This window comes from Engystomops pustulosus, chromosome 4 (assembly GCF_040894005.1).
Source record: "Engystomops pustulosus chromosome 4, aEngPut4.maternal, whole genome shotgun sequence".
Taxonomy (NCBI): domain Eukaryota; kingdom Metazoa; phylum Chordata; class Amphibia; order Anura; family Leptodactylidae; genus Engystomops; species Engystomops pustulosus.
Window position 1 is genome coordinate 180917709 of NC_092414.1, and position 288358 is coordinate 181206066.

Consider the following 288358-nt stretch of genomic DNA (forward strand, 5'->3'; position numbering starts at 1 on the left):
AGGGAAGCGTCCATCTTTGAATTCGGAGATAAAAATGGGAAGCTGCTTGCATATCTCTCGCGGGCTGAACGTCCGTGTGCATCCGTTCCATCTATCCTTGACAGTAACGGAGCCTTGATCACAGAACCCCGGGCCATAAACATGGTTTTTCACGAATTCTACTCTTCTCTTTACAGCTCCAGATTGTCCGCCTCTTCCGTCGAGATTTCCAGATTCCTTGACAGTCTTCCACTTTGGAGGCTCACACCGGCACAGTCATTGGAGCTTGATGCCCCGCTCTCGGCGGAGGAGGTGGAACTGGCCATCCAATCATTGCCCCCCGGTAAGACACCTGGACTTGATGGGCTGGGAGGTGAGTGGTATAGGGATAACTGTGAGACTCTGGTCCCCCATCTCCTTAGCCTGTATTCCGATGCGCTCGACAGCGGTTCCCTTCCTGACTCCATGCGAGAGGCCCTTATTGTAGTTATTCCCAAGCCTGGTAAGGACCCTCTGCATCCCGACTCATACCGTCCAATTTCCCTCCTAAACTCAGATGTCAAAATACTAGCAAAAATTCTGGCAACAAGGCTTAATAAAGTAATATTATCCTTGGTGCACCCAGACCAGACAGGCTTTATGCCAGGGAGGGGTACTGACATAAATATACAAAGACTACACCTGAACATTGCAGAGGCAGAGCGGTCTCCAGACCCTGGGTTTATATTATCCTTAGATAATTGCAAGGCGTTTGATTCTGTGGAGTGGCCCTATTTGTGGACCCTCCTGCCCAGGCTGGGTATTGGCCCTCGCTTCACAGCATTGGTTAGGTTATTGTATAACGACCCTAGGGCTAGGGTAAGGACCAATCTTAATATCTCACCTACTCTCCCTATGGCCAGGGGCACTAGACAGGGTTGCCCACTATCTCCCCTCCTCTTCGCACTTGCCATTGAGCCCCTTGCTGTGGCGATCCGTCACTCTGATAGCATTAAGGGCATTGCTAGAGGTTCTATCATTGAAAAGGTATCTCTCTATGCTGATGATACACTTGTATATCTTGGGGATGTGGGCCCCTCTCTGGAATCCCTTCTGTCCCTGATAGAATGCTATGGGGGGTTCTCAGGTCTCCGGGTTAATTGGGACAAATCGGCCCTCTTTCCCTTATCAGATATAGGGGTACGCGCCCTTCCCGTCCCAGTCCAGGTGGTGTCCACCTTTAAATATCTGGGAGTCCAGGTGTCACGCAAGGTCCAGGCATATACAGAGCTAAACATCACACCCCTGATAGCTGCAACGGAATCGCGCCTAAAAGCCTGGTCCACTCTCCCCTTGTCCCTATACGGGCGTATCAATATATTCAAAATGATCTTCCTCCCCAAATTTCTATACCTTTTTCATGCTTGTCCTATACTGCTCCCTAAGAGTCTGTTCAAACGCTTAGACGGCATTCTCAGGTCCTTCTACTGGCAGAGTAGTGCCCCGCGATTCAGTCTAGCGCTGCTTCAGGCTCCCAAGGCTAGGGGTGGACTGGCTGCCCCGGATCTGTATCTTTATTACCTGGCTTCCCAGCTAGTATATGCCCAGTGGTGGATAGATATAGACATGGGTAATGCAGCTACTGCACTGGCTGGTGCCCTGGTCGGTTCCTACGAGGCCCTTACAAACTGGCTGTACAGGTATAAGTCCCCATCTGATACCCCACTCCCCCTACGTACGGTAGCGGTGTGCTGGCGTAGGGCACAATCCCTGGTAGAGCTAAACGGCCCCCCCCCTCTCTCGCCTAGGACTCCATTGTGGCTCAATCCGTGGCTCTCTCACTTCCTCTCCCTCCCGGGCTGGACAATGTGGGGGGCGGCGGGGGTGAAATTTGTAGGCCAGCTATTATCTCCGGAAGCAGAGTTACTCAGCTTTCACGAGTTAAGGGAGAGACATACTGTACCCGATACGGCCAGCTTCCATTACACGCAATTGCGACACGCATTCAAAGCCCAATTCGGCTCCTTCGGCCTGACAGTGAAATTCTCCAAACTAGAGACTCTGATGAGTACCCCGGACCTCCCTAAGCCGCTCACTCAGTGCTATGCTCTCCTACAAGAGCAAAAGTCCAGACCGTTTGATAGAGCCTGTGAACGCTGGAGACAGGATATCCCTGACCTGTCGGATGATGACTGGAGGGAGGTCGAACTGTCCTACTTCACATCTGTAGTGAGTGCGAGGGACTTCCTGATCCAATCTAAATTCCTCCATCGAGTATACTTCACCCCTGCTAGACTATTCCGCATGGGAGCAATGCCTAATGATCTTTGCTTTCGCTGTCAGGCTGAAGTCGGATCCTTCCTGCATTGTGTCTGGTCCTGCCCTAGGGTTCTTGTCTTCTGGTCCGAAGTGCTGGAGTTCCTAAATGTACACTTTGATTTCCCACGATTACTGTCTCCCTCTGTGTGTCTCCTCGGCATCATAAATGAAGTCATCAATGGCCACTATGACAAAATTTTCTTTAGGTTTGTATTATACTACGCCCGAAAAGTAGTGGTGATGACCTGGAAGGACCAGGAGCCCCCTCCATTAAAAAGATGGATATTACTTATTAACAGCGTCATTCCCCACTACCGGTCCCTGTATGTCAACAGGAAGTGTCCCCAGAAGTTTGACCGCATCTGGTCCAGATGGTGCGAGACTCCCCATACTGCCCTATGATCACGTGTGAGATATACTCCTCTCCATGATGACGGAGACTGAGCGTGCTGGTGTGTGTGTGTGTGTGTGACTGATTGTCTATGTGTCAATAGTTATTTGTGTTGTATCAAGATGTCTGGTTACAATATCTGCTGTCACTTATCGCGGTATATCCCTTAGCTAATATTGAAACGCAATAAGATCCTGTTCATTACCACGGATGCTATTCAATTATTCTGTATTGTGGGGAAGAAAGTATGTAACAGACAATCTTGTTCTTTGGTTTGTTTATTGCAATTGTTAAAAAAAAAATTTTCCAAAAATTTGCAAAAATAAATACTTTTAAAAAAAAAAAATGATTGAAGACTATAGAGCAGTGATGGCAAACCTTTTAGAGCCTGAGTGCCCAAACTTTAACCAAAAGCCGCTTATTTATTGCAAAGTGCCAGCGCAGCAACTTAAGCAGTAATTTATCTCTCCTTGCTCTTTGACAACTTTCAATCCTTCAGCCTCCTAAAGACACCAACGCAGTTGAAAGGAGGAGGGCAAATTCATCTATCATTGTAGGAAGATTCTGCAGGAAGATTCTTTGAGTCCTGTCTGGTGAACTTCATGCTGGGGTGTGGCCTGGGTGCCCACAGAGAGGGCTCCGAGTGCCGCCTCTGGCACCAGTGCCATAGAACCGCCACCACTGCTATAGAGGATTATATACCATATTCCAGAACTATTAAAGCAACATCTGTTTGGACCATATAGACTCAAATCCAAAATAGAATCTTGCTACCAATTTGACAAAGCTTCAGTGAAGCAAATCTTGAATGATTCACTTATTCCTAAAGGATAGACATATCTACTATGGAAAATAAGAGAATCCCAATAAGTGTTCAGGAAGTGGCTTTGGAGTTAGAAGTTATCTACATGGTAGTTCACTCCAGAAATCAGATGCATCACCGGAGAAGTTTACGATATCAGTTGTAAGCAATGGACTCATAGTAGAGCAGCTTTTGAGTCTTAAAATAGAAATGGTTGGAGAAGGCAAAAATATTCAACTTACCGTATATACTCAAGTATAAGCCGACCCAAATATAACCCGAGACCCCTAATTTTACCACAAAAACTTGGGAAAACCTATCGACTCGAGTATAAGCTGAGTGTGGGAAATGCATTGGTCACAGCCTCCCCAGTATATAGCCTGTCGAACCCTGCCCCATAGTATATAGCCAGCGCCTGCCCCCCAGTATATAGCCTGCCAGACCCTGCCCCATAGTATATAGCCAGCCCAATGCCCCAGTATATAGCCTGCTAGCCCATATCCCCCAGTATATAGCTAGCCCATATCCGCCAGTATATTGCCAGCCCATATCCCCCAGTATATAGCCAGCCCATATACCCCAGAATATACCCAGCCCATATACCCCAGTATATAGCCAGCCCATATCCCCCAGTATATAGCCAGCCCATATCCCCCAGTATATAGCCAGCCCATATCCCCCAGTATATAGCCAGCCCATATCCCCCAGTATATAGCCAGCCCATATTCCCCAGTATATAGCCAGCCCATATCCCCCAGTATATAGCCAGCCCATATCCCCCAGTATATAGCCAGCCTAGTGCCCCAGTATATAGCTAGCCCTCTGCCCCAGTATATAGCCAGCAGCGGGGGAAGCCAAAAAGGTGAGTCTTGATATATTTTTACTCGAGTATAAGCTGAGTTTGGGTTTTCAGCACTTTTTTTTGTGCTGAAAATCTAGGCTTATACTCAAGTATATATGGTAACCTTGTAACTTCAAGTTATTTAGGATGTTTCTTAATTAAAATATTAATAATGTAATACTATTGTAATCTAGGATAATAGTATTAATTAATTACTAGTTAATGTGCATGGCAGACATTACCTTGGCCTGGGTATTTCTATTATCTATAGTTAATTTTCTGGTATATTGTATCTGACCTTATTATGTGCCTGTATTACAAGAGGACAAAGAGAAGGCCGGATGTTTTTGCCTTTCCCATAAACTATGACATGGCGCATAGAGAGGGTCATCATTACTTCCAGCATCTGGATAGAAGAAGGGAAACGTACTGTGTAAACCAGGAAGGAAATCGGCAGAGTACACAAATCTGTTTCTACTCTTTAATACCCCTGATCTATACTATGGTGCTTTATTGGCCTGATGGGTAGCAAAAATTGGAATACCACTTAAAGGGAGTCTGTCAATGGGTATGGAACCACTAAACCATCCTTGCTGGTGGCTGCGATAAGTTTTTACATTTTTTTCATTTTTTTGACTACAGTTCAAATCATCATGAAAATTAGTTTTCAAATAATAATACAGGCGGTCCCCAACTTAAGGCACCCGACTTACACACAACACCTAGTTACAGACTGACCCCTCTGCCTACTGTGACCCCTGGTGAAGGTCTTTGGATGCTTTACTATAGTTCCGGACTGCAATGGTCAGCTGTAAGGTGTTGAAGGTAATGAAGCTTTATTGATAATCCTTGGTGAGATTATAGCAAAAATTTAGAAAATCCAATTGTCACTGGAACAAAAATTGTTTTGTCTTGAGCTACAATTATAAAATATACAGTTCCGACTTACATACAAATTCAACTTAAGATCAAACCTAAGGAACCTATCTTGTACATAACCTGGGGACTGCCTGTAAATGGAAAATTTAAAGTGATGAGGACTAGTGATTGGTGGATCTGTTAAAAATCTGGGTTCAGACAAATTTTAAAAACCTCTCAGAACCCGGACCCCAACCAGTAACACCCGCAATCAGTAATGGCACTGATAATGGACGTTGACTGCAAACTACCATTTTGGGAGGGGTCATTGCTCCCAATGATATCATCAGGGAGTGATGATCATCCCCAAAATGCTTGGTACCCGGGGGAAGTTGAACATCACCTTCTAATGAAGTTTTGGGTCTGGTCCGGGGTACACAAACCTGTAAAGTTTGGTACAAAACCGAACTTTGCAGTTCAGTTCTCCTCAACACTGATGAGGATCTAATGCAGAATAATTATAATGGGTTGGGTTATCTAAGTGATCTCCCCAATAAGTGATTTTGTACATGACGTGAACTGTACCGTCCTCAGCTGATACCCAAGTGTCCAGAACTGCCAGGGATGAGTCCAGAAGTAATCTCTGTCAACATTAACAATACACGTTTCAAAATTATTGACGTATAGAACCCCACCAGTTTTTTTTATTGATTACCTATATTAGGAGTAGGTCAGTAATATCAGATTGTAGTGGTGTGAAACCAATTATATTGAAGTGTGTGACTGCCTCTTCTTCCTACGGGTCAGTGACATCATGTCCATTGGTCACAAGGGCTTTTTCCAATCCAAGTGAGTAAGACTGAGCAGTAACAAGTGCAGCCACTATACTGATGGCAGTCATCATTGGTGATTGGTGGGGACCACAGCGGTTGTCTGAACGCTGCTATTTCCCCAAACAGCTGATTGTTGTAAGTTCCATATCTCGGACCCTATTAAGATCTTATATGCATCACCTATCACTAATACCCAAAACATCCTGGAATATCCCTTAAAACTGCCTCATTTACCATTCCGTAGAATGGAGTTAAGTGACTTTTATCATAGTTTTCTTCCCAAGTTATTTTTTTCTTCCGGCCTATAATCTGATGGTAATATGGAGATTGTAAAACACTGCAGACCACTAGTTTATAGAAGAAGTTAAAGTGTAAAAGTCTCTTGGTAAATTGAAGTGAATTGTTTTTATGGGTTAGGCAGCGCTATTAATGTTTGTTTCATTGACAGATCACAAGACGGGTCCATTGTATTTAACAGCTTCCTGTGTGTTACAGGGCTCGGACAGGCGGGGATAGTGTGTTGGTTTAGAGTAGCACAATAGGCGCACTTTTTTTTTTTACTGTATAAAGCAGATCCTCATGCATTGGCAATGACTTGAGTACAATTGGAGCCCAAGGGTTAATCATCTAGTGGGCAGAAGTAAGGGGGGTGGATTAGGGAAGGGAGGGGGCATGCCATTCATTAAAGCCTTCGTTAAGTGATTGATATGCGTAATTTTCCTGTCAAAGCTGGACTTTCCTTGTAAACATGTCAATTGAGAAAGTTCAAGCTTGTCACATGGATTTATCGCAAGAATAACATGTAGGTAGAAGAGAAAGACAAGCCTCCTCCCTCCCCCACAATCCCCCCCAGGCGGCATACTTCATCTATTCCCAGTCCGGCTCTTCCAACTCACAGACACAGCTGAGATAACAACAATAACATGGGCTTCCCTTTTATTGAGGATTTGAATGAAAGCACTCAGCCAGATAACCTCTTTTTTATTGTACGGATTACTGTGTTATCCCACCTGGAAACAAAAAGTCCAAAGTACATGTCGTCCTTGAGTGAGCACCGGCGAGGCCACCGGCTCATGAGCGACTGGGTGGGAGAACAAGATAGAAGATACAACATTTTTTCCTTAGAAGTTAAACTTTGTAACAGTTTCTGTACAGTAACTTAACAGAGTCATGTATTCAGGACTGGTCTGGTACCACTCCTAGATATGGTGGAGACTCACCAGGCCTGAATCCAGGGCCACAGTCTAAGGGACTGTTGTGAAAATAATCATAAAACTTTATGATCTGAACTACAGTAGCTGTGGAGGTGGTCATGGATAGAGATGGGAAGATCGCAACCTTAGCTTCAGCGTCCTGCCCTGGATTTGGCAGCTTTGCCTGACATGTTTCTTGATGGGCTGCAGAGCAGATAATAAGGCAGATTTATGCCACTAGCAACTAGGAATGGCTGTGATTGGCCAGGTGTGTCCACTAGGTGTCTGGGTTAGGTGGAGCTGTTGAACAGAAGACAACAAACCTAAAGTTCGAGTCCACTCATATTAAGTCAAGGTGCATTGAGACCCTGTTATTAGTTTTTATACCTCTTATGTCCTTATAGACTGTAAGCTCTTGTGTCACCCCCTAATCCTCATAGACTGTAAGCTCTTGTGTCACCCCTTCATCCTTACAGACTGTAAGTCTTGTGTCACCCCCTCATCCTCATAGACTGTAAGCTCTTGTGTCACCCCCTCATCCTCATAGAATGTAAGCTCTTGTGCCACCCCCTCATCCTCATAGACTGTAAGCTCTTGTGTCACCCCCTCATCCTCATAAACTGTAATCTCTTGTGTCACCCCCTCATCCTCATAGACTGTAAGCTTTTGTGTCACCCCCTTCATCCTCATAAACTGTAAGCTCTTGTGTCACCCCCCTCATCCTTATAGACTGTAAGCTCTTGTGTCACCCCCTCATCCTCATAGACTATAAGCTCTTGTGTCACCCACTCATCCTCATAGACTGTAAGCTCTTGTGTCACCCCCTCATCCTCATAGACTGTAAGCTCTTGTGTCACCCCCTCATCCTCATAGACTGTAAGCTCTTGTGTCACCCCCTCATCCTCATAGACTGTAAGCTCTTGTACCACCCCCTCATCCTCATAGACTGTAAGCTCTTGTGTCACCCCCTCATCCTCATAGACTGTAAGCTCTTGTGTCACCCCCTCATCCTCATAGACTGTAAGCTCTTGTACCACCCCCTCATCCTCATAGACTGTAAGCTCTTGTGTCACACCCTCATCCTCATAGACTGTAAGCTCTTGTGTCACCCCCTCATCATAGCTAAGCCCAAAATGTTTGCACTCATATAATGTCCAGACAGCAGTAAATTCATAGATTCTTCTACGCGAAACCCGTGAACTACAAACACAGATTAGAGCTGTTTATAGAGCATTACACTGGATTATAACATTTTTAATAATAGATTTACTTTAATGCGCATTTTAATCAGGCAAATGTGTTCCATCTGTCATTGTTCCAGAACAATCTGCAGACGCAGAAGAGGTCCTGCTTCCATTTATTTTATTTTTTTTATAAATAACTTTGATACATTCTCATCCCCCATCCAAGTGTATTACCATCACGCCATATTAGTATTTATTTTCTGTAATGTGAGGCAATTAAAAGAGAACCACATTACTGCTTTTCACATCATGTCACAGAAATTGAAACCTAATGGAATAAAGAGACTAATCGAAGCTGATGGAAAATTCCTAATGTGATGAAATTTCTTGTACTGTGTAAAGTACACATCTTGTCTCATCACCGCTGTTGTTTCTCACAGAGTCTTGGTGGTAATGGCAGGTGAAGATGCACTTTCCTTCTATGTTCCGGGAAAGAAGAACTCATCTGGTTAGATTTGCTCTCCGACATTTCCGATATCCAAAGAAAGATGTTTTCCAGAAGCTTTATTCATTTCTATTATTTCTCTAAATTGTTACGGATTGGACTTTTCCTCCTATTAGTGGGTTGAAAACTCAAATGTTAGGAAAGTTAGTATTTCTATTGTTGTTTTAGCTACAGATTTGGGCGACATATGCGATGTGACTACCCCAACCTTTATCAGCTATGGAATCAGAGATGTTCATGATAGTAAATTAGTGGTTAGCAGGATAGAATGATTTTGTCCCCGTGGGAGATCTTGAACCTTAAGAAGGAATCCACATGGGATTTAAGAATATCCCTCTGCTACCTCTTTCTCGTAAATCATGCCCTTGGTTACTGGAGCTGGTTTTATTGGATTTATTATTATTGTATAATGTAGCATAAAACTTCAACTTTCTCTTTACTAACCCATCCTGTGTCCTCCTCCTATCTCTTATCCAGCAAACAGCAGATACCAAGCTTCAGGATTCTCTGCAGTTATATTGACCTTGGATTCTGTATATAAGATAGCGGCTGATGGTGGTTCAAGTAACTATAACAGCATTTTGTACCTCTTGTGTCACCCCCTCATAGACTGTAAGCTCTTGTGTCACCCCCTCATAGACTGTAAGCTCTTGTGTCACCCCCTCATAGACTGTAAGCTCTTGTGTCATCCCTTCATCCTCATAGACTGTAAGCTCTTGTGTCACCTCCTCATCCTCATAGACTGTAAGGTCTTGTGTCACCCCCTCATCCTCATAGACTGCGAGCTCTTGTGTCACCCCCTCATCCTCATAGACTCTAAGCTCTTGTGTCACCCCCTCATCCTCATAGACTGTAAGCTCTTGTGTCATCCCTTCATCCTCATAGACTGTAAGTTCTTGTTTCCCCCCTCATAGACTGTAAGCTCTTGTGTCACCCCCCCATCCTCATAGACTGTAAGCTCTTGTGTGTCCCACTCATCCTCATAGACTGTAAGGTCTTGTGTCACCCCCTCATCCTCATAGACTGCAAGCTCTTGTGTCACCCCCTCATCCTCATAGACTCTAAGCTCTTGTGTCACCCCCACATCCTCATAGACTGTAAGCTCTTGTGTCATCCCTTCATCCTCATAGACTGTAAGTTCTTGTTTCCCCCCTCATAGACTGTAAGCTCTTGTGTCACCCCCCCATCCTCATAGACTGTAAGCTCTTGTGTGTCCCACTCATCCTCATAGACTGTAAGCTCTTGTGTGTCCCACTCATCCTCATAGACTGTAAGCTCTTGTGTCCCCCCTCATCCTCATAGACTGTAAGCTTGTGTGTCATCCCATCATCCTCATAGACTGTAAGCTCTTGTGTCATTCCCTCATCATCATAGACTGTAAGCCCTTGTTTTTCCCCTCATAGAATGTAAGCTCTTGTGTCACCCCTCATAGACTGTAAGCTCTTGTGTCATCCCTTCATCCTCATAGACTGTAAGCTCTTGTTTCCCCCCTCATCCTCATAGACTGTAAGCTTATGTGCACCTCCTAATCCTCATAGACTGTAAGTTCTTGTGTCCCCTCTCATCCTCATAGACTGTAAGCTCTTGTGTCATCCCGTCATCCTCATAGACTGTAAGCTCTTGTGTCACCCCCTCATCCTCATAGACTGTAAGCTCTCCCCCCCTCATCCTCATAGACTGTAAGCTCTTGTTTCCCCCCTCATCCTCATAGACTGTAAGCTCTTGTGTCACCCCCTCATCCTCATAGACTGTAAGCTCCCCCCCCTCATCCTCATAGACTGTAAGCTCTTGTGTCACCCCCTCATCCTCATAGACTGTCAGCTCTTGTGTCACCCCCTCATCCTCATAGACTGTAAGCTCTTGTGTCTCCCCCTCAACCTCATAGGTAGGTCATGGCTCTGCAACACATTGTCCAGTAACATAAGGTCATTGTTCAATAGTGTCAACATGTGACCTCAATATCATGTAAAGCACCAACAGTATTTCTGAATCAGTTTCTGGATCCTTAGTGTAAAGGACCTGCTGTTGCATGCACCCCCTCCCATCTTGTTTCTTCATGTATTTACTTTAGTCATGGCTATTTATTATAGGAGGTGCAAATTAATGTATTAACTAATTTTTTTGTAGTTTCAAAACTATGGCTTGATTATTTTTAATTTCTGGGGACATTTTGCCTAATGTTCAGGTTTTTGGTTCTAATATCTCAATGTATTATTTTATAATCGAGTAGGCCTTAGACAATTTACTTCCATTTAAACTTGACAGCAGTCATCTCTTTTTCTTATTTTAAAAGTCTTTTCTTAAAGTCCCAGTTGAACTTTACAACCCCCTACAGCCATAAAACACATCATTTGGGATCATAAATGTTTCTTAATTATTTGTTATGCTTGGACAATGCCCTCAATGCCAAGATTTCATATTTTCATGGTTGAAACCAAATTATTTAGGTGTATTTTAATATTTAGAAATCATTGTATTATGAGGTTGCATGATGTATAAATTAAGACTTTTTTGATAATTTTAATTAATCTTAAACGTTGGCTTAGAAATTTCTAGAGAAAACTGATGACTTGTGTGGAGCACAGACAAACCAGGTAGGGTTAGAGGTAACCATGGGATTTCGGATTTAGAAACATGAAAGTTACTTTCAGCTGAATAAGCGGTTTGAAAGGAGGACTAAGAGATTATTCTGGTTATGAAAAGAGATCATGAAGGAGAAAACAACTTGTTTCGGAGGCTTAGAGGTGAAACGGGCAAAGAAATAAAGTGATCATGGAAACAAATGGCAGAGTTAAGTAGATTCCTCTATGGAGGGTATTAAGGGCGATGTTTAGGTGTGGCCGATTTGTTGCAGATGCAAATGATTAGGGCTCCATGAAACTCTATTTAAACACAACATAGATTCAAGGTAATGCGTTAGCTCTTTGTCTCAGAAGAAGTACTTTGTAATAAATTGGACTGTACATGGTTGAGTACAGGGCACCAATATGCTTTTGGATAACTTTAACCAATCAAAAGTTAGAAAAAGTGATAATGGAGGCACAATTTTAATGATTCTTATATTATAATGTCACAATTTGCAAAAAGTAAAAAAAATCCAACACATCAAAGATACCAGAAGAGACTTTACCATATAGATTAGTATGAGTAAAAGGGCTTCTTAGAAGCACTTGTACAGATGATCCAACCCATGCTCATAATTGGTTCTTGAGAGCCAAGATAATTCATTCAATTTATGTTTTGTCTTGATTCTTCTACCCAAATGTTCTACCTTGGTGACCTACCATATGTCTAGCCGTGGTATTCAAGCCTGATCTGACCTGGTTTGCACCTGAATAAGCTGCTTGTCAGTAACTTCCCTGAGCCCCTACTCACTTGGCTCTCAGACCTTTGACTTGTTTCCTGCATTTATCTTTTGTCCGACTTTTGGCTTAATTCGCTTCTTCGTGGCTTGACCCAGGCTTGTCTACTGGTAGTTCCTCCGTTAGCAGTTTGAGTGACTTGAGGACCTGATCCTTACTGACATAGTTACCAGTTTACTCTCTTGCCCGCAAGAAACACTTACAGTCTGGCATGTTGTGCCGTAGACACAACCAGGCTTTTTTTCATCAAGACTATTCAATATTGCAAGGGTTAGCAAGGGAAAAAGGTTAGCCTGAAACTGTGTCCCTCAGATCAGTGTTAGATATTAGGTAACTGGTAACAGGCGATTGCTGGGCTTTCTTCTGCAAGTTGTTCCTGCAGATTTTCCAGAACTGCTTAAAGGGTTTGATTGATATCCCACATCTACAGGATAAGGGATAACAATCCGATCGGCACGGGTCTGACCAATTGTGACCTCCCCCACGATCACTAACTGATGGAGCAACAGGTGGATTATGCTTCCTGACATTCCATTCAATTATATGGGAATGTTGGAAATTGCCAAGCACACTGACTATCTCCAACACTCCCATTCACTGTCCACGAAAGTGCATAGCCAAGTTATGTGATCAACAATTTCCAGTGCTCCCATAGTATTGAATGGTGTGGCAGGACACTCAGTCTTGCGAATGGTTTCCGCAGTTGGACACCACAACAAAACTTGGTACAATCCATTCACAAAGCAATTTGTCCTTCTCACAACCAACCACCTGCAAGTATAAGTGGGATACAGAAGATCCATAGTCCCAAACATAAGCTGTAGCCTCACTTTACTGTGACTTCTAGAATGGAAAACATGGTTTATATTACACACTTATACACTATATAAAAGGGGAATACAATAAAATGTAAATGTGAAAAAAATAGTAAAGGGGATTCAGGCAGAGAGGGGAAATAACTACATGAGATGTACGGTTGACTGCTGGAGACAAGTATAAAGACGTGCTTCCTCAGCAAGGATGAGTGAAGGGCGATGGATGAGGTCTATGTGGAGGTCATGAATGGAGAACATTAATGCTATATAAGCATTAGTTTTCTGTCCGTAGACAGCAGAAGCCAAATCCCATTTATCCAAATAGCCCAAGTTCTTGACTGGACCTATATTTAGTTTGCTTAAAACCATAATTATTTTCTTTATCCTTGATATAAGGCTAACGTTTTAAACAATGATGTACGACTATGGAATTCCTAATGTGATAAAAATTTCAAAGTGACTTACTAATGACATTGACAGTGATAATTCATTGCCAGACTCACCTCCTGTTTCCTGGATTATTGTCACAATTGTCATTAAAGTTACCAAATATTATTTGTAGCATAACAGGATTCCATTGATCTATCTATCTATCCATCCATCCATCCGGGTATGGGTTATTGAACCTGGACTTCAGGCAGAAGTGATGGGGAGAGAGGATCTTATGGAAAATGCAAATGTTAAATAGTGATCAACAAACCTGTATATTTATTGCCGTCACCAATAGCGGGTGTTACTGGTGGGTCTTTGGGTACCTGAACCTGAATGGGTCCACTCATAACTAGTCCTGAGTAGAAAAGATTCAGCTTTGATTCTCTACCTTAAAAATGGTGCATTTGTACCGAATCAATGAACCAACAAATAGATTCACTTATCTATATACACAAAGTATTTACATTGTTCTAAGAACTTCTTCTTACTAGCATCGTAAGTGCTAAGATCAGCCTAATCCTTGCTCATTTTTCTACAATACTTGAAAAAGAGAAGTTTTGCTTCATTCAATTCCCTAACAGGTACTTTTTGCATGGACCAATTAAATGTCAGGAACCTGCTGACAACCTTCTCCAACCACTAGATCATTATTAATATGATCGTTTACGCTTCCAGGGAATTGAACCAAGCTCAAGTTTATTATGAAAGCTCCTGTAACACTTGTTCACCCATTGTCTGACTGTATCGAGCCTCAATGTTTTTGCCTAGAGTAGCAAGGTTTTGATAGCAGCTCATTTTTTTTTACTCTCCAGACGTTTGGCCTAATTAAACCAGTGCTATTTGCATCGGCCTGGTCTCCCTATCCATCGTGGCTTTCACCCCAGGCTACACACATTACAGGCTCTCCAGTGTGGCGATGGGGAATTTAGCCGTTCAACCTCATTTCGTTGAACAAGATGCATGCAGAAGGGAGTGCGGAGCCGTCCAGCCCACGGCCATTCATTTACCTTGTGTCTAGCAAGAAGAAAAGCATAATGGTTACAAAGTAAATGCCGATTGAAATTATTGTGCTAAACTTTTGCTGGTAGCGCCGATTCTAGGAAAAATACATTTGCTCTGCTTCTTTAGGGTTGTTTGTGACATTTAAGGGCATATCCTATACAAATGTGTGCGCTGCCTTCCCGTACATGCAAGACGCTGAACTGTGTTCACCCATAATAAATCTGCTTCAGACGCTTCTCTGTAGTTTCTCTACTTGCAATGACTTTTTATATGCTGCATGAGTCGTGCATAGATCAGGATTATCTGCAGTTAAAAGCAGGGTTTTTTTCCTTTGACGGTTCAGACCATTTAGTGTACCTAGAGGAGAAGATTAATTCCACTGTCATCTCAATGACATCTACATTTATTATACCGCAACTACTACATCATTCATTCATTTATGCCAAATGACTCTGGCAAATATGAATCGTAGATCTTTATTATATTATATATCATTTCTGTTTTAAATTGTATAACTCTTGTTAGTGGGAGCTATTATTTCTTTTATAAATACCCTTTTACCAGTGCCATGGAAGCCATGTCGCACATGTGCCCCTTGTACATGTAGTTACATTGTCTATACTAAAAGTTTCCAACTGCTGAGGCCCAGTAGATACTCCCATTCCAAAATAAAAAAGATGGATCATCGTCTTATGAAATATCGAAAAGTTGATCAGACCAGTACCTTGACATCCAGGAAAGCTAGACGAGTAGGGGAGGAATGTGAGTGGAGGAAGCATCTGCCCATCACAGCTAGCTCATCCATCTGCAGCCCAGAACAAAGTCAACTTAAAAATGCCAACTGCTGAACTTGCAACTTTTAAAGGTGATGCTATACCACACCACTCCAAAACACACAAAAATGTGATAGATCTGCCATATTACAGACATCTAGGAAAGTAATATAATGATTCTGTTATGGAGGCTCAGATAGATGTGGACATAGGGGGTCATTTACTAAGGGTCCGATTCGCGTTTTCCTGACGTGTTACCTGAATATTTCTGATTTGCAACGATTTTCCCTATATTGCCCTGGGTGTTTGGCGCACGTGATCGGATTGTGGCACATCGCCGCCGGCATGCACGCGACGGAAATCAGGTGGCATGACCAAACGATAACCCGACGGATTCGGAGAAACCGCCGCATTTAAGTAAAAGAAAGTGTTGCGGGACACGCGCTTACCTTCACCCACGATGGCTCGGTGAACTCCAGTGCGTTCCGATGCTCTTCAGCGCAGCAGCGACACCTGGTGGACGTCGGAGGAACTGCCTTAGTGAATCGCTGGAAGACCCTAATCCATCGCAGAGAACGCGCCGCTGGATCGCGAATGGGCCGGGTAAGTAAATCTGCTCCATAGTCTTTTAGACCCCCCCCCCCCAGCTGTCCCTACCTATTTGCCTATCCTACCCTAGACGGTAGGTGACAACTGGTCGATGTTCCCTCCCTGTGCCAAAGTGAGAACAAAGAAGCAAACACAAAAGAATGATTATATATGCTCACACAAAGGTCCACTGCTCAAATTACAGTCATGCTCAAATGGAGAAAGCCTGGTCCGGTCCCAGGTGCTTGTAATGAAGACAAAAATATATGGAAATATATAGAAAAATCAATTGGCAGCAGGTAAAACTGCTAAAAAATGTTCAAGGCTTTATTAGTTTTGCCTGCTGCCGATGGATTTTCATATTTTTGTCATTACAGAAAAATGATTGATATTATACATATGGGTCAAAACCAAAAGACACAAAGGGTCAGAAGACACGCAAGGGTCAAAAGTTCAAACAATATGGAAGTCCAGAGAACGCTATCAAGAGCCAAAGAAGAGCATGGACTCTGAAGTGGCAAGGCAATCTTCTGAGATATCAGATTCCTGGTCCAGTGAGTGATTAGACTGGTCCATTGACATTAGTTTTTAGCTGAATGACCCATTATCCTGAAGTGATTAAAAATGATTGACCATGTGTCATGTCATTGGGTCAAACTTAAAGGACTTCTAGACTTTATCTACTGCGTTTATCAAGTATGGTAGGTCACATCTATGAATTCTTACATTTATTGTTACTACTTTTCAAGACATTTGCTGAAGCTTGTAGTGAGAATAATGTTAAAGAATATTCATAACTTAAATGATCAAGATAAAAGAGGAAAAGCTTACAGGATCTTGCAGAATAGGTCGAAATGTTTTTGTGAAGGTTGTGAAAGTATTACTATCAACTAAAAAGTGCAATGATAAGGATATCAGTCATGGAGTAGCAAGAGATTTGTAGGTCGAGGTTATTTTTGGTATCTTAAGACCTTTCAAAAGAAAAATGTGCCCCAGAGAGTGACAGGTTATCTCTGTATGAGGAATATGTAGAGTATTAAGGTAGCGGTGCTAGGGCAAGCCCTTGAGGGTGGCGGTGACATATGGTGGATGCTGTGTAAATACTAGATAGAAAATACTGAAGCAAAACTTGAAAGTAAATGCTATTTGAGGTATTATCTAAAATATATATGGAAAACTGTCAATACAAAAGGCTGGCCATATACTTTATTTTAACAATTCCTAAAGATTAATTGTGTCTCCCATATACAGATAAGAGCTTGGTCGAATGTCTATGTTTTGAATGGGAATTCCTGATACTCATAACTGCCAAACCCTATATGTAGACAAGACTGATCTGAGGTGTTTGCCCCTTATCAGTACAGAGTAGAAGGTTCTGAAGAACTGGATGAGTGAACAAAGAAGGTCTCCTCTAATGGCTTATCTTATTTTAGGGTTGTTATATTCCCACAGCCTGATCCTCCATTTTCCCAACATCAGCCAATAGCAGAACAGCCAGTCAGTTCTGAATAGATAGTATAGTATAGTATATGTGTTCTCAAGTCAGCCAGGCAGTCATTCATCTGGTAAGGATCCATTAATAAAGAGGTCATAGCTCAACCTTAGGTCTCATGCACACAAAGGTTTTTTCTTTGGCCATGTGCATTGGGTGGTATGGTGCATGGTGCATCTCACTGCATTGTGACCTAAGCAGCACCTTAGGTTAGAAAAATGTAGTTACTCCTTACTTAATCTTACTCCTTTTGGCGCAACTACCCAATTCCCATGGAAACCGTCTATCTGAAATAGCTAAATGGCTAAAGTTTAGCACACATGTTCTTTTGCAAGAAGCCTTACCCATCTGATCGTTCTTTCCAAACCATGGGAATGGTTACCCTCTCAATGGTTGTCAAGCTCTACTCATTCTTGTAGATATGGGGTATGTACTGGTTGGAACTGGCCCATATTCACTTTTTCATCTTTCGTCCTACCGTATTGTAATTATGTAGACATTACCTATGAGTACATTTTACTATTAACCAGATAATCAGAAAAAATGGATACTAACCCATCTATACCCTCCGGTGGCGGTACAAAAATCCCACCGCTTCTCCATTACAATTGTACAGACGACTTAGCTAAAAAAAAAACATCCAGCAAGAACATGAGACAGGACAAGAGTCTTTTTTTTCCTTTTCTCTCTCTATCATGTCAGAATAATAAGAATCTGTGATTTCAGCACTTACAGGGTCAAAGATACACAATGTGTTATACTTTGCAGTGCATTTCCCGCTGACATTCGGGGAAATTACATTTATGCATAGGGCATACGGCGTTTAAACACTGCACTCTGATGGTGCCACTGAAACTGACAAGACAGTTTGATTTATGAGCCCAATTCCCTAAAACAGATGCTGAAAGTAGTAGAAGTGTATTTTTTTATATTCCTCCTTGCTTTTATCCGTCCTGGCAGTGATCAAGTGATGGATTACGCTGCCTAACGTTGTCTAAGGTAGTTTTAAATTTAATCCAGCAAACAACGAACCAGAAACGCATATATTAACTCTGTAAGCCGAGAAGGAAGAAGACTTGTTAGGTTGCTTTTCATTTTTTCTCCATTATGGACTTGTTTTTAGTTGTGCTCCTTTACCTCAAGCCTACGGTTAGTGCACCAGTAACTCTTTGAGACGTTGAGTTGAGCCTAGTTGATCAACTTTTTCTTCTTGCCCCATTAAAATCAATGGAAAACTTGCACTCCTCTTCCATGACAGTCATGCGAATAATGCAAATAAGTTTTCCAAGGTGTTAAATGGAAAACAATACATCCTTTTGCTACCTTGAAAGGCAGCCCCCTTAACATCAAGTATGACCTACAAGAAGTCTAAAAACATGATGTGGGCTTAAGCCAAACCAGTATATCTATTCCATAAGGAACAGACTCCTAACTGTAGACAGAACTGTTTCAACCTCTACACATGCCTTTAAGGTGGCCTTAATTGGCATTGTCTCCTTAAGGAGAACACCTACTGTCTGATCCTAGTCAATAGCCTCTCACACAGCCAAGTCAGTTCCCTACGCTGTACTGAGGAGACCCAACCAGGTCGAGACAGTGCTGTCTACAGTTGGGAGTCTGTTCCTTATGGAATAGATATACTGGTTTGGTTTAATCCCACATCATGTTTTTAGACTTCTTGTAGGTCATACTTGATGTTGAGGGGGCTGCCTTTCAAGGTAGCAAAAGGAGGTATTGTTTTCCATTTAACACCTTGGAAAACTTATTTGCATTATTCCCAGAATTCCCTAGTGGAGCATCTATGGCTTTAAGTCTCCACATGCCTTTAAGGTGGCCTTAATTGGCATTGTCTCCTTAAGGAGAACACCTACTGTCTGATCCTATGACAGTCATGCAACAGTGAAAAATTCCACTGTCTGACACTGAGGGCGAACCTCATGAAACAGGTTTGGATTGTACTGACATATTGCGGAAAGGTTGTGTTGTTCATATTACACTATTCAATGGAACAGAACTGTCAAGACTCCAATGAGAGAAGTCACATTACAAAAAGGGCCATTGTGGTAGATGAATACATGGCTATATGCTCCCCACCCAATAAAACAGGGTCCTTAATGGAATATTTTTTACAGGGACCCATAAAATAAATACAGTAAAAGTTAAAAAATATAGCACAAATTTAAGATGTAGTATCAATGTCCAAGACAATTAAAAACTTACTATACTTGAATGTGAGTAGAATACAATGTGTAGTACATTGATCCCTTTCCCACCGCCGTGTTAAGCATGTGTGACCACTTCCCATTTAGGTCTATGGGAGCTCCTAAAATATAAGTCTATAAGCTCAGATACTTTCCGTGCTACTCTTGAATGGAGAGTGGCCAAACATATGGGACATGGGTATTCAGTCTGGCTGCAGGAAGGGTTTCAAAGAACCCCTTTTTTCGAAATAGCTTTGTGTCAAAGAGTTGGGATTGTGTATTTACATCATGTCATAAATAGAGAATACCTCTTTTAGTTTAATCTTCTGAAATGTTCATCTGGATGTGCTTATATTTCCCTGGTGATTGCACAACTCAACTGTGAACTTTTGAATCAGGATAATCAATACAAAGTTAAGATGCTGCCAACCATTGTAGTCCACCGATGGAGGCTAAATGCTCTATAAGTGCATTTTAGAACAAAGGCAGACTGGGACAGTTCTCTCCCATCTGAAAGGTGTAAATGTTTCAATCCTGTGCGCATGACCAGCTGAATGGAAAACCAAAATAAATAGATACCTGCTCAATAGCCAATCCAGTTTCCTACACTGTACTGAGGAGACCCAACCAGGTTGAAACAGTGCTGTCTACAGTTGTGAGCCCTTTTCCTTCTGAATTAGATATACTGGTTTAGCTTAATCCCACCCCATGTTTTAAGACTTCTTGTAGGTCATACTTGGTGTTAAGGAAGCAAAAAGTGCCATTGTTTTCCATTTAACACCCTGGAAAACATACTTGTATACTTCCCAGAATTCCCTAGTTGAGCATCTATGGCTTTAAGTCTCCACATGCCTTTAAGGTGGCCTTAATTGGCAATCTCTCCATAAGCAGAACACCTACGGGCTGACCTTAATCAACGGCCTCTCAAATAGCCAATCCAGTTCCCTATGTTGTACTGAGGAGACCCAACTAGGTTGAAACAGTGCTGTATACATTTGTGAGTCTGTACTTCTATACTGGTTTGGCTTAATCCCACATCATGTTTTAAGACTTCATGTAGGTCATACTTGGTGAAAAGGGGGCTGCCTTTCAAGGTAGCAAAAGTTGGCATTCTTTTCCAATCAACCCCTTGGAACATGTATTTGCATACTTGCTCGATAGTCATACAGTCTTCTGTATTGACAGATTTAAGGAATGCTAGACTATTTTTACAATAAATGACTTATGATGCTTATCATGGTCTTAGAGAACAGAAGAAATTTATGTGGACATTTATTTCCTGGTTTTCGTGAGAGACCAGGATGTAGAGACCATTGGAGGACTACCAAAGTATGGGAACTGAGGTGATGGGAAATAATTCTATTTTTTTACAGCATCTTAGGGTCTTTTTAAAATGATGAGATAGACATCACCCTTTGATACCAAATTAGGCTGAATCCTGAATGTGCCAGACATGACAATGCCATAGGATCCCTCCTTTATCATCTGTCAGTTTGAAGTGTTTGATCCTCTAGATCTTTCTAGAGGAACTGAAGAGAAGCAGCATTATTTTTTTAATGTAGGTTTTTTATTTCATTTTCTGTACATAATTATGGGGCAGCCATATTGCCTGAGCTGCTGTTACCAGGGGCCCTTGGGCAATAAAATACATTAGCCCACTGCTAATTTCTTCTGGTACAATACACGTTCTCAGGCCATCTGTTTGATGGGGAAATATCACCTGTATTTTTTTACAAAAAAAAAACAGGTATTATCTTTTTCAATTTTTTTTTTTATTATAGATGTTTTTTAAATTGTAGATTCTACTTTCTGTACGGGATTATGGGGCAGTCAACAGCAAATTGTAGTATGTTTTACCCTGTCTTGTAGACACAAAATTATGGAGATGTTCGTTCCCATCTATAAAAAGTTTTCTAGATATTGTGGAACATGTATCTTTTATTTTGCTTGGCTTTTTCTTTGTGATTTATTAGGCACATGTGCATTTTGTCAATTTTTTGTAGTGTCATCCTCCATTTAAAGTTCACCATGGACAAGTTTTCTGCAGTGTTCCCTAAGTTATCACCTGATTCCAGATGTGGAAGCTGCTTTTTAAATGTAAAAAGGTAGCAAAATGTTAAATTTTTGCACAAAATCGTATCCACCCTTCTCAGGCATAGGAAATAGATTAGAGCCATGTGCACCTTTTTTGAGAATAAAAGTTGCATGCTACCTAAAGATTTAAGATACAGATGCAAAAAGCCAGATTGAAGACACATGTGCCTCATTGTGTATGACCTGTGTAGAGGTTATAGTACAAAGAGAGGGTTAGATCGGGGCAGAGGGAACACTGTTGGTACCCCTAAGGCTACATTCACATATTGGCCCTCATTTATCAAAAGTAGTGCAAGCTGCACTGTGTGCAGTTTGCCTGTGTAGTGTGCAGGGGGCACCAGATTCAGGAATTGTGTCGCAAATTCTTCATGAATCTGGCGCCCCCCTGCACTACTCCGACTTTTTTTTGGTGCACCTTTAGCACCTTTAACAGGCCATGGAACACCATTCTGTCAGACATAGCATGATAAATGTGTCATACGGTCCGAAGATTCAGCATGCACCAAAACCCCCATTTAAGTGCAGAATTTTGTGTTGTGTCGGGTATAGTGCAGCTGTGACACAATTGTTTTGCAGACACTTAGTGTATATGCTGATTAAAGCATATGCATACATACAAACATAAGTATTTACTGGCAGGTTGTCCTGTCCCTGCAGCTGAAAAACACCCCCATAGCATGATGCTGCCACCACCATGTGTCACTGTTGGGATTGTATTTGGCAGGTGATAAGCAGTGCCTGGTTTTCTCCACACATACTGCTTAGAATTAACACCAAAAAGTTCCATCTTCATCTCATCAGACCAGAGAATCTAATTTCTCATAGTCTGGGAGTCCTTTGCGTGTGTTTTTGTAAACTGTATGCGGCTTTCATATGTCTTGCACTGAGGATACTCTTCTGTCTATACAGCCCTGACTGGTGGAGGCTCCAGTGATAGTTGACATTGTGGAACTTTCTCCTTTCTCCCTACTGCATCTTTGGAGCTCAGTCACAGTGATCTTGGGCTCTTCTCCCTCATTTGATTAGTTTGCCTTGATGGTCAGGTCAAGAAAGAGATGTAGTCATTCCAAACATCTTCCATTTAAAGATTATGGAACCCACTGTGCTCTTAGGAACCTTGAGTGCTGTAAAAAATCTTTTTTGACCTTGGTGCCTTGCCACAATTCTGTCTCTGAGCTCCTTGGGTAGTTCCTAAGACTGCATGATTCTCATGTGCTCTGACAAGCACTTTGAGGTCTTTTTTGATCTTGCCAATTGGCTCAAATTGGTAACAAAGAGTTATTAGAGAGGTCTGAATACTTTCTTTACCCATTGTATACATTCAAAGTAGGATTTTAAAGAGAGATGGATGAATCCTACCAGCTTCAACTGAACGGAAGCTTAGGGAGATTCTAAGAGATATTGCTGTCTATACAAGTGGCAGCAGATAGTTCATTCCTCTTCCCACTTTCATGAAGAGGAATCCTCCCAACGTATGCCTACAATGGAGGACTAAAACGTCATATGAGCCCAGCCTAACTCCGCTGCCCAGGCCCTTCCTCAATTTTTCCCACTTAAACCTTGCTCTTTGTTCCCAAACAAAGATACTCAGTTCTAACTACAACTTACTTTACTATCCTCTATCCCCTTTTTCTAACTTCTTTATGTTCCTTGATGCTGCCTCCTTAATTTATAATTTGGGCACTACCTGCTCCAATGGGTTGACCCTCTTATGGGTCCCCACTGTAATATTTGTATTAGTTATGGTAGGTGCTATTATTATGAAGTGGATGTGTCTAGGCCTGAGGCTGTAGTCCAAGCAAGCTCAGAGCCAAGCTTCCAAATACTGAAACATGTCGCACAAAAAAACCCCCATAAAAATCAGCTAAAGTATATTTTGACATATCGCCCCTGTCAAAGGTAAAGTCAACAACAGTAACTTCATGAAACGGGCTAGGCAGCTGCATTCAATCCTAAAATCACCATGACCAATACCAAGTGTCAGAATACAGGGGTGTTATTCTGTGATCTGGAACAGTGCTCTCTGGAATGATCAATCATTTTCACTGTCTCATGGCAATCTTATGAATGAATTTGAATGTGTTTAAATCATCCCCTACGAGAATGCATATGGTTACATTTGGCAGAGGAAAGGATAATAGTATTTTTTTAACCATTTGTTACCATTCATGACTTTGGTTAGTCCCTTATTGTCAGTGCCAGCATACAACGAGATTATAGATAATTTTATGCTTCTAACTTTCCTCAACTACCTGCACCATGTTTCTTAGGAAAAGTTTCCTCCAAACATTTCCTATATTTATACTGCAGAAAATTATAGTAGTAATTAGAGAAAAGTCTAAATTTAGCCAGATCAGTTCTGTACATATACAGGCGGTTCCCTATTTTAGAACACCCGACTTACAGACAACCCCTAGTTGCAAACGGACCTCTGGATGTTGGTAATTTACTATACTTTAGCCTTAGGATGCAATAAAAAATTTTGGTTGGAGTGACAATTATAAAATATACGGTTCCGACTTACATACAAATTCAACTTAAGAACAGACCTACAGAACCTATCGTGTACGTAACCCCGGGACTGCCTGTACTGGAATGATCTGTGAGTTTTAGTCCTGCTATGGTAAAACTATTGGTTACAAGTCACGTTTTTTAGTAGGCCAATCCAAAAATGTAACTTCTTTCACTTGAGCGTTTTAGAAATTGATAGATTTTCGGTTTTGGGTCATAAATTCCATAAAATACATTGGCCAAATACAGTTCTGAGCATTCCCCCCAGTGAACTCTATAGAATTTCACAGCATGCTAAGTATTTCCCAATATGATGTAACTGCTAACAGAGAGGTTTAACTGCTCCGAGAAGTTTGCCTACGGCATAAATTATGTTCTTAAATTAAATTAAAGTGTCATGGGAAGTTATAGATTGGTCAGACACCTACATAGACATTCCATCACTGACTATTGTTTAACAGAAGTTCAAATTTTACATTCTTCATGGATGATCTAAGTATCTATCCTCAAACATACAAATGCCGATATACAAATCAGATATAGAAACTTTCCTCTTCTGTAAATTCAATATGGAGATACATGGTGGTCCTGTCAGCAGAATTTTAATCCCATTAGACATTCAGGGGCAGCTCATGGCAGATAATTATCTTGTGTTCTTCTATAATTAGAAATGAGAACATCTTTGGGTTTTGTCAATGTATGAAATTTCCATTTGTTGCACAGTAGATGTTAAAAGTAGAAGTTCAGATCCATATTTTAGCACTTCCCACGAAGACAAGATTCTTAAATATACTCAGAATAACAAAATAACACATTCTCTAATTCAGTGTTATTAACACAAATACAGCATTTCACAGATATAAGCCCAACCTGTCTCTATTAGTCCTGGTGTATACAATTTTGGCTGCCCCGAGATCTGACCATAAATCTTATGATTTTTATGGTCGGGCAAGGCAATTCTTCTCATGAATAGCTCACACATAGACACACACAAACACTTTCTGCCAGCAAGCACCAGCATGTACAGACTTACTCTACAAGTTATAGATAAGGTCTTTTTCTGTGTGTGTTAAAGCTCATATGTAGCAGAGCTTAAATGTGTCATTGTGTGTTATATGCATCTCATGGATTTCATCATCTCTCATCTCTTTTTCTATGTGCCAGATACCAGTGAATGTTCAGAAGCTAAATTAAAGTGTAGATAAATCATGTACCTTGATAATCTAAGCACATTGTCAGCACACAGCATCTCATAGCACAGAGGGATATTGAAGTGTCTGCTTAGAGAGTCTCCACCTGCCCGGAGTTTTACACTGATCATTACTGAGTCATTGGAGCTTAAACAGCAATAAAACTGAGTCAATGATACTTGTCACAATAAATTACTACTACATGTGGAAAAGCTAACAGGTAACATTTTGAGCATTTTTTCTAATTTTTTTTTTTATTTTCATTTTTGCTCTATGTCCTTTAAAAGTCAGAAAAGACTGACTTTATTATAAATTTTTTTTACATTTATATTTGTTGCTGTACTGCGCCAGCTCATGCAGATGACCAGTTATGGGGGCCATGTCAGATCACAGCCCCTCTCATGGTCTATGGCACCCAATAATGGTGCATTGAGCACACTGGGGCTCATTTACTAAGGGTCGCGCTGCTCACTTGTGTCGGACCGTGCACCATTTTCGGGGATTACAGGGCTTGTGTAGGTAATTAAGAAGTGCCTGCACTGGGATTTTGGCGAATGCAATCCTTTTGTGGCGAACTCCAGCAGAAACGTAAGTAAATGTGCCTCACCACAACGTGACCTGATGGCCATGGCAAAATATGTGACATGTCTTATATTTTGTTGTTTTACGGTGGCAGCTCCTCAACGTTCTATGGAGAGGGGAGGAGTGAGGAATGTTCACCCCTCCTCCCTCGTCTTCCTGGCCATGTACTTGACAAGATAACGGCCCGGACATGTACATGTTTGTTTGCTTGAACCCTAAAACTGTACTTCAATAATGACTTTGTCATCATTTGAGCTTTTCCTGGTGTAGAAAGATCCAGCAAAAGCCTCTGAGCCCCAGTATTCTGCCGATCAAGGGTTATGTCCTGTGATCACCAGGGACAATTGAGACCACCCGTTCCCCATATTTTCTTTAATAGTGCGCTGTGCATGAGAAAAGGAGAGGCCAGCAGCAGTAAATATTCCAGGGTCCTCTGCAACTGCTAACAGCAGTCCACCTGACATTCAAGTGCCCAAATGCTCGGACATCCTGCTAAACCAAGCACCATATATAGACAGTGGGCAGTTCTGAACCAGTTAAAGGATAAGACATGCTGGAAATATGTCATAGATTTTGGTCCAACCCTTGCAATTTTGTCAGTGAGCATAAAAATAAACCTTTCTGTATGCAAACTAGTTTAATATTAAAAGATGTAGTAATTGTTCTTTTTCACTGTTCTTATAATAACTTTTTTTATTTTTCTGTCATGTTACAAAACAATATGATATCATATTTAATTTTTTTTTTGGTTTGACTAGTTTTGCGCAATAAAAACACAGACCCAGGAGCTCATTTTAATTGTACAAGCTATAGATTTTATTTTGGAGCAATTTAGGAATATCTATCAATCCATATGGCACCTAGAAAATCTTAAAGATGTATGTTGTAAACATTGGGGCACATTTACTTAGAAAGTGGGGAACTTCACTAAAAATGCTATTTCCGTGTATAATGCTGGGTGCGGCGATTCACCAAGATTGTGCGCCAGCAATCAAGAACCTGTTGCTTCCCTGCACTGGCCGACAGAGTTTTTTTTTGTGGTGCACCTTTAACATAGGGCGTGCGACACAATTTGCAAGTTGAATACGGTGCTAGGTCCGAATCGGTAGGACCGACTGATGGCACGCCCCCTTACTTGTGTTGCATGGAATCCAGTGCAGCTGCGCCACAAAAGGGTCGCAAGTCATTTTAACCTACAAAAATGTGCACATTCTGACAAAAGTGTGGCGCAAAGCCCTTAGTAGATGTTCCCCATTTTACCTGGAATGTTTCTTGAAATTAAATTAGAGCATTTGTATTTTTTATGATTCATGTGAAAAAATAAAAAAGATATCGGGGGAGATTTGTAAATGCTTATACGCCAGTTTTCTGGCATACAAGCTCTGAAATAATTGCAATTCCTTGCATTCCACCAGGAATTGCAATTATTGTCCCCCTTATGCCACCTTCACGCAACCGTGTTGCTGTCCCATGCCTGTGTCAAGCGAAGGTCATAGCACAATTCCACACCAGGTGGTCCAGCCATATATCAGGACGCCGGAGCCTCTAGTTATATCCAGCGCAGGAGAGGGGCGGGGTTTAAATCATAAGCTGGCTCATGATGCACCAGTGTATTATAAATCCCCTCCATAATATCCATCTGGTTGTATTACATAGAAATGAAATACACTCATGTGAATGAGGCCTAGACGATTCTACATATGTAGGTAGGATCATGGATAGGGAGCAGTATCTGTATATATCCTTTGTCTTTTTCAGAAAAACACTTGAATAGCGATGCACAACTTCATGACTGTAGAAGAAACGTAATAGCGTGCGATTATATATACACCCCGTGAAGTCCACAACACAAGGTTTTACAGTATCTTCAAAAAAGTCCAGCTGCAGCCACAACGCCGTATATCCGGGCCGTAAACATTTCCAAGGATAAATATCTGCAGACATGTACGACGATAATGTCCACGTAACAGTATAAGTGTCAAAAAGAAACTTCCCGGCTCCTCGCTGCCGCTTTAACTGCCTTTCCAATAACCTCTCATTATATTTTAATGTTGTTGTAACTTTATGGCTTAATCAGTATTTGCAATTTGTTTGTCGTCCAGGATGTGATAAAGTTGTTTCACAGGTACCTGTCCAAGCCAACGGCTGCCTGCAAAGCATTGTGGGTCTTGCTTTATAACCCTTATAAAACCAGGCAATGGAAAACTGACAACCCTCTCGTTTTTATCAAGTGTCTAATGCGAGAGGAAATTAAGCCATACATTAAAGGCGGATTACAGTGACACAAGGACATTTAGAGACACTCTCCCCTCCCGGCTCATCCAATCCTTGCAGGTAAAGGTTGCCTCCGAGGCTCTGCACTGAAATGTTATTTATATATCCTGCATTGAAACAATACCTTCTTTTTTACTGTAGCTGGCAACAGCAATTCATAAAGCAATGAACAAGTGGCAGAGCTTTCTGAAAGAGCGAACGAGGGTTTCCATCACGTAAACTACAATATACTTGGGATGTGCTCTTGGCGGTTACTGATGTAGGTATGAGATGGCAACTCGCCTTGCATTTGGTTGGGTGTATTTACAGACGAGCAGGGGAACGTTACAGAATGTTACAGGGTTTTATTACGATGCCGTCTGCAGCCTTAGATTTCCTTGTCCTTTGTGAGGAGAGTCGTATTGAATGCTTTTGTTGTGTTGGCTACGGGGAATTTCATGTATACGGTATTTAAAGTTGACTGTTTTGTCAGCATTGTGGATACGGCCCTTCTGGATCACAGCCATGCTCCATAACAGGAGGTGAAGATTTCTTTGTTGTCTCTAGCAGGAAGTTGCACTTCCCGGTTTACGAGAACTTTTGGTGCTTGGGCTTGAGGAGCGTTCTTGAAGATTGAGCTTGGGTTTTTTTTGGCTTAAGGTCATCTGTCAGGTTATATGATAAGGATGAAGCCTTTCTGTCAGTTTTGGCCTATGGATTATGAATGAAAGGTGAAATCTGAGGAATAACAGTTAGACTTATATTTTTCAGCACCTACAGAGCTAGTCGCTTTTTAAGGCTACATGTGCAAAAACCAACATGGATAATTCTTGGCTTTGTTCTGATACAATGAGAGGAATTTCTTGAACTACATTTTTAGACTCGTTTTGTCTCGAACTGACACAAAAAAAGTCTCGAAAAGTAGTACTAATGATAATTCACCCCACTGTGTCCGGGATCCTTTCACCTCCATGTGTGAATCAGCTCATGAAAATAGGGCTGGTATGTCTTTCTACCTAATTTTTTGAGAATCCAGTACAGCAAAAGGCCAGACAATATGGTTGCAGGCATGTAGCCTTCCAATGAGGTGTAGGGCATTGGATATAATATCTATAAAGGCTCATATACCTTTGGAATCATTGCAAATACCACCTTTACTTAGTCCGCGTGAGATATGGCACGCTATAAATTGTATTACATGTAACATTTTACTAAGACCATGGTTTTTTCTACCTTAAACCGTGCCTAGCATGTGAAGCATCTACAGATGTCCTTTCCAGTGATGACCTTATCTATGATGGCCCTCACTAAACTTTCTATTGCAAAGAGGTCAAGTTCCAAAATCTAAAAACCTATGATTGCTTTATCAAGTCATGTTCTTATCGTGCTACATAACAACCTCTGTGGTGTGATTGACATTGCACTATATGACTGATATCAGACTGTTGCCCTCCTAAACTGCTAACAACATCCATGGTGGTGGCTACATGAACCACTCTACATGATGAACAATGAAGGACCTATTATTTTACCACCACAAACCTTTGAATTCCAGATAACATCTTCAACTTAAAGTTGAGTTGTCTTCATCACAAAACTCTACTTCTTTTTTACATGTTTTGGTGGTCAGTGTCAACGTTCAAAAACACATTAAAGGGGCTCCCTAATATATTTATTTTAATGACCTGGGTCAACAAGTTTCACATGAGTGTGAGTCCAACAATTGAGACCTTCACTGATCAGCTAATCCAGGCAACCCCTGGCACTAGAATAAAAACCGAGAACAGAGATGCAAGTCCATGAAGTATGTAGTGACCTGCCCCGGAAACTGCTGCACAGTTTTTGGGAGGTCAGACCTCCACCGATCCTATGGAAAAATCATTTGTGTCATTATAGTTGAACATTTCTTAAATTTAACCAAAAACAGAGCTAAAATTTTATTGGTTATGGATACAAATCCAGCCAGGGTATGGAATCTGTACATTTACCAGGTCTTTTTGGGGTACTTTGTTAGCTACCCATGCCAATAGAATATACTGATAAGTCAGATTTTTGCCTAGTCTACATATAATGGCACACCTATATATAACTGAGTGTTCTGAGTACATTATGTGTGGTGTAACTGTATTAATGGATAATGAATACATGCAAGAAAAGCTTACATTACATTATTTCTACTTTCATCCAGAATATTGCTAATCAAGCTGCAAATAAATTCTAAGGGATTAAGACTAAGATTATAACACTTTACAGTTGTCTTTTCTTGTATAAATCCTATTTTGCTGCCCTGTCTTCTGCTGTTGTGTCTCTCTTCAAGGCCTGACATAGGGCAGTACCGTGTGACATTGACGACGGTCTCTGGGAATGTCACCAGAGCGCTAGTTACTGTATCAGTGACAGGTAACCAAAGCCACACGTCAATAATGTAGGGCTGACATTTCGCTCCAGTGCGCGCCATGTTTCCTCTACACTCACTATTACACTTTAGCACCTTTGCCGTTGTAGGACAATATAACATCTGTTTGCTGAGACATTACAAGTATATGGGGAGAGATCAGGTAACCTGTTCCATGCCCCCTGCCTCTTGCATAACCACCGACAATGTCTCATCTATTGACTGCAGTGGGAGCTATACTGTGAAATGTTAATATCCTGAACCTTTGTCTCTGTAGGAGAAGTATCGGTGTAGATGCCAAGGAGAGATAATGATATTATTTAGCAAATGTTGGCACTAAACCCTTTCTTTTCCCTCTATTGTAGAGCCAATTTATGAGATGTGCTAGATAGGTTCCTGGAGCCCAGGAGAGGGATGTTTATTAATATTCCAGCCAAATGCTTGGGAGGTTGGCATGTGGAGAGAGAGTGTTTAGCCTCCAGGTCTTCTACAGGAATTAGGGCTGGCGAGACAGCCAATAGCCAGTTCAGATCACCTTGGCTCGGCAATGGGCGCACTCTTTGTTCATACTGTTGCAATTTCATGGCTGCTCATATACAAGGTGTATCTTATAAACTCCTGTCATATGTGCCAATACACAAATTGAACTTCTCTCAATGTTCTAGTAGCTCATGCACCTGCATGGAAATCTACAGAAATTGCCACATTTATTTTGCTTCATAAGGAAGAAAACTATCTCGTAAACCAGATAGTCATCTTCAGACAGGTGTTTGAGGGTCAGCCACATGTGAGTACAATGGTCTTCTGTACCTGATGCCTTTGACTAAGCACTGTAGTGGGCAGGAGAGGTTGATGATGTTGTTGATAATGATGATAAGGGGCTCTCTAGGTTTATCTTTTTTTAGCTCTAGGTTAATTGTATAAAGAGAATCAAAGGGAACTTCAATCATGAAATCCTCATATATATCTTCCTGCGCTAAACACACATGTACACAAGGGCCTTTTCAGGACCTTTGAGGTCCTCCAAAAGTCCTGAAACAGCATATTGGAAGCAGGTAGAAAGGACACATACTCCATTCTACAAAAAGCTCAACTCTAGTACCATGTAGGAAATAAATTACAGATTTGTAGGGGGTAATAATATATATAAATGCCAGGGTCCATGGCAATCTTAATCCGCCATTATGGCATGGTACGGCACATCACCACCGGCCTCTGTTCCTATAAAGAGTTTCATCAGTGATGTCACTTCCTCTACAGCCTCTACATGTCACTTGTAGAGGGCACAGACATTGACAACACCTTGTATATTCGAAAAAAAAAATGGCACTGACCAAAGCATCAGAGGGAGGTAAGTACAACCTGTTTCATATATTCACATCCCATGGGGCCACTAGTCCTTAATGGGATAATCCTATGTGAGAAAATTTCCCCTTATCCATGCGAGCCATTAATTTTATGGAGTTGCACTGGATCTTCTTCGTGGTGCATGTAAGTGCATTGTCTTGCGACAGAATTTTAAAGTTATATCCCGAGCTCAGTCCCAATCAGTCGGATCATCTGACGGCCCGCCCCCTAATTTATGGCGCATGAAAGCCAGTGCAGCTGTGCCAAAAAATGATCGTGTGTGACACAATCCCAGCGCAGACACCTGTTAAATACTTGTCCATGCAATCCCCCCCAAAAAATGGCGAACAGTCTGACGAAAGGGCGTTCCGCGACCCCTATGCGTTTTATCACACTGTGATATGGCCACTCTGCTGCCTATGGAGAAGGGAGGGGTGAGGAGCGCTTACTCCTCTGCTGTCCTGCACCCAGCCGAGTGCTCGCCAAGGTGGTAACCCTTACTATTCGTGTGCATTTGGCCAAAACTTTATATAGTGCCTCCATCTTTTATCTATCTCACTCCACATATAATAGAAGCCGTAGCTAAGCGAAAATTGGCATTATTATAATGTATTTCAGGATTCCTGTTGTTGCACTACCCACACATACTATATTTTTCCCTTTCATTTCTACCTGCCATTGACATACAGAGTGAATATGATTACCTTCATTAAACCCGCTAAACATACCATAGCCATTAGCTCACTCCATCCCAATAGGCTTGAAGATTTAATAAGACCTGCGGACGTTTCTATAATAGGGGCTCTGTGCAGCCGTCTCAGCAAAAACAAGAGTAGAAATAAAAAAGGGAATTTATTTTGGGTCTCTTTTTTTTTTTTTTTCCAGGGAAAGGTCTATAAAACCTGTGACAGGTTTATGGACAGGGAAATATAATGCTGACAAACGACCAACTAATCAAGTGGAACATGTAATAAATCATTAGTGTGTCATTAAACTGTTCCAGAACTGCATTGAAGGGTCATTACAGTGTCACAATATATCTTCTACCAGCAAACAAAAGCAAGCAGGGCATGTTGGGAATAGGATTACAGGGGAAGCATCTGTCAGAGCTAATTAGGAATTAACCACACTTCTTAATAGTGGGGAAAGTAGGCGAGAGCCAGGCCCTGCTAAGGAGGGAAACAGACCGCGTTCTAGGTGGTATTAATATGGGGACAGACAGAAGGAAATGAGCTCAAGGAAAATAAGTCATGCATTTCTGTACAAGCACTCCGAAGCTGATGTCTATATTTTACTTCAAGGGGAACCAGGACTTTCCTGTGCTTGTTATTTTGGAAACTACATGAGCCCCCGGTGAGCTGAACCATAGGCTTCCTGCTACTGAATAACCTACCTGAGTTAGATTGCTAAATCTTATCACTGAGAGTAGCTGTTCTCACCCGGGAGCCTGCGGTGTCTACAGTCGCCACAAAAAAAGTCAAACTGTTCACTTATCGAGTACTGGATGATGCAAAGCCGTCTACCCCCCACTGTTTCCCGAAAATTGTAAAAATACCAGAGGTGTATATGGATGGTTGGACCCCCTGGACTGAAGTTGTGATAAGGCGTTGTAGATGCTGAGAATTACATTGACATCTGGTGAAGCTGAGATTCAATCTTACTTTGTTTTGTCCCAAAATTCAATCTATGAGAGAACATCTTGTTCAAAGACATTTCTAAAAACTTTTGGGTTTCATGCAAAAATTGAAATCAATTATCATGCGTCATTATCCGTACTGCTACTCTTCAATGGGACATAAGGATGCTAAGGGTCTCAGGCTATAGGAATAAAAGGCAACTAAAAAACAATTTACCCCCTGATCTGGTAAAGCCTTGTGATCCCCAGACAAGGGTGATTCCAGCCGAAACGCGTGTCGGGGATGTTTTTATCCCTGGTACTTGAGCTGTGTGGATTGACTCATGGGTAAGACTCCTTTTTTACGATAACTTTATTGACCTAGGCTTTGCCTAACTCTAGTAATGTTAAAACAAGACAGTATCATGTCCACAAGGTGTTTCCCCATTTGAATGTTGATCATCCACTCTATACATATCTCACCTCGAGGAACCTGTATAGGTATAAAATAGTCTTTACCGTTTATGCTCATATGCTGAAGATAACTCCTTTTCTGTGTACCATCATCTATGGCCTGAAATGCTATTTATAAGTAATTTTATACTTTTTTCATTAGTAAAGAATAATATTTCATTCAAAAGAATTAATTTTTTGTTGTCTTGGTATGACGCCCATCACCCACAGTTCTGTGGGGGACACTGATGGTATCACTTTCTTGATATGTAAAGTGAAGCCTCCTGTCTTTTACCTCATCAGCCAGACATTCCTGTATATAAAATGGCTGCAGATGGAGGGTCATGTGATCTCTCACTGGTGATTGTTAGTGGAACTGTTAGAGATCACATGACCCTCCAGCTGTGGCCATTTTATGGACAGGAATCTCTGGCTGATGAGGTAAAAGATGGGAGGTGTCACTTTACATATCAAGAAAGGGGAACAGAACTTTTGGTAAATTGCGCGTTCCAAATTAGGCCCGAGTTCCAAATTAGGCCAGTTCCACACTTGCGAGTGTGATGCGATGAACTCGCATCACACTCGCAACGCATGCTGCCGAGAACGCACGGCCCGAACGCTGCACCGCGGGAGTTCATCGCATCACACTCGCAAGTGCGGAACGGCCTTACACACTTTACAAAAAAACATGAGTTAAAGTGGCCGACCCCTTTAAGCACTAAACTACAACAAGGCTTTAGCCATGATTGCCAACAGGAAGTTAAAACGTCCCACAAACTATCGTTACTAATATAAAAATAAATTCCATTAACAAGACATGTTAGTCTAGGACAGAAAAACACATTGGTCCGGTATCCAATAGCAAGTTCATGGCTTGCTGAAACATCATGGGATGGAGTATGTGTAATGTATGCTAGAGGACATCAGGCCCTAATAATAATGTCATCTCTGAACGTGATGTATTATGCTATCAAGTTCACCACTTATAAGCCGGGACACATGGCACACATGGATCACACGGCATATGGAAATATTTTTGAAGTTATGACTTTGACACGGTGTAGGCGGTTTTGAAGCCCTGCTAGGAATTATTCTTATACCAAACACATCCATATGTTTCCAGCCAAACGTTATGTGCCAGTAATATATACCATAATATTTCTCTTGTAGGAGCTTAATAAAATAAAAAAACATACAGTGCACAAAAATTGTATTAATACTTAGCAAAAAGGAATACAAAATGACTGGCCCCTACCCAATAATAGTACGTTTTAGGGGAACCTTCATAATCATTGTCATGTTTACAGAAATGAGCCATGACTGCTTTAGGTTTTGTAGAAAACTTTGAAGGTATTACAGGATTTGGGAAATTTACCCTGCTATTATTGCTCTACCAGTATTGCCTACAAAAAGGATCTCTTGCTTTTGAAGACCCAACAAATCCAACCATTACCTGAACAGCCTGTTGGATCTGCACAATGGGGGTCATTTACTAAGGGCCCGATTCGCGTTTTCCCGACATGTTACCCGAATATTTCTGATTTGCGCCGATTTTCCCTGAATTGCCCCGGGATTTTGGCACACGGGATTGGTTTGCGGCGCATCGGCGCTGGCATGCACGCGACGGAAATCGGGGGCGTGGCCGAACGGTAACCCGACGGATTCGGAAAAAACCGCCGCATTTTTTAAAAAAAATTGGTCGCACGGGCCATACTCACGTGCACCACGCAGCAGCGCCACCTGGTAGACATCGGCTGCAGGACCTTCATGAATCGCCGGAAGACCTGAACGCTCGTCAGAGAAGCCGCCGCTGAAACGCGAATGGACCGGGTAAGTAAATGTGCCCCAATGTGTAAATTCCCTGATTCTGGTTCTGCATAGGAGTTGAACACAGTACCAGGAGGAAGCAGCTATCAACCTAAAATCAGATCTAGCCTTTCACAATCTTTGCTTAAATCAGTAGTCCAGTGTGATAACATTAATAATACGAGTATATCTATAAAGGGCTATTATTTGACCTGCATTCTGTATTTTCTAGTAGTTTTCCCCTCTGCAGACTCTTTCTCTGATTGTGTATTCTTGATCAGTACTTTATGCAAAAATTATGCAAATTTTTTTTATCAAGGAAGGAAAGCACATGATGAGAGCCAAGTGAGGGGAGAAAGAAACTTTTCATCAAAAGGTGAGGGACTATTTTGAGCCAACAATGTAAAATATTAGAATAACTTGTAATAGTTTATAGCCATTAGAAACGGACTGCTTGTCATTGAAGAAATGTTTTACAATTGCCTAAAATACTGTGTGGGACCATAGTGGCAGACATTTTACAGTGTGCTGGCTAAAAGGGCAAGAATAGCATTTTACTATTTTGTGTTACTACTACATGACCATTAAAGTATGTGGGGGTAGCAGCAGGGTGAAAATGTTAGGGGACAATAGAAAAGCAAAAAACATAAGATGTATTTACGGTGATCACCAGAACAGGTAGACATGGTGGTCTGGGTCTAATGGAGAAGAAAAGAAATTAAATAACTACCATCGACAGACACTTCAGCTGTAGTCACTGAATATGTTTTTTGTACATATTTGGATTACCGTATGTGAGACCTAGGTAGGAGGGGTAGGTGGACTTTAATTTACTGCCTGAGCTAGTTGTAAACTTTCACTGTACGGGAAGTCCCTGGGTTACGTAAATGGTAGATTCTTTAGGTTTGTTCTTAAGTCAAATTTATATGTAAGTTAGAACTGTACAGGCAGTCCCCGGGTTCCATACAAGATAGAGTCTGTAGGTTTGTTCTTAAGTTGAGTTTGTATGTAAGTCGGAACCGTATACTTTATCATTGTAACCCCAGTCAAAATTTTTGGGGTCTCTGTGACAATTGGTTTTTAAAAATGTTGGGTTGTCATAAGAACCAGGATAAACAATAAAGCTTCATTACAAACACCTGTGATAACTGTTAAAGCTGTTTATTGTAGCCTAGGACTAAAGTACAGTAAATTACCAAAATCCAGAGGTCCATTTGTAACTAGGGGTCGTAGGTAAGTGAGGTGTTCTTAAGTAGGGGACCGCCTGTATATTTTAGAATTGTAGCTCCAGCCTCATTACAGACACCTTACAGCTGATTATTGCAGCCTGGGACTATAGTAATAGCATCCAGAGAGCTTCACCAGAGGTCACAGGGGGCAGAGGGGTCCATCTGTAACTAGGGGTCATCTGTAAGTTGGGTGCCCTTAAGTAGGGGACCGCCCCTAAATGCAAATCGGAAAGAGTTATAGGGACATTGGGTGTAGAAAACTGGAAGATGATTCACATGAACAAGAAAAGATGCTCTTTAAATTGGAATCACAGGGCAATTCATTTTAATATTATACACCAGGTATACTATACACCACCAGCCTTATGTAAGATGAGGCCGAGAGAGGAATCTAAATGCTGGAAATGCCAGTCGTTGGACACAGATCGTTTTCATATGGTGTGTCCTTGTCCAGTAGTATTACATTTTTGGAAGGAGGTATTTAGTAGGATAAATGACATTCTCAAGATTTCATTTCTCAACTATTTGAAGATAGTTAACCAGCACGGCACTTTGACTGTTAGGCCCCTTGCACACTTGCGTTGCAGATCACGTCAGAGTTTGATCCGGGTGCGATCAGGGTTTGGTCAGTGAAAAACGCACATTTTGCATCAGAGTGCAATCAGTTTTCAGTCTGTGACTTGCAGAAGTAGAGCATGTCGAGATTTAAACGCGCGTTTAAAAAAAAACGCGCGTGTGTGCGTGGAAAAAAATACAAGTCTGAAAAGACCCATTGATTACAATGGGTCAGAGTGCAATGCAAGTTCTGCGCGTCAAAAGCACGCGCAGAAAACGCTTGTGAAAAACGCAAGTGTGAAAGGGGCCTTAAACTAATATATTTGGCAATGGCACTTATAGTCCAGCAATGGGGATGTAGAGTCTTTGTTTAAATTACAGTTTAAAAAAAATGAAAATAGTTGATTCAAAATTATCCAAAAAGAGCAAAAATTTAATAAAATCTGGTCCTTGTGCGGCTGATACTCTTGGAAGAATTATTGTTGGTTGTTTTTTTTCCTGCCAGCGGACACAGGGAGGTGGGGGGGTTACTTAGGTTTATTTTATGTTTTTTTTTCTTTTTCTTTGATCATTTGGTTATGGTACATTTGTTAGATTTATATTTATTGAGGACTAGGAAGAACTAGAAAAGATGAAAGGAAAGATTCATGTCACCAACTTGAGATAGTGGACCGTTGGGGAAATTATAGTAAGAGTATGGCTGACATGTATTTTAGGATGCAGGAATGTAAATTGTGAAGTCATATATTTTTCCCTTGTGTAGATTTAAAAACATTATCCTTTCTTCTAAGGGTTCTTTGTGACATTTGTACTTATATTGATTTGGGAAGAGATTGTACTTTTTTATGTAAAATGTTTGTTTGAATAAAGGTTTATTAAAAAGAAGAAAGAAAAAACAGGGAAAAATAAACAAAAAAAGTAGGGGACCGTCTGTATAATGAAACTCACTTAAGTTGGCTGAAGTCGGCATATGTTAACAGTGCTCGTTATCTTTTTAAATTTGCTGTCGGAAAGCATGTCTTTTTTTCTGTCTCTGATTTGATTAGCAAAAATAAAAAAAAACAACCTATGACTTTTAAGGATGTATGGAACTATGTTTGGACCAGTTGCGCTTAAAAAGTCTCTAATTTGCTCAAAAAAAAGTTGCAAATCAAAGACCATATCGGTCTTGCCAAGACACAGACACATTCACTGGAGAATTTCTTGAAAGAAATGAGCAAAAAAAAAGATTTCGCAAAAAAGATAAGACAAAAATTACTTAAACTAAAGATACATGTCCCCATGGAGTCCTACATCTACAGTATCCTCAACACAATGTGAAAAGTTTCAGTTGAGCATCTTGGATTACACCTTAGTGCTCTGTGGATGTTCTGGGATACAGAATGTTGGGGCTATTTAGGATGAGTTGCGCCTTATGGACTGTGGTAAGGACATTTGATGGCCTCCTGCCTGGAGCCTCTATCATGGACTTTTTAGATGTCAATAAAGTAGAGGAATAGAGGCCTGTAATTTCCCGCCACTTACCTCTCGTCCCTGCTCCTCTGTCTGTTGTTTGTTGATTGACATGTAGCAGGAGATTTATCAATGCTTCTATGGCAGATTTTTGGCGTAGAAGCGATGATTGCAATTATTCCGGCGACAACGCCTACATGACGTGGAGGGGCCTATCTGCCGGTGGAGTGGACAGGCACGCGAAGTTCCTGCTTCGTGCCTGTGCAATTTTTAAAAATTATTTTAATGACCTGGTATAGTTCTGTCCCCCGGCTGATGTATACATCATGAGTTCTTGTATGAAAAATCTCCCCCAGCTCAATAAGAATGTCAATATGGTGGGGGGTGCTGTGCATTGGGTGGGGGCTGTGTGCTATACATGATACTCTTCTATAATAAATAATAATAATTCCTTTATTTTTATAGCGCACACAGATTCCGGAGCGCTGCACTACAGGGTACCCCCGACTGACTATGGAGGGTGTCCTCTGACTGGGGGTGTCCAGGAGTTGCACTTAAGTGTTATTGTGGCGTTTGCACTTTAAGGGGCGTTAGTGCTCTGTTGTTGGGTTCTCCTCCCCCTCCCTGTTGTTTCCCCTCCCCTTGGGTTTATAAGCTGGCACCTGGGCGTGCTGCTTCCTCTTGCCCGCGCCACCGGTGAAGCTGTCCCTCCCTCCCTCCCTACTGTTACTGTTTGGTGTTTTGTGATGTCTCTCTTTTGTATTACATACTGCGAAGTCACAGCTGGCGGTAAAAAGGAAGACATTTGTGGAGATGTGGAGATATTGAACGAGATTTGCCCAGAAGATGCAGTGTTGGCCGGGAGTCCGGCCGAGCAAACCGCTTCGGGCAGCTGCGGTTTGGCACCGAGAATCTAACAGTGCCGTTAAAGTTTTGGAGTTTTGTTAAAATGTTAAAATAAATAGCTGTGACCTTTTTACACCCAACAGGATGCCTCATTGCCTTTTATTCTTGTGGGGATGTTTGGGTAGAGTTTATAACTCTGTTTAATATTACGGGTCTTTTTAAAGTGCCTTATTGGGAAATTTGGGTTCAAGTTTACTACCTCCCAGTCAGAGCTTGACAGATCGGTCCCTGTCCCCATGAGGCTCACAATCTAATCAGTATGTTTTTGGAGCGTGGGAGGAAACCCACGTAAATACGGAGAGAACATACAAACTCTTTGCAGATGTTGACCCTGGGACTTGAACACAGGACTCCAGCACTGCAAGGCTGTAATGCTAACCACTAAGCCAGCGTGCCACTCTTCTACTACTTGTAGACATTTGTTGTGACATTTGTATACTGTATCCCAGGCTACGCTGTGTATGTGTGTGGACTGATGTTTTATGGTAATAAACATTAAATTTAATTAAAATCTATAAAACCTCATGTTTTGTCACATGGAAGGGTAGAATATTCTTGAGGTCACCGGTTATGGTATATTATGATAAATGGCCAGTCATCTATTGCTGTGTTGTTAGCGTATCCGTATTACGTACATTGGGAACATTTCTCCTGACATTGTCATCGGCATCAAGTTCATTGTCCTGCGCGGCGCAGTGTTGTGTATATAAAAGGTTTGTGCTTGCTTCATGTATGCTTTGAGGAAGCTATTGCTAAGCATTAAGTGCGCTCAGGGAGGGGACGCCCTGACACTAAGTGTCTGGCAGGCTGAGCGCTATGCCTGGGAGATAAGGGTAATTTCTAGGACAAGCTCTCGTCAGCACAACCGAGAATTGCTAACTTAAGCAGAAAAGACTCCGCTAAAGGAGAGAGGGGAAGAGGCAGACAAATCTTGCTTGTATATCTGGAGCTGGGAGCAGGAGCAGGGTGCAGGCAGTAGTGATAAAATGCCTGCAGATTAATGGTGAGGATGAGCCCAGGCGGGGAAATGGATCAGCGACTGACAAGGTGAAAGCTGGAGAGATGTTCTTCTACAAATGAGATTTTTTTCCCCTTTCACAAGGATATTGGTATAGAAAGGCAGGTTACGTGTAACCTTCCCTGCTGAAATGACACAACAGGGGAGGGGGGTAAAATAGCCAAAAGGTGTTTTTCACTCATTATCATAGAACTTGCCATAGACACAAATAGACCTTAATTCTTCCGAAAATTTACTGCACAGCGAGCGGACAATTCATTCTCTTCTCATGCCCTAGAAAAACGCTTTATAGGTGTGCAGTAAAGAGTCATAAAACGGTAGTAATACTGGAGTAGTAATAGAGTTTACAGAAGTTGTTGTCTCAAACAGGCCTATAGATGGGGGCAGACAAACATTGTTGGGAGGTTGGCAAGTATTGGCCTTACATAAACAGTGAAACATATATTTCTAGGTGAAGCACATATAGGGGCATATTTACTTACCCGCTCCTGTCGCGATCCCGCAGTCCATTGTCCGATGAGGATTCAGGTCTGCCGCGATTCACTAAGATCATTTGGCCAATTTCCTGCATCCGTTGCTTCTGCATTGAGGTCCACCGGAGTTCACCTTCTTCTTCCTGGTGCATGTGAGTGCTTGATCTTGCGACACAATTCAGTTTTTAAATAATGCGGTTTGTCCGAATCCGTCGGGTTGTCCTACGGCCCCGCCACAATATCTGTCGCAAGCAAGCCGGTGCCGATGCCCCAGAATCCGATCGTGGGTGCCAAAAACCTGGGGCAATTTGGCGCAAAACGGAAATAATCGCGAAACCCGACAAAAGTGCGGCGTTCGGACCCTTAGTAAATGAGCCACATAGTGTTAATAATGTAAAATGATGGTTCTCTATAGTAAAAACCAAACACCTGTGGAGGCGCCCATGAACCTCTATTGGTACACAATTAATGACTTCTATTATCTTTTATTGGGAAGATGATCCTTGTTTCACCTGCTTCAGGTATCTTTCTTTATAATCTAGGGTAGTGAAGATGTTAATGGTGCTATTCTTATGGACTGTGGCAAACAAGGAGTTAATGGTAACATGCTACGTGGACCAGGGCAATTAAAAAGTTGGTGACAACATTGCTGGAGATCTAGGGCAGTAAAGGAATCCATTGTAACATCCCTGGTGGTCTAGAAAGTAAAGGAGCAAATTTTAACATACCTAGTGATCCAGGTCAGTAATGTAATCAATGGTAACATCCCTGGTGGTCTAGAGCAGTAAAGGAGCAGATTCTAACATTCCTGGTGATCCAGGGCAGTAACAGATTAAATGGTAACATGGTAGCCTAGGGCAGTAAAAGCTTATATAATAACATGCATGGCGATTTATGCTTATAAAGAGTTAGTGATAACAATCCTGGTGATCCAAAGCAGTGATCCAAAGCATCGGTGACATCACTTGTGGACCAGAGCAGTAAAAGTTCCAAGTGATAACATCCTTAGTGGACTGCAGCAGTAAAGATTACATCCCTGGTGGCCTAGTTCAGTCTTGGTGATCACACCCCGAATATATATCAAAATAAAGGTGTCAATAATAAAATCCTGCTGGACTCAGCCAGTAAAGGTATTTAATGATAACATCTCCAACAAACTGTGGCCAAGGGCAGTAATGGTGGCAGAGATCTAGGAAAGCAACGGTGTCAATGATAAGATCCCTATGTGAAGTAGGGCAGAAAAGAATTCAATAATTACAACCCTGGTGGACTAGGGAAATGTGGTAGTTAATAATATTCATGGTGGCCTAGGGCAGTAATGGAAATAATAATACCAATATTACCACACCTGATAGTCTGAAGACCCATAGATTCTCCACAATTAACCAATTAATCACAATGAAGTGACTTTTGAGTATCGGATTTTAGGCCCCCTTTATACCTATATGTACTTACCTAAAATACAGATTGTATGAGCGGTGGAGTCTTATGTAATAGTCACTCAACCAGCAGGACCATACTGTAGTCTCGCATTGAGGACTTTTAGTATCATATATACCTTGGTATAAATGTTTGGTGTCTACATCCGGTGCAGGGTCCAGTACATAAAATACAGCCACAGACTGATAGAAACAAGTAGCCTTCATTTCCACTTGTTTTCTGACCGTTATTGTCGTAAAATTGTCGTAAAACCTGCACCTACTACATGATCCTTTTATATTTGTTAAATTTAGACCATATTATATTTCCCTTCTCATTTTTGACACTAACTCGTGATACTTTATATGTGTTTTCTATCCTGTATATAATACCTTAACGTATACAAAGTGACTAGAGCATAAGGCTTTACCCAGGAGTCTGTGTAGACCCCGGCGTGGGAGAAAATTAAAGTGTTCTTTCAGTGTTTGTAAGTATAATTTTGGCATAAACACCATTATTAGTGATTCCATTATTATTGCGGTTGTAAATTACCAGGCTTCATGTAGCCGCTTATTTTAATTACCGGGGTCTATACAGCTTAATTACTGTTTGTGTTTTCGGTCTACTGGAAATCTGATTGGTGCCAGAGTCAGCAGTACAACCTTTGCGATTGTGAATGGCGTGTGATATTGTCATGTTTCTAACCTATTCCTGAGGGCAGTATGGTGCGTAATACTTAACTATGTGATTGATATACAAGTACAACTGCTCTATTAAAAATTAGATGACTATTCTGATCTTTGCAGGGATTAGGTAACATTTAAAGGGGCTGGCTAGGAATTATAATTAATGGCCTATCGATAGGATAGGGCATCAATATCTAACATGGCCCTTGCACCTGTTATGCACCTATTAAAACAATGGCAGCTGAGGATATTGGTACAATTTTTGGCCGTTACAGAAACAAGAGTGCTAGAGGTTTTGGCTCTGAACTGCTGTTTGGTGTAGTGGTTGGGTATTGGCGCCCAATGATCCGATATTGTTGGCCTATCCTGTAATACCCAATCAGTTTGTATTTAGTTTTGCAATGACACCACCCTTTGGGATACCACTGCCAAGATTGTGTGCAAAGGTGTTAAAAGTGGTAGGATGGGCATGATATCCATTTCTTTGTGGCTGAGGATATACTAAAGCTACCATAAATATCTGATCACTCAATGCTCACTCAATGCTGACGAAGTGATGTGAAGAAAGAGCAGGAGAACACTCCCAGTCCATTGCATGAAGTCACTCAACACTAGAGATGATCGGACACAAGCTTAAGGTTGGTGTCCTCCGTTCCTCTCCGCTGCAGAGTACATCAAGCAAAATGTCCGGTTTAGGCATCGCTTCTGAACGGAGGGCGCTGAACTTAAAGTTAGGATCCACTCATCTCTATTCAATTATGTGTTATGTCTTAGCTCTTGGACACTCACTTTCTTCAACCTTTCTTCAACCATTGTTTGGAAAAACTGCCCCGTTAGGTTGGGGAATGTTCTAGAACCTGTGACACCAACAGCACAGTAACCCATTTCTGGTTCCAACAGTATAAATTCTCCCCCTCTCTAGTGTTACAGTGAGAATTTTCTTAGGTTTTGCCAAGTAATACCTCTAATAAGATGTTACTTCTTTGTTACTAAATTATGCAGCACCTCGTACTACCCCGTTGTTTTTGGGTATATTTTTAAATACTATGTTATGCTGGGAATTGTAGTGTGTACTTCTTCTGCCACAACTCTCTCCAGTAACAGGGGACTCGCTCAAACAGGGGGAAGTTAGTGGTTCCTTCGAGATTGAAATAGTGAGCGATCCTCACCCTTCAAACTCCATAGGAACTAAGCAATAAGTATCAAGGCAGTAATAGGACCTTTCCTATGATTTGCTGTGTGGATGCCCGGCTCGATCATGGAGCTCACTGTTCTCTGCCCACACACAATAGACCTCTATAGGGGCAGTGATCTGGATGTTTTTTGTGCAGCCAACTCACAGCCCAAAGTTATGGTCATGTGTACTTTGCCTTTGTGTCGATAGAGTACTTAACAATTAAACATTGGATCTGGAACTAATATTTTTCCGACAACTTTGACAAACAAGGAATTTTGACCATGACCGTTATACTATGGCTCGTATTTCCAGTAAAAACAGTTTCTAAAGTTCTTACACAGTCAATAGTGATCTAAGTTCAGTAATGTAAAGCCCTGGCAAGGAGTAGGATAAGTGCTAAGCCCATAGTATAATAGTAAATTGCAGACGTATTATGGCCCCATGAATCCAGCCTCAACCAGTTATAAAAATAGACGATGATGGTTATTTACAGTCAGTTCCACTTGGCAATAAGCTACTTAACTCTTGTGACATTTGTGAGACAAATAAGGTGTTATATATGAATTTAAGTCCTCTGTAGACTTTTTGAATAGCAAAAAAGATTTTTGAGTTTGGCAACCTTAACAATGAACCGCTTTTTTCCAGCTGAAAATGGTTTTGGCAGACATTTTGATTTTTCTTGTAAAGTCAAACTCATTATATTGTGTGTCTCACAGATGTCCTCCATCTTTACCTACCCTAGAGCCCCATTCACAGAAGAAATATTTCAGTAGAGTGCATGAATAATATAACGGGTAAAAGAATGAAGGACTTACGAGATGAAAATGTGTTTCATAATTGTTAATTTTTTTGGTAACTGTACATTCTGTATAAAAATGTTCTAGGACGGAAATACTTCCAGCGTGATTACGACATGTGAGATGTAAATACTGCTCGATGTCTATCCAAATCCATGAAACTTTTGGTGCTCTTTAACCACAGCTGCAATTCTTAAATCATACTTTTCTTTTAATTTTCTCATCAAATCTGCCTAGAGATGCCAATACGGAATAATTTTTGGATGCACAGCTCTTCTATATTTGTATCTGACGGGTGGTTGGATTTAGAAAAAGAAGGGTATATTTCTACAAATATTTCTGGGACTGGAAATCCGTTTGATATTTGTAAATTGGATTGTTTTTATATTGATTATCTGTAGACCTCATTGGAGAATTGGAGAGACCGAGAAAGTTCTCCTACCAATCTTTCAGTCTAATATTGTTTATCTGGCCTTCATGGTCATAGAATCAATGGGATGAGTTTATCAAGATTTATCATGAATTAGTCTTAAACTATTTGTTTTTTTTTATTTGGTATTGGAGCTCTGCTGATCACCTTTGTTTTTATGCTGCTAGGGATTTTTGTTGAATTACCAAAATTTAGAATTACAATTGCGATGATTCTTCTACCCAGACATTTTTTCTTTAATAATAATAATCTTTATTTATATAGTGCCATTCAATTCTGCAGCGGTTTACAAATCATAGGGGACATATACAAATTTACTGTAATTATAGAGTACAAATAGTCATATGGAACAATAGGAGTGAGGGCCCTGCTCACAAGAGCTTACATTATTTTATTCAGATGTCCACATAAGATTAATCCACCCAAGATATAATGAAGGCTTCATGCACAAGTGTATTCGGATCACCTTAATACAATCTCCTGATTGCTGAGACTCCCAGCAGTCGTACTCCCGATGATCTGACACTTATTCCCTATCCTCTATCTGAGATAATTATATGTGGTGGGACATCCTCTTTTATGCTTTTAGGGATACTGAGTACACAGATCAGTTCTATTAATTCATGCAGAATTAGAAAATGCTTTAGAGGAGAACTTCATCATCCCCATAATCCCAAACAATGCAGTTTGGGATTATGGGAAGATATAAATGGTAGACTTTCCTTAGTTGACATGACTCAAAATTTAAATGAGAAACATACAGAAACCTGTGCGCCAGGGAGCCAGGACCTGCTCTGTTAAAGAAGTATCAGGGTGTTTAGTGGTGGCCATCCTTTTACACACAAGAAAGAGAAGAGAGACAGAACATCATGTGCAGACGTGTTTAGTTTAAATTAGGGTTCCTGTAGGCTCCGATAGTCCAGAGTTAGATTTTGCTAAAGCGCTGGTTGGATGAAAGTCCTGACTTTTGGTTTTTCCATCTGTCGGCAAAAAAAAAAAAGTTGCCCATTTGCCATTGCTGCCTTAATAATAACCCCTGAATGTTCATCAAATGATTCAGCCCTCCTGATACTTACTTTAGTTCTGTCTGCAGACTTTCCATGATTCTTTTTTTTGTGTCTGGGCTCTAATGAATAGAAGAATCTGCAGCTGGAGATTATGGCTCATCCTGGTCCCTTGCTCTATGCTTTTTCTGTGTCTTTCAGTGAGGATGGACAGTGAAAGAGAGAGACACAGTGGGAGACACTATTAGGACAGGCTGAAGCAGTTAGAGAGAGGAAGCTGTGTATATATGCAGAGGGCAGCATGGTGAGAAAAGGGACCTGCTAAAGCTTTAAGTAAGCAACCGTACAGGTATATATACATGCAGAGACATGTCTGATGGAACAGATTAATAGAAAAGTGGCCAACCCCTTTAACCTAAGACCTTTACATTTCTAGGGTTTAATGGAGGGAAAAAGACTCTTTATGAACCCTTTATTGGAACAGGTGTTCCCTAGTGCAATTTTTGTTGTCATTGTGTCACATCTGTTCTATTTAACCTATTCTCTCAACTCTAGTCTTTATAAGACTCTGATGACGTCACAAGAAGGGGGGCGATCGTCCATCCAAATCTTTCAGATTCCATGGTTCGACCACTGAACTAACTGTATAACGGCCGCAAACGGGGCCAGCACTGAATTGGGATGTTAAAGGTAGTTAAAAGCTCGGACCCTACCACACAACGTATTAAGGATTTAAAAAAATAGTTTTTATTTTTCTAAAAGCTTAACAATCTTGATCACATGGCTTGGATTTGGTTGTATGTGTGTGATCAATGAATGGAATCAATATTATTTAGTTAAACCTCGAAAACACCAAAGCCAAGGGTCTAACATGTGAAACAAAAATTTGTCTTTTGTAAATTTAAGATTCTATAATTTAAAGGGTATTTTTATTATATACCCCTATGTCTGTTAAAAATAACAAATACAAATATCCAACTTGATCTAATGACCAATGTCTTACACTCCCCACTGAGAAGTGGAATGATGGTTAATAATAATAACCATAATAATAATATATAATATCTACATTTGAAGAGACACGTAGCCGGAGATGATGGATTAGTACTTGTCATGGCCTTGCGTTTTGCTGCATTTTATATTCACATAAACCCTCAGCACTCTGTATACCAGCAGAGGAGACTAGCAAACACCTTTTGTCTCCAAGGGCTACGTGTGTGACTGTCAGGATTATGAAAGATTGTTTATGTTCTCTGGCGTGAAATGAGGAGAGCATGCGGAAGAGGGGAGAGAAAGTGTCTACGGAGAGCGAGAGAAGGTATCCTTCCAGGATGACAGCGGCGCATTCATTCTCCATGCTACAGCAAACAAAGAGTGCGACAAGGCCCATAAATCATACAGCGGAGATGCTGTACCTACTGTTTGTAACATTGCAGAGCAAACAAAACACCTCAAACACCAGAACATTTATCTCTTTCTTTGTTCTCCTCATTCCGCTGTCTCTCTCTCCCCGTCCCCTGCCCACTCTCACATAAACACAATCTTCTCACTTGTCCCAAGCTCTCATATTCACTAGTCCTCTGTGTCCATCAGTGTCACACAGAATAAGGCTGAAGTGTTGTGCTTTGAGGGGAACTTGACATCTTCAGGACTATGCATGAGAACGCTCCATGGAAATCACACAACCATGTATCCCTCTCCGTGTCTGTCCAGATGATTTGCATTATCAGCTTCATTAGTGTGACCCCATTATAAGGCAGCACCGCCTCCTCCTTGCTTATGTGGGATCATCAGTGTAGAAGTGGCATGTTGTTTGGAGGAATATGACAATCATAAAATGCACCTGTCACCATATATGAACATTTTCCGATTTAATGGTACGGAAAAGACTAACTACATCGTATTCTTGGCGTTTCAGAAATGCTTACTTTTGTAATCACTGGTGCATCTACAGTATAGGCCCCTGGGCTCTGATCCAACTATATATCCTAGCAAAATCAGAACTACAATCCCCCATCTCTCTACTATTACTTACATTTTCCTAAAAACATAAGCCTGCTTCACCCAAGGGTGCGTTGCATGGTTCATTCACCAGCTCTCACTTATTATTATTCATATCTCTATACACTCACAGGCCACTTTATTAGGTACACCTGTTCAACTGCTCGTTAACACTTAATTTCTAATCAGCCAATCACATGGCGGCAACTCAGTGCATTTAGGCATGTAGACATGGTCAAGACAATCTCCTGCAGTTCAAACCGAGCATCAGTATGGGGAAGAAAGGTGATTTGAGTGCCTTTGAACGTGGCATGGTTGTTGGTGCCAGAAGGGCTGGTCTGAGTATTTCAGAAATTGCTGATCTACTGGGATTTTCACGCACAACCATTTCTAGGGTTTACAGAGCATCTTCCGAAAAAGAAAAAACATCCAGTGAGCGGCAGTTCTGTGGGTGGAAATGCCTTGTTGATGCCAGAGGTCAGAGGAGAATGGGCAGACTGGTTCGAGCTGATAGAAAGGCAACAGTGACTCAAATTGCCACCCGTTACAACCAAGGTAGGCAGAAGGTGCCACTCCTTTCAGCTAAGAACAGGAAACTGAGGCTACAATTTGCACAAGCTCATCGAAATTGGACAGTAGAAGATTGGAAAAACGTTGCCTGGTCTGATGAGTCTCGATTTCTTCTGCGACATTCGGATGGTAGGGTCAGAATTTGGCGTCAACAACATGAAAGCATGGATCCATCCTGCCTTGCATCAACGGTTCAGGCTGGTGGTGGTGGTTTCATGGTGTGGGGAATATTTTTTTGGCCCTCTTTGTGCCCCTTGGTACCAATTGAGCATCGTTGCAATGCCACAGCCTACCTGAGTATTGTTGCTGACCATGTCCATCCCTTTATGACCACAATGTACCCAACAGAGCATCTTTGGGATGTGGTGGAACGGGAGATTCGCATCATGGATGTGCAGCCGACAAATCTGCGCCAACTGTGTGATGCCATCATGTCAATATGAACCAAAATCTCTGAGGAATGCTTCCAGCACCTTGTTGAATCTATGCCACGAAGAATTGAGGCAGTTCTGAAGGCAAAAGGGGGTCCAACCCGTTACTAGCATGATGTACCTAATAAAGTGGCCGGTGAGTGTATATGACGGTCTTTCCTTATACTTTCGTCTGCCTTCAAATGATTGACAAGCATTTATGTATGGGATGGAGAGGAAGTCCATTTTGCACTGGAGACTATCAATTGTTATGCCTGTATTATAAATTAGTATTTTAGAAACCTCAATAACACATTTTGTAAACACATATATTTGGACTGACCATCCATTTCAGAAAACTCCAAATTCTAATCCCACCTGTGTGTCCTACCTTATCACTGAAAGGATCACTACCCCCAATACTTGCAAGTTCCATTTTTATCATTAGTCTTGGGCTGAGTTCCTTGGGCCCAACAGAGGAAATCATTCTTGAAGTCAACCATAATAATTCTTTATATAGCGCACACAGATTACACAGTGCTGCACAGAGCTTACCAAATCAGTCCCTGTTTCCATGGGGCTCACAATCTAATCAACCTACCAGTATGTTTTGGAGTGTGGGAGGAAGCAGAGGACTTGGAGGAAACCCACGCAAACATGGAGAGAACATATAACCATCTCTGCATGTAGAAAATGTTAGCATCCTATTCTTATTATTCTTAGCAAAACAAATTAATAATCTGGTTACCGGTTCAAAAGTCAGCTTCAAATCATAGCTGATTATTGTATGAAAGCTTGGGACCACTTAAGATTCTCTGGTATCTTGGTGGTCCAGTCTAGCCCTATATGCAACTGCTAAAACAGCCAACACCATTATCATAATCTTTATATTAAAGAAACACTCATTAAGGATGGGGGGGGGATTTATCAAAGCTTGTACTGATGTAGTACAAATGGGCACGGAGTGAGCCGGAATGGGCAAACTGTCTTATTATCTACAGATAACATCAAAGTTATGGAAAGATCCAAGCCAAGTCCAAAAGATGAGATTCCCAAAGGCTGCACCAATCTGACATTCAATGTATAGATAATCTGGATGAATCAAGTTTACAATGTAAGTGTGTGAGACTCTATTTCCAAAATGTGTATCTTATGTGTTGCCATAAGATATAAAGCCCCCCCCGTCATATGTAAGTGAAGATCCTGTATCTCAAGATTTGGACCTAAAACCAACTTTACTGATTAAACTTAGATTATATCATTTTTGGTATAAAATGTATAATGCTTTTTTTAGTCATTTGTCTTTATAAATGGGGGACAAGATGTAGACATAGTAGGCGGTACTATATCTAGAGATACATTTTTATAAATTGAAAAAAGGAAGCTAATGAATGGCACCAATGGATCCTTCTATAGATACATAGTAAGAAATATTGCTCTAACATTAAGAACTGTACATGAATGATCTAGGAATGCCACATTTAAAAAAAAATACCATAAATATTTTTAAACTCTGGTTTGGAGTTAAATACTGTATTAAAAAATTTGGGATACAACCGCTGGAACAGTACTGAAACCAACTTAAGCGTCATGGGGGGTAGATATCTATTAGGTTCTCATGACTGTATCAACCTCACCTGGACTATGGGGAGACCAATTAAGAATATGAACATCTTTACATCTCTTTGCTTAAAAGCTGGGCTATCTATTTGCCTAGTCCCGAAAAAATTCTCAAGGATCCCGTTAAGAAAAAATGCTGGAACCATAAAACGTGGAGTTACGTTACCAGATTGTGCTGAGTAGAGAACTTCAACGCTGTGGGAAATTGAGTCTACAAATTCTGGTTGTTTGGTACCAAGGTATTTTCTAGGAAACATTGTTAATGCTGTTCAGTATTACCTGCTCTGCCTTTATACTGCTGAAGATGTGCTAAAGTGTTCAGAGTCCATTGATATTCAAAGGCTTGTAATATGTCCCCCGGATCTAATTACCTGTCAACCCCAAGCCGTTTGTTTTCCAAATTGGCCTCTCGGCTGGGACTTTACGAGGTCATAAAGAAAGAGGAAGTGGCTGTGTGCTGAGACGGTGGCAGAGCCTCCCTCAACAAATCACATCTTTAATGGATTTTTCAGTGCACAGAGAGTTGAGATCCTGGTTTTTACCAAGTATCGGTGGGTTGGCAATCGTAGACTCATGGTCGTGAATCTTGTTTTCGAAGGTTCACACAACCTCGAACCATCCGGTAAGGGACCATCTTATTGGCTAGATCCCATTACTAGAGAGCTGTTGTGTGCCTCTGTGGCCATTAATAGCTATTTCAGAATTGATGATAGCTACAAAATATAGCTTTCAAACCCTGTTAGAAGAACAGCAACATTGCAACATTTTGGCCAACTTCATGAAACATTCCTCAAATTGTGAATAAATATGTTCATTTTATCTTGTCGATAACTTGTGATGTACGGTGATGTACGTTCTTGCTCAACGGCTATGATATAGCTTGGAAGTAAAAATAAATAAGTGAGGAAGTTAAGAACTTTTAAGTTGCTTGCACTTATCTTTTAGATGTCTACAAAATCTGATAACTATAGGTTCTTCAAGAGAACATATAGAAAACAAACTGAAAATAGTTTTTCCACATTTGACCATAATGGTGGCACCAATCTAGTCTAATGTGCAGTGGCTGGCAAACCTATTTCAATTGTGTAGGCATAAGTATTGGTGGTTGAATATGGCATAACTTCTCTAACCTTACTAATGAGAAAGTCTCCTCCACTGTCAAGCTCTACTTATCCCACCTATAACTCACATCTTTAACCCTTATCTATCCACTGGTATTGTTCCATCTTCCTTTAAAGGGAACCTGTCACCACATTTTTCACAAATACAGCTAGTGTCAGGTTCCCATAGAGCCCTAGCTAAAAATAGTTTTTCTAAGATTCCCATATATTCTATTTTATAAATTTACCTGATATCTAAGGATGTCAATAGTGAGTCTAGGTGGGCGCGGCCTTCTCGGGCTGAATCCAGCAGCTTATCGCCCTTGTTTCCTCTGCATGCAGCTTCAATGTCATGTGACCGGGGTGATATCACCACAGGTCCTTTATCCTTCTAACACTAGCAAACTGTACACCAAATATATGTATATATATATCACAGCATACCATATCATATAAAATTCCACTAGCCTGCATGGAGAGGAGTAGAAGTCCATGCAGGCATGCTGTGATTTTTTTATGGTCAATTTGCTAATTTTAAGAGGCCAAAAGACTTTGGTCACATGACATTAGGCCTCAACTCGGCTCTATAGTTCCCTATATGCCCGGCAAGTTTATAACTCTGATTTTATGGGGATCTGAGGGAAAAAAATGTATCTAAAAGAAGGGGGTCAGATAGTTACTAGAGCTCTAGAGGAACCTGCCACTAGCTGTATTTATGAAAAATATGGTAACGGGTTCCCTTTAAACATGCAACTTTCACACACATTCTAATGAAGCCTACCCATGTACTCTGCTGAACTATCACACTGATTTATCTCATAGCTTCAATTTGCTTCAAAACTCCTGAAACAACATGTACTTCTGAGACAATTCTCTTACCTCTCCTCCAGCTAATTTTTTGACAAATTACTCTTTAACAATCTAGTTTTCAACTCAATAACTCCACCGAGAGGCAAAACACCTCTTCTCTCCATTGTTCTGTCCTCTGGCTTTGGCATGGTTGACCATTCTCTCCGGCTACCGACGCTATGTTCCCTTGGCATCACGAATATGGCCCTTTCCTGGATCTCCTCATACCTCTCCAACCAGACTTTTTTTTGTGCATTACAGTAAAGTAATAAAACACATATTATTTGTAAAGAATTTCTTGTATCATACAACAAGGATTCAAAGCAAACGCTACAAACCATCTAGTGGGATAAGAAAGGAAACAGCGTTCATATTGTCACAGAGGAATAAGTGGGAAAATAGGGCGTCTAGTAGTGAGAGCAGGGTCTGACATATGGATTGAAGTGTTAAGGCCTGAATGGAGGATGGAAAATAGTGTAAAGTCCAGCAATTCAGAGTGCCCAGGTTTGGCGTGGAACGCCCCTCTGCAACATAGACAATAAAATGATTTCTAGATCCAGCCGTGTCATGAGAAACTCTATTCTTTATTTAGGCAAATCATTAAAATCCATAGTGAGAATCTTGCCAACGCGTTTCGAACGGACTAGGCGTTCCTAGTCATGGCTAATGTGAACATAATCTTACAAACATTTATACACGTGTAAAAATAAAACATATTTCCGGAATTCCAAAGAAAAAAAGGGAAATCGTTATAAGTTTCGATGCACCTACATCTCATAATTTATTAGGTTAATATCGCTCATCTTGTAAAGACATAATTGAAAGATTAAATGAGTAATAGGAATGATACAAACATGTTATGAAATATAGAGAAAACACCACATTTATCTGGAGCAAACGCTCATGTATACTATACTCAATATACTTGAGTATATACTCAAGTACATACTGCAAAAAATACAAAAACAGATAATTATTGCAGTGGAAGTATGAGCACAATAACGTCTCCTGTTGGGGAATCGGGGAAGACAAAATTATGAAAAAGAAACAAATAAATTGTTATAGTGTAGTACACTCCCTGAATTCACGTGATCCGGCACAGAAGTAAGCCGAGAAGACGCAGAAAGGCGAAGACGGTCTCCCCAACGACCCAAGAGGATTTTCCGGGGGTGTGAAACCCATGTTTGTAAGATTATGTTCACATTAACCGTGACTAAGAACGGCTAGTCCGTTTGAAATGCATCGGCAAGATTCTCGCTATGGATTTTAATAATTTGCCTAAATAAAGAATAGAGTTGCTCCTGACACGGCTGGATCTGGAAATCATTTTATTGGATGATAGATGACAGGTCTTGAGGTCACACCAGCAATCCCATATCTTTCCGAACTTACTGGGACATTTCCAGTTTTTTGTATACTATTCTCTCATAGGGAATTATATAATTACCAGGCCCTTCCACAAAACAAAAAAGGGATATCTGTGGTCCATCCATCTCAGCACTATTGTCTTCCTGGCAAGAGAGAGGTTGTCAGTGAGGAATATTTTAGTATACCTAGGTCGTAGCTCTTTATCTAAAATGGCAAACAGGCAAACTTCTAGCGTCAAGGGCACAGGATTCTCAAGTATAAAGGACAGTAGAGTAAGAACCTCAGACTAAAATGTTTGTAGTACAGGACACGACCAGATCATAGGTTCAAAAGCTGCTGGTGACTGGTGCCAGCAGTGACCTTCACAGGAGGGGATATGGTGCATTTAAAAAAGACATACCAGGGTGAGGTAATTCTGGTTGATGAAATGAATCTGTAACATTTTGTTGTTAAAAGAAGGTGAAACTTATAAAAAAAAAAACATAAAAATTCTTAGTCTACATCATCATCCAGAGAGGGGCTGTACTACAGCAGTAGCAGCCATAGCAGCCGCTATAGGGCACGCAGTGTCAGGGGGCCCTGGTCACCTGACCTGCCACACTAAATAATGGAGGATATAGACCATTATATGCATAATGGGGCAGATTTATCAAGCTGTCTGAAAGTCAGAATATTTCTAGTTGCCCACTGCAACCAATCACAGCTCAGCTTTCATTTTACCAGTGTTCATGAATATTTTAAAGGGGAGCTGTGATTGGTTACCATGGGCAACTAGAAATATTCTGACTTTCAGACAGCTTGATAAATCTGCCCCAATATGTTGCACATTGCACTGTATGTATGTGTGTGTATATATGATGTGTATATAATGTTTACATGTGTGTATACAGTATGCATAATATTATGAAGTATCTATACTATAAATGTGTGTGTATTTGTGCATATATTGTAGGTGTGTATTAGAAGTGTATTTACTGTATGTATACGTGTATAAATGTATATATCAGTGCATACATTTGTATAAATGAATGTGTATGAGTGAAGAACTGTACGTATATATAAATGTGTGACATTTATGTATATTTAGAAGTCTGCTTTGGGGCCCTGACTCTTAGTTACACCCTGCATCCAAAGTTGGCATCAGCTTCCTCCATTTAGTAAATGTGAGGAAGTGAGAACTAGAGGCCTTCACCCTTATCAGAATCAAAGTGATAAGGCCATCTAGGCCCAAGGAACCTAATAACTCCTATCAAGGGGTAATGCGAAATGGTGGGGTCTGGGAATTGAGAGGTGAGAACATGCCAGTATTGGAGATACCTATAAAACTTCCAAGGTGGGACATTGTATTTTGATCAAAATACATGAAGACATTCTCCAACAGAACTTTTAGTGCTTATAACTCTAACCCTACCTTTTCACCTCATCCTCTCTTTGTTGGCATCCCACAAGGCAGAAATAAAATGATGATAGTTATCCATCATCCAGATGTACCGGAAGCAGTAGTGTAATTGTAGGGTGCGTAGAAGACTTGGTCAACCCAGATCAGGAGAAGGATGGTTCCCAAAAGGTCACTTTGTATAAACAACTTATACCATAAATTACCTGTATGAGAGCCCAAAAGGTTCAAGTTATACCTATAACTCTAAACACATATGCAAAACAAGGTTTTATTTTATGGTTTCAGATTATTGGAATAAGCTGAAGGTTCATTTTAAAGATATTGCCTGGGATGTGGTTGGGTCTGCATTTTGAGACCGCCATAGAGTAATGGGCCTCTGGATATGACCCAAAGGTTAACCATTTAAAAAATAGTACCTGGTAAGTACAGATCACAATATAAATTAGAGAAACCATGTTTGTACTCATTGTCTTGCGAGAGATTAGTTGACTACCCAAGGCATATGGTAGCTTCCCAACTTTCTCTACAGTAGATGTCATAAAATAAGAACCGGAGACACATTCACCGGATGGAATGAAAAGCTGCAGGCCAAACAAATGTGAGGGCAACATCTACTAATGGTCTTTGGGCACTTTTTGGCACAAAAACACCCATTTTTATTTAATAAAGAGAGAAGTTTCCATCTATCCTTCAGCAACCCATCTATTTTCTCAATTTCTCACTGGTGAGCACCGCTCGCTTCTGTAACTTCAGTAAGAACTGATCCGTTGATCATGATTGATGACTCGTAACTTTGTGGCGCGTTCTTACTTTTGTTTTATGGATGAAAACAATTACAGCTGTCATATTTTTGTCTTGCATGGTGGATACAATAGCTACAGGAAGTTCACTGTGAATTTGTACAGTAATTCATGGCCCCGATGACTGGGATATTTACTACTCTTTTTGGATGACTATATGCTTTTCACACAATGCTTTCAATCATTTAGGGATAGTTTATCTGCCCTTGGATATGACATTCATGGGTGAATTTGATCTATCATATAACGGCTTTTGCAGATACAAATTTATCCAAGGACATAACAAATCAACAATACACACTAGATGCTATAAAATCTTTACTCAAAAGTACTAAGACGAGGCAGAAGTGAAGCAGATAGCATATTTATTGAACTCTGCAGAATGGCATGTACAAATCAGTTGATTGGATGATAAAAGCCGTCTCTTTAAACATGGAGCACTCTTTCCCTTGCGTACACAAGCTTTACTAGTCTTTTGTATGCAGATCAGGGACTCGTGCTACTCAGTACCTTATTACCTCCCCAATACTTTCATCTAGGATGTCTTATCAAATCACATAATGTAGACTATGACAGCTCTGCCACACACTGAAAACATCTGATCAAATAATGATAGTTCAAACGTTATGAAACACTTGACATTAATTTATTTCTAACCTTATAATTTCCAATGGCTTTTAACGCTTTTATGTATTGTTCTTTCCCTCCTCTGCATGGAAATTATTCTATAAATGCTCTTTATGGCAGAGCTACTACCTACCAGTTGTCTCCCATTACCGACTGTATTGATCCGTACGATATATGTTCTGATATTATAGTGCAGAATACATCTCTCAATAGGTAAAAAAAAATTGAAACAAGACCTACGTGTTGACTAATGTATACTATACTATGGATACACTTTATCAAGTCCTGTTATAGCAACGTGATTATGACTCTGGGGTCTTACTGTTGGCCTTGGCTCTATTAGAGTTGTACATCTATCATTACAGGAGAAAATTGCCTGGTTGCAACTATACAGCTATAAAGCAGTGAGATAATATAACCAGCTATTGTCTACAATTGTGGCATTGCAACATTACAGGGCCAATGTCAACAGTGATCCTTTGCAACAATCCTAGGAAAATTCTGGAAGAAATCAGAAGGCGTCTGCTACAATGTTTTGGGCCAATTCTTGCCACAATTGTAATTTGTTATAGTTTGATGGTAAATAAGAACATATTAACCTTTCTTACCCATATGATGTTACCATTTGACTCCATGGGGCACATTTACTTAGGGTCAGAACAGCACATTTTCGTCGGGTTTCCCTACTTTTTACAATTTTGCCCTGAATTACCCCTGGTTTTTGGTGCATGCAATCGGATTGTGGTGCATCGGCGCCTGCTTGCATGTGACACAAATCGGGGGGCATGGACATTGGACAACCTGACTGATTCGGGCAAACCGCGGAAACGAAATTGTGTTGCAAGATCAGCACTCACATCCACCGGGATGAAGAATGTGAACTCTGTCGGACCTCAGCGGGGGAAGCGATGGATGCAGGAAATTGGGCGCACAATCTTAGTTAATCGTGGAAGATCCAAATCCTCGTCGGACACCGCACAGTGGGGATCGCGACAGGATGGGTAAGTAAATGTGTCCCCATGAGTCTATTGCTTGCTCCATGATTTCCATATTCCTGGGATAATTGCTTCTGAAAAACTAAGAAGGAGAGTAAAATAGAGAGGAAGATTTTGGAAACACTACAAAAATAACACAAACATGTATACTATTTCATTAGGGAAAATTTGTGATGTCTTCAGACCATGTGATAATGTTTATACTTTATTATTTAACAAGGGGTAACCATAGCCAAAAATCTAGCTCCTCTTAACCTTGGGTTGAAAGTTGATGTTGCGGACTCTTGTAGTGATAAGGATACCTGTTAAAATCCTGTTACCTGAACCCAGACTCCAACCAATAATACCTGCGATCCATACTGGCACCAATTACAGTTAACCACAGGGAAAGTTGAGCAGCACCTGAACCAAACTTTTAAGAAAGTTTGGGGTCAGGTCTGCTGAACACTAGACTCTTGCCATCTTTGGGTCTCTGATAGAGATTTAATCAATAACTCTTTCTAGAATTTTTAAATGAGATTTGGTTTGGGTCCAAATCTATTCTATAATTGTTGCTGCAATTGTCATGGACATTTGTAAATAAACCCTTTTAGTTCTCAGATTTATCATAAAACGGTCATATGACCTAGTGTGGAAATCTACAGATCTGGTGGAAGAAGTGAAGGAAACCATGGTGCTAATGAAATGGGGTCGAGAGGATTTATCTAGAGGCAGCACCTTCCATTCAAAGAAAAACAACTTTCAATATACCCACAGTTTCGATACATTTCGACAATATATTTGACATTCTCTGGGCTTCCAACTAAGAAGTATTAAGTAACATAAATCAGTAGTTTGGATGCAGTTGCCTCTCTCCTAGGATCTAACACAGTCTCTTCTCTCTATATAATGGAAATGATTTTCCTCTCACTATTTTCCACGGTTCGCAGGGAAACCATTTGCCATCTGGTTATTCCTTGTTTACTGCACACCCCACTCGTTCAGCCTTATTAATCATATTTACCAACACATCTTAATCAGCCCTTGACAGGCCGCATGCCTTGTTCTCTGCTATTTCTCAATGCCTTGAGACAATTAATCACACTGGTGGAAATTCATGTTACGAGGCTGACGGGGAATGGCGCAATAGACGATAAAGTAAAAGTGTTCTTAGTAATAGCCTCATGTGGGGACTTCATTGCTTAATAGCAAAATGGGTTCTTGCAGATTGTTAGCAGTTATTTATGGAGAATAAACCTGTGCCCAAGATGCGATTGTGTTGTATGGTTAATGTAAAGACTGGACAATAAAACTTCCTATATACATCCGGTAACTGCTGAATGAAAGTTTCTCTTTCACTGCGTATCACCCATTCCTATTCCACCATCAATATACAGAATTTTTGGTTAGATGAAGAAGTGTTGATTGGCTGCTGGTTAATCAATCCTATAGGGGAAAAAATGAAATTGAGCCCCAAAAATATATGTACATATATGTCTCCAGTTATGTACCCACTAGGCCATACAAATGTTGGGTTCTTCACCATTGACATCAACCATGTTTAGTGGACCTTTCAACTTGAGGTAAAGGAACAGCAAGGAAAAGTCGCAATCTAAGGCCTCATGTACACGAACATATGGGAGACCGGGATCCAGCCACACAATTTGAAGCCAAATCACTGCCCCCATAGACGTCTATGGCACCCGGTCATGGTGTGATGAGCAGACGGTGTCTCACATCATTGCAACCGAGCTGGGCGGCTGCCTTGCATTATTTTGGACATGTCCTATATTATGCCCTATTACGGTGGTCGCTCGGTTTTCAGTGGAAAGTTGAGGGATTAGAAGTCTTCACTCTTCCTTTCTTCTACACCTGTTTGTATGCTCGCCCGTGTGCATGAGACCTAGTGCAACAAAGGTTTAGACCACCGTAGTTTGGTTGGCAGCAGAGATCAAGAAGAGGTCAGCCGGAATTGCAGACGACAAGACAAGATGAAGAATAGGTCATAAATGTGGAAACAAGCAGAAACCCACCTTTACAGGTTAGGAATTGGTTGATCTAATAGAGTGGTGTAGGGAAGACACAAAATGCATCTGGTGGTGTCATGATGGGAGTTATAGTTTCAAAACAGTTTAAATGCCAAAGGTCTATTACCCCATCTCTATGAGGTTAAAGTAAATTCTTATCACCAGGTGACTTAAGTCAGCCATCCAAATTGATTTTACATCATGATGTGAAGACCAAGAATCAAAACACCTTTTACCCATTAATTCCTCAATGATCTTTGAGAACGATCAGTTAAAAAAAATAGGATTAACTTCTAAAGAAGAGAAAAATCAAAGTAAGTTTTCTCCTCGCTAAAAAACATGGACTTTGGAAATAGCTGCCATTAGTTCAATTTGGCCCTAAGTGGGACTGCACCGTTTGATCAAACAGTATTACTGAACTAGGCCTTGTGAGACTGATCTGTCAGCTCTCATTTGTCCTGTGATTCAGATAACTTAAGCACTTTAGTGACTCGGGCTCCTGTCTCCAGATTGCATTGTGGAATAAGGCATTTCGTGATTTGGTGTCAAAGCCGATTTAATTGCCCTTTTCTGGCACCGAAATACTAAATTTTGGAGGGAAATATAAATGAATTTGTCTAATAAAGCTGTAAATGTTTCAGGTAATGTATTACAATTTTAGAATTTAATAGATGTTTGCAATTGTTACCATTATGTATCATTGGTGTTATTCTCTTATTTTGCTGCTGTAACGTCCGTGCCTAAACGTTGCTTTATCCACAGTTGGCAGAATAGATGACATTTATTTGTGTGTGAACTGTGGCTTAGTGTTTGTGTTTGGATTAATTGAGCCACAACCTGCTCCTTACATATCAGCTTTCCCCAACAAGGGTTACTAACCTGATGGACAGTTCTCCCAGCGTGCTGCTGGAGGCGTGTCCGGGAACTGCCTTATATACCTGCCTATTCCCATCATACCTTGCTGGTTAATTTAAGTCTTACCTGTGTATCTAGTGCTCTTTCTATCTTGTTTGGTATTCTGTGTTTTGTATCCCATTCTGTACCTTTGCAGCTGCTCTTCGTTTTGACCCAGTTTGTTTGTCTCCGCTTGTCTTCCTGTATCTGTTGTTTGTCCCTCAGTATCGTTTACCTCACCTTCCTGTCTCAGTCTTGTGTCGGTTTCTGTGTACCAGTGTGAACACTTGTCTATTCCTTTATTCTTTTTACCTGTTTTAGTCCTGTGTTGGTATTCTATGTACCAGTGTGAACACTGGTCTATTCCTGTTTTCCGTTCACCTGTCCGCATCACCATCCAGCAGCTGCCAGACAACGTAGGTCTTACTGTCATCTTGTAGGGTCGCTCAGGGACTGTCATTTAGGTTCCTGATAGTGGGTTCACCCATATCAGGGCGGTTTATCTGCTGGACCTCACAGGGTGAGTTTGCCACCACTTACCTAGTCTGATAGCTAGCGCCAAGCCTGGTTGTGGTTGTGCGGTTGCTGGACAGGTACTGACAGATGCCGCAGTACAAATATGTTACCATATTCATGACCTTCAGTTTTTGTTCTTGATCTAGGGGGCGATGTTGATATACTGTACATGAAAAATACAGTTTCTATAAGAACCTATTCTCATGGTTTTTCATGACAGAAGTAGGGGGATTTTGCACAGTTTGAAATTAGGTACAGGCTCAGACTAGCCCACAGTTGAACAGGTAAATCCATCAATGGGCCCCAGATCTTGGTAGGACCGTAAGCTCTACATAAATTGTGCAGAATGCTTACAGTAGGCATACAGCATTTCATCCACCCTATAATAATGTGGGTAGAGCATCTAGAAAACTCCCCAGTTTATTTTTACATACAGTAGATGGATTGGAGGACTGCTATGATATTAACATAACGTCCTAGCCAACCAGTACCCTTACACTCCCGACTGTCCATGACCAATCTCTCTTCCAGGACCTTAAAGGGAACCTGTCACCAGAAGACCCACTTTTAGCACTCCCCCAGTCCCCACAGAGCATAGTACATTCGCTGCCAAAGTGTTTTTGTATTAAAAATTGGTTTTACAGAAAAAAAGATATGTTATATTGTACCTTTCATTAGCATCTGCTGTGTGACTAGGCAGTTGCCTTTTGGGAGGGGCTGGAAAGGAGCAGTTCTCCCCACCCTTGGGGAACAGCTACTCCATGTGACCTTTTCAAATATATGAAAACACCCATCACCTGGCTTAGCGACGCCTCCTGCTCCTCTACAGCCAATCCCGAGTGAGGGGAGTTATTCATATATTTGAAAAGGTCACATGTTTCCCAAGGGTGGGGGAACTGCTCCTTTCCAGCCCCTCCCAATTGGCAACTGCCTAGTCACAGATCAGATGCTAATGAAAGGTACAATATAACATATCTTTTTTTCTGTAAAACCAATTTTTTATACAAAAACACTTTGGCAGTGTATGTACTATGCTCTGTGGGGACTGGGGGAGTGCTAAAAATGGGTCTCCTGGTGACAGGTTTCCTTTAAAGGAATACTCTAGTCAAAGCTGTATCATTGAATATTACACGGTGCAGGGCCTAAGGGAGGAGAATGGCAAGTGTTTATCGTATTCCCCTAACCTTGCTAGAAACTAGAGTCATGCCCCTCACTTCACCCCTTGCACTGGGTATAATTCAATGAATCAGGAGTATGAATCCAACTCTATTGAGAAGTATAAGTCCTTCTTCTATATTTCCTTATGGATTTACTCTAGACTTTGCTTTAAAAATTCCATATGCATTTCAATTCTTAAAGTGGTTTTTAGGTCATGATATTGAGTTATCAATATCAGATGATTGGGGATCCAACACTTCTATCGAGTGGATCGTCCCCTTTAATGCCACAATAACAGCCAATGCCACCAACAGTAACTACAACTCAGCTATAATTCTCTGAAACCTAGAAAATATCTTTTTTTTTAAATAACTGTAGATTACATGACATTAATTCAAAGTACATTTCAACCTCTTTACACCCTTTTACACTTTACATAAAGGCTCTGTAAAAGTAGTCCAAAATGTGAACATAGTAACATAGTAAGAATAACATATTAACTAGAGATAAGTGAGTATACTCGTCCGAGTATACTGCTCGGTCAAGTATTAGCATACTCGGACCGGCTCGTTACTCGGAAGAGTATCTCACCGGCTCGAGATCGAGCATTAAATTAAGTAAATTCTATTCTTCACTTTGCAGCTGAACCAATCGGGAGACGCGCGCGCACATCTGCAATGTGAAGAATAGAATTAAAACATTAAAAACAGTGAACACAGGAGCATTTACGTGCAGAACACATTGAAAGAACAATATTCTTCACATTCCAGATGTTCGTGCACATCTCCTAACTTAGCGGGAGACACGCGCGCAGACCTGAAAAGTGAAGAATAGTGTTATTTCAATGTGTTCTTACAAGTAAAACATCAGAAAACATCTGGCATATTTTTTTTTTTTGCACTGTTCTTTTAATGTTCTCTTTTACTAAAAAAATCCTCGGGTCTCCCATTGACTTCAATGGGGTTCGTTATTCGATACGAGCACCCGAGCATCGGGAAAAGCTTGTATTGAATAACGAGCACCCGAGCATTTTAGTGCTCGCTCATCTCTAATATTAACCCCTTCTGGTCTTAGCCACTTTAGGACCAGGCCTGATTTTTAAAATTTGCCCTGTGTCATTATAGGAGGTTATACCTTTGTAACACTTTAACATATCCAGGGGATTTTGACTATTGCATGGGATGGGACTTCAGGGGACTTTTGTTATATTTTAATAATTTTTTTAATTGCACTTTTTTTTACTTTTTTATTTTGTCCCAGGGTGAGACATGAACAAGTGATCATTTGTTCATTGTAATATACTAATGTATTGCAGTATATATCATGGTCAGTCTATACATTCTGCATAGGGTGACAGCTGCACTGTTAGATTGTGCTGTAAGCACAACACTAACAGGCTGCTAGTGAAGGTAATCTTTATCGGATCGGTACCTCCGTGGCCTGCACGAAAGGTCCCATTCGTTGCACCAATGCAGTAAAGAAACGGAGGTCACTATGATCACGGCGTCTATAGGTTTAAACAAGCAGGAGCGCCATAGTCACAATCCCGGGTGTTACTGTGAGATCCCGGCTACCACGTACTGCTTCTGTGCTCGAGCGATCGCCATGATGTGATTCTACGTCAAGGTGCGGGAACTACCGACATCCAATGACGTAGAATCACGTCAAGGTGCGGGAAGGGGTTAAAAAGAGAACACAAAAAACTGTTGACTCCCCTGTCCTCTATTACATACAGGATTACATACAATATATATATATATATATATATATATATATATATATATATATATATATATAATATGAACACATTAAAGGGGTTGTCCACTTTCAGAAAATAGTTGATATTGTTTGTATAATTAAAATTTTTTATTTTTTTTACAATTTTCCTAAATCCTTTCTGTATCAAATCCTCATAGTTTTCTAGATCTCTGCTTGCTGTCCTGCTATGGAAAGCTTCTATGTTTACTTCCAGTGGATAAAAATCTGTCCATGGTCATGTGATAATAAGAAAAACGGTCAACTCACCTGGACCTTTGTGGACTGTTGTTCAAGACATGGAAATCGTGAGCATGGATGATCCTCGGCTCTGAACACAGTACCATAGACAAACAAATTCAATCCAGCTTCAGACAAAATACCATGTGAAGTAAAATCAATCCTTTAATGATCACGGCTAAAAACAGCTCGTATAGCGATGTGACGTACAAAAATGTTAGTTGCACAGGGTAGCGTGGAGGCCACTGTTGCCAACGCGTTTCGGAAAAAACGTATTCTTTACCCCCGACAATCCCTTCCTCTCCCACATCAGGTGGTACGGTCGTTATATCGACAACCTCCTCCTGGTGTGGGAGGGTACGGATTTTGTCCAGTACTTGAACATTTACGATATTGCGATTTACATACGAGACCTCAAGACGAGCAATACACTATCTGGATGTTACACTAGTTGGCCATACCCATGTCTATGTTGAACCATATACCAAACCTATGGCTCTAAACTCCACTCTGAACGCCTAGTCATGCCATTCCAAACAAGTAATAAAGAATATTCCAGTAGGTGAACTAATACACATGAAACGCAATTGTACTCATTCAGACACATTAAATAAAAACATCAATAAAAAGAATGAGGAACTTATGCAGAGACACTATCCCAATTGGATGGTACATAGGGCTAGAAACATTGTTGATAAAATACCCAAACACAAATTGTTAGAAGAAAAAAACAGAAAACATCAATACCAACATTCAGATATTACCTTTTCTACATGCTATAGCCTACAATACCGTGACATCACACGTATTATTCACAAACATTTGCCCATTTTATATACAGATGACAATTTAGTCAAGGTATTACCTGAAAAAATTAACTGTGTAGCGAAGAGGGCTCCCACTTTGGGAATGGAATTGTCACCTAGTCTTTTTGTATCTAATACTACATCATCGGATAACAGGTTACAGACTAAGGGTTTTTACAGATGTGGACATAGAAAATGCACATGTTGTCGGTATGCATCTCCTAGTAAGAATTTTCAATCCACAAGCACACCTAATGTACAATATATCAGGGTTCATCAACTGTAACACGCCATTTGTTATATACATGATCACCTGCAAAGCATGTCAACTCCAGTATAGAGGTTGTACTTCTTGTCCCCTCGAAGTAAGGATACGTAGGCATGTTTTAGATGCAGGCAAAAAAGACGCAGTGAACACATCTATGGTCTCCCGTCATTTCCTCAATGTGCACAATGGAGATTGCTCTAATCTGTCCGCTGTTGCTATTGAAAGAGTTAAACGTCCCAGAAGAGGCGAAGATCACAGAAGGAAACTTCTAAACAGAGAGACCTTCTGGATTTTCACCCTTCAAACGAGAGTTCCACATGGCCTGAATGAACGGCAGGATGTTATATACCAATATTGATTCAGTTATGTACTATGTTTTTTGGATGCTTGTTTCTACTTTTAATTATTCACCCGTGTTCCGATTTTTTAACATATGTAGATTCCCACGTCACTGAGAGCCAGATCACATGACTCCAGGCCGTCAGGAATATAAGCTGAGTGTAATCAGTGTGTGAGTAGCCATGAATAAGGAAAGTTTTTTCCGAAACGCGTGGGCAACAGTGGCCTCCACGCTACCCTGTGCAACTAACATTTTTGTATGTCACATTGCTATACGAGCTGTTTTTAGCCGTGATCATTAAAGGATTGATTTTACTTCATGTGGTATTTTTGTCGGAAGCTGGATTGAATTTGTTTGTCCATGGTCATGTGATGTTACACAGGTGCACGAGCCATTATTATCACAGAAAGTAATCGGAGCTGTGCACCTGTGTGACATCACATGACCATGGACAGATTTCAATATACTGGAAGAAAACATAGAAGCTTTCTATAGAAGAACAGCAAGCAGAGATCTAGACAACCAAGAGGAATTGATACATAAAGTATCAATTGAAAATTCCATATCAATTATTTGCTTAAAGTGGCTCATTTACTGGTCCAGCCTCATTCACACCTGACACACAACCCAGCACCGGCAGTCAAACATGACCACGCAGGGAGGGAGTAGACTTACTCTGTCACCCATTGGCACCCTGTACTAACTGTCTATTAGGCCATTCCAGAGGCACAGTCCTATAGGCCTGTCGTAGGCACTGGCCTAACAGTTTAATACAGAGTACTACATAGGTAGTGCAGTGCATTATGTAAGAGATCAGGTGATCTCAGGTCAGTGTTCCATTGTGGGACAAAGTCATTAAAAATGTAAAGTTTTATTTTACAATATCTCCACCCCTTTAAAAAAAACACTAACATTTTGTATTTCCTCGCCCCTTCAATCGCATCTATTCAAATCTATGATGATTTTTATTGGATAGGGTAAAAACTAAGGAAAAATGATTCCAGAATTGATATTATTTAATCATAAAGTAATGATCCAGTTCTTACCAAGGTATGAGATAAAATTGTTTAGTCCAGCTTTATTTGATATCCAGAAAACATATCACAATAAAAATACCAACGCAAAAACTTGACGCGTTTCTAATTACTGGACTCTTAACACCTTAACGACCTGGCCCTTTTTAGATTTTCCACTTCCATTTTTTACTCCCCACCTTCAAAAATCTATAACTATTTTATCTTTCCACATAAAGAGCTGTGTGATGGCTTATTTTTTGCACTTCAAAGTGATGGTATTTATTATTCCATGCCATGTACTGGGAAGCGGGAAAAACATTCCAAATGCAGTGAAAATGGTAAAAAACGCATTTGCGTCGTTTTATTGTAGGCTTGAATTTTACAGCGTTCACTGTGCACCCCAAATTACATGTCTACTTTATTCTTTGGGCTGCTACGATTACAGGGCTAACAAATTTGTATAGGTTTTACATTTACAAAAATTAAAACCTCCTGTACAAATTTTTTTTTTTAATTTTGCCATTTTCTTGCGCCAATAACTTTTCATACTTTGGTGTATGGCGCTGTGGGTGGTGTCATTTTTTGCGACTTTTGATGCCGTTTTCATTGCTATAATTTTTTTTATATTTTTCAAAATGGCAAAAAAGTGCCATTTTTGAATTTGGGCACTATTTTCCGCTACGGGGTAAAACACCGTGATAAACCGTTATTATATTTTGATAGATCGGACATTTTCGGATACCTAATGTGTTTATGATTTTTACTGTTTATTAATATTTATATCAGTTCTAGGGAAAGGGGGATTATTAGAATTTTTAGGTTTTTTTATTATATGCTGCAATATGCAGCAAAGACTTACTGCTATGGAGAGGGCTCGGCCCGCGATCCCTCTCCATGCACCAGGCGCAAGTCGGGAAGGGGTTAACCATGGTCGATTTCAAAGTGGCAGTCCACTCTCACACATACCAGTGCACAGAATTGTAACTATTTCTCACCTGTTGCATGTGAGCTATAAAATATTTTCACAATATACATTTACCACAAGGGTGTAGGATTGTAAACCAAGCACTTTTACATGGTGGTGTTTGCCCCCTCTGGCAGGATCTTCTCTTCTTTTAGCTTTTTATGCTCTTTGGTCTACACAAAAAGGCTTTAATAACTAAGCAAATGAGCCTGTGGAGCTCTGGGCTCCATAGCTGTTGATAGAGCCTGGAGGCCTTCAGGCTTATTTGCATAATTTTTAAAATCTTTTAATGTAAAAACAAGGGCATAAGAAGCTAAAAGAAGAGCAGATCCTGCCAGAGGGGGCAAACACCAACATGTAAGTGTGCTTGGTTTACAATCCTACATCCTGGTGGTAGGGCTCTGTTCACATAAAGGAAACCTATAACATGGGGATGGATGAATCACCCATCCAATTAAAGGACATCTATCACCAGATCAAGGATCGTAAGCAAAGCACACTGACATACTGGTGTGTGCCCCTTTCTAGCAGGATCTACTTTTTTTTTTTAGCTTCTGATGCCCTGGTTTTTACAAAAAAGGCTTTTAAAATTATGCAAAAGAGCCTGAGGGGCTCCAGACTCCATATGAGTTATTAGAGCCTTTAGCCCCTCTGGCTCACTTGCATAATTTTTAAAGCCCTTTTTCCTAGAAACTAGGGCATAAGAAGATAAAACAGATCCTACCAGGGGGACGGGGAGAACACACCAGTATGTCAGTGTGCTTGGTTTACAATCCTGCATCTGGTGATAGATGTCCTTTATGTGCAAAACCTGAATCATGTGAAAAGGTGGAACCCACATAAAAATAACATTTCATAAAACACATACAAGTTTATACAAGTCTGTATTGTATTATTTAATAATCCATCACGCAAAAAAATTATTAATATTGTTATTATTATTATTTAAAACTACAGGTCTTTACACAAAACACACAGCCACATTGACAAAAAAAATAATAGTATTGGATCCTGGAGGGTAAGGATGCAAACGTTTCCTCCAAAAGAATTTCATTGTACAAAAAATGGTCATTAAAAACTATACATTTGGTATTATTTAGCTTCCTAACCTTCTGCTGGTTATTCTTGCTGTCGGATTTTGCGCAAGATTTAACTTTCCTATTGTGTCGCAAGCCCAAGCACCTACAAAAAAAGATGGTGAACTCTGTTGGACCTGAGCGGGGAAGCGACACATGCAGGATATCGGGTGCACAGTGCATTTTCATCGGACAATGCATTTTAGGTGAACTGCAGCAGGAAAGTAAGTAAATGTGCTCCATTAACTCATTAAATGCTAAAGGCAAAGCTGGAATTTAAATCAATGGAGTGTGTGTCAGGATCGCCGCTATCTGATGATGTCATCTAGAGCCATGACTCTCCCCAAAATGTCAGTGTGTGGATGCAGTGATTTAAACGCCATTGGAATTTAAACAGTTAACACCCACGATCCGTACCCAAACTTGGAACTGAACAGATTTTACTAATTTGGATTTGGCCAAACCCGAATTTTCACAGGTCCGCTCATTACTGCTTTTAAATCACATTGTATTTTCTTTACAAAAATAATTTATTATAAAAAAGAAAAAAAATCCTGCTCTGATGCCAGTACTGCCCGGTGCCCCGATGCTCTGTACTTCCTGATCTATCAATGTCTTTCTATTACAGACTTCAGTCTGTGATTGGCTGTAGTGATGACTAGCCGCTATGGTGGAAAGTCAGTACTGGACCACAAAGCTTCCGGAACAGTATAGGAGACGATCTGTGAGTTGTGTATGACTTGTTTCATTTTCATCTGGGTGGATGGGTTATATTAAATACATTTTTTATTGAAATGGACAACCCCTTTAAGCAAACAATAATGACATTTAACAGGATTGTAGAAACATGTATCTCAGTGTATTCTCATGGTTAGAGTGTGAGCTCTTTGTTCCATGGCTCATTACTCTCTATAGGTACATGACTGTATCTGAGGACCGGTGTACACCACATTATCAGTAAGATAAATAGGGAGTCCGTGTGGATGTAATATTCCTCTGCAGGTCGCAGTCGGCCGCCTCATAATTAGAAGCTTTCTGCAGCGGCCAAGTAAACGAGTTGTGGCATTTGGGAAAAGCTCAGGGAGAAGAGGTGTCAGTCCCTAACCAATAGTGATTGTCCTTCTATACTTGGGTAATTTGCATCTAATGCGCACGATTCGCTTTCATTTAAAATATGATTACGCTCTTTTGAAGCCCATCGCACCTGTCCCTGTGCATTAAGGCTGCGAGAGTCGTAATAGAAAGCAGCAGATATAGGAGAAAAGGCCAAATTCTCCCTCCTTGAGTCTAGATCAGAAACACATGCTACCTGCTCCCAGAAAGTGAGGAACACACAGGGAGCCACAGCAGGACAGAGAGTCAGCAGGATGTATCGGTCACCATCTACAAAGTGTCCTATGCTCTCTACCGGGGTGGTCATAACCTAAGTCCATCTATACATGCACATGATCCTTTACATCCTCACCTGTGAGACCCCCAGTCATCATTAGAACTAAGGTCATAGTATTATGGTAAAAGAGGTTAGAAAAAGACATCAGTCCATCAAGTCCAACCCATACATTATATTGCGTTGATCCAGAAAAAGGCAAAAACCCTGCAAGACTGATGCCAATTGGCTCAAAACAGGGAAAATATCTTCCTGACCCAAATATGGTGGTCAGAATAACCCTCTGGATCAACAGAATCTACTAACAAAAAGTTCTATTTCCAGGAATCCTTTCAGCATCCCTCTAGCATCCCGTTAGGACAGAGTGATTGGGGGGAATTTATAATTACAATTTGTCTTTGACTTGGTCGTCCATGTTCAATTCCATTTTTGTTTTATCTGAATTCATGAAGTGAGTCTATGTATGTTGCTGTATTTTTTTTTTTTTTAGAAAAAGTTTGTCGCAAAATGTTCTTGTTTTGGGCGCACATGTCCCTCTAAGAAGCAATTGGTCTTGACAAATCTGGTAGTGGTTTTTGTCCTCTTTTTACGCCTGTGGGTGACTGGAGTCATTTTGTGGCAAAATATGCTCCTAAACAAAAATTCTAATCACAAATCATGAATTTAATTCAGTATTACAAAAATTAGTCTATTCAAATAATGAATTTGGTGCAACCATGGTCTATTTTAAAGTGACTTTGCTCTGTCCTATGTTCAATGGAAAGTCGCAAAACAGCATGTGCAGTAGTGGATTTCACATTTTAGGGGTTCCAAGAAAAGTTATGTCTTGGGTCCATCCGACTGGCACTACCATGCTCTTCTGCCCATTCGACTAGGCAGAGATGACGAAACAAGACCTAGGTAGCAGAAGCAGGGCGGTGGTGAGCAATGCCACATCACACCAAGGGGTGGACTAAAGTTATTTTAACAGTTGGTCCAACGAACTGGTATGAATGAATGGATTGGTAGTCCTTTCACTCAGAAATGGTGCTCAGGGCTTGGGGAGCACAGGTCTGGATTAGTAGGATCTCAGTTCTCAACCCTTTTTTGAGCCATTTATCTCTTATCGGGTGAAAAGGGGATAAGTGTAATTTATAAGATAACCCCTTTAAATCTTTTGTGTGGAGTGCACCTCATTATAACCTCATATATCAGTTCACTGTTCTGTAAGCATTACTTCCCATGTGGCAGAACTGGACTATTAATGGTCACCATGTGATGCTACAATAGCCATTGTAGGCGATATATAAATCCTAGTGCTAAATTCAACTGTAACAACTGGACAATCTGCCATCTCTGTTGTTTTTGTTTAAATTGAAATACAGGGGTCCCATACTTAAGAACACCCGACTTACAGACGACCCCCTAGTTACAAACGGACCTCTGGATGTTGGTAAATTACTGTACTTTAGCCCTAGATTACAATAATCAGCAGTAACAGTTATCACGGGTGTCTGTAATGAAGCTTTATTATTAATCCTGGTTCTTACAACAAGCCAACATTTTTAAAATCCAATTGTCACAAAATTGACCAAAATTTTTTTGTTTGTGGTTACAATTATAAAATATACAGTTCTGACTTACATACAAATTCAACTTCAGAACAAACCTACAGAATCTTGTACGTAATCCGGGGACTGCCTGTACTCTATATATCTTGTTGAGGGGAAGTTGAATTTCTGCGCTGATTAATTTGTTATAGTAGTCAAAGAAATCTTTCTCTACAGTATTCCAAATAAATACAGGATAATTGTAGATCCACCACTAGGGGGAGCTTACTGTATACTGTGCTAATATTTAAATTACAAAATACTGCCTGTATAGAGGAACATTTAAAAACCAACTATTTATTATATAATCGATAAAATTATGTGTATTAGAGCTCACATTACAAACGGATATGGAAGCCCAACAGACATCTAAGTGTCAACGAAACAGGCTTGGATATATCTAGAGCCCTTATTCACAATACCTCAATGGTGTGCCATTATTAAACATTCACTGATGAATAACATCCACCCATATTGTGGAATTAATCTATCAGCAGCTCAATATGTGTGGTAACGAGAGGACTCAAAGATACATACACTAATTCAGTACACGACCAATTGTTAAATGTGTCAATGGGTATGCGGTATTGTAATCTCTACCTTCACCCCAAAGGCATCATCAGCGTGTATTAAAGAAATCATTCTCGGGAGGTATATTAGTGGGCACATTATTCATTACCCACAGGATGACATACATCTACACCCGATCTATGACTTGCAATGAGAAGGTGCAATGGTGGGTATATGCTTTACCCCACTACAGGTATATCTTTTGCACCTTCCCAGTGATGATTATTTACAACTATTTACACCTATGTCGACTATTTACATCTATTTACACCTGACGCGTTTCTCTGCATCCAGCAGTTCATCAGAGGTAGAACGAAGTGACTAAAAGTAGAAAGAAGTACTTATAGGTAAGATAACGTAATACACGATATGGCACGTATAGTGAGTATAGGGACAGAGCCGTGCTTCAGTAAGGCAAAGTTTATCACTGCCCTCAATCACTACGTGCCATTTTACCACTAGTTTCAGTAGCGTATCATTTGCTTAATGTCTCAAAGTGCAGAGATCGAGTTTTAATTAATGACATATCATTGGCATCAGAACACTATTTGGCTGACTAGTTATCTCAGCAACCGGTTCTTAAACTATTGCTCTTGTCATCTCTGATTTATCTCTCTAACTCTGCACCACATTATCTCGCTCTCTGTCTAGTGGGACGCCGACATTGGTATGGCCGCGCGTGCCGCGTGTACTCACGTCCATTTATAATATTAGCCCCACCTACAAAGGGGTTGGTTCCCATTCTGGGAGTAAATCCTGTATCGTAACAGGCTGCCAGCGCGAGAGGCCAGGAGAGGACGTCATCCAAGTAGGTGCGTCCCTTCCATCCAATCGCAGCAGCTCTACATGGATCCGCTCTCTGTCATATTTATGTCAGGAACCAAGCCCCTGAATTCACCACCTTTCAATGGTGTAATAATCGTTTATTTAAAAAAAGGGGATGTTATTGCGGATATACCGGACGCATCCTATGTGAAAATATCAGATACATGGTGGCTAGTTTTATGCAAGATGGAGGTATCCAAACAAGAAGGAAAAGCACCAGAACACAGGTGCCAAGAGAACCAGTACGTCATATGGTCCAACAGGACACAGGAAATGTCGGTGCCATTATCATTGTGTAGAGGGTCAACCCCATTCGGAGTTACGACCAATAGGATCACGACATTGCAGTGAAATACAATAATTTCCAAGTAGATAGGTAGGTAAGAGAGATTTAGATAAAACAGGTATAGACTATGTGATCATTAAGTCCATCATTTTGTAGGGTTTTTAAGGTAAAAATCCATCTGGATTCACGTTGTAACACCTTACGGGCGAAATCACCTCCCCTTGGGGACGGTTCCACTAATTCAATCACTTGAAACTGTAGGACCCTGTGGTCCCCATTATGATGGTCCCAAACATGTCTCGATATAACTGTATCTTCCCTGTTCTTGGTATCGATTACATGCTCTCTTATCCTCCTTCTGACTTCACGTGTAGTTTGTCCAACATACTGGATGCCACATATGCAGGTCATAAGGTACACAACCCCTGTAGATTTGCAGTTGGCAAAATTTCTTATCCAGTATGTTTGGCCAGTCGTAGTGCTCTGAAACGATCTCCCTGTTAGGATGTATTTACAGGCTTTGCAGCCCCCACATCTAAATGTACCCTTGGGTTTCTCAGGAAGCCAAGTGCCTTTTCCAGTAAGAGGCTTCAGATGACTATGGACAATCGTATCCTTAATATTGCGTCCCCGTTTATACGTGATAGATGGATAATCTTCGATCAGCAATATCTTTGTCCATTTTTAAAATGCCCCAATTCTTGCTCAGGATATGATGTATTTCCTTATGGCAGTTGTCAAAGGTACCAATTACTCTCAATTTGGAATCCACATTGGTGCGTATTTTAGGATTCAACAGTGTGTTCCTATGGCAATTGAGTGCATGATGATGGGCCTCCTTCAGTACTTGGGTAGGGTAGCCCCTTTCCATGAATCTATTGCGAAGATCCTTGGCGGCTGATAGATAATCCCCTGTTGAAGAACAATTTCTTCGTACCCTCAAGTACTGACCTTTGGGGATACCCCTTTTCATAGGAGCCGGGTGCCAACTATTCCACTGCAGCAAGTTATTCGTTGCAGTTGATTTACGGAATAACTTAGTTTTAAGTTTTCCTGTGGGAGATAGTTCGATCGTTACATCCAAGAATGTTATTGACACTGGATTAATTTCTGATGTGAAGAACAACCCTAATTGGTTGATGTTTAATGTCTCCACAAACTCACAGAAAAGTTCTTTGGTGCCATTCCAGACAATCAGAACATCATCGATGAACCTCAGCCACAATCCTATGGCCGAGGTCCATCGTTCGTATTCTTCCTGGAATACTATCTCCCTCTCCCACCAGCCCAGGAAGAGATTTGCGTATGTGGGGGCGCATGGGCTCCCCATTGCAACTCCCCTGAGCTGGTGGAAGATTCTGCCCTCAAACAGAAAGAAGTTTCTTGTCAAGACAAAATCCAGTAACTTGAGAATAAAATTATTGTGGGCCGAGCAGTGGACACCTCTAGTTCTTAAGAAGTCGCCCACCGCCTGACAGCCCTTGTCGTGGGGGATGGAACTATACAGGGCCTCCACATCGAGACTCGCCAATAGAGTCCCTGTAGGGAATTCAACCTCATCAATCTGCCTCAGAACATCCATAGTGTCCCTTACATAGGAGGGGAGGGTCACTACAAATGGTCTCAATATTTCGTCAATGTAGACACTAGCATTTTGTGTCAAGCTATTGACCCCCGACACAATGGGTCTCCCCTTTAACGGGGTCACTCCTTTGTGTATCTTAGGTAGGGAGTAGAACGTGGCCGTGCTGGAACTATCAGGATACATAAATTTCCATTCCTTATCTGAGATCAATCTGCTGTCCCTTGCCTCATCAAGGATCTGTTTCAACTCTCGGCTAAATTGTTCGCTCGGATTGATAGATAGCTTCTTATAGCAGTGTTGATCTTTAAGTATCCTTAAGCACATTGCAACATATTGCTCCCTTTCCAGCACGACCACGTTCCCTCCCTTATCAGATGGCTTAATAATGATTGTGGGATCACTACCAAGACTTCTCAATGCTTCCTGTTCGCCCCTGGAAAGATTTCGCTGTGTTATGTGTTTGGTATTTAACATACACAACTGATCTGTTACAACCTTCAAGAAGACATCAATTGGAGAGCCATCACCTATTGGTGCTATATTTTTAGATTTTGGTCCTAAATTCGTAAAAGGGCCCTCTCCTGGCGTTCTTTCGCTCTCTTCAAGGAGGGCCTCTAAATTATGAAAGTCGGACATATCTTCCTCCGTTAGTCCTAGTTCAAGACATCTTTTCCTGTCATGCAATTTAAAGAATTTTTTCCATTTCAGTCTACGACAAAATAAATTTAGATCTTTAACCCATTCAAAGATGTCCACCTGTGGGACGGGGACAAAGGATAACCCTCTTGCTAGGACATTTCTTTCGTCATCAGTTAAAATTCTCTCAGACAGATTGATAATCTGAAGCCTATCACTGGTGGAGCAGGAGGAGAGGACTAGGTTTTTTGAAGTTCTTTCTGTCCCCGTAGTAGGTAGTTTGAGATGGGTAACTCCTGTCCTAAAAAATGTTCTCTCTCGGAGCTAATCGAGGGTTCCCCTCTTCCACCTCGTTGGCCTCTACTACCTCTTCCTCCTCTACTACCTCTTCCTCTGCCTCTTCCTGAGTTGGTACCTTTCACTTCTTTACCCCGATTTCCCCTTCCTCTGCGGGGTTGTGAGCCCTCAGAATCGGATGGATCCCAATCCGATGAAGATTGCTCACAATCACTTGTCACGTGAGTTTTTGCCAGAAAATCTAGGATTCTACCCTCTTTGAAATCCTGTGTATCTCTACAGTACTGGAAATGTTTTCTTTCCTTTATATGTGCAATAAATTTTTCAATGTTTTGTTGTAGATGGTTCTCTTTCTTGGCAAAATCGGGGTGACTTGAGAATTTTTTAACACTCTCGATGCCCTCTTCCAACAGTTTAGTGTTAATCTGTAGGAGGTTTTTTTCCTCCTCCAATAGAAGTCCCATTAATCTCAAAGAAGATTCAATTGATTCCTTCTCCCACTTGGACATTAATGTAGGTGACCTAATACGTTCCGCTGGTAGAAGGCCAATCCTCAATCCCCTTGGTACAATCTTATTCTGGATATAGATGTCTAGAGTTTGAACCTCCCAAAAAGATCGCACTTGATTTTTGTAAGTGCGTGTTAGTTTCCTGTGCTAATATTTGACTCACTGCATAAGCTGTATACTATTAAGCTCCCCCTAGTGGTGGCTGATGAAAGTCAACATTTTTAACATTTCCATCATAACTTTGTGCTTATATAGGGGAATAATAGTTCTTTATTCAGTTATCTCCAAAACCTAGCCAATACTATATATAATATTAGAAACCCACTATGATCACATGATGAGGTTTTAGATTCATGTAGTCATGTATGTAAAATCTCACTTAATGCTTATATTTGTATCCCAGTTAAAAGAAGTGAATAATAATAGGTAAGCAGACACCATAATAAAAAGGGACAAAAAAAATGTTGAAGGACAAAATAATAATTGTGACAGTACGGAGATGACAGGCGCGTTCTATAGTGATGTCTTGAAAGCAATAGAGGCGAAATATAAAATCTAAAGTCTGATCCTGTATAATTCTGAGCAAAGCTCCTGATAATGACACCGCTTCTCATGGGTTTGCAGTTACGGTAGGACACATTGCGAGGCAGAAAAATGATGCTTTGAAAACAAAAGAGAGAACGCTGACTGTGATGTATGGCCGATATGTACGGAGGGAGCAAAAACAAAAAGGAGGCAGTGTTAATAACACGCCAGCGTCCGATACATCAGCTCCTGCAGCATTCGGAAGGTGACCTGAGAAAGCTGTAGTAATCCTGTGTGTCACAATGAATTTATGAGGCCAATTTATCTGACCCCGCTGCTTTCGAAATAGCTGGGTAACAAACACAATCCATTTGGTTTATTAGCTCTGCGCGGTGTCAGGCGTGATAATACAAGCGGCGCGTTTAGCTTATCAATCTAATAGGCACGAAGCGATGGAAGAAACTTGCCTAATAATTGTCATTTTGGTGTCACTTGCTCACAGATTCCCTCTGCATACACGGCCTGACCTCCGTTACTCATTACTGGCAGAGATTGCCACCAGAAGCTAATTACACACGGGGATGGGCAGGACGGTGTACATCATGGTGCCCATGGATTGTTTCATGATGACAAGCATTTAGCCTTTCCAAAAAACGGAAAGTAAGACGTTGAAGGGGCAAGTTGTTAATGTGGCGGATGTAAACACATGCATCATAAATGTCGATCTTTTTTTGAAATTTTCGAAAAATATAATTTTATTTCCAAGAAATTATATTTATTGTGATAGAAATTTACCAGTAGTCTTCCTCTCTGACCTCGGAAGTCCTTTAGAAGTACAGTGCATACATAGGGTCAAGTGTGTCTCCATTCTACCGGAGGATTCTGGTTAGGCTAAGTTCACACCTGCGTTCGACAGATTCTGTCAGACCTTTAATAATTGGTAGCAGACACATTAGCGCAGAGGTGGTAGTTAACGGAAGGTCTATTAAAGACTATGGAGAATGGAAGGTAAATAGTGGACATTGCTTTCTTGTTTGTATCCTGATTGGCCAGTTCCACCACAATGGGAGCGTTCAGACAACATTGTAAATGGTGTAATAATAATAATAATAATTCCTTTATTTATATAGCGCACACAGATTACGCAGCTTAGCACAAAGCATGACAAATTTCTCCCTGTCGCCAGGGGGCTCACAATCTAAACAACCTAACAGTATGTTTTGGAGTGTGGGAGGAAAACGGAGGACCTGGAGGAAACCCACGCAAACACAGAGAGAACATACAAACTCTTTACAGATGTTGGCCTGGGTGGGATGAAAAGATCAGGGTGAACTTTAAAGATATACATACACATGGACAGTGGGATCAAGAAGTCACTAATTTAAATAATTAGTTAAAAAATTGTAAATTTGCTCCTGTAGTCAGAGGCCCAAAATGTCTTTTTACAGATGTGTCCTTTCTAAGCTTTCCTGCAGGGGTGTAACTAGGAGAGGTAGGGCCCCATAGCAGACTTCTGAATGGGGATCCCCTTACTGCTTTAAAATATGCATATTACACTCATATATACACACAAATTGCCTATATACATACACTTACATACATAAACATGCAATTCTTCACTCATGCCCGCACATTTATACACTCCCATACACATTGTACATTATACATATACATCTCACTTATACACATACATACAGTGCCATATACATATGTACAATATATACAAACCATATACACATACACAATGTACACATCACAGATACACACACACAGACAGCATGTATACATCACATATACGATATATACATATATATATCTATATACATTATGTTGTGCAGTGTGCACCATAATATGTATATAATAGTGCACATCTTCCATTCTTTACTGTCAGGTTGGATGATGGGGCCCCCTGACACTGTGGGCCCCATAGCAGCTGTCATGGCTGCTACCACTGAAGTTACGTCCCTGCTTTCCTGTTGGCTTGACATGTGTCACATAATAAAAAGATTATCAAGGTAATATTGTTCACTATATTGTATCATAATGTGACATCATATGATGTGTGCGTATATGTGGCCGTTCAGTGGTTTTATTGGTACTTGCAACTATTCAAGAGTTTTGGTAGTGTATTGTATTTCTAAAACTAAAAACATAACTAAATAACTAAAACAATGGACAAAAAAAATTTACAGCACCGTGTTTTGTTTAGTTTTTTTGCTATAAGTATGTAGTATTTCCAAAAATACTTATTTGCATTAAAAGCCTGTCTACTGTATGCCTGTATAGTGTATTTATATTTGCACAATTTTTATGACAAACAGGATACATTTTATTGTTCCTTACCGTGGGAGTTACTATTTTGGGTCTGGGAAACACCAGAAATTGGTATCAGTTGCAAACAAAGACTTATAGCATCGGGTTGAACACTTACTGAAACCCAATATAAATGCAACACCCCTGCCAATGCATAGGCAAGGTGGTTGTTGCAAATAGAGCCCTCCCCGTGTCAGGAGCTGTTAGGGAGACCGATCACCTCTCTAGGAGGTCTCTAAATACTGTAGAACTTTGTAATTGCAGCTGGTAAGGCAAGAATTAACAATGTGAAATGTTTTGTTCAATACGAATCTCTATACTATTGTAAAGCCAGATGGAAGCTGATTGGAGAGTGCTACCACCTGACCAAGGGAGCATAAACCCCCCGTTGGGCAGGAGCACATGGTCTTAGATTCTAGTAAGTAGAGAGAGAAGCAGGTTCAGTGTGCAGCTCCCGCAGAGCTGCCTTCAAGACCCACTACCTTCGAGCAAGTCAGGAGACTTAAGCCCCAGAGCAAAGTTCCACCATCCGGACTCAGCTCCATCTTTAGCAGCCCAGCCTGAAGTTACTACCAGGCTGTGAGAAAACCTTCCTGCGGACCCGCTAGCTCCTTCAGGTCTTTGAATAAAGAAGTGTAAGTTGATTTGCACAACGTGCCTCTGTGTAATCCCTGGAACAGGCTGTATTACCACTATGGGCTCCCCAACCTCTATCATCCAGGGACTCCTACATACACCTCAGGGGTTTCCTAAGGGATAAACCTCTTTCATCAGCCTCTCCATCAATATTTCTTGCACACCCCACCTGCTGGAGACCTGCCAGGCTGTAGGCCTGTCCCAATACCAAGACCCGTGACCATAGTGTGCCCAAGGCCGCATAAGCCAACAACTCCAGTATTCTGAGCCCCGGCTGTCTACAGCCACCAAAGAAGGCTAGGGGGGGGATGTTACATAAACAATGGATAAACTGTATTAAGAAGACCCCCACTATTAGACCTTGAGGGTAGCCAGTGACTACCATGAGCTTTACCAATCTGAGACAGACTGTGTTTTGCAGTAAGTACAGTCGGTACCAGAATCGTTGTCCGTATACCTTTGTGAGTACATTGGAAGAAAGGGAACTGGAGATAGCCTCTGTATTGGAACGGTAGTTTCTTAAGTGTGTGAGAAGAAATCCACCAACCTTAGGCTGCATTCACACACTCTAGTTGGATTGCGTTTCTAAACGCAATGCAACTGGAACAGGGAGGGACTTGGCCCGAAATATTAATTTCATGTGAAATACATGTGATTGTTAACAAGAACCATATGTTCTGCGTCTAAATAAAGCAAAACATGTGGTGCTCCTTTCCAAAAGCACACATGTCACTTCAAACACACACGCAATGGGTCCAACCTTTCCAGTTGGATTGCGTTTAGAAGCGCCATCCAACTGGAATGTGTGAATGCATCCTTAGCATAAAACATCTAAAAGAACTTTTAAGAATATATTCCACATTTCATAGTGAGAACCATGGGGGGGGGGGGGCATTGTCCACCCACTTAACCTTACACGCAAGGGTAGAGTAAAACTCTTGACGAAAAAACGGAACTCCGCACCAGTGATGGAATAAAAGGTAAAGTAGAGTAGAGTAAGACTGCCTTGGGCTGGTTGAATATTATACCCTTACAATTAATTTTCTACATATGGTACTAGAATCAAGCTTCTTGGGGAATGGAGGATGTGTCCTTTCTGTCTGCTTTCTGTCTGCTTTCAGTCTGCGGTTTCTGGACCTTTGGAGGACTTTCAAAGATCCTGAAATGGCTCTTGTGTACAAGTGTATTGATAGCAGGAACAGATGTACAAGGATTTCATAGATGAAGGTCCTAGTTAGTATAATATTTGGCAGGTGGTTGGGTGACTATAGGCTCACTAGAAGACTTGAGCACCCGGCGACCACCCAAACTGCCTATATTATAATCCACAACTGGAAATAAAAATATTTTCTGGATTTGATAGAACAGTTAAAGTTTAGAATATTTTCTGACTTCTTTGAAAGCAAATTTAGTTCTTTCGATCCTTCTTTTGATTCTGTAGTTCTCTTTGATTCTGCATAACGTAGACTGTATACTGTATATAGTCAATATTAATTTATTCAAATTTTTAAGTTCTTTTGGTCCCAAATAAGTTTCTTCCTAATCAATTCTCATCTTGTTCTAATGAAGGGGAAGGTAGTCTGAAGAGGTTAACACCAAGCAATAACCGACTACTCAGCCGCTAGATTTTTCCCCCCCTTTCCAACACGCTAAATGTGATCTGCTGCGAGCAGTTTAAGTATTTTTGACTGTCCCTGTCATCATCAGGTTTACGGATGGTTAATTTATTCTTTACAGCACAGTCATTGATGGCTGTTAAATCACAAATGAGAACCAATAAAGGGAGAATTGCAGTTGAAATTACACTGTTTATGCGACAGCCGAGTGCAGACTAAAAGATTCATATGCTGCCCGCAAAGTATGTTATAAATTTTAATTACCGCAGTTTGTACAAATGACACGTTAGAAACGCCGTTGAGTAATGCGACCCCCGATAATGAAACGATAAAATAAATCATTAAGTTTTTGAACGAGTTTCTCTTTATTATTATTCCGGCAGCGATTAACCTGTTGGATCTCGATGGAATTGGTTATATTAGACGTCGGAGGGTGTAAGGGTGGAGATGTCATACATTGAATGACGTGGTGGAGAAGACGCGTCGATGAGTTTCGGGTTTGACATATGAGCCTCAATAAAACACAATGAGAAGAAATGTTGAGTTTCTCTTCCTGGAAATAATAAGCAATTAAAGTGCTCTAATTCACGGGGAATGAAATTCCGGATAATTCATTCGGCTTGGCACCCTGGTTTCTGTTTGACTTGCTTTGACACAGAACTTTATTATTACTCACAGTTTTCAATGTCCCTGTTAGAAGATGTCATCTGAAGTTTTATTCAAACTGAATAGATTCCCAACAGGTGATATCATCTCAGGTAACAAATGCATTCGCTTCACTGTCAAAAGTCCCTATCATTAGTTCAGCTTAGTTTCAAGGCAAAGTTTTGATGGGGTATAAATTCGGCTCAACTTATATTACTGACCATAACAATTCAAAGGGATGGTCCATCTAAAATTAAAAGCTTAATTCAAAGAAGGAACTGAACAAATTAAACATAATGGTGCACATTTATTAAGGGTCCGAACGCCGCACTTTCGTCAGGTTTTGCAATTATTTCCGTTTTGCACTGAATTGGCCTGGGTTTTTGGCGCACCCAACGGATTCTGATAAACTGCGGAATTTAAAAAAGGAATTGTGTCGCAAGATCAAGCACTCCCATGCTCCAGGAACAAGCAGGTGAATTCTGGTGGACCTCGGCGCAGAAGCGACGGATGCAGGAACTTGGGCACACGATCTTAGTGAATTGCAACAGACACAAATCCTCATCGGACAATGCAGGATCGCGACAGGACCGGGTAAGTAAATCTGCCCCATAATCCTATGTGCGAGCAGCATGTTATAGAGCAGGAGTAGCTGTGCCGATTGTACATAGTGTCCTATCAGCAGGCAACATGTTATGGAACAGGAGGACTGAGCCGATTATACATAGTGTCCAATCAGCAGGCAGCATATTATAGAGCAGGAGGAGCTGAGCTGATTATACATAGTGTCCAATCAGCAGGCAGCATGTTGTGGAGCAGGAGGAGCTGAGACGATTGTACATAGTGTCCTATCAGCAGACAGCTTGTTATAGAGCAGGAAGAGTTGATTGAACATAAAGTCCTATCTGCTGGAAGCATGCTATAGAACAGGGGGAGCTGAGCAGATTATACACAGTGTCCTATCTGCAGGCAACATGTAATAGAGCAGGAGGAGCAGAGCAGATTGTACATAGTGGCATATGTGTATGCACCATGTTATAGAGAAAGAGGAGCTGAGCAGAATATACAAAGTGTCCTATCTGCAGACAGCATGTAATAGAGCAGGAGGAGCAGAGGAGCTGTCCTGTCTGCAAGCAACATATTAGAAAGCAGGAGGAGCTGAGCAGATTGTACATAATGTCCTATTTGCAGGAAGGGTGTTATAAAGCAGGAGGAGCACAATGTCGGTGCAGTGCAGGTAGAGTGTTCCTATCAAACTACAAAGAAAAGTACATTGTTCCGCAGTGTCATTCTTTTTTCCTATCCCCACTTGTACAGCTACTTACATTGATAAATTGATTTCTAGATTTTTTTTGAAGGAAACCCATTCATGAGATATTTCAACTGGTAGGAAAGGCAAATATAATGATGGTAAAAGGACATCTCCGCCGAACCCCAACATGATCCCTGGCCCAGATCATTGACTAGGAATCTCGCCTACATCCAGACTCTGAGACGTGTGGACGCCAGTGTAGATGTAATAGGACTACATGTCTGCGGTCGTATATCAGAAGACAGTTCCATATATTTGTGTATATATTAGGTGTTGTCAGGTGTTGTCCATCCAGATCACATCAGGCAGAGCAGCGGCACCACGTCTCTGACCTCCCTGCATTTATATGACACACATCACTTTAATGGGGTGATTCATTTCAGAGTTCTTATGAGAATTATATACAAGTGACAGGATCAGTCCAAACTGTGGACATGTTTGTTAGATCTGGAAAATGAAACACATTTTTACGAGATGTTTGTATAACCATGAACATCTGTCTCTCTCTTTTCTTCCCTTCTCTTCATTTTTAGGATTCTGCTGGAACAACTGTGGGGACACTGGATATCTTTCAGGTCATGTCTATAAAGATGTATAGATGGTAGAGTTGAATCAATCATTTTTTAACTCTTTAATCACTGTGATCTATAACTATTTATAAACCTCATCCCAAACTAAATCATGACCTTTCTGATATTAATGACTTCAGTAGGACAAGAAGACCCCGGATCTAGGACAACAGGACCCATGTGACTGCTATTGCCAGACCCAATTTAGTTACTCCATGGGCGGAGCTACCAGGGTACCTACCAGCTACAGATGAGGAGGCCCATCTCCATTTGGAGCTTGAAATGACAATGGCTATGGATGTAGTCACTCATTACTGATTAGAAATAATAAATCTTTATATTCCACAGAATAAGTCATTACAGAGAAATGACATACATTGTATGTATTACCCCTGTACAATCGTTCCAATTATTGTGACATCACTATCTACAATATCCCTCTATGATTGTGACATCACTGTGTGTGCACTCATGATTCTGATGCTATAGTATGCATTATTCTGTACTTTTAGTTTGCCCTTTGACCCATTACTGTAACACCACTGTACACAGTATCCCATTATTATGACATCACTGTGTACACTATCCCCCTGTTGTGACATCACTCATCATTGTGCACTCCTCATTCTGACGTTACAGTATGTTACAGTATTCATTATTCTGTACTGTTATTTTAGTGCACCCCTTGTCACATCATCATGATATCACTGAAGATACTGTCCCTGTATGTTATGGAAACCAAAATAATCATGTGCTTTCCATGTCCTCACAAGAGCTGCTGAAGGTGGTCATGGGCTCCTTTCATGCCTAATTTACAACTTTTGTAGAAGCTGCAGTCCTACAAAATACACTAGGGATGACAAGAAAATGCCGGGTTCTTGCATCCTATAAATTGGTAAAATCAGGTCCACTATCAGGTCCAAAATGCCTCTTTAACCAATAATAGGGTCATGTAGGAATCTTTAAACAGACTTTGTCAGCACAAATTGATAAAGAAATTCTGTGTTAATTTTTTTTCTGGATATGCAAAATACAACACAAGTAGTGAAAGATGACATTTTCTGCATTTATTCATCCATTTGGCTCAAAGCAATGATTTGTTCCCATTAAAGACACTTATTGGTTTTGGAGGCATTTTGGACATGAATAACTGCCTTTACCCAATGAAACCCTAAAAAAAAAAAAACACAGACTTTTAGGGGCAACTTTTATCTGGATTAGAGATAACCTAACACCCACGTTCAGGCTGGCTGCGAGACGTAGACATATTGCCAGATTGGTGGCCAAACAAATTGATGCTCCTAGCAAATAGCCCTATCCCCCTGGCCAATCATAGCCATGGCTAGTTGCTAGTGGCATCAATTTGCTGAATAGGCTCAGTGGTTAGCATTACAGACTTGCAGCGCTGGGGACCCGGGTTCAAATCCCAGGGTCAACATCTGCAAAGAATTTGTATGTTCTCTCCGTGTCTCTTCACGTGGGTTTCCATTGATTTCCTCCCACACTCTAAAAACATACTGGTAGGTTGATTAGATTGTGAGCCCCATGGGGACAGGGACCAATTTGGGAAGCTCTGTGCAGCGCTGCGTAATCTGTGTGTGCTATATAAATAAAAGGAATTATTATTAGTAGCTGTTCAGCTGCCAATCTGGCAATATGTCCACGTCTCGCAGGCGAACCAGAACGTGAGGCAACCCATCTCTAATCCTGATGACTCTGATGATGATCTGAATGAAATGTGACATAAGTGCAACAATGGAGGGAAAAAAAAATAAAACATCCAATAGAAACAAAGACAAAAATCACATGACACAAAAAAGTCACATTTTTTGTATTACATTGGAAAATTGTATTCTCACATGTTGTAGTGTATCATCAGCATTTATACAAATAGTCACATCAGCATTTATGCAAATCTTCTTTTACTAATGAATACAGAACTAATTTATTCTGGAAAAAAACACTTCTGCGACCCTTATGGCTTGTGTGAGCACATAGAGTACCAAGTCCCGGCAAGTTAAAAAAGAGGTTTTGACAGCATAAAATGTGTAAATGATTTGCAGTATTTGTAAATATTTTTCCTTTAACGATCTGCTTTTTGACACGGAACTTTACCGATCATGCAGCGACGTCCAGCCTGGCCCGGTCCCATTAGGCCACAGCGAGAAAATGATATGGAAGGAAAAATAGAGTCAGCACCTTATTATCAGCAATAAAACAATTTCTCCGGAGCTTCCCTACTGGCCGTTAAACACAAAGGCCACATTATCTCTGCTGTAAACCTTGATTAAAGTTTATAACAGCAATAAGCCCCTCAAAAATTCATTGTCCCCGCAGTTAATGAGACGTTTAATGGCGCTAACAAGCTATCGCTCACATATTATGGCTCAGATAACACTTCTCCCCCTGTGTCTATGGATGGCAGAGGCAGCACTTCATTATCTGGATGTTTGCAGCAATACACTTAAAATAAAATAATGGGTATGTTATGGTGCCCAATGATTTACTTCTATTAATACCCCCAAACATCACTGCCCATGGTGAAGGGGTTCGTCCAATTTGAGTATCTATTTGTATTAGATACCAAGACCTAAAAAAGCTTCCCGGTGGGAAAAATGAGGGGTTACCATGGGTTTTGATGGCGGTCTACAGGATTTGGACTGGTAATAAAAACTTTCTCTGTCCTTATTGTAGAAGTCATTGAAGGCAAAAGAAAGTTTGAAAAACGGTCATCCACATCCTTATTGTACACAAACATACCGAATTCTGATTTTGCTTCCTATCTCGATATAACATTCTCTGCAATGGGGGTGGATGTAAATAATTGCACTAGTAGCAATGGAAACAGCCACCGATCCCCCATACTGTTGAAAATAACATTATTATAAGGTCACCCTTAGGCTCAATTCACACGTCTGTTTCAGGAGAGAAATTCTTCCCTTCACCTTCTGTTTCCCATTGACTTCAAAGTAGGGAAAGTTGCCTTCCATTATTCTGTTAAAAGAGATATGTTAAAATGTAGAGCTGCACCAGTAGGTAGCACCCAATGGAAATATTTTATCAGAGGTATTGATTAGATTTTTTTTCACCACCAGTGTGTTAAATATGTGGGAAAAAGAGGCATGATTAAAAAAAGCTACTTAATTTATGTCATGGAGACAGAATAGGCAAGGCAGTGATTCCTGAATCTGAACCCATCAACCTTGCCCTACCAACTTACTTTTTCTACGCAAGGCATTGGCCCATAACTGGTCAATGATCCGTCCTTGCATCAAAGAGCAAAGCACAGAAACAAAGACAAAACAGAACAAACAGATAATAGTCGCCAGAGACAGGTCACAACAAAGAGAGTAAATGCAGTATAATATCACAGTACAGTAGAGTAGTCTGAACAAGAGCCAAAGGAAAGCAATGAAAAGAGTAACAAGCAAAATATGGAACTAACAAGGAAGAACTCTTTAGCCAGCAATTTAGGAAGACTGGGCAGAACTCTTATGTAATATCAGAGCCACGGCCTCAATGGTAATTTGGCTAGAACGCATAGATCCAGACAAATGAGTGAGCAGGTGATTTGTGTTTGGAGCTGTCGATCACAACAGGTTTACTATTTATGAATCAGAGATAAGGCTTCTAACTCCATGCAAATGAAGGATAGGAGGAGCTGATTGTTCAAACATGAGGTTCGATCGTTGCTTAGGCAGAGGGGGAGGGAGCAGGTGGAAGGAGGAGGAGTGAAAAGAAGAAAAGTTTACTCGAGGAGACAAGGACTCAGGCCATTGATGCAGACACTCCCAACACTCAAGGTTGCTGGCAGGAAGCCAGGTAAACTTTATGAAACCTGTATATCTCACTGGGATGAATAAGATTGCCTATAAAAGCATTAATCAGATCTGCATTACAATGATGGAAACCATCCTCAGCTACAAAAGGGGCCTTCTGGTGACAGGTTTCCTTTAAACCCATGGTCACACTGCAATTTAGTCAGCACCTCCTCAGCCGCATATCACAAACGGAGGGTAATGCTGACGCAGGTGTTACAAGTTACATTAAATTTTAACTTGAGTATGTCACAACCGCAAAAAAATGGATAAAATTGAGTATGGTATTGGTGATAGAATTCCATGGTGGATGCCACTAATTTCAGATTGGATCTGCATGTGGATTGTATCGAGAAGCTACTTTTTCCAGAAACAGAACCCAATTAGGGTAGATCTATCCATTAAGAAACCATTCTACTGCAGATACCATGTAATGCTTTGTCTCTCCTGCGGGGGCACTGCATGGAAATTGAAGAACTGTTTATATATAGATTGCAAGATTCATACTAATTAGATCAGTAATGATCTATGCACTAAACAGAAAGAGATTTTTCAAAGATTTTTCCATTTTTGTCAGCTGAAAATGAATAACTTTGGGACTATTTATTTTTGGTAATTTTTGAGATCTGAACTAATTAGGAATAATTGGGATGTAACCTATTTGTAATTTTAGAGTGGATAGTCAGCCCAGGCTTACTATTTGTTGATGTTTTACCCTCTCTTACACCCTTCCATCTCCATAGTTTCCGCGGCCACAATGAAAATAGATACAACTCCACCGATTTATTTGAGAGACTGCGGCATTTATAGTTAAAACCGAATTAGCAAGAATGTTGCTTTGTCATTTCCTTCCCTGGCTTTCCTCAGCCCTTCCAGCTGGTGGAGAGGAGCGTTCTTTCACATTGATGCAGGTGTTTGCTCGAGCACAAGCGTCATTTAGACGTGGCCCTGAATAATTTAAAGGCATCAGAGGAATATTGTTATATCAATAACCAGTGTTATCAGTCTCTGGCCCTGAGCATGACATTCCTGCAGTCCATCACTATTTTCTCCCATGAATAATTTAAGGCAGAATTGCTCTCCGTGTAGGACGGCCCTGCTGGGTTTGCTGGGAAATTAATTTTCCCTACTAAACGAGCGACAGGAAATCAATTAATCGCGTATTATTCTATAAGGAGACAAAGTAAGAGAAACATAGGGATAGACTACAGCAATAGATCAGCAAATGCTTTTATTGGCAGAGTGCTTCTCACCAATGTGAGTTCAACCAGGGCACGGTAAATTTATATTTGTAGAATAAAATTAGTATTTGACGGGGCACAGAGAATTCTGGGAGAGAAAATTGACCAATCATGGATGTGATGATATTTTGTCAATTAACTGGGAAATGTGATCGAGGAGATGAGCCAGTAGGTTTCTTTTTACATAAAATGATGACAAATCAGGGTTGTACATCATTTTCTGCCCAGAGGGACACATTCCGGACTTTGAAGGTCTAAAATAAATCTTAAAGGGTTAGGAGAGCACAGAGACTTTATGGTCACCATGAGGTCTTCACACAAAGATGGACATTTATGGCATAGCCATGGTATATCTTAGTCTTGTGGCTACAGTGACCAATGAAATGGAAGCATAAATAGAGTAAGACTTTGCTATTCTAAGCATCCAATATCATATTGGTAGAGGGTCAGTCAGCTCACAGCTGTCTCTTTCTCTTTCATTGGTGTGCAACAGTTCACCATCCTCCACGTTGTGACGTTGAGTCAGAGCATGCCCACGCAGCTCGCTTGTACTGAATCTCATTCAACATGCTGGTTGGCTTAACTGGTTGGCTGTTTTGGTTGCCAGCCATGTCCTAGCCAATCAGTGTTAGGTTTAGTGGCGCAAGGGACTTGGGTAGTGACTGGGACAAGTACTGAGTAATAGTACCACTGCCACTGTGCTAGCTAGACCAGCATCTAGCCTAACACCACTCTGCCATCTAGGCCAGCAGCAAGGCTAACATATAAGTAAGAGAAAGTTTAGTATATTAATAATAATTTAGAATAGTGATGTGTATCAATGTCCAGGCTACATTCAGTGGGGCCAATTCAGATTGCGCCAATGGGCCTCAACCAACCTTAATCCGACCCGGGATGGAGCACCAAGCACCCCAACAGGTTATTTATTCTCATCAGCTCATAAGCAGAGAATTGATCGGGGAACAGACAACTCCATTCCATTCATTAATGCATTCTCCATTCTATGGTAATGCTCATAAAATTGTTATCCATGGCCTCATTCCTTCTAAAATCAACTTTTAAAATTAAGCAAATGAGTCTAAAGGGGCTACCCTAGCTTGTTTGTGATCTGGCCTTACAGGCTGTTACACTAAGTGTACTTTCACACGACGGTATGCCCTGGGAGGGCATACCTCTGTGCACTGTAGAGGAGGTGGTGACCCCCTCCATATAAAACAGCGGCACATGGCCGCAGACACGAGGAAAGTTAGAGGATGCTCTATTTTCTCCCCGTGTATGGCGCGGATCGGTGCCCCACGTGTTTGGCACCGTACCACCACCGGGCCATCATTGCCGTCTATGGGCCGCATATACATCCCCACAGACGGATGTCTGAATGAGGCCTAAGTTTCCTCAGCACTTATTGAGTGAGTAACAGTCTGAAAGGAAGGAGCACATGGATAGTAAATATAAGAAGCAAGATCGATCTACGCTGCAGTAACTCAGTTGAGCCTCTACACAGTAAGACTGTGCACTTCTTGTTTTATTCTCTCTATCAGCTACTGAGAAGACCTGATCTATATTGGACCCCCACTAATTTCATATTAATTATACTTTGAATAGGTCATCACTATCCTAGAAATACCCTTTGGGATGCAGCAACATGAACTGTACACTGTATCTGTAAATGTTGAATATGTTCCTTCTATCAACTGGAGAGTTTAATAATATAGGATAATAATATTTCTCCAAAATATTGAGTAACCTACAAAGATACAATGCCAGAGTTATGCTTCTATGATCCGGTGAAGTGGAGAAAACACCACGGATTAGTGATGAACACCATGGTTTTCTTGATTGTTTTGATTTCTGGACTTAACCTACATAATTAAAGTTTTACGGACCTTGAGTAGTTTAATTAGACATATAATTTAAAGAATTCAGAATTTGGTTCCCTGAATTTCAGAAATGTTTTGATTTGTGGTCTTTATCCTACATAGTTTAGGTTTTATGGAACTTTATTAGTTGAATTACGGTAAGACATGTTGGGGCACATTTACTTACCCTGTTCCTGCGCCATCCCTGATCTGGCCTGTCCAACGAGGATGAACTCTGCCGCGATTCATGAAGATTGTGCGCCCGATATCCTGCATGTGACGCTTCCCCGCTCATGTCCGCCGGAGTTCACCCTCTTCTTGAAAGCCGGCACGATTGTGACACAATACGATCGCGTGTGAAACAATCCCTGGCGCGATCTAAGAAAAGTCGGGAAACCTGACGAAAATGCGGCCGCGGGACCCTTAGTAAATAATCCCCATTATTTCAAGATTTCAGAATCTGTTTCCTGATTTTATACTACATAGTTTAGGTTTTCTGGACCTGGTAGTGGTGTACATCAACACTCAAAGTCTTTATGGTTCCATGCTGGCACCATATGGAACCACATGATTAGATTCTTGATGGACCTTGGTCTTTACTCAACCCTATCTACTATGATACTATGATACCACAAAAGACTGTTCTTTAATTGTCTGTTGTCAACATATCCAGAAGACTTCAGGCTAAAATGTGTGTGTACGGCTTTGTCTATTTAATGATCATTTCTTCAATGGTTGGTTTTACCGATAGTCAATTGATCGTCTACTCCTATCCAAGGGCCATAGTTGTATAAATATACAAGTCGACTAGTGGTGTAACATGACCATATGCCTGAGGCTTTAGGATCATATGTATCTGTATACCCTTCACTACATCAAACATTCCATGGTGATTACATGAAGATGTATGGGCTGGAACTGTGGCACAACACCATGGAATGACATTTAGAAGTGACTCGCTGCCATTAACTGTCAGTATCACAATGGTCATGACATACCACACCATGTGACAGGACTACTGTAGTAAAGAGCAATTGTATATGATGACTCTTAGGGGGTCAATGGGTCAAGCTACATTGTCCCGTTGATTAATGACCATACTTATTAGCAATCAATCAAACGGTCAGTCAGTCACTTCTTTGTCACGTATGAGCTGAATGAGGAGTGGAAAGTCTCTGCTTACAAATAGTTTATTATAAAAGCTGCGCACTGACATCAGGAATTAGGAACAACATGCTAAAGGTCAAGATCCTTCAAACTTCAATCATTTTGACAGAATCGATTTTAGATGATTTTTTGGGGGAAATTAATTTAAACTTCAGGACATTTTTAATGTCCCTTTACAAGGGCGAATTATGTAAAAAGACAGAAATTAAAAAATATTAACTGATTTATGGTGTAAATGACTTTTCATTTGTTTTAATGAATAGTAAAAATATATAAATGTATTTTCTACTCCGATATAAGAGCTTGAAGTCAAATGTACAAATACCTAGTCCTCACAAGGTCAATGATTGACGTTTTGCTGTGGTCCATTAAAGGAGTACAGGTGGGCCCTGACTTAAGGACACCCGACTTACAGACGAGCCATAGTTACAGACGGACCTCTCTGCCCACTGTGACCTCTGGTGAAGCTCTCTGGATACATTACTTTACTCCCAGGCTGCAATGATCAGCTGTAATGTGTCTCTAATGAAGCTTTATTGATAATTCTTGGTCCCATGACAGCATAAAATTTTGAAAATCCAATTGTCAGAGGCACAAAACATTTTTTGTAAATCCAGTTGTCAGATGGACAACAATTTTTTTGTATATTATAAAATCTACCAGTTTTGACTTGCATACAAATTCAACTTAAGTACAATCCTTAAAAACCTTTCTTGTGCGTAACCCGGGGACTTGCTGTATTCTAAATCACCATATATAACAAATTATTGCTTTTTTCCATACTGAAAAGTTGCAAAGCTGCATATTCTAGTTTCTTATGGTTTTCAATACCAATATAATATTGATATTTAATATTGAGATATCAATATCTGCTTCCTGTCTGTTACTAAGGTCTAAGCAAATATGTGTCATCTGGGATGAAAAAATTCACCAAATTCTCTGGCTTTTGGTGTGGATTTTCCTCAGAAGATTAAAACAGGTTATTTAGTTTTTAACATAGCAGTTCCCTGCTGATGCTTTGGTGGTCTTCTGCAGATTGTTCTGGATTTAGAGAAAGGAATATGCAAATAAGTTCTCCAGGATGGGAAAATGAAAACTGTCTCCAAGCTACTTTAAATAAGTATTTACTGTAATATCTATGCCGAGTCAAATTTCAGAGATATCCTTTGCTTGTAAAGTACAGCAGAATATGCACTTTTGACTGTGATTTTGTACTTAGTTTGCATTCTGTCCTGCACTAGTCTAAACTTTGCCTTATTTTAATCCTGGCTGTCTTAATTTATTTCCACCACACCCATCTGTCTCCTGCTAACTTTGTTCTGGGCTGTAGATGGTTATGATAGCTGTGGTGGACAGAAACCTTCTCCACTCACATTCCTCTCTTGCTAGACTGGTTAGTCTGGAGCTGACCACTTTCTGGACTGGGATATTTTTTATGAGGATAACACTTTGAAGTGCTTGCAAGGTGTTTTGCTCTTCTTAACTTTGCTTTTCTGGTAATCTATTTGTCTTTTGATTGTGTACTGCATTTTCCTCTTAGTTTTGGTCCTGTATTTGTACTACTATTCTTCTAGGTTTGTTTTGTACTAATTTTTTTCCTTGTTTTTGCTTTGGTGTAGGAAGGGAATGTAACCAATTGTAACCTACCCTTTGGTGTAGAAACGGCAATGAGTAGAACAGGACTCAATGTCCATTTCCTTTCCTTTTCTATCTTCCGTTCACAAACAGTGGCATTATGCTTACTTGTATCCCATGTCATGTGAGTCCTTGTACAGTATGTTGTTATTATTAGTTTTCAAAAGCACCATTTGTAGCATAAAGTGTTAAAGGGTAAAATTAAGGGGCATAAGGGGCATTTATGAAGAATTTTGTTTTCCTTTTCCCACTTTGGAAAATGTATTAGCATATTGCTAACCCAGAATCCTCAGCGGGCCATTCATGGAGTTTAACACTTCAGGTGGAGGCTATCTCCATAAAGAGAATGCCATTTTTCCTGTTTTACATCTCAAATTCATACACAAGGAGTATGATAGAAGTGATTAGAAGTGAATAGAAGTTTTTGGCAATTACCCTTAATCCAAATGTACTTGATGGGGAAATGCTCTTACCTAACCAGAGAGTTGGATGCATTCGGGGATTGCTCAACAGCAGTGAGCATTTTAGATCCATTGGCTCAGACTGTGCCGAATGTTTTGGTTTAGGAAACCTACTACTTTATTGAATTGGAAGTCCCCTCCAAGAATTGTTCCATCTTCGAGTGGATTGCCCACTTCATTTACCCATGTACATCCTACGTCAGGTCAGGTGGAACTGGATCAATTATTCTACACTAGATGGGTTTCTACCATGGCCGCGGGGTCATTGTGGGATGAATGGTTGGGTTTCTGCACTGTACATATTATTGGATTATTGCAGAAACTACATAACACTTTGCTATCTATCTATCCTACCATATATACTCACCTTGTTATGCTTGTCTTCTGTTAAAAACACCAAAAACTTAAAAATATCAAGCAAAAAAACATTATGATTCATAAACCACATTCTACTCGTAAAATGGTGGATTACACACAACCCACCATTGATACTCTGAAATTGAAAGCCCCCCTCACCCTATGAAAATCACGGACACTGTCCAGAATGATGACATCTCCCACCGCTGACCTGTCTGTGGGTTCCCATGACGTCACGGGGGTCTGTTCCATGTCTCCAAGCATTATTTCCAGACCTGACTGTTTAACTCTGACCATGATTTATGACTTCTCTTATCCTCCCATACATTTTCTCCTGCATCAGTATGTTTAACACTTGTCACAGATGTTTTTTAAGTGTGATATAGTCTCCTTTTTCTGCCAAGAGCTAAGTGGGGGCTGAGGGGTCTTCTGTGTACATGGCTTGGAGGAGAGTACATTCCTCTCTGAAAGACTGCCGACTGCTAATTGCTTTCCATTCCTGGTAACTGGTTATCTGTTAGGGGCTAAGACAGTGAGGACCCATCAGCCCTATCATCCATTACTCCTACCTTGGCATTTCGTCCAAATATAGATAGTGCAGGGTGATTCATATTCCTAGCAAGACAATTATTGGCCTGATTGTGGTGCCAAGCAATGAATAATTTGTGTAGAGGAAGAACTCTTTTACATGCTATTTAAACATTCATGCCCGCCATCATTAACCAGCATACACAGTGTTTGGATGGCTCTTTGTGTGGCGTAGGAGCTCGCTCATCTGAATGAATCTGGGTTCTTCTCCCGTGGATTCACAGCTCATTGACTAATGGCCCTGCTAGTTATCACCTTTGAAAGCAGCAGTCATAAAGCTGTTCTAGACCAGGTGCCATTGTTGGCCCTGCCAGTTTCTGGACGTGCCGTGTGTTTTGCAGATAAAGCAGCCAGGCCCAGGTGTGCACGGCGGGCACCTGCGTGTGGATGTGTGTAAGCTCATCCATAACTCTGACGGGACCTGAGCTTAACGCTTAAATGATACACATGAGAGGCTGCCATGAACACAGGGTGACCATATGGTACTGGCTCATTCCGGGAAAGGATGCAAAATAGCATTAGCTAGCGTTAACCTGTATAGTGCTGGGCCATTGAAACTTTGTCCCCTAAACCATATGTGGCTCGCTGATGTCTGCACCATGAACAGGTGTCCAAGACCATTTTTTTTCTGCTATGAGCTACATACAGAGAGCAATGTGTCGACTCTGCAGTATATAATGAGATCATGGTTTGGGCCAAGGTAAAACTGAAGATTATTGCATATAAGACTTAATGCTAGACCTTGGGAAGGTAGAGTGAAAAAATATGTTTAGCAAACTAGAGTATAAAATTTTATATGCAGTTTTTTTTTATTCGTTATATATTTACATTGGTGTCTGAAACCCCCAAGGTCAAGTCAATATGGTGTCTAGATAAGGCATAGAAAATAACATGAAAAAGAGGTTTTCCAAGAAGGAAAAAATAGAGTGTTTAGAGTGGGATAATCACATAACAAAATTATTTTGGAGTCTCCACCATTCTGGAACAGATGCTGCCCAGTTGACGCTGAGCTCCACTTTATAGTTGAAATTACAAAAAAAAATCATACGTTCATGTAAAAGGGGTCTTGACCAAATATTGGCTACAACAGGTCAATGTTATGGGTTGTTATTGGCTGATTGGTCATCTCCTGGAATTTCCTGTGTATTGGGGGATACCAGGAGCAGCAGAGATCTTAGCAACACCTAAGCTGGAATAGTGGGGAATCAGAAAAAAGAGAGTACAATTTAGTTACCTTACTATAGATACACTTAGTTGTCGGTATATAATAATACTTTTTCTTTTTGTATAGAATATATTCTATGTAGAGTTTATAAGAATATCACAGGCATCAAGGTATGCTGTACACCCATATACATGATATTTCACTATTATAGTTAGTGTTTTGGTAAGTGGTTGAATATGTAAGTTAGGGGTGGCCCAAGTAAAAATCATTTCTAGACAACCTATAATTTTGAGGGATTTAGGTTTTAAACAGGAGATTATCTGTTCTGGATTCTTAGCTCTTGGGCAATGGAGAGGGGTTTCAAAATGATGCCTCCTGCTCTGAATGACCTGTCCTGTTCTACATTATACAGACATCCAATTGATTTAGATGGATAAAGATTTAAATTGCTGCATTTCTCTTGTTGATTTTGAAGTGGCATAAACTCCTCCTACTGTTCAGTTATTGGCTTAGGCTGATTCATTATCCATCCCCTTTGTAGTTCTATCTCTTCTAATTGGCTGCTTTTTGTAAACACAAACGTGTTACAAATTCATAAGAAGATCAGTGCAGAACTGTATGTATTGTGACTACCTATGGTGATCAGGAATGTCTATATAGTACAAAATACTATAGAGCAGTAATGGTGAACCTCTTAGAGGCCGAGTGCCCAAACTACAGTGAAAAAACCCACTTATTTATCACAAAGTGCTGATACAGCAATTTAATCAGTAACTTACTGCTTCTTGCCCTTTCACAGCTTTCAATCGTATAAGCGTCTTGAGGACATCAATACAGTTGAAAGAAGGAGGGAAAATTTGGATTATCAATGCAGCATTTCCCTTTTGAACAGGAAGATTTGTGGGGTAGAACCTCCAATGATGATCCAGCCCTGTCCACACCTCTACATCTCACCTGCAGTCCCAGAAAATCCTGGAAGTGTTGCTCTAAAATCGCGTTGAATACTGCACGTCCTGGGCTACCCAAGAATTCAGGAGGATGCTGTAGGTCACTAAGCCTATTTGGCAAACTCTGTGCCTGGATGATGGCCCGGGTGCCGTCAACGATGTCTCTTATGGCTCCTGTGCCATTGATTTGCCAAAACTACTCTAGATGGTAAAAGATAAACATCAGATAATTGCCCCAATTAAGATAAATCCACCTTAGTAACAGGAAGCCTCTAAAATGACTTCAACACCAGGGCTTAAAAGCTTATAGCTACAATATGACATAAAGATCAACAAATAATGAAGTATGACGGGTGAAGAGTGGGGGGTGTCAAAGAGCATGGAGTAGGGCAAGTTAGATATTTGCCCACTTAGCCGAATTCTGTATTACAAATAGAGGTCCTTGGGGCTTTAGGGAAATAGAAAGGATCAAGAAAGCAAACAAATTATTTTATTTTCTTCTGACCTCACTTGTCATCCTTGATATATTGGTCTTTATACGCCTTGTGGGGTTAGAGGTTGGCAGTGGGGAGGAGGCAGAAAGAGAGGAGACATTACTTAGCACTTCTTCAGGAAATTGAGCCCAGGAATTCTAATTGATTCGGCCCACACAGGATGTGAATGTAGAAACAAGCATGGTCTTATCATTACTAGTCAGCAGAGAAGAATTTAAGGCCCTTGTCAGCAACGTGTTGGAGATAAGTGTATATACAGTATTTATATATGTTGGTTCATATCAGGCATAAGTGGGAGGTTGAGGCGTGGCAGTACTAAGATGATTTAATCCATGAACCAACATCTGAGATGTTTCCTTATGACTTAAGCCAGCGTGTAAGCTCTCTGAAGAGGAAAGGGAAGAAACTTTTACGTGAGCCACAGAAAGTTTTCTGCTTTCTCCAAACAAGCCTTCATAAAAGGATCCAGCTCTTGTGTAAAGCTACAGTGTAGGATTGGAGTGCTTAGGGTCCACCAGTAAAATCTGCTTATGGGGCCCTCCAGAGTAAAACCACATGCAAATATTCCCTCATATCCATTCACAAATTCCTCGCACATAAATAACCCATAGCCCTTGACTCGTATGGTCCTAGAAGCCCTGTCAGGGCTATCTCTTAACTTGAGGGTCATATACATATACTGTGCAGGGTAAATGGTCCATGATGTGTCCATACAAAATAGCATGGAAAATTTTTCTAGTGGGGTGGTCTTCTCAAAAGAAATTATTATTATCAATAATAGATCTGAATATTTGTTAATTGAAACATGCAAATCAGCTTCTAATTAAATGAATAGGACCTCATTTGCAGTACCTTGGTTTAGCCACTACACAGAGAACGGTGCTGTCTGCTCCCTGTTCCATTCACTGTTTATCAGTCGCTGAGAAAAGCTGATCCACACTTATTATATGGATATATTATCTATTTGTATCACAATAAAACCATTTAAAACCAGTATGTTAACGGAAATCGACCACTCAAAAAACATTAAAAAACCTAGAAATACTCACCTCTTCATCTTGATGCTGTCCGTCGCTAGTCTTGATACACTTAGAAAAGAAACATATAATTAACAGCACGAAGTGCGGGGAAAAAATGTCCGGTGCTACAGTCTGCTAATTGTGCACGCCCCTGCACCTCTCTCTCCCATACTGAAAGATGGAGGTGACGTCATGTGAGAGGAGAGGGAGCATGGGAGAGGGAGGTGCAGGGGTGTGCATACTTAGCAGCCCGTAGCGCCGGACATCTTTTCCCCGTTTCTTTTCCAACTGAACCCGGCACGTCAAGACAAGCGGCAGACAGCCCCAGGATCAAGATGAAGAGGAGTGGAAGGCAGTATTTCTAGGTTTTTTGTGTTTTTTGAGTGGTTGATTTCATTTAACTAGTGGTAAACAAATTATCCTCACTCCAAAATTATTGTGAGCGCCCCAGGTGCAAACCATAGTCACAACTAGCTTTATTTGCTTAAATATAGATTTAAAACCCCCTATAAATTACTAAACACATCTAAACATCTAAACTCACACATAAAAGATGGCGTAGGGCTTAGTGGCTGACAGTTGCTTTGGATCGGCAGCCAAGGAAGGAGGAGAGCGATAATTTGTTTGCCCTTTCCTGAAACATACACTCAAAGAATTAGTTCTTAGCTAAGTGCTGAACGCAGAAACCCGGCACAGCGGAGCATTATACCTACTAAATGGGTACAATTGGAGTCAATGGAATAGGACCTTGTTCTGGTTAATGCATAAAATGGGCTCCCTGCCAGCTCCCTCCTCAGGGGTGATATGAGGTTGCTTCAGACTTTAAATCTTGACAGAGTACCTAGGCACTCAACAGTTTTAATAGCTTGTTACACAAAAGCTTCAACCTCTTCTCTTAGCTGCCAACTCGTCCAGTCACTCACACAAACTATCGGGAAAAAAAAAGTTAAAAGCGTATCACACTCATGTTGGTTAATGCACTTCATCAGGCATTAATGCGGTGCCTGGTCTACTGCAGTGTGTTTTCTTTGTAGTACACAAGTTAAGCTCATCCTTTCTTCTCATTCAGTTTACCCTTGAAGCTTTTTATTATGGGAGGGGGTGCAGATTGCAGGGTATTATCGTTATTTTTATGCAGTCAACGCTATATTTTAGGAAAAAAAACATACAGTAAAATGTTAATTTTCTATAGCGGTTTGTAACAATTATTTTTTATGTGCTGTTACTCTGTCTTTCTACTTATATTCTCTAATAATACTTTTTTTCATTTGATTCATTCATTTCGGATGTCATTATATCCCATATATGTATATATATATATATATATATATATATACAGGCAGTCCCCGGGTTACATACAAGATACAAGAGGTTCTGTAGGTTTGTTCTTAAGTTGAATTTGTATGTAAGTCGGAACTGTATATTTTATCATTGTAATCCCAGCCAGAACTTTTTTGGTCTCTGTGACAATTGGATTTTAAAAATGTTGGGTTGTCATAAGAACCAGGATTAACAATAAATCTTCATTACAGACACCTGTGGTAACTGTTACAGCTGATCATTGTAGCCTAGGACTAAAGTACAATAAATTACCAATATCCAGAGGTCCGTTTGTAACTAGGGGTCGTATGTAAGTCGAGTGTTCTTAAGTAGGGGACCGCCTGTATATACATATACACAGTTAGTCCCGAGTTACATACAAGATAGGGTCCATAGGTTTGTTCTTAAGTTGAAGTTCAATTTGTATGCAAGTCGAAACTGTATATTTTATAATTGTAGATCTGGACAACATTTTTTTGCCCTAGTGACAAAATTTTTTGCTGTAATGTGACCAAGGATTATCATTAAAGTTTAATTGCAGACACTTTACAGCTGATTATTGCAGTCTCGGACTATAGTAAAGAATCCAGAGAGCTTCACCAGAGGTCACAGTGGCTAGAGGGGTCTATCTTTAACTAGGGGTCGTCTGTAAGTCGCATGTCCTTAATTAGTTAATTCAGACAGTATTTTGTTGTTTCTTTTTTTATCTGAAAATTTTTAGCATCTTTTTTTAGTGGTATCTCATGTTGCCCCCTGTTATTATGGTCAAGGATACGGAAGAGAGGAGACAGGACCTTAGTCAAAACCAGGATTGTGCAATAAGACAAACCAAATTCAAGACAAAATAGAGGAGCAGTACAAAATGAGATTGTAAAGGATATTCAGAAAAAAACTGAGTAGATTTGATTTACTGAATCCAGGTGAGGAATAATCCACACATAAGAAGGTTAGCCAAATACCTGGCAGAGAACTCCAGTGTCAAGGAGATTTTACAGCTTCTATGGAGAAATCTTTGGAGATGGCTGTATAACATGGCTTGCAGAAGAGACACACATGCAGCTGCTGCTAAATAATAGATAAGCTAGATCTTTAGGCTTGACTTTACTTAGAAGGATAACGCTCTACTTACATAGGATTGGCAGCAGCCCCCCTCTCTCCATAGACTTTTGTGTGTTTCACTATCCCCTCCCCATTAATCAGATGGACAGAATTATTGTATTGTAACTATAGAAATTAATAATGGGGTACAATACATTTTTTGTAAAATGGGGTTTCAACCCAATCCCCCACAAGAAGGCAATTTGATGAAGGGGTGCAAAAACCAGGTAGCTCAGGGCCTCCTCCTCTAGCAGATTTTGGTGTCCAATCTGTCAGCTGAGCCGATGACATCAGCCCAGGACTGTCTCCGCCCCCTGATACTTAGAAACAGAAGATGAATAAACATGTAGGACTTTATCCTTCCTGTAATCCTGTAAGCAATCACTGTATCTTCAGATAAAAATTAGCAATGATCTTTACACTTAATGTGAAAATGAGGGCAATCAGTTTCCTTTCTACAGTAAATTGCCATCACCTTGTAAGTTTTGTTACATCACAGGCATAAAACCGGACATTGAGCCGCTGGTAAATCATCTAAAAATGTGACTACAATTTATCGCTAAGTGCTGTCATTTATGATGATGAGGCGCAATGAATAATACTATCTTGATTGAAATTTATGCCACTAAGAACCATCAAGTGGATAGTCCTGGCAATGTCAGACAGCTGATTATTATTGTACGTCATGTGCAAGTCTTGTCACACTCTACCAGTGCTACAGAAACGTCAAGGTTGGTTTGACTATTTAGTATTAAAACTGTAAAAAAAAGTGATAAAATTAAGTATAATATTAAAATGCAATAAAATAAATTAATAATAATATTAATTTTTTTAAAAAAATAAATTGGGGATAGAAATGGTTCTAACGGCCCAGGAAGTACTTAAATAATCCCAAACTCATTAATAAGTGAGGATAGATGTGTTCCAACCATGGGTGCAGTTAAAGGGGTATTCCCACAAAGATAAGTTTCTTATATATACTTAGGATAACAAAATTACACATTGTCTAATTCTCTGTTACTAACAAAAATGAAGCATTTCCCAGATATAAGTCCAACCTGCTGTACACAATTTCAGTTGCCCCTAGACACAACCCTGTAACTTCTCACTTAGGGTCAGGCGCCATCTTGGATTTCTGTGAGACGGCCGTGCTTGCTGAGTTTCTGTGTCTTTCTGTTCTGTGCCTGTAGCCACGCCCCCTGCATGGAGCTCAGAGACTCTCACTGATTACATCGTGTCAGCACATTGTGAGCAGAGAGAGAGGCTGCAAACTACATGCTACAAGGAGATAAGTGATCCGGGTAAGGGAGGCAGTGATCAGTGAGATGTAGCAGAGCTCACAGTGTAAAAGTGTAAAAGTCTGTCAGCCTCTATCAGCCTCTGTGTAATCTCATGCATCTCTGATCTGTCTCATCTCTCTCTATGTGCCAGTGTGTTAGTACAATGTCAGAAGCCACCTGTACTCTGATAATGTAACCACGTTGTCACCCCACAGAACTAGATAGATTATAACGTGTCTGCTTAGAGAGTCCCCGCCCACACCCTGGAATCTTAGACTGACCATCACTAAAACAGCAATAACACTGAGTAACATTGTAAAGTAAGGGGTTAAAATGATCTTTATTGTGGTATCGTCACTTTATGAAATGGGATTGAAATGTGAGATTTATTTTTTCGTGGGAAAATCCCTTTAAAGGAAGGGATCTGGTGTGGAAGTTAACAGGCTTGCCTGCAGCATATTACTTAGGCTTAGTGGTTCATAAATGTGTTGACATTGTGTTGGCTATGACCAAGAAACCTCCGGTTAGAAACGTGTCAGACTTTTCATTTACTGACGTCCTAGTTTTTATTTTTTTCTAATAAAATGGATTTTTAATCTAAAACTTTTTCCACTATACATGGAAGCTGGATCCCATTGTTTCTTCTACATTTGATGACTCCTGACCCAGGAGTTGAGCAGAACCCAACAAATGTTTTTTCTCTATAGTACACAATTTCAGTTGCCCTAGACATGACCCTGTAACTTCTGACCTAGGGTCGGGTAGCCGCAATCTTGGATTCTTGCGTGATGGCCACAAGCTGAGTTTCTTTGTCTCTCTCTGCTCTGTGCCAGTAGCACCGCTGTGCTCTCTATTAAATATGTAATAGAGAGTCATAGGCCAATCAATCACCCCACACCACTCCATTTTTAACCCAATTGTATCGAGTTAAAGGGGGGCATGGTGAGACAGTTAGGGGCGGGGTTAAGTGAGCAAGCGGCTCATGACAGGAGCAGGCTCCCATCGTTCATGAACAAGAGCCGGCTCGTTCATGAGTGACACATCGATGCTGCAAACTACAAACTACAAGCAGATAAGTGATCTGGGGGAAGGGGGAGGCAGGCATATATCTATGAGAACAGAGATGCAGCAGAGCTGACAGTTTAAAAGTCGCTGTCTCTTATGCTCTGTCTCTCATGCCTCTGTGTAATAGGTATCTCATGCATCTCATCTTCTCAGATCTGTCTCATCTCTCCTTCTATGTGTCTGTTTGTTAGTACAATGTCAGAAGCCAAATGAAAATGTACATACACCTGTACCCTGATAAACTAACCACATGGTCACCCCACAGAACTGGAGGGATCATATTGGGGCAGATTTACTTACCCGGTCCATTTGCGATCCAGCGGCGCATTCTCTGCGGAGGATTCGGGTCCGGCCGGGATTCACTAAGGCAGTTCCTCCGACGTCCACAAGGTGTCGCTGCTGCGCTGAAGTTCCTTGGAATGCACTGAACTTTACCAAGCCGGACCGAGTGCAGGTAAGTGCGTGTACAGCGACACTTTTTTTAAAAAAATGAGGCGGTTTTTCCAAATGCGTCGGGTTTTCATATGGCCACACCCCCCAATTTCCGTTGTGTGCATGCCAGCGCCGATGCACCACAACCCGATCACATGCGCCAAAAACCCGGGGCACTTCAGGGAAAATCGGCGCAAAACAGAAAAATTCGGGTAAAAACGCAATTCGGGCCCTTAGTAAATGACCCCCATTGTGTCTGCTTAGAGAGTCCCCGCCCACACCCTGTGATTTTGCAGTGAGCATCCTATGGAATGATCAAATAAACTGGGGAAAATTGTAAAGTAAGGTGTTAAAATGATCTTTATTGTGTAAACTTCACTAGGAGATTGAGATTTGAGAATTTTCTTTCGTGGGAAAACCCCTTTAACAAATAAATGTGGAACAATAGACAAGGACTTGACATCTAATTGTATATACAGTAGAGGACACTGTTGTCGGCACTGGGGTAGGGGTGGGGGTAGAACGATTCTGCGCCACCTATTCTTGAGTAGCAGAAGACCTTTGGCCTTCAGTGCAGGCATTTTCTATAACAGATCTTGTAGAGACATGGGCTACCACTATTATAATTTGGTGGCTTTGACATGCATGGCACCTACTGGAGCCTCTGGTGATGGCATCAGGCTGGTAATATAATACAGAGCCGTGTCGAGTGCAGTGGGTTATATATTCTCTAACTTCTTTAAAGTGCCAATTTCATATTTCCTCGTCCTATGGATCACTGTAGGTTCTTTAGTGCACATCATCATGGGCTGCCAGGATGTGCACTCTTTCTTCCTGTATAATCTGTCTTCACATGACAGCCTGCATACTTTCCTCCTTCATTTAACAGCAAAGAAAGAAAAATCCAGCAATGACAGCTGATAAGTGAGAAAAACCGTCAGCAAACAGAACAAGGAGCTTAGCAAACAGTTAAATGTCAGGCTGAGGCATCTCTTCAACTGCGAGTATACAAGAGCTGCAATATTTATGGCCTATTGATGTCATTACAAAGTAAATATGGCCTCTCTTCTGCTGAATTAGATATGATTAAGTGCCAGACATATGTTTGTTTAGAATATAGGAGTGTCCAAGCCAACAAAGGAAACGCAACTAACCATTGGGCTGCTGGAAGGAATTGTATTATAGGCGATAAATATGACTTGACTTTAGAACACAGCTCACTTTTAGTGGAGGTAAAGGGGTTGCTGGATGAAAAATTCGGTAAGAATCTGTCACATTTCGCCTTGTCATCATTCTCTTACTTTATCCTGGAGAGTGACTTTCATGTGACTTTGTGGCAAAGCTTCAGATAACTGAAACCTTAGGTTGATGTTTCTCATTTTCGTCTCCTCTTTGCCGGTCTCTCCACTGGTTACCGGTTGCACAATGAATTTATTTTAAAATACTACGCAGCTAGTAGCCATCACAAAATGTTGGCCCTTGAGTAGGGAATACATGTACCAAGACAGGACATCCCAGTTACCATGTTTTCTGAATACTTTGATGGTGACCATCAAAACAACTTATAGATGTGTCCTCGCTTATCATTGACCATTCTGCTATAAATTCTATCGTGCTTTGGAATCACTCACTTGGCCCTTTCCTCGACCTCCTTATACCTTTTTTACCCTACTATGAGTGTCTCTCAATCATACAACACCTTATAATTTCACAATCTCTGTTGGTGCCCCACAAGGACTCCTACTCTTCTCCATCTATACTTCTTGCCTAGGACAGCCCCTTAAGTCTCATGGCTCTTATAGGGGTTGTCAACTCTATTATATAAATTCCCTATGTGCTTTTACTGCCTTAATAATAATCCTGAATCTTCACCAATTGATTCATCATCCCTGATGCTTCCTTTATTGCTGTGTGCAGACTCTCTGTGCACTCTGCATAGACATGTAAACAAAGATCCTACACTGATAAATAGGAGGGACCTGCAGCAGAAGATTATGTCTCATCCTGCTGCCACCTCCCCTTTTCGTGTGTCTCTCAGTGAGATGGACTGAGAGAAAAAAAACACACTGGAGGCTGCCATCCATTAGGACAGACGGAAGATGAAGGAATGAGAAACACAAAGTTGTGTAATATGCATAGAGCAGCATGGGGAGGACAGAGAAAGGCTGAAGCTCTCAGAGGAGGCAAAGGTACAGGTACATATACATGCACAGACATGTCTAATGGAACAAATTTATTGAAAAGTGGCCAACCCCTTTAATATCAGGACTTTCTGTAACTTCTCCGATCAATGCCATTTAGCAAGGGGCTCATAATTTGCGGATGGTCACAGATAAAAGTTGGGTTAATACAAGTAACTTTTGATCACACCTTGATTAATATCTCCGGCCCGGACATCACCTCTCTTTTAGCTGCAGTCCCAGAATGTACATCAGTGATATTCTCCTTCTTTTGCTCCTACTGTCTAAAACATAACATGATCTTTCCTCTATCTAACACATCCATCAGACCAGACCTATTCATTATAATTAATGGCTCCACACTGAAGCTCTCATTATAATCGCGACCACCTCGAAAACATCTCCCACATCCGATCCTTCATCAACCCGGAGTCTATAAAATTGCTAGCTCATTCCCTCATCATCTTCCGCTTAGACTACTGCAAAGTTCCTCCTAGACCCAACTAACTTTCTAACAACCCTCTTATTTGCATATTTACTCAGCCAACAAAGCCCTACATGCAATCTTTGATCCTCTAACCTAAGTCCCTTTGCTCCACTCTCCTCTTTCCTTCTGTTCTCAGAACCATCTCCAGGACTTCTCCTGTTTATTCCTCATACCTTGCTAAGTTGTATCCCAATTGAATGTTTTTTTACCAATGTATGTGTGACTATCCAGTGGCTGTTTTTTATGTGCAACACCCCTACCAACGTATAGGCAAGGGGGTAGTTTTGAATAGGGCCCTCTACCTGTCAGGATCCAGGGGTGAGCCTGCGTAACTCACCCAAGTGGTAATGCAGGGAGAACTCAGGTAATCTGCAGCTGTGTCCTCTGGCTGGAAAGGCAATAGTTAAATGGGTGTAAGATGTTATCCAATTATATGGTTGTATTGTAAACTAGAGTTTGATTGGAGAGGTTATGTCACCTGACAAGGGGGAGTATAAAACCCCTGTGCCGTGGAAGCACATGGTCCTTCAAAGTCTGTCAGCAGTCCAGTCCACATGGTCTGAGAGTGAAGAGAGAGTCAGTGTATAGCACACCTTTAGTCCTCTCATAGATACCAATCCCAGGAACTGAGTCATGAGACTGTAATCCCGAGCTGCAGCTTCCACAGTTTGGACTGCAGACCACTCTCCACGACCATTCCAGTACCAAAATCTGAATCTGCTGTTTGACCATTTTGGCCCGTTACCTGCTCCCCGTTGTTCGATAAAGAACCGTGAGTTGATTTGCACAATGTTGCCTCCATCTGATCCCTGGATATGCCTGCCTACCACCACGGGCTTCCCCATCCATTACCCAGGGACCTATCTTACAGACACTCGGGGGTTGCCCCAGGGAGAATCAGTACTTCAGCCTCTCCTTCCATATTTGTTGCACACACCACCTGCTGGAGACCTGCCAGGCTGTGGGACAGCTCTCTGGTCCCCATACCAAGAACCGTGACACTAGCGTGCCCTAGGCCGCAACTGCCAGCCACTCCGGTATTCTGGGCCCCGGCTGCCTCCAGGCCCTAAGAAAAGGCTAGGCCCCGGTGGGGGGATGTTGCACAAGTTGTAGGCTTAGCTTGTTGTTATATTATATGATTATATGAAAACTTGAAGTCTTCAGACTGTACTGTAGACCAGCAGTTCATAGTTTGGGCTTCTTGGCAATTGAAGTTGGCTTAAAGACATTTTCTTATTCCTTAATTGTCTCCTTCAGGGGTCTACACAACCACATGTAAATAAAAGCCATATTTCTGCAAATAGCATTTAATTGAATTTAAATTAGACTCTCAGCTCATTAAAGCGGCATTAATAATGTGCTAATAAATACCATATATCCTGTCCAAATATTTGTGGCCTTCTTGTTACTGGAAACAGGGTTATTCCACCGGGCCAACAACTAATGGATTCATACAGAATTGTGCTGGTTACTGTACGGCTCCGGCTTTTAGGCAATTTTTGACTGGGTGAAGATGCTTATGATTTATCTCCTGTCTATATATCTATCATCCATCTCTCTAGTTTCTATCTCCTATAATTTGTTCATTTCCTATCTATATATCTCTCCATCTAATTATTTATCTATATAACTTTTTGTCTATCTATTAATCTATATATCTTCTATCTCTATCTCCTATCATTCATCCATCTATCCATCTAATCAATTTTCTATCTCTCTTCTACTGTATCTATCTCTCATATCTATCTTCTATCACCTATCTAGCTATTATCTACTTTATATTTCTGCATCTATAAATCTATCATCTATCTATAAATATAAATCATCTTTCATATTTATCTTCTATCATCCATCTCCCTATCATCTGTCTATCTCCTATAACATTCTCCTACAGCCCCATATTACAGATACTTACCTACTACCGTGTGTAACTACAAAGTGTTATTATTGTGCAGGGATAAAGGAGTCTCTTACTGACTGTGACTGCTCATAAAATTTTGTTATCTTGGCAACTCCAACTTTGCTCAAATTTATTTGATTTCTCTAGGCTTAATAAGTTCATTCTTACCAAGCCAGATCCCACGGAGCATTGCACTATGGATACGACTTTATTTTCTAGTGAAGTTGTTAACATTTTAAGATCTCAGAGATACAATATGTCTTCTAGGACCTTGAAGAAGCATGTCTTGTACCTTCTCCGTCTACCACCATGATGTATAAATCTCGTGTGACATATTATTAAATGTTTTTGCCACTGCTCAGTTTTGGAAGTATGACCAAATTCAAACAAGCCAATTGCAACCAAGCATGGCACCTAAGAGGGATACCCCTCTTAAGCTAGATGAACACTTTGTAATTCAATAATAAATTAAACTTATTGGGTGTTTGGGCGGTTTAGGCCTGACATGGTATATAGGCGGAACCTGTTGACTCTGTGCTCCGTGCAGTGGTCATTCATGGTAACTGCAGGGATCTGAGACAACCATTGGACATTCCCTTTAACAAAATCTTGTGCTAAAAACTGGATGGCAAACTGACCTGTCTTTAACCTCTGCATAATACCATGCTGATTTTTTTCAGGAGATAAAAACTTAATCTGAGTCGCCCAGTGTGACCCCGGTCATGAGACAAATTTGAAATTCAAGACTCGTACCATTTATCTAAATCAGTATAATGAAGATTCCAAGGTCTGCCAAGGCGATATACTGTGTAACCTACACAAATGCACAAAGTCTCTCTCTATCTATCCATCTATCTCTCTGGGGCGTAACTTGAGGGGGTGCAAAGGTTGCGATCGCACCCGTGCCCAAGAGGTTTAGGGGGCTCTTATGGTGTCACTTTCCCATATGAGAAGACTAGTACTATAAACCCTACATTATAGTCGGGCCTGGCACAGACTTCGCAATGGGGCCCATCAGCTTCTAGTTACACCACTGCTATCTACCTCCTATCTATCTATCTATCTATCTATCTATCTATCTATCTATCTATCTAATATTTATCTATCCATCTCATATCTTATCTATATATCTGGATCTATCGTTTATATATATATATATTTTTTTTTTACAGCAGTGCTGTCACTTAACGTCAATGATCTTTGGTATTCTGTGGGTTAACTGAATGTTTGGATTTTTATGGACGTCTCCTAAAAAGAGATTACTGCGTCACTTGCAGATACATCAGCGATACTTTAATCGTGCCCAGTGGGTGCCCTTCTCTGAAAGTAAGGCCTGCCAAGCACCCACTTTCCCCATGAAAACCTTTGATGTTTTAAGTATTTGCTTTCACGATGATTAATCAGAGAACATCCAGGACTCGGGATCTCACCATAATAGCAGGTGCCTGAGTTCTCGTGGTTCCACTGTCAGAGCTGCTAATGGAAGCGTCTGTTTTACAGCGCGGCTGACAGCGGCATTGTCCTGGCTAGGTTACAGTCCTGACATGTGGAATCAATCTTTTTAAACTGTCAATTAATCAGTAAGGCAGCTGTCAGATCTAGCTGAATGGCCCAGGAGGACAGCGCCTCTCCTGTGCATTATACCTCATCCGTCTGACTGCCGAAGAAAGTGGGAAAAGCAAGTGTTTTACAGGAATCAGACAGGATGCTGTCCCTGTTAATGGTAGTGCAGGATGAGCAGACTCCTAAATAACACTCTACTATAACTGTCCTGCCTCTACAAGGAGAAGCAATTAAAGGTTTTGTAGTCTTTTTATAAGGCACTGTTCACACTAGCACCAGGGCTTGTAAAAAAAAACCCACCATGGGTGGGGGAGATATATTAGAGTTACGTCATTTTTCTGTCATACCCCACTCTTCAGTCAAATTAACAGATTAAAGGAAACCTGTCATCAGGAAGGTTACTTTTACATTATGACAGGTTTTAATAGTCTCTGGCATGTCAATTTTAAACATACCTTTGTCTGATTAATTCCAGCGATTTTTTAATAATTTAGCACTATAAGTGCTCAGCACCGTACTAGTGCAGCGCTGAGCCAATGCTGGTTTGGGTCTGCACCGGAGCTGAGCCGGCTCGGGAGTCCCGGGGGTGTCAGCTGTAATTCTCAAGTAACACCCATGGTCAGAGTGAGCTCCGTTTGTGGGTGTAAACCCTTTAAATGCTGCGGTCAGGGAGGTTTCTTACCTGATCGGCACCCCTCGCAGCATTTTCAGTCACAAAATATGGGGCTAAGCCTTGAGCTATAAACTGGCTACGTCCTTAAGGGTTAACATTACCTGGCTCCCTGCGAGTAGCGTGTTGTGAGTCCCGGGGGGAGAGTTCAAACAAGAATTGTTTGCAGCAACGAGCTGACATAAATGGGAGAAGGGAGCAGGGGAGAGCCTAAGGGAAGGAGGAGAAAATGAGGCATCGCAGAAAAGACAACTTGTGCCCTTCGAACTGCCTTGCCCAGACTCATCACACACTGCTGGCAGGGAGCCAGGTAATGTTAAAGAAACAATTAAAAATCAGTGGTATTAATCAGATGCACAACTAAGACATTTTTTAAAATAACATGCCAGATGCTGTTGGAACCTGTCATCATGTAAAATGATCTTCCTAATACCAAGTACCCCTTAACTTTTCAAAAAGTTGCACCGTCACAAGTCTACTTCAGACACTAAAGGGATTGGTCACTAATCCCAAACTTTAATAGGATTTAATCGGTCACTGATTTTATATTTAGCCTGTTAAAGTTCAGGGTCTGCCACAAGGAACAGATGGGATTTTTAGATTAGTGGCCAACACCTCATTTGCCAAATATATGAAATGGTCCAAGGCATTTATATAAATATGTAGTTCAAAAGACATCTAAAGAGCACCAGGCACCCCGAAAACTGGAGTAAGATACTTTCCTTAACAATACTAAATGAAAGAGTCTTGACAAACTTCATGGTTCTGTTTTTTGGGTGGCAACATGGTGCTTCTGCCTGCACTATGGGGTGGGCTGCACCGGCTGGTGCACTAACCCTTTATACAATGACATTCCCCATACACAGAAGACAAAGAAGAAGAAAAAACGGCAGACACAGTCCCACCTGTGGTGCACCAAGAAGTTAATTGGAACATGATTTTTCTAAATAACTAAGAGCCCTTTACAATGATGGTTTACGTATGGTTAATATAGGTTCGGGTAGACTCCCATTATACTGGTCATCTTGCTTTTCCTTTTAGTGAGATGTGTCCCCTGTGACACCTGAAGCTGTTGTGATGAAATGTGCCTTAGGCACTCTACAGCAGGGGGACAGAAAATCTGCACAAAGGAGTATTAGAATATATTACCCTATTTTTTGGACTATGAGGCGCACCGGATTATAAGGCGCACCATCAATAAATGCCTGCTAAAACGTCTAAGTTCATATATAAGGCTCATCAGATTATAAGGTGCACCTGATTATAAGGATGAATGACCAGCAGGTGGCAGACCTGTGCACAGTTCAAGGCAGCTGTTGTCTGGAAATCAAAGGATTCTTTGTGCGCCTTATAGTCCGAAAAATACGGTATATGATTGATCACGCGGTCACATGTTCATCTCCTCTAGGGGAACTAAAAATAGTTTCAAAAAACAATTTGCATATAAAAATAAACAACCCCCAGTTATAATATATACAGAGCTGGATTAACCCCTTTCCGACATGTGAAGTAGTATCACAGGCTGAGCCAACTCCATAGCCGGTAAGTCTTTGCCTCAGTTGTGTGCGGGTGTTTTCCCGCTGATCGCAGCCGGCGCCATCTTTCTGAGGATCGTCGCTCCCCGTGACGTCATCGGGGAGCTGCGATCCGTCGTCATGGTAGCCTCAGGTCTTCCGAATACCCGAGGCTACTTCGTCTTAACCCATGCATTACAATGTGCTATCAGCTATCAGAGTAAAATCCCCATATACTGCCATACTGTAGTATGGCAGTATATGATAGGATCGTACAGACACCCTAAGGTTAGAGTACCCTAGGGAGTCTGAAAAATAGTAAAAATAAAAAAAATAAAAAAAATATATAATAAAAAAACCTAAAAACTCAAATCACCCCCCTTTCCCTAGAACTGATATAAATAAACAGTAAAAATCATAAACACATCAGGTATCGCCGCGTCCAAAAATGCCCGATCTATCAAAATATGATAACGACTTTTCACTGCGTTTAACCCCGTAATGGAAAATAGCGCCCAAATTCGAAAATGGCACTTTTTTGCCATTTTAAAAAAAATTTAAAATTCTATAAAAAATGATCAAAAGGTCGCACAGTCCTAAAAATGATAAAATTGTAAACGTCATCAAAATCTGCAAAAAACTACACCACCACACAGCTCCGTACACCAAAGTATAAAAAAGCTATTAGCGCCAGAAGATGGCAAAATCCCCCCCAAAATTTTTTTACAGGAGGTTTTAACTTTTTTTAAGTGTATGAAAACATTATAAAACCTATACAAATTTGGTATCCCCATAATCGTACCGCCCCAAAGAATAAATTAGACATTTTGTGCGTACAGTGAAATCCGTAAAACCCAAGCCCACAAGAATACGTCGCAAATGCGCTTTATTTACCAATTTCACTGCATTTGGAATTTTTTTCCCGCTTCCCAGTACACGGCATGGAATATTAAATACCACCATTTTGAAGTGTAATTTGTTACGCAGAAAATAAGCCCTCCCACAGCTCTGTACATGGAAAAATAAAAAAAGTTATAGATTTTTGAAGGTGGGGGGTGAAAAATGAAAACGCAAAAACGAAAAAGGGTTGCGGCATTAAGGGGGGTTTAAGATTGGGAGCCCCACACAATGTAGCCTAGACAGAGTACACATTTAACCTCCATGTAATAGGTAGGGTGCCCCTTAGTCAGAAATCCATGTAATAGGCAGACTCCCCCCTTAGGCCTCTTTCATAAAAATGTAAGAGAGACCATGATCTGGCTCCACAATTTGTGGCCAGATCACAGTCCTCATAGATGTCTGCAGTTCCCCAGTAATTGATATACAGCCCCCTCAGTAATACATAAATATAATCCCTCCAGTAATTAATAAATATACAGCCTCACAGTAATTAATAAATTTACAGCCCCCAGTAATAAATATATATAGCCCACAGTAATTAATAAATTTACAGCCCCCAGTAATTCTTTGCGCTCCATGCTTTATGGCTCTGCCCTAGACACAAGTCTACCGGCTACCGTCTGGTTCTCTGAACTGGGTGGGGAGCCAAACACATAGTGGGCGTTTCAGGCTGGCCTTCATATGTATAATAAAATAGTTTAAAAATACTATACTATCACTGTATTCAGAATGGCATGAAAATAATGTAATTTTTGGGATATACATACTAGATGACAATTGAAATCCCAAAATACAATGGCAGGAATGGTGTTTACAAATAAATTATACAAATAATTATATAGGGCCATAAAAAATTAGAGGCAGGTAGATATAATTTAAGGTAGGTAGATGTATGGACAAGGCAGACAAGGACCTGGAGCCCTTGCAGATACCCATGCAGATACCTTCTTATCTGGTTACCATCCAGATACCTTCATCTAGATACCTAAACTTATAACACTGGGAAGTAGGCAGATAAATCCTCTTAAGAGATATTAGAGTCCCTGTCCAGAGAGTGATTGGACCAGTCCCCTCAAATCCAAAAAAACCAAAGTAGCGGCTGAGGAATGTGGAGAAGGAATCTATTCATCATAGCTAGTTAAACCTTATACAGCCCAGAACAAAGTCAGCTGGAGACAGACGGGTGTGGTCAAAATCAGTTAAGACAGCCAGGAGTAAAATAAGGCACTGCATCTTATACTGTACTTTATTGGCAGAGGATGGTAGTGAAACCAGAATGGGCACAGATGTTACAATGTATAAAAAAAATTAAAATCAATAGTTTAATATAGAATCATTACTAGAGATGAGCGAACATACTCGTCCGAGCTTGAAGCTTGTTCGAGCATTAGCGTACTCGAAACTGCTCGTTGCTCGGACGAGTATTTCGCCAGCTCGAGAAAATGGCATCTCCCGCCGTTGTGATTTTTGGCGGCTAGAAACAGAGCCAATCACAAGCCAGGAGACTCTGCACTCCACCCAGCATGACGTGGTACCCTTACACGTCGATAGCAGTGGTTGGCTGGTCTGATCAGGTGACCCTGGAATAGACTAGCCCCTGCCCGCGCTGCTCGGATCATTCTCTGTCTGGATGCCGCTAGGGAGAGAGCTGCTGCTGGTCAGGGAAAGCGTTAGGCTGTTCTATTAGAATAGTGTTAGGCAGGAGTGATTCTACAAGAACCCAACAGCCCTTCTTAGGGCTACAATAATGTTTTATTTTCCTTTTTTTTGGTTTGCCTGTGGCTGGGCTTGCTGCCATTAGTAGTGCAGCTAGTACCATACTGTTCACCTCAAACACCGAAGTGGGACAATTTATTAGGGGTTTGATTTGAATTAGGCACAGTCTTCTGATTAATTTTTTTTTACGTTTATTTCTTTTTATAACTCAAAGTCATCAGGCACAGCACAAAATCCAGTTGTGTGCTGTCAGTGTAGGTTAGAAACTAGCCATAGCAATAGGATAGCATAATTTTGTTTCCAAAAAAAAAAAAACACAAAAAAATAAATAAATAAATAAAGTTTACACCTTAATTTTGAAAATGTTTAACCCGAGGGCTAGGGGTAGAGGACGAGGGCGTGGGCGTCCAACTACTGCGTGGTCCTGGGCGGGGTGAGACACCACCTGCTGATGAGGGAGCAGGGGAACGCCGCAGAGCTACACTCCCTAGGTTCATCATGTCTCAAGTTACTGGGACTCATGGTAGAGCACTGTTGAGGCCAGAACAGTGCGAAGAGGTGATGTCGTGGATTGCGGACAATGCTTCTAGCCATTTGTCCACCAGTCAGTCTTCCATGCAGTCCACCCATGTCACCGAAATCAGCACTCCTCCAGCTCCTCCGCCTCAGTCTCCTTCCCCCCAGTCTGCCCCCTCCCAGCAAAATTTTGCATTTGATCCGGCATACTCTGAGGAACTGTTTTCTGGACCCTTCCCACAGTCACAAACCACTTGTCCGGTTGCTGCTGAGCTATTTTCCGATGCCCAGGTTTTCCACCGGTCGCAGTCTGTGGGTGATGATGACATTATTGACGTAGTGGAAGAAGTTTGTAAAGAGGTGTCGGACGATGAGGAGACACGGTTGTCAGACAGCGGTGAAGTTATTGTCAGGGCAGAAAGTCCGAGGGGGGAGCAGACTGAGGGATCGGAGGATGATGAGGTGACAGACCCAAGCTGGGTTGATAGGCCGGGTGAACACAGTGCTTCTGAGACGTAGGCGAGTCCTATACCAGAACAGGTTGGAAGAGGCAGTGGTGGGGCCAGACGGAGAGGCAGGGCCAGAGCAGGTGCATCAGCGCCAAATGTTTCACGTAGTCAAGCCAGGTGAAAGAAGCTCAACCTGAATAATGCATGCACTCCTTCTCCTCATTGTCCTCCTTCTCCCCCTTTTTTGTACACTAAAGCAGAGGAAACTGGCTATTTTTTGCCAGGGCCAACTGGCTCTAGCTATAGTAATCTATGTATTTAATTTTTCTGGAGGGCCACCTACCCGGTCCTCTGTTTTAAACAATTTTTGGGAGTGCCACATACAGGCACTCAATCTATTTAATTTTTCTGGAGGACCACCTACCTGCTCCTCTGGTTTGAAAACTTTTTGGACTGCCACATACAGGCACTATCCAAATTAAATTGTCTCCATAGCAGCCTCCACACGTCGTCTTTTTAGCTGCCTCCACACGTTGTCTCCATTGCTACCTCCACACGTCATCGCCATAACTGCCTCCAAAAGTTGTCCATATAGCTGCCTCCATACATGGTCCCCTTATCAAACGAGCTGTGTCAGGCAGAATTTTGGGTTGTTTTCATGGCTTCCACATCAAACTTGTTAACTTTGTCGCCACCCTGCTGTGTAATCCACAAAATATACTGGCAAACTTTTATCATTTACTGATATTATTTCAGCGCTTCTTGCGCATCTGTTTACATTCCCCTCACCCGCCATAACCCAAACTTATAAGAACACTACTACACTTGATCTTATACAAAAGGTTCTTAGAAGTGCTGTTTGGGGAGTAGCCGGGAGACAGGGGCTTGGATTGGCGAAAGCTCGCCTGGCAGCGGAGCGCCAGCTCCATCCCAAGATCCAACTAACATAGTTTTAACTGCAGCACCTTTAATCTACTATTACTTCACTGCCTCCATACATGGTCCCCTTATCAAACGAGCTGTGTCAGGCAGAATTTTGGGTTGTTTTCATGGCTTCCACATCAAACTTGTTAACTTTGTCGCCACCCTGCTGTGTAATCCACAAAATATACTGGCAAACTTTTATCATTTACCGATATTACACTTGATCTTATACAAAAGGTTCTTAGAAGTGCTGTTTGGGGAGTAGCTGGGAGACAGGGGCTTGGATTGGCGAAAGCTCGCCTGGCAGCGTAGCGCCAGCTCCATCCCAAGATCCAACTAACATAGTTTTAACTGCAGCACCTTTAATCTACTACTACTTCACTGCCTCCATACATCGTCCCCTTATCAAACGAGCTGTGTCAGGCAGAATTTTCAGGTGTTTCACCAGATACATGGTGGAACTCGGCCCATCTGTCGCCGCCATGCTGGAGACCTGAAGTTGCAATCATAGCAGCGCAATATGGATGCCCCATACTGTCTCTCTTAATCATGGAACCATTTCCGAAAAAACTATTAAAAATAGAACCACTATGCTATTCCATTATTCCTAGGTGAAATATTCAAACGACCCGGCCTGCTTTGAAAATTATAATTTTTTCAAAGTAAACGCTTCTGACCCCCAGGCCCATTTTGGGTGGGGAGAAGCCGAGAGACAGGGGCTTGGACAGGCAAAAGCTCGCCTGTCAGCGGACCGCCAGCTCCATCCCAAGATTAGGCAGCCTCAGAGGCATCCATGCATGCTGCTCCTGCTGTTTCCTGTCCATTTCCACTCCACGATGCTCCACAGCGTCCACCAATGTCTCCATGTGTTATCGACTAAATATACCGTCAACCTTTTGTTCACATAGGAAATCATTTCAGCGCTTCTTGCTCACCTCCTTTGGTGAAGCCTGAGTCCATTTAGGGTATGTCGTTATGACACTCTCTAGCCTGCCACTGCTGCCGCTGCCTCTGTGTGCCATCCCCTATAGTGTCATGTTTTAGATGCTATCTAGCCTCATTCGGTCACTCTGTCATGGCCATGCTGTTGCCCATAATTTTGGCATAATGGTGCGATTAAGCAGCCTCAGAGGCATCCATGCATGCTGCCCCTGCTGTTTCCTGTCCATTTCCGTGGTGTTTCCATCCTTTTCTGAGGTTCCCAGGTGTTTGGCCAAGCTTCCCTGTGCAGAGCCTTGGTCCCCTTGAAAAATGCTCGAGTCTCCCATTGACTTCAATGGGGCTCGTTATTCGAGACAAGCACTTGAGCATCGGGAAAAGTTCGTCTCGAATAACGAGTACCCGAGCATTTTAGTGCTCGCTCATCTCTACCAACAATCGATAACTTTGTCAAGGTAAAACAGGATGAAAATTACAGAAAAAAAAGCAAGTCCAATAGATAAACCAAGGCCAAACACAGGAAAACTATCAGAGCTAAGGAAGCATAAAAAAATCTATACTATTGGCAGGTAATCAATAACCAACAGGGGAAGTTTTTTGAAGGCCTTGATGATGTTATCTTCAGGATGAGGATTGTTACCTCCTCAAAAAATTAGTCTAGACCAGCTCATCACTTACTGGCCATAAGCAGTGGTTCAGTTATGGCACCATATGCAAGGACTTCACTTTCTTTATCAGTTCTCCAAAATGCAAGTCACCGGCAAATTTGTAACCTAAGAAATTGACGTTACCGCACTTCTGGTAGGTTTTCCCACATTATAAATATAGACACCATAAAAAAAGAATGGAAACAGGACAGAGACTAGAACGTCTGAGCAGATGATCTTATTTTAGAGTAACTACTAGAAATATAACTGATAATGCCTTTAGTATTGATTAGGCATTTGTCTGAATGTCTTAGAGATCCTCCATCCTACACAAGAGCTCTGTGACGTGTGGCCTTTGGAGATAATGAGCATGCGGTGAGGTCAGATGGTTCCCGACAAATAAGACGTAAATAGATGCAATATTCCATCAGGGTCATATATTAGGCATTTCTATGCTTCCAGTAAACAATCATTGGATGGTAATAAACAATCAGCTCACAATTAAGAGTCGCCATAAAAGAATAAGTAGAAGACAATGCAAATTATACACGTTCCATAGAAAACTCAAGTAAATAATAGCCGGCTGATGTCTAAAGCCTAGACAATTGTAAGAACTAGTTGGATATTAATTGGACATTTTCTAAGATGTCTTATTTTTTCTTCTGTTGTCTTTCGTATTTTGTTATTTAAAGTATTTTTTTTTTACAAATCCTGTTTAAATGGATTTACAGGATAATTCATGGCATATTCTTTAGGTGGTCATGAAATTTTACTATTACAGGGGAGATTCAGTTGGGGGAGATTTACTTAGGATGATTCCCATACTAGACTGTTGATCTCCTCTCCACTAGAGTGAGGTTCAGTTCTGCCTTTTTTTTTTAATTAGTTATTGGGAGATTTATCATACGACACCCCTCCTGCGCTGGAGCATGATCGTGGTTATGCCCCCTTGTCGCGGTGTATACATCAAGAGCCTTAGGTCATCGAGTAAAACTAGTTTGATGGTTTTTCAAAATAACACAGGTACGGGGTGGGAACACCCGGTGCCCACCCCCTCCACAAGCCGCCATGACCCACAACGACCCCTCCATACCCACATGGCATGGAGGTGGTGTATTTGCGACTTAAAAGTCAAATTCTTGCACTGTGCAAGAATTTGTGATTATTTCATTGCTTCTATGCCAGAAAACTGATAATTCTCCCCTAAGGATTGTTAAAACATGCAGAACATATGCAAATCTTTCTATTATAACTTATCTCAGTATTGCCTCCACACCAGGTTTCGGTTAACTTATTAAAAAAAGTGAAATAAATGTGCTTGTCTCTTAAAGGGAAATTTACCATCAAACTCAAGCATGATAAACCAAGGGCACTTACTCATAGATCCAGGCACTGTGACTGGGGTAATCTTCTTATATTTGTTATCCATGGCCTCCTTCCTTCTAAAATCAACTTTTAAATGTATGCTAGTGAGCCAGAAAAGCTTTGGGAGTGTTACCAAAACCCCTTGTAGTGTCCCATAACAGATACATTTTGAATTGTAGACATTTGTGGACATTTGAATATTTTACCTATGCAAACTCAGCACTTCTTGCTTTATTTTACATCAATGGTAAACTTGCATTGATCTATAGTGATGTGTCATACATGTTTTGTTTATTAGTACTGTATCTGTATAAACCAGTAGCAAGGGCTAATCAACTAAAGAGAAGCCAGTAATTTTCCAGATATAGTTTAGATTGTTTTGCAGAAGAAAAACAGACTTGTTTACCAGAAAAGCAGACAGCCTGACCTTTAGAATGACAGGTGCTGCCTGGAAAGTTGTTTACACCTTAGAATTCCTATGATTTAGTCACGTCTCTTGCCCACTATGAGCCACAAACCGATTCTTATGCCAGCTTGTAAGTGGCATAGGTGTGAGCTAAAAGTTACATTTATTTCTTCTACAAATTACCTTTCACCTTTCAGAAAAGTGCTGTGGGTGGAGTAAAGGGTAAAAAGTTGCAATAAGTTGCAAAATTTTAATTGCAGAAAATTTAAATGAGGGCAAGCTCTTCCTATCGTGCCACCTAATAAGCTCTATGTACCGTATGCATTATCAGAATTGAGCAAGTACAATGTAGAACACAAATAATAATAACCATTATCATAATAATAACAAACATTACTTTATTCCAATAAATTTTAATGTATTGCAAAAACACAGCAAAGACACATTATTAACCTGTCCAACTAATGTTCCGGCCTGAGCATTAATGATAGGAGTATCATTGCTTGGAAAGTTTTTGTTGTTCTTGAAAAATGAACTCATCCCATGTGGTTTTAATAAGCTTTTATCTCTAGCGAGAGTAACAGAGTTCTGGATTCTCCCTTTCCTGAGATCCAGCAGAGTGAAAGAGAATGCAAGGAGCCTTCGTCAAGACGGATTACTTCTCGTCATCTTCTCAGCTGGTGGGAGGGAGGCCACAGAGAACTTCTGCCAAGATGTTCCTCTATGATTTTAAATGATTGATATTCCTTAAAGTGCTTTCCTGTTCCTGGCTTTGCATGCACATAGATTAGGCAATTATAGATTGTTTCAGTGTCAAATTGGCTGAGAAATGTAGTCATGAGAGAGAAAAAAGAAATAAATAAGTGGATGGGTTATAAATATTGCAGTAATGACTGTCCAGATGTTTCGCCCCTGACAGTTGGGTTGTACTTTAAGGAAGTGATGGGGTCAAAGCAACGCTCTAATCATAAGCAGTGAATGGGAAATCCAAATAAAAGCTCATTAAGATCTGGAAAGAAATAGAAAACATAGGCAATGATTACAGTGTAGTGCGCACGGCAATGTCCGTCACCTCCTTAGAGATGAACGGGGCAGTCCGAACATGCGTGACCGGCTGCTCCTGTCATCTTGGTAAGCGACGAGGGGTCCAACTGGGATAGATTGGAAACCATCAGACCCATGCTCTCGTGATCTCTGGGGGTCCTATTACTGAGTCTCCCACCGATCAGCAAGTTAGGCCCTATCATAATAATATGCCTCATAGGTCTAAGAGGGTCTAAATCAAAGGCAAGAACCTGTCAGCAGGTTACTGACAGGGATTCTAGAATTCTAGATTCCGGTAATTTTGAGGAAAGGACTAGAAAGTTGCTACCACATGACATTTGTGTCATCTATGTTTTAGGAGTTTGCAAATTAGTGTAAGACAGTGATGGCAAACCTTTTAGATGCCGAGTGCCCAAACTTCATCCAAAACCCACATATTTTTCGCAAAATGTGCCGATGCGACAATATAAACAGTAACTTATTACTCCCTGCTCCGTCACATGTTTAAATTGTATAGGCACCTGAGGACACCAATACAGTAGAAAGAAGGAGAAAAAGCTTAAGTTATCATTGTAGCTTCTTTCAAGGGTCCTGGGCTGCCTGTGACTGCAAGAGGCCTTAAGTCCTGTCTAGCGAAGTCTGCGGTGGGGTGATGGCAAGCGTGCCCATAGAGAGGGCTCTGAGTGCCACCTCTGGCACCCGTGCCATAGGTTCGCCACCACTGGTGTGAAATAATATTTGCATGTGGTTGTACGTAAATGGACCTGAGAACTGTTTTATTCTAGTGGGCTCTAGTCACCCAAGTCCGATATTAGGCCTATTATTTGTAGTTTGTATTAATCTGTTGTTTGTGCTCACTCTGTACTAATCTTTAATTTGTGTCCTCTGTTATTTATGCTCTTTATGGATCTATTATTTGCTCTATGGATTGATCTGTTAGTTACTCTTTGCATTAATCTGTTATTTGTGGTCTGTATGGATCTGTTATGTGTGACCTGCATGGGCCTATTACTTCTATCCTGTATGGATCTGTTGTTGATGCTCATTATGAATCTATTATCTGTGCACTGTATATATTTGTATGAATTATTTAGATTCTGTATGGATCTTTTGTGTATGCCCTGTATAGTCCTGTCATTTGTGCTTGGCATATACCTGTTATTTTTAGTCTGTATGGATCTATTACTAGTGCTCTGTTTAGCCCTATTATTTTTGTCCCATATGGGTTCTCAGTATGGGTTTCCCTTTTCCTTATGCATAATTGTTTTTTTCTATTAAGGTACATCTAAAAAAAATTTATCTTTAAGGATTACTCTATATACTATTTAGGATCTCAAGGTGGGTGGAGCCAGGCTGTCTGCCCCAGCCAAGGACCTGACAAAGAGACAACCCATTTTTCATATAGGGTATCAAAACACAAGGTAGCGATTGCCTAGGAAAAGTGGTGTATGGTCAGAAGGAGGAGGGCAATGGAGAAGGGAAAACCAATGTCAAGGCTAGCAAAGTTACACCAAGAGATTATGTAAGAGAGAAAATCATAGTCCAGAGAATAGAAAGAGGATCCAAACAAAAGTCTCAACCAAATAGCAGTGCAGTACAAAATTAGCAAACAAGGAATGGTCAGAAAACAAAGCAAGAGGCACATAACTAAAATACAGTTCAGGCAGAAACATACACAGGAAGGTAAACTGAATAACTGACATGGAATTCCAGTCTCAAGGAAGCTTTATAGTAGGCTAATGAGCAGATTGAGAGGCAGGTGAGCATGTAACTCTAGGTGACAACCCTCACCTATTTCTCAGTTAAGCACTAGGAGGCTAGGGACAGGGGGAGGCTAAAGAAAAATTTCTGTCTCCACCGGAATCAATAGAGTGACACCTGTTAAATGACAGTTGTAGGAGATGATGAATGATAATTAAAAGGCCATTAAATGCACAATATGAAGCTTATAATATATCCCTTTACAAAAAAATATAAAAATATTAAAATTAATATTTCAAATTTAAAATTCCAAATTAACACATAGTAATAATCTCTAGGCCAAACTGCGGTGTAGTAAAAAAAATTGTCCCGCTCATTTCCCAAGGATTTGGAGATTTCGTTGCTAAAGCTTCAGTAGTTCTTGTTTTATTCTCTTCCATCCATGCCTGCCTGTCCCTATATATATTTATGTTGTTATTATTTAAGGGCGGCTCCATCAAGTAAAATGGATCGTCTTGTTTTTTTTTAAGACAGTTCAAGGTCTCTTTGTTTGCAGGCCTCGGGAACATCCATCACCTAGTTTAATTCAGTAATATCATCACTGTCAGAGCACATTCCGCGGCTGGGAGCTATTGGTCATCCCAGCCTGACACAAACTCAATATATACTCTATAACCCTTGACAGCCGCTAGCAGATTAGCCGGGAATGAACGATTGCACAGCCAACACCTGCTGAACCAAATCAGCGCATTGACGGATTGTCCTATTCTAAGGCCTGACCACAAGTGAGATCAGTGGAAGAATGATTTCATACTTTGCCAGAAGAATTAGGGGTTCTGGATGCATGTGGTGAAAAAAGCCTGCTGGGTTGTGATTTTCCTCGTCAATGACATTATGATAAAACTGTGTTTTTTCTGGTGATTATGGATTTGCAACAAAAAAGGTGAAAAGTTTCCAAAATGAAAGCCATTCCTCAGATTGCTTCATAATGAAGAAGAGGAATGTTACCCTATGACTCTGAGCAAAGAAATAAAGCCAGTCTCTAGGTGAATTTGCTTGCTATAGTTTATCCACATTGGTTTTAATATTTAGCAGAATTTATTGTAACCTCATATAATGCCATTAAAAGCTAGGGCCAGGGCCAGTTCTAGACTTTTTGCTGCCTGGGGCGAAAAATGTAATACCTGCTGCACCCTCAATACCCTGGTCCTCTGCTGTATTCAGCCCACGGAATTACAGACCAAAAAAAGACTACAAAGTGATCTGAGCATGCTGATAATACGCAGCACCACTAGATCACTGACACCCTGTGACTGACATTACATGTGGTGATGCTGTCTCACACACTGGAAGTCATTCCGTGACACAGGCAGAAGTGGCATCTAATCTTACAGGTGACAATCTGCTCCGACTTCTCCTAGCGTTGACTTATCACTGTTGAATTCCCCACCAGATGTCTTCAGCTCCATTCAGAACATCTCCACACCGCGCCCATAAATTTTTCACAGTCACTTATAATATAATGTCACTTGGATAACAATAATATACACCCCTAACAGCACAACTGATCACTCTGTGCCGAACCTATAAAAAAATACTTTATATAGTCCTCTGTACAAATTATATTACATACAGCAACTTCAATTTATAAAATATATTGGACTACCCTGAACTAATTACATACAGCCACCCCTACTTAATGATAAATGAGCTCCCCTAAGATTGAATTCACAGGATAGTTATACATTGTGTTTTTTTCATTTAAAACCATTGCAAATGGCGAAACGCGTCACCAAATACATGTACCGGTATGCAAGTTATTTATATGCATTTCAACATGTGTTTTGGCCTTCAACATTAGTAATAACTATTAACAAAGCAAATCACATGTTGCTTCTTACAAAACGTATATGTGTTTGGCGAGGTCTATTGTTCGATTTTTTTGTAACGTGTTTCAAAATGCATCATGTGAGCAGCCTCATTCATTTATTGTATGCTCTAATTATTTTAAACCAGCCATTACAAAATAAAAATAATATATATATATATATATATATATATACATGTATATATATATATATACATATATATATATATATATATACAGTATATATATATATATATATTCACATCTATTAACCCAAAGAATTTGGTCATTTTCCATTGCGTCTATCATACAATGTACTGTGCCATAATATATACTATTCATGTCTACAATGGGGCTCATAATCTAATATTTCTATCTCAGATATGCATTCCAGCCAATTTATAGCATACAAATGAACCTTTAGGGCTTTACCACATGGGATTTATATGCAGCAGTATTTGCGGTATTGCTGAAGAGTATGCATGGTATTTTAAAGTACAGATGGTCCCCTACTTAAGAACCCCCGACTTACTGTGGTAATCTTGATATATTTGCTATACATGGCCGCCTTCAATCTAACATAAACTTTTTTATTATGCTAATGAGCCATACGCTCTTATTTACTTGAGCCCCTTTGTGCTGCAGCTTCATAGGCTGCTATATTGTCTCACCCTCCCTCTGCTCCCTCAGCACTTCCTCCTCCCTTTACCTGATATAACCTCACTGTAGCAGATAAAATTTCTGAACAAAGAGGGCATGTGCTCCTGCACATTGTAACAGCCTATGAAGCTGGAGCATGGAGGGACTTTGTTATCACCCCCCCCATGAGCCCTTTAGGCTTATTAGCATCATTTTAAAAGTTGATTTTAGAGGAAAGGAAGCCATGGATAACAAATATAATTAGATTACCACAGTGACGGTGCCTGGATCTATAAATAAATGTCTCTGATTTGTCATGCTTTATTTTGATGGTAGATTTTCTTTAAGTCTGGTGCTGCCTGTAAATGACTATGAGCTTATCAGGCTTCCTTCATATTTTTACTAACCTGTTTTCAATACAAGGTAAATGATGGCAGTGCCAGATCCATCCAGTGTTGAAACCAACAGCGTCCACCAGAGCCGATTGCCCATGATTGGGTCCATTAGGTTTTCATCATGGTACCTGCCATTTTCCTGGACAAAATAGTAGAAAAGGGTTTGCCACGGTGACAGACATTTGTGATAGAACTGATAGTACAGAGCCTCTAATGCGGATGTGAGCATAGCCATGGGCAGTATTTGTACTTTCCACAAGTGGATCTGTACTCGCCTAGGGGAGCAATATATTTCCACATCCTGTGTACCCGGAATGAAGATTTATAGTGGATAGATAGAGCTTGGCTCTTTCCAGATTAATAGCTGCACATGGGTAGCCTCAACTCTGCGAATAGTAGATGTGGCACTAGGACATGCAGTATATAATAATAATAATAATTCTTTATTTATATAGTGCACACAGAGTATGCAGTGCCACACAGAGCTTGCCAAATCAGTCCCTGTCCCCATGGGGCTCACAATCTAATCACCTACCAGTATGTTTTGGTGTGTGGGAGGAAACTGGAGGACCTGGAGGAAACCTATGCGAACACGGAGAGAACATCAAACTCTTTGCAGAAGTTGACCTGGGTGGGATAAATAGGACAACACTATCCTTTCAGAACAGCATGGATAGACCCCATTTATTACTGGTTGTGGCTCGCATACTGGTTCATGCCTACGAGAAGATGTCGCAAAATATGTAAAATAATGATAAAAATGGGAAAAATAAATTAAGGATTAAATAGAAAATAAATTCTTTAAAAATAAAAGTTAACTTTTGCCTTTGGTTTTGCCTGATATTCTGTCCTCACTTTGCATTATTGTCTCTCTTTCCCTTCTCGCGTCTTGGTCTTACAAGGCAATGACTAGCGGATCATTGAAATATCAGTGGGAAGCCATTTGATCTCAATTTGAGCGCTGTACTTAATACTATGTAGTCGCTTTTTCTTCACAGAGCAATTACTGTCAGCCACGTTGTTGTCAGCAAGACGCACAAGTTCTTCCCAACCTTCAGACCAAAGGATATCGACAGGCTGCCCATTGAAATTGAGCTGTGTTGTAGAGTCCACGGGGATCCTTGCTGCACCAGCACTCTTTGAAGGATGTCAATGCCGTCATCTTTGGGCTGGAGCTGCCAGCAGTTTGTTGACCCTTAAGTCTCGGCCGATCAATACTCAGGTGTTTATATTGACAATGGTATTGACAGGGCTCTCATTGCACGGTGAGGATAGGACAGGCAATTGTGTAAGTTGAAATGCTGTAAAGATTCAGATAGAAGCCTTCACTTTAATATTGACAAGGTAAATAGAGAGAGGTAAGAGGAGAAAGTGCTAATAGCAGTCTGACTTAACCCTTCTCTTCCCTCTCAGTCTAGTCCTTTCTGGGCTACAGATTATTGAAAGCAGGATGGATTAGCAGTGACAATCCCAAAATGTTTTAGAGGGATGGGATCCTTTATGAAGTCATGGATCACCATGTAATTGGATTAATTTGGATAAATCATAAAGTGCATAAAATATACATATGCACAAAAACACACACATACATTAAAGGGAACCTGTCACCAACTTAAGCCTCGTTAAACTACAAAATGTACTTTATATGGCAGGATTATGCTGTTGTGGCTGTGTTTGGCCAGCTAGCCCAGATGCACTCACGACTGTAAGCTCTTGTGAGCAGGGCCCTCACTCCTATTGTTCCATATGACTGTTTGTACTCTGTAATGTCTTATTTTATTTGTATTTGTCCCCTATGATTTGTAAAGTGCTATGGAATATGTTGGCGCTATATAAATAAACATTATTATTAAGCACTGAGCAGCGGTACATGCGCAGTGCACCTATGTCTCTTGCTGTGTACATGCAGGACCAGAGCAGGCTGTACATATAACATTATTTTTTCCTGGCATGCTGCAGCGTTGCCCAAATATAAAGACACCCCTACCACACAGAAATCCCACAATATAAGGTACATTTTGGAGTTTAACAGAGCTCAAGTCTCTCTTTAACGTATTTCAAAACAATTGCAAAGCTGACTGGGCTTAGGGCACTTCTACACATATATACATGGAAGGCTGTTAAAATCTATTAGGACCACCCTCTATACAAGCTATAAAAAAATAAATGACAAGTACTGCTCACATTTTGCCCTAAACTATATATCATTCTGCTTAAAGGAAATCTTCCACCAGGATGAAGGACTGTAAACCAAGCACACTGACATACTGCTGTGTGCCCCCTCTGGCAGGATCCGATCTTCTTTTAGCTTCTAATACCCTTGTTTTTACAAAAAAGAGCTTGTAAAATTATATAAACGGGCTCCTCAGACTCATTTGCATAATGGTAAAGCCTTTTTTTTCTTAAAAGCAAGGGCCTAAGAAGCTTAAAGAAGAGCAAATCCTGCCAAAGGGGGCACACACCAGTATGTGCTTAGTTTATAATCCTTCATCCTGGTGGTGGATGACCTCTAACTTCTGCTGCTCTAGAACATGCTGCTTTCAGATTGGACACTTTGTACAATCTGCTCCACTCCTCTTACATTATAGCATGCCCCCGGCAGATTGCATTGTATAATTTAAGGCAGCAAGGACACTAATCAACTATTTAAGAAACGACATACAGTAAGATTCTGTAACATGGGCCTGCAACCCTAAAATGATCAACGCAGTGTGTAAGACATCTGTATACCTCCACCTATTATATTCATTCCTTAAGCCTGTGTTAATGAAGCATTGGGTATTAAAATGTTCCCTACTATAGAATACAACCCTAGTGTAGGTCTTTGGGACGTGTGAGACAAGACGCTGTTATGGAAGCTGTCTCTGGAGAGGAACCTGTTTAACTAGAAATGCAGAGTAGGTAAGAGAACAGGTATTGACTTTTGTAAAGAGAATACTTGGATGGATTGTCCTTAAAGGTAAATATTGAGTTTGGCTCCGCTAAGGTCAATGTTTACCTTCTGGCTCCATAAATCACAGTGATTGGCTCTACAGGATCAATATTTGCTGACTGCTGACTTCACAGTCATGTCCCTGCAGTAGCAAAAGACGCTGCGAGCTGCTACCAAAAGTGGTGAAGACAAGGGACGGAGACTGGAATATAGCACAGTCTTGTAAAATAAACCAGGGATGTGTCAGGAGAACCACAACCAATTTAACAATACAAAGTGCTTTGGAAAACAAGCATCTGGACTGACCACATCTGTAGATGATTTATCGCAACCAGGAGATCTTTGGAAAGAGAGTGCGCCAGTTATTGTAATAGAGGTACATGGTAAAACCGATTGCTATCTATGTAACTATATCTAACTGGTGGTTTTGGCTGAACAAGTATTTAGGCCTCTCAGAATACATCTTGTTAATCCAAACTCAAACAATGTAGAGTCTTTGTAGGGTTTGCATTCTTCAGGCCGCAAGTAACGAGCTTTGTGGTCTGTCTCGGAAGTCACTGTCCAATCTGTAAAGTCAGGCAGGTATAGAACCTGTAATCTATAAATCACAAACCCTTTATATAGTATATACTCAAAAATTCATAGAAAACACCAATAAATCAAAATATCAATATTTATTATTTATAGACACTAAATGACATATGGTACAGAACCTGTCTTATCTTTTGTAGTGAGCTCAGTTGGCCTCACCGCACCGCAAACGCGCCTTATAAAAGGCTATAAAACAGAGATTTAGCCGGAGTTTGTGCCCAATGGGGCAAATTTACTAACAACAGTGCAAACTGCACTAAACTGCCTGTGTAGTGTGCATGGGACGCCAGATTCAGGATTTCTGGCGCATGTTGTTCATTAATCTAGCACCTCCTGCATTGCCCCCACAAAGTGCACCAACTTTTTTTATTTTGCACCTTTAACATGGGGCGGGCAACACAATTCTGTCAGACTTTGCATGTAAAATCTGGTGCATGGTCCGACTGAGCACCGAAACACCCCCAATTGTGGTGCGGACACTTCTTAAATACATGTGCAGACAGTCTGCACTAAAAATAACATCCAAAGTCTGCCAGAAAACTAGCGCAAAGGTAGTAATTGTTCCCCAATATCTTTAGCTAAGGGCAATGAATTTTGGCCTAAGACTACCTAAAATTAGTGTTACATGGTTGTCACTTGGAGAAACCTCTGTATAGCTGTTGATATCTGTGCTTGGTCTTGGAGACTTTATAGATGAACAACAAGAATTACATAATGAAAATTGATTCACATGTCTCATGTATAAAAGTGTTTTTACCATTGTTTCTCTATCCTCAAAAGATGGTTTTGAACCCATGTTAGTTCTGTTTTGTTAGGACTATAACTTTTCCATTAGAGGTTAAAACTTTTGCATTGTGTCATTGTTGTATAGGAAGCTATCTTGCAAGGTAGCAAAGTTTTCTTCATCTCTGGGAAATATATTTGCATATTTCCTGCCCAGAATCTCTTGCAGAGCATGCATGTCCTTTAAAGGAAACCTACCACTTGTAGTGGCAGGTTTCCGATGGCAATATCGGGCACCAGCTCAGGGTGAGCTGGTGCCGGAGCTTATTTTAGTTAGTGTTTTAAACCGCGGTATCGCGGTTTAAAACACTTTTTAAACGTTGTAGCCGGCGCAGGCAGGTACGCGCTCGGCGCTTACCGTGCACGCGGCTACATAGGAAGTGAATGAGAGCCGCGCGCATGATAAGCGCCGAGCGCGTACCTGCCTGCGCCGGCTACAACGTTTAAAAAGTGTTTTAAACCGCGATACCGCGGTTTAAAACACTAACTAAAATAAGCTCCGGCACCAGCTCACCCTGAGCTGGTGCCCGATATTGCCATCGGAAACCTGCCACTACAAGTGGTAGGTTTCCTTTAAGTCTCTGTATACTTTCTTCCCTGACCTCATGCTTGTTGATGAAGAAGTCCTCCTATCCAAATATTTATTTAAAAAAAAGTTGCATTGTAGACAAAATATTAGAAATATCAACATATGCTCCAATTTTAAGATGCTCCATCACTTTTGTAAAAATAGGAAATTACCTTATAGAGCACTTAGGCCTCTTTCACACTTGCATTGTAGATCACGTCAGAGTCTGATCAGGGAGCGATCAGGGTTTGGACAGTGAAAAACTGACATTGTTCATAAGAGTTTGATCAGTTTTAGGCTGCATTCACACACACACACGTATGGGGGACGTATATACGGCCAACGTATATAGGGCTGATATACGTCCCCCATACACTTCTACGGGCTCACGACCCTGTATGGGAGCGGTACGGTGCAGCACACGTGAAACATTTCCTATCTTTCTACGTGATACGGCGCCGGTGCCCTGTGTATGCCTATGGAGAGGGGCGGGGGTGAGCTGCGCTCATCCCCTGCTCCTCTCCGCAGCACCGATATATGCCCACCGGGCATATATATCATCTGAATGTAGCCTTAGTCAGAGTTTGCTCAGTGTCTCAGTTTTTCACGTGCATTTTTGTGTATTCAGTGCATTATCAAACTAACATCTAGTTTGTCCTATGAGATGAGTCTTCCGGCACAGCTTCTTACCATCCAATACCAAATGTTTTAGAAGTTGGGTCCTTCTCACTCTGAAGACAAGTTATTTGCATTCTGCCAAAGACATCAGGAAGAAAGGATTAAGCATGTTAGATTTCATTGCGATTTCATGATCTTTTTTGGTCTCCTGTATCTGGTAATGACTTATGTTCCTCTGCGTGTTGAGAACACATGTGATCCCCTCTAATCCTACAACATTTATAAATTGGTGTAATAGGCCGATAAACCGCATATATTTTAATTTACCATGTGTCCTAAATAAGCTGACCTCAAATTTTACCTATAGATTGTGCCTTAAACATTCATTTTAAATTCTTTCCATTTTGCATCCTCCGAGTCCTTCCTTCTAATTCCCCTAAATCATTATTCAATAGAGTAACCTCTGTACAATTACTGACCTAGTCATTAATCTTATTCTACCTACATTACAGAAGCCTTGCCTCCATCTATAGGCCTTTAGTGAAATCGCTAATGAGAATATCGGAATACAAAACCTCGGGGATCCGGAGAATCATAATTGAGCGGATAGCGTGAGCCGTGTCTTGTGATCACGCAGAGTGCGCCAACACACGTGTGCCTGCAGGTGATGGTTTAAGAACATTCACCCTTCACAATGACGGGATCACGTACTCTTATGAGGCTCTGCCGGACAAGTGTTAAACATCTCCCCATGATGGGTTTGTCTGTCAGAGGGCACCCGGATGGTAATTAACAGCTATTCACTGACAAAGTTGCTAATTTGTGATGTTTTAATAACAGGGTAATTACCAGCCCATGAAAATCATCCATAGTATTTAGTAATTACCATCAGCTGTCACAAGAAACCATTAGCATTACTGGCGGTAACTTTTCTCCCAGTGGAGGATTTCCTTATGGTGGATAAAAAGTATTACAACCCCCTAACATTGTGTAGCTGCGATATATATATAATATATCAACAATTAAAAACAATGGAAATAACAGTGAAAATAAAATTCTATAAAGGGACTACATGAATTATAATAATTACAAATATCTGAATGAATGAATGAAAAACTCACTTTTATTCGAAATATGAAAAGATTGTCCATGTAAAAAAAAAACTCATACACCAGGTATAATCAATGCAGCCATTCACATGTCTATTGCTTTTCCATGGTCTGGGAAGTAAGAAGTCTTCTTACAGAGACTTTCCCAATGAAGATTGCTTTGCCGGCATGTGGAGACCTACAGCCATTGATGCTCCACTGCTAAATAAGCAAATAGGTTTTCCAGATTGGGTTATGAAAAACATAGCCTCTTAGCTACATTGTAAGGCAGTCCCCTTACCATTAAGCATGACTTTTTCAGAAAATCTAACGCTATTAAATCCTGGACCTGGATCCTGGCCTCTCACTTAGCTAAACCAGTTCTCTACATTGAACCGATGGGTTGCAAACACATCGACACAGCTCTGTCTACATGTATATAGTAAATCATTGCAGGATTTGTTTTTCTTTTATTTTTGTGATTTTACATTAGAGAAAACATAAAAGAAGGTAGAAGTAGGACACCCAGAACAAGTAGCCCTGGATATGGTGGGTGTTGCACAATTGACTGTTCCTTGCTCATTGAGGTAAAACCCCTCTTCTTCTTTCCTCCTCCTCCTACACCACGGGCTAATAGTCCTTGGCTCCTTTGTTAGACATTTTGGAACCTGTAGATAAATTGAAGTATTCTCCATTATGGAGGTATTTTACTTGCCGTCATTGCCCTATGGAACACAGTGGGGGTCATTTACTAAGGGCCCGAATCACGTTTTTCCGTCGGGTTACCCGAATATTACCGTTTTGCGCTGATTTTCCCAGAATTGCCCAGGGATTTTGGTGCACGCGATCGGATTGTGGTGCATTGGCGCTGGAAGGCAAGCGACAGAAATCTGGGGGCGTGGCCGTCGGAAAACCCATTGGATTTGGAGAAACCGCCGTATTTTTTAAAAAAATGTGTCGCTTGACACACACTTACCTGCACCCGGCCTGGCTTGGTGAACTTCAGTGAACTCCGACGGAATACAGCGCAGCAGCGACACCTGGTGGACATCGGGGGAACTACCTTAGTGAATTGCCAGAAGACCCGAATCCTCCACAGAAAACGCGCAGCTGGATCGCGAATTAACCGGGTAAGTAAATCTGCCTCAGTGTTCTCCAGAGCACTTTTTCCAAAATCCCACCCTGCCTCCCACCTGAGGCTACTTATTCAAGTAGGAAAACAATCTTTTTGTATCCTCACAAGTTGCATAAAGTTTTTTTTCACAAATCAATTGCTATTGTCAAGTAGAATAACTTTGACTATTAGTTTCATCTTCAATAGTTTCATCTTCTCCTTTGCTATCCTCCTCAGTTTAGTCCATCATTTGTTTCTTATTTTTCCACTCTGATGATTATCTTTGTAAAATAATATCCTGTTTTCACAAGAATGTATTCTAACTAGATGTGAGGTGCTGCTGCTCCCTACCCACTTTGGTAGTGATGCTGTCCTATAAAGTAGGGAGTAAGCTACCAGCCCCACCCTCCGCAATATATCAACAGGGGCCATACAGGAAACAGGTGTGTACAGTCGTGTAACGGGGTGCATGTGAAAACAGCAGAGCATACCAATTCAACAGCATAGAAGAAACGGCATGCACCAGTAGATGCTGCACCAGTATGTTTGGCATATATTCCAATAAAGACACAATCAACTGTAGCAGTGAGTGCTGTTTCTTCTATGCTGTTGGATTGGTAGACCATGTGATGATGTGCTGTGTTGTCAGCAGAAGAGTCATGTGTCTGTGCAGCTCTGTGGATGGAGAGTATTTACCATTTTTGCTATCAGGCCATGCGTGCATAACTCTTTGTGTTACTCTCTACTCCTTAGGCTTAGGCTGTCTTACAGAACTTAACTCATCTGGAGCCTTGTAGCTGCAGGGAGGCTGTTAACCTATACTCTTCATGTAATTATTTCACTGCTTGTTTCTACTACTCATTTCATGCTAAATGTGTCATCCATGTGAAGAAAGCTACCTGGATAGTTACAATATAAGTCCAAAAATGTTATTGAATTTTCTGATAAACTTTTTCATAAGAGAATACAAGGCATTATGGGAACTGTTGGTAGTATCTAGTACACTCAGTTTTAGGGAAAATATAGGAAGAGGTTGGGCTCTGTCCACATGCTGAGCAAGATTTCTGACAAGTAGCTTCAGAACAGAAATAATGCCAGAAAAAGGTGAGCAATTAAAACATTTTCAAATTTTTTGTTTTGAATGAGGGGGACGGGGGCAGCTAAAAAAAGTAGTTTAAAATCATTTTGAACCCAGAGGTACACATTTTATAAGGCTATATGTTCTAGAAATTAGTAACCATCGATTTGGAAAGTCCCCACAACTCTTGCAAAGTCCTTACACAGAGACAACCAGTATTGAAGCGTCAGAATTCAGAATGCTAGCCAATATCTGTCATAACTTCTTTTTCCTAGAAAAATCCTATACTCAAAGTCGTATGACACAGAAGAGATGATTTAATGTCAGCTTCAAGGGTAGATCCCCAGAATTATTTTATCTAATGGGTCTAGGAAACCAGTGTTGGATTGGGGTTCCTTGAGGCCATCAGATAAAATTATTGCTGGGCCCCACATTTTAACTTCCTCCAAGAAATAGACTCTACATGTCTTTAACTTAGGTTGTCTTCTCCTGTATCTCTGGGGTCCAGTATTTGGTTAGACCCCTGGAAAATTATCTAGTACGTAGCCTTGCATAAGCTGTCAAGTGATAGTTTTTGAGAAGGACCCCTCTCAAATGAGACAAACAGAAGATGAACTTGGGGTGAGAGAGCAAAGGACCCATGGATATTGCAGTTCCCTAATGGGTCTGTTTGGCCATGTTGTATCTTCTCCTGTATCTCTGGTCCAGTATTTGGTTAGATCCCGGGACCACTGGAGAATAATCTGGCACTCTGGATCAATCCAACACTGTAAGAGACCCATACATGACCTTGCATGACCCATCAAGTGAAAGTTTTTGAAAAGGACCCCCTCTGAAATGAGAAAAACAGAAGATGAACATAGGGTAGGAGAGCAAAGGACCCAAAAAAACTGCAATGGGTCTGTTTGTTTGTTCAAAAAGTTTCTTGTTTCTAATTCCTTGAAAGCAATATCTCCAGAATCATCATATAATAGATAATAGTCATATCTATTGCCAAAACGTAAAAACCGCCATTACACAGGATGTTTTGTGTTTTTTTTAATATATATTTATTTAAAAAAAGCAAATAAAAACAGTTTCCTCTGATCTATAATTCTCACTTCTAACTCAATTGCCGAGCTTGGGAAGTGATTTACTCAGAGTTCGGCTCAATACTTTTCAGCTTTATTTAATGTAACAGTTATGGCACATAAAAACTTTATTGGAAATCCTTTGGGAGTGTGATTGAGCAGGAAACAGTCATTGCTAATAACATTAGGACAGCAGAAAGAGAGGATCTATCGGAGCTGGGTCTAGCGCTGACCTTTTATGGCCGCGCTGATGAAAGGTTCCGTTAGAAAATATTTCCGTGCTGTTATTGACTTGTCTCGGACTGTCTGCCCGAGCCGGTTGGAGTTTCGCTGTGGCAGCTGATCTCAGATGGAGCGGGGCTGGTGCAGCTGTTTTTCCAAAGGGATATGTTTACCTGTGAAATGTTGAAGTGGAAAATGGAACCTCTGGTGCGGTGAGGTAGTCACATTAAAATGTGTCTGTGATGTCATCTTCCTGCTCTGCTTTTACAAGGAAATTGTGCTGTACATAAATCTAAAGGAAGTCTGTAAATGAAAATCACAAACACTATGGGCCCTTTCTTCTTAGACAATTTCATTGGTCAAAAGAAATCCTAGGATCCTAGGAGGCAATATATAATGTCCCAGCATCCTTTTCTCTGTGGGCTATAATGATCACGCTATGATGGTCCTCCATCTACCTTCTATCTTCAACCAGGAAGACAGAACAGTACTACCATATAGACTTGTTGGCGAACCTTTTGGAGACAGAGCGCCCAAACTATAAGCTAAATCCCTTATTTACGGTGAAGTGCCTACATGGGATTTAAAAAGTAACTTATTGTTCTTCAACATCTTTCAATCGTATCGGCTCCTGAAGCCACCAATACCGTTGAACGAAGGGGGGCCAATTCAGACTCTCATTATAGCTTCTCTCTAAGGTCTATCTGTACAGGAAGAATGGTGGGTCCAGAATGGTGGAAGGCATCTCTTAAGTTGCCTGGGACTGCAGGAAGGTTTGGTGGATTTGGTCATAGTTGGTAAACTCTGTCCTGGGGTGATAGCCTGAGTGCCCACAGATATGTGCCTCTTCTGGCACCCGTGCCATAGGTTCGCCACCACTGATATAGACAGTCAGTGACACATCGATACCCGGAAGGTGTCCAATGGGAATGGAGAACTCTAGAGGTCATTATCCAAACACATCTCTATAATTCAACATTATTAAGACATAAATGGTTTAGTATTAAAATTTAGATGACAAAGTAGTATATGCTTATTTACACTGTATGATATTAAAAAGGTCTTCAAACTATAGGAAGTGAATACAAATCGTTAGGGTATTCCAGAAAATTTAATTTGATCATCTTTTTTTTATTAATTTCTTGTTGCTTATTGCATTAACATATTGGGGCAGCTTTACTTACCCGGTCCTGTCGCGATCTCCGAGGTGCATTGTTCGACGAGGATGGATTTCGGCGCGATTCTTCAAGATCGTGTGTCCATTTTCCTGCATGTGCCGCTTCCCCGCTGAGGTCCGCCGGAGTTCACCATCTTCTTCCCGATGTATGTGAGTGCATGTCTTGCGATACAATTTGAATTGTCAATCCCGCGCTTAGTCCGAAAACCAAAAACCCTGCTTAAATGCCCTATGAAAATGCGCCGTGTGGACCCTTAGTAAATGTGCCCCATTCTGTTTTACGTTCCCTATCAGAATTAAGTATCTTAGGGCTCATTCAGATGGGGCGTTTTTGATATCAGTATGCTATAGGTTATTTTTCAGATAGCATACTGACCCATTGGTTTGTATGGGTCTGTTTTTTTCATTGATGTGCAGACTGTGAGAAAAAAAATTGCAGCAATCACTATTTTTTTTCTCTCATGCAGACCATGGCACTCCATAGAAGTCAATGGATCTGCAAAAAAAATGGATGGCACATGGATTCCGTCCCTATGCAGTCCGTTTTTTTCCTAAATGTTTCTAAGCAACCAACAAGGCAGATTATTAATTAGAAACCCATCAGATTTTTTCCAAACTATAAAAAAAGGGGATGAAAAACGGATCTAAAAAAAACGGATGAGGATATAATATGGACTACTACACGGATATAACACGTCCACACTTTTTTGCGGACATACAACAGACATCCCATCTAAATAGATTCTTTTTTTCCCTCATACTTTGGCTTGTTTGTTAATCACACTGCACTAAGATGTATTATTTAGGCTCCAGACATGTCATCCACCTCTGTCAAGAGATCACTATCCTTATAATGTAGTAGTAGGTCAGTTTTTAGTCAAGTAAGGGAGGCTGTGGTGTAAGATGCAGTTCTCCTAGCATATATATGGTACTGTACAGGATATTTTACTCCATGTGCCTTTACAACATTGAGAGGCCACTCATCCCACCAATTTTTATAGGAAATGACTGCCAAGGCCTTAAAGAAAGGTGGGAATAGGACTTGCCCTATCTTTTGCGGTGCAGGCAGTAGGCATGTTCACTGCATTGTATAGTACATCACGATTGATGCACCCAAGGACAGACAGAGAATTTAAAGTGGACCTGGAAAAGGCTCTAAAAGTGGCCATATGAAGAGGAGGTTAAAAGAAATATGTGATGTGGGTGGAGTTAACCCCTTCACGCTCTAACTTGCTGATAAGTGGGGGTCTCAGCGATGAGACCCCACACATCATAAAAACGCATGACGATCTCCGTCAGCCCAATAGTGATTAATGGAGCAGAACTGCCATCTACTCCATCAGTGTGACGGAGCGACAAGGGGTCTGACAGAGGTCTGTGGGACCCCTTGTTTTCATGATCTGTGGATAGGGCCTAACATTTGTTTGTGGAAAACCACTTTAATGCACACATGTTTTAACATGTTTGTGCTGTGAAATGAGGCAAAATAGCTATAAAATCGTGGCCCTGAGGTGTTTTGGGAAATGTGACCATCCCCAGACCAGCAGGAATATTCCCTGTGGATTTCATGGTCAGTTCGCCCTTGTGTGCACCACACTGTGACCATGCCAAATAGAAAGCAATTGGATTGTCAGTTCATAAAGCCTTACAGTAAAGAATTTCATACATAACTATGGCTCTCCTCTGCTGCTTAATGGTACGGTAAGCGAAATCTTTGCAGCAAAGCCCATGACCCTACCTCCCAACAGTCACAGATCTGGCAGCACAATTCCATAGTGATATGGGAAGTCATAATAAGTGGGGATCGGGGGTATATATAATAGGACTTTCTATGTAAGTGGCCAAAAGGAGCATTATATGTGATGGGGTATTATGAATGGGGCCTCAAAAAGGGGGCATCAGTGTATGTTGGTCAGTCCCATTTGGAGTGATTATACAGTTTGGGAGGGATGGCCAAGGGACAGGATGCATTATACAGTGGAAGACATTGGGGCACATTTATTTACCCCTCCAGAGGAGTTCACAGAAAGTGCATTGTCCGACAATCATGCACTCTAAGATCGTGCACCCGATATTCTGCATGTGTCTCTTCCACGCTCAGGTCAAGCGGAGTTCACCTTCTTCTTCCTGGTGCATGTAAGTGCTTGATCTTGCGACACAATTTGTTAAATCCTGCGCTCGGTACGAATCAGTCGGATCATCCAACGGCACGCCCCCTGTTTTCTGACGCATGAAAGCCAGCGCAGCTGCGCCACAATCCAATCATGTGCGACACAATCCCCTTCTTAATCCCTGTCACATCCATGCAAAACCCGAAAGCGTTGGAAAGTCCGAACCTTGAGGGCCATTGAGATGGGTATAATACTGTGTGGAAAAAAATACCAGGGAGCAGGATTTTGCTCTCTCACAAAAGTTGCGAGGTATCCCCATGAGCGTGCAGTCTCTAATCCAACTGTCGGGGTCGGGGTCAATTTTTAATGAATATAATTTAACTTGGGTAGTTAGTTGAATGCCTCTTTGCTTACAGAGTTTTCTGCTAAAATCCTCTTAAGCAGGTACTGCTACGTTTAGATTAAATTTGACATTGTATCCTGTGACTTCTACCGCAACCCGATCAATAGGATTATGATTTATGATTTGCAACGCAACACGGATCGTAGAATTAAATACATGAAAACTTCATGTCAAATGTTCTAGGACTTTGGAACCTGTTGTTTAGATCCATTTGCATCTGTAATAACAATTCTTGCTAAATGCTAAGTACTATAATACAATAATGGAAGAACGATCCCCACAATATGTACTTTGTGACGTCCAATGCAAGTTGCCCGTTCTGTAAGGTTCCGGTATCCAGTCTCTGTGTTTGTTATGGTACTGTGATTTATTCTATACATAAGCACGGGATAATAATAATAATAATTTAGCTGTCAGGCATCTGCCATGATTCACTATGGGGGGAGAAAAAGCATTTATTACAACTCAAGTTTTCTCCCTTTTTTTCTTAAAACTCAAAGAACGGTTGCATTAGGAGCCGGCTTTCTATGGCAAATCACAGCACAACAATATCCAAGGAAGGAGGTAAAAAAAAAAAAAATAAGATTACAAAAGTGAGTTTTATTGATCGGTCGGAGGAGATTGATCGGGCAGTAACTGCGCAGCCAGAAAACCACATATTTTTGGAGAACATTGATGAATAGATCCTTCCAAGCGTAGAAAAACTCGCCTTAACTCCCTTGACGGATGTGGCTTTGTTACCAGGTCAGGTTCTTTCTTTAACCCTCGCCCCACCGGAAGGGTTAAAAAGGAAAACAGCAATGAATTGAGGGTGCGGAAAGGCCAGGCTATGATTAATGTGCACTACTGTAAAGTGGAAATCTCTGACAGATGGGGACAGGAATAGGCCAGAGATGTGGGAGTGAAGGTCACCAGAGGAAGAGAAAAGCATGAAATGGTAAATATTAGCTGTGGAAAGATTCCGGATTGCTGAACAGGGAAGTGGATTATCATGTAATCATTTCTTCACCTTTAAACTATTTTCTAGATTGTAAAATGCATGAACAATATGGATGCAGGGATGAAAGAAGTCATGTGTCCTGGCGTGGTGCTTTACATCACATGATATAGGGCTTTGATGTGATGAATGGTGAAAAGGTGCATTGTTTCCATAACCATGTCATATGTGGAAATATGTTCAGGATGAAATAGGATTATATGTCGTAATTAGCCAATAACAGATTTTATGGAAGTTTGCTAGTTAATGAGTGTAACTTCCTCTTCTGTCATTTATTTTTTCAAGTTTTGTAAACCATAGAAAATTTTCAGCTATGAGAGGAAATAGGAGCAAACGTCAAGCAAAGTTAAAGAAATTAGTAAAGGGGCCTGGGTGGAGGAAAAAAAGAATGCTAACCTAACCTGCTCCAGTTCCTGTGTTGCTCTGGTAACTTCAATTTTTGTCTGCATCCAGCCGGAGGTTCGTATCGGGGGTCACCGGAACCTGCTTCTCCCAATGAGTAGCTTCCTCAGACCAGGGGACGTCACTTCCTGTTTTTCCTTGTTGGAGAAGGCTAGTCATTGGATGAAGAAGGTCAGTGACCAGGAACTGGAAGATGGAGTAATGTAGTCCTTTTAAAATTATGCTAATAAGCCAGTAGGGCTTTTTGGATGGTATCAGAGCCCCGCTGTTCTGTAGCTTCCCAGGTTGTTAAACTATGCAGGAGCCTCAAAATATAAACCACATAAACTTAATTAGAACAGGTTAAGTATAAGATCCTAATAGGTTCACACACATTATATGTAACCTGTTCAAGTTTGCCATTTGCCACTGTTTACCCTGGGTCATGTGACCCCACTGGGCAGAAGAACTATGGTGTTTTTATGATATCACGTGTCCTGCTGGCTATGCAGCCATTGCTTTATCTCTTCCCCCCTCCATAAGAACCACTCCCATAATAGATGTCCTTTGTAGGGCCCATTAAACACTGATATGGAAGCGTTTGTGATGTATGGGGTGTGCATACACCCGCTACCCCCATTCAGCCAGGAGGACAAGGGATGTCACAGGAAGTCCTGAGTCTTGATGCTCACAGATTATGTGACCCACGGAAAACAGGCAACTGTAACACATTAAGTATTTTTGGTGACCCTGTTAGACCCTGTTAAAATTTAGAATAAGTGGCCCCGCCCTTTGAATAAAGCCAGTTTAAAAAATCTCTGATCAAGCAGAATGAATGCCCCTGAGTTAATAAAGAGCGTCTGTCTGCTTTTTTGAACAAAGCGTTCACATCACATAAGCTAAGAGATACATTAAATTAGTGTTAAGTACATAAGACATCATAGGAAGGCAACAAGACACCCAGCGATTACATTATGGCTGTTTTTTTGGACGGCACATAACCTGCGATTAATGAATGAGCCATTGGCTGAGCAGCTGTTTTGTCCATTCCTTGTAAACTTGGCGTACACTGGATCTTGTCTCCGACACTGCTAATGTTCTTACATCACATGGATTCTGGCTTTTCTCAGCTGGACACAAACCTCTTCAATCTTTCACAAGAGAGGATTTTTTTTTTGAGGGGGGGGGGGGGGGACTGCATCCCCTTCTAGCTGGAGACATCTGTTTTATAACTATGAACACAGAATACAAGCATTTTGCATAATCCATCACACATTAAGAATTAACTAACATTGTGATGAATTGAACCTTTTTTTTCCAGTGTCCCGGGAAAGTGAGGCTGTCACTTAAATGGATATTTATTACCCTTCTGAAAAATTGCTTCGGAAACAAAGAATGGCGTTATTGTACTTAATGATACAACGAAGGATCCAATGAAGACGCATATGTATTTAATATGTTGGTCAGAGAGGTTTTGTTTTTCTGTCATATTTGCCTCTCACAAGTCTCATATTGGCAGGGCACTGCTCAAGATGTTGCTTCATTCAGAGGGACTTGTATAACTAACGCAATGGAAAAGGAAGTAACCTAAAAGAATAGCTAAGAGAATTACCAATTAGAGATGAGTGGATCCAATGTTCCAGTTTGGGTTCAGGGCAGGGCCGGCTCCAGGTTTTAGTAGGCCCCTGGGCGACAGAGCCTTATTAGGCCCCCTGTAGGCCTCCCTCGAGTAACCACACTGTCTCCGCCCTACATAGCCACACTGCTCCCCTCCCCATGTAGCCACACTGCCCCCTCCCCCTGTAGATACACTGCCCCACATCATCATGTGCGTTGGCTTCAGAGCCGTCGCATACAGTGCAAAGTGCTGCTTCGGGGGAACGAGGAAAGCCAAACTCAAATCCAGAACCGGAATGTTGGATCCACTCATCTCTACTACCGATACCAAAGGTCATGATTTCAATTGGGGTTTGACACATTGCCCCCCCTCTAGAACAGCAGTTATCAGGAGCCAATAACCAGGAGCAATAGAGAAGTCAACTGTAAGCAGACAGCTCTGATCCCTCTATAGTGGTCATACCAGGTTACTGCTCCCATTTGGCTTTGCCACTACACATAGAATGATGCTACCTTCTTCCTATTCCCTTCTTTGTATTCTGGCCATCGGGAAGATGTGATCTGTGTTGGTGCTGAACGTCACAGCCCAACCAATCTGATGTTGATGACCTTTTGTGAATATAGATCCTAAATATCTTTAAAGGGAGCCTGCTGGCAGTTTTGACTATGCAAAGCTGCAGACAGTGTTAGGTAGCAACCCTAGAGATATTGTTATAGCAGCAGAACTATGAAAAATGGATTTCTATTATAGGACTGAAGCTGGACTTGGAGCCCCGGGAGAGTCTCCTAATGCTGCTGTGTTCTTTGTTTACCAGCTCTGCTGTAATACCTAACAAGAAGCCTTCCACAGCTATTACTCAGAACAAAGGGAAAGGGCTGTGCTGTGTTCATTGAAGGGATCTCATACTTGATTGCACCAATTGCAAATATAATCCTGGAATATACATCCATTTTTCACAGTCATGCTGCTACTAACAATAGACAATGATTACACAGATCTCCAGGTCTTCAGCTTTGTTCGGTCGATACATCCTTTAAACCCAGAAAATTATTTTGAGAAAACACTATCTCAATGGAAAACTGTACAAACAGGAAGGATAACATAGCTTACCTATATGCCAACAGAGCCTGAACAGGGGACCTTGTTCTATTTCCTATTAGTTGAAGGTGCTGTAATGGGAGCCACCAGGGCAGCCATGGAATTTTGTGTCCTCTGAAGTTTTCCCGAAATAGAGAATTGCTTTTAACTAGAGATGAGCGAGTATACTCGTCTGAGCTTGATGCTCGTTCGAGTATTAGCATACTCGAAACGGCTCGTTGCTTGGACGAGTATTTCCCCTGCTCGAGATCGAGCATTTACTTGAGAAAACACAGTGAAGAACAGTGAAGAATACAATGAAAACAGTGAACACAGTGAACACAGGATCATTTAAGTGAAAAACACAGTGAAGAACACATTGCAGATGTTTCCGTACATCTGCTAACTTATCCGAAGACATGAGTACAGAAAGGTGTTCTTCACAATAGTATGTTTCCATACATCTGCAATGTGTTCTTCACACATATTGTTCTTCACATACTATTGTGAAGAACACCGTTGTGCATGCGTGTCTTCGTATAAGTTAGCAGAGGTACGGAAACATCTGCAATGTGTTCTTCAGTGTTCTTTCAATGTGTTCTTTTAGTGAAAACATCTGCAAACATCTGCAATGTGTTCTTCAGTGTTCTTCTTTCAATGTGTTCTTTCAGTGAAAAATGCTCGAGTCTCCCATTGACTTCAATGGGGTTCGTTATTCAAGACGAGCACTCGAGCATCGGCAAAAGTGTGTCTCGAATAATGAGCACTCCAGCATTTTAGTGCTTGCTCTAAACACATCAATGTTTTATCAAGATCTCAAAGTCCAGAGTAAAGAGTGTTTACAAAAAGCATCTCACCTGCTAGAGATAAGGTATGTATTCTATAGCCAATATAAAGCATCACTAGCCCTGTGGGGGCACTGTAGAAAAACAAAACCCTTACTACCAGGTTTCTCACAGATTACAACTTATCACTGGGGATCCCAAATATTAACCTAATATTAGTATCCTAATAATAGAATCCAACAAGTAGGGATTACTCTCTTTCTAAGGGTGCATTTAGAGGAACCTATTGGGGAATGTAATGAGGACTGTTACCATTGACGTCTATGGTGCCCTGGCAAAAACTTTATACATTTGTTGACTTTGTATCAAGTCACTAAATTATCTGGGGGCCCGGGAACTGTAACCAACCATAGAAACCCAGACTTGTCGCGTTTTATGGAGGGTTCAACAGGTTGACCCTGGGAAGCTGCCTGTTTACCCCTATGAGGTCTGTGGCCATTATGAGCTACACCAGGTCTAGACCCCCACCTAGGACCCCTGGAACTGACTTTTATTGGTCAATTTGTTGCTTTGTGAGGGACCTGTAGTGCAAATACTGTATGACAAATGGACCATTAACCATGAAGGAAATCTATAACATATTGTCTTTCATGTCTGTATGTAAAGCATTAGCAGTTGTCATGGAGCTTTGCTAAATAGCGAATAGATTTATTGATTCTTTTTCTCGTGGTATTTTTCAATTTTGTACTTATTTCAACTTCACGAAATATTGTTACATAAAATCCCATCATGTAATGATTTGGTGTATTTGATGAAACACATGTAATACCTCAATAAATGTTATTATAGTTTTTGTATACATCAGGGCTTTACATGGCAATCTAGTCTTTACACAAGACAGTACCATTAAAGTGTATGTATGATGTATCTGACTACCATTTAAAAAGTATAATTTTTGGGATAGAGGTCCCATGAATATGACAAGAGCATGTGACAAACTCAGCACTCCATTGTCTTGTACTAGACATCTAGGATGGATTACAGGGTGGCCAATCCCAGATGTCCTATTCTCCAGGTAGTAGCTCAGGAGGACTTGTGATCCCATCTTCTGCCAAAAGGGAGTAATTGGACCTCCCACAATCAAAAAAGGGAGATAGGGGGTAAATGCCTTTCAAGGTGGTTCTTCCTTGTGAGACCTCTAAGGTCAACTTTGGTCACAAAGGTACTTCCAATGGTGTTAAAAAAGATTGGAGGGCTGTACCATGGGAAAGGAGTGCTGTAGGTAAGTACCAGGTAAGGTTTTGTCATGCTTCCTCTTTGCTCACCCAAGGGGTTTTTCAGAATAAATTGAAAAAACCCTTTAACGTTAGCCAATCCTTTCACTATCAAGCCAATCCCTCCCATGCACATTTATGCAGTCATTCATCTGTTGTGACCAGTTCACCTGGGTATTCACATGGGAAGCCTCTTACTTGGCCTCCTGATGTATCTAAGTAGTCTTTCCCACATTTCTGGCCAGACATTGGCATCCAGGTGTCATTGTTAACCAAAGAGTCTACATTAGGTATTGTTGCACTAGATTATTATTATTATATTGTTGCACTAGATAGAATGTTACAGATGGATTGCAAGGGTTAATATCGAGGTGTAAAGGAAAATAAGAATGGTAGACAAAGCACTTGTACATTATTCTTCATTTGCAGGCTGCTTCGAAAAGGTTGAGGAGCACAAGCAAAAGTGTTGACAGGTTCATTCTGCTTATTTCCTACTTGACCAATGTGTTCTCCAAGGAGAAGAACAATCATGAATAATGGGAGTTTTACTTCTGGCTGAGATTACCTGATGACAGCTCCTCTCTTATCAGATGTTCACTTCTCTGTGAGATGCAGAATTTTGGAGTAAATTATATTCATTTGCAGAAGTGAAACCTGGTGTGTAGGAATACAAGAGTTCATCATACATGTCACTTTCTACAAGGTGTGATCTTATCTCCTGTCACGCTCCTGCTACCTCTCCAAAACACCCCTAGGGGGTTTCTTAATCCTTCTCAATAATTCTGCTTGCTGGGATGAAACATGTGCCAGTTAAATATGCCATCTCACACCTTTCAGTAAGTTTTTACCTCTGACATGCAGCTTCGTGAAAGATGCCTTTCTGCTCCAATATCTTGGGTACCTTCAAATTTGAGGAAGTCTTATAATATTTGAACAGGATGTGAATCTATTTATCTTTCTGTAAGTCTGGCTGATGTCAAAAAGTGTTGTTGCCCATGAATAAAGATTAAAATATGGCTATATTTTCACAATAAAAATCAGAACCCCTGTATGTCTATGAATTCTCAAGGGATCTTGTACCAAACCGTAACAAGTGAACGGTGCCAACCGGTGGCGTAACATGAAATGGTCAGGCCTCGGTGCAAAATGTGTGCCATGCCGCCAATTATAATGTATTGTTTAGAGTACAAGTCTTCTCCTATAGGAAAGGTCCACCATTTGTGACCACACCCTGACCCTGGTCCCAACTGTTATAGGTGTCCCATCCTTTTCTGTTTATGCTGTCCTGTCTAAGGATACTGGGGCTGTTGACTTGAATCTAGTGCCAAGGGTTTGGTTGTATGGAAATGTAGTGGTCATTGGTGGTACAGTGCTTCCATACTTATAAGTATGGTAGAAGATTACAGGTGGACTTTGGCATAAACAGAAAAACTTTATTTATTGGAGCAACTTATATGAGGGCTACCAAACTCTTACATGAGGCAGCATGTACAGAGGGTTCGGAAGGTATTCAGACCCCTATACATTTTTCACTCTTTGTTTCATTGCACTCAAAAGGTAAGATCAAAAAAAAGTAATTTCTTTGCCCATTAATGTGCAATATGAACTCCATCTTGACAGAAAAAAACAGATATGTAGATATTTTTGTGAATTTTTAAATGAGGAAAAATGAAATATCACAGGGTCAAAAGTATTTAGTATCCTTTGCTGTGACACTAAATAATAAAGTAGTAATAAACTCACTGCTGTCCATTTCCTTCTGATCCTCCTTGAAATGGTTTTACTCCTTTATTGCAGTCCAGCTGTGTTTAATTGAACTGATTGGACTTGATTAGGAAAGGAACACACCTATCTATATAGGACCTCACAGCTCACAGTGCATGCCAGAGCACTTGAAAATCATGAGGTCCAGGGAATTGCCCAAGGAGCTCAGAGACAGAATTGTGGCAAGGCACAGATCTGGTCAAGGTTACAAAAGAATGTCTGCAGCACTCAAGGTTCTTAGAAGACAGTGGCCTCCAAAATCCTAAAATGGAAGGAGTTTGGGTTGACCAAAGCTCTTTCCCGACCTGGCTGTCCAGTCAAACTAAGCAATTGTGGAAGAAAAGCCTTGCTGGCATAGGTAAGGAACAACCCCAAGACCACTGTTGCTGAGATCCAGTAGGGAGATGGGAAAAATTTACCACTGCAGCCCTCCAGCAGTCGGGGCTTTAACACAGAATCTGCCGACTGAAGCCTCTCCTCAGTGCAAGATATATGAAAGCCACATACAAATTGCAAAAAAAAAAAAAACACATGAAGGACTCCCAGACTATGGGAAATAAGATTCTCTGGTCTGATGAGATGAAGATTGAACTTTTTGGTGTTAATTCTAAGCAGTATGTGTGGAGAAAACCAGGCACTGCTTATCACCTGCCAAATACAATCCCAACAGTTACACATGGTGGTGGTAGCATCATGCTATGGGGGTGTTTTTCAGCTGCAGGGACAGGATGACTGGTTGCAATAGAAGGAAAGATGAATGTGGCCAAGTACAGAGATATCCTGGATGAAAAACTCTTTCAGAGTGCTCTGTACCTCAGACTGGGCTGCAGGTTCACCTTCCAAGACAATTACTCTAAGCACATATCTAACAAACAAAGCAGTGGCTTTAGAACAACTCAGTGACCATTCTTGACTGGCCCAGCAAGAGCCCCGACCTAAACCCCATTGAACTGCAAGGAAGAGGCAGAGGATTACCAGATCTAGGTGTGAAAAACTTCATTACTTCATTATCATTCCCAAGAAGAGTCTTGGCTGTACTAGCTCAAAATGTGCTTCTACACAATACTAAGCAACGGTCTGAAACCTTATGACCATGTGATATTTCAGTTTTTCTCATTTACTAAATTAGCAAAAAATACTTACATATGTGTTTTTTTTGTCAGGATGGAGGCAGAGTGCACATTAATGAGTAAAAAAAGACTTTTTTGATCTTACCTATTGGCCTGAATACTCTACATACCCACTGTACCAACATTTTGACACTTGTGACCTCCAACTTTTTGGCACCTGTATCTCTTGCCGATGTTGACAACAGTTTCTCAGTACATAAGTCTGGTTACAACTGCATATCCTTTGAAGTTTTTTCTACCATTGCAGTCTACATTTTTCCTTCACTACTTCACAGTCCCCCACAAACCTGTATCAGTCTTTAGCCTGTATATAGCCTTTTCTGGCATGGCACAATGATTAGTTTTGAGGCTTCTTTGGAATGGTTGTAGTTCCCATATCATCAGAAATGGATGCATTTAATCTGTTAACGGTGGTGTCACGTTTGTAACTTTTAAAAAATATTTTTAGGGGTTTCAACTACATGTGATTCTTACCAACCAGTTTGAGAGACCTACTCATCATGTAAAAGGGAAGACATTGGTATCATTAGCTGTTATCTTCAGAATGATTTATCTGTAGGAGACTTGAAACCACCAATGCCACAAAAGGAGTGGTGGGTATGACCCCCAGAGAGACAGACTACATTTTGTACTAAAGAGTAATGATGACAGCGTCCATGGCACAGGTGGTCCGGAAGGACTATGTCCCAAGATGGTTGAACAGAATGGGAAATTGAAATGTTTTGGGCATAACACTGTTATGATTTTAGGGGTTTCTTAACAGATCAGGTAGATAACTAATCAAAAACTGAAATTGGGCAAAAACAATTGATTAACTAATTACCTGTGGTTCCATGTTCCTCCATGTTTATGGGCTCAGCATCACAGTCTTTAGTAAAAAGTGGTCCTCTTTTCTGAACTGATCTGTAACCTAAACGTTCTATCATTGAGTTTAATTTATTCAGCAGCATATTTGCCTATAGCATCTAGACCAAGCCAGATTTTAAAAAAAATGAAAAAAGTGGTCTAGTACACTGAAGATAGAAACATAAAAGAAAGGATGGGATAACCTTGAGCACAGTGAGATCTATGACGCCATCATATGTTATGGATATAATAGTCTGACTTTTGACTTTGAGAATTATACTAATGGGCAAAGGTGTAAGTTGAGGGGTGCAAAAAAGGGTGTGGTCACAACCGGGCCCAAGAGGCCTAGTGGGCCCATATGGTGTACCTTTCATATATGAGAATACTAGTACTATAAACAGTACATTGTCACGGGTGCTTCTGTGACCCATGTCCCGGGTTGCAGGCACACCTGTGTACCACTCTATTTTGATGGACCCTGGCTGCAGCCTCAGTCACCTCCCCTCATTCCAGCAATGATCTCTACCTCCATGGAGGCGCTCACCGACTCTCTAAGATTTAAAGGGCCAGCGCACCAATGATTGGCGCTGGCTAGCCACCTTCCCTGTTAAATTGCCAGCCCCTTCCTGTGTCCCCTCCCAGATCTTTGAGCCTTGTGCCTGACAGAAAGCTTCCTAGTTGTGTATTCCTGCGTTATAGTGATTCCTTGTTGTGACCTTCTGACTTTGATCCTGTGCTGCCTACCCTGACCTCCAGCTTGTCCCTGACTTTGTCTCAGCTCTACGATTCTGTACTTTGCCTTGGCCAACACCATGAGCAAAGTTGCACCTGTGGAGCAACCTGATGGTATCCTGGTCCAACAAGTTCAACCCGCTTTGCGGCGGGCTCTGGAGAAAACCGGGTGCCACTTAGATTCCGCTCCCAGGTGTCAGCTTACGTCATTGCTCACATTGGTCCAGTGGATCCCCTACCCCTGATCCTGACATAACATACATTATAATTGGGGGCATGGCACATATTTTGCACTGGGGCTTGGTAGCTGGTAGTGACAGGGGTTGAATTTTCTCAGGCATACACTGTATATTACAGTGCCTGATGACTCTACTACATGTTCTTCTTTCTACACACTAAGGAATTTGTTTTAATGTTTCACATATGAATTTAGTGAACATGGTCTGTATGACCATGGCTGGCCTAGCAACGTCCCACTGAAATTATAGATTTGTGTTAGACAAAGTCCAGGTATAAATAATAACCTTTACTGAGTGCATTCACACTTCTGGTGATCCCTCCTACACTATATGAAGGGTGACATATTATGACCCATTCAATGTCAGGAGTAATTAAAGAAAGAGACCTAACAGAACAAAAAGTCTTTTTACGCAAAATCCTGTTAAACAAATGCCATACATTTTCTATTTTAATTACAGAGTTATTAATATATTGACCATGTATCCTCTAAACCAACCAACAACATAGGACTCCCATAAAAGTGTGAGTTATGTATTCCCTTAAAGGGGTAGTGCAGTAGTGGAAAAACATGGCTGCTTTCTTCCAAAAACAGCTCCACATCTGACCATGGTTTGTGTCGGTATTGAGAGATGAATGGAGCTTAGTTGTGATACCAGTACAAATATGTATTAAATAATACTGTTTTGGTGTTAACTTATGGTTCTTGAAAGAAATTTGAGCTCTGTATCTCCTATACTTATGCTACATTCTAGTTTTATTAGCTCTAACACAATGGCAGAGATTCACATGAATCACCTGTTACCTGCCAGTTCTGGGCGCGAGGGGGAAGGAGCGGGCAGGTGGAGGGAAGGGAAAAATCGGGGAGGAAAAATCACCAAAGACTATAGCAATATTTTCAGACTTGGTCCACAGGTCAGAACTGGTATAGTTGCACCCATATCCACTAAGAGGCTGGAGCTACTTAGTGGACACAAGCGCCAGACCGCCCATGAGGAGGGGGGATTTTAAGACTGGCATTCAAAGAGCAAACCTTTATAAATGTCCCCCATTTCATCTTCTGGTTGTATCATATGTGCATGTGTAAAGTCTTATACAGATGCAGCATGCTTCAACTTGAATGCAGCAATGATTGGTAGCAATGAAACGCCAAGGGTGTAATAAGACAAGCAGCTCAGGTCCTATGTAGTACACTAAATATTGTATATACCAAAATATGCTCAAATGATATAAATGATACCCGAATTATTCCACCATAAAATATCCAATATGTCTATTAGTTCTTCATGCTGATGTCTGCTTCATGTTTTCGCAAATAAACTTTCTGATATTGTTGGTTTTGCAACCCACTCTTTACCTATTCTATAATTAATGACCTCGTTCCTAAGTCAATCTATCCTTTAAAGGGGTTTGTCCATGAAAGAATTATATCAAATTATAATCCCCTATTGACGTTTACACAATAAAGATAATTTTAACCCCCTTACTTTACAATTTTACTCAGTTTTACGGCTGTTTTAGCTCCTATAACTCAGTGTCAGTGTCAGAGTAATAGTGTAGGTAGAGACTCTCTAAGCAGACACTACGTGATCCCTCTGTGCTATGAGATGCTGTGTGCTGACATTTTGCTTAGATTATCAGGGTACAGGGTTTATCTACAATATGGCAGGAAGTGCCTGTGTCTGAGCTGGTCTTGTAATGCGGGGGAGGGGCAGTAGGCAGAGAGCACTGTATTGTGAAGAAAAGAGAAGTTATTCATGAGAAGAATCCAACCATAGAAGATTTTCGATCAGATCCAGGGGCAACCAAAATTGTAAACACAAGGACTGATAGAGACAAGTTGGAATTATTTCTGTGAAATGCTGGATTTTTGTTAATAACAGAGAATTAGAAAATTTGTTATTTTGTTATCCTGAGTATATTTAAGAATCTTGTCTTAATACCCCTTTAAGTTGTGGATAGTTTTTTAAATTCCCACTAATTACTTTGCTTTAAGAATGCCCCCTTATCTCAGCTACTGCACGGGGTAAGGGTAAGTGGAATGAGTGGGTCTAGAAAAAGGGTAGAGACTAGAGATGAGCGAGCACTAAAATGCTCGGGTGCTCGTTACTCGAGCCGAACATTTCCCGATGCTCGAGTGCTCGTTTCGAGTAACGAGCCCCATTGAAATCAATGGGAGACCCGAGCATTTTTCAGTAAAATTACAAACTGAACGAGCACAGTGAAAGAACACAGTGCAGAACAGATTGCAGATGTTCGGGAACATCTGCGATCTGTTCCGGCGACACGCGTGCAGAACGGTGTTCTCCGCAATAGTATTTGAAGAACAATATGTGTGAAGAACAACTTGCAGATACCTGCAGCACTTGATGGACAATATTCTAAAGCATTCCCCCACATATCCACTATTGGCTGCATGGAATTCAGCCGAATTCTTACAGATTACCATAGTGACATGAGCAAGCATACTGCCAGCAGTCGCACATTATGAGAACCATAAATTGTCATAAATTTCACTAATGACCAGGATTATGGCGATCATCCTCAAAAACTATCCATATTTATGAAATTGTGTAATGGAGAATATGTTACCATCAAAAACTCTCACAGGGATAAAATGTAATGTGTATAATTCACTCAAAATAACAAGGATAAGTAACAAGTATCACAAAAAGTTGCAAAACAAGAGAAATATTAGGAATGTAAATTAGAAAATTATGCCATTAATCAGTATTATATAGAACTTTCCACAACATGTGTGAGACATATGATACAAACCACAAATATATTATGGAAGGAATCAGTGGTATTCATGGCCACAGATATTCTATACCTAGGGGTCCTTCATGATCCCATACATTATTGAGATGTTGTCATCAAGTGACACAGTTATTATAGTTGAGATGTTGAGGTTATTGTCACCAAATGAATTATTTATGTTGAGGATAAGATACATATGTGACAGATATTATATACTGTATAATTAAACATATGGGCCTGATAGTGTAAAATCCCTCTTAACACAACGAAGGAGAATGCCAAGACAATCCCTACTGATCCTGAGCTATATTACTGAACCTCCGGTTGCTTTGGTATCAATCCTACTCAATATGAAGGTGAATATAATAACTTCACACCTACTAACCACAGATCTCTTGTTTGTTTTTATGGTCAGTTTGTCTATATTATTTAGTTTCTGAGCCGTATGTCAACTAAATTGTTCTGTGTTTCAACTGCATGTGACCTGTGGCTTTGGCTTATCTGCAAAATAAAATGGATGGCAATCGATGTCACTAGCTTGTCCCAGTCCCTTTGAGTATTACACGATTGCTTTACCTAAAAACTCATCCGTAAATGGATATTCTGTTCCAATAATCTTCTGTGCGAGCCCGAGAAACAAACACGGCCAAGAATAGGAGCTGCTCTGATATTTTTCTTTCTCAGGAAGTCAGGTCCTACACGGTGCCACGGAATCCATAGCTGTATGTATGAACCCATAGAAATACATCGGTAGTGGAGCTAGCCACAAAGACAATGGCTAGGACATGGTCCAAAACAATGTTCCTTTGAATGAGGGCTTCAATAGAGATTTGAGAATGTAAAAAGTTAGTTCAGTGAGGATAACAACTCAGTCAGAATAGTCAGGTTAGTTGCGAAACGGAGAAGACTCATTTGGATACCAAACACATTTTCTAAAGGATCGTGAGCATATACAAGAGATCTTCCAGGAATTCTGGAAGTCCGCCAGGGCATGATTTGCTTCCTGAGAAAACCAGTGGGTGGCAATGCTGCGCCAGTGGGGCAATTCTAGGCCAAGTCTGCCCTAGAGTATAATTGTGCCATAGACTGTGCGTGAATGGGAACAGGCTATAGCTTGTGTGCAGGGACAGGGCAGGAAATCCCATTCTGATGGCCATGCACACTTCATGCTCCTCTCCACCTACTTGGCATGTAGGTGACGTAAGGGGGAAAATAGGTGCAATTCTTGGCCATGCGCCAAAAGCCCTTACAAGTTTTGCAAGGCATAAAAGCCTGAAGTATATATCTCCTGATCTGACTCCAGTGGCCCCATGGTCATTTGTGCTTCAGTTAAGAGGAAGACATGACTGTTCCATGCTATTATTTCTAGTTTTGAAAAGCAGAATTTGACTAGACTAAAGTTTACTAGAGGTAGACTAGACAGTCTTATGCTGCACCAGGTTTATGATGGATGTTGGATGATATATCTTGTGCTACTTTGAACATTCTATTATTTGGCCTAGTTTATGCCAGAAACTTTGCCAAAATTCAGAGTCAACAGCCTTATTTTTGATGCAATGAATTTTTTGCCTGTAAAAAACGCCCCCTTTTCATAGGTCATGCCCCCTTTGTTGTAGTCTTAAATGTGCCTGAAACCTGTCTAAAACCCTTGATAAATGTGGTGCAGACAGTTTTTTGATTGAATTTTGTCGTAGATAGATTGACAAATCTGCCCCATAATGTTTTAACTAGCCTTAAACCATATATGAGCTATCATATAGAATTTAAAGGTGAAAATATGCCCACTGCAAACGCATGGTAGTTTTTAATCCAAAATGCAAAGAATTTTAATTATGTGTTTGCCAAAATGTCACTATGTGCACAGTGTGGGCCTGACAATGGCCACTTATTACTCTGCGCTCATAGGTTTCACTGTGGTTTCTCTGCAACTTAATGCGTTTACTGAGCGAGTAACACAAATCTTGCTTATGAGCTGTAAAAAATTTGAGTATGAAAAAGAAGTCTTCTTTTCTGTGCTCTTCAGAGTGGAAACTCCCCATAGTCCTTGGCAGGAGTTTGATGCAAACTTGTACTCCTGACATGTCTGTGGAAGTTATTTCCAAATAAACCGCACTCCTTCAAAAGAACTAGTAATTACCTTCGGGAATCAGGCACAAGTTTTATGGAAAATCTGACATAAGGCCTGGGAACCACTCTCGAAAACGTTACAGACCATTTGACCATCAAACACGGGTCCCATGGGTGTCATTGCAGGGTGCAATTAGAAGTTATTATTTCCACCAAAGCCAATTGCTTTTGATCGTTCCTGAAATGGCCTGACTTATTTGGTCATACTGGTTCTGTTTTGTGCCTTTAGAAGCTGTGGACAGGAAGTTTGCTTTATGGACATCTGTTCCAAATTACTTGGGTTTTTTTTTTTAACATTTTCTATCCTTCTTCCCATTTCATTTCAGCTGCTGTAAGAAATTAAAGCAGACACATCCACCAATTTGGGGAATTTGAAATGTTCTCACCAAATCCCTTTTCAACGACCTTGTCTTTCATTGCTTTTCCTTAAATCACTCACTTCAATTGGTTATCAAGGAAATTAGGAAGGGATCAAGGGAAGGACGACTTGTGTGTACTTAATGTTTCTTACGTAAAGTGGTTGTCAGGAATGATGAGCGGGTTATTATAAGTTGACCGTGTTTTATTTTTGTTTTAATTATAATTTCTTTTAGTAAAAAGGTTACAATACTAAGTTGTAATACAATAATGATAAATGACGTTAAAGAGGTTTTTCAACTAATCAAAATTGTACTTTTGGGGGCTGGTAACATACGTAATTAAACCCTACTTGCTGCTCCTCAGATTCCCATTGGCCATGCAGTGTTGTTAGGCTTGATCTGGCCCACAGGTGAACAGGTGTCTAGCCAACCGGTATCCTTCCTCACTGGACCTTCTCCATCATGCTTTCAGCCCAATCACATTGCAGCATATTTCTACTGCTTGAGTTCTGATACGTTATGGACATGTATTCCACAAGGACCTAAGTTAGAGGCAAGTGCCACTCAACAGGTTGTCGACCGTTTCAGTCCAAGACAAAGGCTAGGAAGCTACTTTTGAAAGAAACTATTATTAGCTATGTTTTCAGAAATCTGTTTTGCAGATGGGTCATGTAATATTGTATAGTAGTGGGCCTCATGTACAGCTTCTACTGGTGGGCCCCTAGGCAAGGTTTAACGCCAGAGTAAACAGTAGTGGAAATTGATAAGTTATATCTGGGACAAGGACTAAAAATTGTGACAATGGGGGATATTTATCATACGCTGGCACTCCTGCGCCAGCAAATGAAAATGATCCAATGGTCCAGCCAGGTTCCAAGGTGTATTCAAATTTTATTCCATGATATCATAAAACATCCACAGTGTAGATTCCCTCCACGAACGCGTTTCCGACGGCTTAACCATCCTTAGTCATGGTCTGACACAGTGCGCAGACACAGGGAGAGTAACGCCCCGCGCCGGCCCACTCCCGTCCGGCCGCGCCCTCCTCTCGGCCGGCCGCGCCCCGCCTTCACGCCCCTTCACGCCCCACTGGCGTGAAGGTGGCGGATCGGGGCAAATAATGGCAAAAGCTAGCAATAAGCTAGCATTTTGCGATTATTTCAGGGCCTCTGCGCCACTGGCGGTGCGCAGAGGTCCTGATAAATATCCCCCATTCTCTTTATAGTACAAATGTTTTTGCTGAGACAAAAATGAGACCAGTTTATCTAGTTAATCCAATTTAATGATGACTAAAATTAAAAAAAAAAAATATTGAAATATAGAAAAAAACACATAAAAATTAAAACATTTCAGTTAAGGATCATCATGAACCAATGACTTTAAAATGTTAAAACTTGTCTTGATATTTAATTTTCTCTGCAATGAACATGATTTCAAATTGACAGGATAGGACGCCATGAACTGGGAGCAACTGGGCCACGGATACTGTGTCCTTCCTTCTTGCTTCTTCACGTGATGGAACCCTGCCCTCTACAGCCAATTATTGGCTTCAGTGGTGTACAGAATAAGACCACTGATGCCAGTGATTGGAAGCTTTTATTGAAGGAGTACACTCATCGATCCTTTCCTTAGATGCCCACTCAGCCATGTATGTAGTAGGCTCTACCGGCACGTTTACCAGTGAGGTCTACCTTAGTGTTTAACTCATTGCTTATATCTCTGTGTAGGAACTAATTACCCTGTGTCACCACTGTTACAGTCACTAGGGGACAGCAAAATACCAGAAAATTAAATTACAAAATAAAACCATTACATTTATAATGGAAAACATTGTGCATTAGACATGACTAGTAGGAATAAACTAAAGAGTCTAAACGAGCACCATATTATCTGCTTCATCAGCCAGTGGAGTCACAATGAACACCCATGGGGCGATCCTTTTCATTAACGCCAACTATCATTCTTATCCTCAAATACTGCTTTGCCTTATTCATGCCTAAGGTCCACTTTTAAGACTATAGAGATTTTAAGATTATATTTCCTAACATACAGTAAATTATGCTCTTGAGTGATGTAACAGAATGATAATATATATTTATATTCTGATATAAACCCTGTGTGCACAATCCTCCATTGATGGTCAAACAGTTTGTCTTGTTAGCTTTCTGTCAGTGCTTATCTTGCTATTTGTTTATATTTCTGGATTTTCATATCAGCTTTCAAACTCGACTATTCTCCTGTGTATACGATTTTGTACCTCACTTGCTTTCTTGTGACCCAGATTATCAACCTCCCCTTTGTGTTATTTGTTTGTCTGTCTTGTACTTACACTTTGGATCAGGGAGGGGCCAACACACAGTTCCTGTCCACTGATTACGGTAGACCCAGTAAGTAGGCAGGGGCTGTTTGGGGGGGGCTCAGAATTAGGGTTCACTGTCCTTGTGTGTGTCTTGCCTTTAAAGATTGACCAGCCCAAAAATACATTTTGCTGTGTTATCAACATGGAAGCAATTGTTGATCAGTTTAAGGGCTTTGGCTCTGCAGAACCTTTCAGAACGGGTTCATGTGTCCCCTTCTTCCTTCAGGTCAGTCTGTGTCAGAATCCAATGTCAAGCTGCCTGACTTGCTTATTGGTGAAAAGAAGCATTTTTTCTCCTTCAGGTGTGATTGATATTTCCGTCTCAGACCTCAGTCCTTGAGTACTGACACCAAGAAAATAAACATAATATATCTCTCCTACCTGGAGGTCCTCAGGAATGCCTTTTTTATTCTCAGATGCTCCAGAGTTGCTCTCTGTGGATTAATTTGTTTCAACAATGGGTTTATTATATGGGGAACATAATATGACTGGGTATGCTGTAGGTCAGTTAAAATCTTTACACCAAGGAAAAAAGGTGGAAGGTGGAAAATTACTGTACTGAATTTAGGAAATGGTATATTCCTTCAGGCTGGAGTGATCAAGGTGCTTAGATACCAGTTCATACTAGGATTATCCAACGCATTTAAAGAGCTGTTAGGTGGTCACCCTGAGCCAAAGTATTTAGAAGAAGCTATGTCATTGGCAGTAAGGTTGTTTGAGCTTTTATAAATGTGATTGTATGTCTGATTTATCTCTTCATATTCCTTAGTCTGCTCCTCTGTCTTCTTCTTTACCTCACCTCACTACCACGTTGAAGAACCTATTCAGATTGGGACCACGTCAGCTCATGAGCAAAAAGAGTACCATTATAATAATGCACTCTACCATAAGAAGTCCAGAAATAACTAAATCTAACTAAAGGCCTGCCTCAAGAAACCAGCAGCTAAGCGACTTTCGAGAGGGTCAATTGGTTGCACAGGTATTTCCCGAACCAGTCTTGAAAGTTTTACTGGTTGTATCCTTTCTGACAGATTTGTTTCTGACAAGACCATTGTAAATTTATAGTCTGCATCCTATTTTGTCAACATGAGTTTTGTTTTTTCTCTAAATTGATCAGATTTGGTCAAACTGGATGCTTCACTCCAGTAATAGGAGCTGACTCTTATTACCTCATATTATTGGGGTCAAAAAAGTTCTCCTCGTTGCTTGTTTCTGATGTTCGGCTGATGTGAATCTTCCTGATTTGATTTCTGATTTTGTTGATGTTTTGACAAAGTTTACCGGGTTCTAAATATCCAACTTTTAATCGGGCCCTTCTAGAGTGTGAGGCTATTTAGGAGTACAATAAAGACGTTTTACAAAAGGGGCATATTTTCCCTTCCAACTCTCCTATGAGGGCAGGTTTCTTTTTTGTAGGTAAGAAAGATGATGGCCTTAGGCCATGGTTCTTCAAGATTGATCTCTGCAGGGCTTGCAATCTGATTCCGATCAGGGAGGGAGATGAATGACAGACTATGTTCAACACCTTGTGATGCCATTTGGCTTGTGCAAGGCTCCTGTGCTCCTGCTGTCTTCCAACACTTTGTTAATTATATATTCCAATATATGCTGGGTTAGTATGTTTATTTGGATGATATCTATATATTTACTTCTGATTGGACCACACATATGCAAACTGTCAGAAATGTACTATCTAGGTTTCTTCTAAATCAATTATTTTCTAGACTTGATTTTACCCTAATTGAATCAACCTTTCATTGTAGAAGTTGACTCTCCTCAGAGTGCATTTATGGTTTGGGCAACAATAAACCCCTAAAATCCTGTCCCTGGTGTTGTTATTGCTGTCATTGATGAGTATTTAGCTGTATATATCACTAATGCTCCATGTTCAGCTCCTGAAAATGTTCCATAAGGAAGGTTATCCTCCTATTCTTCGTCTACCTGTACATGAAGGAATACATTGCTTCAAGTAGGGGGACACCTCCTGGCAAATCCTAGCCACAGTTAGTTGGTAGGGCTGTTAATTTGCTGGATGCTGTGTGGCTGCCATTTTGGCAATATGTCTGTGTCAGGTGACCTAACCCTGAATCTGACCATCAGGTCTGCTCATCTTATTCTCTGGCAAAAATCTTCATTCCTCTCATCTCCTCAAGTTGCATTATCGCCGAAACCTTTCCAAACCTGATGGTCCCATTGAGGATCCGGTGGCCCTTTGTACATTGCTCTAATTACTGGACTGCTGACTTTCTGTAAGGGTTAAAGCTCTCACATTTTTATAGCCTTGCTTCTCTCACCTGGGACAAACATCATAATCTGATGTAAACCCCATGTGCGCCATACTCCATTGCTGGTCAGACATTTTGTCTTGCAGGCTTTTTGTTGCTGCTTATCTTGCTATTCATTTGTGCTTCTGGATTTTCAATATTGGCTTAACTTCTCGACTATTCTCCTGTGTACATGACTTAGTCCTTTGCTTGCTATCTTAGTTGTGACACAGTTGTCAAACTCCCCCTTCTGTTATTTGTTTGTCTGTCCTGTTACTTGTCTACACGTTGGCACAGGGATGGAACGACTTTTAAGCAATTTCTGAAAGAAATTAATAGGTAATAGTAATCTTTGCAATGTACTTCATTCGGATTTTATTTTTTGTTTCATTCTCCTGTACAATGTATCTGAAAGGTGTTTCTACATCATATAAGCGGGCAATGATTAACTCTTTCCATACTTAGAGCATATATCCCTTGATGATTCAGCTCTTTGGGAGATTGGACTATTCAGCGGCTGTCTGTAGGGAGTTTAGTCATTAAACACTTTATCAGATTCCATTATCTCTCAGATGTCAGTGGATACTGGAAAAAAAAAGTTGAATTCCTCAAATAAGGAAAAAGGACACAGGAGCAGATTTCTCTAATAAAGTATATTACAAATGTTTCTATTATCATGTGCTCTATTCATTTGTGCCATTATTTTGAAAGTTTAGTTAAGCTTTAACCTTAACCATTTTTTATGTTTAGGGATTGAAGGTGGTGGCTTTAAAGTGAATCCAATCTAGTCCTATACAATCTGGGTACAAGTCGGAGACTTCAAATGACCTCTGTATGAGGCACTTTTTTTTTAGCTAACAAAACCTTTAGGTAAAGCTTTGACAGAAAGTTGTTTTTCTACTATGTTATGCACAAACTAACACATTGCCTACTACTAAAGCATTTCATGTCTGTTCTTAAAAGCTGTTCTTTTCTCAACTCTTGATGAAATGAAAGTGTCACCAATCAAACATAAGTATATAATGTATGACCTTGCCTGGGGTTAGATTAACTATATGAAAATGCATGCAATTATAGACTGCACCATTTTCATGTCAGCCTGCAGGGACATGTGGCAGCTAAATGATATCATTTTTAAACATGGTGAAAAAAAATCATAAGATATTATGTAGAATCAATTAGGATCCTAATTTTAATATAAAGGTAAATATCTTCCAGTTTTTGGTCTACTCTCTGGTATTATTACTAGGTCGCTGTGCTCTATGAGGTGGCTATTTCCCAATGGCCACACACATGCAGTAAAGTTTTGAATGCACGGCACGAGTTTAGGAATAAAACTTACCGTTTTTGTAGCATGAGATCCATGTAGGCCTACAGACACACTGTATAGACCTACAACAGACAATGAACCCTATACATGTTTGATGAATAATCCCATGTGCATAAGGGCTTGAAGGGGTATTCTCAACATGGTAAATGCAGATATTTTGGGCGCTCCCTTAGAGTTGAATTGAGAGTGGTCGCGAATGTGCGTCAAACTCTTCATTTTCACATTCTTTTATGTTCAAACTGCTTCCACATGTATTTAAGAAGTGTCCGCTACACATATGTGTCACACGCAACTCATTTCTTTTGTGGCTGCACTATACACGACACTAAATTCTGCACATAAAGGGACGTTCAGGTGCTTAGTTGGACCGTGCGACACATTTATCATGCAGTGTGCGACAGATAGGTGCACGCCCTATAGGTCTCTGTTGGGGCAGTGCAGGGGGCGCCAGATTCATGAAGAATGTGCGGCACAATTCCTGAATCTTTAAGGGGGTTGTACAAAACTTTTCAAAAATTTCTTCATGGTCGGAAAGTGGCTGCTTAAAAAAATAAATCTCTAAAAGCCCATTCCCTGCACGGTATCATGCTCTGAAATATGAGGACGGTTGGCTGGATACCTCAGCTGGCTGGAAGCTGGGCTGAGCTAAGGACCAGAGAGATTACCTGGCATCAGAGGGGGGCTTGTCCTGCTCGACCAGCCTCTCCCATCTAATCCTCCCCATGCCTTATGCCCCCTAACTTGTCACAGTTCATGTCATTTGACCAGAGTAACATCATCTCAGGTCCTTTAGACTCTTAATAATAGCAAACTTTACCCTATGCATGTATCTGACCACATGAAGTCACAGCAGCTTTCATAGATTTCTACTCCTCTCCATCCTCCATGGAGGCTGCTGTGATTTCATGTAATCACATAGATTCTGTAGTTTGCTATTATTAGAAGGTTGAGAAACCTCCTATGACGTCACTGGTCACATGTCATGAATGTAACACAAGGCACCGTGTAAAAAGATTGACACAATTTTTCCCATCTGTACATGGAGCTTTACATGTCCCTAGTTGAATATAAGGAGACGGTCCCTAAGTAAAAGGAGGCAGAGCAGGAATTTGAAGAGACACAGAGCTGTCAGTTAGAATAATGGGGTGTGGTTCACTGGTATCTCTGACTCTTCTCCTCTCTCAGGCTGTCAGAGATGAGTCAGAAATGCTTATTTGCATATTAGAAAATGCATATAATAAAGGTACATGGCCCCACTGGCAGCTAATTTTAGGTGATATGGGGAGAACTTGTAACCCTTTATCAGCAGGCGTTGTTAGTCAGGGGTGTCAAAATCTGGTTACAGGTCCTCTTTAAGAAGCATGTGCACTTTAAATGTCTGTTCCTCCTGACTCTCATTGTGAAGTATATACTTGAGCATGAGGATGGGGAGTTAACTGAGTATGAGGATGGGGAAATGTCTAAAAAAGCTAAACATATTGGGCCAACAACAGTTCATAAGATACAGGGATGTGTTGTCGACAATGAATACAACGGAATGGAAGAAGGACTCTACGTTGCAGTGATTAGTGCAGGTCAATGGAAACAGTAGCCAACCCATATAACCAATGGGGAGTGTATTAGAAACTTTTGCTGCTGACAACCATCTCTGGCATAGGTTTTCTCTGCTGGAAACAAACACATCTGGCATTAAAATCCAATATGTTCAATTTATCTTTACTCTGATTATCTATAGGGACGAAAGTTGGGAAGCCACTCTATTCACAAAATAGGTGGGCCATTCCAGCAAAGTTGGCGAGTTCAGTCGGCATTCATCTTGTGTGAATAGTCTATGTGCCAGAGGTAGACAAATTACATAGTCAACTCTTAGACAGAGACAAGTAGAATATATTGGTGCCACATAAATTATAGTTAATGAGTAAAAAGAGTTTAACTTTGGTAAGCCAGGGCATAGAATGACACAATCTATAATACACATCTAGATGAAATATAATTCACCTAACTCGTGAGTTTGTAGAATCTGACGTTTGGCTGCAGATTTGGCAGTCGTGCTGTTTCGCTGTTTAATTTGGTTTTCTCTTCCCTGGATGTTTGTTCTCCACTGGGACACTGACTATTACTCTCCACTAGAAACGCACATAAAATCTACTATTGCTAAACAGTCTACGGTCTCTACAGAGATACAAAATCCCATTACAATAAGGATACAAACAGAAGTACTTGGGCTGAGAGGGTAAAGTAATGCAAAGCTACCGACAATCTCCAGTCGGACATGTTCAATATTATGTAAACAGCAACCATTTCAATTTTACAGAACGTCTCAAAATTCTGCATTGTGCCGGAGGATGTCAATTACCCCAAGGTGAACACTTTCCCGTGTCATGATCCTGTTCATCAAGCCTGGATCAGTTCATTATCGGAATCACTATGCATTCTGGTGGGCTATTCTGTTTTATAATATGATTATGTGTTTTCTAGTGTGTCGAAAAGGTTTGGTATGCAAATGGTCTTCCGTGAGATGCTAAATACCTTTCTCTATTGGCCACCCATGAGATCCTGCTGCCCAGTAATATTTGGCATCTAAAGACATTATTAAAGCTATTTATTAAAGCATAACCGTCATCGGAGATATTTTTTTATATTATGTGCAGGGGGATGTAGTGAACATTTTTCTAATATATTTGATTAGATAGAGATGCATATTCCAGCCTGTACAGTAAGTTTCTATGGAGGCTGCATCTAATCTCCCTGTGTTTGGTTAAACAGCTCTGAGAAGGGAGTATCAAGGAATTTCCTCTTGATCTTTGATAATGCAGAGTATACTACAGCCAAGGAGAAAACAGAGGGGATTAACACTCACAGCTGTATAACCACCAGGAGAGGAGAGACTAGTCCTCAATCCTGTAGACAGATTTGCAATAGCAACAAAGAAGAAACATTGTAACTAGAGATGAGCGAACACTAAAATGCTCGGGTACTCGTTATTCGAGACGAACTTTTCCCGATGCTCGAGTGCTCGTCTCGAATAACGAACCCCATTGAAGTCAATGGGAGACTCGAGCATTTTTCAAGGGGACCAAGGCTCTGCACAGGGAAGCTTGGCCAAACACCTGGGAACCTCAGAAAAGGATGGAAACACCACGGAAATGGACAGGAAACAGCAGGGGCAGCATGCATGGATGCCTCTGAGGCTGCTTAAACGCACCATTATGCCAAAATTATGGGCAACAGCATGGCCATGACAGAGTGACAGAATGAAGCTAGATAGCATCTAAAACATGCAATAATTGACCCTGACACTATAGGGGACGGCATGCAGAGGCAGCGGCAGCAGGCTAGAGAGTGTCATGGCGACATACCCTAAATGGACTCAGGCTTCAAACCAATGGGTGGCAGAGAGGAACCAAAGGAGGTGAGCAAGAAGTGCTCAAATAATATCGGTACATGATAAAAGTTTGCCAGTATATTTTGTGGATTACACAGCAGGGTGGCGACAAAGTTAACATGGAAGCCATGAAAACAACCCAAAATTCTGCCTGACACAGCTCGTTTGATAAGGGGACCATGTATGGAGGCAGTGAACTAGTAGTAGATTAAAGGTGCTGCAGTTAAAACTATGTTAGTTGGATCTTGGCATGGAGCTGGCGCTCCGCTGCCAGGCGAGCTTTCGCCAATCCAAGCCCCTGTCTCTAGGCTACTCCCCAAACAGCACTTTTGTATAAGATCAAGTGTAGTAGCGTTCTTATAAGTTTAGGATATGCCGGGTGAGGGGAATGTAAACAGATACGCAAGAAGCGCATGATGCGCATGGAGCTGGCGCTCCGCTGCCAGGCGAGCTTTCGCCAATCCAAGCCCCTGTCTCTAGGCTACTCCCCAAACAGCACTTTTGTATAAGATCAAGTGTAGTAGCGTTCTTATAAGTTTAGGATATGCCGGGTGAGGGGAATGTAAACAGATGCGCAAGAAGCGCATGATGCGCATGGAGCTGGCGCTCCGCTGCCAGGCGAGCTTTCGCAAATCCAAGCCCCTGTCTCTAGGCTACTCCCCAAACAGCACTTTTGTATAAGATCAAGTGTAGTAGCGTTCTTATAAGTTTAGGATATGCCGGGTGAGGGGAATGTAAACAGATGCGCAAGAAGCGCATGATGCGCATGGAGCTGGCGCTCCGCTGCCAGGCGAGCTTTCGCAAATCCAAGCCCCTGTCTCTAGGCTACTCCCCAAACAGCACTTTTGTATAAGATCAAGTGTAGTAGCGTTCTTATAAGTTTAGGATATGGCGGGTGAGGGGAATGTAAACAGATGCGCAAGAAGCGCTGAAATAATATCCCTAAATGGTAAAAGTTTGCAAGTATATTTTGTGGATTACACAGCAGGGTGGCGACAAAGTTAACAACTTTGATGTGGAATCCATGAAAACAACCCAAATTTCTGCCTGACACACCTCGTTTGATAAAGGGACGATGTATGGAGGCAGCTATATGGACGACTTTTGGAGGTAGCAATGGAGACAACGTGTGGAGGCTGCTATGGAGACAATTTAATTTGGATAGTGCCTGTATGTGGCAGTCCCAAACATTTTTCAAACCAGAGGAGCAGGTAGGTGGCCCTCCAGTAAAATGGGATAGATTGAGTGCCTGTATGTGGCAGTCCCAAAAATTGTTCAAACCAGAGGAGCAGGTAGGTGGCCCTCCAGTAAAATGGAATAGATTGAGTGCCTGTATGTGGCAGTCCCAAAAATTGTTCAAACCAGAGGAGCAGGTAGGTGGCCCTGCAGTAAAATGGAATAGATTGAGTGCCTGTATGTGGCAGTCCCAAAAATGTTTCAAACCAGAGGAGCAGGTAGGTGGCCCTCCAGTAAAATGGGATAGATTGAGTGCCTGTATGTGGCAGTCCCAAAAATGTTTCAAACCAGAGGAGCAGGTAGGTGGCCCTCCAGTAAAATGGAATAGATTGAGTGCCTGTATGTGGCAGTCCCAAAAATTGTTCAAACCAGAGGAGCAGGTAGGTGGCCCTGCAGTAAAATGGAATAGATTGAGTGCCTGTATGTGGCAGTCCCAAAAATTCTTCAAACCAGAGGAGCAGGTAGGTGGCCCTCCAGTAAAATGGAATAGATTGAGTGCCTGTATGTGGCAGTCCCAAAAATTCTTCAAACCAGAGGAGCAGGTAGGTGGCCCTGCAGTAAAATGGAATAGATTGAGTGCCTGTATGTGGCAGTCCCAAAAATTCTTCAAACCAGAGGAGCAGGTAGGTGGCCCTCCAGTAAAATGGAATAGATTGAGTGCCTGTATGTGGCAGTCCCAAAAATTCTTCAAACCAGAGGAGCAGGTAGGTGGCCCTGCAGTAAAATGGAATAGATTGAGTGCCTGTATGTGGCAGTCCCAAAAATGTTTCAAACCAGAGGAGCAGGTAGGTGGCCCTCCAGTAAAATGGAATAGATTGAGTGCCTGTATGTGGCAGTCCCAAAAATTCTTCAAACCAGAGGAGCAGGTAGGTGGCCCTCCAGTAAAATGGAATAGATTGAGTGCCTGTATGTGGCAGTCCCAAAAATTGTTCAAACCAGAGGACCGGGTAGGTGGCCCTCCAGAAAAATGGAATAGATTGAGTGCCTGTATGTGGCACTCACAAAAATTGTTTCAAACAGAGGACCGGGTAGGTGGCCCTCCAGAAAAATTAAATGCATGAAGTATAGCAAGAGCCAGTGGGCCCTGTCAAAAAATAGCCATTTTCCTCTGCTTTACTGTACAAAGAGGAGGAGAAGGAGGAAAATGAGGAGGAGGAGGAGGAGTGGATCAATTATTCAGGTTGAGCTTCCTTCACCTGGTGGAGATTGGAAATTCTGAGAAATCCAGCCTTTATTCATTTTAATAAGCGTCAGCCTGTCAGCGCTGTCAGTCGACAGGCGTGTACGCTTATCGGTGATGATGCCACCAGCTGCACTGAAAACCCGCTCGGACAAGACGCTAGCGGCAGGGCAGGCAAGAACCTCCAAGGCGTACAGCGCCAGTTCGTGCCACATGTCCAGCTTTGAAACCCAGTAGTTGTAGGGAGCTGTGTGATCATTTAGGACGATGGTATGGTCAGCTACGTACTCCCTCACCATCTTTCTGTAAAGATCAGCCCTACTCTGCCGAGACTGGGGACAGGTGACAGTGTCTTGCTGGGGTGACATAAAGCTGGCAAAAGCCTTGTAAAGCGTACCCTTGCCAGTGCTGGACAAGCTGCCTGCTCGCCTACTCTCCCTCGCTACTTGTCCCGCAGAACTACGCACTCTGCCGCTAGCGCTGTCAGAAGGGAAATACTGTTTCAGCTTGTGCACCAGGGCCTGCTGGTATTCATGCATTCTCACACTCCTTTCCTCTGCAGGGATGAGAGTGGCAAGATTTTGCTTGTACCGTGGGTCCAGGAGAGTGAACACCCAGTAATCGGTGCTGGAATAAATTCTTTGAACGCGAGGGTCACGGGATAGGCAGCCTAGCATGAAATCTGCCATATGCGCCAGAGTACCAACGCGTAAGAATTCACTCCCCTCACTGGCCTGACTGTCCATTTCCTCCTCCTCCAACTCCTCCAACTCCTCTTCTTCTGCCCATACACGCTGAACAGTGAAGGACTCAACAATGGTCCCCTCTTGTGTCTCGCCAACATTCTCCTCCTCTTCCTCCTCATCCTCCTCCACCTCCACCTCCTCCGATATGCGCTGAGAAACAGACCTCAGGGTGCTTTGGCTATCAACAAGGGAATATTCTTCCCCCGTCTCTTGTGACGAGCGCAAAGCTTCCGACTTCATGCTGACCAGAGAGTTTTTCAACAGGCCAAGCAGCGGGATGGTGAGGCTGATGATGGCGGCATCGCCACTGACCATCTGTGTTGACTCCTCAAAGTTACTCAGCACCTGACAGATATCAGACATCCACGTCCACTCCTCATTGTAGACTTGAGGAAGCTGACTGACCTGACTACCAGTTCTGGTGGAAGTTGACATCTGGCAGTCTACAATCGCTCTGCGCTGCTGGTAAACTCTGGATAACATGGTCAGTGTTGAATTCCACCTCGTGGGCACGTCGCACAACAGTCGGTGAGCGGGCAGTTGGAGGCGGCGCTGCGCTGCCCTGAGAGTGGCAGCATCTGGGCTGGACTTCCTGAAATGCGCACAGATGCGGCGCACCTTCGTGAGCAAATCAGACAGATTGGGGTATGTCTTGAGGAAACGCTGCACTATCAGATTTAACACATGGGCCAGGCATGGCACATGTGTCAGTCTGCCGAGTTGCAGAGCCGCCACCAGGTTACGGCCGTTGTCACACACAACCATTCCCGGCTTGAGGTTCAGCGGTGCCAGCCACAGATCAGTCTGCGCCGTGATGCCCTGTAATAGCTCTTGGGCGGTGTGCCTTTTGTCGCCTAGGCTCAGCAGTTTGAGCACCGCCTGCTGTCGCTTAGCGACGGCACTGCTGCTGTGCCTAGAGCTACCGACTGATGGCGCCGTGCCCACGGATGGTAGTTCGGAGGAGGAGGTGGAGGAGGGGTGGGAGGAGGAGGAGGCATAGTAGGCCTGAAACACCTGGACCGAGGTAGGCCCCGCAATCCTCGGCGTCGGCAGTATATGAGCAGCCCCAGGGTCAGTCTCGGTCCCAGCCTCCACCAAGTTAACCCAATGTGCCGTCAGCGATATATAGTGGCCCTGCCCGGCAGCACTCGTCCACGTGTCCGTGGTCAGGTGGACCTTGTCAGAAACGGCGTTGGTCAGGGCACGGATGATGTTGTCTGACACGTGCTGGTGCAGGGCTGGGACGGCACATCGGGAAAAGTAGTGGCGGCTGGGGACCGAATACCGAGGGGCGGCCGCCGCCATGAGGTTGCGAAAGGCCTCGGTCTCTACTAGCCTATAGGGCAGCATCTCCAGGCTAAGCAATCTGGAGATGTGCACATTAAGGGCTTGGGCGTGCGGGTGGGTTGCACTATATTTGCGTTTCCGCTCCAGCGTCTGGGGTATGGAGAGCTGAACGCTGGTGGATGCTGTGGAGGATCGTGGAGGCGACGATGGGGTTTTTGGGCCAGGGTCCTGGGCAGGGGGCTGACTAGCAGCTGACACAGGGGAAGGAGCAGTGGTGTGCACGGCCGGAGGTGAACGGGCTTGTTGCCACTGAGTGGGGTGCTTAGCATTCATATGCCTGCGCATACTGGTGGTAGTTAAGCTAGTAGTGGTGGAACCCCTGCTGAGCCTGGTTTGGCAAATGTTGCACACCACAGTCCGTCGGTCATCCGGTGTTTCCTTAAAGAACCTCCACACTTCTGAAGATCTAGCCCTCGCCGCAAGAGCCCTCACCACGGGAGCTTCACTAGTTGACAGTGGCGCTGATGCACCAGCTCTGGCCCTGCCTCTCCGTCTGGCCCCACCACTGCCTCTTCCAACCTGTTCAGGTCGAGGACTCTCCTCCGTCTCAGAAGCACTGTGTTCACCCGGCCTCTCAACCCAGCTTGGGTCTGTCACCTCATCATCCTCCGATCCCTCAGTCTGCTCCCCCCTCGGACTTCCTGCCCTGACAACAACTTCCCCACTGTCTGACAACCGTGTCTCCTCATCGTCGGACACCTCTTTACACACTTCCACTACGTCAAGAAGGTCATCATCACCCACAGACTGTGACTGGTGGAAAACCTGGGCATCGGAAAATTGCTCAGCAGCAACCGGACAAGTGGTTTGTGACTGTGGGAAGGGTCCAGAAAACAGTTCCTCAGAGTATGCCGGTTCAAATGGCAAATTTTCCTGGGAGGGGGCAGACTGGGGGGGAGGAGGCTGAGGTGCAGGAGCTGGAGGAGTGGGGATTTCGGTGACATGGGTGGACTGCGTGGAAGACTGACTGGTGGTGGACAAATTGCTCGAAGCATTGTCAGCAATCCACGACATCACCTGTTCGCACTGTTCTGGCCTCAACAGTGCTCTACCACGAGTCCCAGTAACTTCAGACATGAACCTAGGGAGTGTAGCTCTGCGGCGTTCCCCTGCTCCCTCATCAGCAGGTGGTGTCTCACCCCGCCCAGGACCACGGCCTCTGACCCCTGCAGTAGTTGGACGCCCACGTCCCCGCCCTCGTCCTCTACCCCTAGCCCTGGGGTTAAACATTTTTAAAATGAGAGTTATAACTTTTTTTTTTTTTTTACTTTTTTTTTTTTTTTTTGTGTGTTTTTTTGTGTTTTTTGTTTTTTTTGTGTTTTTTGTTTTTTTTTGAGTTTTTAGAACCAAACAATCCTATCCTATTGCTATGGCTATTTTCTAGCCAAGTATCAAAGGAAGCACACTACTATGCCAGATGAGATGACACTGAGTTATTGCCTAATAGAAATCCAACCCCTACTGAATTTTGCCACTTCAGCCTTTGCTATGGATATGTGCGCCACTAAGCGCAGAACACAGCGGTCGCAAGTCTCACTACAAATTGCTCAGAATTGGCAAGTACATGCACTGCAGAAACTACAGCCACCAGCAGATCAACCAGAAATCAAATATATAGAACGCTACTGTAGGCTTCAAGAAGCTATTTGTATTCTCCTATGGCTATTTTCTAGCCAAGTATCAAAGGAAGCACACTACTATGCCAGATGAGATGACACTGAGTTATTGCCTAATAGAAATCCAACCCCTACTGAATTTTCCCACTTCAGCCTTTGCTATGGATATGTGCGCCACTAAGCGCAGAACACAGCGGTCGCAAGTCTCACTACAAATTGCTCAGAATTGGCAAGTACATGCACTGCAGAAACTACAGCCACCAGCAGATCAACTAGAAATCAAATATATAGAACGCTACTGTAGGCTTCAAGAAGCTATTTGTATTCTCCTATGGCTATTTTCTAGCCAAGTATCAAAGGAAGCACACTACTATGCCAGATGAGATGACACTAAGTTATTGCCTAATAGAAATCCAACCCCTACTGAATTTTCCCACTTCAGCCTTTGCTATGGATATGTGCGCCACTAAGCGCAGAACACAGCGGTCGCAAGTCTCACTACAAATTGCTCAGAATTGGCAAGTACATGCACTGCAGAAACTACAGCCACCAGCAGATCAACCAGAAATCAAATATATAGAACGCTACTGTAGGCTTCAAGAAGCTATTTGTATTCTCCTATGGCTATTTTCTAGCCAAGTATCAAAGGAAGCACACTACTATGCCAGATGAGATGACACTGAGTTATTGCCTAATAGAAATCCAACCCCTACTGAATTTTCCCACTTCAGCCTTTGCTATGGATATGTGCGCCACTAAGCGCAGAACACAGCGGTCGCAAGTCTCACTACAAATTGCTCAGAATTGGCAAGTACATGCACTGCAGAAACTACAGCCACCAGCAGATCAACCAGAAATCAAATATATAGAACGCTACTGTAGGCTTCAAGAAGCTATTTGTATTCTCCTATGGCTATTTTCTAGCCAAGTATCAAAGGAAGCACACTACTATGCCAGATGAGATGACACTGAGTTATTGCCTAATAGAAATCCAACCCCTACTGAATTTTCCCACTTCAGCCTTTGCTATGGATATGTGCGCCACTAAGCGCAGAACACAGCGGTCGCAAGTCTCACTACAAATTGCTCAGAATTGGCAAGTACATGCACTGCAGAAACTACAGCCACCAGCAGATCAACCAGAAATCAAATATATAGAACGCTACTGTAGGCTTCAAGAAGCTATTTGTATTCTCCTATGGCTATTTTCTAGCCAAGTATCAAAGGAAGCACACTACTATGCCAGATGAGATGACACTGAGTTATTGCCTAATAGAAATCCAACCCCTACTGAATTTAGCCACTTCAGCCTTTGCTATGGATATGTGCGCCACTAAGCGCAGAACACAGCGGTCGCAAGTCTCACTACAAATTGCTCAGAATTGGCAAGTACATGCACTGCAGAAACTACAGCCACCAGCAGATCAACCAGAAATCAAATATATAGAACGCTACTGTAGGCTTCAAGAAGCTATTTGTATTCTCCTATGGCTATTTTCTAGCCAAGTATCAAAGGAAGCACACTACTATGCCAGATGAGATGACACTGAGTTATTGCCTAATAGAAATCCAACCCCTACTGAATTTTGCCACTTCAGCCTTTGCTATGGATATGTGCGCCACTAAGCGCAGAACACAGCGGTCGCAAGTCTCACTACAAATTGCTCAGAATTGGCAAGTACATGCACTGCAGAAACTACAGCCACCAGCAGATCAACCAGAAATCAAATATATAGAACGCTACTGTAGGCTTCAAGAAGCTATTTGTATTCTCCTATGGCTATTTTCTAGCCAAGTATCAAAGGAAGCACACTACTATGCCAGATGAGATGACACTGAGTTATTGCCTAATAGAAATCCAACCCCTACTGAATTTTGCCACTTCAGCCTTTGCTATGGATATGTGCGCCACTAAGCGCAGAACACAGCGGTCGCAAGTCTCACTACAAATTGCTCAGAATTGGCAAGTACATGCACTGCAGAAACTACAGCCACCAGCAGATCAACCAGAAATCAAATATATAGAACGCTACTGTAGGCTTCAAGAAGCTATTTGTATTCTCCTATGGCTATTTTCTAGCCAAGTATCAAAGGAAGCACACTACTATGCCAGATGAGATGACACTGAGTTATTGCCTAATAGAAATCCAACCCCTACTGAATTTTGCCACTTCAGCCTTTGCTATGGATATGTGCGCCACTAAGCGCAGAACACAGCGGTCGCAAGTCTCACTACAAATTGCTCAGAATTGGCAAGTACATGCACTGCAGAAACTACAGCCACCAGCAGATCAACCAGAAATCAAATATATAGAACGCTACTGTAGGCTTCAAGAAGCTATTTGTATTCTCCTATGGCTATTTTCTAGCCAAGTATCAAAGGAAGCACACTACTATGCCAGATGAGATGACACTGAGTTATTGCCTAATAGAAATCCAACCCCTACTGAATTTTGCCACTTCAGCCTTTGCTATGGATATGTGTGCCACTAAGAGCTAAACACAACGGTAGCAAGTCCCCCTGCTAATTCCTCACAAAATGGTAAAAGATGCAAATTAAAATAAAAAAAGTAGAACGTTATTGTAGCCCTAAGAAGGGCTGTTGGGTTCTTTGAGAATCACTCCTGCCTAACAGTAAGCTAATAGAACACCCTAACGCTTTCCCTGACCAGCAGCAGCTCTCTCCCTAGCGGCATCCAGAGACAGAATGATCCGAGCAGCGCGGCCAGCGGCTAGTCTATCCCAGGGTCACCTGATCTGGCCAGCCAACCACTGCTATCGACGTGTAAGGGTACCACGTCATGCTGGGTGGAGTGCAGAGTCTCCTGGCTTGTGATTGGCTCTGTTTCTGGCCGCCAAAAAGCAAAACGGCGGGAGCTGCCATTTTCTCGAGCGGGCAAAGTATTCGTCCGAGCAACGAGCAGTTTCGAGTACCCTAATGCTCGACCGAGCATCAAGCTCGGACGAGCATGTTCGCTCATCTCTAATTGTAACTAATGGGCACATTGGTTCTTTACAAACCAAGGCCCCTTCTACACCCGCGAGTGTGATGCAATGAACTTGCGTCACACTCGCAACGCGTGCTGCTCGGAACGCACGGCCCGAACGATGCAAACCAGAACTAAACTGACATGCTGAGTTCAGTTCCAGTTTGCAGCGTTTGGGCCGTGCGATCCGCGGAGCATGCACTACGAGTGTGGCGCGAGTTCATCACACTCGAGAGTGTAGAAGGGGGCCGAAGGCTACATGCACAATGATGTAGGCCTGCACGGCCAGCCAGGCAGGCATACGTCAGACGCGATGGAGATCCACGGTGCGTTTTTTCACCAATTTCACAGCATTTTGAATGTTTTTCCTGCTTCCCAGTACACGGCATGGAATATTAAATACCATCACTATGAACTGCAATTTGTTAGGCAGAAAACAAGCCGTCACAAAGCTCTTTACGTGTAAAAAAAAAAAGTTATAGATTTTTGATTGTGGGGAGTGAAAAATAAAAATGAAAAAACGAAAAAGGGCAAGGTTCTTAAAGGGTTAAATAAATATTATGCTGCACAATGTGTGTAGCATGTATATAATGGTGCAGACCAGGGCAGGTGTCAGCACTAAATGTACCTGGGTAAGTGCTAGGGCCCAGAGCTGCTGGGGGGTCCACACAAGGCATTACATAAGGAATCCATGAGGGAGAGGGGGGCTGTATCTAATGAATTCATAGAGTATGGTTTGTTATGATAAACTGGGGGACAAGAGACTGTTTTAGTTCCTGAATTTTTAATGCCGCCACATGAGTTCACTGCAAAGGGGCCCACTGAGGCACTGGTGCAGATATCTAATCTTTCGTGTGTCAGGTCGGATTCTGGGCCTGCTGACACTGTGGACCCTATAGCTATGCCTGCTCCGCCTGTAATTATTCCCATGGGGGTCAGGGAGAACAGAAAAGGGAACATTATAAACATGGGGGTTACTAAAAAGTGGGGCTTACAAATAGAGGGTATAAAAAAGGTGGATAAATGGGGGACTACAAAAAGGGTCTATTGTAAATTGTGGAATGGCTAGAGAAAAAGGGCATGGATGCCTATGGATAGCTCTAGAAAAGGGGTCAGAAAAAGGTTTTTTTTGCAGGGTGTAGGAAGGGGACATTATACTATGTACTGTAGGGACCATATTAAAGGTACATTGTACAGTATGCTGGATATAATCCTTTTTGGGCTCAATAGGGAGTAGGGCCAGGGGTGATTCAAGGGTGGGGCAGTCCTATGGCAGCTCCTCTTGTCTCTCATTTGCTATCCTAAAAGTTGGGACTGATCTAGAATGGGCAGAGTTGGCCACCACGAGGCTTTGTCTGCTATCATGTAGTACACACTACGTTCCTTCATATTCTATAAGATCTGATGTATATAGACATATATAAACCCACAAATATTATTGTAACCCTGCATCAATGCTATCAGTAAATTGTGCTCGTTGAAAGTTCTGATCATTCCCAATTTTCCTATACCTCGAGTAAGGTGAACGCTGCTCACCCCCTGTACGCGTTTTTTTAATTTTGTCAGCAGCAGACACGGGCAATACATCAGAATCGGAGTCCTTGACACTAAAGGTGACCCCTGCAGCCGTGTAATGACACAATACATAATCCTTAATGAAGTCACTATCTTCACACTCTCTTCCTCGCTCTGTCTGCGCCCGGTGATTTATGATGGCCTCCCCGTACAGTGCCCCCTTTTCATTTCACCGTGACAAAGTGCCTGAGACAATTATCTCGCTGATTAGACCCAATATAAAAACTACCTGGGAGATTTCTGCAGGTGTCATACGCGCCAGTCCTATATCAATCCTTATGTACGGCAGCACGAGTCTTATGTGGAGGTAACGCCGACACGCAGCAACAAATTCCCATAGTTCTGTTCTTATAACTGAGGAAATGTATTCCGACAGAATCCGCCGTTTACCAGGGAGCCATGCTGAGCCGCGGCCTGATTTATCTACAAACCACTGGACAGTTTTACACGGAAAGTTTCTTGTCACACGCTGCAGCATGGAGGAGCCGTAATGGAAATGTCTTTGGAAGGTCATTATCTGAAGAACGCTTTTTTTCAGGTATTGATGTAACATAAAAAAGGATATAAAGTGTTTATTGTTGTATAGGATCTTATGTTTTCTTGGGTTTTACACAATTTCTGACTTGGTAGGAAATAAATTCAGCGTGAATCAATACTGTCATTTATGTTGTAGCTTGACAGGTTTCCTTAAAGGGATCCTACAAGGATAAGCAATAGCAATACATAAGACTCATTGATATTCACAAATTCTGCAGAGTGTCCAGGAGAATTTCTTAATCTCGGAAATGGCGCACAATGTAAAGTCTTGAATCAACTATTAAAGGAAATCTACCATCAAACTAAATAAACCAGGGACGCTTACTCATAGATCCAGGCACCGTGACTGTGGTAATCTTATTATAACTTTGGGTTTCTGAAGCCCAGCCCGGTTTTGTGTTGAAAGTTATATTCATGTAACTCCAATGTTTGGTGTATACAATCGTTTTTATTGTCCGTGACTTGCTGCCATTGACTTCATTGACACATTGACGGTGAGGTAAGTGCAACACCCCTGCCAATACATGGTCAGAGGAGTAGTTGCGAACAGTGCCCTCTACAGGTTAGGAGCTGACAGATGGAGTCGCGAACCCTCCAGGGAGGTTCTCGACCTGGTCGTCAGGGGTTAACAGCGGTAGATCCTGCCTGAACAGGCAAGAGTTAACTATGCTAAAGTTATTATCCAACTGTATTACTTCAGGTGAACTGGAGTGTGATTGGAGAGTGAGCCACCACCTGATCAGGGAATGACAAAACCCCTGGACAGGAAGGGGCAAGTCTTTTTTTGAGGCAAAGCTCTCACCACATGAGGAGCTCCTAGGCCCCAGCTCTCCCAGAGAGTGCAGACTGTCAGTGACCAGAGAGATAGTGTGACACACACCTACCATCCTCACACATAACACCCAGGACAAAGCTGCAGCTTCCATATCTGGACACAGCTACCTCTCAGCCTGTACCTACCACAAGGCTGGTGAATCTACTCCTGAGGATCACTCTCCATGACCACTCCAGTAATCCAGAATCCTCCTGTAATCCGGAATTTGTAACCAGATTGTTTGGCTCGTTGTCTGTAGTTGTTCGGATAAAGAACCGTGAGTTATCTTTGCACAACGTTGCCTCTGTCTGTTCCCTGGATACAGCTGTAAAACCAAGGGCGCCCTATCCATTACCAAGGGACTCATACAACAGACACCAAAGGGGTTGCCCCAGGGAGATTCAGTACATCAGCCTCTATAATTTCTTGCACACACCACCTGCTGTAGAGCTGCCAGACTGTAGGACAGCCCTCCGGTCCCCATACCAAGCACCGTGACCTCAGCGTGCCCTATGCTGCAACCGCCAGCCACTCTGGTAGTGAAGCCTCCTGTCTTTTAACTCATCAGTCAGAGATTCCTGACCATAAAATGGCAGCAGAAGGAGGGTCATGTGATCTCTATCTGTCCATGAACAATTACCAGGACCCTATTATAGCAGTCATGAATATGAAATGAAGGTACTGGGTGGGTGATTGCTCATGGACAGATAGAGACCACATGACCCTCCATCTGCAGCCATTTTATGTGCAGGAATCTCTGGCTAATGAGGTAACAGACAGGAGGCTTCACTTTACATATCGAGAAAGCCGAGCAGAACTATTAATAGATGTGTAATGGTAAATTATCTAATATCCTGCCCCCCCACACTTACAAACACACATTACACATAACATGAACTAAAGTGGCCAACCCCATTGGCGTAACTAGGAAAGGTAGCAGGCTTCTGAATGGGGTCCCCTTCCCACTTAAAAATATACATATTTGTATACTTACACATGCGAGTTACAATCACACATTTATCCATGCATATAGCATATACACACATATACAGTGCCATATACAAATGTACAGCCTATATACACACGACATACAGCATATACACACACATATACAACATATATACATCACATATGTTATATACATATCATGCTGTACAACGTTCAGCATATGTATATAATGGTGCACACCCTCTACTCTTTAGTGTGTCAGGTCCGATGACATGGGCCCCCCTGACACTGTGGGCCCCATAGCAGCTGCTCTGTCTGCTACCACTGTAGTTATGCCCCTGGTCATCCCCTTTAAGCACATGGTCATGTGCGCTTAGTGTTGTGTATTCTATACTATTGTGTAACATTTACATCATTTGCTGGAGTGGAATGTCCTCAGCACAGGCTAAGCAGGTAGACGAGCCTAAAGGCATCCATTAGGCAGCCCAACTCTTGGATCAGTGCAGTTTTAGTGCAGCAAAACAAAGTTGCACAAACATTAAGAGGAGATTGGGTCTAAATATCACAAAACATAATAATAAATGAATAAATATATATACACCAAAAACCTGAACATAAACTGATTTGACCTGAATTGCTGAATTGCAGAGGTCAGAGATGGTTGCAAAAACCTACCCAAAAGCAAAAACAGAATCGGACATCACCGTGACCAAGACTTGGAGAGTCTTAAAGGTTTGTAATTTGTATTGGTTGGTAACTATTCAAACAGTTGCTAAAAAGGTAAAAATGTTCTGGTTGCCCATAGAAACCAATCAGAGCTTAGCTTTAATTTTATGAACAGCTGTGGGAAAATGAAAGCTGAGCTGTGATTGGTTGCCAACAGTTCTGCTCTCAAATCTCCCAGTATCTCTAATTTCATTATTTACATGACAAGACGCCCTCTATTTAACGAAACATTCCCCTCCCCTGCATTATCAGCACCTTTCTTGCATTATGTCCTTTCGAGGAATCAATGCCGCAGACAGGGGATTACCTAAGAATATGTATTTGGTGATGAAATCCTGACCACAACACGACCGCCTCATTCTACATAAGTAACGTGACACTAAATGTAACATTTAGGAACATGACTTTGAGTATTCGAAATCCCTGTGATTTTGCTCGGCTTTGATTTTAGGATTGTACAAAAAGGGGCGAGGGTTTGTATTAGAAATACAGGTCATCTATAAGAAGTCGGCTAAATGAATGCACATTATTGGCCAATAAACAGCTCATCCATTAGCGGCCGGGCTCCTGAATAATATAGCACTCTCATATCGCCATAATTTATACTGCTGACTGGAGAATAGACAAGATTATTACAGTGAGGGATCCTGGAAGGCACATGATGCATGAGGAGGCTGCATTGATCTTCACACAACAGGAAGGTGTCTAGACTAGAGATGTACGGCGCAGGCTTTCAGAGAAGGATATAACTCATGTGCGCAGGCCCTAATGGAGTAACGGAGCCGGTGATTGATGACTTGTCCCTATACACTGGCACTGCTGCTATTAGATAGAAGGGGCCAGCGCTGACCTTTCATCACTCTGCATGTCCTTCAGTCACTTCAAACGACCTCTCTTAAAGTAGCAGCCCCTCCGCTGTTTACAGGCCGGATTGAATTCCATAGCTGTTTTTATGTGAATATTTTTAATATTTCTGTGACAGGCAGAGATGAAACTTGAAGATCCTGGACTGCAATGTAATATGTGTAACAGCTTCTCTACCTACACATGCCATTCACGGGTGTTCCAGGAATAAGCATAAGTCGTATTTAAATGGGTCATTAAAATATTAGCTAATATGTAATTAGTTTTTGTTTAAAATTTCGCTCCCCTTAGCAGTGGACCTACACTATGATGGAGATTTAAAATGCTACTGGCCCTTTAATCAGTCCATTGATTTTGACCCTGTGGAAAAGACACAGGACAGAAGATGCTTCTGGTCACATGTTCTGTAACTGCCTGGGCAGGTCATGTGATTATCACTATGTTTGGCTGTAATCGGTTGGTTGCAGTGCATCCAGTATGGCCAGTGTTGTGGGGTAATGTGCAGTGATGGCAGTTACTCATCATTACTATGGGAACAGAGCTGGACAGTCTGTTACATCATCACTGGGAGCAGAGCATAAGAGGGAGGAGCTGTTTCAGAGACCTGAGGGATCATGGGAGGTGTAGTATCATCTTGGAGATAACTCTGCCTACTTTAGAAACCAATAAAATTTTGTGGATCATAAAACAAACCTATTTAAGCTCTGCATTGTGATTAATTTGATTAACATCAGATTTAGTGTTAATTCAGACATTAGTGTTCCCAGAATACCCCTTGAAGTGAAGTGAAGTGGAAGTGATGTGTTTAGGATACACAGCAGATTCATTGGAGCTTGTGTTTTCTCATATTTGGTGCAATATGCGAAAGTGGTTTCAGCAGTCTTGGAAATTACACTCTCCGTGAGGTTACATGGGTGCAACAGTCATGAGACGAGTTGAGCTTGCAGCCACCTGCAGCAGGATGGGGGTCAGCTATAGGGGCACAGTTATTTGCTACACAGTAGAACCTTCCACTTAAAAATAGTATATCTTTACACCTGACATCATGGCTATGAGGCACTGCATGGAGAACCAACTTACTTGAAAAAAAAATTACCTGATACATTACTATTAGAAGGGGCAGAGAGGGTGAGATTCTATAGCTCATCTGAAGCAGGGATTTCATCCGTGTTGGTTGCTATACCCAGGGGGTTCTGTGTACTCTACAACCATAATGGAGGCAACTGGGGCAGGAACTGCACTATTTTACTGGACACCATTGCCTGTTCATGCTGGTTTCAGCTATCAAATCGGATACTGATTAACTTTTCTGCAGATAGATTAGGCATGGGTCTCTCTTGAGAACAGGAGAGACTTGTTCTGTATCTTCATTTTGCCCTGTTACTGGACTGAGATTATACAGATCTGGAAAACAATTCTTGCCACCAAGAGGTTAAATACACAGGCGTTATGAGTGCAGAATTCTGATTTCATATCTGAATGCACAATACCTTATGAATGAAACAATACTTTCAGGCTCTATAGAAGCAACTCTAAACCATAACTATAATCTTTCCTGCAACCCCCAAGGCACCTTTGTATGATTCAAAGTGAATAAGTATATAAAAATCAGCGGGTAGAAAAAGCAATACTTAGACTGCCTGATACAGCGGATTCTATGATAAATGACAGCATAATATAAAGTAGAAATGACTAGTGTTATACACACATATTAAGGGAGAACATATGTGTGCTTTTTAAAGTGAACCTGTCACCAGATATGTAATTTTTAGCTGATGACTGGTTCCAATAGTCTATGCTATGCTGCTTTTAAAGGGAACCTGTCACCACATTTTTCACAAAAACAGCTAGTATTAGTTTCCCTTAAAGCCCTAGTAACAAACTGACACCCTTCTTTAAGCTAAAAATGGTTTCTCTCAGATCTCCATTGAGTCAACTTTATAATTTTGCCTGTTTTCCACGGATATCTATAGCGAGTAGAGAGGGTGTGGTCTCCTCTCCCTTAGTCCAGCAACTCATCCCCATGCTTTCTCAGCATGTAGCTGTAATGTCATGTGACCAGGGTGACAACACCTCAGATCCTTCAGCCTCTTAACCCCTAAAAGGAAACCTACCACTTGAAGTGGCAGGTTTCAGAAGAAAACACCGAGCACCAGCTCAGGGTGAGCTGGTGCCGGAGCTTATTTTTGTTAGTGTTTTAAACCGCGGTATCGCGGTTTAAAACACTTTTTAAACTGTATAGCCGGCGCAGGGAGGTACGCGCTTGGCGCTTACCATGCGCGCGACCGTGCGCGCGGCTACATAGGAGGTGAAGGAGAGCCGCGCGCATGGTAAGCGCCGAGCGCGTACCTGCCTGCGCCGGCTATACAGTTTAAAAAGTGTTTTAAACCGCGATACCGCTGTTTAAAACACTAACAAAAATAAGCACCGGCACCAGCTCAGCCTGAGCTGGTGCTCTGTGTTTTTTTCTGAAATCTGCCACTTCAAGTGGTAGGTTTCCTTTAATGCTCTGCGCCATAGCTCTACGGCACAGAGGTATAAGGGATGTATGAAGAGGGCTCACGGGCTGAGTCCTCTTCATACAAAGGTGGGGGTTTTTGCATTTTGCATAAAACCCCCACCGCTAATAACCGCGGTCGGTGCTTGCGATCACCGCGCCCCCGAACCTCATCGGGGGGGCGGAGATCGGTTACCATGGTAGCCTCGGGTCTTTTTTTGACACGAGGCTACATGGCTTCTGGAGATTCGTTACAATGAGCCAGTCGCTCATTGTAATGTATGACCTGCAAAAATGCCATATATTGCAATACAGAAGTATTGCAGTATATGGTAGGAGCGATCTGACCATCTAGGGTTAATGTACCCTAGATGGTCTAAAAAATAGTGAAAAAAAAAAAAGAAAAAAAAAGTTTAAAAAATAAAAAAAATTAATAAAATATTAAAAATTCAAATCACCCCCCTTTCCCTAGAACGGATATAAAACATAATAAACAGTAAAAATCACAAACATATTAGGTATCGCCGCGTCCCAAAATGCCCGATCTATCAAAATATAAAACCGGTTATGGGCGGCGGTGACCTCCGAGGCAGGAAATGGCACCCAAATGTCCGAAATGCGACTTTTACAACTTTTTACATAACATAAAAAAAGAAATAAAAAATGATCAAAATGTCGCACAGACCTCAAAATGCAAGCAATGAAAACATCGCCTCATTTCGCAAAAAATGACCCCTCACACATCTCCGTTCGCCGAAGTATGAACATTTTTTTTTTTCTTTTTTCTACACATTCGTTTAATTTTTGAAAATGTATTAAAACACAATAAAACCTATATAAATTTGGTATCACCGCGATCGCACTGAACCAAAGAATAAAGTAGGCATGTTATTTGGAGTGAAGAGTGAAAGTCGTAAAAACTGAGCCCACAAGAACGTGACGCATGTGCGTTTTTTTTTCAATTTTTCCACATTTGGAATTTTTTTTCAGCTTCGCAGTACACGGCATGTTAAAATAAATAACATTATGGGAAAGTAAAATTTGTTACGCACAAAATAAGCCCTCACACAGGTCTGTACACGTAGAAATGAAAAAGTTATGGATTTTTGAAGTTGGAGAGCAAGAAATGAGCCGAAAAACCCTGCGTCCTTAAGGGGTTAACACAAGCAAACTTGTGATGGGTAATCCAGCTCTTCTTAGGGAGTTGGATCATTAGGTTCCACTCACTAAGAAGAGCCAGCTCTTCTGACTCCTGAACCGCTCCCTATTAAATATATATTAGGGAGCCTCAGTCCAGCCAGTCCACCACTCCACTTTTAACCCGATTTTATTAGGCTAAAGGTGGCTTGGTGAGCCATTAAAGGGTGAGGTATTGGCTCAATGAAGGGAGCCCACACCCTTCATTCATGCGAAATAGCCATCTCTTTGTGACGACTCTTTCGCAAACGACCCATCAAGTAAAGCAAACTGTACACCATGCAAATATCTCCTTAAAATCAGTCTTCATGGGCTTCCACTTCTCTCCATGCCTCCATGCTGGCTGCTGTGATTTTATTGATCAGATATATGTATGGGGTACAGTTTACTAATGTTAGAAGGCTAAAGGACCTGAGATAATGTCAGCCTGAGGAGTCCACACCACCCTCGACTTGCTAAAGGTATCCCTGGATACCAGGTAAAATTATATAGTTGATTTATGGGGTGCTGAGGAAAACAATTTTTACTTAAAAGAAGGGTGTCAGTTAGTTAATAGGTCTCTATTGGAACCTGTCACTAGCTGTTTTTGTGAAAAATGTGGTGACAAGTTACCTTTAAAAATGCCTTTGTGAGCATTCTGAATAATTTCAGTACCGTATTTTTTGGACTTAAAGCCGCACAAAAAATCCTTTGATTTTCTCAGAAATCAAAGCTGCACCTTATAGTCCAGTGCGCCTTATATATGAACCGTACTGACAGACAACAGCTGCCTTGAACTGTGCACAGGTCTGCCACCTGCTGGTCATTCATCCTTATAATCAGGTACACCTTATAATCCGGTGCGCCTTATATATGAACCTCAACATTTTAGCAGGCATTTATTGATGGTGCTCCTTATACTCCAGTGCGCCTTATAGTCCGAAAAATACTGTACTTCAGTTCAAAACATAATTTCACATTCCCTGTGCTATGAGGAGTCCCGAGTTTTGGGGGTGGAGCAGTTGCAACCTGTGTGTGCCTTTGTCTCCTTCCTCCCATGCCTGATCAATGTACATGACAGGAAGTGGGGAGGAAGCTGGATGAGTGTAGAAGAGAGGAGACTGACACAGGCTCTAGCAGCCCTCCTTGGACTAGAAGGGAGGCAAGTAATGTGAAATAACGTTTTATAAAGTACTGAAATCATTCAGAATTCTGACAAAGGCTTTTTTTTTTAAATCAGCATAGCATAGGCTATTGGAAACTGTCACCAACTAAACATTACATTCCTAGTTCACTTTAAGGTAAAAACCTACAAGATTATTCTAATTTATATGTTACACGATTGCCTGATAGAGACACTTCTTAAATACATGCGCAAGCAGTTTTCACATTCTTTCTTTTGCAAAGTCAGACAAAAACTGGTGTAAAGGCTTTAATAAATGTGACCCATTGTCTACACTATTTATGGTGCAGTGATTTTTATGTTGGAAGAAACCAGAGACTGCATGCATAAAGACATACCCATAGTCCCCAAACATCATGTCCCCTTAAATAAGACACACACACGCAGAATTAACTTAACCAAAATGTGGAGTGACATCAGGGAGTCGGCCACAGCTTTTATTTAAATTGTTACAACATTATAACATATACTCATAGAGTATCAACTTTAACTTTAACCGTATATCCTCCAGGATTAACTATAAGAATTAAAGGGGCACCTGAAATGCCAGCCTCCTTGGAGGGCATGTAGGTCCTCACCCCAACCACCACACCGCCAGCTGTGACATTACCATAATTTTACATAAACATATATAGGGAGGGAGGGAGGGAAAAATTCTTCAAGGAAAAGAGGGTGAGCGGAAACACCAGCCCCCTTTTAAAACCTAAGCCCCAGCCCACCAGGTGTGGCTACGATTATCCCAACCCCTAGTCACGTAGCCCACGGTCCCAATACCTTAACCCTTTATTACAAAGGGGACAAGTCACTGAACTTTAAATGACCCAGGCCTGCCTGCAGTCACTAGCCCAACGGCTATGTGCCTACAGGCTTCCCAGACTGCATGCATAAAGACATACCCATAATCCCCAAACATCATGTCCCCTTAAATAAGGCACACACACGCAGAATTAACTTAACCAAAATGTGGAGTGACATCAGGGAGTCGGCCACAGCTTTTATTTAAATTGTTACAACATTATAACATATACTCATAGAGTATCAACTTTAACTTTAACCGTATATCCTCCAGGATTAACTATAAGAATTAAAGGGGCACCTGAAATGCCAGCCTCCTTGGAGGGCATGTAGGTCCTCACCCCAACCACCACACCGCCACGGAGGAGGACATGTTCACCTACATGTCCCTCCGACCCCCACACATCAGGGACAATGCCCTTTCAATACCGTCCTGCAATCCTGACAGGAAGATATCCAGCCCTATATCAGTTAAATGTACCCCGTCGGACAGTAACAGGCCCCGACTGTCACCCTCCAACTCCCTGTGTCTTACAACTACTCCACCTCTTTCTCTCACAAAGCGAGAGACCTTTGTATTTAACAACCTTCTACTCCTCTCAACACCCGCTGCGCCTCTCGCACCCTCCCAGATAGCCCTAGGAATGATCTCGGACCAAACTAAAACAAATTTCGAAAGAATGAAGAAAATCTCTCCAAATCTGAGATCAATTCACCCAGACGAACAGAGCAAAAGTCGTTACCCCCCAAATGCAGCACAAGTATGGAAGGGGCTCCCGAGTAACGACTAATATCGACTAATTCTGGTAACGCCTGCAACCAGCGAAGACCCTTGATTCCCCTCCAACAGACGTCTGCGTTGTAGAAGCCGAGGGATCGTCCACCTAGCCGCAGCAATGCCCTCTGCTCAGCCCAGAAAATAAAAGAGTGACCCAGAATCCATACAGTAGGGCGGGAATCTAAAAGGAAGGAAGAAATCAATTAATTAATCAAGTAAGTCAGAACAAATATATCCAGCAAAACAGTCAGACCGCCACCGCCCTATCCTCTGAACTTCAGCATCTGATAAACCCAATTCGCTAGCAGTAGTCGCAGCGCCAATCCGGAACGAGTGCGTGCCGAAATTACCCGGAGGAAGACCAGCAGACAAGAGCGCCTTCTTGAAAACCACTGAGAATTGAAAACGCGTGAGTGGGGAACAATCCGCATGCGATAAAAATTGAGATCCACCCACCCTTACAGCCAAGAACCTCTGCACTGCCGCCACCGGACAAGCTAAACCACCCATAGGACCCAAGGCCACCCAACAACCACGACCAAAAACATCAGTTTTCGATCGCCGTATACGGAACCGTATACCCGCAGCTGAGACCGAAACGTCCTCATACAGGAGCCCCCCTGGCCTAGACGCACTTGGGGGGACCAGCTCAGAAACCCTCAGGGCCCCGAAGAAAGCGATAACAAAAGCCACTTGGAATAACTGTACCTCGAAATGATCCCGACATACGCATTCTAACACGGGCAACAAACGCACAAAAACCGAATAAGAGACGGGTCGACGCGATTCCCGACGCACCGCCTCCTTTTTCCACCCCTTAATAACCTGTCTAATAAAGAAGCTACGCGTTACGTCCGCCCAACCGTGTAATCTAAAGAAAAAGGCGATTCCCGATAACCGTCGCTGCGCCCCCAACCCAGACAAACCCTGGGACCTCAATTTTTCTAGGTAACGCAAGGTAATGACTAACCGGGAGCCTGTATCAACCGCAAACCACGCCCCCGCCACCTCGCACTACTCCCGCCATGCTTTACCATGTGCGGACCATGTAGATGGGGCCAGCGAAGACTGGATCAACGGCAGAAGCTGGCTTCCAGGGTTGACCATAGGGAACCTGGGCATGGGGTCCCCTCTGCATCCGCCGAAGGGCAAAGCGACCGGAACACCTGCCAACGAAAGCGTGAGAGAGCGTCAGCTACCCTATTATCAACCACTGGAACGTGCCGCGCCTTAAAGGAGATATTGTACTGTAAACACCGTAACACAAAACGACGCAGCAAGCACAACACAGGGAGGGAAGAGGATGACAGGCTGTTCACTACATGAACAACGCTCATATTATCGGTCCAAAAGACCACCAACTTATTTGCCAGCAGGCCGCCCCACAACTCGACCGCCACTACTAAAGGGAAAAATTCCAACAAAGTTAAATTAACACACCACCCCCAGTCTTTCCAATGCGTGGGCCACTGCTCCGCACACCATGCTGAACCCAGCAACACCCCAAAACCCACCCCCCCTGATGCATCAGAGTACAGCTGGAGATCTGGGCTAACCACCTCCGCCTCGCGTCAGCAGGTCCGCCCGTTGTAATCGGCTAGAAAGACCTCCCATACCCGCAAATCAGACTTCAGCCCTTTTGTCATGCTTATACGATGATGAGGGGCCTGAGCCCCTGCAGTAGCCAACGAGAGGCGGTGGGAGAAAACCTGACCCATGGGCATCACCCGGGAAGCAAAAACCAGCAGACCCAGCAGCGACTGGACCTGCTGCAACGACACTTTTTGGCTCGCCAAGCATACCTGCAACGCTGCGCGCAACTTAGCTATCTTATCCGACGGCAGTCGAAACTCCATAGTGACAGAGTCAATCTCAATCCCAAAAAGGACAGTACCGTGCGTGGTCCCTCAGTTTTTTCCTCCGACAGGGGTACCCCAAAATGCTGCGCAAGGTAACGAAAAGAAGCAAGCAAGTAAGCACAATGGCCAGAGCCTCGGGGCCCTACAAAAGGAAAATCATCCAAATAATGAGTTACCAGCATGGAGGACGTTTCATGTTTTACCACCCATTCCAGGAAGGTGCTAAAAACCTCAAAATAATACCAAGAGATGGAGCAACCCATCGGGAGGCACATATCATAATAAAATTTTTCATCCAGCTGGCAACCCAATAAATGAAAACAATCTGAATGAACCGGCAGCAACCTGAAAGCAGATTCTATGTCAGACTTTGCCAATAATGCCCCTGGCCCTGCAGCGCGGACCAGGTCAATAGCCCTATCAAAAGATACATACGTTACTGATGCCAAATCTTTCCCAATACCATCATTTACCGAGGCTCCATGGGGGTGCGATAGATGATGAATAAGTCTGAATTTTCCCGGATCCTTCTTGGGTACCACCCCAAGGGGGGAAACCCGCAAATTAGGGAAGGGCAACAAATGATAAGGGCCAGCCATTCTCCCCAGCTCAAATTCCTTAGCAATTTTATTACGTATAATTTCTGGCAACTCAAAAGCGGACTTCAGATTCTTTGCAAAAACGGGGAAGTTGCTAGGGGAGAATGGTATAAAGAAACCAAAAGTAAAACCCGTCCTAAGTAGCGCGGCTTCCGCTCTCTTGGGGTACATTTCTAACCAGGGCAACATCTTTTTGATGCGAACCGGTGTCCTCTGTTCTACTGACACCCTAAGCTCGCGGGCGTGCAGATGCCGGTCGGGAACAGCGGATGGCTGCGTGAGCTCCATCACAGTTGGAGCACTCATGCCTGAACTTACACGATCCATAGAAACGGCAGTGGCCGTCATTAAACATCCAGCATGTTCCCGACCTGCGAGCCGCCCCCGGCCCAAGGGATCCCGCCGGAGTGGAAGACAAAGAGGAGGAGGAGGCGGCCGGCTGAAAGGGCTTCGTATTAGTCATCAGGCGAAGCCACACATCTGTGGCTTTGGAGTCCCACCTGACCTCCGGCCTCTGCGCCAGCCGCCTCCGAAACTCCTCATCATACTGCCACCAAGTGGAACCCCTGTGAGACCGAAACATGCTAACAATAATATCTAAGTAAACAAAAAGCTGGGGAGCTTTTTCAGGCGTTTTCTGAGTGATTACACAACCAAGCACGGCAAACACCTGAATCCAATTATTAAAAGTCTTAGCAACCTTCACCTTCCGCTCTACACCTTGTTCAAAACGGCGCTCCTTGTCGACCGTCACCGAATCCACGGACACCAAGGACCAGATATCAACGTAACCATTGCGATAAATCTTATCCTTAGTGTCCTCGGACAGACGAGTGCCGAGGGGGGAAACCCCACAGAAATAGGTATCCCTAAAGTCGGGCACCACTGGGGTGAACGTAGATGTTGAGGCTTCCACCATAGGTTTTTCCTGGATGTTCAACTGCGGGGTGAGTCAGAACCCGACCCACCCCAGGCCTGCAAGCAGGCGGACTCACCAACCGCAGTGGAAGTCTGAGGCATCACTGTCGCCGACCCAGGCGCTGCTGTTGCTGCCGCAGCTGGAGCTGGCTGAACCGTATCCCTTCGTGACCGGCGAGAGCTGGTTGAGCTGTGCCGAGACCTGCCGCCCCCATGACGGCGTTTTGGCGATGGAGATCAGGAGGAATCAGAAGAGGCACGGCAAGACGAGCGGGGGACTCAGACCTGGACGAGGATCTGCTAGCCCGCGAACGTGGCAGTTTACTTTTTGCAGACCGCGAGCGGGAGACCGCCCGGCGCCCGGAGGAGACGGAGCGCCGGCTGCGACCCGAACCAGCCCTGGATGTAATGGACGGGGCCCGCGGCGGGCCCTGGGCCAGCATGTAACCCGGTCCCAGATTTCCAGCCATCATAGGAGCCACCAGAGGGGGAGGGACCACCAAGGTATGGGGGTCAAGCGGGGTCAAATCACTTCGTAACAAATCCTCGTCAGACGCGGCATCCTCAGGATCGGCAACCCCTATGGAGGAGGAAGGAAAGGGATTAGAATAATCTTCACCCAGAAAGCATGACAGGGGATTAATGGCCGAGGCTGGGGTCTGGGTGGGCAGATGTAACTGAGGAACTGGGGCGCGGGACACCCTAGCGCTCGTCGCGGTGCTAGTTGCTACGCGACCCAAGCCAGCCACGCAGGAAGCAGGGGTTTTAACCCTTTGCGTCCCGGTGGCGGTACTAACTACAGTCGACGCCGACACCGGCGTGGGGGGGATGAAATCCGGAGACTCCTCTCTCCTCCGAGCCGAAGGAGGATCGCGCCTCCGGACATTCCCGGCAGCAGGAGCGGGCGAACGGGGCCTAACACTAGGAGGGGGCCCTGCTGAGGTGTCACACGCGGCCGCCTGCGCCGATGGAGACAGGCGCTGTGGCGGCCACGAAATCCTACCGGATCGCCGACATCTGGAGCGGGAGGTGACACTGCCAGCAAAGAGGCCAGCCAGGCGGAACCCTCATCTCGCAGGCGCTGCCGGATCGTGTCATCCGAAGCCATGCTCTTCTCAAGGAAAAATTCTTCATGGAAAAGAGGGTGAGCGGAAACACCAGCCCCCTTTTAAAACCTAAGCCCCAGCCCCTAGTCACGTAGCCCACGGTCCCAATACCTTAACCCTTTATTACAAAGGGGACAAGCCACTGAACTTTAAATGACCCAGGCCTGCCTGCAGTCACTAGCCCAACGGCTATGTGCCTATGGGCTTCCCACGACAGCGGTACGGGTACTGCTAGTTACCAGTGACTCTACAGTGGCTACCTGGCAGCTTTTAGTCTGGTTTATCCTCTGCGAAAGGCGATTTCCAGGATTTTTTGCAAACCACTTTGGGGCTGAAGCAGGGATTTATATTAAAAAAATCTTCCCTGCTCTGGATTTTAGTATTGGGAGGTAAGGAAAATCACAATTGACATCCAGTGGTTTGAGTAGACCCTGGATTGGTGGATTGGCCATAGATATGATATGATAGGTGATAGGGGACAACAAACAGGGTATTTGTCCTGGACCACCTTTCCTAAAGGGGTCCCCTGCATGTGGGCAGGCAGAGGATGTATTGCTCTATCTATCTATAATCTACTTTATCTATAAATCTATCTATAAATGCATCTATAAATCTATCATCTATCTATAAATCTCTATAATCTTTCATATTTATCTTCCATCATCCATCTCCCTATCATCTGTCTATCTCCTATACAATCCTCCTACAGTCCCATATTACAGATTGGGAAGTTTTTTAAAAGTTGATTTAAGAAGAAAGGAGGTCATGGATACCAAATATAAGAAAATTACCAAAGTTATGGTGCCTGGATCTATAATAACGTGCCCCAGGCTTCTCATGCTGGATTTTGATGAGAGATTTCCTTTAACCCCTTCCCGACGAGCGCCGTACTAGTACGGCGCGCACCGGGTTCCACAGGTGTTTTCATCTCGATCGCCGCCGGCAATGCTGCCAGCGGCTTAAAAAATGGGCGCCACCATCTTGCCGCGTTTATCATCACTCCCCGATGACGTCACGGGGATCGGCGATCCGTCGCCATGGTAGCCTCGGGTGTTCCGAATACCCGAGGCTACTTCATTTTAAGTAAATGAGTAAAATTCCCATACACTGCCATACTGTAGTATGGCAGTATATGATAGGATGAATCAGACTACCTAGGGTTAGAGTACCCTAGGGAGTCTGAAAAATAGTAAAAGTAAAGCTAAAAAAAAGTTAAAAAAAAAAATTATAATAATAAAAAAACCTAAAAATTCAAATCACCCCCCTTTCCCTAGAACTGATATAAATATAAATAAACAGTAAAAATCATAAACACAGTAGGTATCGCAGCGTCCGAAAATGCCCAATCTATCAAAATATAATAACGGTTTTTCACTGCGTTTAACCCCGTAACAGAAAATAGCGTCCAAAGTCGAAAACGGAATTTTTTTGCCTTTTTGAAAAATATTAAAAAAATGTATAAAAAGTGATCAAAAGCTCGCACAGTCCCAAAAATTATAGCAATGAAAACGCCATCAAAATTTGCAAAAAATGACACCACCCACAGCTCTGTACACCAAAGTATGAAAAAGTTATTGGTTTTAATTTTTTTAAATGTATTGTGGGGAATTGCTCTGGTAGTTGACTGGTAGCAGTGCAGGAAGCAGTGACACACACAGGTTTAAAAGTCCAACTTAAGTGTTTATTCACACTTGCAAAACAGAACACAAATTCAGCCTTGGCTTAGGCACATGCAAAAACATTATAAAAGTAATTCCTGCCCGGCTAGGCGCTGTCTAATACATTTTGAGGACCCTAGCTATCCGGGTACCAGGCTGCCTGGCACACGCTCTTGGCCAGCAGCAAGACAGGAGACCCTCAGTTACCTTTGCTGTGAGAATGCAATCTCGCTTTCAGCTCTCCAGGTAGGGCCTCCCCTACTGCTTCTGGCCTGCAGACTAAATCAGGCCCTAACGAGGCCTGTGACCTGCACCTGTGGGCTATACAAAAGTCCGGGACCGAAGCCCGGGTGGAGTAGGAGTCCCACTACCAGCCTACCCCTACTCCATAATAAGCAGGCCCAGTACGGACATTACCAATGTGTCTGTGTTAGCTAGGCCAACACAGACAAAACAGACTATTCCTGCTTATCATGTCTGCATTAACCCTTGGGTTACTGCAGACAAACCCAGGGCTTTTACCACCAGCATTTCATCTGCCTGTAAGACAGATAGCGGTTTTCCCACACAACACCTCTCACTTTCTCACATACCCTCCCCCTCAGTTCAGACCCACCGGGGCGAACTCCTGACATTAAGCAATGCGTTCGGGACAAGGCATCCGCATTGCCCTGTAGCTTCCCGGCTCTGTGCTCCACCATGAAACTGAAATTTTGGAGGGACAAGAACCACCTAGTGACCCTGGCATTCTTCTCCTTAGTTCTACTCATCCACGTGAGAGGAGAGTGGTCAGTTATGAGACGGAACTGTCGTCCCAGCAAGTAGTACCGTAGGGACTCTAATGCCCACTTTATCGCCAGACATTCCTTCTCTACGATACTGTAATTTTTTTCAGCTGGCGTGAGTTTCCTGCTCAGGTAAGTAATGGGGTGTTCCTCGCCATTCACCTCCTGAGACAGGACAGCTCCCAGTCCTACATCTGACGCATCCGTCTGCACAATAAACTCTTTCTTGAAGTTTGGCGCAATGAGGATGGGAGATCCACACAACGCAGACTTCAATGCCTGAAAAGCACCTTCTGCTTGTTCATTCCACCGCACCATGACAGGCCTTTTACCCTTCAGCAGGTCTGTCAGGGGAGCGGACATGGTGGCAAAGTTTGGTATAAACCGTCTGTAGTACCCTACAATGCCCAGGAATGCCCTGACTTGCTTTGTGCTCACTGGTTGAGGCCAACCCTGTATAGCGTCAATCTTGTTGATCTGAGGTTTAATTATACCTCGACCGATCACATACCCCAAATAGTGTGTCTCCTCCATTCCCAGCGCACACTTCTTGGGGTTTGCAGTCAGGCCCGCTGCCCTTAGAGAGTTCACTACGGCCTGTACCTTGGCCAAGTGACTCGCCCAGTCTTGGCTGTAGATGATAATGTCATCTAGATAGGCGGAGGCGTATCTCCTATGTGGCTTTAACACTATGTCCATTAACCGTTGAAAGGTAGCGGGGGCCCCATGAAGCCCAAACGGTAATACAACATAGTGAAAAAGGCCCTCAGGGGTGATAAAGGCTGTCTTTTCTTTAGCCCTATCTGTCAGGGGTACCTGCCAATATCCTTTAGTTAGATCCAGGGTGGTGAAGTACCGAGCACCCCCTAGTCTCTCAATAAGCTCGTCCACCCGGGGCATGGGATAGGCATCAAACTTAGACACCTCATTCAATTTTCTAAAATCGTTGCAAAATCGCAACGTCCCATCCGGTTTGGGAATTAGAACAATTGGACTGGCCCACTCACTTTTGGACTCCTCAATAACCCCTAGCTTCAGCATCTTCTGAACTTCTTCTGATATGGCTTGTCTACGAGCTTCAGGGACTCGGTACGGCCTTAATCTTACCTTTACCCCTGGCTCAGTGACAATATCATGTTTAATTACAGACGTGTAACCAGGCAACTCTGAGAACACATCTGTATTTCTTGCTACAAACTCTCGAGCCTCTCGCTGTTGCTCTTTTGTAAGGGTATCGGCTATTCGCACTTCTGCCTCCGGCACAGGCTTATCTGCAGCCTGTGAGGGTATCGCAGGAGGTGGACTAGCCAGGACCATCTCTGTATGCAGACTCTCTCTGTCTTTCCAGGCCTTCAACAGATTTACATGATAAGTCTGCTCGGGTTTTCTCCGTCCGGGCTGACGTATCCTGTAGTTCACCTCTCCTATTTTCTCTATAACCTCATACGGTCCTTGCCATTTAGCGAGAAACTTACTTTCTACAGTGGGGACTAGCACCAACACACGATCACCGGGACTAAAGCTCCTTACTTTTGCTGACCTGTTATAAACCCGGCTTTGAGTTCTTTGTCCCTCCTCCATATGCTCTTTGACAATGGGCATGACGGCCACCACCAGGGCCGGATTAAGATTGGTGGGGGCCCCTGGGCGCAAAACCGGGTGGGGGCCCCTCTACAGAATGAAGCCCATACAGGGTACACATTTAGCATCCATAGAATAGGTAGGGTCCCCCCTTAGTCAGTAATCCATGTAAGACACGTTTCCCCCTTAGGCATCATGCACAAAAATGTAAATGGGTCCATGATCGCACAATCTGACATAGATGTCTACAGCCCCCAGTAATATATAAATGTACATTCCATAGTAATTATTGTATACATTCCCCCAGTAATTAATAGATATACAGTCCCTTGTAATAATATATACATCCCCCAGTATTAGATATAAAGCCCCCAGTAATTAATAGATACAACCCAGAGTAATTCATAAACATACATCCCTCAGTAATTAATATGTACAGCCCCCAAGTTATATATATATAGCCTGCTGTTATTTATACAGCCCTCTGGTGATATATAAAGCCCCCACAGTTATAATTACAGCCCCCCAATAGTATACAGCATCCCCCTATGAATATACAGCCCCCAGTTATACCTACAGCCCCCCCGTAATATACAGCAGCCCCCCATTTATACATACACCCCCCAATAATATACAGCAGCCCCCCATGAATATACAGCCCCCCAGTTATACATACAGCCCCCCAATAGTATACAGCATCCCCCTATGAATATACAGCCCCCAGTTATATCTACAGCCCCCCGGTAATATACAGCAGCCCCCCATAAATATAGAGACCCCCCCAGTTATACATAAACCCCTAATAATATACAGTATGTCCCCCATGAATAAACAGCCCCCAAGTCATACATACAGCCCCCGAATGATATACTGTAGCCTCCCATGAATATACAGCCCCCCAATAATATACAGTAGCCACCCCAATAAACAGCAACCCCCCATGAATATACAGTAGCCTTTCATGAATATACAGCCCAGCAGTTATAAATACAGCCCCCCCATAATTCATAACAAGTCCCCAGTAAAATAATAAATCTGTACTCACCTCCCGTTCCCACGATGCGCGGCGACCTCCTGCTCCTCTTTCGGGATGCCGCCAGAACATGTGTGTCTATGGCAGCCGCCATAAAACACAGCGCACGGGATATCTGCATCCTCCTGCAGGCGGCGCGGAGTGTGACGTCACACTCCGCGCCGCCCGCACGGCGAAGCCGACATCCCGTGCGCTGTGTTTTATGGCGGCTGCCATAGACACACATGTACTGGCAGCCGCCGCTACCGCGCGACAAGCGGTATAAATATCGGAGCACTGAGTGGGCGATTGCGGGCAATGGAACGCCCGAATCGCCACACTTGGTGGGGGCCCATTTAAGGGGGCGAAGTGGTGGGGGCCCCGGGGCACTCGCCCCGTGCGCCCCCCCTTTAATCCGGCTCTGGCCACCACCCTGTCCTGCATGTCTGCGATATGGTCTATTACACTTTTGTGGGGGGTGGGCTCTTGTTCCCATGTCTCCTTGGCTATGTCCAGGAGACCCCTGGGATGTCTGCCATACACTAACTCAAACGGTGAGAACCCAGTAGAGGCTTGTGGGACCTCTCGGATGGCGAACATTAAATATGGCAATAGTACATCCCAGTCCTTCCCATCCTTGTTTACCACCTTTTTTAGCATACTCTTTAAAGTTTTGTTGAACCGTTCTACCAATCCATCCGTCTGAGGATGGTACACAGAGGTGCGTAACTGTTTAATATTAAAGAGCCGACATAGCTCCTTGGTGACTTTTGACATAAAAGGAGTCCCCTGATCTGTGAGGATCTCCTTGGGAAGTCCCACCCGGCAGAACATGGCAAACAACTCTTTAGCAATTAGTTTCGCAGAGGTGTGCCGCAGTGGGATGGCCTCAGGATATCGGGTAGCATAGTCCATGACTACCAGGATATGCTGATGCCCCCGAGCAGATTTAACTAAAGGACCGACCAAATCCATGGCGACCCTTTCAAAGGGTACCTCAATAATGGGCAGAGGTACCAACGGACTTCGAAAGTGTACCATGGGAGCATGCAATTGACAATCAGGGCAAGTTTCACAATACCTTTTTACCCTATCATACACTCCTGGCCAGTAAAAACGCTGCAAGATGCGTTCCAGAGTTTTTGTGGTACCTAGGTGCCCTCCCATCACATGCTTATGTGCAAGGTCTAACACCATCTGACGATATGGCTGAAGTACCATTAACTGCTCCCGGGTTTCACCGTGGACCTTATCAATGCGGTACAATAACTCCTGATTTACCACCACACGAGGGAACAACTTATCCGCACCTGGGTGCTGAGGTACGCCATTAATTTCTACCACATTTTCTCTGGCGCGGACCAGAGTGGGGTCCTGGAGTTGGGCAGTACCAAAGTTGTCACGGGATACCTCCAAATCAGACAACTGCGGTCCTGTCACTACCTCCTCAGTTTCGCCTGCCATAACATCTAGGGGAAACATTACACTTCCATCTTCTGTGGCGGTCACCCCTACGGCAGGAACTCCAGAGTCTGGGTCATCAGGCTCGGCTTCAGAGATCTGACCAGACAACACAGGAGAACAACCCCCCAACTCTTGGTTTCCCCGCCATAGAGTCCAGAACATGGGGAAGTCCCGTCCCAAGATAAGGTCATGGGGCAAGTTCTTGACAACCGCTGCCTCATGTAGTGGCTCTCCACAAGAGGTCTGGAAGTTAATAACTGTGGTGGGGTAGTCCTTTACGTCCCCATGGATGCACAGGACACCAATTGTGCGCCCTGTAACTGTCTTGGGGTCTGTGAGGGACCCATTAATCAAGGTCACCCGACTGCCTGAGTCCAGCAGGGCCAAGGCTGGATGCCCTGCCACAGTCACCCGGCACAGGTGGCGCTCATCAGCAGAGTCGGGGCTAGTAGCTGTGTAGACAGGGGCAGCATAGAGAGAAACCCTTCTGGCGGAACTGCAGTCCATGGGCTCTGAGGAATTGGGGCAATGACCTGGCTCATGGCAGGTCCAACAGGTGGGAGCCTCCCCCCTCCTCCTCCCCTGGGGTACTTCCCGGAAATTGGGCGTTGTCCTGCCCCGGGAATTTGTGGGTGACAAGACCTTCCGTGCCTTAAGGCCTGTCTTGGTATAAGGGGCTTTCTTTGTTAGGGCCTGGGTGGCACAAAACCTCTCCACCAACCCCACCAGTGCCTCGGCATCAGACGGGTCCCCGTGTCCCACCCATTGTTGGATCTCACCCGGCAAGGCCCTCAGGAAACGGTCCAAAACAACCTTCTCGACCATCTGGGCTGGGGTTGTTGTCTCCGGCTGAAGCCACTTGCGGACCAAGGGAACAAGTTGGTGCATCTGCCCCCTCGGTGGTAGCGCCTCCTGGTATCTCCAACTATTCACTCTTTGAGCGCGTAGATGCTGATCCACTCCTAGTCGGGCCAAGATCTCTGCCTTTACCTTGGAGTAGTCCCGGGTATCCTCCTCACTCAGGTCGTAGTATGTCTGCTGGGGATCAGCGACGAGGAAGGGGGCCAACACCTCTGCCCAGTGTTGCTGTGGCAACCTCTCTCGGGTGGCCACCCTCTCAAAGCCTGTCAGATAGGCCTCCACATCATCCTCGGCGGTCATCTTGGTCATAGCTTTGCGGACCTCTTTCCTGGCGTCCTTCACCGTCATTGCTGGGACAGTCCTTTGCTGAGCAGCGGTCAGGGCTGTTATCTGCTGGAGCAGCAATCTGTTTGTCTCTTGCTGCTGCACGTTGGACTGGACAAGCTGCTTGATTAACTCCTCCATGGCTGTGGCTTGCAGCTTCAGTGCTGTCAACTTCCAGGACATGCACTAGTGTATACTTCACTGCACTTTGCCCGCTCCAATCCACCATATGTGGGGAATTGCTCTGGTAGTTGACTGGTAGCAGTGCAGGAAGCAGTGACACACACAGGTTTAAAAGTCCAACTTAAGTGTTTATTCACACTTGCAAAACAGAACACAAATTCAGCCTTGGCTTAGGCACATGCAAAAACATTATAAAAGTAATTCCTGCCCGGCTAGGCGCTGTCTAATACATTTTGAGGACCCTAGCTATCCGGGTACCAGGCTGCCTGGCACACGCTCTTGGCCAGCAGCAAGACAGGAGACCCTCAGTTACCTTTGCTGTGAGAATGCAATCTCGCTTTCAGCTCTCCAGGTAGGGCCTCCCCTACTGCTTCTGGCCTGCAGACTAAATCAGGCCCTAACGAGGCCTGTGACCTGCACCTGTGGGCTATACAAAAGCCCAGGACCGAAGCCCGGGTGGAGTAGGAGTCCCACTACCAGCCTACCCCTACTCCATAATAAGCAGGCCCAGTACGGACATTACCAATGTGTCTGTGTTAGCTAGGCCAACACAGACAAAACAGACTATTCCTGCTTATCATGTCTGCATTAACCCTTGGGTTACTGCAGACAAACCCAGGGCTTTTACCACCAGCATTTCATCTGCCTGTAAGACAGATAGCGGTTTTCCCACACAACACCTCTCACTTTCTCACAGTATGAAAACATTATAAAACCTATACAAATTTGGTATCCACGTGATCGCACCGACCCAAAGTATACATGTAGACGCCATTTGGGACACAGAGTGAAAGCTGTAAAATCCAAGCCCACAAGAAAATGTCGCAAATATGTTTTTTCACCATTCTCACTGCATTTGGAATTTTTTTCCCGCTTTCAAGTACACGGCATGGCATATTAAATACTGTCACTATGAAGTGCAATTTGTTACGCAGAAAATAAACCATCACAGAGCTCTTTATGTGGAAAAATAAAAAAGTTATAGATTTTTGAAGGTGGTGAGTTAAAAATGGAAGTGAAAAAACTAAAAAAAGGCCAAGTCGTTAAGGGGTTAAGGAGTTTGACCACAGCAGCAGGATGAATGGCTGACCACCATTTAATCCTTATTCCCCTCTGCTGAGTCCAGACACTGGTCCTTTCTTCTGAATATTTAGTGTACGTATGATAATTTCTTTAATCTAGAATACGCTATTAATAGAGCAATATATATTTTTAATCTTTAAACTGTGCTATGTTTCCAAGCATCTTAAAGAAGACCTGCCAGGTCTATTTGGGACCCTAAACCACCTACAGGTCGATACAGACCTGTGGTTGAGGGTCTTAAATCTACTTGTATATTAGTTTTTTTTGTGGCTTGAATTAAAAAAAACCAACATTTCTACTTACATAGATGTGATTCAGATGAGACATCTACTGTACATCAACAGATCCTGCGCCGGAGCATCATCTCTCGTTGCAGGTAGTGAAGTCAGGACAGTATCCCAAATTCATGGTGCTTGGCCAGTATGTTGTATGCAGGCTTCACTAGCCAAATAGAATGGATGCAGGAAGCTAATTGGGGGATGTGGGACACTAAACCAACCGGTCCATAAGGACCTATGGGTAGTTTAGAGTCCCATATCGCCCTCAGGGATTCTCTTTAAGTAATTTTGTAAGTGACCTACAGAAGACATGTCAGTGCTGCGTAATCAGTGCTGCGTAATCTGTATGCGCTATATAAATAAAGCAATTCTTATTCCATATTGGTCAGCAGTGGGTACAATAAGTCTAATAATTGGAACTTCTCTTCCACACTTGAGTGCATAAGAACTGGTTTGGAACAACTTCGGGTCCTGCTGCTCCTCCCAAACACAAGGCTAAGAACAAATGAGTCCCATGAAGCCATGTTGGTATGAAGCCATGATGATGGTATGAAGCCATGATGATGGTTTTGGTTCCTGCCAACCCGTACTTTTCCAGATCAGTACATAATGGACCAGGCCATTCTACAATATTGTAAAATGTAAAACCCAATGGGGCACATTTACTTACCTGTCCGAGTTGCGATACCTGATCCGGACTGTTTGAAGATTAAGCACTGTGCCGCGATCCATGTAGATCATGTGCCCGATATCCTGCATGTGTCGCTTCCCCGCTCAGTTCCGCCGGAGTTCATCTTTTTCTTCCTGGTGCATGTAAGTGCATTGTCTTGCGACACAATTTAAAAGTTAAATCCCGCACTCAGCCTGAATTAGTCGGATTGTCCGATGGCCCGCCCCCGATTTGTGTCGCATGAAAGCCGATCGCATGCGACACAAACCCGAAATAGTCGGAAGACCCAACGAAAGTGCGGTCCGCGGACCCTTAGTTAATGAGCCCCAATGTTCTTTGAGCTCTAGAAACCTTCCTCTTCAATCAGCAAATCGTTATATTACATCAGCATGGGAGACGTCTCCGTTCAAAGCGTCGCAAGCAGATATTCTGTAGATTATTCTCATAAAATCTTGTCAGTGTGTGAAAAATAAATACAAAAAAGCACATCCCGTCTTTGATTTTTCCTTCTGTGATATCAAACTCTAGTGACACGGAGACACGGATGAGATCAAACACTATCTCCCACCCGTCTCCTTTTCTCCTTTCCTCCCTGTGATCATTCACAAAGAATTGGGGGCCCCTGATATTCCGGAGCGCGCTCTTCTTTCTACCTGTCATTACCAATGACACTAACGATATGTGGATGTGAAAAACTACAGCAGTCATGTTGAGTTGCTGTCACTTCCCAGATTGGCTAATTATATGGGCCCTTAATTAAAAATCACATGCGTGTTGTATTAATCATAGTGTAACCTATGCATCTCCAAATTAAAGAAACTCATCATTCCTTTCTTATTGACAACATGAAGTTGATCGGTGTCTTTGAAAACGGTTTCTTCTAAACTCAAATCTTTCATTTTCACAAGACTAAGAATGTAGATGGTCCACTCCGAAGAAGTTTCCACAGTGGTTTACTGTAATATCTCTGTGTTTAAGGTCTCCTTTGCGCTACTTTCTAAAAGCAGTTTATAAAGGACAATAGAAACAACATAAATCTCAATAATTTTTTTTTGTTATACAAATTTGTAGCATAAAGGTTGTGGCATAATTTGAAAAATACTATGGAGGAACCTGTTGGAAAAAATCCTAAAACATTCAACTGACCCCCAAAAAGTGCAACAAGTTGAAAACTTTAACTATAATGTGTTATATATTTTACTACAAAGCAAATAAATGGGTCTACTTTTACCACGATAGAGGTCTTTATTACACTGCTATGTACATTTCATTAGTAGGGGGGGACTCTCTGCTGTGGAGCTTTCATTAATATAGGGGTGATCTCTTCTGTGGACATTTTGTGAGGGGGGCCCTGCTGTAGGTATCTAAAGTGTGGTAAAGTGTGGCCTTCGGCTGTGCGGCCGCGGCTCCAGCGCCGGAACTACTGCGCATGCGCAGTAGCCGGGGGACTTGGACGAGTGCGCACAGCTACCAGGAGCTGCGCGCCGAAGATTCCCTGGTAGGCGGAGTAACACGGCTACTGGGGCGTGGAGTAGCCGCGACTAGTAGCCTCATGTCCGGCTACTCCACGCCCCAGTAGCCGCATAAAAAAATTTGCATATACATGTAATACATGTAAAGTTTTGTAAAAGACACCCGGGACGTGAGGATTAGCCCAAAAAAGGGCTATCCTCACGTCCCATCCATCCACCTACCACCCGTTCTACCTTTATAGGCAGTGATGTCACCCCTGTTCCCCCTCTCCTCCCCCTGCTCATGTCTGTGTGTAATGTATAGTAAAGCATGGCTAGTGTGTGTGCTGCATCTGCTGACATGCTGCATCCTCCTAATATACAGGTGAGAGACACAGACATGAGCTACACATGAATCTGACATGTTCTGCTGTAACATGGCTGCCTGGAGCTGCTGTATCTCTCCTATACACACACACATGCACACACAGGCTGCAGGGGGCGTGGCCACCAGCACCAGGAAGCACATCATTATACAGCCTCACATCATTATACAGGCTGTCAGTCATGCACTGGGGGTGTGGCTGTACCTCCCACTCATGAATAGAGTGGACAGCTTGAATATGCTAATGCTTCATTGGACATTTCACAGGTCATTTGCATACAGCTTTAGGACCTCATCGCTTAGGTTTACAGGCATGTAGAGGGACAATGAAGGGATAGAGGCAATGCTCTCTAATGGCAGTTTATGAAAATATATTTAGTTTAGGGGGGTTATTTTGCATGACAGGTTCTCTTTAAAGCAGGAAGTGACTCATAGCATCCTAGTCCAGGTCCCAGGCATTTTTTAATGCAGGAAATATGGCTGACTGCTAGAGGGCACGATCAAAGGATGAAAATGAATTTCTGTATCAAAATGTTAATATTTCTTAAAAAAAAAACAACTGTCTTTGGTTGGAGTTTGGTCACTTAGTCTCTAAACGGTTCATCAACACTGCCATAGAATATAGATTGATGTTTCTCTTAAAAAGATACTCTAGAATCCTTTTAATCATCAACTATCCTTAGGTGATCAATAGAAGATCATGCTGAGATGAGAAAAGAGCATTCAGACGAGTACTGTAGTCTACCAAGCATGGTTTACAGGACTGTTTTTAGCAAGACCAAGGGTTGTGACTGCCCATTTGGAGACGGAGAGAGGCACTTATGCCATCCACCTGCTCCAAGCCATGCTACAATCAATAGCATTTGTGTCTTTAAGACATGGAAGCTATTTTTGATAACATCCCAAGGGAACCAGGAATGTCATCTTTAGCTGGTGACAGGTTCCAATAGCCTATGCTATGCTGATATTAAAAAATACCTTTGTCAGCATTCTGAATCATTTCAGTAGTTTATAATAGTTTATTTTACATTACCTGGCTCCCTGCCAGCAGCATGTAGTGAGCCCCGGGGGAGAGGCAGATGCAGCCTGTGTGTCTCAGTCTCCCGATGCATTCATCCTCTCCTCGAAATCATGCCACTTCCTTCCCCTGCCAACTCTATACACAGGACAGGAAGTGGGGAGGCAGCTGCATGAATGTGGAGGTGAGAAGACTGACATACAGTAAACACACACAGGCTGCATCATACAACAAATCGTATATGTTGTGTTTCTGTAGGGACCCTGGTTTTGATGCTGTATTTTTGAACACGATCCTAGTTCTGGTGCTGTATTTCTGGATGGCACCCTAGTTCTAGTGCTGTTTTTCGTTACAGAGCTTGGTTCTGGTGCTGCATTTCTGGATGAAGCTCTTATAATTTTAAGGGGTGCAAATTTATTTATCTCAATGACTTCAGTGTTTTGTTCTATTTGGGTAAATTACCAAGAAACTGCCCTGACGGTGTATTGTATAGTGTCCATACTTGTTATTGCCGCTTAGCCCCATTAATTCTAATCTAGGGACAGGCCAAAACTCTCTTTAAACCTTATTGGCTCATAAGGACAGATTATAAAAACATATCTTTAGATACTCCTTTAAGGCTATCGGCACACATTGCAGATTGTCATGTGGAAAATCCATATGTGAATCCGCATCAAATTTTTGTGGTTTTCATTTTACAGGCGGTCCCCTACTTAAGGACACCCGACTTACAGACAACCTATACTTAAAGACAGACCCCTCTGACCTCTGATGAAGCTCTCTGGAAGCTTTACTACAGTCCCAGATTGCAATAATCAGCTGTAATGTGCCTGTAATGAAGCTTTATTGATAATCCTTGGTCCCATTACAGCAAAAAATGTTTAAACTCCAATTGTCACTGGGGCCAAATTTTTTTTTGTCTGGATCTACAATTATAAAATATACAGTTTCAACTTACATACAAATTCAACTTAAGAACAAACCTCCGGACCCTATCTTGTACGTAACCCGGGGACTGCCTGTATTTTTTTATATGTGGATTTGTGTTTTGTGTAGTGTGTCTTTGATGCAGATTTGAATGCATTTTTATTTCATGCGTTTTTGTACCACTTTTTCCATCATCATTTCTATCCAAAAATCAGTATCAAATCCACCCCAGAGCCTTTCCAGCTCATTATTACAATTGTATCTCTTTTGTTGCTGTTTTGACATTTGACTTATAGGGTTATGTACCAGGATGGGTGTATTCCTGATGGTGGGTGTCCTTTTCCCCAGCGCATGAATGGCAAATATTCCTGGTCAGAAAGCTTTACCCTTAGGCTACATTCACACGATGTATGCCCGCCGTACCGTAGCACGGCGGGCATACATCGGCGCTGCGGAGATGAGCAGGGGATGAGCGCAGCTCACCCCCGCCCCTCTCCATAGGAAGATACAGTGCACGGCACCGTATCACGGGAAAAGATAGGACATGTCCTATCTTTTCCCGGGCTATGGAGCGGTACGTTGCCGCACGTGTGCTGCACCGTACCGCTCCGGTACAGGGCCGTGAGCCCATAGAAGTGTATGGGGGACGTATATCGGCCGTATATACGTCGGCCGTATATACGTCCCCCATACATGTGTGTGAATGTAGCCTTAGTTGAATAACAACCTCTGTATTACTGTATTATCACCCAGTTTTCCTACTACTAGATACTAAAATACTACTGAATAAAACACTGCAAAATTTTGCAAAAATCTGAGTCAAAGCCCAAGCCTTATTATTTATGTATCTTTTTATTTTAGTAAGAAAGACTCTTTAATTTTTAATGATTCACCCTCAGTCCTGATTTATAACAACCCCTGCACCTCGCTGCACTACCCCCTGCTGTGCCTGCTTTGCTTGGGTTTTTTTTCCATTCGCCTTTCCTATTTTTTTGCTTTTGTTTTCTCTCTAGGCCACCACATTCTCTGTATTTTTCCCCGCTGTCGGCAGGAGAGAAGAAGGCAGCGAGCACGCTGAGGCAGCAGAAGTATTTAAAATTCCGCAGGCTTCCACTTTTAGCATTACCATGAATCAACACAATAAATGAACCCCTTCAGAGCATGGTAATAAGAATTTGATAAATCATCAGCCAAAAAATTAACTAAATGTCAAAACAATCTTGGGGAAGTGTGATGGATTAGGGGTGATGGGAACAATTAATCTCGCAGCAGGAGTTCAGTGGTGTAGACAGGGGACTGTGAGATGGATGGAGGGGAGGGAAGGACCAAGGCTTTTTAAAGGTCACAGTGATGAGGAGTGGAGGGGAGGGAGGGCGCTGGGAAAGGCTCAGCTACAAAGCACCGATACCAGAGGTCACATCAGCTGCCCACACTCATGGCTACAGTAAATGTGGGGCAGAAGATGGTTTTAATGAGACCTCTACCTCATGGGGTGAAAGCATATGGTGCACACAGACAGGGGGGCTCCCCCGAACTGCAGAACAGATGACATAAATGTACAGTCGTCTGCACATATGTATTCATGCCGAGCGGGAAGGAGAGGCGCTGCATGTACACATCACATTACACCAGCAGAATAATACCCAGATTGTTATTTTATTCAGATAAGTTTAACATTGCAGAATATTCTGTGGTCAGAGGCATACAGTATCTCTGTATCTATTTATCACTTTATCTATCTATCTATCTATCTATCTATCTATCTATCTATCTATCTATCTATCTCTCATATATATCTATCTGTCTGTCTATCTATCTCTCATAGTTATCTATTTATCTATTAATCTATCCATCTATCTATATAGATATATAGCCCTCTTCTATAGGTCTATATCTATTTATCATCTATCTTATCTATCTGTCTGTCTGCCTTTATCTGATATATATATTTCCTGTATCCAATAAAAATAATATATCTATTTATCAAACATTTATATATTTATCTGAACCTATCCACCTTTACTATTGTTTATCAGAAATAGGCAAGTGAAAATATGTTGTGTTGCTCCTTCTTTCTCAGCATTGATTGCAAGCTCTTGTGAGCAGGGTCTTTATTCCTATTACTTCATCTGAGCATGTAACTGCTCTGTAATATCTTATTTTATATGTCTATCTATCCATCATCTATCCAGAAAAGCAGGCAGCACTCCTGTTTGATAAAGGTGCATTTACATCAGGGGCGGATTAAGACCTCCATGGGCCCTGGGCTGTATGAATATTATAGCCCCTACAAGTCTGGAATTACTTCCTACATCTGGTACTAGAATCAGCTTCTTGGAGAATGGAGGATGTGTCCCTTCTGCCTGCTTTCAAACTGTGGTTTTAGGACCTTTGAAGGACCTTCAGATCCTCTTGGCTCTTGTGTACAAAAAGGTGCAGCAGATCTTCTGTTCTAAGAGTCTACAGAAAATGGTCAAATAAGCCTGGGTGAAGTAGGGTTATTTTGGGGAGCAGAAGAGGGAATCTCAACTTAAAAGTTAGAACTTTGTTCTTGGCATGATATGCAAGGAACACATCACTTAGTTTTTCCCCTATGACCAGGGCCGGATTATAGGCGGGGCTCCCGGGGCTTGAGCCCCGGGGCCCCCACCATCTTGCCCCCCCAGGGGGCCCCCACCATATCGCGTCCCTCCGGGCCCTGACTCCTCAGTCGCCACCTCCCTGAGCGGTCTGCCATGCACAGGTGACCGCCTCCCCGCATATCCCCCTGCATGGCCTCCCCGCCCACCTGTCCGGCCCCCGGCACAAGTTACCATATGTCCGCCCGCCCTTCACCTGCATGACCGAGCCCACTGCCGCAGGTTCCCGCCTCCTCTGCTTAACAGGCGCCATAGCAAGTGCAGCCATCCTCCGCATCCCCCTCCCCCCCCCCCCCGTCCTCCGCATCCCCCCGCCAGCCAACCTCCGCCGGAACAAGTGCAGCCATCCTCCGCATCCCGCCGCCGATAAAGCGCAACCCCCCCCCCCGCGCGCGCGCCGGAACAAGCAGCCCGCGCCCCCCTCCCCGGCCTAACAAACGGAACAAGCGCAGCCATCCTCCGCATCCCCCTCCCCCCCCCCCCGTCCTCCTCATCCCCCCGCCAGCCCACCCCCGCCGGAACAAGCGCAGCCATCCTCCGCATCCCGCCGCCGATACTACCGCCCCCCCCCCACTCCGCGCCGGTACAAGCAGCCGTCCTCCGTCTCCCCCCGCTGCCACCAGCCCGCCCCCGCCGGGACAAGCGCTGCCATCCTCCGCATCCCGACGCCGATACCACCGCCGCCCCCCCCACCACTCCGCGCCGGTACGAGCAGCCGTCCTCCGTATCCCCCCGCTGCCACCAGCCCGCCCCCGCCGGGACAAGCGTTGCCATCTTCCGCATCCCGACGCCGATACCGCCCCCCACCCCGCGCCGGTACGAGCAACCGTCCTCCGCATCCCCCTCCCCGGCCTAACAAACGACCCCCCCCCCCTCACGTCCCAACAAGCAAACGACCGACATCCCCGTCCCAACAAGCACCCTCCGAACACTTTCCTGACCGACAGCCGATCACCCTAAAAGGGTAAGTATACATTACATATGTATTTATCTGTGTGTATATATATTATGTATATTGTGTGTATATATGTATATACAGTGTATATGTGTATATATGCATCTACTGTGTATATACTGTGTATATTTGTATATACTGTGTATATGTGTATATACTGTGTATATATGTGTATATACTGTGTACATATGTATATACTGTGTACATACTGTGTATATGTGTATATATGCATCTACTGTGTGTATATGTGTATATACTGTGTATATACGCATCTACTGTATATATGTGTATATACTGTGTATATATGTATATACTGTGTACATACTGTGTATATGTGTATATATGTATATACTGTGTATAGATGAATATACTGTATTTATACACGCATATATTTGTATAAGCATATACCGTATATGTGCAGATTTAAATATATGCATATATATATATATATATGCATATATATGTATATGATGTATGTTTATGTTTATATGCTGTGTATATGGTATGTATGTATATGCTCTGTATACTGAATGTGTGTGTATTTCCCGTATGTGTGGGAAAATGCTGTATGTGTGTATATACTTTATGAGTTTGTGTATACTCTGTGTATTAGTGTATAAATGTATATGGGTCATAAATGTGTATATACTTGTGTATGTATGTATATATATATATATATATATATATATATATATATATATATATATATACACACACATAAAGTATATATGGGTGCAAGCATACGAGTGTAGAACTTTATGTGTGTATATAAAGGTGTGTATATATCAGTGTATAAATGTGTGTAATTGTATAAACTGCGGGACTGCATGTCTGGTGGGGGCTGGGGTGTATGTTAAATGGGACAGCATATCTGGTAGGGATGAAGGTAGATACAAAGATGTGTTACTGGGGATGAGGCGGCTGTATGTAGCTGTGTTACTAGGGATGAGGCGACTGTATGCAGCTGTGTTACTGGGGGTGAGGCGGCTGTATGTAGCTGTGTTACTGGGGATGAGGCGGCTGTATGTAGCTGTGTTACTGGGGATGAGGCGGCTGTATGTAGCTGTGTTACTGGGGATGAGGGGGCTGTATGTAGCTGTGTTACTGGGAGCGAGGCGGCTGTATGTAGCTGTGTTACTGGGGATGAGGCGGCTGTATGTAGCTGTGTTACTGGGGATGAGGCGGCTGTATGTAGCTGTGTTACTGGTGGCGAGACGGCTGTATGTAGCTGTGTTACTGGGGATGAGGCGGCTGTATGTAGCTGTGTTACTGGGGATGAGGCGACTGTATGCAGCTGTGTTACTGGGGGTGAGGCGGCTGTATGTAGCTGTGTTACTGGGGATGAGGCGGCTGTATGTAGCTGTGTTACTGGGGATGAGGGGGCTGTATGTAGCTGTGTTACTGGGAGCGAGGAGGCTGTATGTAGCTGTGTTACTGGGGATGAGGCGGCTGTATGTAGCTGTGTTACTGGGGATGAGGCGGCTGTATGTAGCTGTGTTACTGGTGGCGAGGCGGCTGTATGTAGCTGTGTTACTGGGGATGAGGCGACTGTATGCAGCTGTGTTACTGGGGGTGAGGCGGCTGTATGTAGCTGTGTTACTGGGGATGAGGCGGCTGTATGTAGCTGTGTTACTGGGGATGAGGCGGCTGTATGTAGCTGTGTTACTGGGGATGAGGGGGCTGTATGTAGCTGTGTTACTGGGAGCGAGGCGGCTGTATGTAGCTGTGTTACTGGGGATGAGGCGGCTGTATGTAGCTGTGTTACTGGGGATGAGGCGGCTGTATGTAGCTGTGTTACTGGTGGCGACACGGCTGTATGTAGCTGTGTTACTGAGTGTGAGGCGGCTGTATGTAGCTGTGTTACTGGGGGTGAGGCGGCTGTATGTAGCTGTGTTACTGGGGGCGAGGCGGCTGTATGTAGCTGTGTTACTGGGGTGAGGCGGCTGTATGTAACTGTTACAGGGGATGAGGCGGCTGTATGTAACTGTGTTACAGGGGATGAGGCGGCTGTGTGTAGCTGTGTTACTGGGGATGAAGCGGCTGTATGTAGCTGTGTTACTGGGGGCGAGGCGGCTGTATGTAACTGTGTTACAGGGGATGAGGCGGCTGTGTGTAGCTGTGTTACTGGGGGCGAGTCGGCTGTATGTAGCTGTGTTACTGGGGATGAGGCGGCTGTATGTAGCTGTGTTACTGGGGGCGAGGCGGCTGTAAGTAGCTATGTTACTGGGGGCGAGGTGGCTGTATGTAGCTGTGTTACTAGGGATGAGGCGGCTGTATGTAGCTGTGTTACTGGGGGAGAGGCGGCTGTATGTAGCTGTGTTAATGGGGGATAGGCGGCTGTATGTAGCTGTGTTACTGGGGGAGAGGCGGCTGTATGTAGCTGTGTTACTGGGGGAGAGGCGGCTGTATGTAGCTGTGTTACTGGGGGCGAGGCGGCTGTATTTAGCTGTGTTACTGGGGGTGAAGTGGCTGTATGTAGCTGTGTTACTGCTGGGATAGAGGAAAGTGAGCAGGAGGACGTGTATGCACGCTGCACACAGTGGGGGCCTCCACCAGATTTTGTGCCCAGGGGCCCCCACCAACCTTAATCCGGCCCTGCCTATGACAATTATGAAGTGAGGACCTAGAACAGAAGTATAGTAAGGGCACAAGGGCAATAGCCCAGGTTTGTACAACTCTCACTTCCCTCAGCTATATCCCAACAAAACACCCCATAATAGTTTGTATTCATACCTCCAACATTAACTTTAAATGGCTTTGTCACTTAGGTTAGAACATCCCAGATGACTTTTCTGCTGTTCACCACCATCAGGAGAATAATGGTAACCATTACTGTTCCACTGACTCTAGCATCAGAAATCTGATAACCCCCTGCAGGCATGATTGACAGATGCAGGGGTGTTACTACAGTGGTAACAGCCATAGCAGCTGATAAGGGGCCTGCAGTGTCAGGGGGACCCCAGCATCTGACCTTGCACATTAAAGAATGGAGTTTGTGCACAATTATATACATTGGAACAAAACCCTCACCATTCTTAATTGTGTCTGCACCCTTAGGATGTGTGGTAGATGTTTTTTTCAACAGTCTTTTTGTTGTAGTAACGTTGTTCACGATTATCAGGGCAATGTGATGAACTTTGCCATATGGCACAGAGGACTCTAGTTATGCCACTGGTCAGATGGCATGTCCAATAGAGTAGAATCCTGTAGGACTAGACCACGTGGCATGAGACTTTGTGGCATTCTAGACTTGCCTCGTTCATCTTCCACGATACTCCACGAGGTAGCGACCTTATCCAATGGAAGTCCATATCCCTGTAGAGGTGTTAAAGGGTGGAAACCAACATGGTCACTTAGTGTCATCGGGAGTAGCCAAAATCCAAACTGTGATTAGGTGGCACAATCGCCCCATCCCACTGCCCAATACAAGCCCCTCAACACCCACTGTAACCACAGACATAAATTTGCCCTTTGCACTGACATATTCATGTGACAGCTCTCACAAGTAAACTAGCTCCGTGTCAGTAATGTTCCTGGTTGGGAATTGCAGATATGGCGGTATACAGAGTTTGTTTGTCTATAAAAAGTGAATGTAATAAATCACTCTGTCTCCGGTGTGATAAAACATGCTTGTCAGGTCCTGAATACTCTGGGAGAAGATAGTTTATATCATTCTCTCTTTGAAGCTGTGTTTGCCTAACAATCACATTGTAAACAGTAGTAAACAACCTAAAATCCAGCAGAGAAGGTAATGATGACAGTGCTAAATGTTAACTCCTTAGGGATGGAGCTCCAGCAGTCATTCCTGGAGGAGCCGAGAGATCCGTCCTAACAAATGATTCTCTGTGTAATCACATTGAATCCTAACGTGAGATATAAAGGGGGAGGCCGGAGGACCCCATGAAGATCACTACATGGGCTCTGTACTGTTTATGTATCCATGGTATAGGGGCCTCCAAAATCCCATGACTGACACAGCTTAGGATGTCACAGTAGCTAAACTGTCACATGTCTTACCCGGCCATGTCCACCCGACACCATTCCCAGCGCTGAGATATGGGGGGCCAGCCACCTCGGCCAGCCGAAAACCTGTATTTTCACACGTGCAATCACTTTTAAAGGAAATCTACCACTAAATTTAACTAAAATTAAACTACAAATACTTACCTATCATCCTCTTTACCAAATACAGAGCAGCCCCTGTTTTTTCTAAAAATAAAATATCCTTGAAAGCTGTCTATTAGTAACCGATGTTGACTATTAATGCTTATCTATCAAATTTAGACTTCTGAAGAAGGTCACTTTTATTCTCACAGCCCTTGTGCTAACCTAGACCGATCCTGGACAAAGGACCAGGTGGAGAAGAGAGGTGCAGTGAGCGCTCCTCACCCCTCCTCTCTCCATTGAAAGCTGAGGTGCACGGTCATGGTTCAGTACGCCTCTAAGTGGGCCATAATCTGATTGTATATTGGGTTGCCGGATCACAGGCCCCCATACAGTTGTACGGAGCCTAACTCAGTAATGGACATTTGTGATATTACAACATGTGTCACACCCATCTAACTCACTTGTGATGTCACCGGAACGGACAATGGTTTACCTGGTTGTCACAAAGAAACATACTTGTGATGTTATAAGAGCTTACTGAAATATCCATGAAGTTATATCAGGAGTCATAGCTGTGGTGTCATAATTGATGTTGTACCACATGTGTCCTAGAGAAATTTAAGAAGTGCCTTCTCATAGGTTATTGTAATATAAAAAATTTTAGTGGTGTCTGTGTTAACCACAATCATAAGAGAACACTGGAATTAATGGTTTACCAAAAGATATCATTCACTACAATGTAGCCAAAGGAAGCGGCGATCAATTACTTGACCTGCCAAGTGCAATGTTCTCATGTCTTTAGAAATTGTCTTACACTTTTTCAGGTCATAAAAGGATTTTTATGTTCTTTCATAACTCAATCATACATCACAATAAAGAAGGAGATATATAAGGTTGGAGAATGTATCAAGATAAAATACAATGCTAGGCAGTTGAAACTAGAAGGACCCAAAAATACTAAATGGAGCCACCACTGCGTATTACTTCGGTGGACAGAAGGTCCTGGTACTAGTTTCCTTATTTGTGCACTTTTAATGACCCTTTATCCAATTCCCTATCCCCTTATTTGTTAACCACTTGGTTCATGTACAGGTTCTCCCAATCCATTAGCTAAAGGAATGGAACTAATCAGAACTAGGCCCCATTCCCCTAGAGCCCCATAGCAGGCACATGGCACACGTGCCCTTGATTTTGACCAAGAGATCTTTGACCTTCTATTCATCTTTCCTTCTCTTTTCCAATCAAGTCATAAAACTTATTTCTATTATGTAAAAGGAAATTCCTTTAGTCTAAAATGCCTTTAGACACCTAATGATCAAGAAATCAGAAACAGTCATAGAACGCTTTAATGTTTCTGTTGCCTGAAATCAAACAACAGTCAGGAACTCAAAAACTAGTAAATCAATAAGGCAAAAAAACAATAGGAAAAATCCATTGAATTGCATAAAATGTATGTGTGGGAAAATTGCTCATTTTAAAAAAAAATTTTAAAGCAAAATTGAGAATTCAGATAATTGTGTCCTGAAAGTGCTGAAGGACACAAACTTTACAGCTTATAGTACAGTAAAGGACAATGTACTGTACTATAAAAACAAGGAAAAAAACAATGCAAAACAGAATGTCATCCCCGACCTGCGAACAACAAAGAATTTGACATCCCCTTAGCACCAGACCCGTGGTCATAGGAGGCCAAGTTTTGCAACCTCTGTGCCAAGGTTGCTTCATGGCTTTACAAAATTACAGGAAAACCCCATGAACCGTTTCACTTTGAATAATGGAGGATATACAGATCTGCACATGACAGAAGTGTTTGGTGTGGCTAATATTGTTGAGCGGACCCAAAACTGCAATGTTCAGGTCTGTGCTGAACATTGAGGGACCCTGAACCCAGACTACAGGCAGAAGTTTGGGTTCACACTCAGGCTCAACTGGTGACACCCGCATTGTCATCCCCCCACTGGTAACACCCACACTCTGCTGCCACAGAATGTGGGTGTTAACTCTTCAAATACCATCATTTAAATGCCGTCAGCGCGTGCGCGTCACCAGTTACTCCCCGATGATGTTGCAGGGAATGATGATTCTCTGGAAAGTGGTGGCGCCTTCATTTGCCGACATTTAAATTCCGCATGTGGTTTTTCAGGCTGTATTTAAAGGGTAACACCCGCAATTGGTGCTAGCTCCAATAGTGGGCGGTACCGTGGGGGTCAGCATTCAGATTTGTATCTTTGAACTGAACTGTCTGGTTTAGGTTTGGCCAAACTTGGTGAACCTGTACAAGTCCGTTCATCCTTAGTGGCCAATCAAGGCCTGCTTCTCAATGCATTTGGGTACACTTCTACTTTGTAAATGAAAGAGAACTAACCATTATTCTTCTGTTGGTATACACTTTCTCAAATCCTTCATCCCAGATAGCCCGGGTAATTTTAAGATAGTACTCTGTCGGGACCATATCAACACTGAAGATAGTTTTTAATAATATTGGGGGGAAATGTATTATATTTTGCCCCATGCCTGATATATCAGGAGGCCTTGGAACGTTTGCATTCTATAGCTAGAGCGCAGGAAGGTCGAGAGCCAGCCCACCCATTGGCCCTTAATGCCCCTCCATGCCCTATTGACAGGATACAGGTGGCATAAGTGGGAAATAGTCACAATTCCTGACGGTTCAGGATTTGTGATTATTTCAGAGCTCGTACACCAGAAACTGATGTTCAATCCCTGGATGTCTGTTTGGGGCCATTGTCCTTGTAGAATACATTTTCATATATGACTAAATCTTTTGTATGGTACCATACACTATAAGTTTGTATTGGTAAAAAAAAAACACAATTATTCGAAAATGTAAACACCTTTTAATGTGAAAGACACATAAAATATATATGGTAGATGTCAACTTGTTGCATTTGCGGTGCCAAATAATGATAATTGCTGTGTCGTCCTCCCGGTGCGGGAGCCACTGGGTAATGTAAGGATACAACATGTTTCTGGAAATAAAATGAAATCTCACACACTATCGCTTTGATCAGTCCTAAAATGAATTAATTTCCTTGTTTGCCATGTTATCTCTACAGTGGTACAGAACAAGGAAGCGACAACGCATTATAACATCATGATGGATTCAGCACTAGACTGTTCCCACAAAGAACAAAAGCATCCATCTTTCACCGGGCGCAGGAAGAAAGTGAATCCTCTGTCTTCACCCTGAGATGAATAACGTGTGCTGGGTTTAATGGGGTTGAGGAATCCTTGATGGAGGAGATAATGAAAAATCAAATGCAGAGATATGGCGGATTGTAATTTTTACTTCAACCCCTCGAAAGGATATTAAACCAGAAAGACATCATATGCATTGTTAACATGTCATGTTCGTTTCATTGTAGTGGTCCTATCAGTACACCAAATACATGCAAGATGGCAACCTGGTATAAATCTAAATGTGGGTATTATAAGACGTGTCCCGTGATACATCATCTATACCCCATATACAGTATTTCATAGGGTTATTTGCATATAAATGAGAAGTTGCATAGAACAGACAAAGCATTGGATGTCTAGGTTACATCACCAGTAAAAGCAGGGACATGGTTGGAGGGACCATCAACGTCCGATGCCGTACACCACTGCACACATGAGAAAATTTTCTAAAGATGGCCCATTTCCAATGGCAGATGAAATGCATCACTCATTAGTTAGAAGCAGGGCCGGCGCTATGGGTAGGCAAAGGTGGCAATTGCCCAGGGCCCCCTGAAAGGGGAGAATGTCTTCTTTCAAAGGAATCTTGAATTTTGTTTCTAGCTGCCCTGGTTCCAGAGATATTCAGGTTTAAAGTGAGAATATCAGGTGCCATTTTTATATATAAAAATCATTCCCAACGGCAGTTCAACAGTTATTATCTCCATTTTCCTAAAACTAGAAACACAAATTTAAATTCATATAAAAGAGGAGACTCTCTTCTTTCATAGGAAAAAAGAAGTGAGGTTCTATGTGTCACAGAGCCAGAGATACAGCCCCCTGAAGTGCACCCCCCCCCCCTCCAGATTCTTAGCCATCAGGCTGCAGGGAGCATTTGCTGCACACAGGAGCTGCTGCACCTCACAGATACTGGAAATAGTCGCATTATATGTTACTACATTCTGAGAAGGGATGATATCAACTAATATTCATGTTTTTAACCCTTCTCTATGCAGAACTATCTAAGAACACACTTTCTCTCTTATTGCCTTTTATTTTGTGATAGTTTTTTGTTGTTGGGAAAATTGACTGATACGATGAAAATTCAAACCCAGAACATGTCCATAAAGTTATATGTAACACCAAAAACACACACATGTTCTGGAATAAAGTTTTTATTTCACTCCATCCTCCATTATTTACACCGATGTTATGATGTTTTCACTCTCATTCTTATGATCCGCGGAGGGTCCTGTTATTGTGCGGATAATACATTGGCGCACATCTAAAAGTGACTTTATTATCTCATTAGCTTGGTTTATGGATATATAGTTATTTATTTGGGTGACCATTGTGTAAGGAGCATGCAATGATAGATTTGTGTGAATTGTCTAGCTGAAAAGAAGATATCTAGTTATTACAGTGTTAGTGATATTATGTGGATTTATTTGTGTGAACGTATCAATATGGGACATTTGTGAACTCTACACATGTCTATCTATCTCCTATAAAATTCTCCAAAATTACAGTTTTACCATACTAAAGGGAGCCTCTTGCTGACTGTGACTGGTCATAAAATAGTTTTATTTTGGGGGCCCCACTTTTAGTTTTGCCCAGGGCCCCACTTTGTCTAGAACCGGCCCTGGTTAGAAGCAAGAATCCGCTCTATGCCAAGTAATTTTATGTATTTACAGATTTTACTTTAATATTGTCATTGAAGACACCACCAGTGATATCTAGATACATGACAAAGGCAGCAAAGTGAACCTACAGTATACCTACTGTATGTGGGGAAATACCTAGCTACAGTTCAGCTGGAAGGCTACAGTCTCAAATTCCAAAATGTTTTGTTTAGAGATGAGCAAATCTATTCATTCAGTACAAACGTGCAATTTTTATGACAACGAATGAAATACAAATACAAAAAGTTAATTCACAATATATTGCCATACAGTAGTATAAGTATATTGTATAAGTGACCAGACCCTCTCGGGTTTAAGTACTCTAGGGGGCCTGAAATAATAGTAATTAAAAAAAAGTTTTATATATTACTCATTCCGCTGTACATACAGTATATCTGGGTTATATTAGGGGGTGATTTAGAGGGGCAATATTGGGACAGCATAATGTGCAATGCCACAATTGCAGACATTATTAAGTGTGGGACACTCATTAGGTGGCATTATACAGGGCGTTTTACAGTGCACGGCCTAGAATGGGGTTATTTCTTATTTTAGGCAGTATTTATTATTTGCAGTATTTTCATTCTGACTGTGTAAAACTACTACAGTAGTGTTAGTGGTAGCAGCAGGATAACACAGTTAGGGGATCAAGATGTAGGGAGGATGAAGGTTATAAGATGTCTGTGTGGAAAACCACAGGGAGGACATGTGACTGAAGAGGAGACATAGGGGTCTGGGCCTAATGGAGAAGATAAAGAACAACTAGAATCCGAGGACACATCAACTATAGTCACTGGATGGAAAAGGTAGGGATTGTGTCTGGGTTTTCTGTGATATGTGATATGTCTAGTGGTTTTCGGAACAAGCACATGTTGAAGGGGTTGCGTATTGAATGGACATATCTGAATGTTCACTACAAATGCATCCTGGCAACGCCCCTGGTGGGGTCCCAAGATTATTTATCTGGTGGACAAAAGATAACTCATATATCCCTTTACTGCCACACAGGTCCTTATGGTTTAGTGTCCCAAATTACCCTTTTGCAAGTCCTTTCATGGGCACTATATAAAAAAAAACATTTATACTTACCTAGAGATGGGTCCGATAAGGTGCTTCGGACCCACCTCTAGCGCACCCCACGCCTGTGCAGTACCTTGATGAAGCCAGAACAGTACATCCCGGCTTTATTGTGCAAAGCCAACACTGGGCTTATACACGGAGCTATCGCGGCCCCGTGCCGCCATGAAGACAGAAGAGGCGCGGTCACGGAGTTGCCGCGGACCTGCGGCATGAAGATGAAGAGGAGCTGTCCGGGCCGTCGGAATGGGGAGTAGTAAGTTTATTATTTTTTTTCCCGGCAACAGGGGGCTGACAATATACAGAAAGGGGCTGGCAGGCTATATAGAGGAAGGGGCTGGCAGGCTATATAGAGGAAGGGGCTGGCAGGCTATATACAGAAAGGGGCTGGCAGGCTATATACAGAAAGGGGCTGGCAGGCAATATACAGAAAGGGGCTGGAAGGCTATATACAGAAAGGGGCTGACAGGCTATATACAGAAAGGGGCTGGCAGGCAATATACAGAAAGGGGCTGGAAGGCTATATACAGAAAGGGGCTGACAGGCAATATACAGAAAGGGGCTGGCAGGCTATATAGAGGAAGGGGCTGGCAGGCTATATACAGAAAGGGGCTGGCAGGCTATATAGAGGAAGGGGCTGGCAGGCTATATAGAGGAAGGAGCTGGCAGGCTATATCCCGAAAGGGGCTGACAGGCAATATACAGAAAGGGGCTGGCAGGCTATATACAGAAAGGGGCTGGCAGGCTATATACAGAAAGGGGCTGGCAGGCTATATACTGAAAGGGGCTGGCAGGCTATATACAGAAAGGGGCTGGCAGGCTATCTACATAAAGGGGCTGGCAGGCTATCTACATAAAGGGGCTGGCAGGCTATCTACATAAAGGGGCTGGCAGCTATATACTGGGAGGCTGTGACCAATGCATTTCCCACCTTCGGCCTATACTCGAGTCCATAGGTTTTTCCAGTTTTTGGTGGTAAAACTAGGTGCCTCGGCTTATACTCGGGTTGGCTTATACTCGAGTATATACGGTATATCAGTGACCTTAGTCAGGAAAGTAAATATTATTTGGCCTACATAAGATAAATTCTAGCACATGAATACATTTAGGGTATGCACCAGGAGCTTCCCTGGCACCAGTATTACTGAGGACAAACCAATAGTGGAGTAATTAGAGTAGACAAAGTCTCTAAAAACTCAGAAAAAATCACATATAGGAGGACATGGCACATTAAGATGGGCAATGGATGGTAAATTACCCGGCTGCTCTCAATACATCCAGATTGTACTATTGTAGTTGCCGCTATCATCACACAAGTAGCTGTTTGCCTCGCTACAAAGGAGCACGTGGCTTTGTATGGGTGTGCGGTGGCACGTGTTAACGTACGGCTTGATGATATCGCAGTTAATCACCCATTGATTGTGTAGTAACAGATGGAACACGCACAGAACAATTCACTTAGAATTATGCGTTTTAATTACATCGCTTCTATTTATTTTGTCATTTTAATGCCTGAACTCCTTTCGGTACTCAGAGCCATATCAATCACAGGGGGCAACGTCGTCATTCAGGACCGAATAAATAAGTTTATTTTTTTTAAAAAAAGCTATAAGACGGCAGTCATGCAGGTCAGAATAAATAAGAAAACAAACTATCCGGTGTGAATATATACAAAGCTGCTCCGCCGGCAGGGAAGGGGTTATGCAGCCATAAGCGGCTCTCTATATGTGCTAGTTATCCCTTAGAGGCCAGGCCCATGTTCCCCTGACAGCACAGAGCAGCAGAATCCTGGCCTAATGCAATCCAGAGCCTTCCACATGCTGCATAATACATCCATCATGGCCAGCTCAATTATTGACATGTTGATTTTTCTGTTTCTGATTTAGGCTGTCAGTCTGGGTAAAATTGCCAGGCAGCTTTTAGTGCACATGGCAGCTGCCCTGACATGATGTAACTTAAGGCTGATTATATCTGAGAACCTAATAAACAATCCCGCTAGCCCCAAAACCTCATTTCCTCTGGTGTTGAGAAGCCTCTTGGCTTCCAATCTGAGGGTGGGGAATGCGGGAGGAGAGCAGGGAACCCGGGAAGAGAACGAACTGCACAAATAGAGAATCTACAGTAGAATTGTTTGAGAATATTTTAAATAACATTTGGTTTACACGTTTATATAAAAACAGACATACTTTATATACTTTGGTACAGATGTATCACTGTTCTGTGCTTAAGTGTCGTTTTTGCGCCAGAATTATCATAAGCTACAACCATCTGTGATGAGTTGAGTTCCTGCTACTTATTAATCCCTTTACTATAGGCGCAATTTAGGTGCAATATAGGCGCAATGTTAGATTTGGCTACTTACATGTGAACCTCCTACAAGCTCCTCTCTGCTTCCCTCCGGCACCCCAGCATGAGAATAACAATTCCCAGGTGTGTGACAACCAGCACCCAGTGACCATCTCAGAATTGGCTTCTCCTGGAGGGAATCCCCCAGTGCTGATCTTGCACTGCCCCCCTGTAATTCTGCCCAGTATCCCCCTCAGACACCAGTGTGATCATCCAACTACACAGGGACACTTCTCTGTACTATCTGCAAAATCCTACATACTTCTCTTCTCTCCTGCTACACGGGGACACTGCTCTCTCTTCTCTTGTCTCCTGCTCTGAGTTGCTGCTTTTGCAGAGTGTTTGTAAATATAAGGCCATGAACTGTAAACAGAGGCTGCAGGTAGTGTATGTAGTGTCTGCTGCTGGGGATAAGCTGCTCTGCACAAGAGCTCATTGTTGCTTTTCGTTCACACCACGTTCAGGCGCACTCGCTATAGCCTGCGCCAGGACCTGGCATAAAACTTCCATGCCACACTACTGTCGGATACATCAAGAGGCTGGAGCTTCTACATATACTCGGCATGGTGGGAGGGGCTTACATCACATGCTGGTGCTAACACGTGCTAACCCCACCACCACCATGTATCTGTTTTCTATCTATCTGTCATCTGTCATCTATGTATTATTTATTAATCATTTCTCTATCTATCTAAAGTAGAAAGCGGGCAGCACTCCATGGTTCCAATTTCAAAATAAGAGGTGAACTATATTGAAAAAGTGGCGATGTTTCGGTGTATAACACCTTCATACACTGAAACGTTGCCATTTTTTCAATAAAGTTCACCTGTTATTTTGAAATTGAAACCGCTTTCTACTTTATTTATCTACAAGAGGAGTCTATAAGGTTTTGCTGACTTGGACTATGCAACATCCCCCACCGGGGCCTAGCCCTTGAGGTGAGGCCTGGAGACAGCCGGGGCCCGCGGTACCGGAGTGGCTGGCGGTTGCGGCCTAAGCACGCTATTGTCACGGTGCTTGGTACGGGGGAACCGGAGGGCTGTCCTACAGCCTGGCAGGTCTCCAGCAGGGTGGTGTTGGCAAGAAATGATGAGGGAGAGGCTGCTATAGCGGATCTCCCTGGGGCAACCCCTTAATGTCCCGAGTGTGAGTCTCTGGGTGATGGACAGGGTGCCGGTGATGAAGGCAGCCGTATTAGCAGGGACCAGACGGAGACAGAAGTTGAAGAAAACAACTTACAGTTCTTTATTTGAACCGCAGGAACCGCAGCAACGTGCCTTTAACAAGATGGTGGAGTACTGGAGAGGTATTTGGAGGGAGCCACAGGATGTAGGTCACCAGCCTGGATGTAAGAGCAGGCTGGGAGGCAGCTGTGTCCTTAGAGGATGCTTCAGCTCGGTCCTGGATCTCTTCAGGTATCACCCTTGAAGGTAGGATGATACCCCTTTCCTCACTACACTATCTCTAGTCTTATTCTCCACTTCAGGCAGGGGCTAGGCTCTTCCTGCTCTGGTCCGGTGTGCTAGAGACTCTGAGCTGCTGCTCCGCTAACTACTCTCTGCATGCGTCCTGCAGACCCAGAGGGCCTGACTAGGACCGGTCTCTTCTCCCTTCTGGGAGAGACTGCTCTCCTCTCTCTCCTGAGAGAGACTTCTCTAGAACATTCCTGGCCAGGGGTTTTTATTACCTCCCTTTGGTCAGGTGGTGGCTGCTCCTCCAATTACCTCTCAGTTCACAGAGCACAGGATGTAACACAGATCATTGGATACTGGACTTGTACATCATATACAGATTTAACTTCTGCCTAGCCAGGCAGGATTAACCACTGCAATGTCCCCTGTGTGATGTGGTGACATGTTATGGGGCTTATTCGCAAACTCTCCCTCGCCATTGCATCGGCGAGGGTGTTGCATACCCCGGGGGCAATTAAAAGAGCCGCCCTCGGCTCGACTATAGATGTTTTGGGGCACAGAGGGGGCTAAGGACACTTCTAGGAAGTGCAGGCTATGTGAGGTGTAGGGACAAACCGCCCATGGTCCTGGAGACAGGCACCTGGGTTGGTGTCGGACTAAGACAAAAATATGTAGCTGTATGACAGTTGGTCGCTGACGCCATTAAACCGAACTGTACAGTAGGAAAGGTGTGGTGTCATGTCCTGTAATCCACTCCTTGCACCAAGGCCTGTATATTTGTTGTATCAACGCTTCTTCCCTGGCGGCAATTATATAGTGTGTCTATCTGCATTGCGTTAGCATATGCGACACGAGTACCTCCTGACTGGTATCCTTACCCATGTATGGGTGGCATCCAGGTGCTAACTTTGTAACACCCCCGGTCCCCGTAGGACCCGCAGTTTACGGACTACCCCCACGTGCAAACCTCGGTTTGAGGGATCAGGTAGCGGTCAGTGTTTTACAATAAAGACGGTCCGACACAGCCACACTACAACCTGAAAAGCCTATGAAAGGGTTAATGCAGACTACTGGCATATCTGACAGTGTGCAAACATTTAGCAAAATCACATTGGCTTAGCAGCCCAATGGGTACACATCTTATAACATAACGTTACAGATAGATAGGCTACTCAGGGTAGCAAGATAGCAAATGTCTCTTTTCCTGCAAAGAAAAGGCATGGAAGTGCAAGCAGAATGTCCGTACCTAAAAAGGAAGGCATTAAGTGCAATATAGTAGTCAATAGCAATAGCAACTTTTCCCTGGAGTATCTGGCGAAAGTCTCTCAGAAGGTCTCTACTGACAAAGTCCATCTTCTGGGTACAGCCCTTGATGTGGGGGAAAAGTGCAATGAAGAAGCAAAGGGTCTCCTCTATTTGGAGAGGGACAGAGTCCTTTGAAGAAATTCTCTGCTGTGGCAGAGGAAGGGGTGCTATCATAGCACAAGACAGTGTATAATCTCTTGACTGAGATAAATAAGGGTAAGAGTCTCAGGAAAGTCTCTGGCTCTTTGGGGTAAGGACAGAAATAAATATTTACAATGGACAAAGTACCTGGAGAGGGCTACAGCCCTTCAGGGGTTAGTCAGATGCACCTTCGCTGGGTTCAGCAGGGACAGGATCCAAAGGCAATAGGGAATCCTGTGCATCCTCAGCGGGAGTAGGTGCCGGCTGGGGACACCCGGTGGCAGTAGCAGGTACTGCAGGTGCAGCAACATCCTCCGGACCTTCAGGGGGAGGAGCGCTGTCGCCCCCGGGGTGTCGGCTGTTCCAGCCGGGGGCTCAACTGAGCCAGGGACCACGGAGGGGTCCAGGAAGAAATAAACAGGGGCCTGCGGCAGCGCCGCAGCTCCTTCCAGCTCCGGTTCTTCCGGGGCCGGGTCATCACCCCATTGGTAACCGGCAAGGGGAGATGTGGGCCTAGACGGAACCTCCGGACAAGGTCCGCTAGCCGGGATGTCTTCTCCCACAGAAGAGCCGCGGGACCTTGCAACGCTCCTGGCAGGGGAGATGTGGGGGTGGCGCCCTGGATCATGCCCGGCCCATGGATGGCAATGGGACCCGTACTCACGATTACCGTGGATGGGGCATTCACGTGGGTCACCGCCCGGGGACTCGCAGCCGAGGAAGAAGAGGTGTTCGGGGATTCCGGCCACTCATCGTCCTCATACCAGTCGTCGTGCGGGAAGTAGCGGTCCTCATCGGAGTCGGGGATCCGGATCACACCAGCCGCCCAAGGTCCTCGGGGCCCCTCTTGCAGGGAGAATTCAATGCACTCGCCTGGCTTCAGGTTGTGCTGACTCTCCAGCAGATCAGGCCTCTTGACGGACCGGCAGGGTATAAATACTTCCCGTCCGGTGTAGTCCTGGGTGGCGAAGCCATAGCCACGCTGCTTATCGAAGAACCGGACCATGCCGGTGGTGCGGTTCTTCTCCACCCAGGCTCCAGCTGTAGACCGGCCGACCATGTAGCGTTGGGCCTCCTTCTCGCGGCGTCGCTGCTCCGAGACAGCGTCCCGGAGTCGCTGGCGGGCGGCCTCACCTCGGCCTCGAGGCTGCGGAGGTGCCGGTGCTGGGGCTCGTGGTTCCGGTGCAGGCTCGGATCTCCGTGATGGTCGGGTAGGTGCCGGAACAGGAGCAGGAGCAGCCGGAGGATCAGGAACCGTCACAGCAGGGCTAGCAGGTCGACCAGCAGGAATGGTAGGCCTCGGAGCAGGTGGCACAGCCACAGTAGGCCCAGGCGTTGGCTCGACAGGAGTCGGGGCTTCTCCACGTGGCGCCTCCACGTGGGCCGGCGGTACCGGGATGGTAACCGGGATAGGTATGAGGAACCGCCCGGGTGGGACTTGGTACTGCGTCACCGTTTGAAAACACGTCCTGGTGACAAAGGCCCGAGTCAATCCTCGGTGCAGCCGATGTCCAGCGGAGGGTCTCCGGACCGGCTGCGCAGAGACCACCACCATAGTCTCTAGTACCTCATAGAATTCAGGACGCTCCACAGGAGGGAAGGGCGGAGGACCCCACATGATGTTGTCCTCACTGTCCAAAATCCACTCGAGTTCTGGCGTTTCTCTGAGGCGGGGCAGGAAGTCCGCCTCGAGCCAGTGGGAGGAGTCCAAGTCCTTCCCGCCAAGAGCTGTGGCGGGCTCTAATTTTTCCTGCGCCACAGGAGGCGGGGTTCGCGCCATTCGCGCGTGGGTGGAGCTTGATGCGTCATCTGGGTTTCCCGCCAGTAAAGGTTTTGGCGGGCTTGAATCATTTGCTGCGCCACAGTCTCTGAGGTAAAAATCTTCAGGCACGGCAGCGCCGGATGTAGCAGAGCTGGTACAGTTCTTGCCAGGATTAACCTCTGGAGTGCTGGAGCGGCGCTCGACAGCACGTGGCAGCAGTATAACACAGTTCATTCCAGAAACACACAAGCACTTGGGCCTAAACCCGGATGGCAGCAGGGTTAGGCAGCACAGTCTTTTTCTTAATAAAGTACAGTCTTTAGTGCCAGGATAAGGCACAGAAGTATATATCCTGTTCGTGACGCCACTTGCAACATCCCCCACCGGGGCCTAGCCTTTGAGGTGAGGCCTGGAGACAGCCGGGGCCCGCGGTACCGGAGTGGCTGGCGATTGCGGCCTAAGCACGCTATTGTCACGGTGCTTGGTACGGGGGAACCGGAGGGCTGTCCTACAGCCTGGCAGGTCTCCAGCAGGGTGGTGTTGGCAAGAAATGATGAGGGAGAGGCTGCTATAGCGGATCTCCCTGGGGCAACCCCTTAATGTCCCGAGTGTGAGTCTCTGGGTGATGGACAGGGTGCCGGTGAATGAAGGCAGCCGTATTAGCAGGGACCAGACGGAGACAGAAGTTGAAGAAAACAACTTACAGTTCTTTATTTGAACCGCAGGAACTGCAGCAACGTGCCTTTAACAGGTAGGTAGGGTGCTGAGATGTGAGTTGGAGGGAGCCTCAGGAGATAGTTCACCAGCCTGGATGTATAGGGCAGGCTGGGAAGGCAGCTGTGTCCTGGTAGGAAGCTTCAGCTCGTCCTGTAGGGCTTCAGGTATCACCTTTAAAGGTAAGATGATACCCCTTTTCCTCACTACACTAACTCTAATCTAATGCTCCACTCTTCAGAGGCAGGGGCTAGGCTCTTCCTGCTCTGGTATGGGCTAGACTGAGATTACTCACTCACTCTAGGATTCTCCTACACTTGAATCTCTCTCCACTGGAATCCCACTTAGAATCCCTTCTCTCTCCTGAGAGAGACTTCTCTAGAACATTCCTGGCCAGGGGTTTTTATTACCTCCCTTTGGTCAGGTGGTGGCTGCTCCTCCAATTACCTCTCAGTTCACAGAGCACAGGATGTAACACAGATCATTGGATACTGGACTTGTACATCATATACAGATTTAACTTCTGCCTAGCCAGGCAGGATTAACCACTGCAATGTCCCCTGTGTGATGTGGTGACATGTTATGGGGCTTATTCGCAAACTCTCCCTCGCCATTGCATCGGCGAGGGTGTTGCAACTATCTATCTATCTATCTATCTATCTATCTATCTATCTATCTATCTCATATCTATCTATCTATCTATCTATCTATCTATCTATCTATCTATCTATCTATCTATCTATCTCATATCTATCTATCTATCTATCTATCTCATATCTATCTATCTATCTCATATCTATCTATCTATCTATCTATCTATCTATCTATCTATCTATCTATCTATCTCATATCTATCTATCTATCTATCTATCTATCTATCTATCTCATATCTATCTATCTATCTATCTATCTCATATCTATCTATCTATCTATCTATCTATCTCATATCTATCTATCTATCTATCTATCTATCTATCTATCTATGATCTATCTATCTCCTATCTATCTCAAATCTATGTGTTACACCTTCTTCAAATGTTAACATTGAAATGTTGCATCCAGCAGTGGAATAATAGCCACCAATTGTTTTACTTTATGTTTGGAGTGCTGCCTGCCCTGCCAATCATGCTAAAGGTTTGGACCAGGAACTTTAGCAACCTCCCATTAATATTTCTTTTCTGTGTTGCCTTGGTTTTGGTGTTGCCTTGGTGTTTCATCTATCCAGGGTCAGCTCCGGGTTTCAGTAGGCCCCTTGGCCACAGAGCCTCAGTGGGCCTCTTTGCAGTGAACTCACGTGGTGGTATTAAAAATTCAGAAACTAAAACAGTCTCCTGTTCCCTAATGTATTCCTTACTTTATCATCCCAAACAGCCCTCTCATGGTTATATAATATAAAGCCCCCTCACCCCCTTACGTACAGCCTTATGTGGGCCCCACCTAACAGCACTGGGCCCAGCCACTAGCCCAGTGCTGGCGCCATATCTATCAATGATCTCTTCATCATCTATTTTTCTATCTCAAATAAATCTGTCTAGTATCTATCTGTCTATATAGAATTTATCTATCTATAATGTATCTATCTCTTATCTATCATCTGTCTATCATGTATTTTTCTATCTGAAGTCTATGGGGCTTATTTATCAGGGCACTGATGTGGCTTAGAAGCCCTGAAATAATCGCAATTGCTAGCTTATTGCTAGCACTTACAATTATTTAGCCCAATCCTCCACCTTCACGCCAGTGGGGCATGAAGGAGGGGAGCGTACAGCCAGGACTAGGCCGAGCATGGGGCGTCACTGTCCCCGCGCCTGCACACTCGCTGCAGCCGGCGACTTTAACATGCAGCGTTTATTTCTACACCAGGCCCTGCCCTACAAATGAATACTGTGCAGGACCCTACCCAATACATCAAAAGGGCCGGAGCCTCTTGATATATCGCACTGTGAAAATGCAGCAGCGGGCCTATCATACGCTGTCGCTTGTGCCTAAATATATGTTTGTGTTTATATCCTCCTATGTATCTGCAACATCCCCCACCGGGGCCTAGCCATTTCTTGGGGCCTGGAGGCAGCCGGGGCCCAGAATACCGGAGTGGCTGGCGGTTGCGACCTATGGCACGCTGATGTCACGGTGCTTGGTATGGGGACCGGAGGGCTGTCCTACAGCCTGGCAGGTCTCCAGCAGGTGGTGTGTGCAAGAAATATGGAGGGAGAGGCTGTGGTACTGAATGTCCCTGGGGCATCCCCTTTAGTCTGAGCCCCTGGGTAATGGATGAGGCGCCCTTGGTTTTACAGCCGTATCCAGGGAACAGACGGAGGCAACGTTGTACAAAATACGGTTCTTTATTAGAACAACAGCTGGCAACGGGCCAAACGATTTTGTTACAGATGCCGGATTGTTGGAGATTTTGGATTATTGGAGTGGTCATGGAGAGTGATCCTCAGGAACAGATTTGCCAGTAGTAGATGCAGGCTGGGATGCAGCTGTGTCCAGGTATGGAAGCTACAGCATGTCCTGGGTGTTGTGTGTGTGGCACTGAAGGTGTGCGTCACACTGTCTCTCTGGTCACTGACAATCAGCAAATTGGTGGTGGTAAAGAGATGCTCCTCTTTCAGGAGCTAGATTTCAAGAGCTTCTCATGTGGTGAGAGCTTGGGCCTAAGAGGACTTGCCCCTTCCTGTCCTGGGGTTTTGTTATTCCCTGGTCAGGTGTTGGCTCACTCTCCAATCACACTCCAGTTCCCATGAAGGAATACAATTGGATGATAACTTTAACATTGTTAACCCTTGCCTGCACAAGCAGGATCTACCTCTTTTAACCCCTAATGACCAGGTCTTGAACCTTCCTGGAGGGTTCACTACTCCCCCTGTCAGCTCCTAACCTGGAGAGGGCACTGTTCCCAACTACCCCTCATGTATTGGCAGGGGTGTTGCATATCTGTCTATCATTTATCTCTGATCTCTCTCAGATTTATTTATCTTATATTCACTATTTATCTATCTATGTAAAAGCCAAAAAATAGGTAGCATCTCTAAAGTTAAATACATGTACACTATACAGGTGCAAACATGCAATAGAAAGCTCCTATACAAAAAAGGGGATTGTTTCCTGAAATGACACTCGCTATCAGCATCTCTTATACATAACAGGGGAGGTTACTATAGTTGTGGATTTAGTTATACTTTGTGTCATCCAGATTTATGTAACATGTTTTCAGCTTACTATTAAGCTACATATATCGAGGTCATTGACTCATGACCATCAGTTATTCCTCAGATCACCTTACCTCTTCACATGAAGCAATTCCATTAGCGAGTATTATATTCTCAAAATCATTTTTTCCCTTTTTTTTGGTCCATACAGTATAACTCATCCACACAACTCAGACATATCGCAGTTTACCTTGTTGGCCACTAGATGTCAGTGCAGAAAACCCTGACACTAGAATGGGAGATCAAATTAAATCAGTTTACAGCCTGCTGCGAATAGCTGTGATATGGCTGCATAATGACTAGTAAGGAAAGTCTTAATGACAGCATGGTGAGTGCTTCTCGTGTGCTTTCCCAGGCGTTGTATATTCATTATCCGTGGCACGTGTATACATAAAACTGACCATGAACATTTGGGTCAGTAAAGTGACTAGTGATCTTATAATTCCAGGTTGGACTTCAGCTCTGAACAGAACTTGAACAAACCAGAACCTTACCAGGTTCGCTCCTCACTATTAGTGACCACTATTGGATATCAAGGGATTTTGCGTGGTCATCCAGTAATTTAGTGGATGACCTGTGGAGCCTATTTTTCCGTCTTTATTAGATAGTTACTTGCAGACTCTGATATTGTTATGTCTATACTGGGCGTAGCTATAGGCGATAGCAACCCTAATTATACATATGGGCAAAAGACTAGGCATGTGTACTGTGCTATGTTACTATATGTGAGTATTACTGAGAAGGCAGCTGCAGAATTACAGACTGATTCTTATTTGATTTGGCCCTAAATCTCCATTTTTAATTCAACAGTTGTGTATGAGATACAAGGAAAAGTAGCGACCTTATATGAAGGGCACATACTTTGAAGCCCCTCTCTGGTATCTTCCAAATTACTCCAGTAAGATTGTACTAAAAGGCCACTAAAATGGGTTTTCCAAACCAGACCAGCTACATAACATGGAACAACTTATTTCTGGGACCAAAACTCCAAACAAAAGGGTTTTCCGGGAATCTGTCAGCAACTTTGACCATACAGTATAAGGTCTGGGCCCTGATGATCTGAGTAACAATACCTCTGCCTGTGTTGTTCATAGCAGCAGCAGAAAAATGCATTAATATTCTAGAATTGTAGCTGTACATGAAGAATTCTATTGCACTTGTATGTATGATGTCTTCACTGAACACAGCACAGTCGCTCCTCTCTGTTTTGAGTGACTGCGGTATGAGGCTTTTGTTTGAAAACTACAGCGGGTACTCAGCAGGGAATACACACAACAGTGCTACAAACTGCTTCCAGTCCAGCTACAATCCTGGAATATAAATGAATAATTCATAGTCCTGCTACTGATATACACAAAGTAATGATTATACAGCTCTCCAGGGCTAATACCCAAACCCAATTTGTATAATTAAAACTGACCAGAGATTACACTAACCTCTATAAAAAGGAGTCTTTAATACTGTATATTAACAAATAATGGAGCTACTAAGCTCTATAAATAAGGTGACTACCGAACTGGATGTTAACAAATAATGGAGCTGCTGAGCTCTATAAATAAGTTGGCTACTGAACTGGATGTTAATAAATTAGGGGCTGCTGAGCTCTTATTTACGGGGGCTTTTGTACTACAAATTAGATATATGGTCATAATGGGGCTGCTGAGCTCTTAATTAGGGAGGCTAATGTACTGCATATTAGATCCTAACGGGGCTGCTGAGCTCTATAAATAAGAGGGCTGTTTGTTAATAAATAGAAGGGCCTAATGTGCTTCATACTAATAATAGGGAGGGGGTGCTGGTACGATACTGTACATTAATTAATTAGGGAATGTCGTAAGTGTAAAAAAATAAGTGGGAGTTGGGGGATAATGCATATAATAATGATTTATTAATTGGGGTCCCTATATGCATTTAAAGGGAACTTGTCAGAGCGATTTAGGACACTACGCCTTATGGACATGTGGTTTAGTATACCAAATTGCCCTATATTTGTCCTTCTGCAAATGTATGTACTTACCTCTCAGGATCTCAGTGCATGCTTAGTAAAGCCTTGAGCACCGGAGCTGTGTATGATGCGCTTTATGAGACTCATCTCTAAGTAAGCCTATACGTTTAGATCTCCCTATACATATTAATAATTAAATGAGTAAAATATATATTTTTCTTGGCGATACTATATACACTATAACATGTTAAGGGGGTTACAATGTATCATTTGGAATATATGGGGGGTGTAGTGTGGTCAGTGTTTAGCATTATGAATTATTTATCTAAGTATCCTTATGCTGTGACTGTGGTAGTTTTAGGGGTGCAGTGTGGATATATGTCTGCAGTTATAAGTCACACAAGGAAAGAAGTCAACCTATAACTGAGAATTGACAAAGATCAGAAAGGACCTGGCCAGGGAGCCGCTATGACTGATTTATCCATAAGTGATGTCTGTATCATCCTATGTTTGAGTGATTTGTAAAAATGGTGTGTGCATAGATGATATTATGATGTGTGTGTAGAATGTATATAATGCATGTGTATATATGTCTGTTTAGCCTATGTATGGTATATGCATATATTTTAAAGTATAATGTGTAATATAGAAACAGCAGTAAGGGTATAAGTATATGGGGCCCTAATCCGAGATTTGCATGAGGGTTCATTGAAGTTTTGTTAGGCCACTGCCCAACACCCCCAGAATCAGCTGCACTCAGCAGCAGATATACAGAGGATAAAACAGGAAGCAGACAGTGCCATTCTCTCTGCAGTGGACAAATCAGGTTACTGCAGTTTATTCCCAATTTATTTGAATGGAAGCTTAGCTACAGTGACTTGGTGAAGAGCGAATGGAGCGGTCTCCACAAGAAGAGCTGCTTTGTGGTGCTAACAGTTGTACCCCCACCGACTATCCTTAGGTCATATCTTAACCGCAGCGCCCCCTGTAGGCATTACATTCTTCTCCTCTGGACAGCTCAGTGACATCTCTATCCCATCCTAAGTAAGTAATGATCCACTATAATGTCCTCTCCAGAACATTTTACTGTGTGACAATATATGAGACTCGGCAAACTTTTTCCTTGTGCTGTGATTCATGGCACCGCTGGCCGCACACATCCAGATTTATGAAATGTTACTAAGTATGGTTTTATCTGGGACATTTTAATACATTACTGGCAATTACCACATCTCTGCCATGCCTGTCAGGAATGGCATGTGTGCCAGGGTGATTTATTGCCTGTGCTAGGTGCCAGTCGCCTCTCAGCGCTCAGTGCCTGTGATTTGCTTGGCATTGCATCGCAGAGCCTGCTGTTGCCACACAAAGCGATGGGAATGTGTTCTGAGAAGCCTCATCACTCAGGTTTTACAGGATCCTATTATTATTTATTACCATAATTGTGCTGTTTCCTGGGGCGATAAATAAGGATTGATGGGATATGATGACAGCCAGAGAAAGAGAGAGAAACAAGACTCTCTTTCATATATCACATTGCACTGACATCAGAGAGAGCCACTTTCACAGTTTCTCCAACTGATTGGATCAAGTCAACCCGAAACCAATTAGTTTACTTTGTCTCTTTCTGGAGTTGATAAACATTTTACCTGTTGAATGTAGACAGAACGTAACGTTCCTGTTCTCCGCAGGTTTCTAGCAGTGCATCACATATTTTCCATTCTTTAAGACATAGAAATGGCAACTAAAATCTGAGAGTTCGGGAAAACAATGTCACCAATTATTAAGTGTAGATGCGCGGCTCAGACTTAACTTTCCGCCAGGTATAATAAGAAAATCCCTCTAATTTCCAGTTTTATTCTTCTGCAATAAACAAACTCCAACCCCAATGTAACTCCAATGTAACATATTTCCTGCATGAAACAAATACACGCGTGTGAGGTATTTCCCATGTACTGTGACATCACTGTGTGTATTATCCCTGTACTGTGACATCACTGTGTGTATCATCCATGTACTGTGACATCACTGTGTATATTATTCCTGTGCTGTGACATCATTGTGTGTATTATATCTGTACTATGACATCACTGTGTGTATTATCCCTGTACTGTGACATCACTGTGTGTATTATCCCTGTACTGTGACATGACTGTGTGTATTATCCTTGTACTGGGACATCACTGCGTGTATTATCCCTGTACTGTGACATCACTGTGTGTATTATCCCTGTACTGTGACATCACTGTGTGTATTATCCCTGTACGGTGACATCACTGTGTGCATTATCCCTGTACTGTGACATCACTGTGTGTATTATCCCTGTACTGTGACATCACTGTGTGTGTTATCCCTGTACTGTGACATCACTGTGTGTATTATCCCTGTACTGTGACATCACTGTTTGTATTTTCCCTGTACTGTGACATCACTATGTATACTATTCCTTTGCTGTGACATCACTGTGTGTATTATCCCTCTACTGGGACATCACTGTGTGCATTATCCCTGTACTGTGACATCACTGTTTGTATTTTCCCTGTACTGTGACATCACTATGTATACTATTCCTTTGCTGTGACATCACTGCATGTATTATCCCTCTACTGGGACATCACTGTGTGCATTATCCCTGTACTGTGACATCACTGCGTGTATTATCCCTCTACTGGGACATCACTGTGTGCATTATCCCTGTACTGTGACATCACTGTGTGTATTATCCCTGTACTGTAAAGCGCTACGGAATTTGATGGCGCTATATAAATAAAGATTATTATTATTTATTATTATTACTGTGACATCACTGTGTGTATTATCCTTGTACTGTGACATCACTGTTTGTATTTTCCCTGTACTGTGACATCACTATGTATACTATTCCTTTGCTGTGACATCACTGTGTGTATTATCCCTGTACTGTAACATCACTGTGTGTATTATCCCTGTACGGTGACATCACTGTGTGCATTATCCCTGTACTGTGACATCACTGTGTGCATTATCACTGTACTGTGACATCACTGTGTGTATTATCCCTGTACTGTGACATCACTGTTTGAATTATCCCTGTACTGTGACATCACTGTTTGTATTTCCCCTGTACTGTGACATCACTATGTGTACTATTCCTTTGCTGTGACATCACTGTGTTGATTATCCTTGTACTGTTATATAACTCTTTGTATTCCTATACTGTGACATCACTGTGTTCAACATAACTTTCAATATGTCTTATCAGAGTTTACTGTGGCATCACAACTTGCATCACCCTGTAGTATTTATTATGTTGAGGACATCACAGTGTTTAGCACTGGGGTCCTTGACGGATTTTGAAGAATCTGGCAAACTTTTCTCTTTTCAGGACGCACTCCCCTCCCCTCCTCAGCTAAAACAAAGTAGCAATTCCTGTCCAAAACTTGGCATACAAGCTGTGATAGATAAATCCCCCCAATATCTTACTCTCCTCAAGTCAAGTCTAAGAATTTACAGAAAGAGAAAAACAAGTCCTTGGCTTACCCCACAGCATATTTATGGCCATACGTATAATCATAAACACAACGGTGAGGACACGGCCGCGGCACAAGATGTGCTCACCCACAGCAAAACGCAAGATGATTCATTCACTAAACTTTACAGTCAGACGGCGCGAAAGTAATGGACTAACCAAGGGACAGATGACAGGACCTAATAGTATATTTATAAGCCTGTCTATGGCTGGTGTTAAATGAATGTCCCCAGAGATGGCAGGCCATAAATTACTTACCTTCTGTAGGTGGACTGATTCATTTACTTAAAATAAAAATGTATAGCTGTGCTCTGTACTGTATAGATATCAGGGGGTGAAGAATGAAGGGATAGAAGCGTGAGATATTCAATGGTTGCTGCTCCTAGAGTAGTATTAGGTAGCAATGTCTACCATTCGGATGGACTATAGACACCAAGTAATCGTACTAAGTCAGATGACAGGAATTGTAGTCACGGTGTATGGCAGCCTACACATGAGGTTGTGGGCATACCTCCCAACCGCCCAGGATCCAGCGGGACAGTCCCGGTTTTGTGATTGTAGAGATAATGCTGGGGGACACAATAAGAGGAGGCTTTAATATGAGGGGGAGCTAGGGGCACAAGATCAGACTGGGTACATAGTAACAGGGAGCTGGAGGGACACAATGTTAGGGAGAGATGGAGGGCACTAAGGAAGAAATTACACTGTGTGGAGTTGGAGTAAGTGACGGAGCAAAAGGTGTGTCACAGCACGCCTCATTTTTGTCCTTTTCTGCTACAAAAGTTGGAAAGTAATACATAAGTATTAGACAGGCAGAGGTCAAGATTGGTAAAGAAGAGGAAGACTTAGTTGGATATACAAAGAGAAAGTGGTAAAGGTGTATTCCAGGCTTATGGGCTTCAATTAAGATCTGACCGGAGAACTCAGCATTTAGCTTAAAGGAAATCCATCATCAACTGTGACTGTGGTAATCTTCTTATATTTGTTACCCATTCCTTCTAAAATCAACTTTTAAAATGATGCTAATGCTCTGTCTTCACAGGATAAGAAATATAATTAGATTACCACAGTCAGTAATGCCCGTGGTTTATCATGCTTCATTTTGATGGTAGATTTCCTTTTACAGCCTACCTACCTACAGTATACTTATTATAGCACATGTACTTGGGTTTTAATTCACTTCAATAGGACAAAACTCTGAAAGGTCTTGTAACTGCTTAAAAAACTGATGGGGATGCTGGGTTTCCTGTATCATCCTGATGAACTATCTATGAATAAGGTATAACAGCAGAAATGATATATAAAAGCTAAAACATGACCTTTTTAAGTATGCATTAAAAAGTACCTATATAGGTCCACATACACCATATAAAACCCATGCTGAAAATAAAACACACCAAATCTATCTATGGATAAGTAAAAAGTCCTGGAGAACTCCTCTCAGGTGATGGAAAAAAATGTGTCCACTGGTGGTGGAGGTAGGTTGGTGTCTTCAGATTTTCCAGTAGCTGATCTGCTGCAACAATATTACTTGAATTATTCATGCTGTAAGACTTTCTGGGGCACATTTACTAAGGGTCCGAACGCCGCACTTTCGTCGGATTTCCCGAATATTTCTCTTTTGCCCTGAATTGCCCTGGGTTTTTGGTGCACGCGATCGGATTGTGGCGCATTGGGGCCGGCTTGCATGCAACAGAAATCGGGGGCGTGGCTGTCAGACAACCCGACGGATTCGAACAAACCACGGATTTTAAAAAAGGAAATGTGTCGCAAGATCAAGCACTCACCTGCACCGGGAAGAAGAAGGTGGACTTCAGCGGACCTCGGCGCAGAAGCGACACATGCAGGAATTTGGACGCACGATCTAAGTGAATCGCAGCAGACCCGAATCCTCGTCGGGTAACGCACCGCGGGATCGCAACAGGACGGGTAAGTAAATCTGCCCCAATGTGTATTATAGAAGACCTACGATGATTCCAACCAAAACCACCCAATTCCACCATCTTTTTTATTCAATTTTATGATGGATATTCATTAGTTGCTTCCCGTGTGGTTGTCCTGCAAAGACCTAGTAACTGCTGCAATGTCTTTTACAATACCGACGGTCCCCTACTTAAGAACACACAACTTACATACAACCCCTAGTTACAAACGGACCTCTGAATGTTGGTAATTTACTGTACTTAAGCGTCAGACTACAATAAACAGCTATAACAGTTATTAAATGTGTCTGCAGTTAAGCTTTATTTTTAATCCTGGTTCTTATGACAACACAACATTTAAAAAATTCAATTGTCACAGAGACCCCCCAAAAATTTGGTTGGGATTACAATTATAAAATATACAGTTCCGACTTACATACAAATTCAACTTAAGAACAAACCTATAGAACCTATCTTACCTGGGGACTGCCTGTATCTTGTTCCTATATCGTAGATTCAATCAATCCAGTTTTCTCCAATAAGACAGCCTCCCCTCCATCATACCCCCTGCTTCTGCCTCATTAAGTTGTCAGTGTCTTCTGTCGCTGACCAACAAAGTTTTCGGGAACCTGATTGATAAAGAGCCAAGGGCTCGAAATGCGTCACTTAACAACCACCAAGTGACCATTTTATAAAGAAATTCTTTGTGGATTAATAAAGCTTGAATATTTTTGGATTCCTTCATAATTTTTCTTGTTGTTCACCAATGAAGAGGGTTTATCAACCTCCAGTGTTAACGGACTATATACTGGGCAAACAACGCATGGGTGATCGCCCTCAGGATTTTTTTTTATTTTCTTATTTGCTACCATAGTGCCACGAGGAAACTAGTGCAAACACATCAAGAACATGCAAAGTAAGTTCTTACCCCACCTGGTTGGATATAAAGCCACGGCCTTGGTACTGCAACGTATGAGCTGCACCCACCAAGTTGAGGATCTCATTATCTCAGTAACACATAGGGGCTGATGGGTATTAATGTATTTGTAGTAGTTGTTACTTGCTCTTTAAACACGAGACTACAGAATGTTATTGACAGAGAGAAGCTGGGAAAGTGCGGATAGAACATATGTTTACCCTCTCCAGAGTCTGTCTGACATTCCCGGAGAAGGGCTGGTTACATACAAAAGGTAATCCTCAATCAATACATTATAACCGGCTTTCAGTCAGTGCACGACTTCTGTCTTTGTGCTCTTTAAAGCAGTCACTCAAGCAACAAAGTCTCTTTCAGATATTCAAGGACGAGGATTGACAGATGTCTACCTTCTAACATCATTGTGTTCTATGGATTGACTGTCAGCGGCCGAGACGTGTAATCAATGTAGAGGCGACGCTGTGATAAAGTGAGCAGCAACACTTCCACTGTCACAACAACAACCCTCAATAGAATTTACCGATTAGTAGGTGTCTTAGGATCGGGCGATTTTATGTTGATTTCTTGTATGGGATAATCCAATGGAGAGGTTGTATTATAGGGTTATTCAAAATGCTTTACTCTCATTTACATTTACTACATTGATGTCATAAAGAGCTTGTGCCTTAAAAATGCACATACAATTTATTATATTTCAATGTGCTGCATGCATGTGGGCGCTTATATGCCAGTGGTGGACAGTGCCACCATTTTGGGGATGATCAACTCTCCCCGCCAGTGTCATCTGGAGTGACACTTCTGAAAATTCTAACTACACCAGAATCAATGGAACAATTCCCATTAACAAAATGCAACCGTTTGGGTTGGTGCAGATGTCAAAATTCACACTTTAAAATGTGTCTAATAGGTACCACTATATCTATAGCCTGGACTGATGGGTGGGGACCTAGCTGCTGTGACTCACTGCTGTAAGCTATTAGAAAGATGTAGGCCCGGGACAAGAAACTTGGGGACACAATTGATAACCTAAATATCAGCGATGAAATTAGGAGTGATTAGGAATGAATAAGAAACAAGTTAGTGGATATTATGTGCAACACCCCTGCCAATACAATGGCAAGGGAGTATTTGCGAACAGCGCCCTCTCCAAGTTAGGGAGTCATGAACCCTCTGAGGGAGTCATGAACCCACTAGAAGGTTTTATCACTGGACATTAAGTATTAGCAACTGCCTGGACTAGATACTGCCTGGACAGGCAAGGGTTAAGTATCTGAAAGTTATTAACCAATTGTATTCCAACCTGTAAATTGGAGTGTGATTGGGGAGTGAGCCACCACCTGACCAAGGGATAACACAAAACCCTTGGACAGTGAGGCGCTAGGCCTCTTAGGATCTAGCTCTCTTGCAGAGCACACCTTCCAGTGAAGGGAGACAGTGTCAGTCCATCATCAGGGCTAAACCCAGGACACAAGCTGCAGCTCCCAAAACTGGACACAGCTACATCCCAGCCTGCATCTACTACCAGGATGGTGAACTTCTCCTGAGCATCACTCTCCATGACTATTTCAGTGATCCGGAATATGATGTAATCCGTAATCTGTTACAAGATCGTTTAGGCCGTTGCAGTTGTTCCAATAAAGAACTGTGAGTTATTTTGCACAATGTTACCTCCGTCTGTTTCCTGGATACGGCTGTATCACCACCAAGGGCTCACCATACATTACCCAGGGACATATCTTACAGACACTAAGGGGCTGCCCCAGGGTGAACCATTGCATCAGCCTCTCCCTCCATATTTGTTGCACACACCACCTGCTGGAGACCTGCCAGGCTGTGGGACAGCTCTCTGGTCCCCATACCAAGCACCGTGACATCAGCGCGCCTAGGCCGCAACAGCCAGCCACTCCAGTATTCTGGGCCCCGGCTGCCTCCAGGCCCCAAGAAAAAGCTAGGCCCCGGTGGGGGATGTTGTATATTTTAAAGCTAAGGATATGTTCAGGATATATTGGCCATTATCATTGTAGAAAAGATATGAAGTAAAGCAAATGCACAAGGACTTCTCTAGACATCCGGAATACACCAATTTATAATCCTGTCCAATAAAAATGATAAATGAGATTATGATCTGCCATAACATCCCATCATACTGAGACAGAAATCAATATGGCAGCTCACCTGCCAGCATGATATGCGGAGACACAATGAAAGCTTCTATTGAATTTCTAAGAGCTTACTATGTATATTTTTTCTCGATTTGTCTTTTTTTTCCCTCCATCTCAGAGCTCTGGATAGTTCGCAGGCAGCACGCTCATCTAGGCCTTCTGTCACCCGGAGTTAGGAGCGGCAATTGGAAGCGGCCTGCTGCGCGCTGACACTTGTGGTATGCCAGGCACCGAGTGACGGATAACCTGTCAGGATTCATGTGGGGCTGTCACTACCCCTCAGTAATAAATGAGTTTATGAAAATTGGAACTTTACATTAATTGGGTCAGTGACCCATAACTCTGTGGATGAATACATGAGACATAATGAAATTACTGCAGAGGCTTCGCTGCTATGAATCTCTTGTGAGAAGCTTCTCGGTTTACAACCCTCGCGAACAGAAGGCCTCGTTCAGATGGGTGAGATGATCTGCAGACCTCCCTCACCGCCCCCCCCCCCTACCCAACCTCGGGATTGAAAGTTAAATCACATTAACGTTGGTGCCATTTGTCTTTCATTTCGGTGTAATTGATATAAAGAATGTATATGAGGTAAAGGTGAAGTCTTATTTGGTAACATATGCTACACGGAGATGAAAGCAGTCAGCCATGAAACAACTTCTCCATCATCATTAAGGGATGTCTCATATTTAAAGGTACAAAGACAGCTTGCAGGATGGAGCCGAAAAATTATACAGACACTTTATATGATATATCATTAATAACTTGGCTGATGTAGTATGGACTTCAATGAAACAGACTGATTTATGGGGGGATAAGCAATATAATATAGGATTATTACCAAACTTTCAAAGAATCAGGTAAAACGAACCTGCCGATTCTGAAAGGAAGAGGGTTATCCATGACACTCACTGGCGTAACTAGAAGCTGATGGGCCCCAGTGCAAAGTCTGTGCCAGGCCCCTCGACTATAATGTATGGTTCATAGTACTAATCTTCTGATATGGGAAAGTGACACCATAAGGGCCCCCTAAACCTCTTGCGCCTGGGAGCGATCGCAATCTCTGCACCCCCTCAAGTTACGCCCCTGATGACAATATTTCAGGGACTGAGTACAGGACAGTTGGTTCAGGATAAGATATTTACTCCATATTTTGGAAAACCCCTGTCACAGGGTTGTATAGTATTTCTGGTTTAGAATCTCTGCTCTATTAAAGGAAATCTACCATAAAAATAAAGAATGATAAACCAGGCACTGTGACTGTGGTAATCTTCTTATATTTGTTATCCATGTTCTCCTTCCTTCTAAAATCAACTGTTAAAATGATGAGAATTAGCATGAAGGGCTCTCCAAGCTATATCGTCACAGGCTTACTGCTACACCTTCCCCCTGCTTCCTCAGCACTTCACCATCCCTCTGCCTGCTATAATCTCGCATAGTGGGAGGGGGAAGTGCTCATACACACAGTGGCGTAACTAGGAGAGGCTGGGCCCCACAGCAGATTTCTGCAAGGGGCCCCCCTTCACCTTAAAATATATATATACATATTTGTAAAATCACGCACATTTATATACTTATACACACGCATAAAGTTTTACTCTCATATACACATTAATACACTCTTACAGAGGACCTGTCACCAGTGAAAAAGGCACTAGAAGCTGCTTACTAAAGTAACATAAAACCATACACATAGTATATATACACATACCATACGTCATATACACACACATCTGCGGCATATACAAACACACATACAGTATTTACACATCATACATCATTTACACACAGTTACATACACACATACAGTATATACACACTCAGCATATATATAAACACACATACAGTATATACACACTCAGCATATATATAAACACACATACAGTATATACACCTCATACATCATTTACACACACATATACAGCATATACAGACACACATACAGTATATACACCTCATACATCATTTACACACACATATACATACACACATTCAGTGTATACACATCATACATCATTTACACACACATATACAGCATATACAGACACACATACAGTATATACACCTCATACATCATTTACACACACATATACAGTATATACAGACACACATACAGTATATACACCTCATACATCATTTACACGCAGATACAGACACACATACAGTATATACACCTCATACATCATTTACACGCAGATACAGACACACATACAGTATATACACATCATACATCATTTACACACAGATACAGACACACATACAGTATATACACATCATACATCATTTACACACAGATACAGACACACATACAGTATATACACATCATACATCATTTACACACAGATACAGACACACATACAGTATATACACATCATACATCATTTACACACAGATACAGACACACATACAGTATATACACATCATACATCATTTACACACAGATACAGACACACATACAGTATATACACATCATACATCATTTACACACAGATACAGACACACATACAGTATATACACATCATACATCATTTACACACAGATACAGACACACATACAGTATATACACATCATACATCATTTACACACAGATACAGACACACATACAGTATATACACATCATACATCATTTACACACACAAATATAGACACACACAGTATATACACATCATACATCATTTGCACACACAGTTATAGACACACATATAGTATATACACATCATACATCATTTACATGCACATATACAGCATATACAAACACACATACAGTATATACACATCATACATCATTTACACACACATATACATACACACATACAGTATATACACATCATACATCATTTACACACAGATACAGACACACATACAGTATATACACATCATACATCATTTACACACAGATACAGACACACATACAGTATATACACATCATACATCATTTACACACAGATACAGACACACATACAGTATATACACATCATACATCATTTACACACACAGATATAGACACACACAGTATATACACATCATACATCATTTGCACACACAGTTATAGACATACATATAGTATATACACATCATACATCATTTACATGCACATATACAGCATATACAAACACACATACAGTATATACACATCATACATCATTTACACACACATATACATACACACATTCAGTGTATACACATCATACATCATTTACACACACATATACATACACATATATAGTATATACACATCATATATCATTTACACACATATACATACACATATATAGTATATACACATCATATATCATTTACACACACATATACATACACATATATAGTATATACACATCATACATCATTTACACACATATACATACACATATATAGTATATACACATCATATATCATTTACACACATATACATACACATATATAGTATATACACATCATATATCATTTACACACACATATACATACACATATATAGTATATACACATCATACATCATTTACACACACAGTTATAGACACACATACAGTATATACACATCATACATCATTTACACACAGATACAGACACCCATACAGTATATACACATCATACATCATTTACACACAGATACAGACACACGTACAGTATATACACATCATACATCATTTACACACAGATACAGACACACGAACAGTATATACACATCATACATCATTTACACACAGATACAGACACACGTACAGTATATACACATCATATATCATTTACAGACACAGTTATAGACACACATACAGTATATACACATCATACATCATTTACACGCACATATACAGCAAATACAAACACACATACAGTATATACACATCATACATCATTTACACACAGATACAGACACACATACAGTATATACACATCATACATCATTTACACAGATACAGACACACATACAGTATATAGGCATCATACATCATTTACAGTGTATACAAATCATACATCATACACACACATATATAGCATATACAGACACACATACAGTATATACACCTCATACATCATTTACACACAGATACAGACACACATACAGTATATACACATCATATATCATTTACAGACACAGTTATAGACACACATACAGTATATACACATCATACATCATTTACACACAGATACAGACACACGTACAGTATATACACATCATATATCATTTACACACACAGATACAGACACACATAAAGTATATACACATCATACATCATTTACACACACATATATAGCATATACATACACACACTTACAAATATACTTACCAGAAGATGTTTCCTCTCTGCAGCCTCCTCCGATGATAGTTTGTGCTGCTCGGGAACTCCCTCCTCCTGGGGCCTGGTCTCTCTGCTCCTCAGACCCCGGGAGCCCATAGCTCTCTGCCCGGCCTGTGTTACCTGCTGACTCCCTGGGGCTGCTGCTTCCTCGAGGTCCCAGAGGCTCAGCAGCACTTTATCTATACAGTCCAGCAGGGAGCTGTGTCCACACAGTGCAGCAGGGAGCAGCCCGGGCATCGCTGCTGCTGTATGAGCACTGGCCGGGACAACAGTACTCTAGGGAGAAGAGCCAGCTGGAGGAACTCACGGGGACTTTCAGGGTACGGACCGCCGGACCTGTGCCAATGTATGTGGCTATCATCCACCTCTGCCTGAGGCTAGAGGTGGCGCACTCCCTTCTCCTCTCTTTGGTGGATCCCAAATTGAAGTAGCGGCACAGTCAAGCGGGGGAGCGCGGGCCCCTGGACCTCCCGGGCCCCGTAGCAAACGCTACGGCTGCTACTGCTGTAGTTACGCCACTGCATACACAGTAAAACAGCCTGTGAACACCCCCCAGAGCCATTCTGACTCATTAGCATAATTAAAAAATATGATTTAGAAGGAAGGAGGCCACTGATAACAAATATAAGAAGATTACCACAGGTAACGGTGCCTGGATCTATGGGTAAGGGTGTCCCTGGTTTATCATGATGGATTTTAATGGTAGATTTTCTTTAACATATATAATAAAATTATTGGAATATACTGTATTGTAATATAAGAATGTTTGAAAAAAGTGTAAATATATATTTAGTTTAGAATTATAAACTATCATTATAAACTATAACGTTTATAATCATGGGCTGGCTACCTTTAGAGTTATAATTGCTCATATAATATACATTTATACAACTGTTTTGCAGTACCTGGCAAATATACTGCCCCCCTAATGTACCCTGCCAGGGTACATTTAGAAAGGGTTTTTGGTGCACGGGATTGGATTTTTGAGCATCGGTGCCAGCTTTCACACGACACAAATGGGGGGGCGAGCCGTCGGACGATCCGACGGTTTCGAACAACGCACAGGATTTAGCAAAGCAATTTGTGTTGCAAGACACGCACTTTCAAGCACCGGGAAGAAGAAGGTGAACTCCGCGGGCCTCAGCGGGGGAAGCGACACATGCAGGATATCGGGAGCACGAGCTACATGAATTGCGCCGGACTTCATCTTCGTCGGACCGTCCAGATTGGGGATCGCAACAGGACCGTTTATTAAATTTGCCCCATTGTGTCACTGGCTATCACTCAATTTTTCCCCTTGGCTCTATACTGTCTGTCTATACTGGCAGTGTTAGTTTGTCTGCTCCAACCCAGGACCATCCATCAGACATTATTAAAGATTTAGGGGTTGATGGAGGTAGTGAAAGAGTGTGCAGCACTATTGATGTATAGAAATAAAAATAATTAGATACCACAATGCAACACACAGCAAGGTAAAAGCTTTGGTGCCCCTTGTCCAATATAAGGCCTCAATTGTTAACACATTTTTATTGTAAAATTCTAAGATTCCTCAAATTTATTAAACATAATGAGGGCTCAATTTTTCCCAGGCCACATGTATTTTCTAAGTGCTTTTCTAAGCACGTCAAAAATACATGTGCATTTCTTGATAACCCCTTTGGAGGGGACAGATGATGAATGCAAAAAAAAAAAGAAATGTTCACATCCCCTGAATATAAATATTTCTGCAGTACTCTGTGCCTCCAAATATTTAAAAAACAATATCTACACTCAGCTTTCTGAATAAGTGTATACCTGATTAAAAAAAAGGAAATAAATCCTCTGCCACTGCAGAATATTCCCATTCCAATGTCATCCAGTCAGTCCACTTGTGACTGGACTCTGCAGAACCGAACAGATGGTGCAATCACCATGCCATGAGTCCATATCTAAGTCTTAAGTGGGTTGGCGACTCTTTTAAATAAGTTATCCATGTGCCTTTAGTGCCTTAAAAATAATCCCTGAATGTTCAAGTGATTCAGCATCCCTGCTACTTACTCTAGTGCTGTCTGCAAACTCTCTGTGTATCTGTGTTTTTGTCTGAACACTGATAAATAAGAGGCCCTGTAGCAAGAGATTATGACTTGTCCTGCTCTCTCCCCTCTCCCTGTGTCTGTCAGTGCCTCTGTGAGAGATAGAGACACAGTGGGTGACACCATTAGGATTGAGAGACAGGATGTTGTGTATATATGCAGAGTGCAGCATGGTGAGAACAAGGGAAAGGCTGAAACTGAAGACCCAGGTACATATACATGCAGAGACATGTCAAATAGAACAGATGTGTTAAAAAGTGTCCAACCCCTTTAAGGTCATGGATCCATATAATTTCATATGAGTATGCGCCCCTGCCTGTTGCCCTCTAAAGATTGGTCCCAATACAGCACTACTTGGGCTGAACGAAGCTAAAGTAAGCCATGATATATAGCCCACACTATTCGTATTACACTAAATATGCAGTGTAGACCCATACGGGAAAGGGATGGCGGAGGACTGGTGCTCAGATATTTCAATAAGATGACAGGAGCCTCTTCCGGCAACGGAGACTGTTATTGTAATGATACTAATGATGCGACGCGTTTCAGCTCCAAACCGGAGCTATTTCTAAATATGTTGTCGATTTGGGCTAAACTACATAAACTAGATAGCACTTCTCTTACTGTACAGTATGTGATTACATCCCTACTCTCTGACCCCTATACTTTCTGAATATTTTGGAATGCAAGTCCATTCCCGCATAGGCAGGGTACTGTGCCTTCCAATGTTAGATTATTTTGGTAATATTCACAGAATGTTTTCCCATCTAGTTATTCCCTATAAATCACTTGCACATTGTTATCCAAACTCTGTGTATGCTCTCCCGGATGAATGATGACTGATAATATCATAAGTGATTTGCAATTAGTTACGTTTTAATGAAAACTTTTTGTTATTTTTATTTCATCAACAAGCCGAGCTTTATCAGAACGTAAATCATTGCAGCGTTTTTTTTAGAAGTGACAAGACAAATTTATTTAATTTATTCTATTAATGTCCTTGAATGCAAATTTTCACTTACACTTTACAGGTTTTTGAAACAATACCTTTTTTAACAATTTTCTTTGTATGTAATTTTTTTATCTATTCCGACTTTTTCAGTCTTATGGCATATATGCCATTGTTTTATATTTGGTCTTCCCTTTTGGACAGGCTCTAAATTCAATGTATACACACCTCTTTGTTTATGTCATGGGTGCTCCTGCGACCCATTGTCTCCCAGCACGGCTGCAGCAGCAGACTTACCTTACCACGCTCCAACGTTGTCTCCCGCGGTCTGGCGCGTGCATCCCTGCCTCCTAAGGCGTGCGCACAACGGCTTCCTGCAACTTAAAGGGCAAGCGCGGCACTAAATGGTGCAAACCCCACCAGATCTTTGTGTTCTATGTCTCAAGAAAGCTGTTCCCTTCTGCATGTGTGATTTCCGTAGTGACTTCCTGCTAAATTGATCCTTTGCCGCCCGTCCTGACCTTCCACTATGTCCCTGACTCTGATCGCGTGCTGCCTGTCCTGATCTCCTCCCTGTCCATGACTCCATCTCTGCCTCACGATTCTACAATTCGCCTTGGCCACCACCGTAAGCAAAGTCACGCCTGTGGAGCGACATGGTGGTATCCTGCCCCAGGAAGTCCAACCCACTTTGACTGAGCAATGAGTGAATTTTAGAAATGGGAAGAGGGGGCATGACTCCGGAAGTGGGAATAGTGGAGAGAATCCTCAGGATTGAGTTGTAAAAGACTGAGCTATCTGCTGTGAGATGAGAGGGGGTGTGGCCTGGAGGTAACTGTTTTGTCTTCTGTGAAATGAGAGGGGGTGTGGCCTGGAGGTACCGGTTTTGTCTGCTGTGAGATGAGAGGGGGTGTGGCCAGGAGGTAATTGTTTTGTCTGTTGTGAAATAGAGGGCAAATGGCATAACTGTGCAGCAGGGCTTGCTGGAGCTTGTCGTTAAGGCTTGTGCATGAAGAGAGAGGTTTGGCATTTCAGTCATTGGTTATAGATGTGAACAAGAACAGAGATTTGACCAGCAAGCTTCAGCAAATTCTCATAAAAACACCACATCAATGGGAGAATGGATGGAGCCCTGTACTGTAACATGCAATAACTTCTTTCTCTTCCCAGGAAATCAAAAATGGGTCGTGGCTGGGTCTTCCAGCAAGACAATGACCCAATAAATACAGCCAAGGCAACCAAGGAGTGGCTCAAAAAGAAGCACGTTAAGGTCATGGAGTGGCCTAGCCAGAATCCAGACCTTCATCCCAAAGAAAACTTATGGAGGGAGCTGAAGCTCCAAGTTGCCAAGAGACTACCTCAAAATCTTAATAATTTTAAAGATGATCTGCGAAACGTAGAGGACCAAAATTACTCCTGACACGTGCACAGACCTCATAATCACCGCCAAAAAATGTCTGACTGCTGGGTTTGCCAAAAAGGGTTTTGCCACCAAGTATTAAGTCTTGTTTGCAAGAAGGATCAAATTCTCTCAACATAATGCACATAAATTTATAGAATTCATACAGAATTAAAAGTGGTTTTCTGGATTTTATTTTTGATATTCTATCTCTCAATATGTCAAAATGAACCTACCCTTAAAATGTTCATGTCTTAGTCAGCGGGCAAACTTACAAACTCAGCCAGGGACCAAATAATTATTTCCTTCACTGTATGTGCCATGAAAAGAAACACCACAAAAGTTTTTAAGGTATTGCATAAAGAAAAAGTTATGCCCTTAGACCAATAAAAATGAAAATTCACTAAAAATGTCCCGGTCATTAAAGTTTTTAAGAAAGGGGTTAGGAAAGCGGTGATTATGGTGACGGACATATATTTAATTGTATATTTGTGATGGGGGACCTGACAGGATCCCTTTAATGGGGAAATTCAAAAGTAAAACTTTGGCAAAAAATGAATGTAATACACAGTTTTGTATTGATCCGGTGGCAGGTTCCTGTAATACATGGCAGCCGTGTCCTTTTTTTAAATAAATTTTTTAGTAGCCCAGAAATTAATAGAAATCTTGTCTTAAAGAGAACCCGTCATGGAAAATAACCCCCCTAAACTAAATATATTTTCATAAACTGCCATTAGAGAGCATTGCCTCTATCCCCTCATTGTCCCTCTACATGCCTGTAAACCTAAGCAATGAGGTCCTAAAGCTGTATGCAAATGTCCTGTGAAATGTCCAATGAGTCATTAGCATATTCAAGTTGTCCGGCTTATTCATGAGTGGGAGGTACAGCCACACCCCCAGTGCTTGACTGACAGCTGCTCCATGTAATGGCTGCTCCATGTGCTTGCTGGTGGCCACGCCCCCTGCAGCCTGTGTGTGTGTGTTTAGGAGAGATATAACAGCTCCAGGCAGCCATGTTATAGCAGAACATGTCAGATTCATGTGTAGCTGATGTCTGTTTCTCTCACCTGTATATTAGGAGGATGCAGCATGTCAGCAGATACAGAACACACACTAACTATGCTTTACTATACATTACATACAGACATGAGCAGGGGGAGGAGAGGGAGGAGAGGAAAGGGGTGTGAACAGGGGTGACATCACTGCCTCTGACCATGTGACCAGCCTCATTTACATAATAAAGAATAGATGATTTTACAATCAGGAGGTAATGAGTGTGCACAGCTACAGGGAGCTGCACTCTAAAAAGAAGCCATAGGAGGGATCGAAAGAGCCTACTGGGGCGTGGAGTAGCCATGCGGTGATCCCTCCCATGCCTTCTCTTCAGTAAGCAGAAACGGAGTTCTGCGCATTCACAGTTGCTCCGGCTACGGGGACAAGGTTGCGTTGCTGTAGCTGCGTGCACCAGTCTGCAATGCCGGAGCTACTGAGCATGTGCAGAACTCTATCTTCACAGATGGGTGTGCACGGCTACAGCAAGCCGCACGCTAAAAAGAAGCCATAGGAGTGATTGAAAAGGCTAGTGGGATGTGGAGTAGCCACACGGTGGAGCCTGTTTTGATCCCTCCCATGCTTTCTCTTCATCGCAGATTTACAGCGAGACGGCATTCTGCGTATGCACAGTAGCTCCGGCTACGGGGACAAGGTTGCGTCGCTGTAGCTGCGTGCACCAGTCTGCAATGCCGAAGCAACTGCACATGCGCAGAACTCCATCTTCACGGGAAAGTGCACGTAGCTACAGCAAGCTGCACGCTAAAGAAAAGCCATAGGATGGATTGAAAGAGGCTACTGGGACGTGGAATAGCCATAGCTCCCGCTTCACCCCACAGCTACTCCACGCCTCAGTAGCCACTCAAGTAAATACAAGATAAGATTTTTATTAATTTCTGGGCCACTAAAAGTTTTATTAGAAAAAGGACATGGCTGCCATGTATTATAGGAACCTGCCACCGGATTTACCTTTTTAGAAAGGTCCGTGAGGGTAAGTTTCCTTTAAGCACCAAGTCTTACCGGGCATAGAAATAAGCACCTCACATGAAGTTTCACTTGTACTAGTTCACCCTGTGCCTGTCCACTTTACCAATGGCCACGCCCTCCTTATCCCCTTGGCTTGGAGATGGCTTAAATCTGAAATAATCACTATTGTTTCGTTAGTGATTGTGTTTTTTTTCAGTTCTTCTACACCAGTTTTCTGGCATAGAAGCCCTAATAAATCTCCCCCATAGATCAGGTTTATAGCACCAAGCAAAGAGACTCTAGAATCCACCCACGTTTTTTTTTTTTAACTGCGGCACATTAATAAAACAACCGTATTTTACTGTGTAAATTGTAGCATTAGTAGAGGACCTCCGGTGCCCTGCGTGTAATTTACAGTAAGTAGTATATATTGTCTATAATGAGAATACAGCGCATCACCTATAGCTTGTCTAATGTCTCTCCACGGCTGGACTGTATGTGCTGTCTCTTTTTCTCTAGTCTCCGATGTCTCATCCTCGCTCTCTCGCCGCCTGTTTGTGATGATTGAAGTCTTGCAATGCTTAATCTGGGAGTGATTAAAGAGCCTCATTTCTCGGAAGGCTCGGCACCCATCTTCTCTTGTGATAAATGGGCCTCTAACATCCTCTGATCCCATTATATTGTGATTAATTGTGCCAGTTTAAGTCAATAATTCATTTGTTAAAAATAGGCCTGACATGGCACCATTTGTCTCAGGGGAGAGAGAGGGAAATGCATCCACTCCTTACTTAACCTATTATCTGCCAGACGCTTTGTGACACCCGATTATTAACACTGTCCGTTCTGTATTTCTCCATGATCATGGATAACTAAAACCATCACGTACAGGTCATTACTTTCACATATCGCTGTCATTATATAGTCACAATGAAATTTAAGATGTTATAGGCGAATGCTTGGATTTAAGAAAAGATTTACAGTGTATCAGCTTTATACAGATTAGGATTTATTCCTATTTTAAAGTAAAATTAGAAGCATTTTCTTATGTTTTCAATATATATACCTAAATGTGACCCATTTTTACCAAAATACAGTAAATTCACAGTAAATATTCAGTAAATTTGGATTTGGCTATTTTTTTTTCTTAAGGGGGCACTTTCAGCAGCTGTTGGTCAAACACTTGTTAAAGGGGTAGTAACAAGTTTGATTGGTATCTGCAAACCATAAGATAGGGAATAACAATGTGACCTCGACCGATCATAAGGACAGCGGTCAAATGGTCAATATTTGAATGAAGCTTAAGGTTGAGCAGGCATCCTACAGTTCTATTCTATGGGAGTGACCCTCTCATAATATTGAAGGAGCAGCTAGACGTACGCTTATGCAGTTTGTTAGAATGATTGGTGGAGGTCCCAGCAGTCAGCCCCTCATCAATTATACTGTTATCCCCTGTCCTGTGGATAGGGGGGTAAGAATTAAAGGTTTTGGCCACTTTATCTAATGTGTTGTGTGTAAGTGTAGGGGGCAGGATATTAGGTAAGTTACCAATATGCATCTATTGGTAGTTCTGCTCCGCTTTCTTTATATGTAAAGTGAAGCCTCCTGTCTGTTACCTCATCAGCCAGACATTTATGACCATAAAATGGCCAGAGATGGAGGGTCATGTGGTCTCTATCTGTCCCCCAACAATCACCCTGATAGGACCTTGATCTTATATTCATTAATACTACTATAACGTCCTGGCAGGGCGATTGCTCATAGACAGATAAGATCACACGACTCTCCATCTGTGGCCATGTCTGCCTGATTAAGTAAAAGACTTCAATTTACGTATCAAGAAAGCGGAGCAGAACTAGTAATAGATGTATATTGGTAAATTACCTAATATCCTTCCCCCACACTTACACACATTACAAAAACATGCGGTAAAGTGGCCAACCCCTTTAAACTGTTCATAAGCCTTTAAAGCTGACAGCTATCACCACTAATTCCCTATACCCAAGAGTGGATGTGTTCTCATTGGAACATTATGGGGTACATTTACTTACCTGTCCCGTCACGATCCCTGAGGTGCATTGTCCAACGAAGATTCGGAGCTGCCGCGATTCACTAAGATTGTGCGTCCAATTTTCTGCATGTGTCGCTTCCCCGCTCAGGTCCGCCGGAGTTCACCTTCTTCTTCCTGATGCATGTAAGTGCATGCCTTGTCAATGTTCGACTCTTTATCAAGCCTTGAAAGAAATCCTTAGTTATAATCCTAATCCATGCCTTGGTATCTGTAAGGTGTAACAATAAGTGCCACTAGCCAGGTAGGTCTCCTTCCCTGTAAATAGGTCACAGGGTTTGCATATTTCCCATGGAGCATTGCTTGTCTCCATACTGACTGATCTCCATAGGCAGATCCATTGTCCCACAATCCCTAATATCTAATCTATCTTCTTTTATGCTCTTCTTTCATTTTTCATGACATCTCATATGTCAGATAATATTCTCTGTGCTGCTCGGAATATAAATCTAGAAGTGAATAAACATACAAAATATTTGAAACATCAGCCGCATTTGCAACTCGGTAAAATCTCTCAAGCATGTAACAACTTGTAATTGCATTGAACACATTATAAATAGTGGCTTAGTTTTTTGAAAGCTCATTTTATCAAAGTATAAATTTCAATGCTTGAATGATTGCAAAGACACGGGGATCAGTTATAGTACAGAATATATGGAAATAGGCCCCTACTAGTATCTAGAACATTCTACTATATCCACCCTTAAATATTGGGAGTTCAAGTTACTAACAATAGGAAGTAAATTGAGTGATAATATTTAGGGTTTTGTCCAAAAAGTCAAGTACCTGCTCCTGCACTTGTAATGTGCCACCAAAATAAGGGGTGTGGCTTAATAAAAAATGTCTTGTAAACGCATACAATAACACTATTTATGATCCTGTCGTTTTGGGGGATTGGTGAAAAGATGGATCAGTTACTGTACACTACAGTAGCAAGTGCCAGCCACAGTGATCCCATTATAAGCCCAGCCACAGGACTCCACCAAATAACAGCAGACGTACCATGTCATGCATACAGGAGCAGTATGGACTCCTAGAGGGGAGCGAAACATCAATGATTCATTTTGTAGAAGCTTTGTCAAATTTTTTTGGAAAGATTAAACTCATCTGTTTGGGTCAAGCTAATGCTATGTTAGGATAAAGTCAATGTTCGACTCTTTAACAAGCCTTGAAAGAAATCTCCAGTAATGTCCCATGCCTTGGTGTATAGTACATAATGGAAATTGATATATAACTCCCTCTAGTCTTCTAAAACCAAATTAAAATCTCCTATCTTCATTTTTTTTTACAAATGTTTTCACTTTCCCTCATCCTTCCTCTGGGATGAATGACAGTATAAGAAAGCTGCCAGTTTGAAAGATTCATCCGAAGTGAATCATAAAGATTCAAATAAATTTGTTGACTAAAAACTGGAAGATTTGGACCGAATCTATAAACCAATGCATGGATTTGCTCATCTAAAGTAAGGACCCTTTCCTCATTTACCACTATAAGTATCATTAAAGGGGTTGACCGGTGGTTAAAAACCACGCTTGACCATAGTTTGTGCTGGTATTGCAGCTCAGTTCTTAAGCGATGAATGGAGTTTGGGGCAACGTCTTTAAACAGATGACCAGACCAAGAAATGCAATCCAACGTTTTTCTATATATCAAAAACATTCAGTGACATAAAACACAGATACATCACCAAGCCTTCGGCGAGATGTGCCAATTGTCTACAAGAGAGCTGCACGCTAGGAGGCAATGGCCATTCACTGAGACGCTAACGCCAGGATTGTCCTGTGACGTTTCCGAGGTGTGTCCTCCTTCTCAGACATGCGTAATACCGGCTGGGTGAGGATGGAGGGCAGTTTGGGGCAATACCAGGCACTACCCATAGTCTGGTGTGGTGCTGTTTTTGGAAAGAAGCAGCCATAGTTTTCAACCTCCTGACAACCTCTCTAATACTTGGATATCACATTGATTCCTGTAAAAATTTCAATCAAGTTTTCCAGGATGTGTTGTCTCTAGTCTCAAGTTTTAATCTCTTTATGTGGACAACAATGGGCCTTTTCACCAACAGCAAGCTGAGATCTTGAAAATGTGTACAATTTTTTGTTTTTTAGGAATTCTGAATTTTTTACATTTTCTCTATATTTCCCCTATGTTGACTTGTACTTGTACCTCTATCACATCCGGAAGGAACTTAGCAAACCTCCAGCTACTAGGATGCTACAGAGGTTACACTCAATGGGAAAGGCAAACCTCAGCAGTGCAGAATTAAAAAAAAACATTTTTTTTCTATATTTCTGTAACTCAACAAAGGACAAAAATGAAAATATTATTTAAATATATAAAAATATTCAATAAATATGTAAATTAAATAATATTTCCAATTATTATTAGTCGTAGTAGCATCAATTGTAATAATAATAATAATAATAATAATAATAATAATAATAATAATAATTTTTTCTTTTTTTTTCCCTCCCTCAATATTTTTTTAACCTATTTTAAATAACATTTGAAAATGTTAACATTAAATGTTTTTCAGGCCGTGTACCAAATGTTCTGGCAATTCAATGGCTCTTAGTAGGGGTCCTTGGCGGCCCCCTCCTGCTCAGGCAATGGCCTGTGTTCTGTCTCCATAAATTAAGCTTCCCCTTTAGCTGTGTCAGGGGAACATAAGAAAGCTGTATATGATTTCTGGCATTGCGGGGCCTTTCTGCTCCTGACATCTGCCTGTGTTTGTGACAGTAGAAGCACATTCCTAACTCATTATCTTGGAAGGCAGTGGAATCCAGGCGGTGACACTGCCATTAATCAGAATGAAAGAGGGACAAGCCTGAAACTTTCACTGCCCTGTCATTCCTGGTTTTGGACAAGCAGCAATCCATCTTTGCGAGTGACAGGACTGATAGAGGGCATTATTTATTCTTTTTGTTGTATGGTAGAGGAAGCCTCGTCTGTCAGCCGCGCCAGGGATCTGTACAAAAGTCCGCAAGTAAATTGAAGGGTGGGGGGGGTCTAGAGTCGGATGGAGAGAGTGGGGTGGATACATATGCCTCTGGATACAGGGCCAACGGAAAAGGGAGTGAATACACAACACCGGATTTAGGTTAAAATAGCCACATGTGTCATATTATACTAAACATTTTAATCATGAAGTCTTATAAGAAAGCCGCTCACCAGCTCATGCCGTGGCGTTGTGTAAAGCCTGGTTGTGTCATAAAGTTCTGCAATGAACGAAGAAGGATCAGGAGTACTGTGCTAGCTGCCCAGAGGCCTAGTGCCCAGGGCCGGGGAAACGAGTATAAAAGGACATATGAAAATGTTTTTGTTCTATAAGACTTGCGCTATAGGAATAGTAGGGCATTGGAAATGTCCTCACTGATTTTGGTGTTTAAATCCCCACAAGACAGATCAGCAGCACCTCCTGACAAAGCCTTCTAAGAGAAACGTACGTCTGTGGCGATACTTCTTTTTTTGGCAAAAGACAAAAAGTTGTATCCGGCACCCCGAGCTAAATAAAAACATTTTTATTTAAATATCCATTAAAAATATGTTGCAAAAAGAAGTAACAAAAGTTTGAGCATGCCGCTCACTCACTCACTCGATCTGATGTGGATTGCGTTCATCTGTAGAGTCCGGTGCAAGGATTGCAAGATATCCTGTCGGCAGACATATTATAGCAAAAGAGAAAAAGTTGTATCGGGCAACTATACATAGTTCTGTAGACCTACGCGTTTCAAACTTCACAATTCTGTTCTTACTCTGACCATGTGTAAGAGCTGAATTGTTAAGGTATACAGAAATATGCAATACTTCATCTTTTCAATGAATATTTAAATAAAAGCGTGTTTTATTCATCTTGGAGTGCTGGATACAACTTTTTCTCTTTTGCCATAATTTATCTGCCGACAGGATATCTTGTGGTCCATGCACCAGACTCTACAGATAAATGCAATCCACATCAGATCGAGTGAGTGAGCGGCATGCTCAAACTTTTGTTACTTCTTTTTTTTACTCATTTACATTATCAGTGGCAAGGCCTGGTCAGGGAATACTACAAGTTTCAATTTTTTCTTACTTTCCTGTGGTTTGTGCTTTACCCGATTTCCATGTTTTATTTGATACAAGGTTATATATGCATTTATTATTCAACATATTGATTAAGTGGGTATTCTTATCTGGGAATTCACATTTAATTGAATAATTTTTTAAATTACATGTTATTTAAAAAAACAAGTCATGTTGTCCCTTAGAAATAATACGACCACCCCTGCACTCGAGCAGCTGTAGCCAGACATGCACTATTGAGCCTTGTCCAAACACTAGGATTCGCCGTTCATTACCACGGGGCGGTTACAGAGAGTAACTCTCTGACATTTCTTATGCAAAAGCAATTTTCTTTGTGCAATCACTCCAGCAAAATTGGTCGTATCCAAGGACATCTCATTTCTAGGAGACAACTTAATTACATTTATGGATTAGCATTCCACATAAAAGAAGGTCAAATCTGCTTGCACATGTATTTGTAAAGTGTCTGCGCCAGTTTTGTGTCGTGGCTGCACTGTGTCCGACAAACCTGAAAAATGTGCACCAAAAAGGGCTTCTACTGCTTAGTGGGAATATGCAACACATTTATTACAGCGACTCGACAGCATTGTGTCACACAGTGTATATTAGAGGTTTGCGGTCCAAACAACTGTCCACATGATAGGGGACAACATGCTGACGGAGAGATCCCAATGGACCCAGAGAACATGGTTCTGTTATACAACAAATGAATGGAACACCAGCTCAAGCATTTATTTAGTGGCACAACAGACCATCCCTTTTCATGATCTGAATACATCCCACCATTGGGACTAACCTTTCCTTGGGATAACTTGTTTTTATTGGGCAACCCCTTTAAGTATAACTGCAATATCTATAATGCAGCGGTGTCATAGGTTTTTGGTGGTTTTCTGACACTCACAACTTATTCTGTTTTTGGGGGCAAAATTGCTTTGCTGCTTGTGAATCTGACACTTTTCTAGTTCTTCCAATTACCTGCAATTTTTGTTCTGCAAATCGAGCAGCTAAAACCTGGCCTCGGAAGACAGTTCATAATCTTTTGGTTCGTGTGCCAAATCATTAATCCCTTGCGCCATGAACTTCTATCCAAGCACCAGCCTGCGCCAAAATTGATAAATGTTGTGCTAGATAAGTGGAGGAGGTGTGAAATGGTCAAAAATGGTCCAAAAGTTGCCTGCATACAAAAAATGCAATATACAACAAAAAAGAAGAAAAGCTAGTATGCATCGGCATGAAATACGTACAAATTCCTCAGGGAGGTCGCAGGATTGCGACGGAACGCATGGGGTGCCTCCAGCCACACGTAATAGGATAACCGTATCTTCCCCCTTCCCTAGGTTGTTGCCACCCCCTTTTGGCTGTTTACGCATATACCCAGGTTGTGTTCAATGTGTATGGGTTGACCATATTACTGTCTGGCCTTTTAACTCTAGGGATACTTTTGGTGACTGGTATAGGGACTACTGCAGGAGTCCCTGTCTCTCCTAGGGCATCTAGACATTAGATATTATTTTTTGATTTGTGGGAATTGATTACAGATCTCTGTGGCTGAATGCGACTTATCCTGTCTTGATCCACTTGTTGTTTCTTTATGTGTTTTCTCACACTTTTTAATTCTTTTTAAGGCTTCTTTGATATATGTTATCTTGTTAATGACTTTTCAATACAATTTGTACGTATTTCATGCCGATGCATACTAGCTTTTCTTCTTTTTTGTTGAAAATTGATAAATGTCCCATGAATTGTCCTACAATTTTTTGTTTTAATCTTTTTATTGTTTTTTTACTAAACAGCAGGAGTACATATCTTAGCCAATGTCACTTAACAAGATGTTAAAGGAAATCTGCCAATTGATTATATGCATTATGAATCAAACATACCTTGAGAATGCTGTAGCTACACTGATGCAGAAACATATCTTGTTTAATCACTGTGCTGAGTGGTTTTGCTGAAAAAACTATTATAAAATTATGATAATGAAGCTCTGTCACTCCTGTGCCATTAATTATGCACTGCTCTAGAGAATGATGTAATCACTGTGTTGTGCCTGACAGGCAGAAGTAATCAATTGCTGCAGCATTCCCCAGCTCCTGTTTATGAGTGATCCAGCTCAGGTTGATTAGTCCTGTCTGGACAGTCCTGTTATATGTTTATCAATGGCAGGCTGAAGCAATACAGCTTTCTCAAGGTCCTGAATGTTATAATTGATATTTCAGCAAAACCACTCGGATCAGGGATGAAACACGATATGCCTCTGCATCAGTGTAGCTACAGTATTCTCAAGGTATGTTTGGTTCATAATGCATGAAATCAATTGGTAGGTTTCCTTTAAAGAATCTAATAGTATTTTAGATCAGATTTGGAGGCACAAAGGAAACCGAGACAATATTAGCCTTATTATGTGATAAGAGCATGGCATCATAGGTATATGATGATATAGTAGTGCCCTAATATAGCCGTCAACATGAGTTCTAATTCTCATTTTGGAGAATCTTTGTAAAATTGAATTTAAGGAGCAATATTTTCATCTAATTTCCCAATAATTACTTAGAAATCCTACAAACTCCTTTAATCTATAAAATCCATTATACAGCAGAGCCACTTAAAATCCCCATGTATTACAGAACTTCACTAACTAAATGTCAGGTTACAATAGCAACCGCAAACAAACATATCCTCCCCGTTCCAGGATCCCCACGTACGTCGCCTCCTTACTGCATCAAAGAGAGAAGTGGAAGTCACAAGCTCAGTACAAAACACATTAAATTAATTGAGGCCAAGATTCACGGTCAGCAAGAAATCCTGTCATACTGTGATATCAGCACTCCAGCATGTCCGCACCCAGGATATCAATGGAATCTACATAATGACTTCACATACAGCAATTGTCTGGACGATCCTACTACAACCTTCTTTCTTTATTTGGTTTAACTAACATCTGTGGCTGAAGCCATGGGGGAGGAAATGACAGCTCCCCGGGCAGATGATGGGGCCAATGGTGGACGCCACTTGGGGCTGTCAATGGACAAGAATGTTTTGTAAACCAACAACACTTCTTTACACTGAGCTAATGTGTTATAAAATAAGAGTCGTGATTCTGTAAGGTGCAGCAGGGTAACTCATTTCATCCTGGGGGCTTTGGGGTCTTAAAGGCATGGTAGCACATATACATATCATTTTTACTAGGTGGAATAACACATTTTGTAGATTACTTTCTCGTCTGGGCACTCACATTCAATTTCATTAATCTGCCATATATATACATTTCTTCAATTAGATGTTGTTAAAAAAAATTACCTGTGTGAAGATAATTTCTCATAAATGTGGTGATAAGGTCCCTTAGAAACAAACTTTGTCCTTGGATATGGCCACCTCTGCTGAAGGGATTGCATAAAGAAACAAGAGGTTTTTTGTGTATGAAATATTCAGAAGTTAATGCATGTCCCACAGCCGTCCTGTGGTAATGAACGCTGAAGCCAGGAGGTCAGGCAGCATGTCCGGCCACTGCTGCCAAAATGTGAGGTGGTCATATCCAAAGAAGCTGTCTCATTCCTAAGGGACAACATGGCTACATTTATGAGAAATTATCTTCACACAAGAACATTTTTTTAATAACATCCAATTAAAGAAATCTTTACATATAGCAAATGAATTCAATTTAATGTGAATGACCAGATGGAAAAAAAACCTTTAACCCCTTAGCGCTCTGCGCCGTAGCTGTACTGCGCTGAGTCCCGCGAATAGCGCTCAGCGCAGTACAGCTACTGCGCAGAGACGATGCCGGTTCAGCGCTGCATAGCAGCCGAACCGGCATTGTTAGCCGCGGGATTTCAACCGTTGACATCCCCGGCTAACACCCGCGGTCGGAGTGGGCTCCGATCGCGGGTGTTTAACCCGTTAAATGCCGCGGTCAACGCGACCGCGGCATTTAACATGCCTTCTGGGGGTCTTTACCCCACGATCGCCCCCCCCCCCCGCACCGTTTTCGGGGGGGGGGGGGGGCGATCGCTGTTTTGGCACCTCTGGGGTCCGATCGGGACCCCAGAGAAGCCTGGAGGGATTGCCTTTAAGATGGCATCTGCATAGGCTGGTACTGCTAATAGCCTGCAATACATTAGTATTGCAGAGTATTATCAAGAACAAGCAATCAGATGATTGCTTGTTCATATCCCATGGTGGATCATGTAAAAAAATTAAAAAAAAAATGTTTTTCAATAAAAAATTACTTTATAAATCACTAAAAATGCCCATAAGCCCCAAAACATATAAAGAGACATATAACGCTCAAAAAAGTCTAAATCATAACACAAACCCCACATATATAGTATCACCGCGTCCGTAACAATCCATAGAATAAAACTAAATAACTATTGAACCCATATGATGTACGCCGTAAAAAAAAACCATTAAAAACCCCCCAAAAATTATGATTTTTACCTATTATATCCCACTAAAAATGCAATAAAAAGTGATCAACAAAACATATGCACTCCAGAATTATACATTTGCAAAGAACAATGTGTCCCGCAAAAAACAAGCTATCAACCAGCTCTGTAGCCAAAAATGTAACAATGTTATGCCACTTGGAAGACGGCGATGCAAAAATGATAGATTTTTCCCCACATTAGGGTTTTATTTGGCAAATTTAGTAAAACATAAGAAAAAATATTCATGTCTGGTATCCCCGTAATCGTATCGACCCATAGAATAAAGATAACAGGATTATTAGGCTATATGGTGAACACGGAAAAAAAAAAAGTTAAAATATCCAGTACAGAATTGATGCTTTTCTACTCATGACCTCAAAAAAAGTTTCAAAATTTTCAACAATAGGTGATACCAACCCCAAAATGGTAACAATGAAAAAAGCATCTCGTCCCGCAAAAAAAATGCCGTCACATGGCCCAAATAACGGAAAAGCGAAAATTTTATAGCCTTCAAAAGGGGGCAACGAGAAAACTAAAATCCTGGCAGCTGCAGGGTGCTCCTTCCCTTCTGCGCCTCGCTGTGCCCCCATAACACAAGTAACGGCCACGTGTGGGGGGTCGCTGCACTCAGGAGAAATTGTAGAACAAATTTTATGGTGAGTTTTCTCTTTTTATCTTTTGGAAATGTGTAAATTTTAGGGCTAAATGAACGTATAACCGACAAAATTTGACCATTCTAAATTTCACCGCCATTTTGATTCAATTACTATGAAGATCTCAAGGGGTTAACAATCTTTGTAAATGCTGTTTCTGATAGTTTGAGGGGTGCAGATTTGAAAATGGGTTGGTTATATAGGGGGTTTTTGTTGCTAAATATGTAAAATTTGATTTCAAACAGTATTTATCCCCAAAATAGTCAATTCTGAAAATACGGAAAATCGCTATTCGATTTGTAGGCCGCGTGACGTCAAAATAAATTATCCAAACATTTCAAAAATTATGAAAATGTAAAGTAGACAAATGGGAAATGTTATTCTGCAACTTATTTAGGTGGTAAATCGATCTGCCTGAAAACGCGGTGATTTTGAATTTCGAAAATGGCAAATTTTTCTAAAAATTCATCATTTTTTTCTTTTTTTTTGTAAATAAACGCAAAACTAGCAGCCAAAATTTACCACTAAAATGAAGTACAACATGTGGGGAAAAAACAATCTCAGAATCGCTTTGATAAGTAAAAGTGTTCAAAAGTTATAACCATATAAAGAGACGCAGGTCAGAATCTAAAAAATGGGACTGAGCCTTAAGCTGTAAAATGGCTGCGTCCTTAAGGGGTAAATAACAAATATAAAAAGCACCAAACAAATTTTTAGAATGTTAAGTCGTCAAACACTTGTTCTGTTTTCCCTGTCAATAGGTATGGAGCAGTTACCGATGACTGTCAACGATAGGAGTGGAAAGCTTAATTTGGTTATGCCTAAGTGTAAGAACAGCCAGTGTCTCCATGATACTGCTAGAAGAGGCTGGCAGCATAAATAAAAGGAAATCTATCATCAAGATGAAGCATAGATAAACCAGGGACAGTTACTCACAGATCCAGGCACTGTGACTGTAGCAATCTTCTTATATTTGTTATCCATGGCCTCCTTCTTCTAACAGCAACTTTTAAAATTATGCTAATGAGGGCCGGTTCCCAGAGCAACTCAGTGCTGCTGATTCACAGGCTATTACACTGTGGGGTAGCACTTCTTGCCCTCATACTCTGTGCTGGAACTTCCTGTACTGCAGTGTGATTACATCATCGGAAGGAGGGAAGTTAACAGCCTGTGAATCTGCAGCATGGAGGGGTTCTGGGAACCACCCCAGTAGCTCTTCAGACTCATTAGCATAATGCATCAAGTTGATTTTAGAAAAAAGGAGGCCATGGATAACAAATATAGGATTACCACAGTCACAGTATCTGGGTCTATGAGTAAGTGTCCCTGGTTTATCCATTCTTGATTCTGATGGTTTACAATACTCCATCCTGGTGATAGATGTCCTTTACACTCCTGCTGTGTGCATTATTCATTTAGAATTTTCAAATGAAGTGACTTACCTATATACACTCATTAGCCGTCTCTTGCCCATGAAAATATACTCTTAACAAGACCTCTGAAGGTATGTTGTGGTATCTGGCACCAAGACATGAGCATCTGTCTTGTTGATCTTTTGAGACGCAATAAATAAGAAGCAGATCAATGACTTAATAGAATCCATAAGACTTTTGCGGGTTTACCGGTTTACCCACCTTGGACAAATTATTAAAGGTACTACTAACAACTCCAGGAACCCACCACAAGACCTGCCATTTCTCATATGCCCTGAGTCATCTACTAATCACAATCTTATCCTTGTCAAAGTCACCCAGATCCTTAAACTTTTCCATTGTTCCAGCTTTCGATACATCAACTTTAATGACTAACTGTTCACTCACTGTCTGCTATATTCCACCCCTTGGCAGGTGTCATTATAATAAGATAGTCAATATTATTCACTTCACTTGTCAATGAGCATTATCTCTGTACCGTGACTTCATTAGTGTCACTATGATGTCCTTGTATGGATGGTGACATTTTTCATGTGTTATTCATGATCTGTGACATCACTGTGTGATATATTCTGGTTTACGACGATGCCTATAAGAAGACCAATCTCCTTGTTTTATTAAAGGGGTTGTCCGAGTGTGTAAAAAAAATATACGGGTGGTCGGTGGGGGGCTGTAAAAAAAAAACGTATACTTATCTCCTCCATCACTCCCATTCTCCCCCTCTGCTACTCTTAGGAGCCGTTCCTGGTTTTTCAGAGGTAGACACATTCCACCCACCCGACCCTGTCCAAGTGCCTGATACATCATTAGTCTCTATGGGGCACATTTACTTACCTGGACCAGTCACGATCCAGCAGCGCGTTCTGCAACGAGGATTCAGGTCCATGTGCCCGATATCCACCAGGTGTCGCTGCTGCGGCGAGGTCCGCCGGAGTTCACCTTCTTAGTCCCGGTGCATGTAAGTGCTGATCTTGCAACAAAATTCTTTTTTAAATTCCGCAGTTTTTCCGAATCCGTTGGGTTGTCCGTCGGCCTCGCCCCCCATTTCTGTCGCGTGAAAGCCGGCGCCAATGCACCGATCCGTGCACCAAAATCCCGGGGAAATTTGGTGCAAATCGGAAATCGTCGGGAAACCCGACGAAAGTTTGCGATTCGGACCCTTAGTAAATGAGCCCTTATGTGTTCAGGCGTGATTAAAATTTTTAACACATTCGGACAACCCTTTGAAAGGGAATGTACAACTCAAACATATTTCTGCTTTCATACAGCAATGTGTTTGAGTAAATTTTACATAGTAATTTTGTGTTTGTTTGTATGCACTGTGCCAGTTATTGGTTCAACGATTATCTGTCTTCAGATGCAGGATGGCACCACCAGTGGAGAGCAACAGAGAAGACAAGGGCACCTAAATAGGTTAGTTAAAGGGGTTGTACCAAGTTGGGTTGTTATCTCCAGTCATCAAGATAGGGCATAACAATTTGACCGATAAGGGTCCATTTGCTGGGACACCACAAATCATGAGAATGGGCCCCCATCAAACACAAGAATGGGAGTCCCATAAACTCTGATTGAATGAAGCAGAAAGTTGAGTATGTGTCTAACTGGTCCATTCAATAATACAGGTGAGGCAAAAATATCAGATAACAGCACTCAGTTATCTCTGTCTATGAGAGTTCTGGAGATAATCGGGTTCTGTGCGTTTAGTATTGACTGGCAGGATAAATGCTGGACCTGCCACTTCTTTTGATTAGTGATGGGTGGGGGTACCTGCTGTCGAACCTCCTATTATCCAATTAACAATTCTACTTACTACAACCCTTTCATCTCTGTATCAAATAGCAATGTTTTTGAGTTGGCCAACCCCTTTAACAACAATAATATTTTTATAGCACACACAGATTATGCAGCACTGCGCAGAGCTTGCCAAATCAGTCCCTGTCCCCAATGGTGCTCACAATCTAGTCATCCGTCCAGTATGTTTTGGAGTGTGGGAAGAAACCGGAGGACCCGGAAGAAAACCCACGCAAACATGTAGAGAACATACAAAGTCAGAAATTGACCCTGGGACTTGATCCCAGGTCCCCAGCGCAGTTGTAATGATCCCAGGTCCCACTTGTATCAAAAATTGCAGGTTGTAATAATATATTATTGAGTCATTATATGTAAATGTAATTTTAATACAGAATGGAAAAAGTCAAGCAGTGGAAGGTGAACGTTTCCTCAAAACCCTCCCGCCTTTGTCTAAGATAACGTTCTTACATTAGATTAATATAATGGATATTCTTGTATAAATATATAGATTATTTCACCATATAATAAATTTGCAGCGCACGTCTCCATCCACACGAAGAAATGACCTAAATCTCTACATTAAAAGCTGAGGGAATAAAAAGAATTGTCCGCTGAGTGGAAGCGATCTTGTGGGTTAATAAAGAGACCACTAACTTGTTTAAACTGTCAGTTGCTGTGTTAAGACCTCATATTCCAAAGCCATAAAATGCAACGTTAGAGATAAAAGTGCAATTAAGTATTCATTGCTTAGCAAATGTAAAATGTAAAATTAATCAAGTGGCCACTACCTCGCCGCGTGCTCGTTAGCAACCAAACTTGGAATTAATTATCGGAATGGTTACTTTATTGGAACTGAATTTAATTATTATTAAATAGGACGTCGGGGATCCTATATGAAGGTTTTATATGCGCGGGAAGGTAAGGAAGAAGCTGTTTTAATTTGCCCGATTAAAAAGCCCACACATTAATTTAAGAAGAATGTATGCATTTCAGAGGTGGAATCTGTGAGCAGAATGTGTAATGTATGCAAGAAAACCGGGGCTGAAGCGGGCAATGTCTGTAGGGAGTAATAAACATGGCTAGGAGTAGAAGAAGACCTCTAAAAAGAGATGAAGGGATTGGGTAAAAAGTAGGAGGAAATTATATAACATTCAAGGGAGCCTTCCAGAAGTTTTGACCATGCAAAGATGTAGACAGTGTTAGGTAAATGCATTAATATTCCAGGATTGTATCTGGACTTGGAGCACTGGTGGAGTATCCTCACACTGCTGTCTTTCTTTGGTTTTTAGGGCAAGGCCCATGTCACAAGTGGTCCCGTGAGCCATATCGTGTGTCGCAGCTCACCCGTCCCAGCTCCTGTGCGTGCCGGCTTCTCTAAATTTAAAGGCCCAGCACGCCATTAATTGGCACTGGTCATTTTCACAAATTCTATATAAGCCTGCCTCTTCCTGCAAACCCTGCCGGATCTTTGTGCCTCGCGCCCTAGAGAAAGCTGTTAATGCCTTGCGCTGTTATTGTGATTTTCCGTTGTGACCCGGTTCCGTTCCTGACTACGCTCCTCCGTTGCCTACCCTGACCTATTGCTACGTTCCTGACTCTGATCCTGTGCTGCCCGTCCTGACCTCCTGCCTGTACCTGTACCTCGACCTTGGCGTATCAGTATACGCTGCTGTGATTTTCCTGTGATTCAGAAATTTTAATGGAACTTTGAATACTCTCCTGCCTCATGATTTTGGAACCTACTTCTTGGTTTTCAACCTGGTTCATCTGACTTTGCCTTGGTGTCAGTCTTGTGTCTGTTTCCTTGTCAATCTTAATGTACTGTGTACTCATTGAAGATAGAAACCGTTGTGCAGTTGCTGTATGTGGTTTAGTGCATGGCCGACCAGTAAGCAGGGACAGATGTAAGCAGGGACACCCGAATAGGTTAGTTAAAGGGGTTGTACAAAGTTGGGTTGTTATCCCCAGATATCAAGATAGGGCAAAACAATTTGATCGATAAGGGTTCATTTGCTGGAACACCACAAATCATGAGAACGGGCCCCCATCGAACACAAGAATGGGAGTCTTATAAACTCTGATTGAATGAAGCAGCAGGTTGAGTATGTGTCCTACTGGTCCATTGAATACTAGAGGTGAGGCAAAAATATCAGATAACAGCACTCAGTTATCTCAGTTTATGAGAGTTCTGGAGATAATCGGGTTCTGTGCGTTTAGTATTGAGTGGCAGGATAAATGCTGGACCTGCCACTTCTTTCAATTAGTGATTGGTGGGGGTACCTGCAGTCAAACCCCCTATTATGCTTACCAATTCTACTTACTACAACCCTTTTAAGTTTTTTTTTTAGTTTAGTGAAATGCATCTCTGCATTCAAATAGTGATGTTTTTGAGTTGGACAACCCCTTTAATAATAATAATATTAATAATAATAATAATTCATTTATTTATATATCGCACACAGATTACACAGCACTGCATAGAACTTGCCAATTCAGTCCCTGTCCCCAATGAATTGAAGCATTGTAAACCCAGCACACTGACATACTGGTGTGTGTCCCCTCTGCCAGGATTTTCTTTTTTAGCTTCTTATGCCCAAAAAAGGTCTTTAAATTATGCAAATTAGCTTGAGCTTTATTTGCACCTATGACCAGGCTTATTTGCATAATTTTATTTATTTTTTTAAATAAGGGCATACAAAGCTTAAAGAACAACAGACCCTGCCAGAGGGGGCATACACCAGTATGTTAGTGTGCTGAGTTTACAATCCTGCATCCTGGAGGCAGATGTCCTTTAAAGGACAGGTCAGCAGCCTATGTGTGTTGCTTGTGTGGCTGAGGTTAAAATTGGAGCGATGAACGTATGATCCAACCATTGCCCGTGCAGCGTCCAGTCTCCCCATTTACACTTGCCAGTCTTCTTATTGACTTTGTCCTACTGGCTCATTGTGAGAATCAGTATACGCTGCTGTGATTTTCCTGTGATTCAGAACTTTTGATAGAACTTTGACTACTCTCCTGCCTCATGATTTTGGAACCTACTTCTTGGTTTTCAACCTGGTTCATCAGACGTAGCCTTGTTGCCAGTCTTATGTCTCTTTCCTTGTCAATCTTAATGTACTGTGTACTCATTGAAGATAGAAACCATTGGGCAGTTGTTGTATGTGGTTTAGTGCATGGCCAGCAAGTAAGCAGGGGCAGATGTGGGAAGCTCAGGACTCATCACATAAGTCAAAAGCAATTGTCATTTTCATCCAAAGGTTACACAATGGAGGACTGAGCAGGTTTTGGAAATGACCATGCGAGAAATCTATTGTTACTATAGGTGTCTACTGACCGAAATGCACATACAGTATGTGCACGCTCAACTCAAAGAATACAAGGGTCTAAGCATTGTTCCAAACTTGTTAATATTCGACATACTATTCCTCTATTAACCTAATAGGATATAGATTAAGGAGAGTGGTCAAAACTAACAGACCACTATTCTACCAAAAACCAGAGAGTTCTGCCAAACCTGTATATGTGATTATAATCTTCTACTTACCCTAAAAGATGTCTTGAGCTTGAATGTAATTACATTTAAATTGACACTTTTTGTAAACTTTCTGATCGCACTGTTAACTTTTTAGGCTCATTGACTTCTGGGACTTGAATTACATTAGTGGTCAGTTCAGCCTTGGATTCAACAATGCACATTTTGCCCTTTTTATTGCTTGCATAAATAAGCAGTTTTTGCAAACACAGTAAAATATCCACTTAAAACTGCATTTCGTTTGAAATAAATGCTTTATTTAAGGCATTTATAGAAAAATACTACTAAATAATTCACAAACTCTTAAAGTGTACCATCTAGAGCAGTATGATCAGTTTTTACCACTAGGATTACCTATGTTAATGGTGCTGCCACCCTCATGGAGCTAGTACTAAACCTACAGTGGGTGCAGAAAGTATTCAGAACCCTTTCCATTTTTCACTCTTTGTTTCATTGCAGCCAATTGGGAAGATCAAAGTTCTTTCTATTTTGCGCATTGTACAGTGTACAAACATTCTGCCTCCCATCCTGACAGAGAACCCCACCAGAAATATTGATATTTTTGCTAATTTATTAAACAAGAAAAACATAAATATTCCATGGTAATAAGTATTTCGACCCTTTGCTCAGTATCTAGTAGAAGTCTTCTTGGGAATGATGCAACAATTTTCCACACCTGGATTTGGAAATCCTCTGCCTCTTGCAGATAAAGTCTCTCTAGAGATGAGGTCAATTGACCAGTTATGGTCAAGGCTCTGGCTGGGCCAATCCCACGATTAGTTTGGCTGGAGAGCCAGGTCGAAGAAAAGTCATAGCAAACTTATTTCATTTAAACATTATGGAGGTCACTGTACTCTAAGGAACCTTGAGTGCTGCAGAAATTATTGTGTAATATTGGCCAGATCTGTGCCTTGCCACAATTCTGTCTCTGAGCTCCTTGGGCAGTTCCTTTGACTTGATGATTCGCATGCACTGTGAGCTATGGGGTCTTATATAGACAGGTGTGTGCCTTTCCTTATCAGGTTCAATGAGTTTAATTAAACCCTGTTGGACCCCAATGAAGGAGTAGAACCATTTCAAGGAGGATCAGAAGGAAATGGAGAGCATGAGAGTTAAATATTAATGTCACTGCAAAGGGTCATAATAATTATGACCGTTTGATATTTCAGTTTTTCTTTGTTTTTTTTCTGTCAGGATTGGGTGCAGAGTGTGCATTTGGCTGCAATGAAACAAAAAGTGAAAAATGAAAAGGGGTCTAAATACTTTTTGTACCCACTGTACCTGTTTATTATATGTATGTACGGTAAGATGCATGTAAGGGCTATAAATTAGGCATAAGCCAAAACGTGTTCGATGATTCATCAAATGTTGCATCCTTGAATGTGACCCCAGCAAGGGATTAGGAAACATATGGTGCCACATTTATTAAAACATTTGCACCAGTTTTCTTTCTGACTTTGCATAGAAATAACATGCAAACTGCTTGCACGTGTATTTATAAAGTGTCTGCGGCAGTTTTATGTTGTACTGTACTGTGTCCGACAATACAGAAAAAATGTGTTAGTACTTAATCGTAATTTGCACCACATTTGTTACTGACGTGTCCCACATTTCTTCCTGCGACACATTCTAAAGCATGAACAAAGTGCACCAAAAAAAAATGGTGCAGACTTCCCAAGCAGTGCAGGGGGTGCCAGGGGTTGCCATTTACTTACCTGTCCGACGGAGTTCTCCCAAAGTGCATTGTCTGATGATAATGCACTGTGCCGTGATTCACTAAGATCGTGCACCCAATATCCTCCATGTGTCACTTTCCCGCTCAGCTCCGACGGAGTTCACCTTCTTCTTGCTGGTGCATGTAAGTGCAATGTCTTGCAACACAATTTGAAAGGTAAATCCAGTGCTCAGCCTGTATCAGTCGGATCATCCCCTGATTTCTGTCGCATGAAAGGCAGCGCAGCTGCGCCAAAATCCGATCATGCGCAACACAATCCCAGTGCAAACCCCTGTTAAATACATGCCAAAGCCGTGCAAATCCCGGTGAACAGTCCGACGAAAGTGTGATCCGCGACTCTTAGTAAATAAGCCCCCGTGCGTCATTTTTGATGAATCGGACATACTCTGCACACTCCAACAGGCAAACCGCACATAGTACAGACTGCTCTAGTTTTAATAAATGTGGGCCATTAACTTGAATGATAAAAGTGATAAACCGTGTGATTGACTTGTGATCATCATCCACGTCTCATAGTATTCATGTGATGAAAACATATTCGTTAACTATGTGACATGTACTAGATAATGGCTTTGATAGGAAAGCAGAAGATAAGGGCATATACTCATAAACATCCTGTGAATATGTCATACTGCTATTTTAGAAGTGGGAAATAAAATGTATCACCATGTTATGTCTGGACATGATGTTATCACTAGATTTCTCCAAAATACGACCTCTCCGGAGTTTTTACTACATACCTGTTTGGTAAGATTCGAGAGGCTGAAGCCCAGGAATCTCAGCAGACGGGATGTAGGTGAACCCATCTTTCAGCTGAGATTCAAAGACCAAAGCGATAGTCTGTCTTCTTTAGACACACAGCACATTCCACATCCTGCCGCCAGATGAAAGATAGGGCCAAGGCCAGGGACTTGTCAGGCTGCGGGTGCAGTAGTAGCAAAGGATTAGGGCTCTCGCTCGGATGGCCTTCTATTGTTTACCTTGAGATGCCATGTTAGAAATGTGTCTGGATGAGGATTTAGAGCCAATGATTATTCACATAAAGCAGATAAACATAAATTCCTGAGATAGAAGCTTTACATTGTTTCACAAGTCTTGAAATTGTCGTGAACTGTCAGGTCTGTTTGGGTCCAAATTGACCAGTATATCACCTTTGTGCGGCATCAATAAAAAAAACTTTTATACACACCTGGATGTGAGTCCGATGAGGCACATTGTACTCCAATATGCAGATCCTGTGGCTCACATTGCGGCAAGTAAATCTGGGATAATACTACTGATTCAATGTGCATGTGCTGCACCTAGGGGGCTTGCTCATTGAAGCAGGGTGGACTACTTTAGCTTCAATTACCACAACGCGCCAGGAGCTCCGTTTGTAAGTTTTGTATAAATGTTTAATTTTTTTCATTTAAAAAATTCATACTGGTTCATTTGGGACACTAAACACCCTGTGCATAAGAACCTATGGTCCCAAATCACCCATACTGGTTCCTTTAAAGGCAGATTATAAATGCTGGGTGAACATGCTGATTTGATTGGCTATGGTGGACCACCTAATGTCTAAGCTGGGGTCTCCGCTTTCACCAATGGCTGGAATATTTTGTTAGTAGAGGATTACCCCTATACATGTAGGTATAGGCTAATCTGAGGAAAGAACTGCCAGCCTATAAGCACAAGCCAATAATTTACATGTATGATCAGCCTGAATTTGTCAGTAAAAGGGAAAAGTTGACGAGTCCACAATAGAGTTTTAGCACATGCACAATGAATTGTGTTAAGCCAATATCGTTATACGTTGCTTAATTGTGCATGCAGTGTATATCAAGCCTAAGTTTTACTTAAGGTCTAAAGTGGCAGAGGGTCAGGGACGTAAGGAGAAAAGGCAGAGCCCTATGGCAGCTTTCAGATAAGTTTCCCCCGCAAAAAACTTAAACATTTGTTTTCTCACACAAATGTGAGTAATTATCACACACGTTTATACACTCATATACACACACCATATATACATACATACAATATATACACCCATGCAGCATATACACACACACAGTATATACACACCATACACAGCAGATACACACAGCATATACACACCCAATTCTCCAGATGCTGGGCCCCCTGATACTGTGGGCGCAATAGCAGCTGCTATGGCTGCTACGGCTGTAGTTACACCCCTGCAGGGGGTAATAACTTCCCATGGATTATGAACAGATAGGAGCACTAAATCCCAGTTGGATAATGGCATACTGGTGGTTTAGTGGTCCCAAACCAGAACAGGCATATGCCCTTTGGTCATACCATTTTTTTTAAGTATCCTTAATAAAAATGTTGGATTAGTAGAGCTCAATTGACTAAACTTTACATAAACATAGTTCTGAGTTCTTTGAAAGAACACGTTCTCCATCCACATTGTTTTGAAGAAGAGACACTACCATCTTGTGTACATGTATGTTGCGTTAGTTGAGGTTACTGTACAACTAAATACTTGTCCTTGAGAGACATCGGAGACTCCTAAAGAGCATCTTTCAGCAGTGTTTTTTACACCTGGTTTACACGATGAGAGTTTTATGACATGGTGTGTGAGAAAACGGCGACAGCTGTAAGATGGAAGCCAAACAAAGCCGATGAAAAGTTGATTCTCACCCATGACACATTCGCAGGCGTCATTCAACGGCCTTCACAAGTTGAAAGGCAAAAGATCAGACCTGATCAGACAGAAAGCAAACATATCTGTGAAGCAGGATTACCCTGTGATGATGGCAACACAATAGTGGCTTTGTTTGTAGAACTTCACCTTCTTGTTGCCGTTGAGAGTTGAAAGAAAGATTATCCAAACCAAGCAGAAGTCAGAAGAGTCTGCCTCACCTCTGGTCACAGTCTTTTGATGACAATGACATAGTTAAGGAGTCACTTCCAACAATAATGAGGAGAAATAGCTGAGGTGAATGTGTCTGTCTTGTAGGCCCCAATACTCTGTTATGGGTACATGGCTCATTAGCTCAGGTTTTCCTGTTTTCTTATGGACATTTTTTTTGAATGTGTAAATCTCTTGAGGGCAGAATGACTTAGAGATAAGGTATCCAGTAGGCAAGCAATAACCATCCAGACCAAACAAATCTGGTCTTGCCTTTGTTCCTATGTTGTATACACCCAAAGAAAAAACTGAAATATTCAAAGGCAATGCATACCAAAAAGTGTAGGCCTGAAGTTGACTTACAGTAGGTTTGTGTACTTAACCTATGGGGCATAAGTAAAACCAGGATGGGACATCCTAGTTTAGCTCTGCTCTGCCCCTGTGACTCCTAAGGTCATTTCTATATGTCTTTAATGATTTCTACCTTGCTTAGTAATGATTTTTGTTCCTGTCACTGTCCTACATAACAAGCTTGTGATAGGTTGGGGGTCTACGTCTTTAAGACAGGTTCTGAACTGCTGCAAAATTCATGGTCTTAAGGTAGAACTTCAGTTTAGGCAACATCCTCACGACTGCATGCTTAAAACGAGCTCCAGAAATGGGGACTTTTGTGACCCGTTTCCTTGGATGGAGATGTGAGGGTTGAGAGCTGATCACATCTCCATAGAAGCAAACTGGTCAGGAATGGATCTCTTCTATAATTCGTGAGTGGCCACCCAGCTCGGTCACAGTGCGGTGAGACACACTATGCTCATTCATAATAGAGGTCAACAGTGGCCATTTTTGCATCTGGCTTGTAGCCCCATTTACAGTTGTGTGCATGAGGTGTTAGACTTTAAATTGGTCTATGATTCTTAAAATCCTTGCTAATCTTCTTCCTCTTCTCTCTTTACCAATTACACCTCTATATATTTGGTAGTGTCTGTGCCCGGTATTACAGCAGTGTTCCCTTCAATCCAATGATTGACAAGGTTGTAGAGATTTGGGGGTAAAAATTGTTTAATACTCAAAGAAGCTCCTGTATCCTGGTGTTGCACAGGGAGTACAATGTATATCTCAATCGGTGATTGGTTGAGCAGGCATTTCACCAAAGAACCCATGAGGAAGCAGGCAGGGTCAAGATAGGAGCAGCAGAGGGTCAGTGAGAGGTGAATATCACTTCATTTATATTTTATGGTTCCCGTAACTTTACCTCCTATTCATGTGTAACGCTCAACAAATTATTATATCTTTCAATACTTGAAAGAGAGTCAAGGCAGAAATGAGTGTTTCTCTATAAATTCTTTGACTGATGCTAAACTTTGGGCTAATTCCTTCCACAAATCCCTTGCTAGGAGGTCTACTCAAAAACAAAGGTCACGGGGACTACTGTAAGTGCAATGGAGGAGACGGTGGAGGTTTTACAGTGCATCTAGAGATGACAAACTGCTCGCACAAGTGGATTTATCCTTTCACGATGCTCAGATTGTCGCTTTGGAACATAAAGCAGCGGAGAAATCAATAACATTGTTTGCAGATCTTGTTATCAGTAGGAGGATAAATGGATTAAAGAACAATTGAGAGAATATTTCCTTTTATTTTATCCAGATCAATGATCAATTAGACTGTCTAAGAGTTACAAGAATTCAATACTGCCTCGTACAGACAGAAGACATGTGCACCTTACCCTAATATGACATGAGCCACAGATTGTCTATAAAATATCTTTGGAGGATTGAATTATGGCAGATTGCATCTGGAGTCCTTTATAGGATAATAGATGAATCGCACATGGCATGCACGGCTATGTAACAGGGATGATTGTCCACTGAGTTTCATTGTTCATGGCTTAATGGACTACATGTATTAAAGATATAAGACATTAAGGCCAATAATAAGAAAAACTGAGATCCCATGAAACATCTCCTTAGCCGTATAAAACACCAAATTAATTCATCACAACAATGTTTATATATACACACTTAAGGGAAGTTCTGAGCTGCGCAATTGATTGTTAGAAAGAATGGATGCATGCCAATAAGGGCCAAGCATAAAGGTCATTCAATATTTATAAATACAGGAAAGAAGCAGCCCAACAACTCCGCCCACATGAAGTTAAAGAGGTGGTTTCTTTATTCCTTAGTAAGAAGTGATAACGTTTCGGCTCAGTCTGAGTATGTCATGGTAGGTCATGATATATTATATATATACAGGCTCGGACTGGCCCACAGGTGAACAGGTGGATCCGCCGTTGGGCCCCTGAGTTAGCTGGGTCCCCAGAACCTGGATGAGTAGTTCTGGACAAGGTATCCTGCCTGCAATTTATACATATATTTAACATAGAACGTCTCAACTATCCTATGTATTTATATGATTATATTAATAGATAATGTAGCAAACTTATAGCTGTGGTGGGCCCAAAGAGCAGATTTGAGTGGGGGAGCCAAGGAATCCCAGTCCAACACTATAGTCATGGTATTTATATGCAACAACAATGTGTGGGTACCCAGAGACAGAGCTTTAGAAGACAGAAGAGAATCTGCCGGCGGCGGCGGAAAGGTGAGTGAGTACAGATTTTTTAAATTTTTTTCGATAGGCTGTGCATAGGGGGCTGTTAGCTATATATATATAATGGGGCAGGCAGTGGCTGTATACTGGGTGGTAGGCATTGGCTATATACTAGGGGGCAGGAACTGGCTATATGTAAGGGGGCAGGCACTGGCTGTATACTAGAGGGGCAGGCACTGACCATATACAAGAGGGCAGGCACTGGCTATATACAAGGGGGCAGGCACTGACTATATACAAGGGGGCAAGCACTGGCTATCTACAAGGGGGAAGGCACTGGCTATATACGAGGAGGCAGTGGGCTGCCTATATACTAGGGGACAGTGGGCTGGCTATATACCAGGGGCAGGGAGATGGCTATATATGAGGGGACATGGGCTGCTGGATATGTACTGTGGGGTAGGGGCTGGCTATATACTAGGTGGTTGGAGCTGGCTATATACTATGGGGCTTCTGGCTATAAACTGGGGCTGCTGGCTATATACTGGTGGCCATGTGCTGGTTTGCTATATACTGGGTGTAGGCTGTGAACAATGCATTTCCCTAGGCTTATACTTGAGTCAATAAGTTTTCCCAGTTTTTTGTGTTAAAATTAGGTACCTCGGCTTATACTGGTGTCAACTTATACTCGAGTATATACGGTAGGTTTTATCTTCCATAGTAATCCTATCTGCTTGTTATGTAAATGAGATGCTTGTTGCACAGAAATTTCCAGCAACATTTTCAAGTGTTAGTCTACTATTAAGCCTACTGTCCAGAGTAAAAAATGCTGGACGTAGTATTTTTATTAATAGAAGGTGGCATAAAAAAAATCAAATATCCTAAAAAATATATGTTTAACATCAAACCTTAGTTATATAAAAGTTAATTTTGCCATGACATCTTCCCTTATATCTTTGTCTGTCCCACTGTGCAGTAATACATTACTCTCATCCCTGTGTCTCTTCTATGTTCAACTTTATTCAATATTAGGCTATGCCAGGCCTTGTACTGTCTTAAAGTTGTAATTTATTCTTTCTTAGTTTTACAGAGTATAATTATTCATTTCTAGGTTATTTTAATATGGTTATAAAATATTTGATGACACTATGGTTGAGCTTTATTAGGTGACACTATGTTACACTATACAGGCAGTCCCCAGGTTACGCACAAGATAGGTTCCGTAGATTTGTTCTTAAGTAGAATTTGTAAGTCGGAACTGTATAGTTTATAAATGTAGCTCCAGCCAGAATTTTTTTGGTCTATGAGACAATTGGATTTTAAAAATGTTGGGTTGTCATAAGAACCAGGATTAACAATAAAACTTATTTGCAGATATCTTTTATAACTCCTACAGCTGATTATTACAGCCTAGGGCTACAGTACAGTGAATTACCAAAATCCAGAGGTCCGTTTGTAACTAGGGGTCATCTGTAAGTCGGGTGTTCTTAAGTAGGGGAACGCCTGTACATCATTATTGTTTGATGGTAACAACTTTGCATTAGAACCCAGAGTAGGTTGTGCATCATTTACTTAGAGTTGACTTCTAAGATCAGTCGTAGAGTTTCATGTTTGATGCAACACTCTCTATTTCGATACATCCTTTGGAGAAAGCTTCTTTACCTGCACAAGGTAAACTCCTCAGAGCCTTCACAGTCTTCAATAATTTGCCATTATGTAGGTGATGGACTGTGACCATTTCCAGCATATCACAAATTACACCTGTTGTCCTCTTGCCCACAGCTCTGCTAATGACATTCAGAGGAGCCTGTGACAATTGTTCCCATAGTGTAGGGGCCATTACATGGTGTCGACAGGAGTTGCGAAGAACAACGGTCACAGTGGAGATGGCAATTTTACTTTCCACTTCTGTGCTGATTGAACAAGCCCTTACACTGGATGAGGTGTTATTCTTTAATGACAAAAGTCAGTGGGCTAAAGGAGAGAAGGCAGGGAAGGTGTGACTCCTCAATTCTCCAAGAAGCAGAGAAAACTTGATTAGGTGACGCTTTGTCCTGATCATGTCTGGTCCTAGCTCTCAACTCTTGAAGCTTCTCGTCAAAACAACATCAAATCAATACCTTTCAAGGTTAACAATAAAGTGACACACACAAATACAATGGGTACAAACAAAACCTGTCTTTTCTCATTCTAGGTCACCTTGATCAATGGCCTAATAATATGACATGTTATGACATAGCCATCACGTAATTTAATTTAAATAAAAGATCGCATGAAAGTAACGTTCAACGTGAGGCCACATGAGGCATGTCTGACGTGCAATGTCATGTGGGTGATGGTAAAGATTTTGGGAGTATTATTGCAATATGTTTTGGCAACTTTTTGACACTTTTTGGGCAAATTTAAATGTTTGTTTCAGCACAACTAGCCAAAATGCATAAATGAGAGTAACTTTTGTTGGTCTCATTGAGGCCATTTTGTGGAACCTGAAGAAAAGGAACTACCTACTTTTGTGAGATCCATCTAGACAAATTACCTACCATGAAGGCAATGACTTAAGAACTCAAGGCTACATAGGTACAGCATTACACCAGCCAAACAGCATGCTCTCGTAGGGTAATTTTACAATGTAGGTTGGCAGGTACAGATGAGCGGACTTGAAGGTCAAGCATATGGGTTCAGCCTCCTAACCCAGACATATTGCCGTCATTGCAGGCCAAACAGCCAATCCAGCAATTAGCCATGGCTAGGATTGGCCAGGGGGACATCCCCTGGCCAATCATAGCCATGGCTGGTTTCTAGGGGCGTCATTTTGCCGTATTCGCTGTTCGGCCACCAATCCAGCATTATGTAAGGGTCAGGTGGCTGCACCCAATTGGTGAACCCAAACCTGACCATCAAGTCCACTTATCTCTATTAGTAGGTATTCCAACTCAGAGTATGGGAGGACCTTCACAAGGTGGTAATACTATCAGTGATCTGATAGAGCAGCACTCTCTACACCCTACAATAGACTATGCATCTTTAACATCCCAACAATATCTTCCCTTTCAAGGTCTTCATATACTTAAGTGTAAAAAAACTAAAATATTTCCTATCTAACCTCATTATATACCCCTGTCCTCATCAATGCTTGTTGTCAACTATATAGGATTTTTCAGTTCATGACCTGGTTGAATTCAACTTTTGAAAAGGCAAATGTTGCTTCACTACTATACTTTTAAGTAAATCCTAGTTGACTTTCCTTTTCCATCTATCATGGTGACCTGCAGTAGGAGCTGGAATACAGTGTGTTAATGTAAACAGTCCTCGGCCTTGTTGCTCTCTAACACCAGTCACTTTCAGAAGAGATGTAGAAAGACGAGTCTGCAAATTACATGGTAAGAATGAGAAGCTGTGCAGCGGTGGGAGACATAACAGGTCATAGCCTTGTATGCTCACGGTGGGCCTCTTGTTTAACACAAGACACAACAAACAAAACAGTCAATTGAAGAGAGACTAATTACATTGTGGCGTGAGACAAAAGCACATATTCCATGTGAAAGTGCAGTATGCAAGGGTGGCCTACCGGGAAATATGTCAGCCATCTAGAACTTTCGATTAAGGATTGGCAGCCTGGATCTATAACAAAACTATCATGAGAAATAGTGATTATGATTATGCAGTCTGTAAATTACATCAGATGCTTTCTTAAATAGAAAAATGTAGCAAAGGTAGGGAATGGGCATAATTGTAATTGCACGGTGGGGGGGATATAAGACCCTCCGTATAAAAAAAAAAAAAAGTTTTCTGAATGTACCAACATTGACACTTCAAAAATATTTTCCCATCAATTCATCCTGATTCAGCCGACATCAACTGATCAACAAATGGCCAACAGCTGCCTTGTATGTATAGGGTCTTAAAAGGCATCATAGAGTTTCTGTTTTCCATATAAGGAGACCTGTACAAACATATATATATATATATATATATATATTTTTTTTTTTTTTTTTTTTTTTTTTTGAATACCTGGTTCAGATTTTCAATGAAAGCCCAGAAGGTTCATGTCGCACCTATGGGTCACATTCTCAGGAGGACAAATATCATGGTGTTTATCAATAAAACAGTAGTCCAGGTAAAAGTCCACCACAAGATATATCAACTTTGGAGACATCGTTCTAGAGGAGATAAGATAAATTGTTCTCACTGTCCCTCCATTACCTATTATCTTCAAGTTATTTTTACTTTTCTTAAGAAATGGATTGCATTGATTTGGAGACGAATGGGGGCTTTGCAAAGACTAATCCTCATAATAAATGATACATTTTGTACTTGGCTATGCCAAGTCTAAATTGATTAACATATGAATATTTAAATATATATATGACATAAATAGCAACTATACAGGGGCCAGAAGGTAGATCAGTCAAGGCCCCAACAATCATGAGAACCAGGGGATCAAGCCCCCGTATAATGGAGCATTAGTCGAGAACACAACCAGCCACTCAAAAAAAGTTCAAGTTCCCTGTAAGATGTTATCATCCAAGGATACCTCTACTATCCTCTACTAGAGCCAGTACTCACTATAGTAATAGGACAAGGGACAGAGGCCACCTGCAGGTAACACTAGGAATACAACAGGTCCCATATGCTACTATTACCAATATGTATTTATGCCGATGCTACACAGTTGTTTCCATGTCCACTACTGTTTTCAGCTGCGGCCTACTAGTGGGCAGTTGTGAATGTATAGAATTTGGGTAAGTAAAGCTTTGGAGATATAGGGGCACAATTGCTTACAGGGTCACCGGAGTTGACAGGGTCACAGAAAGTGCATTGGTCGACTATAATGTTGCGTGCGTCGATTCACTAAGATCGTGACTAGAGATGAGCGAGTATACTCGTCCGAGCTTGATGCTCGTTCGAGTATTAAGGTACTCGAAACGGCTCGTTGCTCGGACGAGTATTTCCCCTGCTCGAGATCGAGCATTTAATTTAAAAAACACAGTGAAGAACAATGAAGAATAGAATAAAAACAGTGAACACAGGATCATTTAAGTGAAAAACACAGTGAAAAACACAGTGAAGAATAGATTACAGATGTTCGGCACATCTGCTTACTTGTCGGGAGATACGCGCGGAACGGTGCAAACAAAATAGCATGTGAAGAATACATTGAAGAACACGGTGAGCAGGACAGAGACACCAGGGAGCAGCACAGAGACACTGGGGAGCAGCACAGAGACACCGGGGAGCAGCACAGAGACACCGGGGAGCAGCACAGAGACACCGGGGAGCAGCACAGAGACACCTGGGCAGCAGCAGGCACGGAGACTTCGGGCAGCGGCAGGCACGGAGACATCGGGCAGCAGCAGGCACGGAGACACTGGGGCAGCGGCAGGCACGGAGACATCGGGCAGCGGCAGGCACGGAGACATCGGGCAGCGGCAGGCACGGAGACATCGGGCAGCGGCAGGCACGGAGACATCGGGCAGCGGCAGGCACGGAGACATCGGGCAGCGGCAGGCACGGAGACACCGGGGCAGCGGCAGGCACGGAGACATCGGGCAGCGGCAGGCACGGAGACATCGGGCAGCGGCAGGCACGGAGACACCGGGGCAGCGGCAGGCACGGAGACATCGGGCAGCGGCAGGCACGGAGACATCAGCAGCAGCAGGCACGGAGACATCAGCAGCAGCAGGCACGGAGACATCGGGCAGCGGCAGGCACGGAGTCACTGGGGCAGCGGCAGGCACGGAGACACTGGGGCAGCGGCAGGCATGGAGACACTGGGGCAGCGGCAGGCACGGAGACACTGGGGCAGCGGCACGCACGGAGGCACCGGGGCAGCGGCACGCACGGAGGCACCGGGGCAGCGGCACGCACGGAGGCACCGGGACAGCGGCACGCACGGAGGCACAGGGGCAGCGGCACGCACGGAGACATTGGGGTAGCGGCACAGAGACATCGGGAAGGGCAGAGAGACAGAGAGATCGGGGAGACTTCAGTGGAAGAAGAGGAGCGGATTCCGGGACAGCGTATCTCCCGACAAGTAAGCAGATGTGCCGAACATCTGCAATCTATTCTTCACTGTGTTCTTTACTGTGTTTTTCACTTAAATGATCCTGTGTTCACTGTTTTTATTCTATTCTTCACTGTTCTTCACATCTGCTAACTTGTCGGGAGATAATATACGCGCGGAACAGTGAAGAATAGATTGCAGATGTTTGCATACATCTGCTAACTTATCAGAAGACATTCTTTTTCAGTTAATTAACACATTTTATTCCTGAACCATGGTCCCTTTGAAAAATGCTCGAGTCTCCCATTGACTTCAATGGGGCTCGTTATTCGAGACGAGCACTCGAGCATCTGGAAAAGTTCGTCTCGAATAACGAGCACCCAAGCATTTTAGTGCTCGCTCATCTCTAATCGTGACCGATACCCTGCATGTGTCTCTTCCCTGCTCAGGTCCGACAGAGTTCACCTTCTTTTTAGTGGTGCATCTAAGTGCTTGGGCTTGCGACACAATTTCAAAGCTAAATCCCGCGCTCAGTCCGAATCAGTCGGACTGTCCGATGACACGCCCCCCTAGTTTGTGTCGAATGGAAGCCAGCGCAGCTGTGCCAAAAAAAAGGGTTGCGTGTGCCACAATCCCAGCGCAGACACTTCTTAAATACCTATGCAAGACGTTTTAGCCTTGAAAGCGGTGCACAATCCGACAAAAGTGTGCACGCGACCCTTATTAAATGAGCCCCATAGTGTTCCTTAGCTGAATTTTGACTTTTTGTATGAAATTTGAGAAGCGTATATTGTGTCTCCTGTACAAGAAACTGTTCTTGTCCTTAAATGATCCCTGATGTATATTTGTATGTTTTGTATGCATGTTGCAAGACTTTCCGCATAATTCTATTTAACTGCTATAATCCCACAAGCTCATAATACTTTACTGTCACATAAGTTTTGGACTCATATAAAATATCTGACATCACCTGACATCATTGGGAGATTACCATCTAATCCCTTTAATCTAGCTATGCTTATTGTTGCTCCGTTTCTTGCTTCGTCGTTGCTCATGGTTTGTTATGATGGTTAGCACAATGCTAGAACTGAAAATGACCTGTTCAGTATAACGCTCCAGTCCTATTGTTATATAAAGTATTATTAATAATTCAGTTGAGTCATGCTTATCTATAATAAATTGGTGAAACATATTTGATAAATCAAAGTTGACATGAGTTTTTCACAGTCAATTGTTGAGAAGATGATAAAATATTATTGTAATATTAATGTCGTATTAAGGATCCTTTCACATCTTTATTGCGTTGCTTTCTTTGTTTCTAAAATATTAAGGATTTTAACCAAAAGATAGACGGTATGATGGAACATAAGTAGAATCCAGGTTTAGACCCCCTTAGTATGCCATCCGTTATATATGGATCGTATGATGGCTATAAATTGAACAATTCCCAGGACCTGGATTTCCACCACCATAGTTATCTATAATACTAGGAGTTCCTGACTTGTAGCCTGCAGTCTTTCTAACTGATAATAATAATAATAATAATAATAATAATAATTCTTTATTTATATAGCGCACACAGATTACGCAGCGCTGCACAAGCATGTCAAATTGGTCTCTGTCCCCATGGGGCTCACAATCTAAACTCATCATAGTACTCAGTGTAGGACAACTCTGACACTATGGAAGCCAGGTCGTGACCTATGAAATTCAGGATTCTCAATATTGTAGCCGACCATACTTTCGGAAAGTCATTGACAATATTAGAGATGGGCCAACAGCTCTTCCTCCTATATACTTTTAGATTCAATTTGTCATTTTTTCTGAGCAGTGGAGAGACCTAAGACAGACACTACTGGCAGTGGCTTCTCTAACAAGTATCATTACTAGAGATAAGCTTGATGCTCGTTCGAGTATTAGCGTACTTGAAACGGCTCGTTGCTCGGACGAGTATTTCCCCTGCTCGAGATCGAGCATTTACTTAAGGAAACACAGAACAGTGCAGAATACAATGAAAACAGTGAACACAGTGAACACAGGATCATTTAAGTGAAGAACACAGTGAAGAACACATTGCAGATGTTTCCATACATCTGCAATGTGTTCTTCACACAAATTGTTCTTCATATACTATTGTGAAGAACACCGTTCGGCACCCGTGTCTTTGGATAAGTTAGCAGATGTACGGAAACATCTGCAATGTGTTCATTGCTGTGTTCTTTCAATGAAAACATCTGCAAACATCTGCAATGTGTTCTTCTTCAGTGTTCTTTAAATGTGTTCTTTCAGTGAAAAATGCTCGAGTCTCCCATTGACTTCAATGGGGTTCGTTATTCGAGATGAGCACTCGAGCATCGGGAAAAGCTTGACTCGAGTAACGAGCACCCGAGCATTTTAGTGCTCGCTCATCTCTAATCATTACAGGAAAGTTGGGATACAAATAAATATCATCGGAGCTTTACTTCCATGACGCTTAAAGGAAACTTGTCAACAGGAATGTTATGTTTAGCTGGTGACAGGTTTCAATAGCCTAGTCTATGCTGATTTTAAAAATGCCTTTGTCAGCACTTTGAATCATTTCAGTAGTGTATGAAACTTTATTTCACATTACCTGTGCCTCAGTCTTCCTGGGCATTCTTCCTCTACTGCACACCATCCTGCTCCTTCCCCTGCCTGCTTAAAGCACATGACAAGAAGTGGGGAGGGTGCTGAATGAAAGAGAGGAGACTGAAACACAGGGACACCATGTTGCCCTTCCAACCCCCAGCTCCCCACATGCTGCTGGCAGGGAACTAGGTAATGTCAAATAAACTTTTATAAAGTATGGAAATGATTAAGAATGCTGACAAAGGCAGTTTTAAAAACTGCATAACATAGACTTCTGAGACAATCTGTCACAATGTGGAAAAGGTCAGTAGGGATATTTAGTAAGACACTGGTGTCCTACAATTCTCCACTAATGTTATTCCTCCCTCTTCCCAGTGTACAGTTTACACTGTCCCGTGACTAGAACTAACAGATGAAAAGAAGACCCAAAAAGGCACCAGATCCGGGCTCCAACACATCCTACACCACAAAATATTTTTAGACATACTGGAGCCAAACAGTTTGGCCCAACACTATTGTCAACTATTATGCAGCTCTTAGATGAGCCCTGTAGTTTCTTCATTGCATATTGGACACATTGCTGGGCATTGCATAGCTCCTGTGTCTGGTAATTCAGTCCAGTCCAATTCACTTATTTTAAATGAAGCTGAAGAAAGGTCATGTGACTTACAGAAAATCAGGAAACTTTGGCTGCCTGCATGTTGCTGTCCCTTCATCAGCTGAACAGCTGGTGCATTTAGTTTGATGAAATCTTGGAAAATCCCTTTAGGTTGGTCATAGACATGTGATTCCTTAAGCAAGATTTATGGAGGTAGATTTTTGATGGTCTCTTAACAATAATAATTCCATTATTTATATAATGCACACAGATTATGCAGCGCTGCACAGAGCTTGCCAAATCAGACCCTGTGCCCAATGTAATCAACTTACCAGTATGTTTTTGCAGTGTAGGAGGAAACCAGAGGACACGGTGGAAACCCACGCAAACATAGAGAGAACATACCAACTCTTTGCAGGATGACCTGGATGGGGTTTGAACCCCGAACCCCAGCGCTACAAGGCTGTAGAGCTAACCACTGAGCCACCATGCTGCCCTTATACTTAGTCATTTCATCCATGTTGCATAGTGATATATCCTTTGAGTTCTACAACTTGAGTTGCATACCAATTCTGAATGACGAGCAAAAAAGTTTGTGGAACAGCACTATGGCAACCTGAATTGAGATCCAGTGTGGGTACAGGCTTCGAAAGATCTGACTCAAGATCCTGTTACTCCAAAGTCCAAGATAGGGAAGCAGCACTCCGTAGTAAAGTAGATAGTGGAAATGACAACGTTTCAGCTATCTCTATGTAGCCATTCTCCTATTCTGAATGACAAAACAGCTTCTTAAGTTTTAGAAACAGGTTTATATCTCAATGGTCCAATATTGAGCATTTATCTTTCTTTTCAGAGCTCTTCTTCATGGTTCCTACCTTTTCATGTGAGGCACTTTGATCACTGTAGCTTGCCTTCAAGCACACTGGATATCAACACCTCTTTATAACTACGAGAGATATTAATCACAGAAATGTCAATCTTAGGATTGAAGCCATGTATTAGTAGCAGCCAGCTTATCACCTATTATTTAATGAGTATTTTCTACAAACACGTCTTCTGTTGTAACTAGGTATCCAGAGTATAGTGTAATTTTCACTACTTCACATTTTTAAGTTAAACTAATGAACAGTTTTTTGATGCATGCTGACCGTGGTCGTAATAAGCCCTGCTTGGCTACAAGCACATCTGTACTCATTTATAGGAGATCTCAACTCCTGGATCTACTATTGGAAGGAAAGATTGCTGTCTGCTCTAATACTTGTAAGTTGGACTTAAGTTGTTATGATATTTTAAAAAAGTAGAACATCTAAACCAAACTTGTCGCAATGTTCCTTCAACAAGAGACACACACGTCGAAGAAGCAGCTACAAACAGGTCAACTATACTTGTGTCCTCTTCTCTTCTGTCATTGGGCAATTGTCAATTGGAAGCTTGTCTCTGATCCAATGATGAACTTGGCATGTCCTTCAAGAAATGCTACAACCTCCAGAATTTGCTTTTGAGAGTTGCAGAATTTGCAGAATATTTTGGTTTGGTATTCAAGGTAAGGTCAAAATGTAGGACAAATTTAGGTAATAACTTGAATTGTCTCATGCCACATTTTTCAGCCATACTGCAAGCTACATTGGGGCTTATTTACTAAGGGTCTTGCTTCTCACTTTCGTCAGACTGTGCGCTGTTTTTGGGGATTGCACAGCTTGCACAGGTATTGAACAGGTGTCTGCGCTGGGATTGTGCTGCACACAATTGGATTTTGGCACAGCTGCGCTGGCTTTCATGCAACAGAAATCGGGGGCCATGCCGTCGGACGATCCGACTGATTCGGACAGAGCGCGGGATTTAACTTTCAAATTGTGTCGCAAGCCAATGCACCTACATACACCAGGAAGTAGAAGGTGAACTCCGGCGGACCTGAGTGGGGAAACAACACATGCAGAATATCGGTCGCACGATCTTAGTGAATCGCGGCACAGTGCATTATCGTTGGACAATGCACTTTCGGTGAACTCCGTGGACCAGGTAAATGTGCCCCATTATGTTAAACTGATGTCTACTGAACATAGACTAGAACTTGAGGGTGACATGAAGAACAATTTTAGTCACCTATTAGCCTAGATTCTTGAATATTGATTGTTGTAATAATAATAATGATTCTTTATTTATATAGCGCATACAGGTTATGCAGCGCTGCACAAAGCATGACAAATTGTACCAGATTGATTACGATATCTCATTGAAGTTGGGCTCTTCCAATTTAGTCCCATCGCTCAGAACAATCCATCCAATGTTGATTCACCATAGAGTTTGGAATTATCTTTTCATGCTCCTTTTACAGATTGAAAAGGGAACCAAGAAAGAATTCACCTATGCAATTCACTCCAGAGAATCAGTCTTCACTATGCCAAGAGTTGGTTTTAGGAATATTTAAGCACCCTTGGGGACCACTGTGGTGCTCTCCTGAGAAATGTTTGCCCAGTGATAGATAGGATTTTTACAGAAAAAGGATCAAACTTAAACTCTTGTTCTTCTCTCTCATCTCCTTTTAAGTATCGCTTTATTCATCTCGATAATTACTTAATCGTAAATTTCTTCAGGGGGTTCATCGCAAAAGAAAATGAAGATCAGAGCTTGGCAATTAAATCGACTTGGAAAAGATCCAAGGAGCTTCACCTGTGATTAATGAAATCCCTCTTTTCCGTATCATCAGGTGCCAGAAGATAGAAGAAACAAAAACCTGTACGTGGCTCGTAAGAGAATTTTGGAAGGAGATTAAAGGGTATGTTTTCCATGTTGTGTTCGTTTTTTAGTCATATCAAAACACTAAATGTAAAAACATAACTATCCTAGGTGGAGGCTGGGAGCTCAAAACCAAAGTTTTGGGTGAAGCTTCTACTACTTCAAACAATCCAAACTATTGTGCATATGAAAGCTATGTATAACACACTTTAGTTGTTGGCCATTCATCATAAGAGACATAAATACTAGTAACTAGAGTTCAAATGTAAGTGACATAGGTGTAAAATGACTACAATGTGAGGCCATGTTATTATCCATTTGGAAATACGACATAGAACCTACTTAAAGGAGTTTGGCCATGAAAGAAAGTTCTCAAATTTTAATTCCCTAGTGATGTTTACACAATAAATAACATTTTTACCCCCCTTACTTTACAATTTTACCAAGTCTTATTTCTG

General features: G+C 42.2%; 1 long non-coding RNA gene across 4 annotated transcripts; it reads left to right on the forward strand.

Annotated features, from left to right (window-relative positions):
- Positions 1 to 28057: 28057 nt before the first annotated feature.
- LOC140127756 (uncharacterized) lies at positions 28058 to 216570 on the forward strand. 4 transcript variants are annotated; one of them, XR_011855059.1, is made up of 5 exons: positions 28058 to 28260; positions 28342 to 28463; positions 36115 to 36171; positions 84984 to 85051; positions 85160 to 85361. It is a non-coding gene; the product is annotated as an uncharacterized lncRNA (long non-coding RNA). The 4 variants fall into 4 exon arrangements; XR_011855057.1 differs by having other exon boundaries at positions 28342 to 28459; XR_011855058.1 differs by having other exon boundaries at positions 28342 to 28459; positions 84984 to 85025.
- The last annotated feature ends 71788 nt before the right edge of the window (positions 216571 to 288358 follow it).